The sequence below is a fragment of the Cydia amplana genome, chromosome 22 (assembly GCF_948474715.1).
Source record: "Cydia amplana chromosome 22, ilCydAmpl1.1, whole genome shotgun sequence".
In the NCBI taxonomy this organism is placed as follows: domain Eukaryota; kingdom Metazoa; phylum Arthropoda; class Insecta; order Lepidoptera; family Tortricidae; genus Cydia; species Cydia amplana.
Window position 1 is genome coordinate 2,027,860 of NC_086090.1, and position 242,175 is coordinate 2,270,034.

The window sequence follows — 242,175 nt, forward strand, 5'->3', positions numbered from 1 at the left end:
TTAAAGTCGCATATTTTTGTAGTATAATTTAAAGATATTATGATATGATACACTAAATATCTACTTATAATTAAATGCGGCTGTCCAAACAAATACATTAAAAATATTTATAAAAAGTTTGTTTTAAACACAGTGCTTACAGAAAAACCACAAAAAGGCATATATTATAATATAATTAATTAATTTTAACAATGAATATGCAGACTATAAGTTCTTATGTCATAGGCTCATAGGATCACGTCAAAATAACTTGCATTGAGAAGTTTTTTGGTATGCTGCGCCAGTGATATTTTAACTTTTTTTTTAACATGTAGCAAAATTTTGCAAAAATCACCGCCAAGCAGAGAAATTTATACATAGCAGTCATGCGCCCAAAAATCTTCTCAAATCCACATATTGATTGTATAACTATCGTTTAACGTGCAATCCAAAACCGGGTCTGGCACAAGCTCAATAATATGTATACTTAAATACCAAAACAATACTGCGAACCCAACTTTCACAATAAAAACGAGAAATTTTCTGTTATCTCCTTATACCAAAATATATTATTATGGCTTGAGTTATCATTTCAAAGATACAATATGTCTATATCTATAATATTCATATATTCTTCGTGTTATATCTAAAGTGCTTACCGGTAGGAACTATCGAGCATATTAAAACAATAATGTTTGTATTTTTTATTAAAATATACATTCATAGATCGGTCATTGGCGAAACACAAATAACCACATAAAGCTGTAATTTTTAAACATATTACATAAACAGGGCGTTAAATATGTCTAAACTCATAAAAAAAAATACCTTTATTGACTTTCTGCAAAATATACATGTAACGTCACAATAATGTGATTTAATAGAAGTAAATTCCCTTTAATATTGTAAAAAAACAAAAACATATTAACGCCATTTTTTTTGACAAATAACCTAATTGAAAGGAATTAAACAGTATTATTCAGAATACCGACAGTTCCTACCAGTGAACTTCATCTATACTAAACTTATTTTTACCGACGATTGCAACACTTATAGTTCGCAACATGTCATATTAGAGATCTGTTTTGTAATGTTACTTAGTTTACAGATGTCCTTCATCATATTAGGGCAAAACCTGCATTGATCTTATACATTTTACATAAAAAAATACATACATAAAAACTCCATTGTTAGTAATGTAATAAATTAGTTTCTTTTACACTCAAACTCAACATTTTAAAATAAGATAAAAAAGATAGTTGAAAACAGTCAACTTATTATGACGTATTGATTTATTTTAAGTACTTATCAAACATAACTTCAAAACATGCATTTTACTGGTATCATGACCTTTCACAATGTCATAATGAAATCTATGATCATATTGACTTTTCTTCATTTGTGTTTGCTGAGAAGGACATCTGAAAACACCAAACCTTTTGGCAGGACCGGCGTAGCTACTGTCAACTGTCAAGTCATACAGAAATGCTACCTATTTGGTGTAAGCAAACTGTTAAAAGTTAAAATATCTTACAACACCATCCTGACTTTTATGAAACCAACAAGACTATTAAATGTGCAACAGTGCTATAAAAACACCCTAAGCTGATTTAGCCTGAAAAATGTAGTCTTTGTCAAATAAAAAAAAAAACATATTTTAGATTTATATTCTGTTAGTCCCCTATTAATTTAGCACGAGCTATATTTTTCAGATTTAAGAGGTTAATTGCCAATTTAGGGAAAAAAAAATATATATTGGTACTGTGGCACATATAATTGTCACGTTCCATTACTGGGGAGGATGGCTCCGGTTCTTTACAGTCAGGAGACGTCGCAAGTCTAAAAAATTGCGCTAACAAAACAAATATGTCTACGTCAGAACGAGTGATCACATAAGTACTGAATGAATCCCCTCACCACTGAATTGACACTTTAAATATCGAGAATAAATCACAGTGTAGATTTCGCATTTCATAATCACAACAGAGTCAAAAACAATAGACAAATGTTGCCGTAGAAATTATGTCAAGGCAAAAACACAAAACATGACACATCGTTTAAAAATTAATGCTACGATAAAAAATATTTAAATACCTATGAGATATAAAGTGATGACTGTAGTCCATGACGGGCTCATTAGATTTAAGTTGTTTTATGCTATGGGGACAGAATTTAAGATATTTACAAAATGCTACCTCGCTCACTCACGCGTGTTAAAACTTGAGTTTTAAAAGGTTTTTTAATATGAGTATGTTATCATACGCATTTAAAATCTAACGTTTACATGTTTGATACAAGACACCTACGGAAAAATTTAAGCAGTTTTTAAACCAAATTTAGCTTTTTATAATAGGTCCAATTACGTTTAGTGTTGTTTTTGCCGTTAACAAATATTAAAATGGATCAAGTAATAAATCATTTTTATCTTAAAGATCTTGCCTTTACAAACGTTAAGAATGAATGCAACGTATAAAATAAAATGTATATTATAAATTAACACGGGTCACTCACGTTTTAAATTCGAACGCTTGAAAGCGTGATTGACCCGTTTTAAATGTACTTTGTATTTAAAATACATATTATGTATAGGCGTTTGTATAAGCCAAAATTGATAAATATACATTTCAGGGCCATTATAAAAGATAAATTTGTTTAAAAATATGCCCAAACTCAGCGCTACATAACCGCACCCCTAAAGTTAGTTACACCGAAACTTGTGAACACTTTATTCCCTATTCATATTGCTGCTAGCCTAAGAGCAGGACAAAAGACAAGCCGAACTATGAATCAATCCTTAACACACGGATAACTTTAAAACACGAAGTCGAACAACCCTTTTACAACTTTTATTCGGGTGTTTGAAACGTCGTCACCTCAACAATTGCAAACTGAATTTTATAATTTGCCAAGTTTTTGCAAACCAGCGGGTCTATGATGATTTGTCACTTTAAAGTATGTTATTGTATGTATCGCTTGTCACCATGCCTGTCTCATTCTAACAAGTATGTAAGTGCAAAAGTGACGGGCATAGTGGCAGGCGATAAAAATGGAAGCATTCTGCGCCCACTGTTATCAGATATGTATATATATTATTTTCAAATTCAGGTTCAATATATTGAGGTTGACGATGATTCAAAAATTTACTCTGTGTCGTATCTGCTACCAAAAGTGTCTAACTTTTGTGTAACCATCATGACCATCACAGGCCCGATGTAACAGTCTTAGTCAAAACCGATGGCATCATAGTATCTAAGAATCTAAGATCAGCTGTTGTAAAATGGGCTTGAATTTTTATTATGTGAGCAGCATATTCAAAAACATAATATTGGTAAACATGGTCCAAATGTTTTTGACAAATTTTATAGTAGCGAATACAACGACAGAGTAAAATCATATCGATTCAAATCTGCAGGCAAGATTATAATTTTCATTTTATTGCTGATTTTCAAGATCTTTAAGAGCTTCCCTTTTTACCGACTCATTTGGTAAATAAGGAATAAACAGTGAGTTACCAAAAAAGGACGCTATTAAAATCAAAAGACCATTAGGACTGAAGTCCATTAGGATTGAAATTTACGGTTAAAATTTTCACGCGATATTTTTATTTACTTTTTTGTGGCTGAGTCTTAGGCCTTTAGGACGAAAATTATTTAATTTAATATATTGCTTTACCGGTAAATATGTATCCCTCTTAGGTCAATTGATTTTTATAAAATTACAATTGCAATTGGGAAGCCACATGACAGACATCGATATATCACGCGATTTAATATTTTACCAACCATTATTAGAATTATAGTTACAGCATTAGTCGTTAATAATAAATTGATAAGATGGACTAAAGTAAAGTTCACGAATCAACGCAGCACGAGAGCACTTATGGTCCCGGAAACATATCAATTCAATACAATTTGTAAATATATTTAGGTTATAAATTGTATTGTACTGACATGTCTTCATTGATTTCGGACCATAGCCTCGCACGTTTTACATCGCCAAAAACAGCAAAATTCGAAATTCAGACAGAGCCGATCATCCGAACCGATTCCAAATTCAAAACAGCTCCCGAAACGATTCAACAATCCAAATTCAAACAACTTATAGGTGAATTTCAAAGTTATTGTACACAGTTACTTTGACTCGTCTACGTTTTAACGAAAAATTGTTAATCAATTTACAGTCCGACAATGAATAGTAGAAGATAATTTACTTTAGGCGCTCATCTACTCAAAAATATGTCCCATGGCTCTTATCTCAGCGAATTAAGAACTAAAGCTGGTCAACCAAATCTTGTCAGTAAATAGGAACCAAAAAAACTATATTCATCCTTTTCTTTTGGGTGCTAGTACTAGTGTAAGACAAAGATAGTATGAATCTCTCTGTCTATGTTTGAAATGGAACAGTCCTTTGACACACTATATGTGACATATTTTTAAGTAAGTTGTATGCACGCATATTTTTACACTTGCCTGTACATATTAAGCTGCATTCATATGATGATTAAAATAGCAAATATTAATACTTTAAACTGCCTACTTTGATGGTTTACTTTACAACCATGTAAATGTAACAATATTCGTTTATTTCTTTTTACTATCGAACTGCATATAGGTAACTATAAATAAATCAATTAAATCGCAGACGAACTTCGTTAACTATGTACAATTTCGAAACCCCCGACATTCCGTCAGTTCTAAATTGAAAAACCTAACGGCAGCCGACAGGCGGCACTTGCACCTGAGCGTGCACTTGCACGGCGGCAGTGAGCGAGTGTGGCGCGGGCGTGCGTTATAACTCCATACCGTGCGCCTCGTCGTCGCTGAAGTCGCTCATGGAGCTCTCGGTGTCGGAGGCGTTGTTGTTCGCGGCGCCGTTGGCCTTCGCCGACGAGGACGCCGGCGCGCCGCCCATGCCGGTGATGGCGTCTTTTTCGAGCAGGGCCTCTTCTGTGGCGAATCTTCTTACGTAATCTGGGGAGAGATCTCGTTTTTTAAGATTTATTTTATTACATTAAATAATACAAATAATACAACACGGTGGAAAGAAGAGAAGTCTAATCTTCAAGGATGGGTATTCCACAGCCGTCTTCAGATCCAAATCTTTCTATCCTTCTTCTCGTTCCTCTAATTCTTAGAGAGACCGCTCTGATGATTGATATTTGTATTTTGACTTTGATCCAGTTGATTATTTGTGAGTATGGTTTGGACCATTTTTCATGGAGCTTAAGGGATGTTCTTTTTATTTCGTTTATTATATTCTAGAAATCTAGAACTACAATCCGTCAATTACATGAACGGATACGTCGTTCACTGCGGTAGGGGGCCGAAAGACCCCATACAAAGTATAAAGCATACTACAATTATATATTGTTTTAATAGGATATCAAAAGTAGAATAGATCAATACTATTTTCCATAAAACTGAAAAAACGGATGACATTTCCGAATGCTTAACCAATTCGCCAAATGTCTAAAAACCTTCAATTCAAAACACATCAAAATCACAGACAAACAAAGGAATACGTACACAGTACACACGTTAAACGTATTTTATAAATTTTATAATTGATAAATTATTCCAACATGTTGGCAAATTTACAGTGTATATAATATTTGTATTTAATGTTCATGTTTAGTTTAGATTAACATTTGTAATGTTTTGGCGTCTTAGCTATAAATCATAGATGTAATGAATATATAAATAACACCTCTTTGCGTCAATAGTTAAAAATAGGTATTCTAACCAAAACACATTAGAAAATACAAGACTCTAGTCGCCAAACTCTAGTCAGAAGGATCGTGCATGCAAATGAAGCATAAGGACCCTTTTGAAGTTTTGACATAAGGACAGCTGGAAAGCCACATTTTTCATCGAAGCGATATCACCGATGGTTAGCAAATAGATTTAATTGTAATGTAAAAGGTCTCTTGGCCGGCTAATTTGTCTGGGACTGGGAGTTGAGGGGTTAAGGGCCCAAATCTCAAATCCGAAAGACAACATAAAATATGATACAGACCTGAAACTTTCTTCTTGTACTCTTCAGGTTTGTGCAGGTACATGGCGGCAGCGTCTCCATTCAGCGGGTCTATGGGGTTGGGGTACGTCAGCAGCTGTGGTAGGAACGACTCGAATATGTTTGACAGATCTGAAACATGAAGGATGTAAATTACTTGGTTTAAATATTATTATTTTGCACATGGATATGATAATCCAATTTATCCAATGATTTCCGTGCCGACTCGTGGAAATCATAGTGTCAATCTGTCAATTACAGAATCACTTTCAACCGGTAAAAAACAGGTTGATTAGTAGAACGGGACCTGGAATCAAGGCCATAACCTGGTTGTAGTGGGCAGTATATTAGGTTGAGTCAAAGTAAAATCGTATTGAAGTCTTCACTCGATGTCATATACTCTGTTTCATTAGTTGAAAGTGCGATTACAACATGTTGAAGGAATATGTACTATAGATCTAGGCGTGGTTGATACCGTCAAGGGCGTCAAGGCATATAGGCTTTCTTTATACTTCGTCCATGTTGGGATGAAGGCCATGATGAACCATGTTCATGAAGCCTATGTACATAAGGTTAGTAATGTCCATGTACTCTGTTTCAGTGGTTGAAAGTGTGAATACATGTTGAAGGAGTATTTACCGTAAAGTGCGGTCCAGGCCTGATTGATAACGTCTAAGCATACAGTGCCGGATACCTCGTCGATGTTGGGATGGTAGACCTTGTTCATAAAGCCGATAGATGGCGACTTGAAGGGGTAGTGGTCGGGGAGGTGCACGCGCACGCGCCACACGCCACCCTCGTATGGGGCTGGAAATATAAAATGAAAGTACATGTTAGTGGAATTTTTGTAAATTTTTCGGGTATAATCAACTTGGGTAACAAAATTCACTGCTCTCAAGAGTCTTAGGGAGTGGTGCAAAAACTTCGTAACAACACGCAAAGCGTTGCAGTGTTCGTAACTCAGGACAAGCCCTAATAAACCATTTTAGAGTATAACATTGACGACAAGTATGTATGCATAATTGTAAAATAAAAGTTTCACTTTAAATATCTGAAGATGAAGGACTACTGCCTAGACAATAATTAGAGGTGCGTTCAGATATTTGCGAGCCTCTTAGCTGTTGTGTATTTCAAAGCAATAATGGTGAAATGAAATTTTGTTAAAACTGGGTAGAGTAACAGTCAATTGACATTTTACTCTATAATTATTTGACGTTAAGATATGGGGATAGTGTATAGTGAGCATCAAATAAATAGTGACAGACAACTAAAATACACTGCAACAGTGTGTGTCACCATAAAAATAGAAACACTACAGCATCTATTTAATTCTGTATGTATAATAATTTTGATGTACACAATGTTTTTATTAAAATCATGTCTTGTTAGACAGATTTATGGACGTAATGACACTGAAACCAAGACTAAAGATGGGCATTAATATAGCGGTTACATCGGTATGCCAATTGGCATTCTTTTAGACTATTGCGTGTACGTGTAACGTAATATCGCACCGACTAAATTTAAAGCGACATTCTTCCTTTCTCCTGGTTAAGTAATCGTCTAACATTTATTTAACGTCAAAACTGAGAAGTGAAAACTGGGAAGTGCCGCTACTTTACCTTGTTATGTGTTTGTTTCTACAAATGTTTACCAAAATGATAATTTATCACCACGCCATCTTGTTTGAATCTTATTGGAACTTTTTGTTGTTGTTTTACATTTCCAATTAACAAAATGTAGTGATACATAGCGTCTGACAGAATCAGTCTCGTTATATTGGATTTGCTTGGAGATTAAAAGTTTCACAGAATTCTCAAAAGGATCTTTTTAGATATTGTGTTAAATCTCAAATCATTCTTGCGTGTACACAATGTTTTCGTATAAAAACAGACCTTAATTAGGACGAAGGTATTCTTATTTATTCTACCTCAAGGTTGGCGTTTATAAGTGTAGGTGTAGGTAGTGATGGGTAGGACATCAATTTAAAATGAGTTTGTATGAGTACCTCATTTTCTAAAATGAGGTGTTACAATGTCTTACTTCAAATGAGGTGAGGTACTAGCATATTTTCAGCGTCGACTATTCCATTAATTCCAACGGCGACAAAAATATTTAATGTATATACATATTTATGTATTCATCACTTCCTTTATAAATAAATAAATAGTAACATTTAATTGGAGTGCAATTCTGGAGGTTAAGAATAGAACTTTTAGGAGAAAGATAATTTTAGAATCAAGTAAAATGAATAGAGGAGTGAAGTAAGACATTTTTGCGGTACGAAGTACTGCGACAAATTAACAAAATGAGTGGTACAAATGAGGTGCCTCACGAGTGAGCGACTCAACACTAGGTGTAGGTACGTACATATACTCCTTAATAAGACGCTTCAACGCGATGTGAACATCAAAATACGAGTATCCTACCTTACACGTTTTAAAAATACATATTCAAACGGGTCACTCGAGTGAGTTTTAAGTCGACTGTAATAAAGTGTGAGTGACCCGCGTTGATATTTTTCAAACGGGTCACTCACGCTTAATTTATTTAACTCGTATCGAGTCTCCAGTAAGTTCTGTGCGTTTATTATAATCATTATTATAATTAAGTATTCAAATACTCAACCAGAACAATCTGATTAATCGCGTGATCGCACAACATTTGTGCGAAATTATAATTTAGTTATCTTTACACTTTACATTATCTGATTTAAAACCTTGAATGGTGTATTGTTTCTGCATCAATGAGTCGGTCAGTGGGGCGGAAAGGGCGTCCCAAACGAAAAAAGTTGTTTGTTTGTATTTTTAGTAATTTATTTAATTGTTACCGGAAATTATTGCTTCCGAGGCTGGTGCATTAGACTTATTTGATGAGTTTAACTCACATTTACAAGGTGTACAACAATATTGGCTCAAAATCTAGAATTTTTGACATTACGACGTTGCATATATGCATATATTTTTCATAGCTTAAAAAGGTCTAATTCTAAATTTTAAGTTTTAATTTAATGTAGTGTCCGACCGAAACCTGATATTTTTCCGAAACCGAAGGTTCGGTTTTGTTCTAGTTTCGGCCGAAGCACAGAATAAGTAGGTAATAGTAAGTATTAGCCGAAGCATGTATTTTTGTGCCGAAACCTGGAGAAATCAAAACTTTGGCTGGACACTACCGAAAATACATTTTCGGCACGTCCGAAAGTTTTAGTAGTTTCATTCAAGACTTCAGTTGATTGGTTGATGCTGACTCGTACAGTCGCCATCAGATATCTACATATATCGGAGCGGCCAAGGTGCGCACAAATATCTGTACACGCCTCTATTGTCAAGGCGTTAGAGTGCGTGTTTAGATATTTATGAGCACACCGGCCGCTCGGATATATCTGATGGCGACTGTACATACATGGGTTGCATAATGATAGGTTAATAAAAATAAATAAAATGTTATTAGATATGGATTGATTAACCTTTTCGACGCCGTGTCCAACACAAAAGCTGTCACGCTGACGCCACGTCACCGAAGTGTCAAAACTGAAATTGAACTTTATGCATATGCACGTAGGTCTATGTTGCTCTGTGGTCTGTGACCGATTAATCGTTCCTTGGCGTTGAACCTACGGTGCGGATATATCGGTCATTGGCGTCCAAAAGGTTAATGATTACTCACTTCCTGGGGGTCCGAAGAATTTCACGCAGAACTCGTTGAGCCCGCCCAATATGGTCACCTCGTGCTTGCTTTCAATGCTGACAAAATTAGTCAAGGAAATTAATTAAATTCATTGCATTATCCCTCTTTTCCTTGTAACTTGTTCTGTATAATCAAAATATTTCACTATTACTAATAGTGATATCAAAAAAACCCGGCCAAGTGCGAGTCGGTCTCGCGTTCCAAGGGTACATTAAGTCCGACTCACGCTTGACTGCGTATTTCTAATAGGTTTTCCTGTCATCTATAGGTAAAAAACTACAAAACTTGTGTATTTTTTTCAAAATTTTAGACTCAGTAGTTTCTGAGATAAAGGGGGGGGGGATGGTCGGACAGACAGACAGAGAGACAGACGTACAAGTGATCCTATAAGTGTTCCGTTTTTTTTCCTTTTGAGGTACGGAACCCTAAAAAGTAACCCAAACTCGTTACTTTTTTAGGGTTCCGTACGAAGGTTACATCATTTTACTTATTTTATCACTTACTTCATATCGCCACTTGGGTCTCCATCATCATATCAGCTTGTCATCAATAATATTGCATAGTGCAATGTTATCGGTGTTTCAGTACAAGTACCAAATTTGAGCTATATCGAGTATCAAGAATAGTTCTAATTTAACCCTTTAACGGGCAAGACTGAAAAGAATCGTCAATTCGAGCCTCATCGCGAATGTATAGTCCAAAAAATTCTGTAGGTACAAGAAAAAAATACAAAAAGATGTTGTTATAGGATGGTTTTTTTTGAGACCCTTGCCCAATATAGGGTTAATGTCCAAGATTTTACCCCAACTAACATGTATGTTAGTATATAGGTAGGGCAAGGAGGCAAGAAAAATAAAACTTAATTAAAATTAACTGATTTGCAAGACCGAAGTGATCCCATAAGTGTTCCGTGAACAAAGTTTTGTACGGAACACTAAAAATGAACTCAGATAACGGCTAATAACCATTTTCTCGGACCATTACCACCAAGTTGTTACCAGTGGTAACTATGTACTGGGAATTTTTTCCCCCCCTTTTACCACTGGTAACTACTAGAAAAAAACCCACTTGCTTGCCCTAGGCGCTCGCTATGGCAAAATACGGCAAAGAAAAGATAAGATAAGCGGTAGTTGTTCGTGTCACTATCGCGGAAGATAAGATTGCGGCCAGCTCCGTGACATCGTGAGAAAACTAAGGGTCGATGTATGATAGATAAAGCTAATTGCAGAATAGATTACAGTTGAAGTACAGTGGCCAGAATTAGGTATATCGTATATCTAAGCTAGAAGCTAGATAACTCGTATTTCAAATAAAAATACTAACTATAATGTATAACCCCTTCCCAGACAAAAGCCTTTTAATGGCTTAGTCGTTTATCGAATAGCCCTAACGATTGGCTCTCCCTTTGAATTGCTTATGCGTTCATTTGACTTAGCTCTAGGACTCTAGGAAAGGGTTTCCATGTCACAGCCGGGCTAGCACATGATTGGCGCGACAGTACAATATCTCGCGGCGAGATAGACTACCCGTCCCTCTTTTATCAATCATGAGACAATCATACTAAGACTCCACTGTTCGTCTGTCACCAGGCTGTATCTCATGAACCGTGATAGCTAGACAGTTGAAATTTTCACAGATGATGTATTTCTGTTGCCGCTATAACAACAAATATTAAAAAGTACGGAACCCTCGGTGGGCGAGTCCGACTCGCACTTGCCTGCTTTTATTACCTAATCATCATCATCATCATTTCACGAAGACGAAGTCGCGGGCAGTAGCTAGTAGGTATATTAAATAATGCATAATATTGATTGCATGTGTATTAGCTGCACGTGAAACGGTAGGTAATGTTGAAAATCGATACGTCTGGGTTGTTGGCTCTGATTTGCGATCGCTCAGACGCTGTGAGTAATGGCGGAAATGGCATTTTAATGTTTCTCGCATGTTTTCTTATACGTCTGTGGCAAAAAAGCATACAGCCCGCCTGGTGGTAAGCAGTCTCCGTGGCCTATGGACGCCTGCACCACCAGAGGTGTTACATGCCAGGAATTTCTGGAGAACCACACAATTAAGGACTGTAACTGAAGTACCTACCTATCTGTGTTTGAAAATAGCTAGCGAGTAGGAAGGTCATATAAAATTAAGTAAAAATACCACATTTGGAATGCAAGGCGTGGCAGTGACGGACAATTAACATAACTTTAAAATAACACTCAGTACCCAGGGTGCTTTAGTAAAAACAATGCAACAGAAGGTAGAATTTCATTAATTCATTACCTATAATGATTATTAATGAGGCAAGTAATGATTTGGCAAGCTCATTATGGTTCTCCATCAATGTCAAAAATAGTTACTTTAGTTTAAAGACACTAGACTTGACTATAGTTCGTTTTTTTTTAGCATTTAGAAATAAGGTAAACAATCTTGATGTGTCTTAATAGAAAAACACATTTTTAAAATATGTTACGGCAAATATGTAACAATTATGAATCTAATACGATAATTTATATTCTTCTGCTTTCATAAGTAATAGTTTTTGATTTTTAAAAAGCGTTTTTCAGTTAAAAGACATGTCAAGATCGCTTACCTTCTTGCAAGTTCTTTCTAATGCTAAAAAACGAACTATAGACAGTACCTACAATGGTTTAAAAAAAAGTGTGACTATTAATGTGTTTATTCAAAAAATAAACGTAGTACTGACGTCATATTCATTCTTTTTTAATTCTGTTTTACTTAATGTTATAATAACACTTTGTATAACAACGTCATTTATAATAACACTTAAGTCTCTGTGCTATCAAAAATGCTGCAGAGTTCGCTTAGCCTGGCTCTACCAGTTTTCGATTTGGTGACATAGTTGCAGGCGTCCATAGGCTACAAATGCTACAATACTGCTGGCGGGCCATATGCTTGTATGCCACTGATTTAGTATATAAAAAAATAGGCACAATCCCTTCTGCCCAATGGTTGTCTGGATGTGATTGCTTATTTATAGTGATAAGACTGCCTTTTATTCATAATTTATATTGATGAAGAATAAAGAGTAGGTACTTGATTCATTTTATTGACTTAAGACATCAAATTCAGGACAATAAACCTTTGTCTATTTGTATTAAACGTATGAAGAATATTATAATGCTAACTTTCAGTTAAATTCCCTTTAAAATGAATAAGTAACTATAGTTTGTCAAAGGACAGTCTCATTTCACACATAGACAGAGATAATCATACTATCTTTGAATCTTTGTCTTACACTAGTACTAGCACCCAAAAGAAAAAGATGAGTACCTATAGTTTTTTTTTTGGTTGTTATTTACTGACAAATTGGTTTGACCAACTGTATAAGCAAAATAATCAAATTGGCAGGGAGCTTCAAAAGGCTCCTTTTTATTTCCATAATAATCAAGTTTTTTAGTATGGTCAAGAAAAAAAAAAGTATAGTCAAGTGTAAAAATATGAGTGCAGTCATCATACTCGAAAATATGTCCCATAGCTCTTATGTCAGTGAAATTATTTGTTATGAACTATGGGAGATATTTATGAGTAAATTGTATGCACCCATATTTTTACACTTGACTGTACAATAAACTGAAATTTTACTACTGAACAATGAATAGTAATAATAAATAAAAATAACAGACCAGCAACAAAATAAAAATACTTAAACCAGAGCCGATATAAATAACTTTAAATAAAAAGAATAAAAAAGATGTTGTTTCACTTTCTCTAATTATGATCACTGGAACATTCTGTTAAAGCAAAACAAGTAACACATTCATTTTATTATATAAGAGACCGTCAAAAATATTGTGTACTTTCATTTTTCGTATTTCACTAAACAACCTATAGGTATACTAATTTGCTTTAGAAGCATAAATATTTTACTAAATTCATTAATGTATTCTGCAAGAAGGCCGCAATAGCTATTTCACTAGTCAATAAAACATTTATAGTCAAGTACTATGTTTACTTGTAATCAACATAATCCTGTTGTGTATTGTATTTCAACAGATTCTATGTATTCTAAAAGATAATAGCATACTGTGTAATGCTGAGCCATTTATAATAATTATTTAACCATACATTTTCTTTGTTTGGCAAAATACCAAAGAAACAATGAACTTCACAGTGACCCCAGGTTATTTGATGAAATTAAATATACCACAGCCATACTAATTACCAGCAAGGTCAACACACTGAGATAGACATAGACTATTAAATTTGTATGTTTTTATTACTTTATCAATTAAAAGCTCGTGTTGACAAAGACATGTTACAAACAGCCAAGGGTGAGGCCACTAGATAATTATATTTTCATTGTACCATGTAGCTATAAACTCTGGGCAATTAGCATTTAATTGCTGTAACAGAATTGACCATCTTCATAATCCGTTCGAGTCTAGGACCGTAACAAAGTGTAGAAAAAAAATGCGCAACTAAGACCGTGGCCTACATAACGAATTACGAAATACAATATCACAATCTAACACACGGAAGAGCGCCGTGAACGCGCGACCGTAGTAATGTATGTGTTTATCAACGTGTTATATATAGATACGTAGGCCCACGGAGTCACACAAAGACTGCACGCTCTTTTGCAGATAAATAGTCTAAGGTCTAATTAACATTAATAATTATGTACCAAATGCTTTCCACACGATGAATCTTAGGATAAAAACATGATAAATTAATATATACACAGACCATATCGATTTTAAATAGGGGCTGTGACAATCAGCTGATGGCCCTTCAGGCAGTTATTTACATGGAAGCCCTCGAACGCAGTAGGGCTAGTAATGACGATAACAAAGAAAGGATACAGTTTGATGACATCTGTGTCCATCCGACGTTTCCCAGCGCTCGGTGACGACATCTTCGTGATCTATTACTAATAAATCACAATATCGAACACGAACACCAGCACAAACCCACTCACTTCTCCGCGCGACCAAATTTCTCGTCCACTAGCAGCAGTCAGAAAAATAACATTGTAGAAAAACAATGGACACAAACCATAGACTAAAATTTCGAAGGTGATGTGTAATGAGATTAGTGTTGCCCTATTAAAAATAGTTACAATTACTTTAAATATGTAAAATAATTAAATATCCTGCCAAAAATTGGATTAACCTTAATAAATAAAGCACATGAAATGAATTGTTGAAAAATTTAATTTGAGAAATTCTAATAATTTGACATTTCATTGCACAGACCTCCAACCATAACCAAAGGAAATGTAGAACATTATGCGTCAATTAAACAAAAATAAAAACGTATACTGTCTATGGCTCATCAGCGAATCTTCGCGTGTGTGACTCCGTCTCCGTGGAAGATATTTTTATTTCAGTTTTAATTATAGATCTATTTGTTTATACGTTCAGAAGAATATATCGAAGGCGTGCGCGTTAACCAAGACGTTTAGTCAGCGCGATATGAATGCGGAAACATGTGTTCCGACGTGAACATTATGAAGTGATGACACGATCAGAAAGTGCAACAACAAATCCTAAATCCTAATTGCCTGTGATTGGGGCTGTGGGAGAGTTGGTAGTTTGTGATAAAAATACGTGTAAAAGTTAGAAATTGTGTCTGAATGTGGTGGCGGACAGCCCGAGGGCTCTGGCGAGTGACGGACTGAGGTTTTGTGCCGCTTCCGGTCATTTAATGGGGTTGTGAAGTTTTCTGGACTAAAGTCTACCTTGGCATGGCGAATCCGGCGATTGGGGCCTCCTTCGACCAGAATGACATGTCCAGGTACGTGAATACGTGTGGATCTGCTCGCGGACGCCGGGCGGAGCGATCCAACAGGTTATTGGGCTAATTACCGCGAGCAGGTGCCTTTATCTCGTATTCGAAGTCGGATTGCCTTTAATTGGCAGAATTATCTCGTTCGTAAGAATTATATCGTAACTGGGTATCTAAAATAGACTGGAAACTGTAACTGACGAGTCTAGTTTTTTTTTCTTTTTTACGTAAAGTTTCCTGTCTGCTTTGGAAAGGTTTTCGGTACAAATTAAATATTGGCGGCTTGCTTCCGCTAAAAATGTTAAGCATCCTTACCTTAAGAGAAACATCCCTAAAAATTATTTGTTAACATATTTTATCCATTCCATATGACTTCAAGTTTCAAGTTCTTTATTTGCATTCATGTTGTACATAATATGGGTTTTAAATAACATAACAAATGAGTTGTTGCAAACATGAGCCCTGCAAGAGCATAGCATTATGACTTAACCTAACTTATACCTAATACAAATAAAAATGTTAAATTGTTATCTTATTACATCTTAAAACTTATCATTTAAATATTCGTCGACAGTGTAGTAGATTTTGTTTAGTAAGGTTTCTTTTAATTTTCTTATAAATAAATGTTCTTCCTTTATATTTTGTGGTAGTTTATTATATATCTTTATGAACATTGATAAAGGGCCAGACAAATCGAGTTTTAATCGGGAGGGTGGTGGCATTAACGTTGATTTGTTTCTTAGTGTATAAGTTATAGCTGTATATCTTCACGTTTATCTTGTCCAGTAATTTTGATGCCAGTGGATTAGGATGCCTTTCCAGGCGCTTTCTGGATGTTTGCGGACAAATTTGCATATTTCTAAGATAAAAAGGAACTTTGTCTATAGCTCTCTCACTTTAGCCCATTTCTTCCCTTCGGGTGTAGGGCTCCTTAATTTTAGGCCACTCGTCACGGTTCTATGCAACCTGGAGCCACTTCTTCCCCGCGGTCCTTTTGATGTCGTCGTCCCAACGCATATTAGGTCTACGTTAAGGTTGCTCTTCCCCCGTAGTCGCAACTCGAGTTGTTGTTTACTCCATGAGTCGGTCTTTCGTGCTATATGACTACTATTGCTCTACTCATACTAAAACTAAATTCTAATCTTCACCAACTTGCCTTAAACAGACATGACCTTAATAAAAAGCTATTGTTATTACATTCAAAGTCTGCCATCTAAAAATACAGCACTTGAAATATATGGTAGTAATGGCAACCCAAATATATAGGTCTGTAATTGTGTTTAACATTTAACACAGTCAGGCAATCGATTTTATATCTTATTTGCTAGTGATAAGATTCAAAATACAAAGATACTGGCCTACTATAAAAACAGTATGAAAAACCACATTAGAATCACATGATATGACATACTTGCGGAAATTATTCAAGTACATACTTCATCATAACGTCATTTGTGACATCATAGTCATATAAAAAATATCTATGGGGAAAATACATAAAAACCCGCCATATAATACATATATTGCAGCACAGTGTGAAAACCGCGTAAAATCATTGGTTTGTAGGGTAGATCGAGGCAATTTTAGTGCGCTCATAATTAATGTGATTTTTCAAAATTCAACGATTTTTTTGAGCCGATTCACCATGTGGTCCATTTTGGCTCGGTCTACCCTATCTTATTTGACATAGTAACTGAATCACTGTTAACTGAACCGGTTTTACGACCGCCCCAGAAAGAGAAGACAGGTTAATCGCCACCAAATGTAAACAAGTAATAACGTAAACATTGTAAACATTTTGTTTACGCTATACTCCCCTTTGGGATTTAAAGCAGACTGTCGTCAAGGCGAGATTCAATGAGTTTTCTTTTTGGTGATACGTAGGATCACTGCAATTCCTCAACAAATCACATTACTACTACTATCCTATATAAGTATATACTTATACTATAAACCCCATTCCGACCCCCACCCTGTCCAAACGTGCTAAATAATAAAAATATTGATGTCCGACCGAAACATGTTTTTATGCCGAAATCGAAGCTTCGACTTTGGCTCTAGTTTCGGCCGAAACCGAAACTTTTGTAGACTTGTAAATATCCTAAAAAAAATCATAACCGCTTTTATACACATATTGAAACTGCGTCGACCATCCAGTGGCGCCCTCATAAGGGAAATTTGTTTTCTAATAAACCAATTAACTTCTATATACTCTATACTTGTTCCCAACTTTTGGTCTTTATAGTCACATAGTTTATAGTTTCATAGTACGAAGTACCATTTCGTAAGTTTCGGCCCGGCCGGTTTTTTGGCCGAAACCGAAACTACGGCCGAAACACAGTTTTTGGCCGAAACTGGCCAAAACCGAAACCAAATCTTCGGTCGAACACTAAAAAATATACTTGCAGCATTGCCGCGCTGGATGGCAAGCGATATTTGTTGGACTAAGTAGGAGCCCGAACCGGGATCGCACCCTCTATCTAGACGCCGCCCCAAGTCTCTAACCAACTTACTAATTAAACATGCAGATATTACAAAGCTAACGGAATGACACTAAAACACAGAGAAAGTGGTGTGAACAAACTCGCATGTCGAATCCCGTGTATTCCACGCTATTTGTTAGGCTCAACATGCAATGTAATATTACAAGTGCTTTACACTTTCCTTTTTATCGAAAGCAATTATTTGCTGATCGGCGAAAGTGGCGGTTAGTGGTAGAGGTTTACTTAAGGTTAAATTGTGTGATCGTTGCTTGTCGAGAGCTGGAGAGGTGATGGTTTATAGCGAGCCATTATAAGAGTTGAGCCACGATTACGCGTAGCTATTACGCATGTCAAGCTCACGTTACAATAGGGAATATTACGCGAAACTCTGCGTAGGGGGTGTGGTGCAGGGATGTTGCGAACATCCGCATTAGGGCTTGCAAATATTCGAAACTTTCAGATATTCGAATATTCGACTTTTTCTGACGACGTATTCGAATATTCGAATAATTATTCGAATATTATAAAAAATAAGAAAAGGAACGAGAAATCGGTTTATTATCGTTTTATTCAAAAGCTTTTTTCACATATTGCTAAAGCTAAGGATATTTGGCAGAAATCCACTTAATTGACTAGATTTTATCATCCTACTATTTATAAGATGCCCACATTTATAAAAACAAGTAAAACGCCAAAATTAGACGTATTTAATATTTCTAGATAAAACTTATTATAAATGCGTCGTTGCGTGAAATAATATAACTTTAACCATCCAAACACCTAGGTATGTAAGATATTTATTTTAGTAGGTTTTAGTAGGTAGGTGGATTATTCGTCAGCTAGAGGTGCATGGTTAGATTACCAAATTGGGCAGGTTTGGTATGATTAAATTTGAGAATTGCGATAAGTGGCAAGGTTTAGACCAGGGATCGGATACCGGTATTTTTTGTATGGGAACGGAAACGGTATTTTTTCGTTCTTTGCTAATTACTTCATTTCTAATTGGGCAATCTAATAATACGAAGTCGTAACCTAAAAACACAACTGAGTCCTACATTTCGAGTATAAAATAATTCAAAAAATATGGTTATTTCTAGGTTTTTGCAAAAAACCGGTTCCGATCCCTGGTTTAGACTTCAAAAATTCGCTTAACGTACGCTTGTACTGAATAAACAGAACTACCCTTTAACTTAAAACTTTTAAATAACATACTTTTTATTTCGTTTTCTTTTAAATTGAGTTAGGGTTCACTGTATTCACGAAGTCTATCGAGAGAAATACAGTAAAAATATTATTTCCTTCGTATTTGGGTACCTACCGTTCCTCATTCACTGTAAATACCCGTAAAACACACAGAAACTGTAACTACAGCGGATGACATAGATTTTTTTATAGTAATAAAAAATATTCGAATATTCGAAACCTGAGCGGCCGAATATTCGAATATCAAAACAGGTCGAATATTCGACAAATTCGAATATTCGAATATTCGAATTGCAAGCCCTAATCCGCATCCGCATCCGCAACCGCGGAACTTCCGCATTATTTTCAACATCCGCATCTGCATCCGCATCCGCATAAAATCGATGCGGAGCTTATGCGGATGCGGATGTCGAACAAGTCGGTACAGGAACGTCTTAGTGGCGGCGTAAGTGCTAAGTAATTTCGTCATTACCTATAACGAAATCGTCTAGATCCAGAAAAGTCGGCCAAGTTACTGTTTATTAAATATAACGCACCTATATTCTTGCTCAAATACTAAACGTTTCGTTTTTTTTTAATAACAAAATACTAAAAATGGAATATTTGACGTTTTCTAAGTACCTAATCTTGACATCCGCATCCGCATCCGCATCCGCGGATGTGAGCCTTTAAATATCCGCATCCGCATCCGCATCCGCGGATGCCAAAAAATCTGCATCCGCAACATCCCTGGTGTGGTGTAATATATAATTAGTACGTATTTAAGCATTGCATATTAAAAACATGTATCTTGCCATTCTTGCCCAATTAGATTAGAATAAATCATAATCTTCATCGAAAGCTGTTGTTTGATTAACGCCGTCCGTACAGGGGCACCGCTCCCACAATAAGTCACAATCTAAGGGTCTACCGCAAACGAGAGAGTCGAATTTTTGTTATACCATAACCTAACCGCAATTGGACTTTTTTAATAATTCGATTCAAGTTGTATGGATTCCACTTCCAAGACACTTACCCCATAAACACTTTTTGAACAATAGTTTGTTGATACGCTACTACACTTAACCATCTTTAATTGTGTCTAATCACAAAGGTCGAGAACGTTTAAAGAACCGCTAATCATTTCAGCCTTGGATATAAACAATCGGTTCAACGGATTTTCTACGAAAAATACACAGAAACTGGCCACTAACACCTGAACATCAGGTCTCTTGACTCTTGATTACCACCAATTTTAGAAAAGCGAGCTTATATGCCTTAAGGAAAAGGCAGGCTAAATTACTCTGGATTGCCCAATGACAATGACTATATGATTTCTATTCCCTTATTCATAAAACTTAGCAACATCCTAAAAAACCGGCCAAGTGCGAGTCGGACTCGCGCACGGAGGGTTCCGCACCATCAACAAAAAATAGAGCAAAATAAGCAAAAAAACGGTCACCCATCCAAGTACTGACCCCGCCCGACGTTGCTTAACTTCGGTCAAAAATCACGTTTGTTGTATGGGAATGGGAGCCCCACTTAAATCTTTATTTTATTCTGTTTTTAGTATTTGTTGTTATAGCGGCAACAGAAATACATCATGTGTGAAAATTTCAACAGTCTAGCTATCACGGTTCGTGAGATACAGCCTGGTGACAGACGGACGGACGGACGGACGGACAGCGGAGTCTTAGGGTCCCGTTTTTACCCTTTGGGTACGGAACCCTAAAAACTGTAAAATTCTGTCCGTTTCTAACAAACAAACAAACGATTTATCAACTGTTTGTTAGATTTGACTATGTATAACGCCATAAGAGAGACCCCACACTAGCGTCTTCCGTCAGCGTCTAGTCAATGGCTGCTGCTCGACGTAGCGTTGTCGCAGAGACGCCAATTTCCATAGCGCTGACTAGACGCTGACGCTCAAAAGCCGCTATTGTGGGGTAGCCCTAAGACTGTAAAACTTACACTGATTGTCTTGTTGCAGCTGGTACTTCGGCGGGCTGTCCCGACCGGAGGCCACTAGACTATTGCTCAGCGAGACAGAAAGCGGGGTCTTCCTGGTCAGGGACTCCAGGACGATACACGGCGACTACGTGCTGTGCGTCAGGTTAGTGAGCAACATAATTGAAGGCAGGGTCGCCATGTAACGTGGCAGTGAATGTCCTCTATCTAGCACAGGTGGTATTTCGGCGGTCCCGGCCGGAGGCCACTCTATTATTGCTCAGCGAGACAGAAATCGGGGTCTTCCTGGTCAGGTACTCTAGAACGATACACGGCGACTACGTGCTGTGCGTGAGGTAATTACTAATTTACTATTACTAATTAATGAAAGAGAAAAGAGGGAAAATCCTCTGCCTAGCACATCACACCGAGCGTGTTAGGAGCCCATGATAGACGGGTCACTAGTTGATACTAGTGACCGAGAAAACCCCGCTTTCTGATCAAAGCGGGGTTTTCCTGGTCAGGGACTCAACGACGATACACGGCGACTACGTGCTGTGCGTCAGGTTAGTGAGCAACATATTTGAAGGCAGGGTCGCCATGTAACGTGGCAGTAAATGTCATCTATCTAGCATAGCTGGTATTTCGGCGGTCCCGACCGGAGGCCACTTGACTATTACTCAGCAAGACAGAAAGCGGGGTCTTCCTGGTCAGAAGTCTGTCACGGTTTGGATTTTTTTTTTCAGTGACGTAATATGAAAATAGTCTAACAGTCACAATCAGAATGTTAGCAACCCAATGTGCATTGCATCATTTGCATCGCTACTTTAAAAAAAATCCAGTATGACGTACGATGTCGAGGAAAACACAATACCGATTCGCAATAATTAAAAACATAATGTATATCATAAATGTAATTTATATTTCCTTATTCATACGAATATGACTTTTACAAATTGAACAAAGTGCTAACATTGATGAGTATTATGTAGTTTAGTTGCCTGTTAAAAGGAAAGTATACAGTCATCGATAAAAACTTGTAACATACGCCGACGTCGCCGATGTTAATTTAACTTCGTTAATATGGGGTAATTTTGAAACACCTCTGGTGTTGTAGGCGTTCATAGGCTACGGTGACTGCTATCCATCAGGCGGCCCGTATGCTTGTTTGGCACCTATGTGGTATTAAAAAAAAGACACTGATATCTACTAAACCAAAAGCACTTCATACTTTAGCAACACTTACGCTACTTCAATGCTTACGAATGCATCTTGCTTATTACCTATTGCTACAGCATTTCTGCTTCTAGTTTGGTAGATATGTACTTGTTTTTTTAAAGTTATGCCAACACACCTTATCGAAGATGTCATTTTTGTCAGGTATTTTTTTATTAGATCTTACTTCTTCCTCCACAGAGAGGACGACCGCGTCTCCCACTACATAATAAACCGCGTCGTCTCCGGCGACGGTTCGACGCGGTTCCGCATCGGGGACCAGCTGTTCGCGGACATGCCGGCGCTGCTGTCGTTCTACCGTCTCCACTACCTGGACACCACGCCGCTGGTGCGGCCGCTGCCGCAGGCCAGCGTCAAGGCGCCGCCGCAGCAGCACCAGGTGCTCGAGGTCGTGGTGGCGCGGTTCGACTTCGTTGGCAACGTGAGTGCTTTTTTTTATTACACTTTATAGCGGCTTCGCACGGGTTACACTTTACAAATTACACACCTAAACCTTCCCCAAGAATCACTCTATAGTTAGGTGAGAATCCGTTCAGTAGTTTTCGAGTTTATCGCGAACAAACATACACACAAACGCCCACTACATAATAAACCGCGTCGTCTCCGGCGACGGTCCGACGCGCTTCCGCATCGGGGACCAGCTGTTAGCGGACATGCCGGCGCTGCTGTCGTTCTACCATCTCCACTACCTGGACTGCAAACAGGTAGAAACATACAGGAACAAATACCTAGGAACTCCGAGCACACTAAAAGAGGCAGTCAGCAACCTGAAAACACTGCTAGGTTTCATGGAGGAGCTGGGGTGGTTAGAGTAGCGCCACCTCGTTTCACGCAAAATAGGCACAATGGTTGTCGATTTGCGGAAAATACCCAGAAACACTAACTAACTAACTAACCTGGACACCACGCCGCTGGTGCGGCCGCTGCCACAGGCCAGCGTCAAGGCGCCGCCGCAGCAGCACCAGGTGCTGGAGGTCGTGGTGGCGCGGTTCGACTTCGTTGGCAACGTGAGTGCTTTTTTTAGTACACTTTATAGCGACGCGCCCCGGCTTTGCACGGGTTACACTTTACAAATTACACACCTAAACCTTCCCAAAGAATCACTCTATAGTTAGGTGAAAACCGCATGAAAATCCGTTGCGTAGTTTTAAAGATCTAAGCATACATTGGGACAGACTGCGGGAAGCGACTTTGTTTTATACTATGTAGTGATTTAGCGGCCCGCTCCGGCTTCGCACGGGTTACACTTTACAAATTACACACCTAAACCTTCCCCAAGAATCACTCTATAGTTAGGTGAAAACCGCATGAGAATCCGTTCAGCAGTTTTCGAGTTTATCGCGAACAAACATACACACAAACGCCCACTACATAATAAACCGCGTCGTCTCCGCCGACGGTCCGACGCGGTTCCGCTTCGCACGGGTTAACAAATTATACATAAACCTTCCTCTTGAATCACTCTATCTATTTAAAAAAACGCATCAAAATTCGTTGCGTAGTTTTAAATATCTAAGCATACATAGGAATAGGGGCAGACTGCGGGAAGCGACTTTGTTTTATACTATGTAGTGATTTAGTGGCCCGCTCCGGCTTCGCACGGGTTACACATTACAAATTATACACTTAAGAGCCAACAGGAGTGGTCATTTCTCCATACAAACGTAGTCGACTGTTTCCTCCGTGGGTTTTGAAGCTAGAGCAATGATTTTTTCAACACAGATTAATATTGTCAATATCTGTGTCGGACCGTTTTGCTTTTTTTGATATTTTTGTTTTTTAAGGCGCTAGAGCCCTTCAAAAATTGCCAAAATGGCCTAATTGACTATGCTGCAATGGGAGGCGTGCTATTCAAAACTGATATCAATTAGTCAAAAAAGCAAAACGGTCCAACACAGATAATGTCATAATCATTTAGATTTCCAAATTTGGTTACGATTGGTTAAGTTTTGGAGGAGGAAACAGTCGAGTACGAAACCTCGATTTTTGAGATTTTTACGCACGATTTTTCGCCTTGTCCTTATCGCACTAGTTTTAGGAGCCGCTTCCGTTAGCGAGCCGGGTATATTTACCTAAAATATTTAAATCTTAGCTCCTGTTGGCTCTTAAACCTTCCTCAAGAATCACTCTATAGATAGGTGAAAACCACATGAGAATCCGTTCAGTAGTTTTCGAGTTTATCGCGAACATCGCGTCACGCGGCGGGTGACTTTGTCCCTTTGTCCTTAGTGTCCTAAATGTATGAGGTTTTAATAGTACATTATTGTCGAGGTTCGGAAGTAGCTACTTGTAGGCTGAGGATTCGTTTTAAACGGACGACCTTGGGAGTCCGTTTAATTGAATCCGAAGCCAGCAAGTAGCCTTCCAGCCGAGTCATATATAGTGCTTTTCTCAAAAATGGTGCAAGAAATAGAAATATTTTACAGAACTTACAGAAGCAACGTTCTAATTTTCCATTAATTTTCACAGAAAAAAGTACAACCATTAAAAAAATTAGCTTGCCGCCTTTAAAAAAAAAAGAAGTGTATTTTTCTGCTGAAAATACGCCAAACTATTTGAGACACCTAAATAGTCGCGGTACCAACATTAAGCCTGTAACAGACTATCGCACCGCACCGCGACCTTGGAGCGTCGCACCCATAAGTGAGAGTGAGAAAGAGATATCTGTTTCTCGCTCTCACTTATGGGTGCGACGCTCCAAGGTCGCGGTGCGGTGCGATAGTCTGTTATAGGCTTTATAATAATAAGTACTGATCATCTGTTTGGCTGTTTAAGGGACCTATGCCTTCATTTGATATGGCCATTTGAAGTTTTAAAAAGTTTGGAACTCGTTAAATAATGGAATTTGTATGCGACATTGCAGTCCCGAAATCGAGACTGCAATGTTTTTAACTTTTTAATTTTTTGAATGACCATAAACTACGCACTTCGTGACCTATTTTTTAACCGGCAACGTCGACTTTGCCGTCCATTATTAAGAAAAAGGATATTGTGTATCGGTTTCTGTTCAAGACTATCCCACCCAAATTTGACGATTTTTAGGGTTCCGTAGCCAAATGGCAAAAAACGGAACCCTTATAGATTCGTCATGTCTGTCTGTCCGTCTGTCTGTCCGTCCGTATGTCACAGCCACTTTTCTCCGAAACTATAAGAACTATACTGTTGAAACTTGGTAAGTAGATTTATTCTGTAAACCGCATTAAGATTTTCACACAAAAATAGAAAAAAAAAACAATAAGTTTTTGGGGTTCCCCATACTTCGAACTGAAACTCAAAAATTTTTTTTTTCATCAAACCCAAACGTGTGGGGTATCTATGGATAGGTCTTCAAAAATGATATTGAGGTTTCTAATATCATTTTTTTCTAAACTGAATAGTTTGCGCGAGAGACACTTCCAAAGTGGTAAAATGTGTGTCCCCCCCCCCCTGTAACTTCTAAAATAAGAGAATGATAAAACTAAAAAAAATATATGATGTACATTACCATGTAAACTTCCACCGAAAATTGGTTTGAACGAGATCTAGTAAGTAGTTTTTTTTTATACGTCATAAATCGCCTAAATACGGAACCCTTCATGGGCGAGTCCGACTCGCACTTGGCCGCTTTTTTTGTCATCGAAAAACCGAAAATTTTCAAGTCAACCACAAGAGCACAGATTATATAATAGTTCTACAAGGGTATGTTCTCGTTCCACAGTGTGACGTATGTTTTAAAGATGACATGTATAGTCGCCATCAGATACATTATAGCGGCCGAGGTGCTCAAAAATATCTGAACGTGCAGTTCAAAATGTCTGAACATTTGATTATTTAATATCAAATATCTCAGATATTTGATATTAATCAGATGTTTATCTGATATTTAATATTCCGAAAACTATATGGCCTAATAACTATTATTACACTCCCGGAATGTTGCTGACTAGTGACTAACACTAATCATTTTCCTCCCGTGGGCCGAAAATAAACAAACACGTGCGACTTCCTCCACCATCTGTTACGATCTAATGACCTGGAAAACTTTCTGTTCGATGAGAAGTTTAGTACAAATGTACCGGAATTATGATCATTGATCAGACACCCATCATGTTTGCAGACAAATCAATGCAAAAATAAAATCGGTTTAACCGATCTCGTTTGAGTGGTTTTTCCGTAAAAAGTTGACACCGGGAGACCGAGCTTTGCTTCCAGGGATAAGATAAGACCTAGCTAGATCGATTTTTCGCCCCCGAAAACCCCCATATAAATAAATATCATCGAAATCCGTTAGAGCTGTTTCCGAGATCTATATACAAGAATTGCTCGTTTAAAGTTATAAAATTACATAAATTACCCTTCAACATAATTTTATGTGTAAGGTTTACCATAGATTATCTAGCTACACTTTCCCTATATGGGCTATATTATTATGTATAATATTTCCTGGAGTGTATCGAGTAGGTTTCCATAATTATGATAATGTGTTTTTACTATACGTGTCGGGGATTCCCATATAATTAGATAATTAAAATGTATGTGTAATATATAATTCCCGGGGTTTAGGTTTTAATTGCATAGAAGGTATAGCGTATATTTGTTACGTAAAAATGAAATGAAACACAGTTATGTTGGTTATGTTGGGATTGGGAGTTCGGTAAATACCCATTAGCACGAAAAATATATATGACAAATCTGCGAAGCTGTAATCTTTAAAAAAAAAACAAAAGTTGTAATTTAAGCGAAGGTGGCCTAGCGGTAAGAGGCGTAAGAGCGTGCGACTTGCAATCCGGAGGGCACGGGTTCAAACCCCGGCTCGTACCAATGAGTTTTTTGGACCTTATGTACGAAATATCATTTGATATTTACCAGTCGCTTTTCGATGAAGGAAAACATCGTGAGGAAACCGGACTAATCCCAATAAGGGCCTAGTTTACCCTCTGGGTTGGAAGGTCAGATGGCACTGTCGCTTTCGTAAAAACTAGTGCCCACGCCAATTCCTGGGATTAGTTGCCAAGCTGACCCCAGGCTCCCATGAGCCGTGGCAAAATGCCGTGACAACGCGAGGAAGATGAGTTCTGAATCTTGTAAATTTATAATTTTTACGTCATTTTTACGCTACGCGAGGAGAAAATCTCACTTCCTGGCCAAGGCAAGACGTAAAACATTAGACAAACCACGGGCGGTAATTCGTAAAGCCCCACATCGCATATTTATACCTGCGATCTAGTCTAGAGCATTCACGAATTCGCCTCCCTAGGTATGTAATGAACTATTGTTTGTTTGAAAGAAGAAATTCATTTTTGTTACGTATTTCTAACCATAATTGTACGATAAACATTATTTCGTTCCTTTATTTTAACAAAATTTTACAGTTTCTACAAAAAGACTCGAGAAAACTCGAGAATTTGGGCTCGAGATTTCTCGAAACTTGAGAAATAAAATGGGTCGAGATATCAGAAAGCGTAGTTCTGAAATAAAACTTGTTTTGTTCAGGACCCAGACGACTTACCCTTTAGACGCGGTGAGCGTCTCATGGTCATCAATCGTGACGAGGAGCAGTGGTGGACGGCGCGCAACAACCAGGGCAGGACTGGGTCCATCCCCGTACCGTATGTGCAAAGGGTATGTTATATCTTGTTCAGCTCTAACTCCAGGGAACTGGGCTGAATGAACGCGACACGCGATCGACAGCCCGCCTGCTTCCGGCCGGGCGTCCCTACACTACATCTAATGAAATGAAATATATTTATTTGTAAAGAAATGGGTATACATAAATGATCTTATTCTATAGTCAGTGTCTCCATTTTCAGCCTATTACAGACATACAAATTAAATAACCTTACAACTATATTTACAGAACTTATTATATCTATATTTACATTATTGCTTCATTGCGAAATGGCAAAGTGTTCCGAATTGCTGTAGTACATTTTTTTTTTACATCTACATCTACATGTTATATCTAACATTTTGGACAATCTGAGAGCTGCCAAGTTTCTTACTAGTATATAGGGAGTATTACTGCACTGTTTTGCCGCCAGAGTGCAGCACTAGCGCCTTTAGTAAACCATAGAATAACTGATACATACTGTACCTTAAACTGTTTTTACAAGTTTTCACAGAAAATCAAATATGACATTGATACATCAAGGCGGTTTGTTTACAAAGGGCCTACCGCGAAACGCGAAATCGAAACTCGGCTAACTGCCTCTTTATCGCTCGAATATAATGACTGCACGAGTGATAGAGGTTAGATAACAAAATTTCGACTTTCTCGTTTGCCCTTAGATTGTGACTTATTGTGGGAGTGGCGCCCCCTACGCAGAGTTTCGGGTGATAATCCCTAAATCCCTATTGACAAGACACGACAACTTTCTGCGTCACAAATAGGGACATTTTTAGGGTTCCGTACCCAAAGGGTAAAAACGGGACCCTATTACTAAGACTCCGCTGTCCGTCCGTCCGTCTGTCTGTCACCAGGCTGTATCTCACGAACCGTGATAGCTAGACAGTTGAAATTTTCACAGATGATGTATTTCTGTTGCCGCTATAACAACAAATACTAAAAACGGAATAAAATAAAGATTTAAGTGGAGCTCCCATACAACAAACGCGATTTTTGACCGAAGTTAAGCAACGTTGGGCGGGGTCAGTACTTGGATGGGTGACCGTTTTTTTGCTTGTTTTGCTCTATTTTTTGTTGATGGTGCTGAACCCTCCGTGCGCGAGTCCGACTCGCACTTGGCCGGTTTTTATTTGCTTTAAAACAATGCCACTTGGCTCGACTTACGCTCTTCAACTCTTTTCGGCAGTGATTTGTTGACGGTTTATTCTCTTGAGTATGAAGCGAACTTTGAGCTATGCAGTGTTTGAAATCTGATTGCAGTGATTAAAATAAATATTGAATGTAGTAAATATATTAAAAAACGGGTCACTCACGTATTTTAAGTCGAAAAACGCTCGACATGTTTCACTTCGTACCGAGAAGTGTCATCAGGAGCTTGCGTTTACGCCGGTCCGTCACCGTAAACGCAAGCTCCTGATGACACTTCTCGGTACGAAGTGAAACATGTCGAGCGTTTTTCGACTTAAAATACGTGAGTGACCCGTTTTTAATATATTTACTATGTCTTTGTCTCACGGAAGTTTTGTTATTAAAATATTGAATGTGTTTTGTAGAATTTGGAGGCGTCGGGAGCTCCCATAGTGACGGAGGGTCTGACCCAGCTGGGCGACCCGCCCAGTCCGCCCACCAACAACAGGAACCCTCAGCGGACCAACATGCAGGTATGATGGGAGTACATGCCTAAATAGGGATTGCAATCCGGTCTGGTTTTGAATCCGGCCGGATCCGGCCGGATTTTGGCCTCAATCCGGCGATCCGGCCGGATTGGTATTGCGGATAAAAAATTCATCAAGTCACGTATTTTATTATGTTTTTTTAATGTTATATGCGAAGTTAAGGATACTTTTTAATGGATTAATAAAACGGCTGTTTTAAGTTTCAAAAATTAACGTTTTTATTACTTAACCACTAAGTCTTATTACAATAATCAGTGTCACAAATTAAAATCTTCTTGTTCTCTTAAAATATCTATAGCCCAACCCGCATTTCCCTCAAAAAGGTGCTTTTAATTCAACCATTTTAGTTTGAGCAAATAAAATCAATGAACGTGCATACCTATAAAATGTCATTCAATAGAAATTGCTAACTATGTAAACAAACCGCCATACTAAAATTGACACTGAATGTCAAATTACTAGTAAGTTTTGTTTACATAGTTCGCAAGTTCTATTGAATGACACTTTACAAGTATACATTAAAACATTTATTCACAAAATATTTTCCAGCTTTATTTAGTAGCATAACAAGTTAACATCATTTTAAATAAACATTATAGGACATATTTACACAAATTGACTAAGCCCCACGGTAAGCTCAAGAAAGCTTGTGTTGTGGGTACTCAGACAACGATATATATAATATACAAAACTCAAATACATAGAAACCAACCATGACTCAGGAACAAATATCTGTGCTCATTACACAAATATGCCCTTACCGGGATTCGAACCCAAGACCGCGGCTTCACAGGCAGGGTCACTACCAACTAGGCCAGACCGGTCGTCAAAAGTCAACAATTCAACATATATTCCTCTGATTACTTTTAATTCGACAAAACATTTAACTTAACTGCTGAAGTGCTGAATGAAGTTTTGTAATTAAATATTTATTCATTATATTATTTTAAATGCAGGTATCACTTTATTATAACTGGGTTATAATGGTTTATACAAAATAAAACGAAACAACACGTACATTTAATTACAATGTAACAACACAATTAATTGAATATATGTAAAACAATTCAGTACTTACGGTGCACGGGAATCTCAACACTACGACGACACATATTTCGTCGGCTTGAAGACTAGCGTCAACTAACAAACAAGTTGTTGTGTTGCTGTTTGCGAGCGAGAAAATAGAACGGCAACGTCACAGCCGCACCGCATAATTATATCGCGCGCGTCGAGCGACGTTCGAATATTGGCTAGAACTTTTAAATTTTAGCGTTATTTTAATATCTTTGTTTCATTTTACCGGATCCGAGACTGGATCCGGTGAATTTTGCCGGATCCGGTAGCTTGAATAATGTGCCGGATCCGGCCGGATTACCGGATCCGCCGGACCGGATTGCAATCCCTATGCCTAAAGTATCATTCTATGGAACTTCCTAACTATGTAAACAAAAGTCACTAGTTAATTCTTCATTCAGATACCATTTCAACGTGGCGGTTTGTGATATATAGTGTGTCAAAGGTCTGTTTGATTTCAAACATAGACAGAGAATCGTACTATCTTTCTCTTACACTAGTACTAGCACCCAAAAGAAAAGGATGAGTATAGTTTTTTTTTTGTTTTTATTTACTGTTTTGATTGACCCAGACCCAGATTGATTGAGATTTACTGTGTTGATTTGGTTGACCCAGTATAGTTAGCAATTTCTATAATGACACTTTAGATATATGTAGTAGGGAAAAAAACGATCCATATATATTACACTGGTAAAATGTTGTCGAGAAGAAACAACGAAAAATAAATTAATAAAATATCATTTACTCTTAGAATTTCGTAAACATACAGTTTTAAAGATTGAGGATGGTTTTGGTATCTATCTTGGAACTCATGAATTTATAGAATTTAAATTCTTATAACAATTTTTTTTGTGCAATTTACAAGTTATGAACTGCGAACTAAGCTACCAAAATAGCTATTATTTTGGTGATTAACCGTTCCTCAGTCGACGGAGCGGCAGCTGACGTTCACGATGCCTTATGATTTTGCCAAGTATAACGTTGTTAAACTAACGTGTGTTTCAGCGCATCCTGCCGGCCCTGGCGCGCGTGCGGCAGACGCGCGTGCCCAACGCGTACGACCGCACCGCGCTGCGTCTCGAAGAGGGAGACATCGTAAGGGTAAGTCATCGGGGTCCCTTTTTAGGGTTCCGTAGCCAAATGGCAAAAAACCCTTATAGATTCGTCATGTCTGTCTGTCTGTCTGTCTGTCCGTCTGTCCGTGTATGTCACAGTCACTTTTCTCCGAAACTATAAGAACTATACTGTTGAAACTTGCTAAGTAGATGTATTCTGTGAACCGCATTAAGATTTTCACACAAAAATAGAAAAAAAACAATAAATTTTTGGGGTTCCCTATACTTAGAACTGAAACTCAAAATTTTTTTTTTCATCAAACCTATACGTGTGGGGTATCTATGGATAGGTCTTCAAAAATGATATTGAGGTTTCTAATATCATTTTTTTCTAAACTGAATAGTTTGCGCGAGAGACACTTCCAAAGTGGTAAAATGTGTGTCCCCCCCCTGTAACTTCTAAAATAACAGAATGATAAAACTAAAAAAAATATATGATGTACATTACCGTGTAAACTTCCACCGAAAATTGGTTTGAACGAGATCTAGTAAGTAGTTTTTTTTTAATACGTCATAAATCGCCTAAATACGGAACCCTTCATGGGCGAGTCCGACTCGCACTTGGCCGCTTTTCCCAGTTAAAGTTTTAAGTAGAGATGCAACGGATAGTTGTTTGGCCGGATACCGGATGTTCGGCAGATCACCGGCCGAATATTCGGCCGGCGGAACTATACATACATTTCGGTTTCTTAGGTGCGCATTGTGCAGGTTTTGACCTGTTTCATAGTGAACATTCGCGCGGACTCATTTCTAGGTTCGAAATGAGTGCGCGTGGAAGTGAGTAGAATGTTTAAATTGTTTTAAAATTATAAACGAGTACCGGTATCCGGTCGGATATTAAAATAAGGGCCGGATAGGCCGGATTCCGGATAGTAACCGAATATCCGGTGCATCTCTAGTTTTAAACCATAATGTATTGTTTGTCATATTATCATTAGTCATAAAACCGTTAACTTTTCAGGATTTTCGTAAGGTTATCCTATAGATAGGTCAGGTTAGGTTAGGTTTGTTTTATGACAATCCTGGAAAGTGACATTGGAGAGGTCGAATACTCGTACCATCCTAACTAAGGGTGGTATTCCTTCTATCCAATATGTTTGTCCAATGTCTCGCTTCTCTCTCTCTCTCTCTCAAGCAAAATGTGAGACAAAACACACATTGGACAGGTGGAATACACAACATAAGAAACTGCTCACATTTTTGTATGGGTGACGAAATTTTTAATCTAAAATGGGAACTTCCTTCATTACTTGCAAAATTTTCCTGCAAAATTTCGACAATTTTTGAAATTTTTCACAGCTTCCACAGGTACTAGGTATAGGTGAACCAGGATCTATTGAGGGTGCGCCATGTTACGGAAATTTGTTGGTACTAATTTCTAGCAATGGCAACAATTTTAATAATAGACAACATCTACCCTCTATGATAGTTGTGAATATTGACAATGTAAACATTGCTTTGTCTAGTTTCGTGTGAGTTATTATTAGACTGCAATAATCATGCCGAAAGTTTTAGATTTTACAGAGAAAAAAGTTGTAAATAGTGTATATAGTTATTTATTGGAAAAAAACGTGCGGGAGAGAAATTTCTTCCATTAAAAAACATAACATATTAAATGTCACTATAGTCAGGTCGTCACCATTTGGTTGATGTCTTGTAATAATGTTATTTGTAAAATTATCTATATAAATTCTTACTTATAAATCTTGCGTTACTTATTGACTTTACGCTATTCATTTTATCTAAATCGAGTCAGCCATTTAAGCGTAAAAACCGAAGAAATATCCAAACATCAAACTTCGCACTTATTAAAGTTGTCGGACTAAAACAAAAATCATCTGCCAATTTCCATTGTCCCCACTATACAAATTGTTGCTATATAAAATTCAAAACGAGCGCCCTCATGACAATACTCCCAAAGTTCTGGTTTACCTATATGTTGTAATCTCTGAAATGTTCTAATACATATGTTTTATTGGTCAGGTAACCCGTATGAACATAAACGGGCAGTGGGAGGGGGAACTCAACGGCCGGACGGGACACTTCCCCTTCACCTACGTGGAATTCCTCGACGAACCCACCAGCTAAGCAGTGTTTGCAGGCATATGTGTTCAACATACTTACCGAATATTATATAATCAATATCTGGGAGAACTAGCTTTGCTCGGAAAACATATGAAAACTAAAAAATGCGCGTTTTCACAGAGATAAAACCCAGCTAGATCGATTTTTTGCCCCACAAAACTTCCATATAGCAAATTTCATCGAAATCGTTAGAGCCGTTTCCGAGATCCCAAAATATATAATATATATATATATATATATTCATTCAATAGAACTTGCTAACTATGTAAACAAAAGTTACTAGTAAATTGACATTCAATGTCAATTTTAGTATGGCGGTTTGTTTACATAGTTAGCAAGTTCTATTGAATGACACTTTATACAAGAATTGCTCGTTTAAAGGTAAAATTTATGTAACAGCTCACTTGGAGCTATTAATAATTACATCCGGTGGTGAGAGCGTGTGGCAGCCCTACTGGCTTTGTACCGTATGCGGTGTGCGACGCGTAGGTATAAATCCGAGGCTCCGAGGTGACCACATGTAGGCCACATGCGAGCCGTCATTTGGAACCCCCGATCTAGTCGGTATGTCGGCAATAATATATAAACAAACATCAAACATCAACATTTATTCAGCAAATAGGCCACAAGGGCACTTTTACACGTCAACATGGAATTTATACAGCAAAAAAAAAACACATCAACAATTATAAAATACAACTAAGCCGCAAATATAAAATCAAACTAAAGTATTCAGTTAGTATGTTGAAAATATGTTTACAGTGTTTCATGTTTTGGCAAATTCACTGTATTTCTGATTATTGACAGTGGAAACAACCTTCAAACCTTCAAGAAAAGAGCGTACTCTCGTCTTAAAGGCCGGCAACGCGCTTGCAACCCTTCTGGTGTTGCGGGTGTCCATGGGCGGCGGTAATCGCTTACCATCAGGTGATCCGTCTGCTCGTTTGCCTCCTATATCATAAAAAAAAAAAAAACAGCACATTTCCCCCTTATTCATAAACGCGCTGCAAACCTCAATTAGCTAATAATCGTTTGTCCTTATCTGTCATTTTGACTTATGTATTTGTGAGAAAGGGATAAAACATAGTTTAACTAAATCAGGCCCGTCAAGTTTCATGAATAAGGAGGTATGTGTGGTGTCGCTGTAAAAAAGTAAAATGACGTTTTCCATAAAATAGGAAATTCAATACCACAAAAGTAAAACCAGACTGATTTGAAATGGTTGTTTCGTTTCTGACTGAATGGAATGTTAACCCTTTATAAGGCATAGTGTCAGGAATTATGCAAATTTGAACACTATCGCTTTGAAATAAAGTTCAAAATCGTGTGGGAAATGTATTCCCTCTGCCTTATAAAGGCTTAAATGCTCACGTAATCATTATTTTAGATATTCGCCCACCGATCGGGCCTGTGCATGTAATAATTAGTATAATTACATAGATTACGATATAAATCATAGACAAATAAATACTGAAACGCGTAGGTAAAGTAAAGACGATAAGCACGAAGAATTTCGTATATTAATACCTTTTGAACGCCAAACGGCGCATCCATTTGCCGTGCCCACTGACAATTCAACCTCTAGACTGAGCTTAGGCCAATTCTTTCATTAAACCGATGCTGCCAAAAATACGGGGGTGCGGGGGGACGAGGTGAGCGAATCCCGTGCCGTGATTGGTCCGTTCAAAGACACGGACCAATCACGGCACGGGATTGACTCGAAGATGGAGTAATGCTACCGTATGTGTGGCAGAGGGGGTAGCGCGACTATGCTATGTCTAGAGGTTGGATTGTCTGTGGCCGTGCCACTGACGCCACGGGGGTAAAATTTAGTTTTGTGAATAAATAATGCGAGCCATCGATATTAAACTTTCGTGAGACATATTTTAAACTGTTTATACGACAACGGTGTGCACGAGTTGCAGTCGCCGCGAGCACTCGATCCTGAGGAAGGACCCCCGAAGGGCCCGAAACATGTCGCCAATAGCGACTAAAAATTCAAGTGAGTGAAACCGTTGTCGTATAAACAGTTTAAATAATGCCAACCTAAAAGTGGGGTGTTTTTCAGTAGATTTTCATCAAAAAACGATCGACGGCAAATGCCGTCTTTGGCGTCGTTGTCACGATTTTGCGTTGACGTCAATTGCCGTCTGTGGCGTTCAAAAGGTTAATCCGCCTATACCTAAATATCGCACGCGCGTACTTATATAAGGCGTGGCTCACTCCGCGATTTCGTCGCGTCGCTACAAGTACCTACAAGTACATGCGGCCCACACCAATTTTGGTGTCTAGCCATAGTAGTTCCCGCGCACCGCTACGGAACGGATGCCTGCTCGCGCTTGCGCCACCTAGCGGTTATATCTGTCGTACTATACGCGTTTTGTTAGAGAGTGAATCTTCTGTACCTAGTACTATTATTTATTCTGTGGCTATATTCAATGCGCGGTCAGTGCCACTGTGCGAGCGGGACAGCAATATAAGTTTGCGCGTGCGATAGAGATAGAACCAGATGGGTTGGTGTACGAAATTCTTCGTTCTTAGCGTCCTTACTTTGGTGCAAAATATACGCCATATGTTTCGTGGTTCCGTACAAACACCAATACTAACACTTAGTTACCGTAAAATGTATTGAGCCGTACAGCGCCATCTATTTTAGCTGTCAAGTTTGCAGCTACAATACTTTGCACGTGTTTTAGTATTTCTTTGTATATAATAGACGTCATGTTATGTAGAACTATACACAAGACACATATTTTTACATGTCAATATAGGTATGTATGTACAATCGTTTTAACTAAATGTGACGTTATCTATGAAAAGGGACCTTATTGTCGATGGCGCTTACGCCATTATTAAAGATGCTCCGATATAAATATAATGCCGCGCGACGCTGTGCGGCGTAAGCGCCATCGACAATAAGGTCCCTTTTCATGGATAATGCCCCAAATGTAACACGTAAATTTCAAAAGTATTAACGTATTGAACACCAATATTTATTAACATTGAGATTATTGAAACTCATTTGTGTACGTTTTGTCGTAACTAAAACTTTTACTAAAGAACTCGCGCGAGATTCGCTTAGCACGTGAAATATCGCACATTGACTCCTGGTTCCTGTCTCTGTCGCACACTCACTCAATGACACTATGCGAGGGGGACAACGATATAATTACACGCGTGCGATAGGGATAGCAACTGGCTGAGCAGAATGTACAAAATTCGTCGTGGTAAGATTTTTTCGGTATTTTCGAGTTATGGCGTTTTTTTTTAATGTTTGAATCTAAAATTCTAAAAATTTCGATAATCAATGAAAATAATTTGATGTTTTTGCATGTTGTGACATTTTAAATATGGCATTTTCGTCTAACATGCATTTTGAGTTTTATTAATAAGGCCGTATGGTGCACTTTTGTACACGTTATTATTGCATTTTGCGCTTCCCATACCATTTTTTAGGGTTCCGTAGCCAAATGGCAAAAAACGGAACCCTTATAGATTCGTCATGTCTGTCTGTCTGTCTGTCTGTCTGTCCGTCTGTCTGTCCGTCCGTATGTCACAGCCACTTTTCTCCGAAACTATAAGAACTATACTGTTAAAACTTGGTAAGTAGATGTATTCTGTGAACCGCATTAAGATTTTCACACAAAAATAGAAAAAAAAACAATAAATTTTTGGGGTTCCCCATACTTCGAACTGAAACTCAAAAATTTTTTTTTCATCAAACCCATACGTGTGGGGTATCTATGGATAGGTCTTCAAAAATGATATTGAGGTTTCTAATATCATTTTTTTCTAAACTGAATAGTTTGCGCGAGAGACACTTCCAAAGTGGTAAAATGTGTGTCCCTCCCCCCCCCCTGTAACTTCTAAAATAAGAGAATGATAAAACTAAAAAAAATATATGATGTACATTACCATGTAAACTTCCACCGAAAATTGGTTTGAACGAGATCTAGTAAGTAGTTTTTTTTAATACGTCATAAATCGCCTAAATACTGAACCCATCATGGTCGAGTCCGACTCGCACTTGGCCCCTTTTTTTATATACTGAGAAAAGTTGATGACCAAAAATAGTACATTGGTGTAAAGTAAGGATGCTAAGCACCAAGAATGTCGCTCATTGACCGGCCTGTTCCTATCTCTATCGCACGCGCATAATTATATTGCTGTCCTGCTCGCACAATGGCGCTGTCCGCCGGCGTCATGGGCGGGACAGCATATATATAGGAAGTATTACTGCAATGTTTTATCGCCAGAGTGCAGCACTAGCGACTTTAGTATAACATAGAGTAACTTACACACACTGTACCTTAAACTGTTTTTTGACAAGTTTTCGCAGACAATCAAATATGACATTACTACATCAAGGCGGTTTGTTTACAAAGGGCCTACCGGGAAACGCGAAATCGAAACTCGGCTATCTGCCTCTTTATCGCTCGAATATGCAAGAGTGATAGAGAGGTTAGATTAGATTGTGACTTATTGTGGGAGTGGCGCCCCCCCACACAGAGTTTCGCGTAATATTCCATACTAGCTTATGCCCGCGGCTTCGCACGCGCAGGAGTTTTTTTTAATTTTGGACCCCCATTTCACCCCTTTAGGGGATGAATTTTGAAAAATCCTTTCTTAGTGGACCCCTAGACCTTATAAGGAACCTACTTGCCAAATTTGGACTTTCTAGTCCCAGCGGTTTGGGCTGTGCGTTGATTTAAGTCAGTCAGTCAGGTCTTTCACGTTTATATATATAGATTACGCGCGAGCGATAGAAATAGGATCAGGCGGGGAATGTACGAAATTCTTGGTGCTTATAGTCCTTACTTTAGTCTGGAAAGTAACCAATGTCAGTGGGGAGACACTCCCGACTTCGGGTAAAGTCGGCTCCGATCGGCTCAGCATTGCCCCGAGCAATTATTAGGGTTGACACAACTTGACGTCCCTTTTTTGACAACCCTAAATAGCCGAAAGCGATAGTGCCATAAATTAGATAGGGATATCATGATTCGACCCTGAATCGCTGGCAAACTTCGGTTTTGTAGGAAGTGTCCTTTCTGTACGGTATTACTATTACTTATTCTGTGGCAATGCATGGCTGAGCATTATATGTGACGTTATCTATGAAAAGGGACCTTATTGTCGATGTCGCTTACGCCATTATTAACGATGCTCCGATATAAATATAATGCCGCGCGACGCTGTGCGGAGTAAGCGCCATCGACAATAAGGTCCCTTTTCATAGATAATGCCCCATATTGGTAATTTTGGGGCTCACTTCAGTATATTTTAAGTAAGATTATCTAAAGTTCCACGAGGAGTTGAATATTTTAACAACATACATCGAATCTTGGGTGTTTTTCGATTTTTATACCAAACATTTTATATGCATATGGCATTATGTAATTAGTATAACATGTTCTTTAATGAATATTTTACTGAACACTTCTAAAGAGTTGTGAAATACGGAATTGGTGTTACACAAAGGAATATTAGAATAGAAGAAAAATTGGTTGTTTTCATAGAAACATAGTTTACAATCTTCTTTTCACACCACCTATGTATTCGGAAAAGAGCTTTTACTTCCCTGCCAGGAGGGATCAAAGTGGCATTTTTCCTCCCTGCTAGGAGGGATCAATGTAACACTTTTCTGTTCTAGCACACTATTTTTAAATTTTTTTGCACATTCTTTTTTTAGCTTTTTTCTCATAGTTGATGTGAAAAGCAGTATGTATCACACGGTATCAAAATTATTTCGTCTTGGGCGTTAACACTTGAATCCCTCATTACGCTCAGGATTCTACTTTAGAATCCCTCATTACGTTCGGGATTCTATTGTAGAATCCATCGCTTCATTCAGGATTCAATGTACGCCCTTGACGGAAATATATCATTTTGATCCCTTGTAACACAAACTACTATTTATGGGCCAGTCTTGCATCTAACGGTTTTCAGAGATCTTGATCTGGGTGCCTACCCAAGATGCCAATCGTTTGCGCTACGACAACGAAACGCTTTATGTATTTAAAGTTGTCCCCTACACTTTTTTTTCAATTTGTGAATTTCTATGTTATTTCTACTCAGAATCACGAGCTCTTTCTACTCGTATCTTAATAGGAGAAAAAAGTGTCCCAAGGTTTTTTCCCATTCCGTTACCATTTTCCATAGACTTTGTATGGCGGTCACGGAATGGAAAGATCGAATGTATGGACATTTTGGGACACTTTTTCTCCTATTAGGATCAAAAGAGCTCATGATCCTGAGTAGAAATAACATAAAAAAATCACAATTTTGAAAAAAAGTGTAGGGGATAACTTTAAATAAAATGGCCCATCTATCACTCTTACATATTAGTGCGATAGAGACAGATAGCGTTTCGTTGTCGTAACGCAAACGATTGGCTTCTTGGCTCGGCACCCAGTCGGCGATCTACCTTGTTGGAGGCTTCCCTCTCGATATTTGAGATTTCATCATCTATATGAGATTTTTGTTAGTTTCTATGACAACAACCAATTTTTTTCAACCTGAATTTAGCATAGTTGAAGAATTTGCAAACGCAAATGAAAATACATGCGAAATACATGGACATTTTTATAAGATAATATAGCTTGAACAAGTTGAATCACAGGCGTTGTCAGCATGCAATAATGAACCATATACCTATGGGAATAAGATACATTTTAATTGTACCTACACACTCGTATATTGTAAAAGTACTATTGGCTGTGTGTGCGACTGTAGCGCCCGCCTGGCGGCTACATAAGAGTTGCATAAAAATTTGATTGCACGAAAGTTCATATTTTTGCCACGTCGAGCGCGGTTCCATGCTCTTCGCGAACATAGCCAATTTTTTATTTTTATTTACAAACAGTCATTCATTAACATTAATCAATAGATTGAGCAGCAGTAAATATACCTATAGTAACATATCAAAAATACGTAGCCAATGCACCATTAAATACAACAAGATTCAGATTTTTAAATACATTCTCATTCAAGACATAGAGAAAAAATAATGTTCAAGATGAGTATGGTGTCATGTAATTACCATACAACATTCAAATCTTGGGCCTTTTCTACATAGTGTTATTGTATAGTCGCCATCAGATATATCGGAGCAGCCAAGGCGCTCACAAATATCTGAACACGCTTTTATTGTCAAGGCCTTAGAGTGCGCGTTGAGATATTTTTGAGCACCTCGGCCGTTCCGATATAATGTCGACTCACGACTGTATGTATGTGCTGTTTACGCCTGTGTCTCAACTATTCATGTATAATATACTTTAATAATCTTCCAAAATAATGATAGTCAATATTTTTATAAAAATTGCTGGTGCAAAAGTATTTAGTTTAGTATTATATTATATATTTAATCAGCCGGCTATGAGTGATTCTAACTTTTGTTTCACTTACACATGTAACCATACTTAGTGCTTAATCTTGTACATTTTTTTATGTGCAATAATAATAGTCTAGGTATCATTATTATCTCTTGTAATCGGACACATTAAAAACTATAGCCTGTCAAATAATGTTGTCAGTAGAAAAAGGCGCTAAATTCGATTTTCTATAGGACGATAACCATAAGCGTCTACATTTTTTTAATTTGCCACTTTTTCTACTGACGGAAATGGCTTGACAGACTATATGACTCTTTATTATATTTTTTTAACCTAGCAACATTAACAACATTTGCTCATCAGTGTTGCTAGATTTTACGCCAATTTCAAGTAGTATTTTAAAATGTTGCCGTCATAATATGGTTTATTATGGCACTTGTCCGTCGCCTACGAGAAAACGAATAAGGGCTCATTTAGACTATGCGAGAACTCGCATGCGAGTCTCATTACATTGCGGGTTTTGATCGGTCGGTTAAATTGGACGTAACCAACAGTCCGCAATGTAACTATACTTGGTCAACCAGATCTGGACAGTAGAAAAAGGCGGCAAATTTGAAAAATGAAGGCGCGAAGAGATATCGTCCCATAGAAAATTTGAATTTCGCGCCTTTTTTTACTGACAAGATTTGGTTGACCAGCTATAAAACACATGCAACTTCGCGCGCCGTCAAATCAGCCCTTACGATCTAATTTTTGAAATTGCTTTAGGTGCTTAACCCAGTAATTAAACTTTTTTTTTGCGTTCCTCTAAATTTGTCCATGAGTGTATACCTTAATAAAAATATATGTTGACCTTTTGGACGCTATATTTAAATCTGTATTCAACATGGCTGCCGGCATAGAGTATTTGGTTTTTTTTTTACAATATCAACTTTATAGTTTTCGCTACACAATTTCTTTCTCATAGTTGTTATTTATTATATTTGTTACCTACTTTAGTTTTTAGCAAATGGATTTAAGTCTTACTGAACTCAATATAAGTTAATATTAAAATCATTAAAATGGGAATGTAAATACCAAAAATGTCACTGTATAGAGTCGCTGTCGATTTGAGATTATGTGTCATATAATGTACTGTATATTGTATACTTTAAGGCATTTAAAAATCATAATTTGTCTAATTTTTTAATAAGTTATGTGTAACGGCTTAGTAATAAAAATAAGGAATTACAATGGCTTTTTCTTCTAATCTTCCTGCTGTAAATCCCCTTTACCAAAATTTTGATTTGTTGTGCTAATATTGATATCCGAGCATTCTAAAATTTAACCTTGATCGTTGCGAGGGTTTCAAGGGTAAAAAAAAAACAAACTTTGCTCCCGAGAGAAATGCAAAAATTCGACCTACGCGAGGAAAATTACAAATCAAATTCAAGTGGACGTTACTAAATATTTATCATTCAACAACATTTTAAAATCAAGTTTGTCAGCCAACATGAGTAAACTCAAAATTTCTTCGATCAACACGGGCTTCCGACAGGTCGGAAGGGATAGGCCCAAGCGATATCTTGACATTCAAATCATTCTGCCATTTTTCGCGGGGGGAAACGTGCACACAGTCGCACTTCTCACACACTTGCATACAAAATCCAATCTGTAATGACGACACAAATACATAGAAAATGACACCCTACACAGACAAATCTTGCACACCTCGATCTGTTTTTGTGTACGGACGAGTCAAGTGTCACAACACGCACACTTAACACATTTTCGTCAAGAGATGAGAAGTCGGATTTGTTGCTCGACCGATCCGCAATTTGTACTGGGCGAGAAAAATCGATAAATCCAGCAATTACATGAGACTAAAATATAATAATTGTGTTTAAATATAATTAAACGTATGACATGTAAAAAAAATATTACGTGTGAAATGTAACACCTTCTTTTTGTGAATTTGATGTCCCCGACCTCTTTTTACAACAAAAAACCGAGCAATTAGGCATTTTTTCTGCTGCTGTGTTCACTCGCGCGTCTGGACTCGGTCTAGTTAAAAATCCGAGCGCAACTAGTTTTATTACCCGCGCTAGATCAGTTGATCTTGTACCTAGGCAGAGGGGAAATAGTGCGAATGCCGCATCCCTTCCGTGTTGATCGAAGCAAAATTTGCATTAGATTACCTTGCCCTTGCCACAGAATAAATAATAGTACTTTGTAAGTACAGAACACTCGCTCTCTAACAAAACGAGTCTGTTACGATCAGCACAGATATGGCCGCTAGGTGGCGACAGCGCCACGTGCGGCTATGGCTTTCCCCAAAATTGGGGCCGAACGGATGTACTTTTAGCTACCTGTAGCAAAGCGACGAAATCGCGGAGTGAGACACGCCTGCCTTTGCCACACATGGGAATAAAATGCAACTTTCTTGTCAGCTTTTAAAGTATAAAGAGAGCCTTTACGAGCCCACGTGATTATGGTTGTTGTTGTGATAGTGCTTTTTAGAGGCATCTGCGGCGGTAGCACGGTCGCATTTTTATCGCTTGTCACCATGCCTGTCACGTTCTAACAAGTATGTAAGTGCGAAAGTGACGGGCATAGTGACAGGCGATAAAAACGGAACCATGCTGCGCCCGCTGGGAGACAAATGAAGAAAAATAAACAACAATACATAAGAGGGTAACTTCGTTAACTTGTAAATAAAACGACCAACTGATTTATTAACATAACTCTATTAAAAATAAACATTTCAACAACAGGCTTCTATGTACAGTGCCATTCTATCTACATGCGATCGCTGGTGGCCTCTCCACTCTAGGACCCGCGTATCGGTCTAATACTCCAGTCAATGAAGAACTTTATTGTTAATAAAACTTTCCCGTTTACAATTTACGGAATGATGTCAAAATATAAGAAATTCGAAGCGCGTTTATTTGACGAATTAGTATTAGTTTTCTAGTTGATGTTATACTAATTTCTTCATAAAAAATATAGAAATCTGGTCACTCGTGTAGAAAAAAAAATACTTTTCTGTTCTGAAAGCTATTAGAACCTAATTTTTGGTTGTGACATATCTCCCAAATCAGGTCTCAGCGAAGTTTAGAGCTATTTAAAATTATTACATTTATTCATGACCATTTTTTCTTAACTTTCGGGAACAGAAAATACGTATTAGAACCTAAATCTGTGTATGACCCTTATGCCGGCTGTACACACTCGTCGAGAGATCGTGAGACGGCCGACAACGAGTGTGTACAACCATAGAGAAACAAATACATAGATTGCTCACTCCATACATCAGTTTTAGTACCAAAAAGACTATTAGCATCTAGCATCGGGTAGCGGAACTATCAGTACTGCTACATCTATTGTCAAGTAGCAGTACTGATAATTCCGCTACTCGATGCTAGATGTAGACACTGAAATTAATAGTCTAACTGATGTATGGAGTGAGCACTCTTGTCTTATTATATTTCTCTATGGTACAACATACTGCTTCTCTGATTGGATCGGAACGGTGCCGAGACTCGGTGAGAGGCTCTCGACTCGACGAGTATGTACAACCGGCATTATAGTAATGTTATAGGGCAATTTTATTAATTTAATCGAATGTCTCAATAAGGACCATTAACCCTTAAATGAGTTATGATGTAGATCTACATCGTATATGGGGCATTATCTATGAAAAGGGACCTTATTGTCGATGGCGCTTACGCCGCACGGCGTCGCGTGGCCGCGTATTTATATCGGAGCATCGTTAATTATGGCGTAAGCGCCATCGACAAGGTCCCTTTTCATAGATAACGTCACATATTTTGATGGCCCGTGGCTCAGTATGCACATATTATTTTTAATTACTATGATTTTTTTTCCTTTATTTTTCCCATAATCTATACAACATTACCCATCTATTTCAATTTATTAGGAAAATATACAAAAAATCATGCATAAGCATTTAAGGGTTAAAACTATTTTTTCGTCAGTAAAAATGTCGGAAAAGAACTCAATTAGGTAAAATATTCGACTATTCTAATCTGAATTATACTGACAAAGCAATAAGAGTCAAATTTGAATGAGCAAGTCATAGTCATATTCTGGTCCTAGAGTGACATAAATGCTCTCTGGCTGGGTATTTATATAACAAATATAAAAACGCTCTCATAAAAAAAGAAAATACATTTACAGTACATTTGGCCCTATTTTCCCGCACTATAGTTCGTTTTTTTAGCATTAGAAAGAACTTGCAAGAAGGTAAGCGATCTTGACATGTCTTTTAATTGAAAAACGCTTTTTAAAAATAAAAAACGATTACTTATGAAAGCAGGAGAATTTAAATGATCGTATTAGATTCATAATTGTTACATATATTATTTGCCGTAACTTATTTTTAAAATGTGTTTTTCAATTAAAAGACACATCAAGATTGTTTACCTTATTTCTAATGCTAAAAAAAAACGAAGTATAGTGCGTAAAATAGCACTTTTCGTGTGTATGTCAAAAGTTTAAAGGGCCATATGTACTGTAAAACGTTGTACGATACACGTGCGAATAGGTAATTCGCAACTCGTGTCGATTTAAAACACTCCCTTCGGTCGTGTTTCAATTTATCGCCACTCGTTTCGAATTTCCTCTTTTCCGCACATGTATCGTAAATAACTATTATAGTATACACAGTGCTGAGAATGCTGTCAAATGTTGCAACTTTTCCCGTCTTGTGACAACTTTAATCGTATCCGTTTGACAAATCACTACATAGTATAAAACAAAGTCGCTTCCCGCTGTCTGTCCCTATGTATGCTTAGATCTTTAAAACTACGCAACGGATTTTAATGCGGTTTTTTTATAGATAGAGTGATTCAAGAGGAAGGTTTATGTATAATTTGCTAACCCGTGCGAAGCCGGGGCGGGTCGCTAGTGTAAATATAAGAGTGTAAAGATGTAGTGCGTAATTATTTTCCATCGTATTTTCTAGAAAACGTTTGTATTTGTCATGCTACTTCAGTCAACCTCAGTACTTTTTGTACCGAGACTGGCTGAAATAGCAAGACACGTTCGTGCGTTTCCGTGAAAATACGATGGAAAATAATTATAAATATTGGACATCTTACACAGATTAATCTAGCCCCAAACTAAGCAAAGCTTGTACTATGGGTGCTAGGCGACGATATACATACTTATATAGATAAATACATACTTATATACATAGAAAACACCCATGACTCAGGAACAAATATTTGTGTTTATCACACATAAATGCCCTTACCGGGATTCGAACCCAGAACCATCGGCTTCAAAGGCAGCGTCACTACCCACTAGGCCAGACCGGTCACCATTATGCACTACATCTGTCTATTTAAAGTAAGTTCAATATTATAACATTTTAGACAGACCCCTCACTTTAGTTCTAACTAAGACATATTTTTGACCAAATTTGATCTATCAAATTCGGTCAAAAATATGTTTCAAACGCATTGGTCAAGTCTTTAGATTGAATATTAGCTAAGATGTCAAAGATGGGCAAAGTTGCAACATATTGCAGTTCCAAATACATGTTGTTCAGGCATTTTGTGATGAAATTTGTGTTTACATATTTTTGGTTCGCCACCCAGCGAAATTGCAATTATACTATTTTTTTTTCAGAATTTTTAATTTGTGTAACACAAGTTTACTATAATGATAAATATCTTAATTGTTCAATACCCTTAACGACGTATTAGACCATCCAATCCGACGTGGGAACTCTAAAAATATCGGATAGTGTAATACGCGTTTTATAGTGACGTGTTTATGGTCTGATGAAACTAACTTTGCACGGACTTGAACCAAACAAAACATCTTTTCATAGAATTTTGACATTTGTGATGACACAACCACACTGTCATTTCAAATGCCATGCAGAATTAGCTTAGTCCGACTCTAGATATCTTGAAAAGTGACCTTCGTATATGTAGATCAGGACACTACAAATGAGGCTTTCCATCAAAGAAGGGTCCTTGTTGACATGTAGCATAAAGACCCTTGTCTATTGGAAAGCCACAAATACAGATCGTCAAATTGTGTTACTACACAGAAAAAGGATCCTTTTCTTTCTAAATTATTTTGAGCTGTCACCCATAACCAAAGATCCCTTTTAAATGCAACTGGATTTAAGGTATGAATGTAACAAAACAAACATACATGCATACCATACATACAATATGGTGGAAAGGAAAATTCACGCATACATTCAATGTCCATAACAATAATTAATTAAAATTAATGATTCGAAATCATTTTATAATATACTGTTCTTTATCTGAACTTGTCAGGCTCACTTGTACCATTTCACTAACCCGGGTTAACCGGTTAAACCTGGAGTTACCATGGTTACCAGTACGATTTGACACTGGGTTACTGGTTTAACCGCGTAACCCCGAGTTAGTGGGACTCAGGGTGTTACAGTAACTAGTACACATGTGTAAGAACTATCGACAGTGTGTGATCTTTGGGAGTCTAACCGATGATGAGTCCGCAGCTGAACTTGAACTGGCTGACCATCCCGGAGTGCTAGGATCACTCCGATGTTACAGTAACTAGTACACATGTGTAAGAACTATCGACAGTGTGTGATCTTTGGGAGTCTAACCGATGATCAGTCCGCAGCCGAACTTAAAACTGGTTGGCCATCCCGGAGAGTGCTAGGATCACTCCGATGTTACAGTAACTAGTACACATGTGTAAGAACTATCGACAGTGTGTGATCTTTGGGAGTCTAACCGATGATCAGTCCGCAGCCGAACTTAAAACTGGTTGGCCATCCCGGAGAGTGCTAGGATCACTCCGATGTTACAGTAACTAGTACACATGTGTAAGAACTATCGACAGTGTGTGATCTTTGGGAGTCTAACCGATGATCAGTCCGCAGTTGAACTTGAACTGGCTGGCCATCCCGGAGAGTGCTAGGATCACTCCGATGTTACAGTAACTAGTACACATGTGTAAGAACTATCGACAGTGTGTGGTGCTAGGATCACTCCGATGTTACAGTAACTAGTACACATGTGTAAGAACTATCGACAGTGTGTGATCTTTGGGAGTCTAACTGATGATCAGTCCGCAGTTGAACTTGAACCGGCTGGCCATCCCGGAGAGTGCTAGGATCACTCCGATGTTACAGTAACTAGTACACATGTGTAAGAACTATCGACAGTGTGTGGTGCTAGGATCACTCCGATGTTACAGTAACTAGTACACATGTGTAAGAACTATCGACAGTGTGTGATCTTTGGGAGTCTAACCGATGATCAGTCCGCAGTTGAACTTGAACTGGCTGGCCATCCCGGAGAGTGCTAGGATCACTCCGATGTTACAGTATAGTACACATGTGTAAGAACTATCGACAGTGTGTGATCTTTGGGAGTCTAACCGATGATCAGTCCGCAGTTGAACTTGAACTGGCTGGCCATCCCGGAGAGTGCTAGGATCACTCCGATGTTACAGTATAGTACACAAGTGTAAGAACTATCGACAGTGTGTGATCTTTGGGAGTCTAACCGATGATGAGTCCGCAGCCAAACTTGAACTGGCTGGCCATCCCGGAGTGCTAGGATCACTCCGATGTTACAATTACTAGTACACAAGTGGAAGAAATATCGACAGTGTGGGCATCTTTGGGAGTCTAACCGATGATCAGTCCGCAGTTGAACTTGAACTGGCTGGCCATCCCGGAGTGCTAGGATCACTCCGATGTTACAGTAACTAGTACACATGTGTAAGAACTATCGACAGTGTGTGATCTTTGGGAGTCTAACCGATGATCAGTCCGCAGTTGAACTTGAACTGGCTGGCCATCCCGGAGTGCTAGGATCACTCCGATGTTACAGTAACTAGTACACAAGTGTAAGAACTATCGACAGTGTGTGATCTTTGGGAGTCTAACCGATGATGAGTCCGCAGCCAAACTTGAACTGCTGTTTGGCCTGGTTGGCCATCCCGGAGTGCTAGGATCACTCCGATGTTACAGTAACTAGTACACAAGTGTAAGAACTATCGACAGTGTGTGATCTTTGGGAGTCTAACCGATGATGAGTCCGCAGCCAAACTTGAACTGTTGTTTGGCCTGGTTGGCCATCCCGGAGTGCTAGGATCACTCCGATGTTACAGTAACTAGTACACAAGTGTAAGAACTATCGACAGTGTGTGATCTTTGGGAGTCTAACCGATTATGAGTCCGCAGCCGAACTTGAACTGTTGTTTGGCCTGGTTGGCCATCCCGGAGAGTGCAAATGTGAAGGGCAGGGGCTGAAGTTTCTTCTCGAGGACCGCTCCGATGTTCCAGTTTGAGTCTACCATACCTGGAAGACAATGGTTTTGTTTATCTTGTAGAATCAGAATCAGAATCAGAATGCTTTATTTGTAAAACATAGGAATACATGGGTCTTATGTTACATTTGAGCGCTATGTTTTGCCCGTTGGCATACAAATGTCAAAGAGAACTAAAATATAATTTAGTCTTGCATATGTTACCTTTATAAAATAAATTAATTACAGTTACAATTATTATTAAGTACATTATACATTTAAATTTAAAATCCAATAAAATATAATTCAAATAAAATTAAAACAATTAATTGTTGTTAACATTCCATTGTTATATATGTGTACATATGTAGTCCTGTTACACGAACAAGACTACATACCGAGGCTAAAAAGATGGCACACTCTAGGGCTAGATCAGAGACAATAAGCCCCCACGCAAACTGGTGATGGTGCTCAGTGGAACACCACCCTAAATAATAATTAAAAAAAAAACATAAACCATCTGATTATGGCTAGAACGGCCGATTGCAGATTAGACTAAAAAAAAAAAAAAACATTCTATTGTGTTGGTCCATTTTATAGACCTCAGGTCAGGAACAGCTTTGTATGACCAATAGCATCCCGGGTGAAACCTCGAAAAGTGGTTAAGGGCGATGTGTAATGACAATGTTATTTTCCTACTTGACGATCATAATATAAATTCGTATAGATTAGTGTAAAATAATTTATATTGTAATTTCATATTATGAAATAAATAAATCTAAATCTAAATCTAATCAATGAGCCCTTGTGAACATCAGCTGTCGCTCTGTTGAACGGCAGCCACCCAAACACGTAAAAAAAAGTTCGTTACGTTTTTACCATATATCCATGTTTCTCAGGTTTGTCCTATTTTCGAGCCAGTCGAGAGAGCATCTAAGCAGTACTAAAAAGCATTCAGGTACAGTCAGCAGCAGAAGTTGCTAAGCGGGAGAGGCGTTCATAATTACCTTGACGCGCTCTTATTCTCTTAACAATAAAGTCGCGTCAAGATTATTTTGAACACCTCGCCCGCTTAGCAACTATTGCTGCTGACTGTACACTTTTGGTGTCTATACATATATGTCACACGGTTTTTGAAAATGACTATGATGCCTTAAAACAAAAACACGGTTTTACTACAATATTTTAACCTTTTCCACGCCGTGTCAAACACAAAAGCTGTCACTCAGACGCCACATCAAAACTGAAGTTGAACTTTATGTATATGCACGTAGGTCGATGTTGCTCTGTGGTCTGTGACCGATTAATCGGTCTTTGGCGTTGAACCTACGGTTGCGGACATATCGGTCATTGGCGTCCAAAAGGTTAAACATTTTGTTCACAGTTAGTAACGTGGGTGAATGCAATCCTATTTTAAAATGGCAGAAAATATATGGAAGCTTCACATGCTACTAGCATACCTACAACTGAATATAAAATATAGCTTTTTTTTTTTTTTTTTTTAATCTATTTATTTAAAAGAAGCCTTTATCAGAAAGACATGTCGGCTCCGTTGGGCCTCTATAACAAAGAATTTCAACAAGTGTTACTAAACAAAAACATCAAAAAAACTGTACACAAATATAGCACTTTTTGACAGTGGTTCCGCCAATATAGATTGGAAAACCCCAATATCCGTTACTGTATAAAATATAGCTGGTCAACCAAATCTTGTCAGTAAAAAAAGGCGCGAAATTCAAATTTTCTATGGGACGATATCCCTTCGCGCCTACATTTTTCAAATTTGCCGCCTTTTTCTACTGTCAAGATCTGGTTGACCAAGTATATCTAATGTAAGAAGTTATTATTTACCTCTGAAGACTAGTTCCGCCTTGGGGATGGTGACCTGGTATCCGATGGTGCCGACAGACTCCATTCCTCGGAAGGACGTGTCCATCTCCGCTACCACCTGCAATTACAAATAAAAACACATAAAAAAACCGGCCAAGTGCGAGTCGGACTCGCGCACGGAGGGTTCCGCACCATCAACAAAAAATAGAGCAAAACAAGCAAAAAACGGTCACCCATCCAAGTACTGACCCCGCCCGACGTTGCTTAACTTCGGTCAAAAATCACGTTTGTTGTATGGGAGCCCCACTTAAATCTTTATTTTATTCTGTTTTTAGTATTTGTTGTTATAGCGGCAACAGAAATACATCATCTGTGAAAATTTTAACTGTCTAGCTATCACGGTTCGTGAGATACAGCCTGGTGACAGACGGACGGACGGACGGACGGACAGCGGAGTCTTAGTAATAGGGTCCCGTTTTTACCCTTTGGGTACGGAACCCTAAAAACGTAAATTTATTCATTTTTAGGGTTCCGTACCTCAAAAGGAAAAAACGGAACCCTCACTCGTGCGTCTGTCTGTCTGTCCGACCTTTCCCCCCTTTTATATCCGAAACCACTGGGTCTAATTTTTTGTTTTAATATACAAAATAGTTCTTTACCTATAGATGACAGTAAAACCTATTAGAAATGTGCAGGCAAGCGTGAGTCGGACTTAATTACTTAGTTTTTGATCCGATCCCTAGGGGTTTTTTCATTCACTTTCCACATAAAAAATACATTGTTAAAAATTGAGTAATGTACGGAACCCTTGGAACGCGAGTCCGACTCGCACTTGGCCGCTTTTTTAAATCCCATTTTTGGTACGAATTGTTTGAAAACTATACCTGGAGTTGTTCACTGGCTTGTTTGAAGTAGCATAAATGGAAACCAGCCGCTCCCAGCGTCGCTGACACTTCCGAGTCTGAAATATAGCATATTAAGAGTTTTTTTTTTCATATTAAGAGTTATCTATGGAGCATGTTGGACGTGTACGATTGTAATTTTGAGGGTATTAGATATAAACAGAGATCGGACAAATTTGCGTCATTGCTCGCAATAATGTGGACATGACTCCAAAATTGATTAAATAATTAATCATTTAATTAATTTTTTACCTGAGGTTTAATTTTGATTCCTAATCAATAAATATAAGACTATGATTTCTTATAATGTAAATTTATTTAAAAAAATAATCGGTATGTTTTCCAAATTTTCTGAAGGTACTCATTTTTTTACGTCAACAATATATTTAAGCGCTATTTATTGACTAGGGAACAAAATTAAATCACAGGTAAAAAATTAATTAAAATAATTAAATGATTAATTATTTAATCAAATTTGGAGTCATGTCCACATTATTGCGAGCAATGACGCCAATCTGTCCGATCTCTGGATATAAACTATTATTTAAACTGCGCGATTTAGTAGAAGAGCCGGCCGCAAAATTTCTAACCGACTTGATACCATGATGAAATGCACAATGGTTTCTCATAAAAGTGATGCTAAGTCCGAATTCGATAGTCTACCACGGCGGAACTTGCCGAAAGTACGAAAAAGAATGCCACTTCCGGTGCGAAAAAAGGGGGCTGATTTAACACATTCACTGCCAGGAACCCACCTGGTGGGCGCTCGTGAACTTTGCTCAGATGCCGGACAACCCGCTGGGCGGGTTCAAACTTCAATATTTATTCAGAAAATAGGCCACAAGGGCACTTTTACACGTCAACATTGAATTTAATACAAGCAAAAAAAAAACATCAACAATTATAAAATACAACTTATTGAAACTAGCAAATCAAACTAACGTATTACAATTACTTAGAGATGTATAAGGTCTCTTAATGTCGAATTACATTAAAAAAAAAAACTATAATAATAATATTATTAATTCGATGTTTTATACACAGCTATAGACAACCGGTTTCTGGGGTAGTGCGCCGTTTTTTGTCTGGCAGTGAATGTGTTAATAGTTTTTAATGCAACCGTTGTTTAAGAGAGGTCAAAAAAGGCAAGTGGCGTGAGTAACAATTTGAGGCGAAGCCGAAAATTGTCAATAAAGACGCCACGAGTATTTTTGACTCAGTTAAACAACGTTGCATACAATACTTTCTCTACGACCAAGCACTTTGAAATAAAATTGTAAATTTAACAAATATTTTTCATTCAAAAATGGAGGGTACGAGCGGGAAAAGAATGAATGAAATAAAATAAAACATGTCTATGGTTCACTCATCTGTCAGAGATGACAATTAAAATTAGGTTGGCAACAATGTATTTCATACAATATTTTTAATTGGTGATTACACGAAGTATCGTAAAAGTGCCAAAAAGATACTGCGTGTATGCACAAATACTTTTTTGGGGAATAGACTAAAGACTTGTCTTGACAACTATAACATAGAGGTTTAAAGGTGAAGAGAGTTCCGCACCATCAACAAAAAATAGAGCAAAACAAGCAAAAAAACGGTCACCCATCCAAGTACTGACCCCGCCCGACGTTGCTTAACTTCGGTCAAAAATCACGTTTGTTGTATGGGAGCCCCACTTAAATCTTTATTTTATTCTGTTTTAAGTATTTGTTGTTATAGCGGCAACAGAAATACATCATCTGTGAAAATTTCAACTGTCTAGCTATCACGGTTCGTGAGATACAGCCTGGTGACAGACGGACGGACGTACAGCGGATTCTTAGTAATAGGGTCCCGTTTTTACCCTTTGGGTACGGAACCCTAAAAATGAGTAAAATCAGTACGTACCGTCCATCGTGTAGCGCGCGGCACCGGACGCTATGGCCACTTCCCCGCCCGCCACGCGCGCGCCCGACTGGTATACCAACTCTGCGCCCAGTGCTAGTCGCTTCGTCACCGACTACACACAGGACAACACACAACAACAATACAATACATGACATAAATTTATTAATTTCCGCTACCTAAAGGTTGTCTGGAAGAGATCGCTTTTTAGCGATAAGACCGCCTGTTGTTTAACCTCTTCTTCCTGTATTATCCGTATTGTTTTCTGTAATGAGGTGTGCAATAAAGAGTATTTGTATTGTATTGTACAGTGATACACTGATTTAAACTTTCACGATTTTTACACATTATTAAATTATACAACGGGACTTAATCGCGTATCTAAGTTTTAAGATTTACCTGCGACGTTTCGAGGACGGCGTTGTCCCCGTGGTCTCGGAGAAGACTGGCTTAAGTTGACATCAGCATCGTCTAACCGCGCGAGTTTTTCGAACTACCCGCACTTGGTCTTGTTTATCCGCTTGAACGTTTTGCGCACTAGGGATGTTGGGATAAACAAGACCAAGTGCGGTTAGACGATGCTGATGTCAACTTAAGCCAGTCTTCTCCGAGACCACGGGGACAACGCCGTCCTCGAAACGTCGGAGGTAAATCTTAAAACTTAGATACGCGATTAAGTCCCGTTGTATAATTTAATAATACTATACACATCCTCTTTATTGCACAACATCAGAATTAATGTACATGGAAACACAAATAATACATGAAGACCACAGACAAGACATCCTCTAGACTGAGCATAGTAACGCTACCCCCTCTGCCACTATATACGGTAGTTTTACTCCATCTTCGAGTCAAAGTGTCAGAATCCCGTGCCGTGATTGGTCCGTGTCTTTGAAAGGACCAATCACGGCACGGGATTCGCTCACCTCGTCCCCCGCACCCCAGTATTTTTGACAGCGTCGGTTTCATGAAATAATTGCTCTAAACTCCGTCTAGAGGATTCCTAGTCTATGATGAAGACAGAGGTAACAGGCGGCCTTATCGCTAAAGAGCGCAATTATGTGGTTTAAACTTTTTTTTAGGTAGATGTGACCATAGAAATTAATGTAAGTTGTTTAATTCCAATCGTAAAAAAAAAAGGAAAACTGGGAAACGAATCTAGAACACTTTGTAATATCCCTCCATAATTTGTTGGTAAATATTGATATAAATTCCAAAGTTGTTTAATTCCTATCTATTCTTACTCAACATAGCCAGAGCAAAGATATTCAGCGGTTGAAAACTAATTTATTATTTGAGCTAAATCTCAAAGTCTAAAAAAGACTACTTGAACTTGACAGTAATCAACAATACTTCGCTACAAGACTTTTGAAATGATACACTTAACTAGCTTACATTATGCCTGTGTTTAGCTAGTGATAAACACAGGCATAACGTAACAAAAAACTGACACATTCATCCTATCTATAAGACAAAAAAATCATTAAATAAAATCATAATCAAAACCCACTGTTTTGTTAACATGAACTCTAAATACATCATATTACAGATCTTTTTTCAATATGCAGTAAAATGATAATTAGAAATCATTATCGATCCGTGTGCACTCATTATGTCCCATTTCATTAACAATCTAATTATATTCTCGACATCGCCGTTACAATAAAAGCTATTAAAAAAGAAGTTACAAGAGCATATACAATCGAAATTGGACTCTAATATTAAATATTTACAAAATACTTTACCAGGAATGTGGTACATTTGTGCCACATGTGGTTACATTTTTTGTGGCGGCTTTTTAACCCTAGCCGTATTGAGAGATCAACATATCTTTCTTGAATGAAAAGAGATTTTTAAAGTTAAACATACTTTAAGAACACCCAAAATGTTGTTTAGATGGAAGCACCAGTCTCTCTCGCTATATCGTAATTCTGTAAGGAATAGGCTACATGACTAATTTTTTTTTATGGTATCTATCGATCGGGTTTGTTTTTAGGATCAAATGTCTATATGGGACCCATTGCATTAAAGTAACACAAAAGTCAGAAATTGTAGTCAAAGTCCGACAGTCGCACTTCACTCGCGAAACGCCCTATACAAAACGGCCAGAGGCCGTGACGTCATCGCCCATCTTGTAGTATGGACAAAACAAGAAAATTGCGTTTTTATCGGTGAAATATTGCGTTTATGTATATAGTTGCTATAGAATATTTTTTTGGATGAAATGTAAGGAATCGAATGGTACCCTTACTTTTATCGTTTTTGGAAGTTAAAAAAAACTTAAATTTTGAAACTTTCAGCCAGCCTATTATGCATAGCTTTATCCATCTTTATCCACGTGATAAAATAACTGTCACTGTTTAACACCGTGGGAAAGAAAGTGACGGACACCGTTTTATCACGCTGTCACGTAGACAAGAACGACCATCATATCCGTACTGGTCCTGTATTTTTGTAATTTTTCAATATTTTATTTTAATATCCACATTATTGTGATAAATTGCTCATTTGCTATCTATTTTACTAGATTTTGTTATAAAATTCAACATGTGTCAGCATCCCTATTCGTATAGGTGTAAGCGCATATTGCTTGCCCTTAGAGTTGTTCAAAGACGCCTAGTCTTAGTAAGATGGCATATTGTCGAGAAATTGGGACGGGTTCCGCCGTGGCGAGTGGCCTAGGGGTTCAAGGCGTTAGCCCGGATTGCTAAAGACGCCGGTTCGAATCCGGCTTCACCACTGGAGGGCTTCGTCACTTTTTCTTTATACTTTAATTATACTTTATACTTTAGTGGGCAGACACCACTACACCGTATTATACCATGACCGTGCTATGAACGTATCGGGCACGGAATGTAACGCGACACGGACTAGTATGCCCACTACACCGTGTCTACATCGTTTCATATCCGTACATAACGGGTTTAGTGCCCGTAGTAACCGCGTATCATCCCCATAGCATCCGCCTATAATCCCCGTAGCATCCGCGTTTCATGCCCTTAGTACCCGCGTATTATTCGCGAGAGCCAGACTCGTCAGAAAGAGCGAGCGAATGGTTATCATTAGAGATGCACCGGATATCCGGTTACTATCCGGTATCCGGCCTATCCGGCCGTTTTTTTAGTATCCGGCCGGATACCGGATAGTGACCTACTATCCGGCCGGATACCGGATAGTAAAATTAACACATTTTGGGGTAAAAAATGGAATCTAAAAAACAGTCACGGTCATAATGTAACGACACAGTAGATAGAAATGAATACGTAACCAATGTCACACAATACTTGACAATACACTTATTTGTTTACACAAAAATACGCGCGCGCACTTGTAACTATAAACGAACTTACTACGTAATGACATGATAAAACTCGTTACGATCCTAGAAATGTGTCCGCGCGAACGTTCACTACGAAACAGGTCGAAACCTGCACGACGCGCACGTCCAAAACTCAAAATATAGGTATAGATCCGCCGGCCGAATATCCGGCGGCCGGATACCGGATATTCGGCCAGTGTCCAGGCCGGATATCCGGTATCCGGCCAAACAACTATCCGTTGCATCTCTAGTTATCATACTGACAAGAGCGAGCAACAGATACGGCAACCCATTTATAACGGGCTTAGAACCGTCACCATACGCGGTTGTAACCCGTATGCTCACCGTTTCGCCGCCAGCACGCACCGTCCTGGCAACGTTGCGTGCCATCATAGAGAAAAAAATACATAGAGTGCTCACTCCATACATCAGTTCAGACTATTAATTTCAGTGTCTACATCTAGCATCGAGTAGCGGAACTATCAGTACTGCTACTTGACAATAGATGTAGCACCGACCGGAAAGTCTTATCTCAACAGCATAAGACTTTCCGGTCGGTGCTACATCTATTGTCAAGTAGCAGTACTGATAGTTCCGCTACTTGATGCTAGTTAATAGTCTTTTTGGTACTAAAACTGATGTATGGAGGTGAGCACTCTATGTATTTTTTCTCTATGGTGCCATGCACGGAGCGTTTCGGCACCGGCAAAATATCCTCGCCAACAATTTTTGACGGTCCGTGCATGGCACGCTACGGGTATGGTCGGTGACGGAACGGGCTAGTGGACATAGTCTCATACTTTTTAATACAAAGATATTTTTTTTCACGTTCATAGCACGGTCATGGTATGATACGGTGTAGTGGGCAGAGACCTTAAGAAGCAAATATATCCACGCTTTTTCCTTTTGTAAGATAAGCTCAATTTCACTGTCTAGGTAATAAGTTCTATAGATGCTAGGCTAGATTTACCTGGAGGTAGTGTCCGACAAAGACCGAGGAGCTTTCACTGAAGTCCGGCTTACCGACCGCCATGGCGAGTGTGTAGTCCGACCCTTTGTATTCTAGCGTGCCTTGTGTGGCGGTCAGCTTGCATTCTTGAACCTGGTGAGACAAAACAGTTTGTTAGGCTCATGTGGGGTAAATATGGGACAAAAACATGGTCTAATAAAACATGGTCTTCTCTTCCCAGAGTGTCACTTGCCTACGTCACAATAACATTGCCACTTTATTTCAACATAACATGTTTACATGGGTACATTATATCTATGGTTAATAAGTTAAAATATTTCTTTATAATTTTCATTTATATGTATTTTATCTTAAATTTTACAATAACACGTCATTGTTAATTATTCGTTAGCAATATCTTCCGATTCACGAAAGAAATTTCAGACGTTCGGGTAATTCTGTTTACACTACTGGCAACACAGGATAGCGCTGTCACATTTGACAATCCGCCATGTTGTCCCTGACCGTCATCCTTGTCGAACGCGTGTTAATTGTTATTTCCTTCTCGCTCAGTGTCAGCAGTCGCAGTGTTTTCCAAACTTTTCACGTCGTAAGCTTGGTAATTAATGTTTTGTTACGAAAATGGCTGGCTGTTCTATTCAGAACTGTAAGAGTAGGAGTGAAAAGGGCAGTATAGATTTGTTTTATTTTACTATGTTTCTACATGAATAACTTAAAATTAATGCCGTTAAAATAATTTTCACCGTTGGTTAAAATTCTCCCACATTTTAAAGTTTGAGAACCTGTAAACAGCATGATGACGTAGGCAAGTGACAGTTAGGTCATTCGCGAATCTCGGAAGAGAGTACCAGGCGGAGTATATTATTATACCATGGACAAAAACAACAACTTTTGAGTTTACATCCTTCTAAAAATTAGATAATAATGTTTTGGATTTATAGAACGTACTATCTCTGTACTATCTTTCGCACACTACTATTAATTTAACTGTGAATTTATACGATGTTAGCATAAAAGTTGCAGATAATATTTAAAAAAAATGTACTTTGATTGTGTAGTAGTTTACTTCCCATTTTAATTCATAGGAAATAAAGTTTTTTTGGTAATAGCAAGTTAATAAAAAACAAAACCAATGTCCCTTATGAAATGATGAAAAGTTTTCTATGTGGAAATCTTTGTAATTTTGGAAACTCTTCACTAACACGTCAGTAACTCACTGTAGTCACTGTATTGCACTGTATACAATTTAAATGGTTAGATAAAAATAAGAATTATTTAGCAGCAACCAAGAAAGAATAACTTACGAAGGCTCATTAAGTAAATGAATATTAAGAAAAATAAACTTAATTTTAAGTAAGAAATTACACAAATCCTTGTAAGTTTTATAGCTTTACATTATAAGTAACCATACCTACATTTTTAACCACAGATAAGGTTCACTCTACAGACTACAGACTTCATCTAGTCTAGATCAGTCTAATTAAAGAGTTAGAAATAAAAGTTTTCTTGCTGTTTTTGTTGTCTGTACATGTCTGTAACTCTGTATGTTTTGTGATCGTCACGAATTAAAAAAATATATGAAAATCAACATTCTGTATGTAACAGCATGAGCTATATGAAATGTCTATTTAAACTTATGTAAAATATTAACCTGAGCAGCTCCTTTGACCCTGATCTCCGGCGTGAGCTGATGAATAAGGTTGAAGTTGAGGTTCCCCGAGGGGTCCACATCCCCGAGTAGTACGGGGAACGCCTCTGTTGGTGACAGCTGTTTCGTGCCGATGTACGTGGCGCCTAGCTTGTAGCCATTCTGAGCTGTGCTCATTGTTAGTGTGTGGGACATCTGGAAGTTTAATAATTTTGATAAATGGTGGTGTATTTATTTTATTTAAACTGTATTGCACAATAAAAATTGTACAAATGACGGACTAATGCCTTAAGGCATTCTCCACCAGTCAACCAATGGGTCAGAAAACTTATACTTATACTTCGTGCAGGATTGTAGACAAAGAAAAGAAATATGAAACACAAGTCAGATTAATTCTAAACAATATTCTAATAGGTCAGGTATGTAGTTTTAAAGAACCCTGAAATAGCCCAATGTTTTGAATTATTTTATGCTCTTTACGTAAAACTGAATCATGTATTTAGGTAACAACTTTGTATTATTAGACTGTCCCATTAAAAATGAAATAATAAACCAAAGAACGAAAAAGAATGTAATAATACCGGTATTTTTGTATGGAGCAAATACCAGTTTCCAACCCTTGGATTCTTTGTAATTATAAAGAAGTATTATGAGACAATCTTATTATATTAACAAATTGACCTAGTTACTCCCCAATGTAAAATCAAAATCGTCATCAGGTGACAACTAAAATTTATTACAAAATAAAAATGTAAAACAAATATCAACCTTATTTTGGTACTAATATGGTTCACTATAACTATGAACTGGTGGTGGTAATTCTAATTAGGTAGTAAGTTTTGGTTGTGACCTGATAATATATAAATATCTAATATGCAGAAAGAGCTGTTTATTAGACAGACAAATGCTTGTACTGAGATTTGAACTCAGGACTACGAGCTTCTTAGGCAGCCACTAACCACTTGGCTAAGTGCCATCACACTTATATTTTTTCAACAATATTTTATGCATAAAAAATAAATCATTATATTTTACCTGGAAGTGGTTAGATATGCCCTTATTGACCATTAATTTACCACCTTCAAAATTCACTGGCATTACATCTGAAAAATGAATGTTAACATTACCAATTAGGTTTTAAATTATAAAATATCAATTATGCTTATAGAAGTATTTTGTTATTGTGACTCTATGAAAAAAAAAATGAAAAAAGTTTATTAGGTTAAACATAATACAATTTGAAAACAATTATATCTGAGTCCTCCTTGTAAAGTTGTAAGTATATATATATACCTGTATCAGGAGAACCCGCTCTTTCTTAAAGTAGGTAGGTACTTTCTTAAAGTAGGTACATAATATTCATTTAACTATAGATCAAGCTACTTAAAAGGTTAGTTCTTATTGGATAGTCATCATGAACATGCTATACCATTAAATTTTGTTTTCTAGTAACTGTCTGCCTTGTGCTATGGATTAATGGATATATGCTACATACTTTTATTTTGTTATATCACACTTTCAGTATTTAAATCACATATCAGGCATGTTATTCATACTTAGTATGTCCAACTCTAATTTGTAAAAATACAGCTATTTCTGTGAGTGCCACTAAATTGTTAGCATGGGTGCTACTCAATTAGAATTCAAGGTGAAATTTTAATATTTTTTTCCATCATAAAATATTCTCAATTTTGAAACTTCAGTTTCATCTTCACACGCAATACTTTAAGAAGTGCCGACAAGATATAAAAAGGGTTCAGTATGCATAAATCAATTCTTATCAGTGAGTAAACATCAAAATTGTGTCGGGACACAGCTCACCTCAAGTACCACACTGCTGACAAAATTAACGCAGAATAGCTTTCTATTTTAATTAACTAACCTCGCATGATTAGATACAAGTATTAATTCGAATAATTTACTAATATTACATCACAAGATAACCAAACTTTTATAGGAAGCTCAAGTTATGTTTACCGGCTTTTTCTGAATGAACAGAAAACAACAATATTCCCGTAAGATGCGAATACCCTTTCCTATCATATCTGATCACGTATATACTAATATTTCCACCCACACGGCTCACCTTTGGTTTTTTTGTGCAACTCATCCAATGTCCCTGGATTTTCACGTTTGTCTGCATTCTCTAAATTGTTAATGTCCGTGGGTGTTAGTCCAGAATTGGAGACGCGATATCTGCTCGCTATGCCACCCATTTTATTGAGGAATTTAATATACTTTCCCTAAATTCCTCAGAAATCGATGAACATGTGCAGTGAAACACAATTCTGTCGAATAAAAGACAATCGCAGCAGTGTGAAGTTGACAGTACACATGTACCAACATAACAGGTAACCATAAACAAGTCATATTTTTTTTATTACTCACTGTCAGACTGTTCAAGATACTTTTAAAACTACTTAAAAGGTTTATGAAAAGTGGTAGTACTGGCAACACGAATTTAAAAAAAAAGTATTTGTCACTGTCAGTTTCACATTGACTTATTAGAGCAAAGACAGTGTTGCAGTGTTGATTTTAGAGAATTTGCATTCATATTCCTTTAAAATTGCCTAACAAATAACAAGTTCTGTAATTTAGAGAAGAAATAACAGTACAGCCTTTTTACGACTGCAATTACTTCGCTACACTTCGTTTTCAACCTTCACAATGCCGAAAGTGGTGTCCCGTAGCATCGTCTGTTCAGACACAAAAGATCAAGAAGAATACAACGAGACCAAGCCTCTGCACATTTACTACTGCATATGCGGCCAGATGTCCCTGATTTTAGACTGCACTATCGACCGATTGCCGCTGCGGCCGACGGACGGGGCGCGCGTGATAGACGGCTCTAAACACGCCCATAAAATCACTTCAGACCCTGACGAGACAGTTTATCTGAAGCGCGAAAAGGGCATTGAGAGACAATACAGGTTAAAATGTAAAAAATGCGCGATCCCTATCTACTACAAGGCGGATCAAGACAGCAATGTTGTTTTCATAATGAGAGGAGCGTTAGTACAAACTGCAGGTGAAAATAACGTTACAGACATGTACAAGCAAGTAGCTTTAACGCAGCCTAAGAAGATTATGGTTACTAAACACACTAAGAATATGGGCAAGTTCAGTTCGGTGACTGTTTCGACGATAGATGAAGAAGAGGATGAGATTGAGGCGAGAGAGGTAGCGGACAGTTACGCTAACAATGCTAGGATTATTGAGAAACAGTTGGAGAGAAAGGGCATGAATAAGAGGCAGGCGGAGGCTCCGGTGCAGGTCCAGGAGAAGAGGGTCCGGGGGACTTTGATTGATAAATAAATTTGGATATTTATGAATAACTATTGAATTTTGATTTCTAATTTGCAATTTACATTTATTTTCTTTTTAAATGTTGTTCTCAGTGTCACTTGTGGAAATGTAAACTTAAAATCCATAACAACAGACAAATGTTTCAAGTTATGCAATTTTACTGCCAAATTATGCAATCTGTTTCATTTACTTAACTGTTTTATTTAATCTGCTGGTTTTTTACGATAAAAATTAGTTACCTGTAAATAAATACATTAAAACAAACTAATAGCATCCATTTTTTTATTAAATGAAAACAACTTTACAATGTTCATTTTAAACAATAAGTATAATAATGTTTAAATATTAATATGATTGACGGAATAAATATATCTTTCACTTACATTATGTATTTACAACTATTATGTACATCTGGTACTAGCCAATCTGCACTAGGATATAAAAATGTACTTAGAAAAGAAGACAAATTGTTCAAATTCTGAAATTTCAATTTTGTACATTATTTACATTTTTGTATACTTTTCGCAAAATGTAGCTTAAGTTTCTGTTGATAAGATTAAATAAATAAAGAATTTTTTTTTCTGACTTCTGACTTCTTGACTACAACTTGTAGCATCAGTAAGTATGTCACAACAATGTAATACTTATTAAAATTGAAACTATTCTGAACTAATAAAAATATTTAATATTTTTACATCTCTAATAAACTATAATAGCATAGAATAAACAGACGAATATACACAACGAGGACTAACAAAACATTTAGGATATACATACAAGTAAATCACAAAGAATAGTTAAATAACAAGAGTATTAAATGGGCACCATTTGTAAAGAAGACAGATCATAATAGAAAAAACTTAAATAGGCATCTACTACTAACTTCACATTAACAAAAAGGAAATAACTAACAATCAACTAATGTGAAAGTTAGCAACAAAATAGAAAGTTTGTCCTTAGGTGTTTCAAATGCAACAGTATAATAAAATTCTCAGAACCAGGAAATGGCAGTTGGCACTAAAGTTAGGGAAGCATAGAATTGTGCGGTTTCATTCCATAGTAGATGAGAAAAGAATAGAATAGTTCCAATGATATTATACTAGACGGCGTTAATTTATCTTTACTACTTGCGCCATCTGTGGACTGTTCGAGTAAAACTATATAAAAATTATCTGAACTTTTGTTTCTTGTTTTGTCTATATTTTCTTCTTGGGCATAACGAAAAATCGGTTCATTTCTTTACCATTATATTATTATTTTCTTATGTCTACGGAATGTTGTTCATTTGAAGAGATGAGAGCTAAACTACGTCCTTTATTCGATTACTTAAAAGGGCACTTCCTAAGGGTCCTTACAAAGCTAAATTGTAAAATTTGACACAGTAAATAAAACGAAATGATTACGCGATTCATGCTTATGTCCCATTGTTGTAGTTTTGACTTACGTTGGAATCAGAATTATGTTGAGTGTCAGTCTAACGGCCCGATTCGGATTTTGTAATAGACATCTGTTAGATATCTTTTAGACATCGCCAAGATACGATAACGATATGTTTAAGATCTAACCTGTCAAATTTGACATTTCCGCGATTCTGGAGATAGTCTTGAACGATTTCCGCAAGATATTACTTAGAGATCTAATTCACATCTAATAGATATCTAACACGATCTATCGTAAAAGTGACATTGGTTGCCCGAATTGCGCTGCAAAAGAACTAGTTGAAATCTAAACTATAACGTATCTAGAATGGATCTAGTAGTGTCGTCTCTTGTGAATATCTTGAAGTTCGAATACGGCAGTAAGTCTATGTTTCCTCGTTTCTAGCTTCAAAATTTAATTATATAAGCATGTAATTTTGCAGTCTGAACAACTTGACTTTATTCTATCCAGCAACTGTATTTATTTTCATAGTCAAGTAAATAATAACACCTACTTGTTTTTGTTGGTCAAATATTTTACACACAATCACACGTCAAAGTACCTATATGTCTACACAGTACACTGTTTGTACATACTGTAAACATCATTTAGTAGATTTTGAGGTCACGTAGTAAAGGAGGCATTGGGGTGTTAGGTAGGTACGGAAAATATTTCGAAGTTATACAATTTTTCTTTAAAATTTGTAGTGTATGTTAGGTAAGGTAAAAAGTGATCTAAATTTTATTTGCATCTTCATTTGTAAGCTCGACTGAACTGTTGATAAATAATACGCTAATGGTAATCACCATAAAAACTGCATTTTGGTTTCCCGTTTATCGATGTAGAGGTTTGTGTGCAGCGCCATCTTTTAGTGACGATTATGAAACTTCATTTGTATTGCAATGTAAGGTTATTCGTGAGTTTTATGGATGCTAGTTGGTCCATCAAATGATCGGTTAGACTAAGGCTAAGCTAGGTTAGGGCTTGAAAATACAAATCATTTCTCATTTCTCCATAGGAAAATTGTTTGTTTTTTTAAGTTTGCAAAGAATTGAGCCAAGTTCTGAAATGTTTTCCAATGTAAAATCTCAGTCATCGCTAAACCGACTCCTAACTCTAAAATCTCTACGGAAAATTGTGTTTTTCTACAATTTTAGACATTTTATCAGTTCACCGATTTCCAGATCAGGTATTGTCGCATGGGTAAAACTATGGAAACGGATAGGAATTCGAGTTCACATATTTCTATAGACCTTTGGAAGATGGTTTGATTTTTCAGATTATAGACAAATCATTCATTAAAAAAGAACTTGAAAAAAACGAGGGTAATTTACCACCGTAATTATTAGATGGCTGTTACTGGTATTTTTTCTATAAAAACTCTGTAGAAATAATAAATAAGTTATATACCTACCTAATTATTTAATTTGTTTATAAAATGCTATTAATACTAAGTATATTGTTACATTGACATATAAGTAAAAGCCCATCCATTGCGATTGGGCATTTTGTCTTAGTAGAAACAAATAGGAAACCAGAAACCATACAGCGATTAGTGATTTGATAAAATGGGAAATGGATAGTGGATAGGAACATTTTCCCACTCCATTTTACCAGATAGCTGAGACTTACCAGACTTTCAAAGCTTCTTATTTCATTTCCAGTAAGACCTAACCATGACCTAGCTCATTCTATCCTGAATTACTCAAACACAAAAGGTTGATCAAAATCGGCCTAACTCTTATAAATTACACTTTACAGATTCACCCCTGCCCCTTAGTCATTATGCTCGTAGTTAATACTTCAGACTACTGATCTGCCGTCGGAAAGTTTTCAAAGATGCGTAATTTCAACTTGGAAACATTTCGGAAACCGTTCTTGTATAGGTAGGAAAATGAAAGTTTCCTTAATTTCTTGTGAAATTTTCCTGCAATTTCCGAGGGGGGGAAATTTTTCTCCAATCAGGGGGCCTAGCCATGAACAATTATTTGCAGAAAACGAAACGTATCATTTTCATACATTAGGTACAAATGTGTTTATCTTGGAGTTGTTTCGTTTTCTGCATACAATTTGTCATCTTAGCTTCAGACACGTCACTTGTATTGAGCGTGCGGCTTACTCATTTACATTTTCTTAAATATTGACTACCTACTTTATATTAATGTACTCTGATATAATAACGGATCAAATGATACAATGAACAAATAACTTCACGATTTGGTTGAGCGTCTTGGCGGTTTTCTTCCGAGCACCCAAACTCAAAGCTCTAAATAATACCATCAATACTTACCACGACACTGAAAGAATTTTCTGTTAATATAGGTACATATGTGTCAAAGTCTAGTCAAAGTTCCCACTTTGTCGCTATCGCTTACCATAAGGACGAGATTTGCTTGTATCTTTATACGAATAACCTGTCAAAGCGTCCTTATGGCAAGCGACAAGGTGGACTTTTTACTAGTTTGCAAACGTCCCATATGTATCACATGTGTGTGTACCGACAAAACCACCTACATATATGACATATAGGTAGATAGATCAATGATTTGAAATGTCTCATGATATCTATAACATTATTTATAACTGTAAAACTACACATCTAGAAAAATTACAAATTATATATATTTTTATACACAAGGTAACGAAGGTACCTATCTCTAAATTTAATATTGTTTTAGAGACAATTTTCTCTCTTTCTCTCTTTGTATTACGTTTTAAATCTATATAAAGGGCCAATAGGACTAGCACTGCCCGTTACTGCTTACTGCTTCACCTATTTCTGTTTTTTATGATTTATATATGTACCTGTACCTAATAATAAAATAGGTAATCGGCTCGCCACAAAGTTGCAGGGTCTTTTGTGCTATTCGCTTTATACTCTATGACTAAGACTTTATTTTTTACACACACTCATTCTTTTTAAGTAGGTACCATACATGAATAAGAGTTTTTATATTAAGTATTCCAAACTTATATTTCAAATTACGAACCACTCCTGAAGTTGAAATTATTATTTGGCCCTTTCTAAACATTACAATGTCTAAATATTACCCAATACTTTAAAATAGATCTACTAATCTCACTTTTTCATCTGCCGTACACAGAAGTTAATAAAATAGGAAGTCTAGTATGCTTAACGCATAGGAGACCATGTACCTATAGCCAACAATCTAAAAGATGCTAATCGACATAGGCTACAAATAAATATTGAAGAGAAGGTTCTTAATTTCTGTTGTAGATGGCGTTACATTAGCAAGATCTCACTCACATATTTTGTAAGGCACTTTGACCTCAGCTTTTAAAACCCATCATAGATCACGATGTGACGTTAACAGGTCTATAGCCATACAAAATTTACGCTAAGTGGTGCCATCTATGCCAACGACAAGGAACGTGAATGTGTGTGGTACTCACTGCATTGCACTCTAAGTATTTACAGCTCCTTGATTCGAATACAACTCACTGTCTTAAAACGTAGGTAGCCTTTTAGAGCGAGTCCTTTATTTCCAAGCACTTTCGCCCGTGTAAAGTTAGTCTTCATTTAGAAGTTTTAATTACTTTTAAAAGTCCAAGGGACAATCAGAGAGCAATTGACAAGTAACAATGTTTCGCATTGACATTTGACGTGGAACTATAATTCAATAAGGATTAACAAACGTAGTTAATTTGTCGGTACAATCGATAAAGACACAGATATTTATTAAAAGCAGAATTATATATTGCTGCCTCATTCTAACTATATTGCGATGATAAATCGGCGGTAAAAATCATCTGCCCCTAATCCTAAGCAACAAATAAAAATTTGAGCACATCTCAAACATATTTCAATACACTATACCAATACTGGTTTTCTTTTTCTTTTCCTCTTGTGCTGCTTGTGGTGTTTAGCGCCATTTCGCGGCGCGGCGCCATCTTGGCTGCCATTTTGATCGTGTCCGCCATCTTGTACGGCGCGGCCACTCTCTGCTATAACGGCTTGAAGGGTGGGGGCATGGTCGGTGGCTGGTAAGGGTGGCGAGCTAGCATATCGCCCTGGAACAGCCCAAATGTTAGCCTATACATTCATTAAATTCTGTGTGCTTGGGAACTACAGGTAGGTATGTAAAGAGGGGCCGATTTCACCATTAAATTACTGTTAACCTCGAAATGTTTCTAACTGAAAAAATCCATATCAGAACATACTATATTCAATTGAAACTATAGCAACACCCGTATCTTACTTTTTTAAGACAGCAAAAGACGTAAGTAGCAAGATGTAGCTTTTTATCATAATGCGACACCAGTAATGCAGTCCACCTAAGTAATTAATTTATGAATTTTAGAACATTCAAACCTACTCGGTTGGGGTAGCTACTGCCCGCCAAAAAGATTGTAAGTTAAACTTTACTACGTTAATATTAAGTTAAATATTTAGGCAATTGTTTGCTAAAGGCATTAGGCAAGGGTTTCATACCAGTGAGGGTAGGCAACTATATACACACAAGCCATACTGGAATTATAGGAAAAAACTGGACCGACCTCAAGCGCTATGCTCAATCAAACCAATAGTTTTGACAGCGGAGGGCTGTGTGGATCAAGGGCTCATTAGGACATTAACACACACTGGAACTGGAACTAGCATTTGGTTAAATACAGGCACAATTCGTGGTAAGCATGACATTCAGTTAGTGCGTTTAGAGATGCTTGGACATGGTTTTTATGGTGTTATCGACCCCCACAGCGCTGAAGTAGATACTTACAACTTGAGGCTGGGTTTGGGCTAGCTTTGTATTTCGCTCTTGAATCATGAGTTGATGTGCCGCCCTATAAATAAGAAGTCAGATTTTAGTACTTGTTACCATGTAAGTAATTTTTCAGATATAATCACAGAATAGATAGAGTAAGAATGAAACCGGGACAGATGATCAGAGAAAGAAGTACCTATACAGAAAGAAGATATGACAAATCTATTTACTTATACTGTGTCACTACTCTGAACTCACCATAAACGGGAAAGTACCTAATCAAAGACTTTTGAGAAAAAGTTATGGTTTAGTAGGTATATTTTACTGAAAAAAAAAAATTCAGGGAATTGAGGGCTAAAATGCAGTTACAGACAAATTTCCGGAAACTCTAATACATATTTACTTTCGTAGATAATTATAATAAGTAGCAAAAGGCTCCTAGAGAAAACATAGACTCTACAGTGCCTTTATCGCAATCCAATAGAGTCTTTAAGGAAATCCACTTCACCAAATATTACCATCTATCTCTATCTCTATTTCTTACTAGAAACATGCAATATCAATAGAGATGAGGAGATGACGATTGAATTTTAAAATATGGATTTCGTGACACTGATTTAAACTTTCACGATTTTTACACATTATTAAATTATACAACGGGACTTAATCGCGTATCTAAGTTTTAAGATTTACCTCCGACGTTTCGAGGACGGCGTTGTCCCCGTGGTCTCGGAGAAGACTGGCTTAAGTTGACATCAGCATCGTCTAACCGCGCGAGTTTTTCGAACTACCCGCACTTGGTCTTGTTTATCCGCTTGAACGTTTTGCGCACTAGGGATGTCACTCTGTCGACACACAACACTAACGGTATTCGATTTATCGACTGTCGATATTCGTTTACGCTTACATTTACTAATGACTGGATTCCATGTGGATGAGATCTTGAAACCCTCGTCCCGATTAAAACCTAAAACCTAAATAAATGAGGTAAATCTTAAAACTTAGATACGCGATTAAGTCCCGTTGTATAATTTAATAATGGATTTCGTGGTTGATTTTCTTTGCGAATAAAATAAAAGGCGCAAAAATCGTAGTTCTCAAATTGCGGGCATTTTTCTCTGTCACTCTAATTACGCCTTCATTGGAGTAAAAGAGAAAGATCCCCGCAATTTTCGCGGTAGCCCCACAGTTTACCGGTCCATCTGTTCCTGCGTCATCTCGAGGGCCTCCTGCATCTCCCGAGAGGTGTTCCTCACGAATTCCGCGTCGCAGTACGCCGCCAGACCCTGTTCAGCTAAAACCTGGACAGAGGATTAAAAAATACTAGCGACGCGCCCCGGCTTCGCACGGGTTAACAAATTATACATAAACCTTCCTCTTGAATCACTCTATCTATTAAAAACCGCATTAAAATCCGTTGCGTAGTTTTAAAGATCTAAGCATACATACAGACAGGCAGCGGGAAGCGACTTTGTTTTATACTATGTAGTGATAGTGAAGCGTCTATTCTGAGTAAACATGGGCTCATGTTTTTAGGAAATTCATTTTACGAATTTTTAAAGAAAGCAATGTGTGCTTCGATTTCGTTATTGTTATGTTAAACTATTTTTAAGGTATTGGAAAGAAAAGAAATTTGAAAATTCATTTGCGTGTGATAAAACCCGTTTAAGTTGGTATTCTATTTGCTTGTGGTTGGTGTTTCATTGTTAGAACACTTTATACCAACGTTACGGTAAACATTAAAAACAATAACATGTACCACCTATACCTACATATACTTACTTCTGTGTTCCGTGTTAAGATTGGGCTAGTAAGGCTAGTTGCCTTGCCAATCCTGACAATGCTATTTAAGAGCAAAAGAGTGCTTTGCAATTCGACGGAACTTAATATCAGTTTTATGTGACTATTAAGTGGTCCTATCATTGACATATATATCTCAGAACTAGCCTTACGGGCAATAAGGATGGAGCATGAATGGGGCCAGTACAGCGGTGTGAAAACGCTGCAACGCGATTGGTTGATGAGTTCGCACCACGCGCGCGCGGCCGCGCGATTGGTCGCAACTAGTTGCGTTAGACTACACGATTGGCTCGAATTCGTGAGTGACACCGCTGAACTACTACCATTTTTAGTGCACGCAAGGCCAGTCCTGAGATATAAGTCAATGGGTCCTATATTGGCAAAGTACCTACCTGTGTACCTATATACTTACCCTACTGACAAGGCTCTCGGCTGACCCAACCACCGGGACTGTGGAGTTGATGCCACGCGGACTGCCAGGCAGGGAGACCACGCCGCGGCCTGAGCTATCGCCTCCTGTGGTAATAAAATGGTGAAGATTTTGTGGCACTAATGTGCGGTTGTAGAAAGTAGACTTTACCTAATAGAGAAAACTTTATTGACCTTCATACTTTCAGATTGTCAATAAACAACAAATAAATTGAACTATTTTACTTAATTTGTCATAACATCTATCCTCAATTGTATGCCATTCAATTGTTCATTGTATTGAATGATACCGCGTGCAAAAAACTGTCTAAAAATGTTTGAAAGTAATTTGAATTACTTACTACTCAAAACTTTAAAAACAATTATTGCGCACATATTTATTACATAGTTAATATTATAATTATAATTGACGCTACTTTAACTTTAATATCTTCAAAATTACTATACCTAACAAAAAGAACTTTTTAATTATGGTGTTTTCTACTAATATATTTATCTATTAGTTGAAGCGAAAACTAGCTTCTCTATTTATTGTCATTCTAAAGCTTTAATCTATTTATTCAACAAACTGCAACTACATCTGAAGTCCTCGTGAAATTTTACGATTTGTTTTATTAGAAGCTGTCGTGCTCAAATAAAAGGGGTGACTCACGGGTGACTGAAGGATGTCTGAAGTATCATTATAATTCATAAAATATTTAAGAAATATAAAAACTAAATCCAGCAGATTTAAACGATACTTACTCGTAGATCAAAGAATAATAGGTATTAAATTCTAATTATTCACTATAAAGAATTGATTTTGATTTTTGATTAAAAGCTGAATCAAGGTGAATAAATATTTCGTGTTTAAATACATAAAATTTTAGTTTTGCTTTATTATTTTATTATTTGATATATACTGTGATTGACATGTAGGTAAAACTATGTTTTATAAAGGAATAAATGAATGAACACCAAAAAAAATTACGAGTTTTTAGATAGGTTTATTTATATGATTCGTGACCGCGCGTTGTTAATTAGCATTATTTGGCTTATTATTAAATTTAATGTTTTATGTATAATAATGATATTTTCACATCTATTTCAGCACCCGATTAAAATCTAAAAATCAAGTTTTACTTCTTCTATAAGCTGCTAAACCTCTTCTATTTACTAAGATGCACTATTTTAGCCCATCAAACGATTTCAGTTCATGCTGCCATATACAAAAATGGTTATTCTCGTAAATATATTTAAGTACGTGTTAAATTTTAGCTGTTAGTTATATGGTTGTGATTTTAATGTTACAGCAAATTCAGCGGTTAGTTAATGTGTATAATAATGTGCAAAATATAGTGTTAGTGTTATAGTCTAGCTAGCCAAATATGGCAGAAGATGATAATTATCTTGTCGAAGCTGGAGATATTTCCCAGTCTCTTTCTATTAAACAGCGGTGCCATAAGTAAGAAAGAGAAAGGAAAGTTACTCTCAGCTTCCTGTTTACTGCCATATCTGGTTGGCCTAACTCTAGAGGGCCCTCCACACTCGTGCGCGAATCGCGGCTTCGCGCCGCGATTCATGCACATAGTATGGAGGGGGCTTAGTGTTAGTCGTAAAAAGTGATTTGATTTGCAGAAGCTCATTGTGATTGTGTTCATGTATACCATCTCTTTCCTCCTTCGTGGTTCTGTAAAGCCTTGGAATTTAATTGGTGATGCATTCATGTTTATTTTTCTACAATTTTCGGAAGCTTCCTTCTAAGGAATAGTCAAGATAATTTGCTAGGTACATCTAAATATGTTTCTGATATATTTTTAAAAACTGCCAATGTATACTGGTGCTGTAAAATAATCCGAAACTTCAAACTTTAAAGGAAAAACACCAGTTTATTATTTATAGTATCTAAATAACAAATAAGGAAGTGAAACACAGAAAATAATAGAAACAAATAAGGTTGTAAGAGAAGGATAAAAGAATTAAGAAGTTTGTTAAAAATCAACGATAAAAAGTTCATGATTGTTTTACAACACGCGTCCATCAAGGACTTAAAGAAGGAGGCTCCCAAGGGTGCGGACCTGGCGAGTGCGGTCGAGCTAAAAGCTGGGCGGGCGGCGCATGCGAGCTCGCCGCCCCTGACGAGGCACTGCGCACCATCCGACCTGTCACCACCGGCTTGATGGCTCGGAGGCTCCTCCTCTCGCCTCCGCGGCACACCGCCTTAGCGTGGGAGAACGCGAACGGAAGCTTCGCCGCTGCATTGTAGCCGTATAACGTCATCGTTTTCGCCTCGGTCGTCGGCGTGCATTCGCTAGCGAGATGCGGAGAGATCTTCGGGTGTATCGCTTCGAACGCGCTCGGAGACGGCGTCTTATCCTCCGGAGACGCCTTCCTCGGTATCGGTAGCTTCTCCCTGGAAGACGTCGAGTCTTCTGGATGGATCTTTTGTCTAGACACGGCTGGGGACGTTTTTATCGGAGCCGCCTCGCTCGGCGTCGTTAGATAGTTGACGCAACCGAACGCGAGACCTATCTGACCTAACATCTCCGGGTAGTTAGATTTCTGATTGCTGATACGTTACCGGATTCCGCAGAAGGATGCAGTGAAATAGAAGATCGTGTTAGGAAAGGTGTTAGTACTAAAGCTAGGGTTATTTGGTGCTGTGGGCCAAAAGGCTGGTCTACTTTGGGGGAACAACTCAAAACCACACAAGACTACCTTTGTAAGCGTTCTTTAGATCATTTGTGGTTTTTCTGCAACGAATTAATTTACATTTAGAATTGGAGATATATACGAATTATATTCTAAATTATGAAACAGTTGGCCTTGTGAACAAAAATCATACTGTGCAAATACCTTGCCAACGTTAGAGCTTAAACTACAATAATATTAATTGACAATAGACAATAATGCAATGATATTAGATTGGTCGTTAGAATGTTGGTACTCACTCTAGAACTTGATATATCTTCTCTGATTCTCCGTTGAATATTAAAGGTCTAAGTGGTATTTGCTCCTTTGGTTGTCCATTCGGTCTGAAAGTTTAAGTGGCGTTACAGTTAAATTTTACAATATTAATTACAGATGTCAGATGAAAGTTTATCTTAAATGGTGATTAAAATTATGACACTGTACACGTGAGTGCTCTGTAGCATTAAGATATTGTTAATAAGGATACAAATAATAGTATTTATAAGGATACACATAATAATGATGATAGTCATGAAAATAGATATTAGTTGAAAATAGTTTGAGAGTGCATGGTTTACTTACACTGTTGGCGCTAGAGGTAAAGTTCCTACTCCATACTCTCGTTGCATCATCGAGCTCAGATGATTACCCACTCCTTCTCCTAATGATTGCAAAACAATAGTTACAATTTACAAAAATATCCAGTGTTTCGTTTGTTTAGACATTTATCCAGTCTTATTATTTAATAATATGCAAGTAGTTCAATTTGCTATGCATTATGAATTTTAAAGGATGCCATTTGGTTTCTTGGCATCTCCTTGTCAGGTAATAATGATGCGAGATACAAATTTTTCTTGGGTTTCTAGTATGTTATCTTAAAATTAATGAAAAAATCTTAAATTTACCCATCGGCGGTTCCCCAGGTTTCCTGTGTCTGATGTGCCTGTTGGATCCGTGTCTCCGAATGCTCGACCAGACCCCACCGAATAATGAGTGGTTTCTCTGTTTACACACATTCAGTCTTATAAATCAGTCTAATTAATTAATTAATTCTGCATTTCAATTCGCTGTGCATTACCAGTTTTGGAGTATGCCATTGGGTCTTAAAACATGTCCTTGCTTAAAAAATCTGATCCAAAGAAAACAAGGAAATTGATTGCGCCGAAAGTCCACTTTTAATACAAACACGGGAGAGTTTCTTGATTGAATTAAGTATTTAGTTTTATACTTAGTTCGTTTTTTTAGCATTAGAAAAAGACTACGCGGTTTTGAAGTGTCTTTTAATTGAAAAACGCTTTTTAAAAATCAGTAACTAGTGTAACTACTTATTACTTATGAAAGCAAAATAATGTAAATAATCGTATATGATTCATAATTGTTACATATTTGCAGTGACTTATTTTTCGAAAGTGTTTTTCAATAGAAAGACACGCCAGCAAGCGAATTATGGATGATTTTATCCACGTGATATAAATAAGTGTCACTTTTTAACACCACGTCATTGAAAGAGACGGACTCTGTTTTTAACACGCTGTCACGTAGACACACACGACCATAATATCCGTGCAAGATTGTCAACCTAAAAAAACGAACTATAAACGAATGTTTCCTTTTCAAGTTCTGTTGCTTACCCTATGCATAGGCACATCACATTCTGTTGTGATGTCGTCGAGATTCCCTGATATAGCCCTTTTCAGTTCTGGACCTGCTTCATGAAGGGTCCTCAGACCCGCTTGGAGAGTCATCTGGTGACAGGCCTCATCGTTCTGCCTTAACTCTTGCTCCTTCCGCTTTTTGAACCTTGTGGTAAAGAATCGGTTGAGAATCGAATGGTACATTGACGGTACTTGTGCATCTAAGCTATGAGATGGAAAAATCTAGTGTAACCTAGGCTATGCGTGATCTAGGAGTCATCGTATATAATCTATAAAAGAGTAAAATGGCTATTTGTATCTTTGAGAAATTGCGTAATATACTTACCATTATAAAATAAACAACAATAAAAGTGCAATGGCGTTATTAAAATATTGTTCTTTATTTATGTTGTAAAATAATCAGCAGCCTATATAAAATATTAAGATTATAAAAGTGCTACAATTCTCCTAAAAGTAAATCGGCCTAGTTTAACGACAATTTATGTTTTTAACGGAATATCACAAAAACACAACATTTAACCATATAATACCAAAAGGAATTTTATGTACCATTATTATTTGGAATCGGGGACAACCCAAAGACATGCCTTGAAGCTTTTTGTGGGAGCTTTAATTATATATTTATTTACGTCATCGTCTTAGGTACATGCATGGAACCCAAACTATTTGCGGGTAGTTACGTATATTTTATATTCTAATTTATTTACCATTTTTACACTGGAGCCACACTGACGGTAATGTAAAATCAATCGTGATTTCTTTTTTGTTCAACACATCAGAGAATAACATGAGAAATACAAAGCCTGTGTAAGGCCTGAGTGGACGCTCGAAGCGGAGCGTTCGGCGGGGCGTGCACCGCGTGCAGCATCGCGTCGGGCTCACAAGTACGCCGGGCGCCGAACGCTCCGCTTCGAGCGTCCACTCAGGCCTTACACTAAGGGGAAATGGCTGACCCTAGTAGTGTGGGGATCACTGTACTGTATCTCTGGGAATGATCATTTCATGAAATAAATATACCTATTTTGATTTTTTTGAATTTAAATCGTGCTGTGAATAAAGCAAAATGGCACCCAAATCGGAACATTATTGTGGCATTGATTTCTGTTATTGAAATGTACAATAAAATCGAATATAATTCAGGTCTTGTTATTGTATAATTGACTTTCACAGTATTAATGCACGAAATTATAAAATATGTGACACTAAATATTTGTCGATAGGTACAGTAACACAGCATTAATCGTCATAGTTAAATAAACAAAAAAGGAATTACGAATAGTCTCAACCGCCTGTGTGGAGCCAGCATTAGGTGTTGCGTAAACACTAATTGGGAACATTCGAGACCTAGACATACGTCCGATGCGTTACTTACGCGTGATTCCTATGAAACAAAAATACCAGTGTCAGTGTTCGAAACAAATCAAACTTTAACTGAATGGAAATAAAATCCAAAATGGACTGATAAAGACAAGAAGAGAAGTTATGTGCCAATATCCTACTTTTTTCGTTTTATTAATATTCAGTTGCAGAAAGATATGTAATGGGAACAAAAATTTTGACGTAATTTTATACCTACTACAATGCTGCTTTGTAATTCCCTTTTATATAAACATTTATAGGTATCAGCTTAACTATGAAAGAGCATAACAAAACACCGACAGCGAAATAGAAAATAAACACAAATCTATTTAAACAATTTTTTTAAAATAATGTGAAATAGAGTGCAGGTGTTTACAACCATTCTTGACACCAAAGCCCGTACTGATAGTGTCAAAACTGACATTTACGCTATCGAGAACGTAATTTACTTTCTATAGATCTCGTTTGCACTAATATGCGAGTACGAGCGAGATGTAGGTATAGAAAGTAAATTACGTTCTCGACGGCGTTTAGTCAGTACCAAACTGATGGTAGCCGTACAAGCCTTGGTTTACATAAAACATTAAGAGTTAAAATTCTTAAAAAAAGTAATAAAAAAATTTAGGACCCCCATTAAAGTTCAGTTTGTTGCATTAATAAATACAGCCGGTCAAACAACTTTGTCAGTAGAAAAAGGCGCGAAATTCAAATTTCTTATGGGACGATAACCCTTCGCGCTTACATGTTTTAAATTTGCCTTTTTTCAACTGACGGAAACGGCTTGACAGACTATAAGTATAAACCTAACAATACAAGAACTCTTTACCAACACATCCTACCTTCTAAAGTAGTCCTGAATCAGGAAGGTGGCATAGAACTTGCCGACGGTGATCTCATTCGGGTCCCCTGGTGGTGGTACCACCTGGTCCAAGAGTTTCGGAGACGTGCGCTTCCAGATCTTCTTGATGACCGCTCTTAGTTCTGTGTTGCAGTCGTCTATGTTGCCTGAGGAGTAAAAGAGAGCTTCGCAAAACAGTTCAAAATGGTACCAATGGTACCATTTTATGGCCTTCTTCAGCTGTTCAATTTTACTACACCCTGATTTTTGGGAGATTAGAATTTTTCTAACGTTCTTGAGGTTAGTTTGTGGTAGTGGTACTTTTTCTTCCGAAATGCTAGGGTTTGCTATAAAACCTCGTTTGCGCTCGGCGCTTTGTGCTGGCCGGTTGCAAAAAAAACATTATATTTTAAAATTTCCTTCAGGAATCTTGTGAATCTGTCACATGAAAAATATGGTGTAGATTCATTGATTGCTCACATATTTTCGCTAATAACCTTCGATATTTAATGTAGAATTAATACTAACCTTGATTTAAAATAGATCGCAAACTGCCGTTAGTTTTTATTATGCTGTGTACATTTCCCCGGATCGGGTAAGTGTTGTGAATCTCTAAACTAAGTTTCTTATGGGAATAATGTTACGTTGTATTCTTTTATACTGTTAACTAATCTGTTCTTTCCTGACTGCTTCATCCGTGAACACTAAAGAAATGCTAAAAGGTTAACTTTCCTGATATTTCTTTCCTTGCGGGCCGGATGACGCAGTCACCGTTGTGTGAGGATGAAAAGCTCGAAATTATTTTACATAACATCCGTCCATGTTATGCAAGCACTCTAGCGGCTTCTTCAGTTATCAAGGACCTGAAATCTCTTAAAGAACTCTGCTCAAACTATGAGGACATTCAGTCACGCATGTCCTTATTTCATGAACCGCCTAGGGTGACTGCTGAAACTTTAGCCCCTGATTTTGCCTACAATAAACATAAAAATAATAACAACTATACAAATAAAAACTACCAAAACAATAATTCCAATGATAGACAGAGGAATTATTATAACCAAAACAAATACGCTAACTACTCCGGCTCTAGTAACTACAACAAATCTAAACCTACAGAAGGAAAACCTAGTACTACTAATGCTGTACAAGCGAATTCATCTAACAATCCTAACGCTACTCAAAAGTACTGCCCGAGGTGTCGCTCTATTACACATTCTCTAAAAGAATGCAAGCAACCACATTTCCCTATATGTTTTAAGTGTGGAAAAAAAGATACTCGCTACCCAGATTGTACAACTTGTAATCCTAAAGATTCAAAAAACTAAATTTGGTGGATTGCAGTGCACATGAAGTCGACAGTAAATCTGGAAGAAATTTTAATGATGCAGATTGGAAATCTTGGCTTAATTTTATATCGAAATTTTTTTCTTGCTATTCTGTCACTCCAATCCACGCTTTACAAACTAAATCTGAAAATATTCATAGCAGACCTTATGTCTCTGTCCAAATCAACGGTAAGTTGATTAACGCTTTGTTAGATACTGGCAGCGGCTATTCAATTATAGGTAAAAACTTTCATAAAGTTTTATTGGATGCTGGTTTTGTGCTAGATAGTTCTGAAACTCTGGATTTATTTGGTGCTGGTAGGCATGCGCTAAATAATATAGGTATGATGAATTTACTTGTGACGTTCTTAGGTCAATCTCACGTCTTAAAGTTGTACGTTGTTCCTGAAATTCAAAATTGTTTGATACTAGGCATGGATTTTTGGAGAATTTTTAACTTGTTTCCTAAAAATCTGGACTCTGTAATTTTGTCTGATGATGTTGACTCATTAGAAACACTATCTATTGATCAACCTACGCACTTACGTGATTATGTTCATCTCTCTAATGAACAAAAAGTTACGGCTGATCATATGACTACACAGTTCCGAGAGATTTCTTACGAGGAACGTGGCTTAGGTCGGACTTCTCTAATTACACATTGTATAGACACTGGCGACGCTGCTCCCATTCGTCAGCGATACTATAGAATGTCTCCCGAAAAACAGAGTATACTTGTTACTCAACTTGACGAAATGCTAAAGGAAAACGTGGTAGAACCTTGTGAAAGTCCTTGGTCGTCTCCTGTTTTGCTGACGCCTAAAAAGAACGGCGAACTGAGATTTTGTTTAGATAGCCGTAAACTAAACTCTGTTACTATTAAAGATGCTTATAGTCTTCCTTATATTTCGGAGATTATAGACAACTTGCGTGATGCGAAATACCTCTCAAGCCTGGATTTGTCTAAGAGCTTTTGGCAAATTGCTATTAAAGAAGAAGATCGTTGTAAAACCGCTTTCTATATACCTTCTCGTGGAACTTTTCAATTTATATCTATGCCTTTTGGGCTCACTAACGCTCCGGCAACTCAACAAAGATTGGTAGATATGTTATTTTATGGTCCAGAATTCGAGCATAAAGTTTTTGTGTACATTGATGACATTATCATAGTTTCGCCAACCTTTGAGCAACATATCTCTTTACTAGTTCGTGTTCTCGAAAAGCTTAAAATGGCTAATCTAACTATTAACTACAAAAAATGCCAATTTTTTAGGAGTAAACTGAAATATTTAGGTTACGTGGTTGATAGTAATGGACTTCAGCCAGATCCTGAAAAAGTTGAGGCAATTATTAACTATCCTACACCTACTAATCGGAAAGAAGTTCGTCGATTCATTGGAACTGCATCGTGGTATCGTCGTTTTATTCCAAATTTTAGCTCTATAGCTTCGCCTCTTAATAAATTAACCTCTCAGGCTAAAAACTCACCTCCATTCAAATGGTCTACCGATGCTGAAAATGCCTTTCGTATTTTAAAGGAAGCTTTAGTGTCTTCTCCCGTATTATCGTGCCCTGACTATTCTCAATCTTTCCAAGTGCACACTGATGCGAGTGATTACGGCGTTGGTGGTCTTCTGACCCAACTTATCAATAATGAGGAGAAAGTGATAGCTTACATGAGTAAGTCTCTTTCTAGCAAGGAGCGTAACTACAGTGCTACTGAGAGAGAGGCTCTCGCAGTTCTTACAGCTATTGAACACTGGAGGTGTTACTTAGAAAACGGTAAAAAGTTCACTGTGTATACCGATCATTCGTCACTGAAGTGGTTTTTAAATCTGAACAATCCCACAGGTCGTTTAGCTCGTTGGGGAGTTCGCATGTCGTCTTTCAATTTCGAGATTAAGCACCGTCGTGGTTCTGAAAATGTAGTTCCTGATAGTCTTTCTCGCTCTGTCCCTATTGCTGCTATTGATCAAATTCCATCGAACAGTGCAATGCTTTACACTACAAATGACCCATGGTATCTAAATGTTTACACTGGTTGTCAAAATACTCCCACCTCATTTCTAAACTACAGAGTGGCCGATGGTAAATTGTTCAGGTACAAAAAGAGTCTAAATCCTTTAACTAGAGAGTTTGAGTGGAAACAAGTCATTCCTCTTGAGTTCAGATCTGAAATTATTGACAAAAATCACTCTGAACCTACTGCCGGTCATTTTGGCATTTATAAAACTCATAAACGTCTGTCATTAAATTACTTTTGGCCTGACATGCATCGTGATGTGTCTGAATTTGTTTCAAATTGCGATACGTGTTGTGCTCAAAAACATGCTACACATGCTACTCTTGGCTTTATGGGCCGTCCTAAAGATTGCTCTCGTCCATTTCAAATGTTGAGTATGGATCTAATTGGTCCTCTACCGCCTTCGAGAAATCAGAACACTTTTATATTTGTAGTTACCTGCTGTTTCTCGAAATATTGTCTATTATTCCCTATTCGTCGCGCTACCTCCGAGATAATAGCTAAGTTACTCGAGGAGAAGGTTTTTCTTGTTCATGGTATTCCCAGTACGGTTCTTATGGATAATGGAAAACAGTTCACTAGTAATATTTTAAAGAAGCTGTTTAGGGATTATGATGTTCCTAATGTCAGATTCACACCTAAATATACGCCGCAAGTTAATACTGTTGAACGTTACAATAAAGTTGTGATGACGGCTGTGTCATCATATATTGAAAATGATCACAGATTATGGGACTGTCACCTACCTAAAATTCAATTTGCAATGAATTCATCCGTTAACGAGGTGACTAAATACAGTCCTGCATTTCTGGTCTATGGTCGGGAATTAGTTACTTCTGGCTTACATTATGTCAACTCAGAGCTCATTGATGACATAATTTTTACACCTAGGGATGATTATGTTGAAAATTTAGGCAATTTACGGAAAATTTTTGATAAAGTGCAGTCTTGTTTAATTAACGCTCATTCTAGAAATAGTATACACTATAATTTACGCCGAAAAGATTTTGACTTTAAAGTTGGTGATGTTGTTTGGAAAAAGACTTTCTATCTGAGTGACAAAAGCAATAGATTTTCTAAGAAACTAGCACCAAAGTATGTGCCATGTAAAGTTGTAACTAAAAAATCTAATTTAGTTTATGAACTTGAAGACATGCAGGGTAATAATTTAGGTGACTGGCATGTCAAAGATTTTAAGATCACGAACTATAAGTGTTAAGATCAATTTCTTCCCTTATTGCTATATCTACGTCTATTGTCTAATTCTGTAGAAAACCCTCATGAAACTCTTACTAACTAAACCGCTATCATATTCTTTGAATTTTCTAATTACTTAATAGGTACAAATTAATTTTTTATTAACCCCTACCGGTTAATGAACTTCTACAAAGTTCGTAAATTATTTTGCCGTTATCCCCTACTGGTTAATGAGCTGTTTGCCTATTATATTAGGATGTAAGACTTCTACAAAGTTTTATGATAAAGAATAGTACAGCGTGAACAACTTGAATACTGAGGTTTAGAGTTAGACTAATCAACATCTATTAATAGTTATATGAGAGTATTTTATTCTAGCTTAAGTAAAATACTCAGTCTGTATGGCCGCAAAAACACTTTTCTGTAGTGTTTATTGCTTGTTTGTCTGCGTGTTGTAAGTATGAAGAGGTATTTTGTGTGTGAAGCCTGATTGATAACTTGTATTTCTATTAAGTAAAATAGACTTAGCAGCGGATTTTCTTAGCAAAAATCCTAACCTAAAAAGGGGGGTATGTAACGGTTTGCTATAAAACCTCGTTTGCGCTCGGCGCTTTGTGCTGGCCGGTTGCAAAAAAAACATTATATTTTAAAATTTCCTTCAGGAATCTTGTGAATCTGTCACATGAAAAATATGGTGTAGATTCATTGATTGCTCACATATTTTCGCTAATAACCTTCGATATTTAATGTAGAATTAATACTAACCTTGATTTAAAATAGATCGCAAACTGCCGTTAGTTTTTATTATGCTGTGTACATTTCCCCGGATCGGGTAAGTGTTGTGAATCTCTAATCTAAGTTTCTTATGGGAATAATGTTACGTTGTATTCTTTTATACTGTTAACTAATCTGTTCTTTCCTGACTGCTTCATCCGTGAACACTAAAGAAATGCTAAAAGGTTAACTTTCCTGATATTTCTTTCCTTGCGGGCCGGATGACGCAGTCACCGTTGTGTGCATATTCTAATAAGACCAATATTGCTAGGGATCAAGTCTGGGGTTGACTCTGAAACCCACTAGCCTGCACTACCCCGGGTTGCGCTATGCGCATGCTCCACAATCTGGAAGGTTTCCATTCCGAGCTGAGGATCCTGGACCACAGTGCGGAGCCTTCTTAGAATATTCCGGACCTGCGACTGCGATGCCTGCTTTGTTCAGCGGAGCCATCTACAACTGCCCGCTTGCGAAGTAGAGTCCCAGGAAAGTGCCTCCTATTAAAGACTTGTTTCATTATTTCATTCTTGCCGGCTCAGTTATAAGGACTCACGGCCCTAGCTAACTTATTGTAATTCTAAATACCTAATACTAATTAACTTTTCTAAATTAAACTTTCATTTCCTTCCTACCTCTTTCCATTTTCATTTCCTTCCTACCTCTTTCCAACTTTCATTTCCTTCCTACCTCTTTCTAACCCTAACTGCGACACTAAACGTCACACTATGATATCTAGTATTGCGGTACAATAATATGTAAACGACACTATAATTCAGTGTATAGTTACTTAGATTTAATTTTGGAGGAAAAAAGGTACCACTACTTTTAGGGTTATAAAATTTCTAACCTTATAAAACGGACTATAATGAGTATACTGTACGAGTTATAGTAACAAATGGGTTTTTATTATTACATATATTCAAGGTCAAAGACCGTCCTAAGGGTCTCCAACAGAACGATGAATGAATCCTACAAGGAATTATTTTACATTGTTTTAATACAAGATAGAAAACTGGAGGTTTGAGTCGAATTGTAAAATAATTAAACAAATATCTGTGACTGTGACAAACAAATCGAGAAATAAACTAATAAATATAATATATACGACATTGATGGATTAGGTAAGTTATTGTTAATGACATTGAGTATATTATGTGCGTCTATTTATTGTTATATATTATGTAAGTGCTTAAGTTAGGTATACATGAGTGCTGTTCCATATTCTAGTAACTTGGTGTGTGTAAATACCTACATGTGTAGCCTTAGGGAATTCAAACCGGTAAATTTTAATGTGAACCGTATTCTTTACCCCACAGGATAGGCCATGCCTGGGCTGTAACATTGTGTTTTGTTTTTAATTCTCATACTAATTTACCAGTTGCATTCCCTATGTAGCCTAGTGTATTCTAACATTTAAACAGCAGAGGATAGATGTTTACGTTTTTGTTAATGTTATTATACAGAAGAACCGAAATTTTATTGACAGTTGACAAATGGGTAAAAATTCTTTTAGTTTTCTTGTTTCTGACAACTTTGTTACGCTTTTTGTCTTTTCTATCAAATAAACAAAAAAAGTCGAGTCCTATTGTGTTTCTCTAGCGATAGATTATATTTTACATGAGAAACATTCAAAACTAAATTTCTTTCATACAATAAGCTCACACACACATTTTTTGGGGACAAAAAACAAGACAACGAAAATAATGTTGACCCAAATGATGACTTACTGGGCGTTGACGGTGCAACATTTTGATTGCGTCTTCCTGTGGCCAAGAGGGTAACACCGTAAGGATTTGTGTAAATGTAAATGTATCTTTTACTGATAATAACCGCTTATTAGGTACAAAAACATTAGAAAAATAAAACAATAACTCAAATAAGTAATTATATACAACATAAAACGATTAAATCTAAAATAAATTTACAAATAAAAATACTGCCCTTTTACTTATTTCTTTTAGAATTGTTAATACGTTGTTGAAACAATTTTAGAATTGTTAACACGATAGTTAATTTAAATAATTGAAATCATGAATTATGTTCAGTATCATTGTAAAAACCTTATACGATCTCCTTGCGTTGGGTTAAGGTTGATGTATCTTTGGTGCATAATATACTGCAGCTAATTTTTATCCGGCCTTGTGAAAACTGTATGTTTTTTGTAATAAAGTTGTAGGTATAATGTATAATATTGTCATCATCATCCAGCCCATATGATTTAATATTGAAGTACAAAAGTAATGCTAAGTATATTTATACCCTCAGTTTTGATCTTCAGCGAAGTTCTGACGACGGCGAAGAGAGTGGCATTGAAGAGGACAGTCCCGTCGGAGTTGAGAGGCATGTTATTTATTCATTTATGTATTTAACCTTTATTGCACAATACAAGAAAGTACAAAATGGCGGACTTAATGGAGACCAGCCTCTTGCAGGCCACGCGGTGTGGACACAGCTTGCCGAACCCTGCAGGTGGGTGGTTCGGCTAGCTACGTCCACACCGCGACAAGATTGAGAAGACCCGGACAAATTCCCTACTCATAGCCTTACGCAGTACAAAAAAGAATGCCGTATAAATACCCTCAGTTTTGATCTTCAGCGAAGTCCTGACGACCGCGAAGAGGGTGGCATTGAAGAGGACAGTCCCATCGGAGTTGAGAGGCATGTTCATGGAGACCAGTCTCTTGCAGGCCACGCGGTGTGGACACAACTTGCCGAACCCTGCAGGAGCGGTGCTTAGATTTTTTTGCGAAATGATGGGAAATTTTCATAAGGACCAAAAGGATTGGCTTCATGGGCACATCAGTCTGAGAGGCGCAGAAGTGTCTCACTAAATCAAAGAGATAATTTTTATCTAAATATTTCTGACATACCCATGGTCTAATAAAACATGGTCTTCTATTCCCAGAGTGTCACTTGCCTACGTCACAATAACATTGCCACTTTATTTCAACATAACATGTTACATGGGTACATTATATCTATGGTTAATAAGTTAAAATATTTCTTTATAATTTTATAATTTTCATTTATATGTATTTTATCTTCAATTTTACAATAACACGTCATTTTTAATTATTCGTTAGCAATATCTTCCGATTCACGAAAGAAATTTCAGACGTTCGGGTAATTCTGTTTACTACTACTGGCAACACAGGATAGCGCTGTCACATTTGACAATCCGCCATTTTGTCCCTGACCGTCATCCTTGTCGAACGCGTGTTAATTGTTATTTCCTTCTCGCTCAGTGTCAGCAGTCGCAGTGTTTTCCAAACTTTTCACGTCGTAAGCTTGGTAATTAATGTTTTGTTACGAAAATGGTTGGCTGCTCTATTCGGAACTGTAAGAGTAGGAGTGAAAAGTGCAGTATAGATTTGTTTTATTTTACTATGTTTCTACATGAATAACTTCAAATTAATGCCGTTAAAATAATTTTCACCGTTGGTTAAAATTCTCCCACATTTTAAAGTTTGAGAACCTGTAAACAGCATGATGACGTAGGCAAGTGACAGTTAGGTCATTCGCGAATCTCGGAAGAGAGTACCAGGCGGAGTATATTATTATACCATGGACATACCTATTGTATAATATAATAATATAAATTACACATCTGTGACAATGTATGATCAATACAAATAAAGAATATGAATATGTGAAGGTAATGGCCTTACCTAAAGGAGGACTAATTTTTCTTAACAAAGTAACTACATCTAAATGTTTTATCCGACCCTTCGCGTCCGGGTCGTATTCACTCCATAACCTGAAAATAAGTTCATTTAATACATAAATAATAATGAAGACAATTTTTAAAGTTTGTAATTAGTAAAAATTAAAAATAAAAAAAGATAAAAAGATAGTTTATTCAAGTAGGCATAATTACAATGCGCTTATGAACGTCAAATAAAGCTAACCGGCTCCAACCCTACACCTCTGCCCCGAGAAGATTTAAATTATGAAAGAGTAAATCAATATTAAACTAATTTAACCATTTAACTCACGTATTAATTATTATTAGCGCACAGCAGCGCTAAGTACCTACTCAGCCATGTTAGTGTTTAAAAATGGAGACCTAAGCTCTCTGGGACATGCCACGCGAATGTCTTAAAATACGTGAGTTAAACTACAAATTTTACGACTTAGTATGACAGTTTCATTTCGGGTAAATCAATATATTTTTAAATACGTGTACCTACACTTATTTATTTAAATTTGCTTCTAGCACATTACACACAACAGCAGTCGCGGCCCCTTTGATTTTTGAATTTGGAACTTGCTGCACGAGAATAAAGTAAACAATTGAATGTGTTTTTCAATGAGCGTTGCAGCTGTTATAGTTCGTTTGGGAAGCCTTACCTTATAAATTCATCTAAGTGGTGTGGTCCCAGTATTGACCAGTCTCTGGTCAAATAGTCGAAGTTGTCCATAATGACGGCTACAAATAAATTTATAATCTGAAACAAATAAATAACTCGTTAACAACCAATCAATCACCACGAGCATTATCAACTGAAAGACATCCATTGTTGGTAACAGTTGAAGGTTGTTCGACATAGACATCCGAACGTTGTTGGACAATGGACAGAGAGTTGAAGCATTTACCCTAGAAATCAATAGACCACATCAAGACTTTTACGCGGCGCATTAAAAACCCGTCCACACGGGACAACCAAATTGCCAAATTTATCAGATTGCGAGTGAAATTGTCCAACATGGACAGGAATCAGGATGGTAGGCAATTTGATGTCCCATTTCTAGACCACGGTGCCTCAACTCTTAGGTTTTGGTGCCTCAAGTTTTCAATTTTTTGACAAAAAGATCATCAATTTTGACGACTGGTCTGGCCTAGTGTGTACCCTGCCTTTTAAGCCGTGGGTTCGAATCCTGGTAAGGGCATTTATTTGTGTGATTAACACAGATTTTTGTTCCTGAGTCTTGGGTGTTTTCTATGTATTTGTATATTATATATATATATATGTCGGAGCGAGACACCAGAAAGACGTATTGCAGCATTACAGTTCATAGTTAGACGCCTGTAAAAGTCGATTAGCAATGTTTGGCTACATATTAATTGCTTGTAACGGAATCATAAAGTTGCGTAGAGAGTAACGCCACCATCTATTGGCGTATTGACGAACTAAGATGACAGGTAGAAGGCTTTGGAACGTCAAGAGGGGTATCTTGAGTGAACGTAGGCACGAGCAGGCATTTTTGTCGTTATGTTGGTAGACTGGTCAGGCAGGTTTACCAACTTGAATTGGAGGCGGGAGCGGTTGGCTCCGCCGCTGGAACTGGCTTCCTTCTTCTTGATCGGACCGCGCTAGAGATGGGACGTTAGCCAAGCTCGTGCCTAATTCGCTACGTTCCTGAAGGCTTACACCTGAAGGATTATTCTGAAAGCTTATAGATTCTCACGTTGTTTAACCGTTTAGCCAAGTGTTTTATTCCAAGTGTTATTTTGATTTCTTATGTGCCATTAGAAGCTTACTTTTGTAAAATAAAGAAACTATGTGTTGTTTTGAAAAGATGTGTCCCGCCGAGTTTGTTGCCGGGTTAAATCTTCTCGGGTCAGAGGTGTAGGGTTGGAACCGGTTTAGTTTGACTTAAATAAAGATTTGAACGATTTCATGTGATCTTTTTATTTTTATTGAATTCCGATTCCATCGTAAGATCGTTTAGTTATTTTTATTATTTAGTACTCAAATAATAGTAGGCACTAGTATGGTTAATGAGTCCGAATGTTTATTTCATGCGTAGGTAGCATACCTACTATTTTGGCTGTGAAGTAATACATCTAGGTACTACCCCCACGCGCCCACCGCCGTTGGGACCATCCGTCCCCGACATCAGCAAGTGGGATAGATGCGGAGTTTCATGTATTGCTTACACAGCCACCTGGGAGCGTGGTGTATTTCTGGTGACCTACATTCCATAATCTGGACACTTTGTAATGGTAAGCTCACGTGTCTAACCTTGATTGAATGGTGAGTGTAATTCATTGTTATTTGGTGAGAATTATTGTGAAATTGTGAATTATGATTGAGGCAGTCGAGCATAGCGGTCGTTACGTGACGTCATCTCTGGTATCGCCACGTTTCTTTATAATTAATTTTTGTAATCCATTTAAATCGAAGCGATCTTGAGTTATTTTGATTTGAAATCCATACTGTTAATTAAAACCGAGTATTAGCTATCACGACGTGATACTATTTCATCGCTCACTTGTGAATCTACCCTCAATAATTGATTTTTCATGAAAATACAATTAATTTTTAAAATCCATTTAAATCTAAGTGATCTTAAGTTATTTTGGTATGAAATCCATATTGTTAATTAAAATCCAATATTGGCTGTCGCGACGTGATATTATTTCATCGCTCACTTGTGCATCTACCCTCAAAAAATATTTTTTTCATGAAAATACAATGCACCGTTAGAAATTGATCCTGCTGATTTGCCAATGCATAGGATTATGTAATCTTTACCCTGTAACGTTTAGCAGTTAATAAAATTGCGACAAATTATTGCTCGTAATGCCGTGATAGATCACAAATCGTGCATACTATGGAAACATGAGCTACGCATATGAAAATTAATGTTACAGTGTCCTGCAGCCAGAGCCGAGCGAACTTGCAGACATCATACCATTACGCCCGTGACACAGAAGCAGCTGTGCAGTATCTTCTGTGCTGGAGATTTGGAAATAAAAGGACAGGTTTCGTTCTAATTGTTTATTAGTGAATTTTATTTTGAGTGTAATGGCGAAGCATAACAGTCGAACGTAACTAATAAACTGTCACTTTTCGTATTGGCCCATTTTACCGTGTTACTTATTTTTGGAACACGTGTTTGTTTGTTCATAGAATGAAAGAAAACGCACTCATTGAAGTTTAAATTTTATTCTGAGATTTTTGAAGTCCCGTATACATTGGAAACATGTTTTTTTTGTGTCTGCTACCTTGCATTTCATAAACCTTTTTGAGTTTAGCCTGCATACATGATAAACCTGATACCGTGCAAATGATGATTTCAGTAACAGCCAGCTATGTTGAACCACATCGTGTTTCTCGCAATCTGCCGCAGCAACGGCAACGGCAAGCGGAAAGGATCAGCCTCCGTGCTTGGGTTGGACCTCACCACCACCACCTTTGACATGGTCGCGTGCATCATACTTTATTAAGCTGGTGAGCAGTTCCCATTTCGTTGGGATTATTTTGAGATGTTTTACTTCTGCATAGAAGTCTTGAGCGAGTTTCTGTTAAAGCTAAAGGAGAAAGCTATCTTTAGTGATTTTGATCAGTAATGTTCAGTTTCAGTTGATCAGTTGACGCTGATAGTACCAATGGTTCTGAGTAACATGATTTAAAGACCTGTTTTTATTTTCTTTTTTTTGGAATTCACTGTTAACATTGTTTTGCTTTCGACGGACTGAAAGCTTGTACTTTCGAAGGACTGAGAGTACGCCCGATGGACTGGGTACTACTGTTTTGCTTTCGATGGACTGAAGGCATGCCCGATGAACTGGGCAATACTGTTTTGCTTTCGATGGACTGAAAGTATGCCCGATGGACTGGGTATGGGTATTGTTTAGTGACCGCATCAGAAGTGCCGGAGCATGTAAGAGGTGCACGTGGTCTGCTTTTTATGTGCAGAATGCTCTTTGCGAGGAGTAGCACTTACGCGGCTGAGATGGTTACTTCTGACGAGGGTCTGGTATCTGCCGAAGGACTGGCAATGCACCGAAGGACTGGTGTTGTTTTGTTAAAAATGAATTCCCGTTTATGTACTGTGTTCATATGAGTAAAATTGGAACTATCAATTCAGAATGTTATTTATTTTAAGATGTCTTACAAAAATTTAGATCACATATGACCAATTTTTTTTTTAATGCCAGATAATTTCCCCGTAAATTGATATTGACAACAATAGTAGTGATACTGTCGAGCAATGAATTAGAGCTGTTGTGATTTGTGTTTTTGATGTTTGGGATTGTTCTGTTTTCACATAAATTTGAGAGTATCCGCCAGATGGAGGCGATGATTATTGGAGTGTATCCGTTAGATAGCGGCGATGATTACTGATGATTATTTTTATTTAGTCGTTGCTCGATGGACTATTTTTGACTAGAGAATTGAGGATTGTTAAAGTAATTTTGAACAATTATTTTTTCTGGTTTGATTGATAACAAAGTTTGATTTTAATAGTAATTTGGGTGAGAACCAAATTGTTGGTCAGGAATGACCGAGCGATGAGATACTGTGCTGTATGTTTTGTTTCAGTATCAAATGCATACACCCACACACGAGGACGTGTGTAGCGCAGGACGGCCGTGTCGGAGCGAGACACCAGAAAGACGTATTGCAGCATTACAGTTCATAGTTAGACGCCTGTAAAAGTCGATTAGCAATGTTTGGCTACATATTAATTGCTTGTAACGGAATCATAAAGTTGCGTAGAGAGTAACGCCACCATCTATTGGCGTATTGACGAACTAAGATGACAGGTAGAAGGCTTTGGAACGTCAAGAGGGGTATCTTGAGTGAACGTAGGCACGAGCAGGCATTTTTGTCGTTATGTTGGTAGACTGGTCAGGCAGGTTTACCAACTTGAATTGGAGGCGGGAGCGGTTGGCTCCGCCGCTGGAACTGGCTTCCTTCTTCTTGATCGGACCGCGCTAGAGATGGGACGTTAGCCAAGCTCGTGCCTAATTCGCTACGTTCCTGAAGGCTTACACCTGAAGGATTATTCTGAAAGCTTATAGATTCTCACGTTGTTTAACCGTTTAGCTAAGTGTTTTATTCCAAGTGTTATTTTGATTTCTTATGTGCCATTAGAAGCTTACTTTTGTAAAATAAAGAAACTATGTGTTGTTTTGAAAAGATGTGTCCCGCCGAGTTTGTTGCCGGGTTAAATCTTCTCGGGTCAGAGGTGTAGGGTTGGAACCGGTTTAGTTTGACTTAAATAAAGATTTGAACGATTTCATGTGATCTTTTTATTTTTATTGAATTCCGATTCCATCGTAAGATCGTTTAGTTATTTTTATTATTTAGTACTCAAATAATAGTAGGCACTAGTATGGTTAATGAGTCCGAATGTTTATTTCATGCGTAGGTAGCATACCTACTATTTTGGCTGTGAAGTAATACATCTAGGTACTACCCCCACGCGCCCACCGCCGTTGGGACCATCCGTCCCCGACATATATATATATATATATATATAATAATAATAATTATTTTTATTTAATTTTCCATTAGGTACGCTTGATTAGTTTAATGTATTTGATTTATTGATCTTGCCTTTTTACTACGTAAGAAAGATAGTAGGTACTTTATAAACGGAACTAAATAACCAATTGACATTAACATACCTATCGGTTACACACCGTATAAATACAAGCCATGTAACTACATTTCCAATTACTGCGACACAAATTGTTAATAAAAAGGCATAAATTTGTAACTTGGATAAGTATTATCTTCGTAAGAATAAGCAGTATGGGTCCCAAACAACTGATACTATTGGTTCTAGTATTGAACCTTGCCATAAATGTGGTCTGTGTTCCAAAGATTATTCCAGAATATGTTTACGAATTTGGTAAGTTACTTTTGAACTGATACGCTTATGTTTTAAATTGTTGAATGTACTTATCCGTTTCTTGTTGGTGTGTGAAGAAATGAAGGTAGAGTATGTACCTGCATGTATTTTGCGAGTATGGTTATCTTCAGTAAGTTATTTTCATAATTCGAAAAATGTCAGCTATTAGCCTAAGATTTTGCTGATGCTTAAGAAAGACCGTTCCAAAGAGTTACCTACTTATATATTAAATTGTTTTCAGGTAAAAAAGGGCAGGGTCTCAAAATATACAGTAGTCACAGTTGGATTGGGTGGCTTCGATTTAATACACAAGTCAATATACCTGTAAGTATTATGAAAATCTAAAAATAATAAATGTTATTTAAAGGTATGAAAAAAAAACAATCAACAGTAATAATTATGTGTAATGTAAGCTAGTTTATACTGTTTTTCAACATGGTTAGCAATTGAGCTTAAGTTGTTGAAGCAGGAAATTATTGACCAGCAACTGTCGTATGTCTTTGAGAAAGATTTTTATTGGAGGATTGTATTCACAAGCTTATCGAATGACAAATGGTATATTTTCCTCAACTGCCTTTTCTTTAGTACAGTTGCCATCAAATATAATTATCGGAGCGGCCAAGGTGTTTATAAAATCTGAACACGCACTCTAACGCCTTGACAATAGAGGCGTGTTCAGATATTTACAAGTGCCGCTCCGATATATCTGATGGCGACAGTACCAACCAAATAGTAAAACGGTTGATAATTTCAGAGTCCACCAGACACTCAAGTGAGCTACGTCAAAGTTACAGTGAAGGCGATCAATCCCCCCAAAGTCGACTACGATGAAAATACCAAAACCATCAGCATAAAATACTCGCTTGTTGAGTTTTCTGGCAGTACGTACAAAATTTACGCTGAAGGAATAAAGTTATATTAGAAATATATAAAGGTAATGTTTAATCAGAATTCTGAGATAATGCGGGATTCCCTTTATTGTATCTGAAATTGTACAATTTGTTTAGGTAAGCAATTAATAAATCAGAAGTAAAAAAAAAAACATTTTTATTTTAGATTTAAATAGGGGAGACAAAATGAGCAGTAAGAGCCAAAATTTTCACCGGGTAGTTGTCTATAGTTATGTGGAAGGGTGAAAGAAGAAAAATCAAGGAAAAGGTGGATGGACTGTGTGAGACTTGTGAGAGGTGATATGAAAAGAAAACAGGTGAATATGAGACGAACGACATAGCGGTATGGAGAAAAAGGAAAAAAGACATGCTGCTTCGACTCCAAGTACTTAATGGGGAAAGGGCATAAAGAATGAAGAGTTGTATACAGTTATTATTTTACGTCTTGCTCTTACCAAAAAAGAACACAGCACGTAGAAAGAGATGAAGTAGGGGAAGGCGAGCACGGAGCCGCAGGAGTTGACGTTCTCGCCGGGTTCCTCTTCGTAGTTGTCGTCGCACTGCACTTCCGGTTCCGGGGACACCCCCATCATGATGTCCTGCCACGCCTCCCCTGTACACCGACAAAAATGATAACAATACTACAGATACCTAATGATTCTTTTCTGATCTAAGTTTATCTATTTCAGTCGAAAAAATAATCTAACCCGGGTCTAAAATCTTTATTTATTATCCGATTTTCCTGAAAAAAATGTCATGCCTGACCAGTAATATATGATAATTGTCAAGAGGGCGCTGTTATTCTCATGTATAGGGTGACAATTCAGTGTAGTATGAAAAAATTAGTTCCAGTGAAATTCCGCAACATGGCGCACCCTCAATAGATCCTGGTTCACCTATACGCAGAATTAGTGAAATTTTGGGGTAAGGTGGTAACCAAGCACGTAATGTCAATAGATTTGTCAGAAAAAATAAAAACCGCAAAAACGTACACTTCAAAACTGACTGTTAGTATGCATAAAAATAATCTTTCAGATCAAGAGTTGAATTACTTTTTGCACTAATTAATTCGTCCAAGTAAATCTAATTCCATTCATGACTATCTATAAAATGGCACAGGAATTGGCGTTAGAATATTAATTCTAGAACATTGCATAGACGCTAATAATCCTAGACTGGATACTGCTAATACCGGAAAAGGATAATTATTAGAGTCTGTGTGGAATGTATGGGGTATACATTCCACGACTATTGTCTTTCCACACAGACTCTAGAGAAATAATTATATGTAATAATAAAAAACAAATACAATTTTCATAAAGAGATACTGAAGAAATGCATCGGTAGAGAAAAATTACACATAAACTTAACAACCATTTGTAAAGTTCAAGTCTTTTTTTTTTAAATCTGGAAAATTGAACAATATATTATGTAGTTAAAACATTATAACAATTTCTGTTTATCGACTTACCTGTAGCTGAACGAAATAAGACTAAAATAGCTTGAGGGAATGTCTGGAAGTGGTTGTTTCTAGTGATAGGGGTTTCGTCGTCTATGGCTATCTTCCCAAACACCTGAAAGCAAAGTTTTAACATCAGCTTCCATCCACCATCTTTCTTCGGCGGAGGACTAGTTAAGAAAATCAAAATTTGAAATTTAATAGAAGTCAATATAACATGATGATGACTTGATGACCTTTTATCTTGGGCTGAATGGCTAAATACTGCATATTTGCATTATGAATGGCTGGTGAAAGGGAGTGTTTCAAAATTTATGCGAATTACCGATCTAGTTAAAGATTGTTCTAATCTGTTGCTTGATATTTACGTTTGTTTATGCATATAAATAAGAAATGCAATGACTAAGGTTATTACCCTGTAATATTTGACATTAGAGGTAATGCCTAAATTAAATAATATTGGAAGGTAACACTATAACCAACACTGTTGACAAAATATTCTTATTCCTATATTATTTTAGCATAGATGTTGAATAAAATGCCTAAAAACTCGGAGACGATAACAATAGGAAATTCAATCGTCGGAAAATAACATTAATGTTCGCAGCTGGTACGTTTACCGATGACCGATTTCAGTACTGTTGCCCTTAGGAAACTTGATTTATGAGATTATTTTGGAATGCCAACTGCACGAATTCTTTTAGATATTATTCCGTAAGGGTCGAACCTCCTAATATTTTAACCAAAAGCTGTTTATAGGGCTGATCTTACCTGCATCCCCACTACAGCATAAATGAAGAACAGCATCAAAATCAGCAAGGCAACATACGGCAACGCTTGAAATGACTTTATAAACGTCCAGAGGAGAGTCCTGATCCCCTCCCCTCTGGACAGTAGCTTCACAAGTCTCATCACTCGAAACAAACGGAAGAAGTTGATCGATGGTATAGAGGTTTCCTGAAATGTTTATAAGTAGTAAAGAACTTGAAAGATTTACAAAAATGTTTGATTAGTATGCAACGTGAAACGACAGAGACCATATGCAGATTTGAAACTATAAATATTAATATGGCTAACTAGCTTGGAGGTATATTTTTTAACAAGGATACTATTGTAATACAATTGGTAACATTCAACTTAAGTCTAAAAGAAAAAAATGCTTAAATGTGTTGGCTACAAGTATGGTGTTTTATATTTTGATAATGTTAATGTCAATGCTAAATTCAATGCTAAAGAATTGAAAAATGTTACAGCTAATAAATACATCATCAGCTTAAACTTTGGATCTTATTTCAGGATATTGCGACAGTGTTTCATTTTTACATATTACATGATATTGGCTGAGTGCTCAGTGTCAGATGCATTTACAACATTGGAAGTTGCGGGTTTGCTTGTTACTGTCCCATTATCTATATCTATATGTACATCTAAAGCTATATCGTTATCTTTATTTACAGCATTAAAATCAGGTTTTATTTTCGTTTTATGTACTTTTTTGTGTTTAGTGTGTGGGCAGCTATTAGTGTCGCAGAGTGAGACTTACCTTTATGTGGGCTTTTGTTAAACCGCTTCCCTGAAATCAATGTTATCTACATTTGTAATAACATGAGAAAATATTACTACATCATGAGGCTTACATGAGTCATGAAATGATTAATTTGTTTTAAGATTTTTTTGCAAACTGGGGATATACATATTTTTAATGGCTAAGAAATGTTAGAATTCTAGAAGAGTCTACATTTCTACAAGTATACACACTCAATTTATTCTTCACAGTTTGAAAGTATTTATGGCACAATGGATACTGTACTGTTGATGGTTTTATGCATCAATAATCTAAGGGCTCGATTGCTAGTTATAAGGTAAGCTACAACATTTACTTTTGTAACAACAAAATTTTCCGTGCGCGGGACAGTAACTGTACTATTTTTATCGAAAAAATCACTTACGTTTTCATTAATGATACTTATATATTTTGTTAGTTGTGTATTTATATTTTTTTAAATGTTTACCTAATCATCATTAACAATTAAATATGGTTATTTATATAAACTGATTCAGTCTTTATTGGTTTTATAGCAAATAACTTTATCAATATAAAATAGTACATTTATTGCGGTCGGTGGTTGCTATAATACTAGTGGTGCACCGCGGTGTTACCTGGTTTTTGAGCTCGTTGACTTGTGATACCACAATATCTATAATACTCCCTAGCACGATGATAAAGTCGAAAGTATTCCACGCGTCTCCGAAATAATTCTGAAAATAAAAATATCTGATAATAACACTACCTACATGGCAATTAACAGAACATAAAGGAGTTCTTAATTATAGCTTTATTAGCTATGAAAGATGGTTATTACTGTAATTTTCTACTTAAAAAAAGTGTTTTTTTGTAATGAAGGCATTAAGAAACATTATATGTAGAGGTAATAAAGATAAAAATATTATAACCTGTAGATCCGATAGTAGAAGTAATCATGGTGTATACAGGGTATTTATCTAAGTTAATATAGAACAGTGAGAGGATATCAGAAAGTATAAAAAGTAGATAAGTTTAATCTCGAGTGTGCGAAGTCGATTTTGTACATAAAAAACGGTACATAAAGTTTTATATGTACCTTTATATTATTAAATTAAACATGTGTCTTTTAAAAAAATGAAAAAAAGATTTATGAATATAATTATAATCTGTCTCTTATAGTTCCTGTTTTTTCCTTCATTACGCATTTTAATTAATCATTATAAATAATCATTTCGTGTTAATTCAGATCGCTTAATCAAAATTAGTAGTCATTCGGCCTTATTTATTTTAAAATTTTGTTTGTTGGTTCCCAAATTCACGTACTTGCTCCGTTGCTGCCCTATCTGGAAAGTCGCTAGTTTAGTCCAACCTATCGATAGTCTCCTTAAATCACAACTAGAATCGATTTTAAATGTCCGTTTTAACGAACCGGCCTGGACCCAAGCTTCTTTGCCCATTAGGTTTGGCGGTTTAGGAACACGTACAATATCGAGTGTTGCTCTGCCGGCATTCTTGTCCTCAATCCATAGCACGTCTGATCTCGCAGGTAAAATCCTTAAAACAACAAACTGCGAGATCGCGTGCTTGGATGAGGCCAAGAATGCCTGGCTAGCTAAACTGCCAGATGTTCCACCTAGACCCGAGATGCAAAGGGCCTGGGACAACTTAGCTTGCACCGCCGTTATGAAATCCCTAGTTGACACTTCGTCGGGAAGGGACCGCGCAAGGCTCTTAGCTGTGTCCAGACCAGAGTCTGGACAATGGCTACACGCCTACCCATCACCCAATACCGGCACTTTCATCGAGCCAAACACTTTAAGAATTGCTATTGGACTCCGGGTCGGAGCCGATGTATGTGTAGACCACAGCTGCGCCTCTTGTGGGGCCCCTGTTGATCGCCTTGGCCACCACGGACTCGCCTGCTCCTGGGGAGCCGGCCGCCTATCCCGTCATGCCGCCCTCAACGACATCCTGAGGAGAGCGCTCGTCAGCGCCGAAGTCCCTGCGGCTCTGGAGCCCCAGATCGCAAGGGATGACGGCAAGCGCCCCGACGGGATATCGTTGATCCCCTGGCGGATGGGCCGCGCGCTGGTGTGGGACGCCACCTGCGCAGATACGCTGGCGGCGTCCTACATTTCAGCCACCAGCAAACAGGCCGGGGCGGCGGCTGACGCCCGAGAACGCTTCAAGGCGAATAAATATAGTTGTCTCGGCGCACACTACGAATTTGTAGCCTTTGGCGTCGAGACACTAGGTCCGTGGGGAAGGGGGACTCGGGGGCTCCACAAGGCGCTCAGCAAACGCCTAAGGCAGGCCACAGGTGACCCTCGCGCAGGCAGCTTTCTCGCGCAAAGATTGGCCATAGCAATCCAGCGCGGGAACGCTGCCTGCGTGATGGGCACCTTACCAAAGGCGCAAAATTTTGATAGGTATTTTTAATTTTTTAGCTTTAGTATTAGTTGTACTTAATTCTAGTTTTATATTCATTTTATAACACTTATTGTGCAATAAATGAGTTTTTATGCTGCCATTATATTTGTTTAAGATACCGTTGTGATTGTAAATAATAATGATAGAAAAAATACATCAATAATCCTATAATGCATTTTATACAAGTAAAGAACTGTAACATAACTAATAAATACTACATTGATAACTAACAACCGACTTCAATAGATTGTGACAAAATTAATATTAGCCAATTATGCCTATCTGTATTATGAAGTACTAATCTACGGTAGTAAAATGAAACAATTTATAGCATATAATATCTCCGAATTTATTTTCCCCAAATGTAGTATGCAAAATTTTTAATTTGCCCAAAAAAGTGGTCCTTAAAATACATCAATTGCCACATCATCCTAAATATTCTTCCAATTAACTGTTTTGGGATATATTTGTTATTAAAAAAAAATAGTTTAGGAGTTTAAGGGCAAATAAAAATTCCCATTAAATGATACATATTATGTGAAAATATGAATCAAGTTTGTGACAGGCAACCACATTAACATGCTACAGAGATAAAAATTAAATTAATCGAGAATTTATATGTGATACTGAAACAATTTACGTCATTATACCTGAGAACCTCTTAGCGGCTAAATGAAACGAAAGGATCGATCAAATAACAGTCATGAAAAATGATGCTGAAGATATTAAAACTGCTGGTGATACAAACCTTAAACCTAAAGGCAGCGAGTTTGAAAATGAACTCAAGAGCAAAGACAGCGGTGAAAATCATATTGAGCATGTCCAAAGCTTTGCTGTATTCGAGGGGCTGATTGTGGTACTTCATGGCTAGTGTGATGGTGTTGATCATGATGAGAACGAAGATGGCGTATTCAAACGGCTGGGATGTGACGAACCACCACACTTTGTATTGGATGCGATGCTTTGGGATATACCTGAAATATAAATGAAAGTAAAACATGATTTTAAAACCCTATTATGAAATTTTGAGATATGAACTGAGAAATTATGAGAAAAGTTTAGTTTGGTTGCAGATGATTCCGAAAAAATATGATTTTCCAATGAATACTGTAGGAAGTTCTTTGATTTTAACTAATACTACTTAATATCTTTTATAAATTAAGTGTATTATGTTGACTAAATTTAAAATAGCTCGTTGAATCGATGCTGTTGAAGCGGACTTGCGCGATCTCCAAGCCGATAACTGGCGGGAGATTGCGCAAGATGGAGAAAACTGACGTGAACTCGTATCGGAGACCAAGTCATTTTGGGTCGTTGCACCATTCACTAACCCGGGGTTAACCGGTAAAACCTGGAGTTACCATGGTTACCAGTACAATTTGACATTGGGTTAACGGTTTAACGTTTAACCGGTTTACCCCGGGTTAGTGAGATGGTGCAAGGGGCGCAAGGTAAGTAAATTTAAATTAGTCTTCATGTACCTTCTTATAGGTTTTGCTTTCAGGGCGAACTCTATGCAGTTCCTCTGATTCTTGTCCAGTTCACAGTTTTTATACTCCTGCTCTCCCTCGTTTTGGAATGTAACTATGACGAAACCGACGAATATATTTACCTGAAATATAGTTTATTAAATATGTACCTATATGTATATGGATTTATTTTATTGTAAGTAGTAATTTTACAGTATCTGATTATCTTTCGTCGCTTAGAAGTAAATTTCGATCTTGTAAATTTAATTCAGTAAGTGCTAAACAAAATAATTTTTGACGCAAGACGTATCAAAATTCCAATTTGCAAATTCTGTTTAGATTATTTAAATTGAAACACAATGTTTAAAGTATAAAGACTGATATTATAATAATTAAAGTTAGATATTTAATAAAATAGCTTAATATTTGGGTATTGTTTATGATTCACAATTATATAATAGTATTAATAGTAAGACGCACCATAAAGAAGGCGATTATAATAATATAAATAATATAGTAGGCTGCAACGATTGGACGGAAGTTAGTGATGGGACCACGGTCCTCTTGGTTTGAGTCGATGGACACATACAACAACCTGCAACAGAAACATTTCTTTTAGAGTCAGACCAAGTTAACTCTGCATGGCTTTTGCAATGAAAAAGTGTGGTCATGTCATAAATGTTGAATTTTTATGAAAATATGACGTTTATAATGACACTAACTCCCTTTGTTCTCTTTAAGTCGGTGCAAAGATAGCTTAGATGGATTCTACTACTGATTCAACATAAATTGCAAAAGGTATTATCATTATGTGAAATTTTGATGATACCTAGAGTGTAAAGGTGATAATTAATTTTATAACATAATTAATTATTTATTTTATTACTTAAACACAGTAAATTGAACAGGACCTAATTTAATTTATTGATTACAAAAAGGAGAAAATGAAAACAACACTGATAATGGTAGATAATAGACTTGGCTCACGAGATATCTCGATGATCAATGTTCCGATAGTCGTGTCAGCGAACGGTCTCATAGCGAAGAGTCTCGACCAACGCCTAGAGAGATTCTAGCTGGGTGGTTGGATCAAGGGTCAGATGCAGAAGGCGGTAATTTTGGAACTAATAACTCACGCAGGCCATCCCTCGAACGTAGAGACGGTGAACAGCGTCAGCATCCCTTTCATGACGTTGTCGAAATGGAAATCATTTCTCTTCCACTCTCTATCTCTAACTACGTAATTACGATTTTCAAAGACAAGGTATGTTCCTCTGAAAAATAAAAGTTATGCCTTAATTACATAAAAAAAATACTTTATGTCAAAATCACAACAAAATAAAAATGTTTGGAATGGTTTTATTCAAAATAGATTCTTACAGTAAGAATTGTAAAGAATAATAATATTATTGAATAGAACCTTGTTATACATTAGATATTATGTAGGTACAGGAAGTCATTTTAGATGTCAAGTTTAACTATAGAAACCTGATCCAGTGATCCATATCTGACTAAATATACGTGTCTATATGTTAAGTAATCTATAATATAATAAGCTTTTTTATTATATTAATAAAAAAGTATATTAATTATTTTATTTCTGTCATATTATAAGTAGGTAGGTATTTAGGTATAACAGTAAATCAAGCTTCATTGCTCAAATGTCACACTAAATTAATCAATTGTTACTTACTGACACTCCGCTTTCGTCATCTTCGAAATATCAGTACATCTAAAAAACTTTCCCTGAAACCAAAACTCAATGATTAATACGATTAAATTAAAAACCGAGAGATCAGTACCATGCTTTGCAACTACAAAAACATGAGTCAATTTAAATCATAAGATGACGTTAAGCCTGTTAAAGGATGTGATGATGTGGCTACACAACTCATTTCTCATGATGAAAAAACACTATACAATTACAAAAGCATTGATATTGGCTATAGAATATAAGTTTCTTTTGAATGTTATTCCTATTTTGCACGATTTAAAAAGCTGAATCATATTATGTACCTTTATTTATCCACTATCGCACAAATAATATATGCAAGAGCGATAGAGAGTAGAGAGACAGATAACGAAATTTCAATTTTCGTTTTTGCGGCCCTCGGGCCATACCCCATTACCTACTGAATCACTCACGCAGTTAGACGTTACAAAAACTCAAACTGTACAAACATTTAGTAGATAGCTTAGTAAAAATATTTTAATGCAACAGTTTCTGATAATGTAGCAGTCCCTTAAATAAGAATTAAAGTCAGACTGCAAATGTTTGAGAAAATTCTAGCACAAGTGTTACTAATAAAAATAAATTTAACATTGTAATAGTCCCGTAAAATTAATTATCATCGTCTAAATAATGAAACATCTATCAACGAGAAACTGAAACAACGATCAATACGATCATGCTATAACACCTAGTTAACATGCGATCAGAATTAGTTTAAGACTGAGATATTCTAAAAAGAGTTGAAAACCTAAAAAAACGACTTTTGATACAGTAGCCCTATTCTTATGGTAATCTCACACCGCGCAGATATAATATTATAACCACTTTAAATAATAAGCACTACTTTGGCATCACGTTAAAAAATAGATTTTTATAAATTTGTAAAAGTACTGTGTCCACACAGCATAAAGTTAGCAAATGTATCGAATATCGAAATACACAGATGTAATCTATTCACGCTGTTCAAGTCTTTCTAGAAAATCCTAAGCACAACACCGAAATCTCACCTTAAACAACTGTACGCCAACGACAGCAAACATAAATTGTAACAAATACGTAACTAGCATTATATTGCCTATAGTCTTAATAGCTACTATCACACATTTCACCACATACTACTCAGGTTAGCGGGGCATACGTTACCAACGGGGACGACCATCCGGCAGCGGGACATAGGGAAGAAGCAAACCAATTTTAATAACAAGGGACTTCGGGGCGACTTTGTTAACGAGGCTTGATGTTATCCTTGGGGGACTTGTAAACGCCAAGGTAGGGGTGGTTACCTCTAACATTCATGGGCTTTATTAGTTAACTAACGTCTACACCTTTGGGTTCGTTTGTTATTTCCATGCGACTATATTGACGACATACATTTTTCTAAATTTTTCTACAGCTAACGGGATCACATGCCGATGATGAATTACTTTTTTCTTATTTTTATGAACCTATCTGTTAATTTGGTTTAGTTAATAGGATAGAGAGTGTGAAATGTGATGGATTCTTTTGGAAAATAATCAGAAAAGGAGTTATTAAAGACAATAGGAATGAAGCAGAAGACGACATAGATATATCGTTAACCATCAAGCTTTCCAATATTGATCACATGGAAGCTTTAGCAGCAAAATAAATAGCGCAAGAGTTAGAAGCAGAACAAAAATGACAGAACTGACTTTAATAGACGATGAAATCATGAGAAATGAGTGAGATGTTATAGCAAATAATGTTTAGGGAGTAAATAACAACATCACGTTCTCATAAAGCATAGAGAATAGGATGTTGTAGTTAATACATTATATGCTACTGCATCAGGAAAAATAAAGATAGTTATAGAAAAGGTCATTTAGTTACCCAAAGGTGTAATCGAAGATTCTAGACAAGGAATCGATGAGAAATGGAGAAACCGTGGACCACACGTGTTCCCAAGGAAGGTGCTAAATGTGGAAAATTCAGAAGCCCCCTACCTTGAACATTTGTACTCCCATGACGGCGAACATGAATTGCAGTAATGACGTTACCAACAATATGTTCCCGATTGTTTTGATAGCAACGATCACGCATTGAACAACGTGCTATAATCATGGAAAAAATGTATCAGAGTTCAATTATAAATGTATAAGTTTACATATACGAGTACAACAGCTGAAAGATCGTTGATTTACAAAAAATATTATTACAGCGAATAGGTAACTGTCCGGATATAACTTTTTATCAGTATCACACTGCATCCTCTAGGTATTTTCTACATATTTGGAAAGCATTTTTGACATTGCCAAAAAAAATTCAGAATTATGGAAAGATTTTATCTAACATTAAAATGGCAGACTAATTACAAATAACTTAAAAATCTTGGCATTAGGTAAAATATGAAATAATTTGGAAACAAAGAGATGACTGACCTTAAGGCCCTTGGCCCTATTGATGGCCCTGAGTGGCCTCAGCACCCTGAACACTCTTAATATCTTCACCACCGATATACTTCCTGACCTGAAATATTTAACAAACAAAACGTTAACGCTTTTCATAACACTTATTAGGAATATCTGAGAACTGTGTACCAGGAGATAAAAGGACCTTATGAAGTTAATGATGATAACATACTTAAAGCACATGGAGATGAGCGACACGCAGACGACGAGCATGTCGAGCACGTTGAAGGCGGAGCGGAGGAATGCGCCCTCATGCAGGATCAGCCCGTATGTCACCAGCTTGAGGAACAGCTCCAGCGTGAAGATGCCCGTGAAAAACACGTCGAATTGACTTAGGAGCTGGAAGAGAAAGCAGAAGCGAATTACATTGATAGAAAAGTTAGTGATGGCAATGTAGAACCCTAAACTAGTTTTAGGATCATTCCTAAATTATGATATTCAAATGGAAGGTGGAAAAAATAGTTACCGGATTGGATATAAGTTGAAAAATATGCAAATTTGCAGATTGTCGTTTGATTGTTTTAACAGTTACACTTATAATAGAAAACACTCTAATAACTTTTACTCACCCAATTTCTGAATCCTTTTTGCTGAGCATCCAAAGGATCTTCAGCAGCCAACATGGCCGATGAGAACATGATGCAGACCAGGATGATGTTCCCGAAGGTCGAAGATGCTGACAGCTTGTAGCAGAACACGCGGAACCTGCATATAATAGCCATGTAAATGATGATGAAGATAATTATACCTACTGGAAATAAGGATAGGACTGAAGGTAGTGTTCTAAGGGGACACCAAAGTGATACACATGTCGAATCGGGACTTAAAGTGACTATTGAACATTGATGCCAAAACGTAGGTGGGTGCTACTTGATGTAAGAATACATTTATTATGTAGAAACGTAAGAATACATGTATTATAGAATATATTCAGTAAAAACTTGGAGTAAAATCTTGAGATAAACTGTAAAGGTCAGGACTCAGGAGTTAGCGCAAACATTTAAACATTGTTCAGTACGTATAGGAATATACATAAACATTTAGATGCTTTAATAACACGATTATATAAATAGTATAGATACTTAAAATATAATAGTTATAACAAAATGAAGCTCATGCTTAGTGCATGTAACATAAATGCAGACGTACTAAATCAAACTGACAACATTTCATACATGCATGCAGACGATACTATAACTATTCATATTTTTTAACGCCTAAATCTATCTAGGGAGCTCAATTCATGCTTTTATCTATCGATACTGCTAACAATCAAACCTAACGACTAACAAGAATCTGAAATACCCTAAAATCTCATTGTTTTTCAACTTTTGGGATTCACATTGAGGAACGACACTCGTGCGATGATTTTTACGGGACAATTGATATGAATGATGATAATAAGGCCAATCATTTGAAAGACATCACTACAATATTCGTCGGCAAGTAGAAGCTTTTCTAAATCGTTGAAATCCATACACATTGCATTTGTTAAATTATATTGTATGTCCACGTTTACACCAACATTTGAGCAATGTTCTTATTTTGTTTATGTTATATAGCTAATAAATTCATTGATATTGTTACGAGTATCATACTATCATACTACTAGGAGCAATGATTGTTGGAGGACGTTGGTACACGAATGTAATATTCTACTATTCTTTGTTTGCATGTGCTCGATTTCATCGATTATACAGTTACTGCTACTTGTATTCGCCTATTGTGACAACATGATGCTAATTTCGACAATGAGATCAGGTATGTCGCCCACCAATCACCTGTTCTTTGGTGACAATATGAAGAAACTACTAGCGTTCGGTATTGGCGGCACTTGATTGGTCATATTCATTTCTGAAACCCGCCGCGGCCTGGCGGTAACTAGCGTCCCTTCTTCTTCAGACTGCCCGGCATCTTTGTGAGATAGAAAGAGAGGACAGTAGACTTTTGTTGAAATCTAAAATGCAGTTTAAACCTAGAGCATACCCTAAACTAAAGAAACTCTTCTATATACATGCCGAAATCCCTGTAAAAGATTTTAAATACCTAATTTCATTACAGTTTGTATCCTCAGCTAAAAATATTTTAGAATAAGAAAATGCTAAATTAATTAAAGTGAGTGAGCGCATAAACGTGTAGTTAGAGTAAATAATAGTAATATTAAAATATACATAATAAAACAGCTGAAAATATTAAAGTAGAAAAATATAGGCGTGAAGAATAACAAGAAATTCGTCTTTGATAGTTAAAGTGACATCACTGACGTAAAATCAAACGTAAGAAATAAAATTGAAGTAGATAAAATTGTGACGATAAAACTATCAATGACAAATGAAGAGACATCAAATCAAAAAGTACTTCAAAAAATAACATCTAATTAATAGAAGCTGTAGATGCTGCTGTCCCACACCCTAACCTGTTGGTTTTGGTAAATATGAAGAAGGAGGTAGCATCAGGGATGGGTTTCTTAGAGTCGTGTATGTCGACTTCAGACAGCCTCCTTGGTCTGGCCGATGATGTTGTCGGCTTTCGCTTCAATCTTGGCTCCTCGCCCTCTGTGTTCACTGTTGTTGCATGGTTAGTTTCTGTTTCTTTGTTTGTTAGCTCCATGACGGTTACAGTGGGTCCTTCTTTGTTAGAACCTAATGCATTGTTAGTATTTTTACCATCTCCAGGGATTTTGTTATACCTGTATATTACTTAAACTAGTACATAGATGTTAACAAATGTTAGTGATTAATAATTTTGTAAATTTTAAGTTTGCTGATGTTTACAAAATGTTCTTCAGTTAATAACTTATAATAGGCAAATAATGTCCGAATATAATCAATTCATAGTAGATATCAGCAAACGGAAATGGTTTCATCAACTTACATAATAGTTACTTAACGATTATAAGTATATATATATACTTCAATTATGCATTATTCTCTATATTGTATTTTTTATATCTATCACCACAAGTGCTTGTAAATATGTAAGTAGTATTTTTACATTAATGGATGCAAAAAAACCCTGTAGGGAGCCAGGTTGTTAATTGGATTTTGTTTATGAATTTAGTCGTATGACCTTTATTGCACATTTCTTATGATGGCATCCGCCAATTTAGTCTAAAGTAAAAGTACATGTATAATTATAATCGAAATCAAGAATTTTGTTTACATTTGAAAAAGAACCTTATTGAGACTTTAGCTCTTATCCAATAACGACAAAATAATCTATCAATCGATATACCTATATGATTCCTCTGAATAGTCTCTTCTTCCCGTTCCTGTTCTTCTTCTATCCTCTCTGTTTCCTCTCCACCCTCTATCTCGATTCCTTCTTCTTCTCCTTCTTCCGAGCCTGTCTCTTCATATTCACGCTCCGAACTAAAGTGACAAACAATAAGTTCAGTTTTTCATTTGACTGTAATACGATAATTTGCTTTGACTTAAATGTAGTGTACATACTTGTCCGTCGTATACGCATCGTCATCGTGGATGTATTCATCATCAGTGTCAGCATGTGCACCATCGATTATTACACTACCGGCTTCTTTCCCATCGGGATTCTAAAAACGTGGTAAATGAATGTTAATTAAAGTGACAAAATTAAAAATGCCACGAACTTAGGTTTGAAATTGATATGAGCTACCTGCTTTTCAATGTTGGTTAAGGATTCTGCGTCCGCGAGATTGTCTACAGCGATGGCCAAGAAAACGTTTAGTAGGATGTCTGTTTTTATGAGTTCAGGACTATAATAGGCTCTTTATGATAAGTTGATAAGGGTTAAATTTGAAATACGATTAACAATATCTTGTGAAAAAACACTTTTAATATAGGTATTCTAACGACGAACTTTGTGTTAAGAGATTAAAATAACGAAAAAAAATATTTGTAGTTTATAAGTACATATTTTAAATTGTTTACACTGAGAAATATGAGATATCACTTGTGATGATCTTTATTTTATCGTTGAAGCCGCTATTTGTTGACGGTGTTTCAATGCTAGCCTTACGGTTGAACTGAATATATCATGTATTCGAGCATATTCCCGTTTTAATTTACATTTGAATTTATTAATTTAGATAAAGAAATAACTTGAAACAAGATAAAACAGCTACAGCAAAGGATACAGTTGCCACAGATGAAGAGGATGATGAAGTAGATGCAGGCGACGATGCCGACGGAGCCCACGCCGCCGTACGCCTTAATGCCTTCGTACATCACCGCGTTCCAGTCTTCGCCTGTCAGGATCTGAATAAATGACGATACTGTGACTAAGATCTTTGTGTTTATGTTCGTAAAAATAATAATTAAGATTTAAGAATTGCATTCATGAAAAATTTGGCGAGTAACTATTACAACTATGAGGTGGATGAAATTTAAATCAATGGTGTTGATGATGAGTTAATGTTGATAACAATGATAATGCATAATGATGGGATAAATAACTAATACGTTATGGATTTTCGAAATAAATAATTAATATTTGATTTGATTTGAATTGCCTCCGCTTTAGTCTTTTCATCTGTTATCGCTTCACATTGAAGCGATAAAAGCTTAAAGCCTTAAATAAACATAAAAGTAAGAGATGAAGATGATTTCTTCATAAATCTAACTAACGTAAGTAACAAACCTGAAACACCGTCAGCAACGCCTGCCAGAAGCAATCGAAATTGTGCCGATCCTTCTCCTCCACGGGATCGTAGTTGAACTTCCCTCCGAAGACCTGCATGCCGAGGAGCGCGAAGATCATGATGAAGAGGAATAGTAGTAGCAGCAGCGAGGCGATGGACTGGATGGAGTTGAGGAGAGACGCTACTAGGTTGGAGAGGGAGCGCCAATATCTGAAGCAAAATTAATAAAAAAACTAGGTAACAATAGATCAGACATTCTGTTTGTACAATTGGAAACAAATAAGGTAGCTCTTCTTTTTAAGTTATTGCAATTATTGGTTACATGTTTCGCGCCAAACCTATGCGAAGGTAGAATATTGTCTTATTTTTAATAATTGGTAATCTCGTTATTCTCGTTTCATGTTCATAGGAGATCATTAAGTTAGATAATTAGGCAAAAAAGATCAAGGACAATTGTTAGTTATTAATCAATGTTATTAACTTTAAGTAATACTTAATTTCAACTGAAAACTAATTAAATTTCATCATATTTTAAGGGATAAGGAGAGAATTTGTTATACACAACATAGAATGCAAAAAAAAATCGGGCAGTTTTCTATAATGAATCTTAGAATCCGTTAAACTATAAGTTTAGTTTAATCTTACTTGGTAACTTTAAACACCCTCAGCAGCCGCACACACCGCAGCACGGAGATGCCGAGCGGGGGCATCACCTCCGTCTTCGTGAGCACCATCTCGCTGATGGACCCGACCACCACGAAGCAGTCGAACCGGTTGAACAGCGACACAAAGTAACCCTGGACAGTCGGAAGATTGGTAATGATGCCATAGATAAATAGGTTATTTAATTGTAAGTGTCATTAAAGAGGTCAAAATTCAAATTGAATTGAAGTCAAAATAATCAATGATTAAGAGAACACAAATGTATTTGAAGCGTATGAAATTATTTGTATTAATTTAGTAATTGAATAATGCATCGAAGAATCCATTTCTTGATAAAGTAAGTACTGATACATGAGCGATTGAAGGCACAATGATTGAGATGTATAAGATATTAATATTATTAATAAATCACCAGAAGTGGAAGACAAAGAAGAAACCTAAGTTCAGAATCGTAGAAATAGAAATAATAAATGTTGATGAAGATCTCGCCATTGAACATGTTCGTCCGGTCATCACATGGCCAAACGCTTTATAAACACATATTAATATTAAAATAATTTAGGACTATAAACTTACTTGTAATCCTAGACTGTACATCTTGACTAACATTTCTAAAGTAAAAAGTGCTACGAAAAAGGCGTTCCCGTACTCTTGGAACAAATCCAGCCAGCTTGGTTGCCTGAAATAAAAATATAATCAATACAAAAAATCTAAAAGCTTTTGGACTTATATTGTAAGCACTCTTTTCCCAATTGATTTACGTTATCCTCAGAGTTACTTATATTTAAATTCTTATATTATTTAGAGGATTGCTCTTTACTTAATTAATGTTTCTTTACATTTCCTGTGTTTTTTTTCAGCATCATCATTGTGTCTTGGAATCAAACCGCTTTCTTATTTTTTCAGTATTTTCCCCTTTTCTGTATGAAACCCTTCTGCCCTTCCTATTTTCTTTAAAACATACTTACTGATAATGCTCGCTGGCCAACACCACAGTGTTCAGGAACACAAGTAGAATGATCAGCCAGTAAAACGTCTGCGATTTTACTGCTTTCCGACAACTACGCTTCATTCTTCGATTGATCTGTGGACACCGTATTAAGAAGGTAAAATCATTCCTTTTAATCATACAACATATTAGGTAAAAAAAATACTAATACCTTTAATTTCAGACAAAAAAAAATTAATGATTGAACAATTCAGTAACTGGCTTGGGAGGTTTAAGTATGATATGACCCTTGTGTTGATACCATTTTGAGATAAAACTTGAATTCTCAGTTAGTCAGTAAATTATCAGTCAAACACTTTTTTGCTTCACTTCTTACGAGCGTTATAAGACATTACCAAATAGTACTTACTTTATCGAAGTCTTGCTTCCAGAGTTTGCAAAGGCAGCTCTTCTGTGGCTCACTCATCTCTACTCCTAAATGGTCTGATGAGTCGTGGTTTTCTACTGTACCTGCTCCTGTATAGTAATTACAAATTTAAGCAAAAAAAATAAGTAATGAAAATGAGTGGCAAGGTATCAGACATTGGGAACACCTATTAACCTATCTGGAGTTATAATGTCATTGGTGCTATCTATCATCTTATTAACTTGATCCAGTGTATTTGCCTTCAGCCCATGAATTTATTTATCGTAATCAACCTTAGAGTCGTATCGCCAGCACGTTGAAGGTTGCATTGTTTTATTGTTTAGTTATTTAAAACGCTCAATATTCACTTTTTAATGAGATAAGTATCTATTCCTTTCAATTACTACATAACCTGAGCATTGTCATTAATAAAAATCATTAGTGTAGTGTTAATCTGTCAGCTCCCACGGCTCATATATGAGCTAGAACGCTTATGGTGACGTCATATCGTGGGATCCGACAGGTTAATAACTTTGAAATTTTCTGTTTTACCTAAACTATACTCCCTCAACTGGTCAGCAGTGTCGTTCTGGTCCGCCAGAGGCTCCAAGTACTCTGCCTGCGTGATCCAGTCGAGGTAACCCTTCAGGTCCTCTTCTAGCTGCTGCTTCTCTCGAAGTTTCTGGAAGTCACCCCGGTTTTTCGCCTTTTCTCTCTCTTTTGAGAATTCTCTGAAATAATAACATTAAGTTAGACTTAGTTAATTGAAGAAATAACCTTCAAAATTATCGATCACCATCCTTATAGTATTTCGGTTGATATTTATTTAATCGTATGGCGATATGGTCACATAATAGGCAAAATTATATATACAGTATTGTTATTTATAAGGCAACATCCAAGTTTTGCAACCACTGCACAGCATCGGGCGTCAAGTCTAGTAAATCATCCGGGCTACCCGAGTATGCGCGGAGTGGGCACCGCTGGATGATGTGCTCCATGGTCTGGTCCTCGATGCCGCAGTCGCATAGCGCGGAGTCACTCCAACCCCACTTATGCCGGAAGAAGTTGCATCGTCCGTGCCCGGTTCTTAGGCGGTTTAAGCGACACCATAGTTTCCTAGGAAGGTCGGTCCCCTTGTACATTATAGTCGGGTCGGTATTCACGGCCGGGGTACCGTCAGCTTGCCTCTTCCATTCTTGTTTCCAGAGCTGCTGTACGTCGAAGGAACTTTGTGTGTGTGTTGCAGCAGCTGCGTATACCGGGCGACGGGACTTGAGTCTCGCCATAGGCGGGTTGGTAAACTCGGTTGATAAAAAAGACACAATTGAAAAACCTCACGTAGCTAGAAGACGTTGGTATTTAGTATTTACTTTAACTTTCAACGGGATCCTTCTTTCAAAATATCGGAGATAAATTAAATGTTTATGTGAACGCGATTAAGTTCCTTTAGTTTTAAATAATTTAGCATGATTAATATTAGGTTAAATGTTGATGATTCGTTCGTAACTACGTACCCAGACAATACACCGAGAATTAGGTTCATGACGAAAAAAGCTCCCAATATGACCATCGACACGAAATAAATCCACTCCCAGCTGTTGCCCATCGCATCTTGTATCTGAAAATCGCCACAAAAATGGTCAACTTCACTCTTAATTTCGTGGTCAATTAAAATGGCCCCAAAATACCTCCTTGTGGTACACCTGAGCAAAGTTTATTGGTACATTAAAACAAACTTTCTGAAGACAGACATAACTGTCCGGTGGTTATCCTTTTGATTTCATTTACCAACTGATCCTCGTGAAATTTTGTGTTAGGATCGATATTTAAGCGGTGTTTTTTCATCGTTCCAGTTTCTGGGCTAAAATGGCGAAGAAATTGGGATTAGCGAGGTCTACAGCTCACATAGCCACTCGTATAAATTAGGCTCTCACATTATACATGACTTCAGTCCACCCCTCCAACGTAATGCACTGGAACACCGTCAACATGGACAGCCCGAAGTTATCGAAGTTGGTGATGCCGAAGTTGGGCCCGATCCAGCCTTCGCGACATATCATCTCGGAGCCCAGGCTTGAGCAGTTGAAACCGTTATCCACATCGCAGGGGTGGGGAGAGTCCATCATCTCACCTGAAAAAAAAAACATCGTGTCTAAAGAAATGTTCATAATTAGACAAAGTAGGTCTTAAAGAGAATTTAAAAAAATTAAAATTCAGTAGATCAGCACTTATCTATGGTTTAAATCTAGTATTTAATTACTGGTGTGTTTGTGGAAGCAAGTCTTGTGCATTTTCCCGGAGAAGAGCTCAAGGCCGATGATGGCGTAGATGATGATGACGAAGATGACCAGCAGTGCGATGTGGAGCAGTGGGATCATCGCTTTCAGGATGGAGTTCAGCACGATCTGGAGACCTGGAAATGGGGAATGTTTGTAAGTTTAGACTAAGAGGTAGTTGTTACATGTTTAATTTTTCAAGCGCGCTTGTCAAGTTTTTCGATTGTAAACCAAGGTCTTGTACATAGAAAAATATACTTACTTGGTACTCCAGAGACGAGCCTCAGAGGTCGGAGCACCCTGAACGCCCGCAGAGCCTTTACGTCGAACGCGTCTTTGAATATGCTCGACAGCACCGTGCTCACCATTCTGAAATAAGAATAAGAATACATTTATTGAGAATAACTTGGAATAACTAAGCATACACGCTGCACATGTGCAAAAGGTGTCCGGTGAGCCACAAACTAGGCTGAACTTGTATCTTGTAAATATATGTGTACAAGCTGATACATTTTACTTTTTGTGATGAATTTCATTCATCAAACGTTATTGCTACAGTGACCATCTATTCTTCGAGTTATGTGCCCCATCAACTACCACTGAAAGGATGGCTCACGCTAGAACGGTCCGGGTCTGGACTGAAGCGTCCGACACTTCACGCTGTCTAAGTAGCGTGAGAAATGGTCCGGGTCTGGACTGATGCGTCCGACACTTCACGTTGTCTAGCTAGCGTGAGAAATCGAGCTAAGCTATCTGAGCTCAGTACTATGTGATATTGATCATTGATCAATAATGATTTACCCAAAATCCAATAAGCCTGAGACTACGGTGCTATTTTTTTTGTGAATACTAATAAAATTAAACTGTCTATCGAAGGTACAATTACCGCAGAAGCTAGTACTAAACTTATACAAGACTCACCCAATAACGACGATGGTGAAATCCAGCAAGTTCCATCCATTCCTCAGATAGGAGCCGGCGTGCATCACAAACCCGTACGCGAAGATCTTCATCAAGCACTCCCCCGTGAAGATGACCAGGAACACGTATTCTATTTTCTCCTGCAAATTATAAAGAAGCAGCTTTAGAAGAATCAACACTTTTTTGGCGATATAAGGTTTTGGTTTAAAATTCCGTAAACAGAAAGCATATTTTCCTGATTATTTTTTAATTCAAAAAGGTCTCAACGGTTATCTCTTCCGTAAGTCCTTTAGAATAAGATGTCCCTGAACACAAGTCGGATCGGAAGAATGAGCTCTAGATCATTGATAAACTTTCTAAAGAACGGCTTGGGACACAGCGAATGTTACTTGATTTTGAAAAGGAATATTTTGCGTGGATACTCTTATACTATAGTCCACTGTTGGGCATATCCCTCTTCATTTCTTCTACAAGCAGCCCGATTTGGTGCTCCAGAGTAGACCTATAATCTTTTGAATACCATCCTCCCATCTGGATTTCTGGATTTGCGTGGACTATGTGCTCTAAGCCAGTGGTTCCTAACCTTTTCAGTCCGGTCACCCCTATGACTAACTAGGGAACCTGATTTTACCCCTTCTCCCGATGGTAATAAAAAATAAAACGTGAACGTTTGTTGTATTGTTATATTAGGTTAGCTTATTTACCCCCTTAAAATACCAGTTTTACCCCCAGGTTAGGAACCACTGCTCTAAGCTCACGTCAAGGGTACTTACTAGCACAGAGTTGGTGTAGTTGGAATCGCTGTTGGGGTAGGGCGTGAACACCGCCAGCGCGATGCAGTTGGCGAAGATGGTGGTCAGGATCATCCACTCGAACGGTCTGAATGCTGGTTAAGGAACTCATAAAAGACTATTAAATTGTACAACGGGACTTAATCGCGTAATTAATGTGTAAAAATCGTGAAAGTTTAACAGCGTCTCGATCATAAAAGGCAACGACGGTGACAAACAATCTTGCGGCCAGCTGATCTTAAGCAGCCACCGCAGCCTATGGACACTTGCACAAGCTTACAAGACTTTCTCCTTGGGAGCAAGTTGGGAGTACTGGAAACCTTACCATCAATTCATTATACATATTTTAGGTACTATTTAAGTTTTAACAAGCAGAAACGTCTGCGATCGATACTATTAAGCTTAGAATAAATTTAAAAGTGGATAAATTACTGTCTTGGGTGAGACTTGAACTCACGGCCTCTGTCCATACATACATAGGTACTTTCAGAAAAAAAAATGCAGTGCTATTATGGCTGACGTTTTCTCTAAGGTAGAAGTACCCCAGTTGGGCTGCTCCGGATTCGAGCGAGATGACATTTCGTTATGCCCTACTTGTTTTCGTTTATAACTAGCGACCCGCCCCGGCTTCGCACGGGTTAACAAATTATACATAAACCACCCTCTTGAATCACTCTATCTATTAAAAACCGCATCAAAATCCGTGGCGTAGTTTTAAAGATGTAAGCATCTAAGCATACATCGAAAAGCGACTTTGTTTTATACTATGTAGTGAAATATATTATGTTTAAACTGTGGCAAGTGTCAGGAACCGGAAACGAGGGGCGCGTGGGATGGCGCGTGAATTACGAATGGGACTTCAAAAGTTCGATGTCAGTTTGTTGAAACGGGACAGGCGGAATTTGAAATGTTTGTGTGTGTTTCACATTGTTTCAACGGCTTCCTAACTAGCTGGGCTTGGATCTTGGAGAGGGCATTTATTTCTGCCTCTCTACTTATCACTCGAATATGCACGAACGATAGTGGCAGATAACGTAATTTCGATATTCGATTTTCGCGGTAAATCCTCAGATATTGATGAGGCCCTTATTTGTGAATATACAATAACATCTTGCGAATCCTGCCTGTTTTTTGATGTCGATGTTTTTTTCCACAGTAATAGTTGCTCAAATATGGCTAAGGGTTAAAAACACCCTAGTACATAATATGAACCTGAATCAAAGAATATTATTTCGTAGGTAATGCTGCCAGCTAGTACTCTGTCTCATTCTCAAAGTAATCCCGCGTATTTATTTTCGTTCAATCTCCATAACGTTTGGCGGATTTTAAATTTACAACCGCGATAAAAGTAGTTGGGTTATCTTCTTCGCTAGATAAATCAGATTGATGGCTGCCCGTTTTTAACTGACGGACGCGCGATTATTTTTATGTTTTAGTGAGAACTGCTTGTGAGTATGCTTTATTTTATACAACATGCCCCAACCTCTATACGCAAATTATTGAATGTAATACATAAAACTAATAATGTTTACTTTTGTGGAACACAACTTTTATCTTGATTGTATTTTGTAGGGCATGTTCCCGGGAATTCCCGGTTCTCACATTCCCGGGAATTCCCGGGAATTTTATAGTATCGAAAGAACCGGTACTGAAGACCCGGTACCGGTACTTCCCGGTTCTCATCAGTATGCGTATTTATTCCCATTTCAATAGGAGTTGTCTTAGTACTTTAGCTCCGGACATTAAGGGCCTACTGCAGCCGCGTCTGGCGCTTCGTAAACCACGCCCGCTAGTTCTTCCCTCCCCGCTAACACGCACACATGGAAACGCTTCGCGCCGCACGTGAAGTTTGTGTGACCTTTTAGCACCATCTAACGTTACAGAAGTTAACTACCATTATTACGTGGTCGCTGCGGTCGGCCAGAAACTTAAATTCGGAAAAAATTTAAACAGATGGCGTTGTTACTTGTTCATAATAGCAAACAATAAAATAATTAATTCATAAACCTGCATATTTATTGTTATTTTGGAAGATGTTAACATCATAGAAGCAGCAGCGTATATAGCATATAAGTTAAGAGTATTGATAATAAGAAAATAGCACAAGAACAGAAAAGAGATTATTTTTGATAAAATATGATGAAAACAGATTTACTTGATTACGCTCACCTGACTTTGCGGTCACTAAATGCAAATTTCAACCTTATTGTTATGGGGTTACAATAACCCTGGGGTTGCAGGCGTCCATGGTCGTTATTATTATAAATGCTTTGGTTGAAATGCTTTTTAACCCTCGAATTTTTCATAGGTACAGTCACCTGCAATAATATGTTACTCTTCGCCGCCCGAAAAATATGTGACACGCTCTTATGGCTCTACAAATAAGATCTAACATGATCTACCGCAAAACGGCCTTCGGTGTGTAACATATTATTGCAGCTGACTGTACTCGTATTCATTGTTGTATAGGTAGGTATTAATATCTTTTATCCGATCGATTTGCACTTATTTGAAATAAATCACAGTGTTTAGTAATTATATGTTTTATTGAATAAGAGATTATTTAGGTATGTAAGGAATACAGGGTGCCTTTTTGAAACACTCATTTTTAGGGTTCCGTAGCCAAATGGCAAAAAACGGAACCCTTATAGATTCGTCATATCTGTCTGTCTGTCTGTCCGTCTGTCCGTCCGTATGTCATAGTCACTTTTTTCCGAAACTATAAGAACTATACTGTTGAAACTTGGTAAGTAGATGTATTCTGTGAACCGCATTATATTTTCACACAAAAATAGAAAAAAAAATTTTTTTTTTGGGGGATTCCCATACTTAGAACAACTGAAACACAAAAAATTTTTTTTCATCAAACCCATACGTGTGGGGTATCTATGGATAGGTCTTCAAAAATGATATTGAGGTTTCTAACATCATTTTTTTCTAAACTGAATAGTTTGCGCGAGAGACACTTCCAAAGTGGTAAAATGTGTGTGTCCCCCCCCTGTAACTTCTAAAATAAGAGAATGATAAAACTAAAAAAAATATATGATGTACATTACCATGCAAACTTCCACCGAAAATTGGTTTGAACAAGATCTAGTAAGTAGTTTTTTTTAATACGTCATAAATCCCCTAAATACGGAACCCTTCATGGGCGAGTCCGACTCGTACTTGGCCGCTTTTTCTGGATAATTTTGAATTTCAATTGTCAGGGGTGCCTACATTATTTTTTAATACATTTTACAACGACAACAAACAAAAGTTCAAATTCGCCGTATTTTTATTACCCGGGTCAGGTTTATTATAAGGATGTGTGTTTCTTCATGTTTTATGTGTCTTTTTGTACAATAAAGTTTTTTACTGCTACTAATATATCATATTAACGATTAACTAAAAAGGTATTTACATCTAATTTAACTGGTAAATTATTAAAGTCCGCTAAAATTAATATATATTCAAAAAAATATTTGTTAATATGTCCCAAAATCATGGCTCATTTTTTAAGTCTCCTGACTTACCAAACATATCGCAACGAAGGCAAGGGTACAACGCGGCATCGTGAACCTAATAACGTAACGTTTCAGTTACTTTTTTAGTCGCCGACCATTTTATCCGGGGTAGGAAAAGAGGTATTAGATCTATCCTGGGTCTAATATGTTATAAAAACATAGTTTTTTGAAAAATGTTCGTAGGTAGTACACAAAATTTACATTTTCTTTTAAATGTGATTTGGGTCATCGTTCTCCCTGGTGACTTTTCTGGTGACCCAAGAGACATCAATTTTATTATGACAGGAGACTTTTTTCTATGCACTTTGATTTTTTTGATGCGCTAATTTTGTAATCTAAAATAACTTTAAACTGCTGATATACTTATATCACTTTGCTGATGAGTGGAAGTGGAATTTAAACTTAATTTATTGTTCTCTCCCTTGACATTTTGGCATACATTTGACATGCTGCAGTGCACTCCTAACGTTAATAAAGACATAATTTTTAGAAAAAGCTTTAGGAAAACTCACTCTTGAGCTTAAAACGATTAAGTCCTTATCATATTATGTTAGATTTTTAGTACAGACCCCAAATCAGAGAAAATGTGTCTTAGCCAACTAAATTTGTCTCTGGGAAAAGTACGATATCCCTAAAAATTGTACGTACATTTCGCATTTTTCTGAAGGAACGGAATTCATAAATTGGGTTATTATTATTTTTTCAGATTATTTGATTGCATTGACATATCACCAAGATAGATAGAACATTTAAGTTACCAGAAGAAAAGCATTTGTGTTCTTTTATACAGTGTGGAAAAAGTAGGTTCGATTCCCGGGCGCGACTAAGCGAATTTAAAAAAAAAAACAACGTGTTGCATTCCGGGAGTGCCGACAGAAGTGAAAACTCAATGACTAGTCCAAAATGTCTGCAGCACTATGTATAATTGACCCATCCTCCTTTCTATTGAAAACTTTTGGTTCCGAAATTGCTGGTCAGTGAGCTTGTTTAAAATTCGAAATTCAAATTTATACCGTTAATTGTTTAAAATTCGAATAGAAATTGTAAAGTTACCTTGCAGACCTCGCGTCTAAATATATTTGGTCATGATATTTTGAGTTTTATTCACCAGTACTAGAGTTCACTTTTATTAGCGATTTCATCAAAATGTAGCTTTATTGAATTATATTTGAGTGATATAAAGTTATAATACTGTGAGATCCTCGTATTTCAGCCCGTACAAGATTATAACCTTTTTCATGTAATGTCATTGAGTTTTTCTTTATTGATTTAAATGCCATCTAAACCTTCGGGCACATGATCGCCTTACGCTGTCTCGAGTTTATCATTTTTTCCCCACCTCATAAAGTGCCTAGCGCCGCTAAAGAAGTTTTCACTTCAAAAATCTTTGAATGCAGTTGTTTCTTTAAAAAACAATAATGTTTCATTTAAGTAAAATGAGCAAACTTAAGGTTTTAAGGCACTTTCCCTCCAGGGCCCATAATTTTTTTCCACCCGGTAGTAGACAACTATTTTTTTCGACTAAATGAAGTTTTATTAGATAAATCGTTGATCACATGGTTCGTTTCATACATCACATCAAATCGTTTGTCATCACAATCAAAATTTGTCAAAAGTAATGAAATGTATGCCAAAAAAACATAAATAAAACATATAAATTCAACACATTTTTTTAATAAAAATCTTTCTCGATGATATAAAAAAGAACATCGACAAATTATGTTCAAAGAATTAATATCAAAACAGATGTCATAATTAGGATTGGCTACTTTAAGAAAGGGACAGAGAGATTTAATCCTCTCGCTCTGCACGTTTTTCTCATTCCTCCTTGTCAAGCCAAAATAAACTATAAAATGATAGTAACACAGTACATTGTAATATTCACTTTTTCCACGGTATCATGTCATTGTAAATTACTTATGTGAAATTGTAGTGGCGTGCGACTTTCAAACCGGAGGTCACGGGTTCGAACCCCGGCCCGTGCAAGTGAGTGTTTGTAAGTAGAGACCTTTTTTAGTGGTACTTAAATATAATAACTTTTCGTATTATTGAAATAAAATATTTTATTCAAACATACTTAATAATATAATAATTAAAACGAATAATATCAATTAGTTTTTAATATTTATTCAATTATTTTAAATTATTTGAGCATGAAACATACTAGATTTATTTTTATCATTACAATAGAACAAAAGCAAAAAATATATTCTTATAGATATTTTATTTTCAAACAAAAATAAAGCAAAAAGTTACGGTTAGATTCTGATGGCTAAATACCAAACAGCTACCGATACATTTCAATATCTGTCGAAATTTCCTAACCCGTTGTAACTGACAAAGAGTATAGATTTCGACGTAGCATGACGTAGCTATTAAGCAAACACGCACACATGCGTAACGTATAGGCCTGTAAGAAGGCACCATCATAGGTTTACCTCCGATTCCGTTACTACTCAATGGAGTTACGACTCAACGTTTATTGGATATTAAAATTTTACGTAATTTGGAGTGCTGCGCGAAGTGACATAGGTCTTACCTCTTTGAGGCACGACGGCCATCTAACATTACTGGCATAAAGGATGCATTTATGACTTTGACGCATGACAGAAAGAGAAACCGAACTGCGTAAAATGGGCGTTTGCTGTTGAATTCATAAAATCAAAAATCGATAATAAATCCATCGGTAAAGGATAATAAGTTAATATTTAGTTCTTTGAAAGTTAACACGAGATGAAAACCTTTGCTGTAAGGTGGATTGTGCTGGATATGGATGTGTTTTCTAGTTACACGAAGCTAAAACCGAAAAATGAACACGTAAGTTTGGATTTATTTTCTATCGAGAAAATTTTAAGCATTCGTGTTTCGACTACTACGGAATGTCTTATCATATAGTCAAGAAACATATATCCGAAAATCACTACTGTTTGTTTCCGGGGCTAGCCACTGCCACGTTTCTAAGATCCTGTTATTTTTCGATGCACGGCCTTAAATAACATTTTAATATTATGGTGATATCAAACGGAGGACCCAAAAATAACCCGAAAAACTAACCTAGTAAAGTAGTAATTTGTAAAAAATCACCAAGTTTTCCTTTTCAACTTCGTTTTTATCTGAAACATCGTTCAGTACTTTTATGCCGGTTACGTAAAGGACTAATGATATCAGAAATCTATGTATGTTTGTGTCATATGTCCCAATGGAGCATTAAAGCTACTGTTCGATAGCATAGGTGGACTGTATTTAGCGAAAAAGGGGCGAAAGAGAGAGTGAAATTTAGGGCCGATGGAGCAAGAAAGTTGGGATAAATTGGGGATAAATAATAAGGAAATTTAAACTAAAGTGTGTATAGGTGTAAGCGAAGTTACCTTCGATCCGGAGACAGTGGGAACCAAATCGTTGGTCACCGTTGGAGACCGCTGGTGGTGATTCTGGCTTTCTGTCGCAAGCTAGAGGAAGCGTAAAATCGTTACCTGCAGTCGGCCAACTTAGACCTCAGATTTTCCCCGCCACGGATGAGTTCGGCGTCCTCCGGTACACAACACTGATCTTAATAATGTACTAAAAGTACTTAGTATAGTAGTGCTTTAAATAAAAGGTGCGAAAATAGACGAGAGCGACGAAAGGGGATGTGAACTGGTGGTAGGTTTTTGACACACTCGCTCTGTCAACTGTATGACAGAGCAACAGTTTATTTTTTAAATATTTGAATTTTAACTGTGACAAGGTGTTGCCACAGTGAATGCGAAAAATACATTGTAATATGAACGGCATAATTGAACATTTCCGCCCACCAAAATACACTAGTATTTTGACTAGACAAAAAGAAAGACGAAAGTAAAGTTAGAACGATAATACTAATACTATACACAGAATAGACGACACGATAGTAGCGCTCAACGAGCGATTAGACGGGTAAAGGGCACAGCTTGACCACGGGCCGTTTGTACAATCCCGTAGCCGTGCGCACGGTCACCACACGACAAATCCCGTCGGACCCGGGATGAGTGTCGACGATGCGACCCAGAGGCCACTTCATGGGGCCTGTCTGCTCGTTAACTACGAGCACGAGAGCACTGGCCTTGATACCGGCCTCAGCGAGACCTGAGAAGTGAGGGCTGCCTGGCGGATTAAATTCGAATTTAATCTCGCTATGCCTAGCAGCATCTCCTACGAGACGTTGCAGAATATTGTTCGCGCCGACAAAATTCTTGCCCCGATCGGGCACCAGCCGATTACACCGACCACGACGCGCGACGAAGCGGCGAAGCGCGGCGAGAAATGCATCTGAGGACAGCTCAGTGACGAGCTCCGTGTGTACAGCCTTAGTCGAGGTGCACACGAAGACGCAAATGTAAGCCTTGTAGGTCTTGTTGCCTCGCCCGCGACCCAGAGCTATGTCAAAAGGTCCTCCGAAGTCGACAGCAGCACTCAGGAACGCTTTGAGCTGGGCTACCCGATAAGACGGCAAGTCGCCCATGAACGGCGCAGGGGCACCGAGTGGTCGAACACGGAAGCATTTCATGCATTTCGACGTGACTGCGTGGATAGCTCGTTTTGGGGACAGTATCCAGAAATGCTGCGCTAGCAAATTATGAAGCGTTTGCACGCCTGGGTGCATGAAACGCTTATGGTACTCGTCGATCAAGAGGGAGGTAAGACGATCGTCGCGAGGTAACAACAGGGGATGTTTAACATCGAATTCGAGAGAAGCTCGCGACAGGCGTCCGCCCACCCTCAAGAGACCCGCGTCATCGAGGAATAGAGACAATTTCTTGAATGCCTTCGGGAGAGAATTCGACAGATTGTTTTTAACTTTCTCGATCTCCGGAGCAAAGTGGTGTTGTTGAACAGAACGCACGAGGAACAGAAGCGCCTGTTTAATCTCCAGGGGTGTTAAAGGACCGTCCAACAGGTTGTTGGGCGTCTTTTGGTTCCTTACGTTGTGTGCGAAACGAAGACAATATGCGAGGACACGTTGGAGTGGAGAGGGCCTCAATACTCCATGGTGGGGAATGGAGAAGAACTTCCCCACATCCACCCTCGGAGGGACACACTCCTCGAGGTGGCGACAGCTTTCGTAGCCCTTCATGAAGGCTACATAGTTTTTATAGAAGTCGGAGTTACTCAGTAACTTCCGCTCCAGCGACGAAAATCTCTTAAGAGTGATGGCTCGAGAGCCCGAGAAGGTGGGTTTATTGGAATGATCAGCGAAAGTTAGAGGAACGACAAATCTACCTTCTTCTGTGCGACGAAAGTTAGCGAGAAAATATTCCTCGCACAGCTGATCCTCCTTCGACAAGATGACGGTGTTCGGAGAGCTGACATCTTCCAACTCCCAGAACCTCTTAATAGAGTCGTCAATCGATAACTTGCCCACGACCAGTTGACAACTGTTACCACGGAACCGAGAACGACAAATGTCCGTAGCACAGTCGCCTGCGTCACCCATCAGAATCCACCCGAAAATGGTGTTGAGGGCAGTCGCCTGGCCAGGGGCCCCATGGATTAAACCAGGGCGCAACGAAGAAGCGAGAATGTTAACGTTCAGGAGCAAGTCAACAGGTCCTGGAATGTGCCAATGAGGGTCAGCCAACTCCAAACCCCTGATATGTTGCCATGATGAGACATCAACATGATCCGTTGGCATTTCCGGACAGATTTTTGGCAACAAATAAGCCTCTACCGAAATAGCAGTATCAGGATTTCCAAGGCTGGACGAGACGGTACATGACAATGTGCCACCAGGCCTAGACACCACTTCACCGATACCAGTCACGGCATGCTTCCCATATTCTGCCCGGAGACCAAGCTTCTTTGCACATGCCTCGCTTACAAAGTTGCAAGCACTGGCACAGTCAAGCAAAGCCCTTACCGCTACCAAATCGCCTTGGGCATTCTTCACCAAAACCTTGGCAGTTGCAAACAAAGAAGAGGCCGCAACATTACTTGCCACCATTGCCAGCGGATTTGATGTGTCAGGTGGATGTTTCGAACTATTTACATCCACTGCCGGGGAGACAGGCACATTTACATTATTAAAATGCAACAGCGTATGGTGGGAGAAACGACACTGCTCACACCGCTGTTTTGACTTGCAGGACTTGACAGAATGAGATCCCGACAAACATAGAATACACAACTTGTTTTCTTTCACGCATTTAAACCGATCAGCGGGGTCATATTCTAAAAAGGTTGGACAGGATACGAGGCTATGAGCCTGTTTACAAACTACACACGTTGGAGCGGTGACCACCAAGGCCATTTTTGGCTTACTAGAAGGCTTACTACTACTAGGCTGAGGAGTACTAGCGACAAACCCCATTGACCCTGCAGCATCTAGTGCCCGATGTCTTTTTTCAATGAAATCCTGCAATTTCCCAAACTCCGGGATATCATCCGAGTTGTGCTCTAACTCAAACTGCTCCTTTGTGCTCCTATCCAGCTTTGACCACAATAATTGAATAAGCAAGAAATTCTTGTCCGGCAATTCGAAACCTTTCAGGATAGACAGATTCTCAGTGAAAACCCGATGAACCCGCTGTAGGTCACTAGCCCGGGACGCCTTTACAGGTTCACACTGAACAAGCTTGTCATAATAAGTTGTAGCAATTAATCTAATTTTATTATATTGCTTGTACAGCGCCTCATATGCTACCTTGTAATTGTCACCGGTGACAGGATAATTTTTAATAAGGTCATATGCCTCATTTTGAACGCTCGATAACAAATAATGTAACTTTTCAACCGGGGCAATGTCTGTACGCTTATGTACTAATGAGTTGAATAATTGTATAAATGTTACCCAATTGTCAATTTTCCCATCGAAAGCTTTAATTTGCAACTTCGGCAACTTCGGTAAGACCGGCTGCGGCGACCCCGACACTCCGGAAGCCCCAGCGAAAGCCTGCTTTCTATTTTGTAAACGCGACCTCACTGCCCTAACCTTAGAGTCGAACATCGCGGTATGGGAACAAATCTCGCGGTGTTCGCTTCGCGGAGCACTACTTAGAAGCTTTATTTGAGCTTCATGAAAGTTCTTCGCAATTGTACACAACTCACTCTCGTCACACAAAGCTAATTCAGCATCCGACAACATTTGCAAATACTCTATTCTCATTACCTGATAGTCACGAGCAATCATCACCGTATCTACACCAGCATCCTCTTTCTCGACAGATTTATCACCGCCTGCCATATTAATATACACAAAACTCCACAACAATTGCAGTAACTACACAAAAAATGTTCAAAACAAACTGCAATTCACCTTCCACAACTTCAATGAGTTCAATGACTGGCAGCTGACAGTTGACACTTGACAACTATGAAAATTGTTGCCAGTGATATTAACAAGGTGACCGAATGATTTTATTAAAGCACCACTACACGACCAACTTTCTTGCTTACCTCGAACTTTTTATAAGTCTACCCTAAATTTTAAATGTAAAAGATGACAACACAAATTCGATAAGCAACTATGAATACTAAAACGAGAAACGACAAACCATAGGTACTTTATCAAAATATCCGGTTCGAAGGACCAAAATGTTCGATAGCATAGGTGGACTGTATTTAGCGAAAAAGGGGCGAAAGAGAGAGTGAAATTTAGGGCCGATGGAGCAGGAAAGTTGGGATAAATTGGGGATAAATAATAAGGAAATTGAAACTAAAGTGTGTATAGGTGTAAGCGAAGTTACCTTCGATCCGGAGACAGTGGGAACCAAATCGTTGGTCACCGTTGGAGACCGCTGGTGGTGATTCTGGCTTTCTGTCGCAAGCTAGAGGAAGCGTAAAATCGTTACCTGCAGTCGGCCAACTTAGACCTCAGATTTTCCCCGCCACGGATGAGTTCGGCGTCCTCCGGTACACAACACTGATCTTAATAATGTACTAAAAGTACTTAGTATAGTAGTGCTTTAAATAAAAGGTGCGAAAATAGACGAGAGCGACGAAAGGGGATGTGAACTGGTGGTAGGTTTTTGACACACTCGCTCTGTCAACTGTATGACAGAGCAACAGTTTATTTTTTAAATATTTGAATTTTAACTGTGACAAGGTGTTGCCACAGTGAATGCGAAAAATACATTGTAATATGAACGGCATAATTGAACAGCTACTAAATTACACCTATTTAGATGAATAAGGTGTCTATCTATACACTTTGACCCGGGTGAATTAAGCCATAATCTTTAAACAACTTTTAAATCACAAGTAGTATATTATTTATTTATTATATTCGACTATTCTTCTTCTAGGTTTGGTTTTATATGAAAATATTCCGTTCCCGGGTTGAATTTTTAACTCGTGTATGCCGTGCCGTCATAGTGCTGAGTGCATCGACTACGGCCGTGTTGCTCATACACCTTTAAGCCCAGGCGGAGGCAAAGTGTGCCGGTTAATTTCGTAAAATAGGAGGGAACGCTAAAAGTGTTTTTTTATATAAAATAAGTCGTTTATTAATCCTTATGAAATTGTTCATATGAAAATAAGTAATTCATAAAGATTTTACGCCAACACAAACCATTTCTTAAAAAGAATCATAAGATGCCTTGAGAACCGGGAAGAACCGGGAATCCCGGTTCCGGCCATGTTCAGAACCGGGAAATAAAATTCTTGGTACCGGGACCGGTACTGCATGCCCTAGTATTTTGGACACTACAATTTAAAAAAAAACCGTCGATATGACTATTTCGTTAGTAAATATGCATGTAGGAAAACCAATTTTAAATATAATTTGTTGTCTTATTAGGTCATGACATGTAGACCATATAGATATCCAACGAGTCTATTATATAAACAATGTCAATTGCTATCTGTCAGACAATTAACTATATATACTACTGTTAGCGTTGAAGCAGCATAAGCTTACCCCCTATGATCAAAATAAAATTACAAGTAAGCGAACAATGACAAATGTATGTGCACTATATAAATGCAGATTGGCTACTGCCAGACGGCAACAGGGATTTATGAGAATCTTTATATATAATAAGATTAACAAAACTCTAAATATCTATCCCCTACCTAAACATGAGTGTAAGAGAAAACTTAAGTCCTGGTTACTGGCATTAGACTATGATCAAACTGAAAGCATCCTACATTAGAATACTCACACACATACACACACACACACACACACACACACACATACACACACACACACACACACAATATGTATATATATATAATGTAATTGCTATGCACTCATATTAGAATAGCATTGTTTTCTGGTATCAAAACAGGCCCTATAATTAATTGCTTTAAATATAAAATAAAAACAAAATGGGAAATGTAGTAAATAAGTCATACTAGATTAGATGTTCCTTATATAGTTTCTATTGTCTAGGAGAGGACACTGACTTCTGTAACACAGGTCTTTACCTAGCTCAGAAGTCAGGGACTTCAAAACCCACTTAGTAACTTGTTTTTTGTCAATAAAAATATTTTATTTTATTATTTTTTATTTATTTATTGAATTTCGATTATTCGATTATTTTGCGTTAATGTTTCATTTCGTTTGCGTTATGCAAAAAACAGCTTTCTTGAGGACTTATAATAAAACATAACAATATGAACGTACAAAACACACGTCCGAAAATTAACTGGTGACAGCAGGAAGGCATTACGTGAGCTAATAAAACCTGCACCTCTGGGGCATTGTGGGGCAACATGCGCCAAAACGGAGGCTTAAATATACGGGTTTCGATTATTTGTCGAGGGTCACGGTGTATATCCATACATACTTAATGTTAGGAGTACAGTAAAAAAGATAGTTTTATATTCAACGTCGGTGGCAGACAAGCATACGGCCCGCCTGATGAGCGGTCAGCGTAGTCTTTACACATTTCGTTATACAATAATTTAAATGCCTGATTCAATTCTCATAATAACCCCTCTCTCTCGGCGCCCGTGACCCTACAGGCTTTATAAACAGGCAGATCTTCACCAAACACATACACTACATACATACTATCGGATACATTCTGGAGAGTGCGCACAAGAACTGCATGACCTGATCCCACCTTCCCCTTTCCATCATCGGACGTCCAGGCGCGGGGAGCGAATGCACCCGTTCGTGGTTAACATCCCATTTGTCCGCACAAAACGATTTGCCTCGTCTTTTTTGGTAAGGACGGCTAAGGAATGGAATGCGCTCCCGTCATCCGTATTCCCTGAGAAATATGACCTCGGTCTCTTTAAAGCTAGAGTGAATAGGCTATTACTGAACCGGTGAGCTCCATCTTAGGCTCTGTCTTCACTTTCCATCAGGTGTGTCTAGAGCCAATAGCCGATCAGTTTATCATTTAAAAAAAACACCAATCCGATTATGACATAATGTGCTATTTAAAGCCCATGTGCCCGATTGTTGCGGATTGCGGCCGCAAATATGATTGTTTACTTAGCGCGGGTGGTCGGTTGAGCTCCACGGATGAACGGCTTAAATATTGTGGTTTCGAACGCGTATTGCGCTAAAACTGCTAATTGCTTTTTCCGTATCCGTATCAACTAATTTTGCTACTTAGTTGACACAATTTTATTAAAGCTACCAAACTAGTCTGGGTGTCTGGCAACCTACGAGCTGGCGCATTTTTTGCCCAAAAACTCAGCCTCACTGTGCAGAGGGGGAACGCGGCCAGTGTCCTGGGAACAATGCCTCAGGCTAATTTAGGATTAGGTTTTTGATTTATTTTGTAATTTAATCTCTGTTATTTAAGTTATATTTTAGCTACGTTTGTAATTTATACACTGTTCAATTCAATATCATGTGTACATGTGTGTATTATGGATATGTGCTTTCTTTACTAGTGTATGGCGTTATGCTGTGGAAAAACTGTCCATGACGTTAAATTACGCAAACATACATAGTCCATTTTCAGTTCTAACTTTTGTAAAAATTAAAGGATAAATTAATAAGAATTCATTTTCTCTGACGTTTAAAAAGGATACTTCCACTCAACAATATCGATGCAGACCTTCCTAATCGGGTTCTTGAGCGTGAGACAGAAGAGCGCGCGCTTCGGCCTCTCCTGTAGGACTTTAGGGCCTCTCCGGGCGGTCTTGCGGGGCGCGGGGACCGGGATCAGGGGCCCGTCCGGCTCGGGGGGGTCCGCCGGGGTTCCGGCAGGGGCCGCCGGGATCGGCTCTGGTTCTGGGGCGCTCATGGTTGCCTGGAAAGGAGAAGATAAAAGATATAAATAATAATTAATTGCTAGCTTGGGCTAGCTGCTCCGCTGCTGCTTGGGCCCTGCCCCGCTGCTGGCGGCACCCTACGTTAGGTTTTTTTTATAATATGTTTATATTATTTTTGTATACATTTTTGTATTTTACTTTTATATCCATATTTATAAACCTAGCCTAAGTTGAAAGACCTACGCTGAATGACTTCCTTAGATCTACTCCGCCGGAAGGATGATTATAAGAAAACAGCGCGCCAAAATTTAATTATTATGATTAACTAGCGACCCGCCCCGGCTTCGCACGGGTTAACAAATTATACATAAGCCTTCCTTTTGAATCATTCTATCTATTAAAAAAAAACACATCAAAATCCGTTGAGTAGTTTTAAAGATCTAAGCATACATAAGGACAGACAGCGGGAAGCGACTTTGTTTTATACTATGCAGTGCTTAATAAAAATCTATATTTATACCTATGAAAAACTCTGGCATCTACTAAACTAAAAACACTTTATACAGTCTTGGACAGTTTGGAGATGTTAACGCCTCTATAAAGTATACCAAGACGCATTATAAGTAATTTTCGACAGGAATCGAAATTTTTATTAAATATTTCCAAAGTTGCTCTAAATTTCCCCAGATTTCGCCTTTCACCGGACCTTTAAAAGTAGACACAAACTGTCTATATTTGGACGGGAACTTTCTAAATTTATACGTACCTACTAGGTATAGTTATTTCCAATCGTTGTGCGCGTGTGCTATTAATAAATATGACCTGACCCGCTCCATTAATAAATGATGACGTCAAAGACATTTTAGAATAGTCATTAGCTGAATGCCTAGCATAAAACAAACTCCCCTGAAAAGTATTAATAAATTAACTACTTCTATAGTATGTGCGGAAAGATAAAAGTCGTGGAATGTATTCCACGAGTCTTCTCTTTCCGAGCAGACTTGATTAATTAATTTCATCATAATATATATCTGTAATTAAATAGTGTCGCATAAGAAGCTAAACGTACAGAGAATTTAACAAAAAATAGCTTCATTGAGCTATTACGATCATGTGCATCCCATTTTTGAGTATGGCAATCTGCAATGGGGTAACAGAAGAATGTAGTGGAATTGTAAACAATAAACAGCACCTTTGAAATTGGGCCTATTTAGAAAAGATAATAAAACAAAAGAATTTATTTTTATAAAGTTCTTGATACTATAACATTGAGGATCTGACCTACAGCCCTACATATAATTGATATTGTCGTGCGTGAAATACTACTTGTTGTTAAAGTCAGTAATTATGAACAAAGTACATAAATGGCGTGTGGAATTATCGCTACAGTGTTAATTAAACAACTGTACCGATATTCGGAACCTAAAGTAATATATTGAGAGTGGCAACACTGTAGTTAGTCGTATTGTCCTTTTCTAGCATATACGTCCATCTCTCTCCCACACCCCCACCACTTCAGGCAGTTGCGTTTGACAATTTTGACAGTTACAAACAAACGCAAATTACGTAGTCATTGGCTTGCTGTTTTTCCATCTGGAAGGTCGTGAAGCTAAACTGCTGGTGAGTTTTTGAATTTGTACCCCAGTTTAGCTGACTATATTGAAAAACAGTTTCTAACGGCTTTTGCCGTTCGAAATAAATATTTAAATTTAGCTGTCCGTTAAACTATCTAGCAAATAAAAATGATCCGGAATAGTGATGTGCAAGTATTTTCAAAGGCTGCCTGCGCGCACCGTGGCTATGCCAATGAAAATACTAAAACACATGGTAGAAAACACATCGAGCTGGTAAAGCGTGCACGTGTCACCATTATAATTTAATTTTATTAAGTCTCTTCCGAGTCTTGTTAGTTTAAATCTTTGTGTGTGTATAATAACGGTTGAAATTATATAATACTTAAATGGTGATGTGTGGAGGTATACCCTTCAAGTGATTTGTGTTTTCGAATACGAATGGATCGGATAGTTAATACGTGTTACGTAGAACCTACGTATTAAGGTAGAAGCTTATAGACGTGTAGGTTTTTTATCTGTCCAAGTATCTATCAGCAATTTATCTTTTTATCCCGTTCCGGGTTAATATAATATTGCAAAATTAATTTTTTGGTAATAAACTTGCTGATAAATAACGTGTACCCGAATAGGAGTCGACGAAGCTCCGCTTCGCGGGGCTTCTATTTCCGCTCTAAGGGACACAAGGTAACGAACAAACCTACATCGCAAACATTGCATTTATTTTTGTGGAAAGTGAGTACTTCGGCAGTACATAAACTTAAATCTGACTAGACATAGAGAGAGATTAGCATGGCTCTGCGCAAGAATGACATGCGAATTCGTGAAGTATTTCACTCTGTATCTACCAACTTATATCTCTCCAACTAGATCTTTGATTTATGTAGGTAGGTACCTACTTAAATATACAACTTAGCAGGTACTTACAGCTTAAAAGGTTAAGGAAAAGAACTCTTGCATGTAGGTGCTATATGTGCTTGTGTTATTTTGAATTTGAATAACTTGATTATTAATTCTATACGTAACTACATACAAGAGGGTCAATTCTTAAGCCTACTTACCTACCTACATAAATAGTACACTTAAATTAAACGTTTCAAATAAAATCGGAAGCCTGTGACATGGAAGGGCATTAACGATACGGGAATCTTTAGATTGATTCATTGACGAAGACGCATGGTTTGGTTCATATTGTCAAATTATATTAGTTAACTGTAGAGTTAAAGTTTAGTTTTGGCAAATCTGCGCGTCACCGTGAATGACACTTTCTAAAAGTGCCTGTTAAAGCCGGCGTAAAGCCTTTCACCTTGTCGAGCAAGGAACCCGCAACTTAGGGAATATTACCCATAAACTCAGGGTATTTGATTTGAATGATACTTATTCTTAAACTTACGTCTGTTATGGTTCCACCTGCTAAGGTGCGCCTAAGAGAATCTTTTATTCGTTCACAAACTAACGTCAAGTTATTTGTAATGAAACCAATATATTATGTACCTATGTAAGCCTGCGCAAGGCTGCCATGTTTCCACCTGCGTAAGGTGTGCCAAAAGAATCTTTGATTCGTTCACAAAGTGACGTCAAGTTATTGATGATGATATTATAACCTATGTAAGCCTGCGCAAGGCATGTCAGACATATTCACAGAAATATAAATGATATGGTCATAACACAGGCGTGCGAGTAGACCACAATCACAAAAATATTACAAAGATTAAGTTGTAAATATCTCTTTTTAGAGAAAGTAAAAATGGTTTAAAATAATGTTTTGGGTAAAAATCAGTCGAAATAGGCAAGGCTTCGTTATTAGAGTTTTCATTTTTGTTTACCAATCTATTTCAAGGGTCCCGAACACCCTATTGGCTTAACCCAAAATTGGGCTAATTAACTGTGGTAAAAGTGAAAACTGCTTTCCATTTACATAACATTTCTAAAATTATAATAGGTAAAATAAAAACCTAAGATTCCAGGCCTATCTCGACTCATTTTTATTTTAAAGATGAAAAAATCTTTGCACCCTAATATAAAATTGTGGTCTGGAGACGCTAAGCCTCATAACTTGGGTGGCATAGATAATACTAAGAGATTTAGTCACCTAATTTCGACTATAAGCCCAGGCAGAATATTGATAATTAGAATAAGGAGTGGTCAATTCTCCAAGGTCCATATAATCTGTGGACTCTAATTAAATCAGGCTCGGTAAGCTCACGACACGACAGAGCTTACGATTCCATTCTGAAATAAGCTATGTTTACAATATATATTACCCATGGTGTGAAACAAACAGCCTGCTCAAGGTGTACAAAGGGTCCGTTTAACGGCCCTATAAATATCTAAAAACATTTGAAGTCTAGGCCTGCTACAATATGGCAGACTAGAAATAAATACATATGATCCCAATGTAAGAGCAGCTCACAGTTGCATAAATTATGTTTGGCTGGAGAGCACTTGTCTTTCAGTTAACATGTTTACGAGTACCTACCTATGTACACGACATGACCAAGGTTACCTACCTTTTTACATAATTATTATATCCCTGACTGCCATGGTATATTAGGAAAATTATCATGTGCTGGCGGTGCTGCACAAGCATGTTTGAAATAAAATATACAAAACTGGCCTAACGGGCGTTTATGAATTATGTATTTTACACCCTTGTGTCTGTATTGTGACCCTGGAAGTTTTAAACCACCTGTATCGTAAGTGCTCCTATGCACGGATTAAGTTTATAATAAACTACCCATGCCCTAACCTCAAGGGCAAGTGCTTCTATGCACGGACCAGATACTGTTATCACTTATTTCACTTATCATGACTAGTCATAGTTTGATACTATCTACACGTTTAATAAATTTAAGACCGTGGAATGTACCCACTACAAAAGGTTTTTAAAAATAGTGACTGAATGGTTTGCACGAACGGTTCTAGCACAGTTTCTGGGCGGTCACGTCTAGGGCATGACCCTCTAGTTCTCAATTTATACAAAATTATAGCATTGTGATACTGTTCGCTTTGCACAATAAAATAGGGGAACAGGAACACGCCTTGCGAAAAGGCGAAGCTATTTTGAAACGCAAACCTTTCAAAAATAGATTGAAATATATAAATAATTATGTTTTTGGTGTGGAACATGTAATTGTACACCCAAACAAATGCAATAATTTATTCTATGTTAGCAAAACTCTGCCAAAGTGTTAGTCTGTCTCTACAGTGTAACCTGAAGGCATCAATGCACATGAATCTCTTGAAACATGGTGGATTAACTAATTTACACCCCGTCTGTGTCTTGCTCCTACCAAATCCACAAGTTGAGGACCTCAACCTATCTAGGCACCCTTCTTGCTCGAGACCTGAAAAATAATCTCATGCAGTCAAGTGTCGGAAAACCAGGTCCACACTCTTAGCACTACCGTGAATATATCTAAGAAGTCTGTATACTGCCTTCCAGGGGGCGGGATGTTAATAGACTAGCCTATATAGTAGGCCAGAGATATAGTATACAAAAGCACACTGGCCCAAATCCAGTAATATTATATGCATTTCAGAATACAAAATAATTGACAATTCTGCGTATATTGGATATCAAAAAGTTACAATTACCTACCCTTAGGTTATAAGGAGGATAAATATACATAAATATCAAATAGATTCGACAAAGTGTTGACCCTAGCATTGGATAAAATAGGTTAAAATCAGAATTCAGAAATCAGAATTTATTTATTTGTAAACATAGGCAAAATAAAGATCTTATACAATAGCTTACGTTCCACTATGTTTTGCCATTTGGCATACAAATATAAAATCAGAAGAGATGGAGCATGCACTAATTATAATATGATGTCAACCGAAAAGGTTCCTCTTAAACGGCATCTGCGCTGTTGGCTTTGGGCCCACGGGTGCCCGGCAAAAGGTCGGGGACCCCATGGTTCCGCACAGTTATTGCAAATAATGTAAAATCACAAATTAAATACAAATTTTCATTTTGGTTAAAAACACATATGCGATGAGCTAAGGTTTCGAATTAAGTACCTTATTCTTAATCTGGAAAGAGAAGACTGAATATTCAGAATTAAGCTATGTCTATGAATGGTTTACATAAATTAAGCCACTTTAGCGTTCAGAAACAATAAAGTTTATGTCTACTAGTAGGCACCAGATGAGGTAAACTACTCATACTGCATATATAGACAATAATGAGTACAATTAAGGTCACTTGATGATAGCTAAACATGAATATAAGCAGAATGAGCTGCACCTATACAAATATCATTGATAAAGCTCTGTGGCAATTCTACATTAACCATTTGAACGCCAAGAGCACCAAAAAGCGTCGTAACTAGTGCCCACATGAGTATTATGATATGGCTTAAGCTCTCAAAGTAACCTTCACAATTTTAAGTAAGGTTTGTTTAGGTCCATTAGCTCGCGTTCGCGTTAGTAAAGCGTACAAACGATTAAATGCATTTTATAGCTATAACCAAGTATATAGCTCACACTGGCTCACAATCATTAAAAGAATTAAGTAAAATCATTAAAAGTATTCCCTATGACATTTTATTAAGTACCTACCCAATATTAACTTTGTGGGTAGTGATAGTGATATAACGAATATTTAAAATGTTCGTCTACTTGATCCTGAGGGATTCTGGAAATAAGAAAGGTCTTGTCCTTGTTATATCCTGCAACTGCTTACCTTACTAGATAATTATTATCAAATTTGTCAATAATTGGGAGTTATAAATAAAAACTACTCGAGTACTTTATGATTTTTATCTTTTCATATTTGAATTACATCACTCCATATCACAGATGTTGTATGCTCCCTGAAGAGTAGACTGACTTATCTTCTTTTACATAGTTTCACATACATATAATTAAGTACTATAGCACCCTTGTGGTGACTCACTTATTTTCGTTGAAAATTTATAAGTACCTACATTAAATACGTATATAAAATGTAAAGTTAGTATCATAATGTAATGGTATATAAAATTGTATGCTTTACTAAATACCTCTCTCCTCACAGGTGTTAAAAGTGGTTAAAATAAAGGGTGTACTAGATAATTAATTAAACACTCCTAATATACATAATATAATCACATTGGCTTGGCGTCTTCCCACCACCAGGCGATAACAAACACGTCTCAATATATTACTTTAGGTTCCGAATATCGGTACAGTTGTTTAATGACAGCGTTTTACACAAAAATAAAACGCTAATTAAATAACTTACCATATTCGGAACCTAAAGTTTTAATCCTGCCTGGTGTAAATATGTATAATTTTGAGACAATGACTACGTAATTTGCGTTTGTTTGTAACTGTCAAAATTGTCAAACGCAACTGCCTGAAGTGGTGGGGGTGTGGGAGAGAGATGGACGTATATGCTAGAAAAGGACAATACGACTAACTACAGTGTTGCCACTCTCAATATATTACTTTAGGTTCCGAATATGGTAAGTTATTTAATTAGCGTTTTATTTTTGTGTAAAACGCTGTCATTAATGTAAGTAGTCGTTCACAACAACACGTAAGGTAATTATTTTGTTAACAAGCCTTCATGCCACATTTAATGGTGTGGTGGCCCGACTATACACAGAAGGAAGGGCAATGTTTTATTTACACTTTCGCTTTTTAACCCGAATATGTTTTTCTTGTCAATAAAAATAAAATGGTTTAATGCCACAAAAAAAACAAGAGGTACGATACGTTTTAACTTTAATTACTTTATTATATTTAAGTCTTTTTAATTAAGAAGTTAATTTGGGCATCGACAAAATGTCACTTTATTTAAGTAGGTAATTAACTAGGTATATCTTTCATTAAGTATATCAACCTATTAAGTATATCCTGTATATCTTTCATCTTGTATTAGCGCAGTTTCAGCGATTCAGTGGATATAATATACTAGCTTTTGCCCGCGACTTCGTCTACATGGAGTTAGTAATTTGGGTAGCTTATTTTTACCCAATCTGCTTTTTAACGATTCCCCATACAAACTTCCACCTCTCTTTTCACCCCCTTAAAGGGTGATTTTTGGGATAAAAACTACCCTAATGTCCTTCCCCGGGACTCAAACTATCTCCATAGTCTCCATACCAAATTTCAACTAAATCGGTTCAGCGGTTCAAGCGTGAAGAGGTAACAGACAGACAGACACACTTTCGCATTTATAATATTAGTATATGTATATCAGTATATCAGGCACCTGCCGCGATAGCAGAGGACGCTGGTTCGATTCCAGCCTGGGGCACTGGAGGCCTTGGTCACTTTTTCTTATAGTAATATGACATTTATATAAAATTAGTATATGGCTTTATATAACGATTGTGAGATTGCATCTATGTAAGAATGATAATATATCTGTGCCAATACCTGATATATTATAAACTAAAGTAAATATGATAGACAGGGACACGACGGGAAGTTTATATGACCCGACCGGCGGGATGATAGACTCGTATTTTAAACAGTGTGTCAGAAACAGGTCAGAAACAAACATCGGTGGCTCGTGGCATTTGACGTTTCTGACAGACTAGTGATGTGACTGTATCTATACGAGTCGAGAAAAGGAATAATTTAAAAGGTATATGACAATTCGTGATAGACATTTTTTTTTCTAAATGTTTAAATTTATCCTGCGTCTCCGCCATATTGGGCCCCATACATTCCAAGACTCTTCTCTTTCCGAGCAGACTCTAAATATTTAGTACTTAATATTTTAAAATAAATTGGATGCTCACTTAGAGCATTTTTGGAACGATGTTAGGCTAATAATAAATGACTGTTGTCATGACAACCTATACAAAATGACGGTTCGTAGACTAAAATTATTCGTCAATTGAAATGAGTGGGTATTCTAGATTTATCCTAAATCCATTCGCTCTAATTCTAATCACTTCCTTATGTTTTAGTTTACATTTTTTGTGCCAAGGTCACAATTGAACTACTGTTCTAAAAGCTACACTGCGACTGAAAGGCAAATTTTCCATTAGACATAAAATATGAGCCATTGAACTCCAAAACGGCCGGAACGATTATGTAAATTCAATTCTATTAAGGCCGTGCATCGAAAAATAACAGGATCTTAGAAACGTGGCAGTGGCTAGCCCCGGAAACAAACAGTAGTGATTTTCGGATATATGTTTCTTGACTATATGATAAGTGATTTCGTAGTAGTCGAAACACGAATGCTTAAAATTTTCTCGATAGAAAATAAATCCAAACTTACGTGTTCATTTTTCGGTTTTAGCTTCGTGCAACTAGAAAACACATCCATATCCAGCACAATCCACCTTACAGCAAAGGTTTTCATCTCGTCTTAACTTTCAAAGAACTAAATATTAACTTATTATCCTTTACCGATGGATTTATTATCGATTTTTGATTTTATGAATTCAACAGCAAACGCCCATTTTACGCAGTTCGGTTTCTCTTTCTGTCATGCGTCAAAGTCATAAATGCATCCTTTATGCCAGTAATGTTAGATGGCCGTCGTGCCTCAAAGAGGTAAGACCTATGTCACTTCGCGCAGCGCTCCGAATTACGTAAAATTTTAATATCCAATAAACGTTGAGTCGTAACTCCATTGAGTAGTAACGGAATCGGAGGTAAACCTATGATGGTGCCTTCTTACAGGCCTATACGTTACGCATGTGTGCGTGTTTGCTTAGCTACGTCATGCTACGTCGAAATCTATACTCTTTGTCAGTTACAACGGGTTAGGAAATTTCGACAGATATTGAAATGTATCGGTAGCTGTTTGGTATTTAGCCATCAGAATCTAACCGTAACTTTTTGCTTTATTTTTGTTTGAAAATAAAATATCTATACGAATATATTTTTTGCTTTTTTCTATTGTAATGATAAAAATAAATCTAGTATGTTTCATGCTCAAATAATTTAAAATAATTGAATAAATATTAAAAACTAATTGATATTATTCGTTTTAATTATTATATTATTAAGTTTGTTTGAATAAAATATATTATTTCAATAATACGAAAAGTTATTATATTTAAGTACCACTAAAAAAGGTCCCTACTTACAAAAACTCATTTGCACGGGCCGGGGTTCGAACCCGTGACCTCCGGTTTGAAAGTCGCACGCCACTACAATTTCACATAAGTAATTTACAATGACATGATACCGTGGAAAAAGTGAATATTACAATGTACTGTGTTACTATCATTTTATAGTTTATTTTGGCTTGACAAGGAGGAATGAGAAAAACGTGCAGAGCGAGAGGATTAAATCTCTCTGTTCCTTTCTTAAAGTAGCCAATCCTAATTATGACATCTGTTTTGATATTAATTCTTTGAACATAATTTGTCGATGTTCTTTTTTATATCATCGAGAAAGATTTTTATTAAAAAAATGTGTTGAATTTATATGTTTTATTTATGTTTTTTTGGCATAAATTTCATTACTTTTGACAAATTTTGATTGTGATGACAAACGATTTGATGTGATGTGTGAAACGAACCATGTGATCAACGATTTATCTAATAAAACTTCATTTAGTCGAAAAAAATTGTTGTTTACTACCGGGTGGAAAAAAATTATGGGCCCTGGAGGGAAAGTGCCTTAAACCTTAAGTTTGCTCATTTTACTTAAATGAAACATTATTGTTTTTTAAAGAAACAACTGCATTCAAAGATTTTTGAAGTGAAAACTTCTTTAGCGGCGCTAGGCACTTTTTGAGGTGGGGAAAAAATGATAAACTCGAGACAGCGTAAGGCGATCATGTGACCGTAAGGTTTAGATGGCATTTAAATCAATAAAGAAAAACTCAATGACATTACATGAAAAAGGTTATAATCTTGTACGGGCTGAAATACGAGGATCTCACAGTATTATAACTTTATATCACTCAAATATAATTCAATAAAGCTACATCTTGATGAAATCGCTAATAAAAGTGAACTCTAGTACTGGTGAATAAAACTCAAAATATCATGACCATTTAGATGCGAGGCGAGATGCGAGGTCTGCAAGGTAACTTTACAATTTCTATTCGAATTTTAAACAATTAACGCTATAAATTTGAATTTCGAATTTTAAACAAGCTCACTGACCAGCAATTTCGGAACCAAAAGTTTTCAATAGAAAGGAGATGGGTCAATTATACATAGTACTGCAGACATTTTGGACTAGTCATTGAGTTTTCACTTCTGTCGGCACTCCCGGAATGCAACACGTTGTTTTTTTTTTAAATTCGCTTAGTCGCGCCCGGGAATCGAACCTACTTTTTCCACACTGTATAAAAGAACACAAATGCTTTTCTTCTGGTAACTTAAATGTTCTATCTATCTTGGTGATATCTGAAAAAATAATAATAACCCAATTTATGAATTCCGTTCCTTCAGAAAAATGCGAAATGTACGTACAATTTTTAGGGATATCGTACTTTTCCCAGAGACAAATTTAGTTGGCTAAGACACATTTTCACTGATTTGGGGTCTGTACTAAAAATCTAACATAATATGATAAGGACTTAATCGTTTTAAGCTCAAAATGTAAATTTTGTGTACTACCTACGAACATTTTTCAAAAAACTATGTTTTTATAACATATTAGACCCAGGATAGATCTAATACCTCTTTTCGTACCCCGGATAAAATGGTCGGCGACTAAAAAAGTAACTGAAACGTTACGTTATTAGGTTCACGATGCCGCGTTGTACCCTTGCCTTCGTTGCGATATGTTTGGTAAGTCAGGAGACTTAAAAAATGAGCCATGATTTTGGGACATATTAACAAATATTTTTTTGAATATATATTAAATTTAGCGGACTTTAATAATTTACCAGTTAAATTAGACGTAAATACCTTTTTAGTTAATCGTTAATATGATATATTAGTAGCAGTAAAACACTTTATTGTACAAAAAGACACATAAAACATGAAAAAACACACATCTTTCGTATATGGTAGAATATATTTTTCACACTTATAAGTAAAAACCAAAACCGATACGCGATTGGGATACGCTCTTTTTGTATGGGATAAAAAAAAAATTCTCCTGGGTCACCAAGAAAAATCGACATATTAAAATAATTCAGTTCGTTTTTAAGTTCTAGTCAGATTGACTTTTTGGTTATTTGAGATAAATTACAATAACGCTTACATTTGAAAAACATGATTTTCTATTTTGTTGCGATCGACCCGGGTAATAAAAATACGGCGAATTTGAACTTTTGTTTGTTGTCGTTGTAAAATGTATTAAAAAATAATGTAGGCACCCCTGACAATTGAAATTCAAAATTATCCAGAAAAAGCGGCCAAGTGCGAGTCGGACTCGCCCATGAAGGGTTCCGTATTTAGGGGATTTTTGACGTATTAAAAAAAACTACTTACTAGATCTTGTTCAAACCAATTTTCGGTGGAAGTTTGCATGGTAATGTACATCATATATTTTTTTTAGTTTTATCATTCTCTTATTTTAGAAGTTACAGGGGGGACACACACACATTTTACCAATTTGGAAGTGTCTCTCGCGCAAACTATTCAGTTTAGAAAAAAATGATGTTAGAAACCTCAATATCATTTTTGAAGACCTATCCATAAATACTGGGTTTGATGAAAAAATTTTTTTTTAGTTTCAGTTGTTCTAAGTATGGGGAACCCCCAAAAAAATTTTTTTTTTCTATTTTTGTGTGAAAATATAATGCGGTTCACAGAATACATCTACTTACCAAGTTTCAACAGTATAGTTCTTATAGTTTCGGAAAAAAGTGGCTGTGACATACGGACGGACAGACGGACAGACAGACAGACAGACAGACATGACGAATCTATAAGGGTTCCGTTTTTTGCCATTTGGCTACGGAACCCTAAAAATGAGTGTTTCAAAAAGGCACCCTGTATTCCTTACATACCTAAATAATCTCTTATTCAATAAAACATATAATTACTAAACACTGTGATTTATTTCAAATAAATGCAAATCGATCGGATAAAATATATTAATACCTACCTATACAACAATGAATACGAGTACAGTCAGCTGCAATAATATGTTACACACCGAAGGCCGTTTTGCGGTAGATCATGTTAGATCTTATTTGTAGAGCCATAAGAGCGTGTCACATATTTTTGCGGCCGTCGAAGAGTAACATATTATTGCAGGTGATTGTACCTATGAAAAATTCGAGGGTTAAAAAGCATTTCAACTAAAGCATTTATAATAATAACGACTATGGACGCCTGCAACCCCAGGGGTATTGTAACCCCATAACAATAAGGTTGAAATTTGCATTTAGTGACCGCAAAGTCAGGTGAGCGTAATCAAGTAAATCTGTTTTCATCATATTTTATCAAAAATAATCTCTTTTCTGTTCTTGTGCTATTTTCTTATTATCAATACTCTTAACTTATATGCTATATACGCTGCTGCTTCTATGCTGTTAACATCTTCCAAAACAACAATAAATATGCAGGTTTATGAACTAATTATTTTATTGTTTGCTATTATGAACAAGTAACAACGCCATCTGTTTCAATTTTTTCCGAATTTAAGTTTCTGGCCGACCGCAGCGACCGCGTATAATGGTAGTTAACTTCTGTAACGTTAGATGGTGCTAAAAGGTAACACAAACTTCACGTGCGGCGCGAAGCGTTTCCATGTGTGCGTGTTAGCGGGGAGGGAAGAACTAGCGGGCGTGGTTTACGAAGCGCCAGACGCGGCTGCAGTAGGCCCTTAACGTGACTTTATGGCCCACATTGCCTTGGCTATTTTAGGTATGATCACTATGATCGAGAGATGCGCAGAACATTACTTTGTAGTAATATCGTAATGATTTTCCAAAATGTTACGAGTTATCTTGGAAATAGAAGGTGGAAGCGGGATCTCCAATTTAATCAATTTAATCCAGTTTTATTGTGATATTTGAGCGTTCTAAATTACAAAACTCTTTCTTTCAAATCCGATATAATGACTGCATACAATATGATATTATACAGGGTCATTTTAGACCGTTAACCATATTGAGCGAGGTGATTAGGTAGGTCATACTGAACAACTTTTTCTATGGGACCAACCCCGAAAACCCAAAAAAAAATTGACCTTCCCATAGAAAACGTCGACAGCCACTCGACCAAAATGTTTGAAACGGCCAAAAAAATTTTTGTGATTTCGGAGTTGGTCCCATAGAAAAAGTTGTTCAGTATGGCCTATCTGGGTCGTTCTCGCATTTCGTGCAAATCGGTGTTTTCGGAAATTTACCAAAAATGTGGTGGCGTTTTCGAATATCTGTTAATGCAAGGTTGTAACATAGGGCCTAAAGTATATGTATCTCCAATGAACAATTCTAAAAAAGTTAGTATTTTCTTTATATGTACAATTAACACCCAATTTTTTCATTCATCTCTATATGTAACGCGTGAAGATATAACTTTGACCTACATTTTAACCTTAAGATACTACAAATAGAAAATTCCTTGTTTGTGCAATAAATGACTTATTTAGTTATGTTTTAAATCGTATAATATTAGAAGCTAGAAATAAATAATAAAAACTATACAGCCTTATAAGTGTATGGTTCAAGTAATTTCTTCATTACCGACGCGAGAAATAGATTAGCTATATTTTGCTACATAGCGAGGGTATATAGCGCCTACCGCCGATGCAACACATTGTTCGTCAGTCAGTTGGCCGCATGATCTCGTAGCGGATGCCCGTGTGCCACTGTTAGCGAAAATATATACGATCTCTCGGGTCGGGAAGGAGTGTGGTTCTCGATAGTCTTCATCGCCATCGCGTGATTTATACAGTAAGTAGCAAGTGTACATTATTATAATTATACGTAATGAAGTGTTTTAGTGTCGCCTTTCAGATGGTTTATTCTGCAAAATTAAGGTCTGATGCCAACTGATGTAGGCGACAAAAACTTCCAAAACTTCATTCATATCGGTTTCATTCACTTCTTTTCCTTCCAATTTTACTGGGGAAGGTAATGAATGACTTAAGAAGGTAATGATAATATATTCGAGGCAGTGCATTTAATGAAAAGAGGCTTAGTAATTATAAATACTACGCTGTTATAAACATTTAAAACTGTATATGATAATAGGGGAGCCTTTGTAGTCTAAGATGGTCGACCTTCACCGATATGTCTGACGGATGAAACTTACATATTATGAAAGAAAATATGTTCCTGAACATAAATAAATAGGGTTGCTTAAAGAAATATGGTCAAGACTATTTTTAATTATTTTTTGAAAAAAAATTTTTTTTTTTCAAATTTCACCGATCTGTCTGACAAACAAAATAAGTTCCAATGGAAAGTATACAACTTGTACAATATAAATCAACTAGGTTGCCTATCTTTTCCCGGTCACTATTATGTGGTTATAGGGTTGCTTGCGAAAATCCGATCACAAATAAGGGTTGCCAGGCTTTTAAATAAAATAAGAAGGGAAGACTTTTAGCGATAACTCATAAACGGCTTAACTTATCAAGTTTGCTTTAATTTTGTTTGAATGAGTTTATTAAGCACTATTTTTATGATTTTTTTTTCATATTTTTGGATCGATTTTTCAAAAGTTAGAAGGAATAACCGTTTTTTGTTCTTTCTAAATTATTATTTCCGAAATGATTCACTTTATCAAAAAATGTTGTTTGCAAACTCCTATTTATTTTTAAAGACCTATCCAACGACACCCCACACTATAGGGTTAAAACGATAAAAATAAATTACATAGGTACAAAACGCGAATGATTTAAATATATTTTGTCTATGCTAATTTTTGAAAATTTGAAAACTACGTTTTATGTGATATGGTGCGCAGATGTTCAAACCGACTTAACAAACACTTGGGGTTGACAATCTCGACTTATAATGATGATAAGTAAATGGTAAATGTACCATCTAGCTTGAACATTATAAGTTGAGATTGTCAACCCCAAGTGTATGTTAAGTCGGTTTGATCATCTCCACAGTGCTTAAGACACATGTTTTTAATATTGTCGATTTTAATTGGTGTTAATTTTCTTGAAATACAGTTTTTTTATGTTCGATTTCATAAGTTTGTTTCATTACCGTCCACAGATAAAATTACCATCTCGGCCGATTTCATTACCAGCGCGTAGTTCATTACCAGTAGCCTTATTAAATGAAAAGTAACAAGGTTACAAAGGTGCCTTTAGCAGAAAAATGTTAATAAATGAATCCACAAATTGACGAAACCCAAAAGTTTACCATTTAAAAGAAAAATTACAAATCGAGAGAATCTCACCGATTTGCACGAAATGAGAGAATGACCCATCTAGGTAATCACCTCGCACAATATGGCTAACGGTCCAAAAATAACCCTGTATATGTACCTAACTATAGATAGGTTATACTCGGTATAGGTACATAAGGAGCACAAAAATACTTCCATATGTATTTCAATATACCTACGATTTTTTTTGTTTTTATTATTTTTCGCATTCCATTCATCTTTGTCATACTCGTATGTGCTTAACTTCGTTATTCAGACTTCTATAGTTATTCTAGTTCGTTGATTGTCAAATGGTAATTTAAATAAGGTCTTCCACATGACCTTCACCTTTAAACCATTTAACCATCGGTTACCAGGCCACGCTGCTGTGAACTACATTGTGTAATAAACCTTAGGCTATGTCTGCGTGGTTCGTGGTTACCGTAATGCTGGGGTTACATTGGTGTGTTACTGTAAAATCATACATCTACAGTCCAAATTCTCCAAATTGTCCAAAAATGTGAATATCTTACCAGTAAGGTAAGACTTACCTTATTTGAATGAACCAATTCTCTAAAATGTTCATGAATGAGAAAACCAATCGCTTAAGCTATTTTGATGAAATTTGACATGGAGATAATTATGGAGTCGGACCCGGGGAAGGACATATTTTTATCAAACACCAACATTATTCAAATCAGACGAAGTCGCGGGCAGGAGATAGTTCTGAATAAACAAGTTTTTAACCCCTTACTGCATGTAATAAAAAATATTTGTTTAAATTTGAACTTTGATACATCTGTAAATAGAGTTGATTCGTATGCGGTAAAGGGTTAATCAATTTCCATTCTATGGGTACCTACGCGGTGCAATGCTGAATCATAGGGCCGCGCCTAGGGTTTGCACGACGGATCCGAAATGTATGGGAATATCCGCGGATCCGGATAATTTCATACATTTCGGATCCGGATTGCGAACCCTAGCCACGCCAATCTGTACCCAGCTTTACCGGTAATGGTGATTAACTCTGATTGAGTTTTTACGATTCAATAAAAGCTATCGGCGTTTCCCGAGCTGCGAGTTGCGGTGAGATACGATGTGTATCGAGTGAATATACAAATATACACATTCGCGGTGAATAATCTCTGTATCTCGGGTTTTTACAGGCGTTCATTCAACTTGTCGTGTTGAACAGTATGTGTGACTCTTGCTAGGGTCAACTAGGGTTAAGCATTATTAGGGTTCCGTAGCCAAATGGCAAAAAACGGAACCCTTATGGATTCGTCATGTCTGTCTGTCTGTCTGTCCGTCCGTATGCCACATCACAGCCACTTTTTTCCGAAACTATAAGAACTATACTGTTGAAACTTGGTACGTAGATGTATTCTGTGAACCGCATTAAGATTTTCACACAAAAATAGAAAAAAAAAAACAATAAATTTTGGGGGTTCCCCATACTTAGAACTGAAACTTAAATTTTTTTTTTCATAAAACCCATACGTGTGGGATATCTAATAGGTCTTCAAAAATGATATTGAGGTTTCTAATATAATTTTATTCTAAACTGAATAGTTTGCGCGAGAGACACTTCCAAAGTGGTAAAATGTGTGCCCCTGTAACTTCTAAAATAAGAGAATGATAAAACAAAAAAAAATATATGATGTACATTACCATGCAAACTTCCACCGAAAATTGGTTTGAACGAGATCTAGTAGAGTAAGACCAAAGAAAGTCTGCAGCGCTAGATTAAAAGTAGTTTTTAAAAATCAGTATGCGACAACACCACTGAAAATGGATTAAATAATCTTGATACTTGTGAAATTTCTACCATATTTACCGTCTATGAAAAAATTAGCTTAATTTTTACGGTAAAATAAATTTCATTCCAACAATAGATGTCACTAGGTATTAATATGTACCTATTTAGACATATACTAATATTGATAAATAATATTGGGAGAATGTGACATTTGGCTTCATCAAAATTAATAAGCTTTTGTAATATCCGCGACGGCGGTAAATAGGTACAGAGGGCCTACCGCGAACACCGAAGTTCTCAATATGCGGGCATCTTTCTCTTTTACTCCCATTAAGGCGTAATTAGGTTGTCAGAGAAATTGCCCGCAATTTGCGAACTAAAGTTTTCGGAAAAACGAAATAAACCATTAAAACAATAAACATATTATTAAAAATAAATTGTAGCTTTAACTAGTAGGTACCCATGCCGTCAGCATAAGCATGGAGGTTGTGGGTTCGAGCTCAAAACCCGGCTAGTACCAATGAGTTTCACGAAATGTTAGAGGAAGTTCATAAGTATGCCTATACCTATTAGGTGTGTTCAATATTTGCTGTGAAACCTTAGTCTAAACCAATATTATATTATCTAAGTAGGTACATATGGTGAAGTATTAAGATGTTTCATTCCACTTACCCGTCATCAACTCCAAATTTTGTAAACATTGTCGTTTTTCAGCTTGAATCGCCTCGTGCTGACTTTTTACAAGTGTAAAATTATTCGTCATGTGGAAAAATAACTCCCGCACGCCGGTTTTGTAAGGTTTCACCATGTTTATTCCGTTCATCACAAAACACAACGAATATTTAAACGATTTTGACAAACACATATCATAGTGCATGACGTTTACTGACTGCTAAAAAACATTGCCATATGTAGTTTTTTAATTCGCTGTCAAATTATTGCGCTGCAGACTTTATTTGGTTTGACTCTAAGTAGTTTTTTTTAATACGTCATAAATCCCCTAAATACGGAACCCTTCATGGGCGAGTCCGACTCGCACTTGGCCGCTTTTTTATCATGATTAAGTTTTTAGATCGCACCACTTGCTTCAACTGGCTTGCAAGAAATGTATACTTGAATATCGTCTGCATAAATATGGTACTTACCGTAAGTGATTTGTGTCCCTATCTCAGCCGAGTATATAATTAATAGGATTGGACCGATAACTGCTCCCTGCGGTACGCCTCTGTTAAGGCTAGCCTGAACTGAATTCTGTCTGGTGCCATTACTCTGACTTAGTTAATAGATTGATAGCGATTGGTAAGATGTGTCAAACCACTTTACTGCATTGCTGTCAAATCCATAATAAGTAAGCTTAATAGATATGAGCACATCACATTAAAAGCCCGGGAAAAATCTAGCAGTACTAACAGAGTGCACATCCCTTTATCCTGGGAACACAAGAGCGATCGAATGATCGAATTTAAACTGTTGTGAGACATACTAACATCGAATAATTTTACGGTTTAGACTCACTTGTTTTAAGTCACAAACAAGTGAGTCTAAACCGTAAAATTATTCAATGTTGTCAATGATATATCCAGCAGGACGGTCACTATGCCTCGCCCCTTTCTGAAACCCGAACCCGACTGAATATCTGGTAAGAGAGATGGTAATTAAGATATTGATGGTACAGTCAGCAGCAGAAGTTCCTAAGCGGGCGACGTGTTCAAAATTACCTTGACACGCTGTTATTTTCTTAATAATAAAGTCGCGTCAAGATCATTTTGAACATCACGCCCGCTTAGCAACTTCTGCTGCTGACTGTACCTGTAATATTATGATGACACTTAGGTGATCTCATTATCTGACGTATGACTTCTGTTAACGGTCAAATAATGTGACTCATAGCTTCTTATTTTTTCCTTCAAAAGAAATATGAAATGACGGTTTTCTGTATTTATGCACCAACTGAGCGGCAGCTGACGTTCACGCTTCAAGATACATATCCCTTTTACGAATTATCGCCGGCAAGAGTTAGGTCATAAAACTGGCTGGCTCGCGTCCCACTTAAAGGGAAAACCACAGAGTTAAAACAGCATTATCGGTTAAACCTATAAATACCCGTTTACATTATCCCATAGCCATTCAACGGACGAGAATAGCTCAACCAATATTGTGATATCATTGCTCTGTATAAAGACATACTGGGTTGCGCAAACACAGTCATAGATAGTTACTATTGGATTCATCTGGATTGCGATATTATATAACAGTTTATTATATAGAAGCTTCGCCTGTGACTTCGTCCGCGAAACTCATGAACATAGCCAAAGAGAATTTTAAATAGAGGTGGATTGTCAAAGTAAATTATGTAGCCGCAGCAAATTTACTGCCATCTTTCGACAGAAGATTAAAACTGTTAGAACGCCATTTGACTTTGATTCTTATTCTTTCACTGATATATGTTAATTTGTAAGTATTGAAATTAACGCCATCTACTCGACAGTAGTCCAAAGGTATGGTCCAATCTTTTCGAGCGATGTCTCTGGATTATGGTGGGCAACAAATAAATTCGACCAATCATATAGTGCCTATGTTTTGTCCCTCACGGACGCACGCGTATACTACATCTATTAGGATTCTACAATCTATGACCAAGATATTGGACAGGTGGAATACCAGCCTTAGCAAAAAGGTTTACAAATATGCATGTACATCGGCGATGGCACGAGTATATCACCCGTTTCTAGGTTAGGAGCATTCACGGAGCATTACGAGTACATGCAAATCGGTGGAATGCATATTCTGGAGTTTAAGCAAGGAATGCAATATGCAAGACGCTAGTTTTAATATTTAAATTCTTGAGAATATTAACTGAAGTTTGTATGTTTTAAAATTGTGGCTTGGTTTATGTCTGGCATACACGTAGTAAGTAATTATCACTACATAGTATAAAACAAAGTCGCTTCCCTGTCTGTCTGTCTGTATGTATGCTTTGATCTTTAAAACTACGCAACGGATTTTGATGCGGTTTTTAGGGTTCCGTAGCCAAATGGCAAAAAACGGAACCCTTATAGATTCGTCATGTCTGTCTGTCTGTCTGTCCGTCTGTCCGTCTGTCTGTCCGTCCGTATGTCACAGCCACTTTTCTCCGAAACTATAAGAACTATACTGTTCAAACTTGGTAAGTAGATGTATTCTGTGAACCGCATTAAGATTTTCACACAAAAATAGAAAAAAAAACAATACATTTTTGGGGTTCCCCATACTTCGAACTGAAACTCAAATTTTTTTTTTCATCAAACCCATACGTGTGGGGTATCTATGGTAGATATGAGCGCCGCGCCGGCGCGCCGCCGCCGCCGACAAAATTTTCGCGCCGCCGCCGCCGACGCTGCGCTATCGGCGTGGCATCGGCGTGACCTTGGTAGTTACTACTGCTTTCAGAATCAGATAATATATTTTTAATCCAGTTTAGATCATTAACGGCGCCACTTCGAATAGTTTATAGGCATTCAAAGGGTATTTTAGGCCCATATCATTCAAAAATATCGAAGGCAAATGCAAACTTATCTGTCTAGTAACCGCGCTACTAGTCTTGGGGAAACGAAATTATTTAATATCAATTTTAACATCAATATGCTTGTAATTTAGACTCTCGCGCGAGCCACGAGACGAGCCGCGAGCCGCGCCACGAGACGCGAGTCCACCGCTTACACTCGCGTTCGGCTTGTCATTCGGTTATAAACCTTATGCCGTGCCGTTAGTGTTTAAATTATATTAGCTCGACGAGCTTGCGAGCCACGAGACGAGCCGCGAGCCCACCGCTTACACTCGCGTCTCGTGGCGCGGCTCGCGGCTCGTCTCGTGGCTCGCGCGAGAGTCTAATCCGCCTAGAATAAACATACTGATTTCCTTCCATTTTTATTGTGGAACGTTCCACATTACAATTTATAGATTGTATATATACACTAGACATGTCAATCACAATGAAAAAATTTACTGTGATCAACTCTAGCTAACGTGAGACTCGAACCCACATCTTTGGTTTACCGATCCAATGCATAACTAATTTTGCCAGCTAACCATCCGTCATTTACCGCGAATTTAACCATTGCAAGCATGGTTAAACGTTTTTAAAAGGTATAAAATGGGGTTAATTTTGAGATATTAAGCGTTTCCACGTCCAAATGTCCGGCCGTTGGCTTCGCATGGAAGGGCGTCGGAATCGGGTCTCAATTAAACTTGGCCACTGTTGAAATTTCAAGCTTTGCTCTCTCGCAGCTCAATCTTTGGCCTTGCACCGCTCGCATGGAATTAAGCCGCTATCTGAACCTGCAAGTTTTTGGCCCTGTTTGGAGCTCAACTTTCGGCCTGTTTTAAAACGCTTGAGCATTGGTCCTTATCCGATCTTAGCTCCATTTCAGCTCGGCCTTTGGCGTCGCACGAATGCGCCCGCAGAAAAGCTCCAGATCTTTAACACTATGGCTTCAGTCTTTATCGGCTTGCACCCTCGCTCTGCTCTCTTGCAGCTCGGCCTCGCACAGAAGCGCGCCGCAATCGGCGCTCCAGGCGTTCAGCCGTCAGCCAAGCTTACACTTGGCGTTCGATTCTTAGCTGTATGCTTACCTGCAGCTCATCCTCTGGCCTCGCATTGGGAGGCGTCGAAATCAAGTCTTCGGTGTTACATGGAGCTCGGCGTTGGGCCTCACTTTTTGACATAAATCGGTTTTGCTGGGTCGATATTGGTTAACGACGGAGCTCGTTTTTTTTTTTGGACTGTCGACAAGACGTTTCCCTGATACAGTCAATCCGCAATTTTTACCTTAGCACAAAAGATAAGGGCCTCGCTAAGATCTTCCTGCCAAAGCCTCGCCATGATTAAGACCACCTCTGATGCCGCGCGATACCGCTTATCCACAGTTTATACGATATCAATTTTTTTCGTACCATTACTCAATAAATTATCCTTGAAAATAAAAAATGCATTTATTTCATAACTTCCTTAGAGCAAAAACATGTTTTTTCGGTAAAATTTTGGTTAAAATTCTTTTTTCATTAATCGAAGGTGTTTCAAGGCCACGCCGCCGATTCGCCGCCGCCGCCGACCAATTTTGACCGGCGCGCCGCCGCCGGCTATATGCCTATCGGCGCTCATATCTAATCTATGGATAGGTCTTCAAAAATGATATTGAGGTTTCTAATATCATTTTTTTCTAAACTGAATAGTTTGCGCGAGAGACACTTCCAAAGTGGTAAAATGTGTGTCCCCCCCCCCTGTAACTTCTAAAATAAGAGAATGATAAAACTAAAACAAATATATGATGTACATTACCATGTAAACTTCCACCGAAACTTGGTTTGAACGAGATCTAGTAAGTAGTTTTTTTTATACGTCATAAATCGCCTAAATACGGAACCCTTCATGGGCGAGTCCGACTCGCACTTGGCCGCTTTTTTTATTAAATAATAGAGTGATTCAAGAGGAAGGTTTATGCATAATTTGTTAACCCGTGCGAAGCCGGGACGGGTCGCTAGTATATTATATAAGTATAGAAAATTGTGCTTGTGATTCAACTAGAGTTACCAGCATCCATAGGCTGCGGTGGCTGATTATCAGATTATCACCAGGCAGGTTGTATCTACGCTTGAATTTGTGTGAGAACAGGATAACTTACAATTTTTAACTGACTTGAAAACTTAGGTTTTCAGTACGGCGTCGGTATGTCGGTAAGGATCTCCCCATATCGATGCGGAATCGGCAAAAGCCTTAATATCGACGCAATAAGAGCGAAATATACGGCGCCGGCCGATGCGAGCCGAGCTGAACGACGACTTATTCGCTCTTATTTTGCAGACATAAAGCTTTTTCCTTTCGGCTTTTGCCGATTCCGCGCCGATATATCTGGGGAGACCCTAAGGTAATAATTATTTTATGTACCTTTAGCGATTTCTCGAAAACGGTTGGATTAATTATAGAAAAAATAGTTTACTCCGGTCTAGACATAGCTTTACATAAACATTCACATATCGTTATGGACGTTATTATGCAATATGCAGCGAATTGATTTTACACACGGTGCATGCTCGACTGCATTTAGAATAGCATCGGCAAAAGTTTCAACCATGTCCCCAATATTCTATGCAGTTTATTGGTTTTGCATAGACTTATGTTGCACATTGCACGCTATTTTGGTTTCAAATCCAATATTCTTCTACCGTTCTACCGTTTTTAGTAGTTTTTAGGGTTCCGTGGTCAACTAGTATAGTTTCGCCATGTCCGTCTGTCTGTCCGTCCGTGGCTTCTGTGATCGTTAGTGCTAGAAAGCGGCCTTCTTGTCCTTAATTTCCATCTAGTGCAGTCTTTTACTTACGAAAGTAGGGACAAAGCTATTTGTTAGAATGAGATAACGATATTCATCTCTCATTCTGTATCCCTACTTGCGTATTAAAGTAAAGCTTACAAGTGTATCTTGGGCCTTAGGTATATTTCAACCGTCGTCCACCAGGTGGTAGGTGGTCTGTCTGAAGTACTGGGGGTCTGCTGAGCTAATATACTAGCGGCGTTATTCATAAACGTCTGCTAAGTTAATCAGCTGATGACCATCGTTTATCCCTCTCTATGGCATAACGACAGATAGGGACAAACGACGATCATCAACTGATTAAGTTAGCAGCCGTTTATGAATAACGTCATAGATACCTATTAGATTAGACTAAATCCAATTTATAACTATCTCTGTTTAATCTTCGGTGCACTGACCCGGGTTCACATCAAAGCAAATCTGTGCGTTTACAATTTAGATAAAATCTTTTGAAATCCGATACACTTTGAAGAACCTTTGAAGAAGGGGTACAACTTAAATTCAACTTTGGCAGTCTAAATATAGAACCCAATTTTCACTGTTCATTGCTGGAATAGCTATTTTTGTATTAGTCCGATGACATCTTATCTATATCTAATACCTTTAAACGAGCAATTCTTGTTTGTTTATTTATTTATATATATATATATATATTTCGGGGATCTCGGAAACGGCTCTAACGATTCCTATGAAATTTGCTATTTGGGGGTTTTCGGGGGCGAACAATCGATCTAGCTATTAGGTCTTATCTCTAGGAAAATTTTGAGTTTTTATATGTTTTCCGAGCAAAAGGTTCTCGGTGTCCCAGATATTATTATTTAATAGCTGCTAAGTATATGTAGTTTGTTTTAATGTCAGAGCTTTTTTCGGTTTTATTTATGATGCTTTGAGTAAGTGTAATAATTAGTATGTGCGTAAACTATACTTAACTATAGTAAATAAAAAGGACTAAAAATAAAACTATTAGATGATATTTATAAACGCGCTAGAAGCCTCATTTATCAAACATGATGGATATCACTACTCACTTCTTCCTACTTCCTTCTTCCTCGCGTTATCCCGGCATTTTTGCCACGGCTCATGGGAGCCTGGGGTCCGCTTGACGTAGGCACTAGTTTTTACGAAAGCGACTGCCATCTGACCTTCCAACCCAAAGGGGAAACTAGGCCTTATTGGGATTAGTCCGGTTTCCTCACGATGTTTTCCTTCACCGAAAAGCGACTGGTAAATATCAAATGATATATTCGTACATAAGTTCCGAAAAACTCATTGGTACGAGCCGGGGTTTGAACCCGCGACTTCCGGATTGCAAGTCGCACGCTCTTACCGCTAGGCCACCAGCGCTTTTTTATCATACTCACTACATTAGTATAAAACAAAGTCGCTTCCCGCTGTCTGTCTGTCCCTATGTATGCTTAGATCTTTAAAACTACGAAACGGATTTTGATGCGGTTTTTAGGGTTCCGTAGCCAAATGGCAAAAAACGGAACCCTTATAGATTCGTCATGTCTGTCTGTCTGTCTGTCTGTCTGTCCGTCTGTCCGTCTGTCCGTCTGTCTGTCCGTCCGTATGTCACAGCCACTTTTCTCCGAAACTATAAGAACTATACTATTGAAACTTGGTAAGTAGATGTATTCTGTGAACCGCATTAAGATTTTCACACAAAAATAGAAAAAAAACGATACATTTTTGGGGTTCCCCATACTTCGAACAGAAACTCAAAAATTTTTTTTTCATCAAACCCATACGTGTGGGTTATCTATGGATAGGTCTTCAAAAATTATATTGAGGTTTCTAATATCATTTTTTTCTAAACTGAATAGTTTGCGCGAGAGACACTTCCAAAGTGGTAAAATGTGTGTCCCCCCCCCCCTGTAACTTCTAAAATAAGAGAATGATAAAACTAAAAAAAATATATGATGTACATTACCATGTAAACTTCCACCGAAAATTGGTTTGAACGAGATCTAGTAAGTAGTTTTTTTTTATACGTCATAAATCGCCTAAATACGGAACCCTTCATGGGCGAGTCCGACTCGCACTTGGCCGCTTTTAATAGATAGAGTGGTTCAAGAGGAAGGTTTATGTATAATTTGTTAACCCGTGCGAAGCCGGGGCGGGTCGCTAATTGTTATTATTTAAGTAATTGCAGCCGGATTGCAGCTGACTGTAAGATTACAGTGGTTGGTTCAAAGAAACACTGTACGCATAAAACGTTATGTAAACATTTTAACGAGAACGAGTAGGTAAATGTTACATTTAATCCCGTTTTATTGGGCAGATGTTCATTCATTACTTCACCTCATTTATTTGCACACTTTAACGAGACGTCTAATAACATTTATTCGGACGTGTCTATTTTACTTTTAAATTTTTCACTACTCTTTGAAACTTTTACTTAAATCTTTTTCTTTACATAACAAGTCGTATTTGTAAAAATAAATCACTAAAACGAAAAAAAAAAAATAGATAGTAAGTATACGGTACTTTTAGATGCCACAGACCACTTGTCAAAAACAACCAGCGCAAACTGAGTGTTTTGTTTTGTGTAACCAAATGTAAATTAATAAATATTTAATATTTGATTACTCACCTATTAAATGTCAGGTGCAGTCATGCCTCCCACGACCATTATCTAAGGAGTGGAGTGGAGAGTAAAGGATCAGTGTCAGGTGTATAGGGCTCGGACTAAAATTATAGGTTATTTATTGTATAGGTCGCTGTTTCTGGTAGGTTGGTCCCCTGGAACAAAGAAATAAATCGGTTAATACAAGATAATAATAGTAGAATAACACATTATAAGCCTATAAGGTGAGGTTGGTCGGCTAATTGGTTGCGTCAATTTTCTATTAGGTATAATTCGACGTCGAGAGAAGCGTGGTTACATGATAACAAATTTTAACATTGGAGACACCCCGCGCATAGAGTAGTTATGTAACTTATGTATATGTATATCCCGCCAGTTTACGCAGCACACTTAACTACTAATTGTTATAATAAAATAACATTGTGACATAATGAACTAAACCGGGACTTCGAGAAATTTCGTCATTTCGAGGGCTACATTGCCCCCGTGGTTTAGAAAAACGTCGAAGATCGTTATGTACAGTCAGCTGCAGAGATAGCTGACCCCCTGCAAAAAAATTATATGCAGGGGAGTGGGCCAGTTCTCCTAGCAGCTGACTGTGAGACTGTGACTAATATACATGCATTTATCAACAATATGTCTACCTGTTACTTTCTTTCGGGAGACATAAAACGTGATATGATAAGTAAACATCAGACCGCCGATATAGACGTGAAATATAATCGCAACGAGTACAGCAAGAGCGTTAGGAAATGGATCCAACACTTGTGCTTTCCCACGATGGTAATGGGTTCGATTTTCCGTAAAACAAGAGGGCCTACCGCGAACCACGTTCGACGTGTTGCCTCCCTGTCACACTTACGTACGAATTTACAAGTGCGACAGAGAGGCAACACGTCGAACGTGGTTCGCGTAAGGCCCTCTAATATTAACGTTAACGTTGTGTAATGTTAAGATACTGAGGGCCTACCGCGAACACCGAAGTTATTCCCACATCTTTCTCTTACTCCAATTAAGGGCATAATTAGAGTGACAGAAAAAGATGCTCGCAATTAGCGAACTTCGGTGTACGCGGTTGTAATTTTAATAAATCTTCTCGACCGTACCTAACGTTGACACTAAGAGTAAGGGCTCATTTAGATGCCTAGCATTTGTTCCATACTCACGCTATGGAATGTCCAATTTAGCTAGAACCCTAAATGGCGTAACAATCACGGAACGTGAGTGTACACTAATAAATTTAACTATGGACATACCGGACCAAGCTAAGGTAACTAATATAGTTTTAGGTACTGGAAAGGACAAATGTGTACAGATGTAGTGCTTAATTATTTTCCTTCGTATTTTTTCGGAAACGTTCGTATTTGTCATGCTACTTCAATCAACCTCAGTACTTTTTGTACCGATACTGATTGAAATAGCAAGACGCTTTCGTACGTTTCCGTGGTCCAAAATAAATGATTTTTAATTTTTTTTTATTTAACCCGCTTAAGTCCACTTGGAGCACTCCACTAACTCGGGGTTAACCGGTTAAACCTAGAGTTACCATGGTTACCAGTACTATTTGACACTTGGTTAATGGTTTAATCGCTTAACCCCGGGTTAGTGGGATGGTGCAAGTGGGCCTTATTCTTCAAAAACTTCATCCACATATTGTGCGCGAAGACGTAGATAATTAGGAAGATACACGCTAATTGACACTCGAGCTTAAAGCACAAACTTGGTGCTTCTGTCACCAGCTTGTCGGAACTTACGCCCCAGTTCGTTTTAGAGCACAGACTGCCTAGATAGACTCCGCAATACATGCAGTTTGCACAATAGTTTCAAGGAATAGTGACTTGATGCTTGTAGCTTTCTTAGGCCGCTTGATTCACAACTTTCACAAGTTAAAACTCTCTTACAAAAATATTTCACATAGACGCAACCTAGTAATATTTTACGTAAAAAAATCATGTTATTAAATTAAACTGATAAAACCCCAAAACCCCACAGGAAGCACAACTTTCTTTGATTGAAATACAAATACTTAAACATACAGGTTTTCATCGCGGTGTAGAGTATTATTTGACTGGCCTAAAATGAATACAGTTATTCTTTATTCTGTGAGCGGTTGCCCTCTTACATTTCTAAAAAGTAAATCAGTTTGGGGGTGCAAATTATAGGAAGAAAATATTGAAGAAACTTCGCGTAGTTAATAATGTATGAGTTGTAGAGTTGGCAAGTGATCTTTGTAATAGAAGTTCCATTATACAAAATAAATGAGCTGAGCTTTGATGAAAATTCTTAAGCGTAAGCAATTTGCTTGGAGCAATAAGTGTATAAATATAAATGGAGATGAAGATATAAAAACTTATAAAATAATAATTATATACTTACTTTTATACACACTTTTATTAACTTCACTGCGTATAAATAATTATATATGTAGGTGCTTCAAATCTTGTGATTTAAATTAATTGAATTATTATTAAATAAATAAATAAAAATTCTTTATTTCAGACTTTTGTCCATAAGTACCTATTACATACTACACAAAACTACTACGCATAGGACGGTATAGAGAATCATGCAGTATTTTGCGCCATGAGTTGTTGTTGTTTTGACAACAAACCAGCGGAGCGTGAGTCTCGCGACCTAAACGCATAAGCGCCGTGAATTTACCGGCGCTTACGACGTTTTGGTTGCGATTGTGACAATTTGTTGTTTGGTATTGGCTTCTCTATAGTAATAATATCTCAACGCTTAAATTAGAAACATTTCCGGACAATGCAATAATATGCTAAAATGGAGCTGACCTGGGGCCCGTTTCTCAAAAGCTTCTAACTTGTAATACAAGCATGTCACTTTTGGACAGCTTTTGTTAGTAAGGGATTTCCACTTGTATTACAAGTTACAAGCTTTCGAGAAACGGGCCCCGTAAGAAAACTTGTTTAATAAATAAAAAAATAAAATAAAATTTGTTTATTTCAGACCATGAGATCCATATTTTTGTTAGTTAACCAGAAAAACTTACATCCTATGTTAGTACTTACATAAAAACACTTATAACTATTGACTATTTACTACCTTAATATTACTGCGTGCAGAGAAAATGGGTTATTTAGCTCTGCTTATCACCACCTCTACCCAGTATTTCGTGAGGCGGCAGTCCAGACGTTCGGACAACGTCCTCAGGAGGCTGTTGCCACTGGTACGCCACGCGCTTCAGCAGAGACGCTATTCTTTTACGCCGAATTGCGTAAAAGTCATCCACTCGCGCCTCTGCAAACATGCCCGAGGCACTACAGTGCTTCGGCAGTTTCAACAGCATCCTCAGGACGTTGTTGTACTGAACTCTCAGCGAGTTATACGCCCTCTGTGTAAATAATAATGACCCACATATCTATACCTCGAATTCCTCGAAGAGTAAGGTACGTGAAACAAAAGCCTCAATAATGAGGTGAGTGGGTGTAATATGTCGCTGACGTCACATCCACAATGATACGATGTTCATTAGGGTTCTTTCACACTAGCGTTGCTGGCCGCGTAGCTAACGTGCCAATCGCTTACGCACCGTAGCGATCGAAACGCAACTGTCACTGTCACACTAATGTGGAAGAGTGATAGAGAGACACAAAGCATTTCGTTGTCAAAGCGATAGCGATTGTCACTTGGCTAGGTCAGCTGAACGCGTAGCCAACGTGCATTCGCTTACGCTCCGTAGCGATCGAAACGTAACTGTCACTGTCGCCCTAATACGGAAGAGTGATAAAGAGACCCATAGCGATTTGATAGCGAAGTGTAACCGATCGTCACCTTGGCTAGGTCGCCTGCTCAGCGTTTTCTCGGCGGTTCCATACTAATCGGCACGCCGCATGAAGGCGGCGTTCACGCAGCGTGTGAATTGCCGAGAAAACGCGGCGCAGAAACGCTAGTGTATAAGGGCTCTTAGGTGTAATGGCGATAACGTGTTGAATACCCTTACAGATTACTTACGATAATAAACGGTCTACGGTTTTTGTACCATGAGTACAAAAAATAGTTTGTTATACACGTATTAGTAAATAATAATGTTTGAATGCGGAGTCTACGCGACGTAGTCTGCCCTAGCTATATTGCCGTACAAGCCATACCATAAAGGTCTGCACATGGCACATACTGGTAATGAATATGACCGCTCATAAGAGCGTTATCTTAATAATTAGGGCTCATTTAGACGGCGCGCGAACTCGTATACGATTTTAGTTACATTGCGGACCATTGAGGTTACATCAATTCAGCCAACCGATCAAAAGACGCAATGTAATGAGACTCGCATGCGTGTTCTCGCACCGTCTAAATGAGTCCTTATGGCTTGGAACATACCTAATTATAATTTTATTTTAAGGTCGTTTCAGTGGATATTAATTACAGCCTGTTTCGGTTTTTACTGTCGGTGACGATTAAAGATAGGTCTCGCTGATGGGGTGCGGCTACCGATGCTTACGGATGCCTGCAATAGGTGACAGCTAATTAAGAGCTTATATAATAAGTTGTCTGACTCTAAAATAAGGCATTTACAGAACGTCACAAATCCGAAGAATTCGAAAAATCTCGGTGTAGTATGTAAACGGATTTTACATTTATTAAATATGTATATGTACATATTTAATCCTCCTCAACGTTTTCGATGACGGCGCCCTCAAATAGGTAAATGGGCGTTTTCTAAAATAAATATTGAAAACCTGATTCTTTCAAATCTCGACGTTCCTGGGCTCATTCTACTCAGAATCGACAGCATTCTCCATCCCGCCATTAAAAAAAGATGTCCCAAAATGTCCATTTCATTACGTCACGTTTTAGTACGAGAAAAATGTTCACTTGTATGGACGTGACGTAGTGGAATGTACAATTTTCATACAAATTTTTGGGACATATTTTTTTAATCATCAGAATTGAATATGCTAGTGATTCTGAGTTGAAAGAACCCAAAAACACCAGGATCTGTGAGAATCAGGTTTACGATATTTATTTTAGAAAAGGCCCAAATATTATGGACGTTGTCTGGCGTGAGCCCTAATGTGGCTGGTCAGGCCGAACTTGCTCTTATAGCTGGTCAACCAGATCTTGTCAGTAGAAAAAGGCGGCAAATAAGAAAAATGTAGGCGCGAAGGGATATCGTCCCATAGAAAATTCGAATTTCGCGCCTTTTTTAACAAGCTTTTATTAGGTCGACCTGTATGTAACTATGTAATGGAATCTAAGGTAACTAATTTAACCATCTTCCAAGGATCGTAGCGTCATGAAAATTGGCAGCTGTAGTTCTGATGACAATACAATAATATGGTACTGTCGAACTGATCTGATGATGGAGACAGGAGGTGGCCATAGGAACTCTGTGATGAAACAACGCAACCTAATTGTGTTAGGGGTTTTTAGAATTGTCTCGATGAGTATTAGTTGTCTGTCGTAAGAAAAGTACAGTCAGCGATATAAGCTTGTACCAAAAATTAAATTTTTGCCAAAAACTTATTTTACTGACAAGATTTGCTTGACCTTTAAATACTCTGTTGCACGCGTGACAATAAAGTCGGCCAGCTGCGTTGACCGTGTACTGTGTAGGAGGGCTTAGGTCTCTCTTTTCGTAACTGGCGTTTTATGTCTAAGCTTGTGAGGCGGTTATCTTCAAACATTTTGACACCGTTATGGATGGTAGAACGCCAAGATGACCTCACGCACGCACGCACGTACGCACGTAGCACGGTGTTCATAAATATCCACATACTTAACAAATAAAACCTTCTTACCTAACCATGTCTGAAAGCGCACCTTCTACCCATGTTAACATCTTGACACATTGAAGCTCAAAACCGAAAGGTTCCTAATGGAATTGACAAGTGCCAGCCCTACATCTACACCAAGCAAAAACTAACGCTACCACCTAGCAATAAAGTTGTATTTCCTTTAAACGCGTAGCCAACTTTAAGATTAATAGCTGTAAGTAAAAACCAGCTCTATCACGCCACAATAGTGTGCTGTTTACATTAAAACTGTTTCCAATTGTAAGGTTGCCAGTTTCAATCGAAAATCAAGTTTAGCTCTTAGCAATAGAGTTGGAATTTCCGTAAATGGGATGGAGAGATGCAGGATCGGGAGTACTTATCAATTATTGGCAACCCTATTTGCACCTTGATTTGATTTTCAAGTATTTTATTCATAACGTATAATTGGGGCTTCGAGTATTGAATAAAGATAAGATAAAATAAGATAATTTATTGACCATGTAATATACATTAGGAAGAGGCCGCATTCGCGTAATTATAATCTCTGTACTAAAAGAAGAATCTCTGTAAGAAAAGAGAAGAAGTTTTTCCATCCAGCAGTACTTATTACATAATATTAAAAACGGACTTTCCTAATTCAATAAGTATGTATTAACTTTTTCACCTCAGCAGCTCGAACAAGGGTACTTTGCTACTTAAAAACAGTGAGCAAAATCGCATTTTGCTCACTGAGTGAGACAAAATGAGCAAAATGCGATTTTGCTCACTCAGTGAGCAAAATGCGATTTTGCTCACTGTTTTTAAGTAGCAAAGTACCCTTGTTCGAGCTGCTGAGGTGAAAATTTAATTGTTGGTATATCTTAAGAAAACATGAGTGAATAGAGGTAAGTGATGAAGAAGGAATACATTTTTCGGGTTCTCTAATATGTTCTCACTGCTGAGGTGAAAAATGTTGTGTACTACACGAGATCAAAGTTATTTACATCTCGTGCGCTTTTGAGTCCCTTACTACGCTCAAGATTCTAAATTATTATAGAATCTTTCGCTTGCACGGGACTCAAAATAAGCACTCGAAGAAATATCAAACTTTGATCTCTTGTTGTACAAATAACTATTTCACATCACCTATTCAGAAAAGGGCTTTCGCTTCCCTGTTAGCCTGCAGCTGTCAGGAATTATCACCCTCGTGTCCAATATTTCACTTACCCCACCCCCCCCCCCTGTTGCACAATATCCTATTCTTACTTACAACAAAGACATATGTAATTCCGTGATGAATAAAGTCTAAGGAAAAAGCGTGCCTCGGAAATCAAGAAACAGTCATTATCGGATAGATGGCGCACACACCTTTGGCCTATGCTCGGCCAGATGGCGTTGACGACACCCGAAATGATATAAGAATAATAAAATCATTTATCCATATACATATGTACATTTTTTAATAGTTTTATTCATTTTCATTTTGAGTTTTAATCGTGTGTCTATATGTATAGCAGTAAATTTACTGTGACTACAAAATTTACTACAGGTTGAAAAGAGAGGACAAATATCAAACAGTGAAATGATTTATACCTTTAATATATTTCATTTGTATCGGATTACGTGATTTTACCTGCGACTGAAATGAAATCCTTAAGAAGATTATGTTATGGGTTCCTTATCCGTCGGCAGGGAACTCAGATGACCAAAAAGAGGATTACGATCCTTTTTACAAGCTATTATTTAACTTGCTATGTTCAGATGTAGCTAGCTTACTACGAGATGTATCACTAAGTATACATAGTATAAAACAAAGTCGCGCTTCCCGCTGTCTGTCTGTCCCTATGTATGCTTAGATCTTTAAAACTACGCAGCGGATTTACATGCGGTTGTTTTTAAAAGATAGAGTGATTCGAGGAAGGTTTATGTATAATTTGTTAACCCGTGTTAAGCCGGGGTGGGTCGCCAGTGTATACAAAAAGATGTCTTATACATTTGCAAACCAGAGAGAAAAAAACTTAATTTAATTATCTGCTTCATTCCACAGTTTAGCTGTGTTTATTAGGAGGTAGGTAATCGAGCCGACGAATTACCTGATAGTAAGCGACTTCCGTCGCCAATGAACACCCGTAACACCAGAGGGTTCGTAAGTCCGTTGCCGGCCTTTTTCTTAACACATTTATTGCCATCCAGCCAAACAAGACATCCGCGTCAGGACACAAAAATTTCGTCATATACAGCTGTAGTACCACGATCCCGACTATCGGGTCGTTCGGCCTGGGAACGAAATCATAAAATACCCGATAGTCGGGTTTTCGGCACTGAATGTGTTAAAGGTTTGAAGGTCGTATCGGTCCGGAACTACCGCAGGCGACATTTCATTCCATAGTTTAGCTGCCGGCCTAGCCAAGGTTACAATCGCTATCGCTTCGCCATCGAATCGCTTTGTGTCTCTCTACCACTCTTCCATATTAGTGCGACAGTGACAGTTGCGTTTTGCGTTTCGATCGCTACGGAGCGTTAGCGATTGGCTAGTTGGCTACGCGGCCTGTGCGAGACAGGAAGTTTCTGGAGAAATGCACAGTTGAGGTTAGCAGTCCATCTGAGTTGTGAGGATGGAAATGTTGTCGGGTAGAGCGATGACAGAAATAAGCGGCAGGGATTAATCCGTACCGTATAATAATAAAATATCTGGGAGACCAAGCTTTGCTCGGAAAACATATAAAAACTCAAAAATGCGCGTTTTTTCAGAGATAAAACCTAGCTAGATCGATTTTTCGCCCCCGGAAACGCCTATAAAGCAAATTTCATCGAAATCGTTAGAGCCGTTTCCGAGATCCCCGAAATATATGTATAAATAAATAAATAAACAAGAATTACACATTTAAAGGAATAAAATAAGTTTATATACGGGTACATTCTTAATAATCAAGCAGAAAGTTATCACAAAGTTTTTCTTTTTAAGATCATCAGAAACATACCGCCAACAACACAGGATAACTTAGTGAATTGCGGCCTTGAGAACAAAACATTTCCTGCAGCCCAATGAATAAACGGATCTGAAAATAATAATGTTCTGTCGAAGCGGATTGAGCTCGTAAAAGAAGATTCCACTGTTATTCCTGTTTACGGGCATATTGTCTCAACAAAAACCAATTTACACATGGTCCTCGTAGAGAAGAAGACAGATAAACCGACTAAGAGTCACAAGAACTTAGAAACTGAAAAGAGCAAGTAGTAATTTTGCGAGTGTAACTTCTCATCGGCAGGTCAGCGCCCTCATGCTGGAAGAGTCAGGCGTAGACGTATGGGGCGCATTGCGCGCGCTCCAATGCCGAGCGCCTTTGGTGCCCTCACGCCAAAAGAGTCGGGCGAAGCTCCATGTGTACTTATAGGGCGCTCTGCGCGCTCCATTGCGGGGCGAGTGGTTAGATCATTTTCCCAAAATCATAATTTACCTGTAGCATAATTTCTATTCGCATTTTTTCCTATTCTTAATTTACATCAGAAACATACCGCCAACAACACAAGATATCTTAGTGAATTACAGCCTTGAGAACAAAACAGATTTCCCGCAGCCCAATGAATAAACGGATCTGAAAATAATAATGTTCAGTCGAAGCGGATTGAGCTCGTAAAATGCCGAGCGCCTTTGGTGCCCTCACGCCAAAAGAGTCGGGCGAAGCTCCATGTGTACTTATAGGGCGCTCTCCGCGCTCCATTGCGGGGCGCCGGCATTATGCTGAGTGGGGGTCCTATTTTAGCGTCCAATGTTTTTTTATGCCTTTATGTCTTCATTTCTATATGTAATATGTTGTGGCGTTAAATAAATGTATTTTCTTTCTTTCTTTCAATAGGACACTTGTGCTTATCTTTCAACTCTGTGGTGAGAGGATATATTTTCTCAATAACATTCGGAATCAGAAAAAAACACTTTTTAGTTTTTAACTTTTAAATTTACTCAAGATAAATGATGAGATGTTGTCAATATCCAAAATCAATCGTCATGGGACTTGAGGTCAAATAATACTGGTCTTAAGTAGGTATGTACAGTAAGTGATCAGAATACAACTGTTTATTGCCTTTAGGGGTTCTCGGGCTGCCGTTTGAGCCGCTAATTCTGTTATTTCGTTGAATTATTGATGGCGTATTTGATTTGGATGTGTCAGGGTTTTTGCCGCGTAAGTAAGTAAGTACATTGATTCTTTTCCGTATTTTATTTACCTTAGCGGGCTGTGCAGGTATTTCCTTTAGCTAAATTAAATAGTTTAACAGCTGTCATAAAATCAAAATAGAAAACACAAAAAGTCGTGACGTTTTTGCGCTTAATTCTTAGTACAGTCCATTTCTTTACAAGCCAAAGCCTAAAAATATATTTACATGGTTCTACAACACTGACAGTAAGGTAGTGTAGGTACCTAATATTTTTAGAACGTTCGCTTGTCAAAATGTTAGTGAACTCGACTGTAAGTATACTGCCCTAATTGTTGTGATGTGACATTTGTAGGCACAGACAGAACCCTCAATTGTTTTATCCCTTATCTTATTGTCCCATCTGTGGTTCTCCGCGTAGGTACTACTAATATAATGTCGCTTTACTTGTCTTATTTGCATTATCGAGCCGTCCCTCTATCTACCTTCTATATCATGCAAATCCTTTGATACAATCGTAATCGGTCTGAATACCTACTGCCGGTCTGTAACCTTGGCTAGGCTTCGACTCGCTATCGCTTCGACAACGAAACGCTTTGTCTCTCTCTATCACTCTTTCATATTAGTGCGACAGTGACAGTTGCGTTTCGATCGCTACGGAGCGTAATTCGTAAGCTATTGGCATGTTGGCTTTGCGGCCTGTTCTTTGTTTGACTTCGTTTTATAACAATACTAGTTGTTGCCCACGACTTTGTTCGCGTAGAAATTTATACTGGCTCTAATATCGTGTCTTTCTACGAAGTTTTTAGACCCTCACTAAAAAACAATCATGACACAAACTTTCAGTTCTTTTCACTACTACAGGAAACGCCTTTGGAGATCAATTTTCAAAAACGGTAGAATATTTTTTTTGTTTTCTAATATTTTGCCTCTACGAAGTTTCAAGTCCCTTTTTTCATTTTTTCAATAAAAAGATATTTCCTGGTGGAAACTTATCATTTCCATGCATTGTTTAAGTTTTAATAGCATTTTCTATGAACGATTGTCTCTTAGGCCTTCTAAACTACATTGTACAGTTACGAATACGTGCAAGTTTCTTCGGCAACTTCCATTACAAGGGGCTGTCAATAACCTGTCATGGCAAGTGGGCGGTTATGTTAATTTTGTAATTTCGGGTCCGACGCTTAATTTCTGTCAATTCTGCGGGCATCGTTACAAGGGTTCGGAAACTGGGATATTACCGTAAACCGGGGTGACTTTCAAATGCAGGGGCGACTTCGATATTTCAGTTTTTCAGCCGTTACATATTTTTATTCGGATTTTTTCGTAGTAGGTAAACAAGTATGTATAATAATCTAACTTGTTACACGAACAGTTCGAGAAAATAATGAATAATGATAATTTAGTGGCAGTTTTAAAACTATCAACGTATCCCCAAAATTTCCTAAAGTCACCTCGTTTTACGGTATGTAATGTTTAACACAATTGTATACAGGATTCGTTTGTTGACACATCCAAAGTTAAGGGCCACAGAACAAGTTAGAACGGCGATGCGAGCAGGGTACGTGTCGCCGCCGGTTTTGAGCAAACGCTCGCATAAACATGCCTTTTGCGCCACATAACCTTCAGATTAAGAAGCCAGACATCAAATCTGTCTAAAGGAGGCGTATCCATTCACCACGCACACAAGGCGCTAGCTAGTTTGTTATTACCACCGTTGCGCGAGTGTTAGTAAATGTGGAGAGAAACGAGCGGCGACACCGGTTCCGATACTAACTGCGCGCGATAGCCATTCTAACCTCTTTAATATGTTCTGTGTTAAGGGCTATAAAGGCTAATTTCCTGGTCGAATCTTTATCCACATAAAGGGGTAGGTTACCTTCTTTTCGATTAAATTACGTATAGGGTCATTGCGCAAGTTTCCGTCCAAGCTCTAGTTTTCGTCCACTTGATGGATTAGCAAGTAAGTTAAATAAGTTATTTTCTTATTAGTTTGCTACTTGCGAAATATCATTTTTATATAGATAGATATATGTATTGCTTTGACATGAAGGATTGCAATACGTACCTACAAAGGATCATGGGCTTATCCTCCTCCTCCTCAATACTTATGAAACCTATGCCAAATGATGACTTCAATGCTATCATTTATTTCATACTATGACAGTTAAGTCTAAGTCGCGGGCCAACATGGTCTTTTGTGTCGGTGGATTAAAACCCACTAGTCTACCTCGACCTAAGAACTTCATCTAGACGATTTAATTGTAGATATTTAATATTGTAGGTAGGTAGACACCTATATAATACCTATGTTATTTTTTGATTAATATAAATACAATGATAATAAAATGCATAACGTGTCGTTTTCTTTCTATTATAATAAAACATAGGTACTATGGTGAAACCGTTGCCGTACTGGGTTCTATTTATATAAAAAAGACCATGTTGGCCCGCGACTTCGACTTAACTGTCATAGTATGAAATAAATGATAGCATTGAAGCTATCATTTGGCATAGGTTTCATAAGTATTGAGGATATGGACCAAAATTACTCATTGTCCTTTATGCAGCAATGAAGGTTTATATTAAATTTTCGTCAAGTGGACGAAAACTAGAGCTGGACGAAATCTAATGCAGCTACTACCCTACGCACACAAAACTCAACGAATAAATATTATTGGGCAATCTTACACAAACCAACCTAGTCCCAAAGTAAGCTAAATAAGTTAGTCTTGTGTTGTTTGTATACTAGGCGAGTACACAAAAATTTAAAAATAAACCGTAATAACTTAATTTAATTTCTTTCTTAAACACTGCCTTCAAAAAACCAACCCACTGAAAAGCATAAAATATTTTTTTTTTATATACTCCACCCCTATCCTTGTCCAGTCCTTATCCCGCCCTAAAGCTAATATCGGCCAAAAAGTAATTAATATCTAATAATGAGCAAATTAAAGATGGTCAAGCAGATCTTGTCAGTAGAAAAAAGCGCGAAATTCAAATTTTCTATGGGACGATATCCCTTCGCGCCTACATTTTTCAAATTTGCCGCCTTTTTCTACTGTCAAGATCTGCTTGACCATCTATAATAACCATCCGGACAATTTTTTAAGTCGGTGCCAGACGATTGTTATCTTGGCTAGGTTTCCCGAGGGGCTTCAGTGTTATCCAGATAGAGTAGAAACTCATCTGTATAACACTGTAGCCTCGTTTTGGCTCAGTGGCGAGAAGCAGTGAACCGATAATGGGTGTTTAGTCTGTCTGCGTACTGAAGTAACACTGTCTGCGCTTATAATTCGTATTTTAATTAGATGGAGGAATGGAAATTACCAATGGGAAAAGCTTGTCTCATACAATTTAAAGTAGGTACTGAAACAGGATAATGTATGTATGTATGTAATGTATGTATGTATATACTTTATTGCACATGGTAACAAAAACACGAGAAACATAGTTACAGAGTAAATTAAATACAACAAAGGCGAACTTATCCCTGTATAGGATCTCTTCCAGTTAACCTTATGTAGTGTAACTGTACTAAAATTCACAGAAATAGGTTCAATAATACCATAGAGAAATATAAATAAAGAAAGAGTGGTAACTCCATACATCAGTTTTCTTACTAAAACGCGAGTTATTTCGTAGTCGATATCTAGCGTCAAGTAGCGGACATCATCAGTTCCGCTAGTTGACAATAGATGTAGCGGCAAACAAAAACTCAAATGCTCGACAATGTTTAGCTAATATTATAACCGGATTAAACAGAACACTATTTTCAACTCCTTCTGCTTATAATATTAGTTGTTAATTGTTTTAGTAGTACATTTTTCGTCAGTAGCGAAACTTATGACATCTGGTGTCAAGTAGCAGTACTGATAGTTCCACTACCTTGACGTTAGATGTCGACTACCAAATGACTCGCGTTTTAGTAAGAAAACTGATGTATGGACCACTCTTTCTTTACTTATATTTCTCTATGATAAAACAGATTTGTTATTTCATAACACAACGATTTTTGGCCTCCACCCACCCACACATATATGAAAGGTTAAGGATAGATTAAGATCTATCCTGTCATCCATGTATTAGGTAGGGTTACGTCAGCCTAGCTATAATTTGCATGACTGGGTACGAAGCGGTGAACCGATGAAAGCTGTTGCGTCTGGTCTGGTCTCGCAGAGCGAATAGCAGACAGACGTACAGACAGTATTTGCAGACATATTGAGCCAAGTAAATATGTTAAGCAATAAATGGAAGGTACCTATTTCAATGATATGTCGAAATATCTAAACGCAAACTTTGAAAACATAACAACTTGACAATTATCACAATGCTTTTTTTTTCTTTGTTTTTTTTTTGTTAAGTACTACATAGTAGTAGTAGGTAGTAGCTAGTAGCACCGCCCACAATTTCTCTGCTTTTCCTTAAGATTGACTGGTAGAGAATGCCTTTCGGCATTAAGTTTGTTTGTACGATAAGTTTTCTTTTGTGGCAATATGAAAATACCAGGCATGACGTGTCAAAAGTGACAGCCAATTAGTCACTTTTCACACTGACAGATAAATATCATATCGGAAACAGATCGAATAACTAAAACTCGCATTGGCCTATAGTTTATTAGTTTCAATTATTTCTAGAATATCATTTGATATTTACCAGTCGCTTTTCGGCGAAGGAAAATATCGTGCGGAAACCGGACTAATCCCAATAAGGCCTAATAGTTTCCCCTCTGGGTTGGAAGGTCAGATGACAGTCGCTTTCGTAAAAACTAGTGCCCACGCCAATTCCTGGGATTAGTTGCAAACGGATTATTTCTAGAATATGTAGGTACCTACATAGATAGGTATAGGTAGATAGGTAGATATTTCTACTGGAGCATAGGTAGATAATTTTACAAACAGCGAGTACTTTTAACGAAGTAAAACCTTTTCAAGACCTTACATTATTGGGGACTCGGAGAATGTTTACCATTTGTTTGTAAAATAAAACGAAGCTGATTAGGTAAACAAGGAAAATTGTCACCATGGCGATGATTTTCAAAGAGAAAGTTACACTTGTTTTTCTTTATATTGGCTCAATAATATGCGAAACACGAGGAACCCTGCATATATCTGTAAATAAATTCAAGGATGGTAAATAAAATCTGATCTGATCTGTGTAAGATTGACCCCAAAAATATTTATTTAAGTAAAAATCACAGATATAGGAAGGAAGGTAAAAATACTTAAATAAATATTTTAGCCGGGGCGGGTCGCTAGTAAAAACTAGCGACCCGCCCCGGCTTCGCACGGGTTAACAAATTATACATAAACCTTCCTCTTGAATCACTCTATCTATTAAAAACCGCAGCGCATCAAAATACGTTGCGTAGTTTTAAAGATCTAAGCATACATAGGGACGGACAGACAGCAGGAAGCGACTTTGTTATACATATCTGTGAAGTTTTTTAACTCTAATTTTTCAGTGTAGGGAGTTTATTAAGGAGTTTATGATAAAGGGAAGCCTCTACCCATCAAAGGGAGGTATTTACTTAAGGTCAATGTGGCTAATTCACCAGCGTGGTTAGTCCACGAGCGTATATTTCTTTTCGTAGGAAAAAAACGCATTTGTTTTTGATTCCCGAAACTAAAGGCATTGCTGCTTTGTCGATGAAATTATCAATTTTTTTCATTGTTCGAGAAAAACGCTCGTAGACGGAATAGTCCCTATGACGGAATTAGCCACATTGGTCTTAAACGGATACCTAATAGTTAGTTAAGATAGGTACTTGTACTAAAAAAGTAATAGAGACTAAATCCCTCTACACTACATTCTTTCATTGACTTAGAATGCAATTTATAGGACTCAGTAGCATTCTAAAAAGTAAATCGATTTACATCAGGAGTAAAATATCTACATGCGTATGTCGAGATCCCAAAAAATGGGAACACGAGTGATTTACTATCGACGCGTTTCCGTATTTTATCGGCTAAAGTGGATATCATTTTTCTCAAGACGGCTTGTCAAGGAAATAAAGAGCGATAACTCAAAACTTGTACAACATGCCCTGGTCTCCCCTTGTCGTTTAAAAGGAAAAACTTTGCTAATATCGTTAGGTGACGTGTGAAGTTTTAAATTTATTATGACAGAGCCCGTACCATGAGTCACTGACAGTGTCAAAACTAACATTTACGCTATCGAGAACGTAATTTAGGTACTTTCTATACATCTCGTTTGCACTAAATATGCGAGTACGAGCGAGATGTATAGAAAGTAAATTACGTTCTCGACAGCGTTTATGTCAGTGCCAAACTGATGGTAGCCGTACTTTACTAGGTCATTTTCGTTGGTTACATTAAATACCTAGGTAGGTACATATGGAGATGGACGATTATTACATAAATATCCATACATACAACTAAGAGAGTGCGGATAGATTAGATTAGATTAGATTTATTTATTTCACAACATATGATTACAGTACAAATTACATTAATATCAATTTATAAGAATCTAGAGATCTCTGTATATTGTGATCGTCAGAAATACATTTAAATAATAGCAAGATAATCCAAATAAATTCATAATATAAAAAAAAATATATACAGGGTGTCTCCTGTAACAGGAGCAATAAATTAAACTGTAGGCTGTACTCCTCAAACTGACCAACATTTGTTCAGCAACTTTTAGAAATAACTTATTTTTTTATTTTTATTACACTTTAAAGTTTATTCTAAGACGCAATGTATTGCTGTTATGTTTAAAGCGTGACAGGGAATGTCAAACACACCGATGCGCGTACATTGGAGGCAATATTTATTTTGTATGGAAAAGAGGAAGACTAAAGGATTCATAATTCTTAAAAGTTGTTTAACAAAAGTTTTATAGTTTGAGGAGTACTTATATAACATATGTTTTAATTATTTGCTCATGTTACAGCCAACACCCACACCCAACATATACAACTGTGGTCCGGAAAACATGAGTTCATACTGAGGTTTATTTATCGTCTTCTGCAAAATAACGAAAAAGCTATTGTACAATAGCTTATTCGTTATTTTGCTGTCGTTTCCTATTTTCCAACAACAAGTAATATTAAACTGTTTATACGACAACGGTTTCACTCACTTGAATTCCGAAGGGCCCGAAACATGTCGCCAATAGCGACTAAAAATTCAAGTGAGTGAAACCGTTGTTGTCGTATAAACAGTTTAAAATATGTCTCACGAAAGTTTAATATCGATGAACAAGTAATATTTGTATTACACTGTATATATTTGCGGGATATCCTTCCGTCCTATCCCACTCTGTACCTATACCTATACCTACGTGATGTAATTAAGGAAGATTATTATCCCAAATAATCTGCGACCTCAATTTTGCCGGCCTTTGTGCCATACATTGTTAGTTATCAACATATATCACAATAGGTGCTGTAAGAGTAGGGTAACCAGGTATTTGAAAAGCTTGGATAGAATCCGTGCGGTGAAAAAAAATCTAAAAAAGCGGCCAAGTGCGAGTCGGACTCGCCCATGAAGGGTTCCGTATTTAGGGGATTTATGACGTATTAAAAAAAACTACTTACTAGATCTCGTTCAAACCAATTTTCGGTGGAAGTTTGCATGGTAATGTACTTCATATATTTTTTTTTGTTTTATCATTCTCCTATTTTAGAAGTTACAGGGGGGGGGACACATTTTACCACTTTGGAAGTGTCTTTCGCGCAAACTATTCAGTTTAGAAAAAAAAGAATCTAGGAAAGCTTAATTAATATCATTTTTGAAGACCTATCCATAGATACCCCATAAGTATGGGTTTGATGAAAAAAAAATTTTTGAGTTTCAGTTCTAAGTATGGGGAACCCCCAAAATTTATTGTTTTTTTTTTTCTATTTTTGTGTGAAAATCTTAATGCGGTTCACAGAATACATCTACTTACCAAGTTTCAACAGTATAGTTCTTATAGTTTCGGAAAAAAGTGGCTGTGACATACGGACGGACAGACAGACGGACAGACGGACAGACAGACAGACAGACAGACAGACAGACAGACATGACGAATCCATAAGGGTTCCGTTTTCTGCCATTTGGCTACGGAACCCTAAAAAGGAGTAGATAGGAGTACCTATAAAAGTATGTTGAAAACACATTAACTCACATTTATAGACGGGTCTAACGCGATTCAATTACCTTTATTTACCTTTATTTGGGACATCAGTTAGCCGCGACCACGACCAGTGAAACCTGTGTCGAAACGTCGGTAAATAAAGGTAATTGAATAAATTTCGCGTTAGACCCGTCTATAAATGTGAGTTAATATGTGTTCAAAATGCGATAATTTTAAATATTATATGTTGAAAAGTTGAAAAACGCATAGTTGAGGTCTCTCAACCGTCTAATTGGTGAAGATGGGGTCGCCTAGAGCGATGGCAGAAAAAAGCAAAAGGGATTAATCCAATGAGGCAGATCCTCTAACGTGCACGGTCTCTATAACGTGAGACCTTCTTGTCGCATTCCTGACAAAAGTGACAAATAATCAATATTTCTAATATGTCCGGAAAACTCCAGAAATCTGGTGACCCTAGGTGGTCGGGTAAAGGTCGCTCAGGCGCTCAATCCATCAGCGATCCAATTCGGTATATATACATACATATATAGATATTATACATACACTGTCGACAGAGGGTTAAAATACTTGTTGATTGATAGTATGGTAATAAATACAGTGTTGGTTGCCCGGGAGAGTTTTTAGTTTAGGTATAAATTCTGTGTCGAGATTTGAATCTCTCATCTTAGCTTTTATCCCGGTTGCGATTGCATCGGAGCCTAGGGTCCACTGGCATAGTAGTTTAATATAGTACCTAATCCCTACAAACTTATAAATGGGGCATTATGTATGAAAAGGGACCTTATTGTCGATGGCGCTTACGCCGCACAGCGTCGCGCGGCATTGTATTATTTATATCGGAGCATCGTTAATAATGGCGTAACCGCCATCTACAATAAGGTCCCTTTTCATAGATAACGTCACAAATATGAAAGTACCCAACTCTGTCTGTCTGTCTCGTACGGTACAGTCACCTGTAATAATATGTTACTCTTCGAAGGCCGCAAAAAAATGTGACATGCTCTTATGGCTCTACAAAAAAGATCTTGTGAGATATTTTTGCGGCCTACGTTGTATAACATATTATTGCAGGTGACTGTACCTCTTCACACTTACATCACTGAGCCGATTAAGATGAAATTTGGCACGTCTAAAGTGTCACCTTTAGCATTTTAGTTAAAGAAATGAGTTTAAAAATTCCTAATCCCTATTTCACTTCACAACCACCCAAAAATAATGAATACTGCGTAAAGTAAAACAATTACCATTTACATAATAATATTAAAATTTAATAATTCACCTTGCGACTGCGCCAGTTAATCGCAATTATTAATAATGTTAAATAACCTTAATTATTAATAATGTTAATTTACAAGCAGAGTCTGGCACCGAGCGGTTAATTTAAGATAATTTATTCTGAATAAAATCACGTTATATTCGGTGAAGTTAAATTTACAGATATAATTGTGACAATCCATATCGAAAGGGACCATCGGTCGGCGGTCGGCGCATACGTCGCGTAGTAGGTACCGCATAGTATTGGCGCGCGATAATAATATAATATAAGCGCCGACTGCCGTAACACGCTGACTACGAAATTGCGCGAGTGGCAAGACTATAAGGGTCTCCCCATACTTATCGACGCGGATTCGGCGAAAGCCGATAGTAAACAGCATAAACAGGTAAGGTTCGGTTCGGCTCCGTTCGGCCGACGATAAGTTTGGGGAGACCCTAAGCGGGCCACTCATCACACACCTACCGCAGGGGCAATACCGGTCGCACGGCGCGGCAGGTGTGTGAGTGGCCCGCTATACATACAACGTAAATAAAATTTGCAATCAGGGATAGATTTGCATGAAAATCGAAAATTGGCATTTTGTTATCTGCCTCTCTATCACTCTTTCATACTCCAGTAATAGAGGCAAAAAAAGAACGAAAAAATGGTTCACGGCAGTTCCTCGAATCATTCAGATCATTCTCATTCTTTCCGTTCCTTCAGAACGTAAGTTAACGCAGCAGGTCCCCATTAAAAATGTACGCGCTTTCCGCCCACGGCCCCGCCGCGCCGACGGACGCTTTGTCAAACGTCAATGGAACAATTAAAAAAAGTATCCGAGTTTGTGCTCTTTGCCTTTGGAGGAAAACGGAAGTTTTAGGGAAATTAATTATGGACTATGATGTAGCCTGTTTCATACTAATTGAAGTGAAAACTGCTTTAGCGGCGCTGGGCACTTTTTGAGGTGGGGAAAAAATGATAAACTCGAGACAGCAAAAGGCGATCACGTGACCGTAAGATTTAGAGGGCCACTCATTTAGATGGCATTTAAATTAATAAAGAAAAACTCAATGACATTACATGAAAAAGGTTCTAATCTTGTACGGGCTGAAATACGAGAATCTCACAGTTATAGCTGGTCAACAAAATCTTGTCAGTAAAAAAGGCGCGAAATTCAAATTTTCTATGGGACGATATCCCTTCGCGCCTACATTTTTCAAATTTGCCGCCTTTTTCTACTGTCAAGATCTGGTTGACCAAGTATACATTCTAACTTTATATCACTCAAATATAATTCAATAAAGCTACATCTTGACATATCTTGATGAAATCGCTAATAAAAGTGAACTCTAGTACTGGTGAATAAAACCCAAAATATCATGACCAAATATATTTAGATGCGAGGTCTGCAAGGTAACTTTACAATTTCTATTCGAATTTTAAACAATTAACGCAACAAATTTGAATTTCGAATTTTTAACAAGCTCACTGACCAGCAATTTCGGAACTAAAGTTTTTCAATAGAAAGGAGGATGGGTCAATTAGACATAGTGCTGCAGACACTAGTCATTGAGTTTTCACTTCTGTCGGCACTCCCGGAGAGCAACCCGTTGTTTTTTTTTAAATATGGATAAAGTCGATGCCAACTATAGGTCGGTTTTTTTAGCATTAGAAAAAGACTACGCGATCTTGACTAACGCTCCGGTCAATGACATTGATGCCTCAAGGAGGTTTGTTCACTGGTTGTGCTAGTAGCGTCCCTACGCAGAGTTTTGCGTAATATTTCCTATTATTATTTTCTAAGGAAGTAAAATGCTTATGTAACTATTAACCCCTCGGAGCTTTCTATAGCATTGCGTTTAAATATTCATAAATTTCATAATTCAGAACAGCGTAAACGTGACTGAATAAGATTTCAACTTTCAAAAACGACATAAACATCAAATTAGATAACATTTGTCAACTCTATATTCTTCCTCATTAGGTTGCCTTTTTAATGCGTACAAAACTGTAGATAAGTAATTTTTAAAAATATCATATGTGCCAATTAAAGCAAAATAAAAATCAGCTATAAATTCTTTCTCATTAGGTTGCTTTTTCAACGTTTTACAAAATTGTACGTAAGGCAACGGAAAGTCTTTTGGTCGGATTCCAGTTTGTTTAGTTAGACCAAACTTCGCAACTGTTTGAAACTCCGAAGAGTTGCGAAGCATTTGAATAAGGGTTTCTTCATTTTTAAGTAAATTGCCCTCACTTCGCCTAATTTCACGGGTTAAAGATTAGACTACCATCGATAGACACCACAGGTCTAGAATCCAAGACGAGCAATGCGAAAAGCAAGGACACTAAAGTGTTATTCTATGGAACTTGCTAACTAATATGTAAACAAAACGGCATATTGAAATTGTCTCTGAATGATGAATTTACTAGTGACTTTTGTTTACATATTTAGCAAGTTCCATAGAATTGCACTACCTACCATTTCTCGAAGCATTTGGTCGTTTCTTGAACTTGGGTTTGAAAAATGACAATGCGCTTACTGCTGCGTTCAGCGCGTAAATCAATATATACAATATACGGTGTATTTGGTACGGGTGATTTAAAATGTCATTTTTCCTATATTCCGTTGATCGCATGCGTTCAACGCTGCGTTGATCGCATTTTATATAACAACCGCGTGCTTAACTGAAAAGAGAGGTTGCGCTCTTATACTAGGTACATAAATGAGTATGAGCACATTGGCGCTAATATATCGTGCAGGTGACCTCAAGACGTTTTATAGCCATACTCCATCTAGTGATAAGTGATCTGTGAGTAAAGGAAATGGAACTTGAGATCCGGACGTGACAACGTTGACTTTCAAAATTTGCCGACAGTTCGAAAATTATTTAGAATTTAGATTATTTAGGTGAACAAAATAATGTTGTGATCTAAATATTTTAAGAGAAAACCTTCTATCTGTGGAAACTTTTAAATTGCTCACTGTCTCTGTTATTTCCTGACTTGTTGTCTATAAAGCTGTAATTTTTCCAAAAAAAGAAAAATATATCCTTATAAACTTTTTGTCAACGTATTTAGCCAACCTGTATGACGCAGGACTTTAAATAATAAGGCCTATCACTCCTAGCGGATTAGCTTAAGCATTAAAATCCTAATCCAAATAATCCAAGAGTCCAAGGCACGAAAAAAAGACGAATGCCTTAAGGAATATGGCTCCCGGGTCGAATTCCACGGGCGGTAAAATTATAGAATAAATCGGCCAGCTTCTCACTCCGATTTTCTGTGCGAGTGAGAATTAACGTTAGTATAATCTATTTGTAATTAATTGATAAAAATCTCCTGCGATTTGAGAATTCATTCCATTCGTTATCTCGCGCCGTAAGATTCGTTCAGGGGCCTTACCATGATGTCCTTAATGCGATTCAGTTTAGGACCTAAAACTGAGCCTCGAAAGGACCGAGCTATATGAAATAGCTCCGTCCTTTAGCGATTCAGTTTAAGTCCTAAACAGAATCGCAATAAGGAAATCATGGTAAGGCCCAAGTTTTTGTTAAGTGTGATTTTGTATGGGATTTCGAGTTTCCAAAACGTCCCGCTTGGCACTTGGGCAAAAATAGACATAACGCAAACGCGAACGCTCACGCTATCGAATGATAATATTTTATTTATTGAGTTTTTCTGAACGTATAAAAAGCTAATACGCATTGCGATCGTCCCAATTACCTCAAATGAGGCTGTAAATGTAAGATTGCCTCCTCAACAATACCGGTGGTGTGTACGTCAGCAGCAGAAGTTGCTAAGCGGGCGAGGTGTTCAAATTAATCTTGACGCGACTTTATTGTTAAAGGAATAAGAGCGTGTCAAGGTAATTTTGTACACCTCACCCGCTTACCAACTTCTGCTGCTGACTGTACTTACGTACCGGTAATATCCAGAGATCAAAGCATTCGAAGATAAAATGAATACCGTATTTACATATAGATAGCGCACGTGAGGTGAGATCATGTGTTATAGAAAAATTGACATTGCTGTTATTTCGACACTTTTTAGGGTCCCGCACCAAAAAGGTACAAAAATAGGCCGAATATGATCACATGATTTCGCCGACCCCTTTGAGATAATCTCTCAGAATCTGTTTGTATTCAATTATAAGTCAATTACTTACAGAACCTCCGTTTCGCAATAACCGGTTACCCAATAGCTCCAAAATTTAATGCACAGCCGTTCGGTCCATCGGACAATCTGCTCCCAAACCAAAATGACATAAGCGGTAGGCAAGTCGTATAACTATAGGTTGTTTTGTTCTAAACAACGCTTGTAAGTCCAAAGGGCGTAAGAGGCGGGGGAATTGTATGACTACACGTCGTTTTACACACCAAATGAGGTGTGTCGACGATCAAAGGATTGTACGTGTTAATACGTGTATGTACAGTATGTACATGCACGGTTCGAAATTTGCTATTTTCAAAATGACGCCAGAACAAAAATAGCGCGTATTTTCATGAATAAATTCAGCTCGGTATTGTCGTTTATTAGAATTCAATTTTTCGCCTACAGACCCATACATATTGGGGAAAAAAGCTAATTTTTTTAACCGACTTCCAAATCTAAAAGGAGGAGGTTATCAATTCGGTTGTATGTTTTTTTTTATTTTTTTTTATGTTTGTTACTCCATATCTCCGTCATTACTGGACCGATTTTGAAAATTATTTTTTTGATTGTATGTATATACATACAGATTGGTCCCGTTTTTGTCAAAACCCAGTTCTGATGATGGGATCCATGAGGAATCGAGGGAACTCCTCAAATCTTAAAGGCACACATATAGTGATTTTTGTATTTTTATCAACAAATCAAGCATATACATTCAAAAAAGTGACATTTGATGAAGTGGAACTGCTGATGATGATCAGAACGGAACTCTTCAACGATGCATAGCACACGTCTGACGATTTGTCCTCTTCGTTATGTTTGTTAAGCAAGTTAAGTTTTTAAGCTACATTTTTGTCAAGCTCGAGTGCTGATGATGGGATCCATGAGGAATCGAGGGAACTCCTCAAATCTTAAAGGCATGCGTATAGAGATTTTTGTATTTTCATCAACAAATCAAGCATATACATAAAAAAAAGTGACATTTGATGAAGTGGAACTGCTGATGATGATCAGAACAGAACTCTTCAACGACGCATAGTTCACGTTTGGCGATTTGTCCTCTTCGTTATGTTTGTTAAGCAAGTTAAGTTTTTAAGCCACAATTTTGTCAAGCTCGAGTTCTGATGATGGGATCCACGAGGAATCGAGGGAACTCCTCCAATCTTAAAGGCATGCGTAAAGAGATTTTTGTATTTTCATCAGAAAATCGAGCATTTTCATTAAAAACTGTCGCATTTGATGAAGTGGAACTGCTGATGATGATCATAACGGAACTCTTCAACGACGCATAGCTCGCATTTGGCGATTTGTCCTTTTCGTTATGTTTGTTAAGCAAGTTAGGTTTTTAGGCACATTTATGTCAATCTCAAGTCCTGAACATGGTATCCATGAGGAATCGAGGGAACTTCTCAAATCTTAAAGGCATCCGTACAGAATTTTATATATTTTCATCAGAAAATCAAGCATTTACATTAAAAACTGTGGCATTTGATGAAGTGGAACTGCTGATGATGATCAGAACAGAACTCCTCAACGACGCATAGTACACGTTTTGTGATTTTCAATTTCGATTTTGACTTGGATTGGGCCCCGGACTCCGGACTCGGACCCGTACTCGGACTCGGACCCAGACCCGGAAAACCACTATGATACCTAAACTAAATCAACCACTATGATTACCATAAAATGTATACATATTACCAAATAAAGTATAAGCACCGTTAAGTGGGTTAGGCTAGTAGTTAGAGAAGTCGGTTTTTTTCTATTAAAGATTATTGTTAGGTATATAATTCATTTTTTAAACATTTTGAATGGTAATGAAAATTAATCGTAATAGGTATATTTTGTGATTTTGGCCCAGAGCCTGTACCATGAGATGAGTCACTGACAGTGTCAAAAATGACATATACCTACGCTAACGAGAACGTAATTTACTTTTTATACATCTCGCTTGCACTAATATGCGAGTACGAGCGAAATGCATAGAAAGTAAATTACGTTCTCGATGGCGTTTATGTCAGTGCGAAACTGATGGTAGCCGTATAGGCCTATACTCAGCAGTGGGCGATAAAATATGTATTTATTTACTTTTAAACCTTTTGAAGTAAGTTTAAATGTAAAGTGAGCTGCGAAATTGCATGGAGAAATTATAAATTAATTGATAAGGTCGCCATCGACTTTTGCAGCTGATGGTTGAGTCTGTGCGGAAAGAGACGAGTCGTGGAATAGATTGGGCCCCATACATTCCACGGCTCTTCTCTTTCCGCACAGACTACCAAGTTACATTAACTTGCGAGGCTCACATTAATAATTAAAGTGATTAGCCCGAGATCCACATTAAGCCGCTAATTAACTTTTATGACCCGGAAAAAGGATTTGTATGTATGTATATAATAAAAAGGGTGGTGAAATTTAGCTTCCGGAATTCTTAATCCGCTTTTACTTATTTTCACTCTGTAACCTTATACCTACTTATAAATACGGGTCACCTCTGGATGAGATTGGGTCAGCAGTGGGTGATAAAAGGCTGATATGTGATGATAAATATACGCTATTTATTAAAATTTTGTAACGTAGGTTCAGTTAGCAAAGTTTTTGTAAAATCGTATTTGGGTGCCAAATAGTATTTTATGCAACCGTTGTTTAAGAGAGGTCTAAAAAGGCGAGTGGCGTGAGTAACAATTTGAGGCGAAGCCGAAAATTGTTAATAAAGATGCCACGAGTATTTTTTGACTCAGTTAAACAACGTTGCATACAATACTTTTTCTACGACCAAGCACTTACTTTGAAATACAATTGTAAAAACAAATATTTTTCATTCAAGAACTAGCAAAGAATGGAGGGTACGGGCGGGAAAAGAATGAATGAAATAAAAAAAAAACATGTCTATGGTTCACTCATCTGTCAGAGATGATAATTAAAATTAGGTTGGCAACAATGTATTTCATACAATATTTTTTAAGTGGTGATTACACGATATATCGTAAGAGTGCCAAAAAGATACTGCGTGTATGCACAAATACTTTTTTGGGGAATAGACTAAAGACTTGTCTTGACAACTATAAGATAGGGGTTTAAAGGTGTGTGCACGACCCTTTAAATGACAAATAAAAGTACGGGAGTAGAAAAAAATATGAATAGAGTCTGTGCGGAAAGAGAAGAGTCGTGAAATGTATGGGGCCTTTCCGCACAGACTCTAGCAAATTTTGAGGGCTTTCTCTATTAGTAACTTCATCGATATGAAACCACAGAATAAATAATAGTACTAAGTACAGAAGACTCACTCTCTAACAAAACGCGTCTGTTACGACCAGCACAGATATGGCCGCTAGGTGGCGACAGCGCCACGCGCGGCTTATGGCTTTCCCCAAAATTGGGGCCGAACGAATGTACTTTTAGCTACCTGTAGCAAAGCGACGAAATCGCGGAGTGAGACACGCCTGATGAAACATGATTAAACAACTTACGCTCGATAGAAAAAAAAACAGGTCTATTAACGCACCATTAATTTGTAAAAAAAATTGTACAAGACCGAAAGGTCTCCCTTAAGGAGAAAGACCCCAAGAGAGTCACGATGCCACAGACAGACAAAACATTGCGTCAAATATACAAACACCCCGCTTCTTGCGTCGCGTCGGGGGTTAAATTGAACGATGCTTCGTTTTTAATACTCCCCGTACATCTTTAGTTTTCATTGAGGGATGTTTGTGTAGCCCCTTTCAGGAGCGTGACCGGGTCACGACGCCGGGGAACTCAGGGCCCGATTCGGATTTTGAACTAGATATCTATTAGACATCACCAAGATATGACAACGATATTTTTAAGGGCCTGTCAAATTTGACATTTCCGCGATTCTGGAGATACTCTTGAACGATTTTCACAATGTCTAAAACGTCACGTTATGTATTTTTAGATCTCAAAACGATTTTGAAACGATCTTAAAACGATAATTTAACGTAAAAGTGACATTGGTTGCCCGAATCGAGCTGCAAAAGATATCTAGTCGAAATCTAAACTAGTTGGTATCTTTAAATTTAAAAGTGGAAAAATTACTGTCTTGGCTGAGACTTGAACTCACGGCCTCTTAGTGACTCAGATGGCAGAGCGCTGGAATATCGATCCAGAGGCCGTGAGTTCAAGTCTCACCCAAGCCAGTAATTTTTCCACTTTTAAATTTATTCAAAGCTTAATAGCATCGGTCGCAGACGTTTCTGCTTGTAAAAAATTAAATTAGTTAGTATCTAGTACATATCGTATCGTTCTCTTCTCTAGAACGGATCATGTTTTCCGAATACCGCGGTCAAACTCCCGAGCGTATCCATCTATTTGATACGAAAAAAGCATGGTATAGGAAACGTAGTGATTTCATTCTCTTTGGTCCAGTCCGAGGAATCGCCGCCATCTTGGAAATATTACATCTTTCGCCCTTTTACTCTGAATTTACGCACTTTATGAAAATATGGTCTAGCGCAACATTAAAGCTTATAAAATAAAGTTTTTTCCTCAAGATGTTATACTTTACGAGCATGTGTTAGACATGAATCTTCAATGAAGAGACTATAGAGCAGGGTTCACCAATTAGTTTTTCAGGGTTCCGGTTTTTAAAATAATATGACATCGCGGTAAGTAAAAAAATAATGTAGGTATGTATGGCTTGACCAGTAATATATGATAATTGTCAAGAGGGCGCTGTCATTCTCATGTATAGGGTGACAATTCAGTGTAGTATGAAAAAATTAGTTCCAGTGAAATTCCGCAACATGGCGCACCCTCAATAGATCCTGGTTCACCTATAGGCGGTCCGCCATTTGGTGATCCCTGCTACGTCGGGCGGGGTCAGTACTAGTTTGGATGGGTGACCGTTTTTTTGCTTGTTTTAGGGTTCCGTACCCAAAGGGTAAAAAACGGGACCCTATTCTAAGACTTCGCTGTCCGTCCGTCTGTCACCAGGCTGTATCTCATGAACCGCGATAGCTAGACAGTTGAAATTTTCACAAATGATGTATCTCTGTTGCCGCTATAACAACAAATACTAAAAATAAAATAAAATAAATATTTAAGGGGGGCTCCCATACAACAAACACGATTTTTTTGCTCTATTCTTTGTTGGTGGTGCGGAACCCTCCGTGCGCGAGTCCGACTCGCACTTGGCCGGTTTTTTAGAGTTAGTTTCTGTGTAGTGTAATTTAAGGTCATGAAAGATTTCATAATTAAGTTCTTTATTGTATCCCGCGACAAGTTTTTCTTTCTCACTTATCACATAATTAAAGCGCGTCTTGCTCCGCTTAGCGTCCGTAATAAAACGCAACTATTAGCATATCCATCGACACGTTTATAGTCAACAATTAAACAGGATGCGGTCACCGTCGCGACAGTGAACGTTCCATAGCTATTCGTTTCATCTTTCTAAATACTCGCTTGTTTTTTCTATAAGACTCAAAACGCCACTTGCACCACTCCACTAACCCGGGGTTAACCGGTTAAACCTGGAGTTACAATTTGACACTGGGGTACCAGGATTCGAACCCAGGACCTGTTTCATAAACGGACGAGGCAACACAGCCGTTTTGTAGTTCGTTTTTTTAGCATTAGATTAGACAGAAGGTAAGCGATTTTGACGTATCTTTTTATTAAAAATCACAATTGAAAAATAAGTCACAGCAAATATGTTAGAATTATAAATCATATACGATCTTTTACATTATTTTGCTTGCATTAAGTAATAATATCTGGAAGACCGAGCAAAGCTCGGGAAACATAAAAATTCGAAAATGCGCGTTTTCCTAGAGATAAGACCAAGCTAGATCGATTTTTTGCCCCCGAAAACCCCCATATAGAAAATTTCATCGAAATCGTTAGTGCCGTTTCCGAGATCCCTGAAATATATATACTTGTACCTATTTATAAATAAATAAATATACAAGAATTGCTCGTTTAAAGGTATAAGATAAACTATTTTTTTAATAAAAAGACACGTCGAGATTGTTTACCTTCTTTCTAATGCAAAAAAAAACTGGCCAAGTGCGAGTCGGACTCGCGCACGGAGGGTTCCGCACCATCAACAAAAAATAGAGCAAAACAAGCAAAAAAACGGTCACCCATCCAAGTACTGACCTCGCCCGACGTTGCTTAACTTCGGTCAAAAATCACGTTTGTTGTATGGGAGCCCCACTTAAATCTTTATTTTATTCTGTTTTTAGTATTTGTTGTTATAGCGGCAACAGAAATACATCATCTGTGAAAATTTCAACTGTCTAGCTATCACTGTTCGTGAGATACAGCCTGGTGACAGACGGACGGACGGACGGACGGACAGCGGAGTCTTAGTAATAGGGTCCCGTTTTTACCCTTTGGGTACGGAACCCTAAAAACGAACTATAGTACACTCTGTACACTTTCTAGGCCACCAACGTTGAAGTATTAGCATATCCATCGACACGTTTTATAGTGGACAATTAAACAGGGGATGTGGTCACCGGCGCGCCGGCACCGCTTTTATAAAGGCTGCAATCCAACTGCGACAGCATTGCAGCGCCGCATTGCTGACGCCTACTCATTACTGCTACTGCATTTTCCTCCCCGGAAAAATTACACTTTCTTGATAAATTGTCAAAATTTTGAAATCCTAATTGAAAAGAGACGGGACTCGAATCCGTGACCTCGTGAATTTTAGGTTACTAATAGTGCGTTTTGAGACTAGTGCATTCGCCACCGGAAAGCTTTTTACTTTTATTGTTAGTTTATACTTATGTTGTTGTTCAATAAATGTCTTATACTTATACAAATGCAACGATGACGTATAAAAGTGTCCCTGAGCCAGTTAGAGCTAGGCTAGCTATCAGTTGCATCGGGTCGTTGAGCACGGACGCTAGTTCAGACCCAATACTTACATGTCTACCTTTGAACTTTAGTGAAATACACGGTGTTATTTGAGCCACTGAAAACCTGAGACACCCCACGATATTTTTTTATTTCGCATTCATCCGAAGGGCTAAGATGGCCGGCTTTTTATCATTTGTCACCGTGCCTGTCACGTTCTAACAACTATGTAAGTGCGACGAGAAGTGACGCATGATATGACAGGTGATAAAAATGCGACCATGATACCGCTGCTGGAGTATTTATTCTTTAATGAGATAATTATTTAAAAAATATTCGTTATTTACTTTTCCAATTATATTCGGTTGGTTAGTCTACACAACATGCTTTAGCGTTTTAGAGACGTATAACAATTGCTAGCTACCATCGTAAACACGGTTAACTGACCATTTGCATACCTTACTGCAATGAGATAAGGTTTACCAATTGTCAGTTAAGGGTGTTGGTACTTACCAACACCCTTAACTGGGTTAGCTGGTCGAAGTATTTAGCAGATGGCGCCATCATAGCTTGCCCTGTCAATCCCTAGAATTGTGTAAAATGTTTGATTTTTTAATGCCCTGGATGCTAGCCCTAGCTTAAAAGCCTAATCTCATAGAAAATGGGACAAGCTAATGATGGCGCCATCTATGCAAACCTTTGACAGTTGCCAACCCCATTGACAAACAACGTGTCAAAATGCTATTATTGATATTGTTGCATTACAAACTTGTAGACTGAGACAGGGAGAACCACGTTCGACGTGTTACCTCCCTGTCACACTTACGTACGAATTTACAAGTGCGACAGAGAGGCAACACGTCGAATGTGTGGTTCGCGGTAGGCGCTCTGGGCATATTCTGCTTATCGATATTGGCAGCCCTTTGCCTCCGCGAATGTAAATCTGTCGAATTTTATGGTTATCTATTATCAATTCCCAAAGTAGCAAGCAAATAAAAAATCTATTCCAATAAAACTTGATTTATTAGCGGTCAATATGAAAATATTATGATTTATTGCCAAAACTTTGCCAAATATTGTGATAAGAAAGCGCATTAAGATCTGTTCAATGTACATCTGTTGTTAAACTTATAAATAGATACGATTTTTACAAAAGGTCCGAAATGAAATTATTACTTAAATGCAAGGTTTAAGTTTAAATTGTTGATTGGGCCTTGTCCGTTTTTAGGGTTCCGTAGCCAAATGGCAAAAAACGGAACCCTTATAGATTCGTCATGTCTGTCTGTCTGTCCGTCTGTCCGTCTGTCTGTCCGTCCGTATGTCACAGCCACTTTTCTCCGAAACTATAAGAACTATACTGTTGAAACTTGGTAAGTAGATGTATTCTGTGAACCGCATTAAGATTTTCACACAAAAATAGAAAAAAAACAATAAATTTTTGGGGTTCCCCATACTTCGAACTGAAACTCAAAAATTTTTTTTTCATCAAACCCATACGTGTGGGATATCTATGGATAGGTCTTCAAAAATGATATTGAGGTTTCTAATATCATTTTTTTCTAAACTGAATAGTTTGCGCGAGAGACACTTCCAAAGTGGTAAAATGTGTGTCGTCCCCCCCCTGTAACTTCTAAAATAAGAGAATGATAAAACTAAAAAAAATATATGATGTACATTACCATGTAAACTTCCACCGAAAATTGGTTTGAACGAGATCTAGTAAGTAGTTTTTTTTTATACGTCATAAATCGCCTAAATACGGAACCCTTCATGGGCGAGTCCGACTCGCACTTGGCCGCTTTTTAAAAGTGTGTGATGACGGTAAATGTTTTGTTTACCTAAAAATTATTATTATTATTGTTTGCCGAATCCGAGTATAGGTTAGTATATTTACGGTATTTTCGCCAAAAAATATTTGGCAAGTTAGGTTCATGGTTACATTCGTAATTAGTCTCTTTTGTTTTTGGTCACATTCTGAGGAAGGGCTGGTGGCCTAGCGGTAAGAGCGTGCGACTTGCAATCCGGAGGTCGCGAGTTCGAACCCCGGCTCGAACCAATGAGTTTTTCGGAACTTATGTACGAAATATCATTTGATATTTACCAGTCTCTTTTCGGTGAAGGAAAACATCGTGAGGAAACCGGACTAATCCCAATAAGGCCTAGTTTACCCTCTGGGTTGGAAGGTCAGAAGGCAGTCGCTTTCGTAAAAACTAGTGCCTACGCCAATTCCTGGGATTAGTTGCCAAGCGGACCCCAGGCTCTCATGAGCCGTGGCAAAAAATGCCGGGACAAACGCGAGGAAGATGATGGTCACATTCTGAGTTCGTCGCGTTCCTTTTAAACCCTGAAGATATTATTGCCACAAGAACTAAGCAGGACAAGGTCTACTTTTGAACTCACTGGCTCGTTGCTCGGAAAAGGTCAGCGAGTTTTACGATCTTTGCTTTGTCTGATATTACTTGAGCAAGAATAAGCATTTCAAGTAATGGCGAATGAAATATAAATTATACTGTAGCGTATCGTACATTATAATAAGTAAGGATCATAGAAAACACGTGGAATAATAGGTAGGTACAGTCAACATCATAATATATCGGAGTGGCCAAGATGCTTACAAATATCTGAACACGCCGCCTCTATTGTTAAGGCCCTTCTCTCACGAGACTATTCAAATGCTACGCGACTGAGATGCAAACCATGATCGCCTACTGGTATGCTACTCGTTTTCGCACACGGTGCTACGCAAATGAGACTATTTTGTGTCATTTGCGGAACAACATTGGTGCGACAATGTCTAGCTCCAGCGATGAAGACAATCTTCTGCTCTATTTTTATTGCAAGAACACAACACACAACCACATAACATCTCTCCTACATCTTTCTCACATCATCACACACACAAGCACACACACACACACACCAGGTCACACTAGGTCTTTTCTTACATAATCAGGCAGCTTATAATTATATAAACATGGATACTTTTCCACCTCTTGAACGAAATTTATATTAAAAACTTGTTCCGCCGCCATCTTGAGCATACAACGCGTATACGACTCGAGTCGCGTGCGACCAGCAAGACAGTATCATGCGACTGATATCAAACGCTTCGTCGACGCGTCTCGTCGTGTGCGAATCGTAGGAAATAAATATGGCGGGTACTCACAAGCGACGCGTAGGATACGCGTACGAAACACAAATCGCTTGAGAGTAGCCTCGTGAGAGAAGGGCCTAAGGCGTTAGAGTGTGTTCGGATATTTTTGAGCACCTAAGCCGCTCCGATATATCCAACGACGCGCGACGACTATACTTATTTTATGGTTTATTTGGGTAAGTTAAATTTTATGTTTTGTATTTCGTTTATGAATCAACTGGAAAGACACAGGCCGAAATGAAGCATTTTACTTACTAACTTAAAATCACGTGAAATATTTCGCAAAAGTTGGATAAACTCTAGAAATTCTCTGAATCATTTCATGGGAGGGTCATTCTTTGAGAATATGTCTGCGGTTGCGTCTAATTGCCACGACTATTTTCATACATTTTGTATGGGTCGCGGCAATCAGAACGCAGACATTTTTTTAAAGAATGACCCAGGAAATAAAAGAAGATTGGAATTGGATTTTCGTTTACCATACAAAAATATGACAAAATTCTGATTTTCCATGTAATTGTTTTTGAAAACTTTCCGTCAGCATTTCCTATAGTTATTAAATCTCATTCCCGCTCACCCGTAAGTGTCCCACAACAGTTATAACTAAGTTAGATGAGTGATAATCGCCATTCCCCAAGAAATTATCCTTAATGGCTCTTCTCGTAAGTAATCGAAGGAAGTTTGTATCGTTTTCTTCGCGTTACGAGTGCACCGGGGACCGTCAAGCGGCGATTTCACGCCAATAACATTTCTACGCCAGCGGCGGTATCATGGTCGCATTTTTGCTTGTCACCATGTCTGTCACGTTCTAACAAGTATCATCTTCCTCGCGTTGTCCCGGCATTTTGCCACGGCTCATGGGAGCCTGGGGTCCGCTTGGCAACTAATCCCAGTAATTGGCGTGGGCACTAGTTTTTACGAAAGCGACTGCCATCTGACCTTCCAACCCAGAGGGTAAACTAGGCCCGTTTAGGGATTAGTCCGGTTTCCTCACGATGTTTTCCTTCACCGAAAAGCGACTGGTAAATATCAAATGATATTTCGTACATAAGTTCCGAAAAACTCATTGGTACGAGGAGCCGGGGTTCGAACCCGCGACCTCCGGATTGCAAGTCGCACGCTCTTACCGCTAGGCCACCAGCGCTTAACAACGTTCTAACAAGTATGTAAGTGCGAAAGTGACGGGCATAGTGACATGCGATAAAAATGGAACCATGCTGCGCCCGCAGCGGTCGCATTTTTGTCAGCACATACTTGTTTGAAAGGTGACAGGCATGATGACAGATGATAAAAGCGGCCAAGTGCGAGTCGGACTCGCCCATGAAGGGTTCCGTATTTAGGCGATTTATGACGTATAAAAAAAAACTACTTACTAGATCTGAAAATGATATTAGAAACCTCAATATCATTTTTGAAGACCTATCCATAGATACCCCACACGCATGGGTTTGATGAAAAAAAAATTTTTGAGTTTCAGTTCGAAGTATGGGGAACCCCAAAAATTTATTGTTTTTTTTCTATTTTTATGTGAAAATCTTAATGCGGTTCACAAAATACATCTACTTGCCAAGTTTCAACAGTATAGTTCTTATAGTTTCGGAGAAAAGTGGCTGTGACATACGGACGGACAGACAGACGGACAGACGGACAGACGGACAGACAGACAGACAGACAGACATGACGAATCTATAAGGGTTCCATTTTTTGCCATTTGGCTACGGAACCCTAAAAACGGACTATCAGCCCGTTTCTCAAAAGCTCGTAACTTGTAATACAAGTGGAAGTCTCTTTCTAACAAAAGCTGTCAAAAAGTGACATCCGCTTGTATTACAAGTTACCTACTAGCTTTTGAGAAACGGGCCCTAGCCCTTACAGAACGGAATATAAATAAACGCAGCTCTTATTTTTGAATTTGAAAAACGGTCTAAAACATATGACTGATGCTTATCTATTATTAAATTGTACAACGGGACTTAATCGCGTATCTAAGTTTTTAAGATTTACCTCCGACGTTTCGAGGACAGCGTTGTCCCCGTGGTCTCGGAGAAGACTGGCTTAAGTTGACAGTCGATAAATCGAATATCGTTAGTGTTGTGTGTCGACAGAGTGACATCCCTAGTGCGCAAAACGTTCAAGCGGATAAACAAGACCAATTAAGGGTAGTTCGAAAAACTCGCGCGGTTAGAAGATGCTCATGTCAACTTAAGCCAGTCTTCTCCGAGACCACGGGGACAACGCCGTCCTCGAAACGTCGGAGGTAAATCTTAAAAACTTAGATACGCGATTAAGTTGTACAATTTAATAATGTGTAAAAATCGTGAAAGTTTAAATCAGTGTGATGCTTATCTGACACATGTCACTAAAAGTTATCCGCGTCTCCATAAATACTGCCCACAGCTTTGAATATTATTGAATACCTGCACCACCTACACAATTTCCCGCCTTTAAAGTTGAGATTGACTAAAAAGAGCGCAGTAAGTATGTATATCGTGTATCACCTAAAAAATTACACCCCGTAAGTGTAAGGCCTGAGTGGACGCTCGAGTTGGGCGTGCAGTGGGGCGGGGCGTGTGGCGTGCATGTTAAACAAATGCAAACGTATAGGAGCGGCCTTAGTGCACGCTGCTCAAATTACTCCTGACTCCGACGCCACGCTGCACGCCCCGCCGAACGCTCCGCTTCGAGCGTCCACTCAGGCCTTACACTAAGTATGTTCAAGGTCGTTGGCGTTATCAGTCGCCTTAAGCATCACTTTCACGCCCAGATAAAGCCCGGGGGTAGTGCGTATGTCACCGCGTGGGCGAAACGCGATTATCCCTTTCATGGGGTCGATATTGATACGTATTGACAATAGAATGTAGGAGTATCAGTGATTAAAGATACATTGTGGATACATTTGACTCGTTCTTAAGGCGAAGTGTGTACCTACCACATAAAATTAAGAACAGTTGATTTTGAAGTAGAAGTAAAAGTAGGCAAGACCTTTTTTTAACTCCCAGAAATTGTAATAGTGATTAATTAAAAGGTTATTTTAGAAACTGTTGTGCTCGACTCATTTTTACGCCCTGATCAAACCCCGTTGTCAATGTTGCATTCGTCACAAGTCTAAATCTGCCTTAGACAAGCCTAACTTCGCCGTTGGTGCCCAACTTCGCCCAGGAAAAATTATTTTACCAAGAAGTAGACATCCATTGAATGTAAAATAAAATGAGTTGAGTAAAAATACTCTAAATTAAAAATATATATATATGTATACCTATGTTTCTTTTTTACATGAAAATTATACTAAAACTTATTCCAAATTCTAAATATTGAATGAATACGTAAATCATGATTTAATGCTAGTTAAGGCGAAGTTATGTATTAAAAGCGAATTATTTATTTATTTAAACTTTATTGCACATAATACAAACAAAATGTACAAATGGCGGACTTATAAGGGTACGTATTTGTGACGTTATCTGTGAAAAGGGACCTTGTTGTCGATGTCGCTTAAGCCATTATTAACGATGCTCCGATATAAATACAATGCCGCGCGACGCTGTGCGGAGTAAGCGCCATCGACAATAAGGTCCCTTTTCATAGATAATGTCCCATTTATGCTAACCCTTATTCGCAATGAACTGCAACATTTATAACGGGTTTTGGACCTGACTTATCCATCTTGCTCGTTTAACCTTTTGGATGCCAATGACCGATATATACGCACCGCAGGTCCAACGCCAAAGACGTATTAATCGGTTATAGACCACAGAGCAACATAGACCTAGGTGCATATGCATAAAGTTCAATTTCAGTTTTGACACTTCGGTGACGTATGGCGTCTGAGAGACAGCTTTTGTGTTTGACGCGGCGTCGAAAAGGTTAAAATCATTGATGACTTTGCGTGTTTTAGTTGTTTATATTGAACCCCTTAATTACGCATAATTACAGCAAAGTATACAAATTAATGGCACTTACGATGCCATTACATTAGACCTTTTAAAAGTCAATTAGTAGTAAAAAAATAGACGAATGTTTTTTTAAACACTTGTACCCCCTAAAAAGAAATGTTTCGGACAAATCGACATTTAGAAAAATGAAACAGGAAACATTTTTTTTTATATTGTCATTATTATCTATCGTTTTCCCTTATAAATATTGGCATTTTCTTCTATTTATTCGTTTTTTTAGACTCAATCCGAGCTACAGAGATCTCAAGGTCGATCTAATTAAAAATGAATCGAGGCTTAAGGATGTGCAATGCGAACACTCGAGTCTTTTTGAGTACAAGCAGTGTAACAGTCACCTGCAATAATATGTTACTCTTCGAAGGCCGCAAAAATATGCGACACGCTCTTATGGCTCTACAAATAAGATCGTGTCAGATATTTTTGCGGCCTTCGTTGTGTAACATATTATTGCTGATGTTCATACTTCCCAGGGATAGGTAGAACAATAGTAGCTTAGTGTAGGTGTACTTAATTTTTAACTCTTTTTTTTACGAATAATAGAGAGTACTTATATTTTTTAAATTGAATTGACAAGATATTTTTAAGAAGACATTTTGTTATGACTAAGACAGTGAATCATGTAGGTAACAATGTTATTTTTTATTAAGGTTTTTTATCAGATATTGTTTGTTTTTTGCCATACGATAAATAAAATCAGATAATTATTAAAGTCGCCTTAAAAATGCTTAGCCTATTTTTTTAGTTTATCCGCTTTTTAAAGTTGAGACTTAAGCAAGTAGGTATATGAAACAAAATACTTACAAAGGGTCGCGTACAGTAAAAACAGTTAATTCACACCACTTTACTATTTACACACAAACACTAGAATTAAATCTAAAACCTAAGTCCCATCTCCACAGCGAAACATATTGTGCACTATGTCGGCAGTTCACGTATCACAACCACAGCCATATTTGATATTAAAAAAAAACTTAAAATTGAACTGTTTGAATTTCGAACACGCCTTGAATCCGCTTTCTATTTTTTAATTTTTATTTTTCTACGCGAGATGGTCGAAGACGGCTGGGCGGACTGGCGCGCGCAACCTCTGAGCCAACTTCACATCGTTCGGGTGCGCGCGCATTCATCAAAAATGGCGGACTTCACGGCGTTTCCTGACCTCATTTTGGACGATGAATTATATTTGAGACTGCACACATCCTTATTTGTCGTTAAAAAAGTATATTTTTTTAAGGAATGTATTTTTAACGGGTATTTAATTTACTCGCATTTTTTGTTCAGTCCCAACACTTCGTTTACCTTACAGTAAAGTATAAACAGGAGTTCCATCCATTGAGGAGTCACAGACACTCAAAAGGATTTACAAATTAGGAAAAAAAAATATTTTTTAGATTAAGTAGTAAAAAAAGGGGCTATTAGGTAATGTTTTTATATAACCAAGGGGTCTTGCCCTAAAATGGCTCGGATCCACATTCCACTGATATAATAATATATACAGGGTAAATTAATGACCGTGAATACTAAATGTTGACCTAATAAAACGAACTGGGTCTGATGTGGGCTGGGCGTGAGGTTAAGGGATGGTTAGCTATTGTCATTTATATTTCCACACGTTGAAAACAATATTCAAATACCTCTAAGAACAAAATTACAGTTAAATTGTTTTCAAAAAGGTTAAGTAATAATAAAAAGGATCATATAAACTTTTAATGAAAGTTATTTAGGTACTTACATGTACGTACATACCTATACATATACATATTTAGATGTATTCAGATACCATAGTTAAAAAAAACAACGGGTTGCACTCCGGGAGTGCCGTCAGAAGTGAAAACTCAATGACTAGTCCAAAATGTCTGCAGCACTATGTATAGACCCATCCTCCTTTCTATTGAAAAACTTTAGTTCCGAAATTGCTAGCCAGTGAGCTTAAATTTGTAGCGTTAATTGTTTAAAATTCGAATAGAAATTGTAAAGTTACCTACCTTGCAGACCTCGCATCTAAATATATTCGGTCATGATATTTTGAGTTTTATTCACCAGAGTTCAATTTTATTAGCGATTTCATCAAGATGTCACTTTATTGAATTATATTTCAGTGATATGAAGTTAGAATCAGGGATGTTGCGAACATCCGCATCCGCAACCGCGGAACTTCCGCATTATTTTCAACATCCGCATCCGCATCCGCATAAAATCGATGCGGATTTAATGCGGATGCGGATGTGGAACAGTTCGGTACAGGAACGTCTTAGCATCGGCGGAAGTGCTAGACTGCTAGTGCCAATTTAGTAATTAGCCAAGAAAACCTATTAGAAATTAGCAGTCAAGCGTGAGTGGGACTTATTGTACGGAACCCTTGGAACGCGAGTCCGACTCGCACTTGGCCGGTTTTTTGAAATAACAATTACTAAAATGTAATATTTGACGTTTTTTATGTACCTATCTTGACATCCGCATCCGCATCCGCGGATGTGAGCCTTTAAAAATCCGCATCCGCATCCGCATCCGCGGATGTCAAAAAATCGGCATCCGCAACATCCCTGGTTAGAATGTAACTGTGAGATCCTCGTATTTCAGCCCGTACAAGATTAGAACATTGAGCTTTATTGCTTAATATAAAAGTCCAGTTTTAATCAGTCAGTGTTAATATTTGTAAGTTGATGTATAAGATGACTTTTTAATAAATGTAATGTATTATTTATTATGTTTAATTAAGTATAATTTAATAAGTTAATAATTGACCTGATTATGATACGTTATGATTAAAGTTCTTTGGTGAATAAAAACGAAACAGAAGGCTCATGCATACATTTTCACCGCGCGGTAGAAAGAGAAAGTTACGCCTTACACCTTACGCCTTACGCCTTACGCTGTCTCGAGTTTAACATTTTTTTCCCCACCTCAAAAAGTGCACAGCGCCGCTAAAGAAGTATTTACTTCAAAAATACAGCGAATTTAAGTTTTTAATTCAAAACTTGTTCGTGATTCATTTCCTTTGTTTTATAAACTGAAGCTATATGAACTAATTACAGGCCTATACAGTGTGTAAATCCAATACGGGCGAATATTTAAACGATGGTTAGCATAGGACCTAAAAAGTATATTGAGATAGATTTTACTTAGAAATGCATTGAAAATTATAACCATACAAAATAATTCGGCCCGCAATGTAATACACCACACACGTTACGGGATACGAGCTTTTTAAAGTAACTGTCAACGCTTGTTGGCAGTTACTATGAAAAGCTCGTATCTCGTAATGTCATTATCATCTTGTTTCTTAATGTTTACAGTACATTGCTGCTCGGTACATGTGGAAAAAATTAATCACGGGGTCATAATTAAGTGTAACTTAAAAAAACATCTTAATTAATGATAAGACGGGTAAATTCTATATCTAGTTTAATTTATTGCCCGTATTTGACTTACACACTGTATACCTCATGTCATTGTATCTGCAAAGTTCCATTACAATCCAATACGTAGTTTTAAAATGAGAACGAAACTCCGTTTGTATGGGAAAGCGAAATTCGGCCGAGCCTGCCGGGGACTCTATGACGTTATTCTTAAACGGCTGCTAAGTTAATCAGTTGATGATCGTCGTTTGTCCCTATCTGTCGTTTTGCCATAGAGAGGGACAAACTATTATCATCAGCTGATTAACTTAGCAGACGTTTATGAATAACGCCGTTAAGCTTTAGATCCCGTATGCTACGTCGAATAACTACGTGCCTGTTGTAATCATGCGGACATGTTACATCACAGACCACTCACCTACCAGACGCAGCATACAAGACACACACACCTCGCTTCTGAGTAAACGCTTTTTAAAGTGGAGTCTGGGGTTAATTGTCTATGTATTGTGTTTAATATGTTTACGGTACAAAAGTGGGTCGCACAATTATTTGTTTTTAACGGTATGTAGGGCGTGTTTTGTTTATAGGTGTAAAAGAGAAACCACGCACATTTTGTGTATTGACATTAAACTGTCAGCGCCATTTTCAATTAAGAATTGTTAATGTAAACTCGGGTTACATCAGCCCTAAGGGGTAAGGGGTAACATTATCCACCCACAAAAACTTATTTTTAGGTTAAATATGGTATTAAAAACGACATTATGTGATTAATTCGTTTAGGGTAATCTTTGGATGTCGATTTAAGTAATTTATTAATTTAATAAAATTGTTGATTGATTTCAGTCCTCATCTGGCCTTATCTCTCATACCTTTTTTATTATAGTTCGTTTTTTTTAGCATTAGAAAGAAGGTAACCGATCTTGACATGTCTTTTGATTGAAAAACTCTTTTTAAAAATCAGTAACTATTACTTATGAAAGCAGAAGAATATAAATTATCGTATTCGATTCATAGTTGTTACATATTTGGCATTATTTATTTTTAAAACATGTTTTTCAATAAAAAGACACGTCAAGATTGTTTACCTTATTTCTAATGCTAAAAAAAATTAACTATAGTCATATTTTTGTTAATATAGGTATCCTTACTGCCCCTAATAATAATACAGCCCATAATAAGCTATCATAAGCCCACGAAGTGCAAATAACAAAACAGTGCCTTCATACCCTATCAGCACATCACAATCGCGCTCACGAGCGTTTCCGCCGCTATCTCGCCTGTCAATCACCGGAGTTGCGTGCGCGACTGTACTAACAACAGACTGAGCGTTGATAAACCGTATTTCTTTTTACTATGGTTTTAGAACCGTTGGGTTGCGTTTTACAAATAAATAAGGTCCACGGGTGGTAACAGTTTTGAATGATTCACTCTCTCTCTCTCTCTCTCTCATTACCCTTACTCTTGAGGCCACCGCCGGTTGCGGGTTTTTCTATAGATTAATAATTATCCATAAACAACAAAACTATTTGCAGGAGGGACATGCAGATTTTAGTAATGTACTTTTTATTATATCATCCGGCAAAAGATAAAACTTTACTTAATGTCATACAATATTAAATCTAGATAACATTTTTAATATCCAAATTCACCCCGGGTCAAGGTCGTGGACTATCGCGTCAAATATTAAATAACGCGCGCTCCCCACGGAGTCGTAGCACGCTCGTAGCCAGTTCGTAGCCCGTAGAGGGTCTACGACTAAGCCTGCACTAGAATGGGGTCCGTAGCACGTCTAGAATGTTTGCTAAAACTTTACAAAACTTGTAGAGGCCCATTCTGCCTAAGCAAATATTACGAATTTAATTTTTAACAAGCAGAAACGTCTGCGACCGATTATACGGTGGAAAGATTTGCTGGCTATGGATGAGGTCTTGGTGGCTCAGATGGCAGAGCGTTGGAGTATCGATCCAGAGGCCGTGAGTTCAAGTCTCACCCAAGACAGTAATTTTTTCACTTTTAAATTTAGTCTAAGCAAATGATTACGGTTTTGATCTTGTTATGATGACCTTGAGACTTCTCCCATTGCATTTTGCGCGCACTAATCAGCGTGATCGATCTTCGAGATTGTATTATAACAAGATCAAAATAAAACCTTAAAAATTTGGTAACTCAGAATCGCCCTCTAAATCAGACGAATTGACAACAATGTGTACGTTCCAATCCGTCTGACAGTGACCTTGAGTATTCTTAAATAAATGTTCCGTCTAATACGTAAGTGATCAATAATTCATAACAACCGTAACTATGATCTTTTGATGTTGATATAATTTATCTTTAAAGATAAGCAGTCTAAGTAGTAGCAGTGTTCACTAATTTATCATTTTCATTTTAAAATTGCTGCCAAATGTTCAATACCAATGAAATATACATTGAAATATTTACATATCGCCGCTATACTTACTCAACCTCGTATCTGCAGCACTCATTTAATGACAAAAACACCCGTATTCCGAATGAAAGAAAAGCGACATTTCCATCAAATGATTGTTGGAGATATTTGTCCACTTTTTTAAATTTGAATATAAATCTACATTGCTGCATAAATTTGGACTTATTGCAATCCTTAATGTCAAGACAATTATATCTATCTACATAAAAATGATATTTCGCAAGTAGCAAATTAAATATCAAATATGTTATTTGCTAATCGGTCAAGTGGACGAAAACTAGAGCATGGACGGAAACTAGCTAGCAATGACCCTATATAGTAGGTACCTAATATCCAGTGGCGTGCACTTCATAAAGGCAAAAAGGCACTGCCTACCCTACTATAATTCCGATATCTATCCTTTTAAACTACTTTAATTTATACTTGATCGTATCTGTAATCTATAAAACATTCTAAAAAATTAATAAGCGCTCCATCTACCGGTGTCCGTTGTCGTCATCTATAATTCTACGCAACGAAGTTTACACCACGCGGGCCACGCGGCACTAGCGCCGCTGCGCGCCTGCCGCCTTGCACGGCAAAGACAGAAAACATTTCGGCCTAAACCTTTCTATGTGTGCATGTCCGTGAGTCGTAGTTACGCGGTAACAGTGTAGTGGACCTTCCTATAAATACGAGCACACAATGATACAAGTAATGCACACATTTAGACGCTGATAGGCAGCGCCTATCGTTCGAATCCTTAACGATGAAGGCCGAAGGTTTCCGAATAGTTCCGATGCGATGCATGATTACGTGACTATTTTAAAAAGTAGCATTTGTTATGGTAACTTAGTATAAAGACGAGACTACTTTTTTATTCGTTTAGTTTACTTATTTATTTACATTTTTTTTATTTTGTTTTGGTGAGATAACGATAACAGTTACCGGCAATTAGAATAATTGTGATTAGTGAAAATATGGATATTTTAAATTGTGAACGTTGTACGGTGTGTGTGTGTGTTGTGTGTACCGACTATTAAAAATTATGCATACTCAAAGCTTTCTTTTAGCAAATAATATCTTTTTTAAAAAAAGGGAACCGCCTTCAAAAAACCAACCCACTGAAAAGTACAAAATAATTTTTATATGGCACCCCTATACGTGTCCAGTCCCTATCCCGTCGTAAAGCAAATTTTTGCCAAAAAGTAATTAATACCTAATAATAAGAAAATTAATAATCATCCGGGTAATTACTTAGTTTTTGAAGTCGGTGCCAAACCAACATTTTTGAGTACCGATATTTTAGACAACGAAGAACGCTGCACTTACTTGCATTATAAAGACATACTTAGTTTACTCATTAATTTAGTTCTTGTAGGTACTACGTACTCGTATTTTTTTTCTGATTCGTAGTAAAGACTTTTTGTTGGTTTGGCACCGCCTTCAAAAACTTAAGTAATTACCCGGATGATTATTAATTTTCTTATAATTAGGTATTAATTACTTTTTGGCAAAAATTTGCTTTACAACGGGATGGGGACTGGACACGTATAGGGGTGCCATATAAAAATTATTTTGTACTTTTCAGTGGGTTGGTTTTTTGAAGGCGGTTCCCTTTTTTTAAAAAAGATATTATAGTAAGTTATTTTATTTTGGTTGTATTTTTGTTTATTTTAAATTTTTTAATTATTTTTTATTTTATTTTTTTTATTTTTTACTTTTTAGTGATAAATAGGTACTTAATTTATTTTAGGTTTTGGGCTAAAATACTAGTTTGTTAGGCTCTCCATTTAGTTTTGGGCTAGTAACTACCTACTAATGTTGGTGATGGCCTAACTCGATGATAATCGCGACACAACATAATATGACGTTTTGGTGCTAAACCATTTGTATGTATATTGCTCCCACTCCCACTCCCATTCCCAGTCCCAGTCCGAGTCCGACTCCCACTCCCACTATTTTTTATCTAAATCGGTTTCAGCAACATAAATTTGTTGGTAGGACCGATAGCATGGCCACCTACCGGGTCCAATTGGTTTTTTAAACTATCCATGTACTGTACACTAAAACCTTCTCCAGAATGTAGCAAACACTTTTCTGAAAACCGCATCAAAATCGGTTCAGCCAAACGCGAGATAATCACGAACAAACATACACACATACATACGTACATACATACATACGGGTCAAACTGAGAACGTCCTTTTTTTAAAGGCAGTTAGAAAAAAGTTCATCGACCCACCTAGTAGAACTCTGCAACATAGGCACACGACGACAAGTCGGTTAACCAAAACAAAGTGTGCCTATGTTGCACCAAACCTAAGTTCCACTAGGTACAGCAAGGGTTCAGCATCAGCTCTATCTTGGGTACTGCTCTCCCAAGTGCTCATCAAGATGTGACAGATGACCAAAATAGCGTGGGCCTATGTTGCACCAAACCTGAGTTCCACTAGGTACAGCTAGGGTTCAGCATCAGCTCTATCTTGGGTACTGCTCTCCCAAGTGCTCATCAAGATGTGACGGATGACCAAAATAGCGTGGGCCTATGTTGCACCAAACCTGAGTTCCACTAGGTACAGCCAGGGTTCAGCATCAGCTCTATTTCGGGTACTGTTCTCCCGAGTGCTCATCAAGATGTGACGGATGACCTAAATAGCGTGGGACTATGTTGCACCAACCCTGAGTTCCATTAGGTACAGCCAGGGTTCAGCATCAGCTCTATTTTGGGTACTGCTCTCCCAAGTGCTCATCAAGATGTGACGGATGACCAAAATAGCGTGGGCCTATGTTGCACCAAACCTGAGTTCCACTAGGTACAGCCAGGGTTCAGCATCAGCTCTATCTTGGGTGCTGCTCTCCCAAGTGCTCATCAAGATGTGACGGATGGCCAAAATAGCGTTGGCCTATGTTGCACCAAACCTGAGTTCCACTAGGTACAGCCAGGGTTCAGCATCAGCTCTATCTTGGGTACTGCTCTCCCAAGTGCTCATCAAGATGTGACGGATGACCAAAATAGCGTGGGCCTATGTTGCACCGAACCTGAGTTCCACTAGGTACATCCCAAGTTCCACTAGGTACATCCAGGGTTCAGCATCAGCTCTATCTTGGTTACTGCTCTCCCAAGTGCTCATCAAGATGTGACGGATGACCAAAATAGCGTGGGCCTATGTTGCACCAAACCTGAGTTCCACTAGGTACATCCCGAGTTCCACTAGGTACAGCCAGGGTTCAGCATCAGCTCTATCTTGGGTACTGCTCTCCCAAGTGCTCATCAAGGCATGTCGGATGACCAAAACAGCGTGAGCCCATGTTGCACCAAACCTGAGTTCCACTAGGTACAGCCAGGATTCAGCATCAGCTCAGATCTATGTATTTTAAAACCTTCTCCAGAATGTAAGAAACACTTTTCTGAAAACCGCATCAAAATCGGTTCAGTCAAACGCGAGATAATCGCGAACAAATATACATACATACATACATACGGGTCAAACTGAGAACCTCCTTTTTTTTGAAGGCGGTTAAAAAAAAAAGTGATTGAAAAGGGCCGGTGAACATCGGAATTGCAGTTAACACAAACAAGTGGTAAAGTAAAATCAATCATTTTTCGTATATTTGCCGTGGTTAATTACATACTTAATTACGTACGTCATTATTAACCGACTTGACAAGGATGTGAAACCATCACGGATTTTTGTTGGTAAGCTAGTAAGACTGTTAGTAGCTCTTATTTTAAGGGTTCCGTAACCAAAGGGTAAAAACGGGACCCTATTACTAAGACTCCGCTGTCTGTCCGTCCATCTGTCTGTCACCAGGCTTTATCTCATGAACCGTGATAGCTAGGTAGTTGAAATTTTCACAGATGATGTATTTCTGTTGCCGCTATCAAATACTAAAAACAGAATATAATAAATATTTAAGTGGTGTTCACATACAACAAACGTGATTTTTTTGCAGTTTTTTGCGTAATGGTACGGAACGTTTCGTGCGCGAGTCCAACTCGCACTTGGCCGGTTTTTTTTGCCTACCCAGTCTCAAATCTCTGTGCACGCCACTGCTAATATCTACTATATTTGGTATCGCTTTCAGTAAAACAACAGAAAACCAATGACAAAGGACCTCAAGAGCTACCATAAAAGTATAAAACTTTGCCCTTTAACATAACTTTGCCCACCGCGTCACAGTTCAGAAAAAGCGAAATAACTTAAAGCAATGGGTCACTAAATTGCGGCCTGCGGTCCGTATCCGGACCGCCGACCTATTTTATTTGTTTGGTTATTTAATAAACTCAAGGAGAAACATTTTATTTTAGAACCGGGACCCCTGAAGAAACTAATTGGTGACCCTTCTTAAAAGTAGTTACAGATACACTTTCTTCACTTTCCTCAGAAAGTGTATCTGTAATTATTTTTAAGTTATTTCGCTTTTACTGAACTGTGACGCGGTGGGCAAAGTTATGTTAATAGTCAAAGTTTTATACCTTTACGGTAAACGATGATTTCTCACACTGTTTTCATCAATGGCCTCAATTGGCCTGTCAACTCGCCTATTTTCTAACACCAAGATAATGAGAGTCATTAACATGTCAACACCTTATAGCACAGAATAATAATAGTACCTACTACCGTACAGATAGGCCACTTTCTACAAAACGGAAGTTTGACAGCGATTCAGGGTCGAATCATGCTGTCCCTTTCTTGCACTTTCAGCTATTTAGGGTTGTCAAGATTCAAGACAGTATAGTAATTCGTTATTTAGGACTTGAAATAGTTTTAAGTATAATTTTAATAATTAAAAAGAAATATATAAGGCGAAGCGGGGAACGGTTGGCGAAGTAAGGTCATTTTGAAATCTTATTTACCCATTTTACGTTAAGTATGTACTTGTATTATATTACCATTTTTCTCTATTTTCTGTGAATTCAATAAATATACATATATACATGTATATTACATGTATACATATATACATGTACCTATATTTATTGGTTAATTTATTTATTATTGAATTTTACTTCTGACCGAAGTTTTAGTCATTCTTTTGCATTTTTTGCGAGAACGATTTTTTTGTTCTATACAGCTCAACCGAGGTTCAAGCGCACAATTTTTGACCACCACACAAATGAAAAAAAAAAGTATAAAATAAAAGACTTACCTGTTCCGTATTTCAAGTCCGTTCACATTTAGCTCACAATCACAACTGTAGCGACATCCCAAATGAATGAAGAAAGCCTCTGACTCACACTTTCATGAGCAAACTGACAAAAATGCACTCACTCACTGTTTAGTCATTTTGGTAAGCTCTAACATCATTTATTCCACTCACCGAGCTAATATACACTTTATTACCTACCACTTACAGTTCACTTTCGAATGCATTTTTAAATCCTGCTGATTGATCCACATCGTCGAGAAAAAACGTGCGGTTTGTTTATTGTACGGACACGTTTTATATTTTTTAGCGCCTTTATGCTTTGACAGGTGTTTTTTTTTAGTTCGGAAAGTTATTTATAATGTTAACGCGATTCGTTCGGTCGATCGGAAGTTTTCGGTAAAAATAAACGGCGCGTGGCGCGCGCGCAGCGGCGGCTAGTGATGTGACGATTGATGTCGATGTTGTGAAGTGTTACTATACGGTTGAAGAATTTTTGACATATGTACCGGTATAAATTGTCTTAATTATTGTATTTTCGTTTTATTATTGTTTGACATTTTGTAATATATTAATGCTTTTATAAATATTAATTCTGTTTATTCTTAAGATAATAAAATTGTTATTTATTTTGTTTATTTGTTAAGAAATGTGAAGAATTCTTGTATATTTCTATATTTCATTTTCATACACAATTAATATTGTTCATGAATAAATTATGATGATGATGATGTTATAATCGACATATGCTATAGAGCGTATAGGAAGACGTATGTTTTGAGTTAATCAGAAATTAGTGAAGTGACAGAGATAAATTTTTCTTACACTCCAAAAAAACGAATACATCATAGAATGTTTATAATATGTGTATAAAGCAGTGTATGTAACTGTACATAATTACTAATTAGGCATTAAAACACTCGTGTGATTCTATAATGAAACTCAATTCGTTCGTTTCATAAACCCACACTCAAGTTTTAATGCCATTTATTATGTAGCAGTCACATAATAAACTAAACATTGGACACTCCCAAACCCGAATACCTATTCGTGCTAAAACTGTATTTAACATGTAGATTACTTTAAATTCCGTAATTTCTGCAACCGTGTACGTTAATCAAGGCTAACTTTGCCCCAACATGAAAAGAACAAAGTGAGGCAGTGTCATAAACGTCATATTTTCATAGAGATTTGCTCATTAATGATGACATTCCACACTTTGTCATTGCTAATGCCGTGCAGAGTTAGCTTGGTCCGACTATAATATAAGTAAGTAAATATTCTTAATTGTGCACCGTAAAGAAAAAAATACACAGATAGCGAAATACAAGATTAAGACTAGGTAACAACAGGCGGTCTTATCGCTAAAAAGAGATCTCTTCCAGACAACCGTGACAAGTCTTAGAATCATTCATCTATGTATATATATAGTAACGGCACCAGTCATGGGACATTTAAGAGGAAATTTTGAGTATTTGTGATATTTCCCTGATACATGTAAAAGTTCTACCGCTTAGCTTGTTAAAAGATGAATATCCTATCCTTCTTTCATGTTTCAGGCGTGTTGTATCAAAGATACTGCAGTTAGTTTCCACATAATTAATAAATTAAAAGTATGGTTTTTTTCTCCAGTCATGGACACCAAAGCTCCAGTAATGGAACCCCGGTAATGGACGTGGATCCAGTAATGGGCCCCCTATAATGGGCATACCCTATCAGTATAAGATATTGGAATAGGGAATAAGTTTTTGGCAAAAAACTAGTTATTAGTCATTTTTGTCACCCGATTGCATTGTCATCCGATTTGCATACGTATCCAAAATTTCAACTCAATCGGAAATCCGAAAGTGGCTCAAATGCCATTTCCAAGATTTGAACCACACTAACTAATACAGGATGGATTTTCTTTTTGGGTCAGTGAGGGCAGCTACCAGATCCCGTGCTGCTACGAGAAAACGGTCTTAGAAGACCTTCCCTCGATTTCAAATTAATGAAGATTGGCTTTTACAGATTTTGGAAAAAACATACAGGGTGCGAGGAAAAGGTAATTTTTGACAAACTTTTTTTTGATGCCAATCGATCCCATTCCTATTGAGGATCAAAAGCTTGTATGGAACAAAAAAAAAATCCGGCTAGAAAAGCCACAAATCGAGGAAAACATTTCCCATACAATTTGTATGAAAATGAAAACTTATATTTTTCACATGCTATTTTTGTATGCCAATCGATTCCATTCCTATCCAGTATCAATAGTTTTTTTGGGGTCAATGGAAAAAGTTTTTATTAATTTGTGGCTTTTTAGTACATTATCGTAAGTTGACCCCAAAGAAACTATTGATACTAGATAAGAATGGAATCAATTGTCATAGAAAAATAGCATGTGAAAAATAAAAGTTTTGATTTTCATACAATTTGTATGGGAAAAGTTTTCCTCGATTTGTGGCTTTTCTAGCCGGAATTTTTTTTAGCTCCATACAAGCTTTTGATCCTCAATAGGAATGGGATCGATTGGCATCAAAAAAAAGATTGTCAAAAATTACCTTTTTCTCGCAACCTGTATGTTTTTTTCAAAATCTGTAAAAGCCAATCTTCATTAATTTGAAATCGAGGGAAGGTTTTCTAAGACCGTTTTCTCGTCGCAGCACGGGATCTGGTAGCTACCCTCACTGACCCAAAAAGAAAATCCACCCTGTATACAAACTAACAGGGCAAGTTAAATCAAATTTTGTAAAAACGATATTAATTTATCCGAAGTCCGAGAAGACCTCCTGACATAGTTCGTACGAGTAACTACATTATACTTCTGTATTGTTTAAACATGAAATTACGCCATGGCAAGCATCATTATGTAAATTATCCCATCATAGGAGGTATGCAGTTTTACAGCTCCTATAATGGGATTGGGCAAAATACTACTATTTTTTATACATCTCTAGAGTCACAACATAATGTGTTGTATACCTTATCTCATGGTAAATGCAATTAACAAAACACATTCTAGTTTACACCAAGTAATAATTAATTACAATTTAATATATGAACTCACCTCTCTTAGCGAAGTTGTTAAGAATTCTTACTGGTTATTTTTTCCAGTGACACGACAACTTTTGGGTTGGCGCCAATTTCTTAAAAATTAACCGAAATTAATAAAAAGTCAAACTTAAACAGCTCTATGACTCTTATTTATGGTAAAATATTGTCAGTGTTTATAAACTACTTTTACATACTTATTTTAGAGGATTTGTGGTTTTATGTCCCATTACCGGTTCCACGTCCATTATAGGGTCCATTACGTTATAAGTATGTATTTATCTATTAAGTACCTATGTATATCGTCGCCTAGCAGCCATAGCACAAGCTTTGCTTAGTTTGGGGCTAGGTTGATCTGTGTAAGATGTCCCCTGATATTTATTTATTTAATTTATTTATACATATTATTATATTATTCTATTCTACATATTCTATTTATTTATTATTGAAAATTTACTAGATATTTCTATCGCTGGTGGCCTAGCGGTAAGAGCGTGCGACTTTGAATCCGGAGGTCGCGGGTTCAAACCCTGGCTCGTACCAACAATGAGTTTTTCGAAACTTATGTACGAAATATTTGATATTTACCAGTTGCTTTACGGAGTTTTCGATAAAGGAAAACATCGTGAGGAAACCGTACTAATCCCAATAAGGCCTAGTTTCCCCTCTGGGTTGGAAGGTCAGATGGCAGTCGCTTCCGTAAAAACTAGTGCCTACGTCAAATCATGGGATTCGTTGTCAAGCGGACCCCAGGTTCCCATGAGCCGTGGCAAAATGCCTGGATAACGCGAAGAAGAAGACTAGATATTTCTATCGACACCGTCCCCTCCTTAGCCGTTGCCATCGGCGCCAGCGCATATATCAAACGCCAACTATCTCCAATGGAGTAAATATGTTCATTTAAACGACATGTTGGCTGTCATTCTCGGAATCCCTGGCTATTATTATTGTATGGTTATATTTAGAAGGTATTTCCGTTTCCTGTGAACTTCCGGTTTGGTTGTGATTCAAAATGTAAGGTTGAGTCATAAGTACTAACTACAACATAGTATAGAGGCCATTTGTAAGCGTCAGCGGTATGGCATGTTGCGTTTATAGAGTTGTAGGCGTCCATTGGCTACGGTGACCACTTACCATCAGGCGGGCCATAAATAAAATAACATATAGTGGTCAAACCAATTTGTCAGTAAATAAGAACATAAAAACTATACTCATCCTTTTCTTTTGGGTGCTAGTACTAGTGTAAGACAAAGATAGTATGATTCTCTCTGTCTATGTTTGAAATGAGACAGTCCTTTGACAAACTATAAAATACATTTTGGAAATGGAAAATTTTGTTTCCCGTACTTACAAAATAATTAGATGGTTTCAAAATTATCCCACATGGAATTTTCGGAATTTTGGACACTTTCCAACGGGACATTGGTAGTTACGTCCATACTATAGTGAATATAATACGGCCATAAACTATGAAACATCCCATACAATAAAAAATATAGGGAACGCTTTAACAGTGACACACGGTATTTTGCAACCGAAAAATAGTTAATGTCCAAGGACTGTCTCATTTCAAACATAGACAGAGAGAATCATACTATCTTTGTCTTACACTAGTACTAGCATCCAAAAGAAAAGGATGAGTACATTTTTTTTGTTCTTATTTACTGACAATTTGGTTTGACCAACTATATAATGTATTCCGCTGTATATGTTTATTCAAGTGAATAAATCATTCACTATCAATTATATTTAATATTCTATTCTATTTCTTTTTGTTGGCTATAGATAAGATCTTGGTTGCTCAGATGGCAGAGCGCTGGAGTGTCGATCCAGAGGCCGTGAGTTCAAGTCTCACCCAAGACAGTAATTTTCCAACTTTAAATTTATTCTAAGCTTAATAGCATCGGTTGCAGACGTTTCTGCTAGTTAAAAATTTAATTAAATCATTCATTCAATAAAAATCGGGGCTCGATTCCAATTTATGAATTTGTTTGGCTTTGAACTGGTTTTGACACGATACCTCGAATTGACGACCGTCTTGGTGATTGACGCGCCTCTCACGCACGACTTTCACTTCATTGCGCTTGTACCAATCAGCGCACAATCAGCGTGATCTTCAAGGGCGTATCAAAATGAGATCAAAACTGTAATGAATTGTTAAATCTGAGTGGGCTACTTGCAGACTTGCGGACTTGGACCGATGACGATTCTAAAAATGGTTTAAGACTACTATGTTCTTTTTTATTGCATTAGAAAAAGACTACGTGATCTACGTGTTTTTTTTAATATAATATTACGCGAAACTCTGCGTAGGTGGCGCCACTTCTATAATAAATAAACAAACCTCATTGACACATGAAAAAATCTGTTACTAATGAAAGCTAAATAATGTAAATAATCGTACCTATATGATTCATAATTGTTACATATTTTCCGCGACTTATTTTTCAATTGTTTTTCAATAAAAAGACACGTCAAGATTATTTACCTTTTTTCTAACTCTAAAAAAACGAACTATAAAGGGGTATACAAGAACACAATAGTAGTTTATGCAACAGTGATATAATAAGGGTTCTTAAAATTCAAGGGTCGAAGTTACAAAACGAGACGTAGTCGAGTTTTGTAAAAAAAGACCCGAGAATTTTAAGAACCAATTATGAGCTGTTGCATACATTACTTTTTCTATGACAGCTGCAGCAAAAAAAAAAAAAAAAGAGTTATTATTAAAAAAAAGAGTTATTAAAAAAAAAGTTTTTATTTAAAAAAAATTGAGTTATTATTTAAAAAAAAAAGAGTTATTATTTTTAAAAAAAAGAGTTATTATTGTAAATGAAAACATACCTCTTTCAATCAAGATGATCGGAACTTGTATCTTTAAAAAAAATAAAGCAGTTGTATTATACTCATAAGATGACTGCTAGCAGTCATCTTATGAGCCTATAGACAAATCATTCAAATGACATTGCTTTAGATATCACTGTCAGTCATTTAATTGACACATATAAGTGCTGGAGTAGAAAAAGTTATTAAAAGCCGAGAACTTAATGGATTGTATTCGAAGTAAATGTACAATTCTAGGAATTCGTTTTATCTTTGTGGCAAGAGCTCCGAGGAATCAAAAGTACAGCTTGGCAAAAAAGGGTAGAAATTAAAAAGTGGCAACACTGTAGTAGTGTCGTCCCGTTTTCTTATATATATTAGTTTGAAAGGGACGACACTACAGTGTTGCCACTTTTTAATTTCTACTCTTTTTTGCCAAGCTGTAAGTCCCGTTCACCCAGTGTCCATGTGCGCACCCACCCGCTTACTCAGCCCCTGAATCCTCGGATCTCGTGCACTGTAAGTCAACATATTATTAACATGTGGTCTGCGATTTGTTTTATAACACTATAGCAATCACATTAACTACCGAGACTTTACTCAACATTGCCCACAAAACCAAACATTGCCTGGTTAAAAAAAATCTCTATTAAACGGCTATCTATATTTACTTCCTTATAATGTATTAGGGCTTCTAGAACTGGCTAATTTTGAAAATTGGACATATATTCTACACTAAAAGCACTTTCTATTGTAGTCAGCAGCAGAAGTTACTAAGCGGGCGAGGTGTTCAAAATGATTTTGACGCGACTATATTGTTAAGAGAATGAGATATACCTTGACACGCTCAAGGTAATTTTGAACACCTCGCCTGCTTAGCAACTTCTGCTGCTGACTGACCTATGTCCAGCAGTGGACGTCCTCTGGCTTATATGATGATGATAATGATATGCATGATGATTACCCCACTTTCAAAGTTACCTTAATGCAACACAAATTGGAGAAAGGCGATCAAAATTAAGAATTAAACATACTTAAACAGCTGTTGGGTAAGATAAGCAACGTTGAGAATCTTCACGGTACTTAAATATTAGTGTATTTAAGTAGTAATAGTCGAAAAGACACTTCTAATTCCAAAATTCTTCAGTTACTTGGTTACTTCGAAGCTGACTTAAGGTACGCGACGAGATCTGCCACGTCCGCCGGCTTTTTAAGCCCCGCGAACACCATTTTTGTGCCAGGAACGAACTTCTTTGGATTCGTCAGGTATTCAGTCAACGCTGCCTCGTTCCACACCACTCCTTTATTTTTCATAGGGTCTGAGAAGCTGAATCCTGCAGCAGTACCTGATTTTCGGCCGAAAAGCCCGTGGAGATTGGGCCCGACTTTGTGTTTGCCTCCTGCCTCTATAGAATGGCATGTTGCGCAACTTTTCGTAAACAGCTTTTTTCCATTGTCGGCGCTCATGTTTTACATTTAGGTTCGTGCGTTGATAAAATAACTAGCTATGGGTTTTTTGGCGTGGGATATTGAGGCGATGAAAACGGGGCTTGAATTTTTTTGACGTTTTTGACATTGCATGACAATTTGTACTTTTTATTTGTTTTTTAGACATGGGAACTCTTTTGAGTTTTGTTACGTCACCAAAGCACATATATATATTATACGAGGGCATGGCATGAGTGGTGGGGATAACTGACAGAACGGAATAGTCTTATGTATCTTTCACTAGGAGTAGCAGAGAAAGCGCTATTATTGTTTGTCTTTGTCACAGTCTCATATTTTTTTATTCCCCACCGTAGTTTATGGTGGGATACAAACAATGCGTAAACGTCAAATTGGTGTGAAACATATGAACAGTGTAAAGATTATCAGGAAAAAATATTGAAATCAGTGTTTCGTGTTCATGTAGTAGTACTTAAAAATTCAACAAATATGGTGAATTGCTCAGTTTTGCGCTGTACAAGTGACTGCCGGCAAAAACGGGACAACGTAACATTTCACAGGTAAATACAGTATTTTATACTTCGGTCACATTATCATGCTTAGTAACAGCATCCTACAATCTATATCAATTAAAATCTCAGTAGAAAAAGCATTTACAGTAAATAATAACTCGGGTAAAAAAATTAACCTATAAATATTTCCTGATAAATTAACCGACCAAATTACGTACGCATATTGACAGTAAGCCGTCACCCTTTTAATAACGTGTATTCAATTTAGTCGCATTGCTATTATTCGAGGGATACCAGCCCGTGATGCATACAATTACCCCAAAATTCGGGTATTTTGTATTTTAATAACATTTTTATAAATAATTTTGCTGTAGAACTGGACATATACGAACAATAAAATTGAACTGTGTTTAAATTAGAATGTAAATTATATTAACGTTATAGGGGGTTTTGCCACGACTCAGAGAATCTAATTCTATGATATGCTGCAGGCACTAATTCTTAATTTTGCAATAAGAGTGACAGATTACAAAATGAATATTTCGTTTATTACCTCCAGATTTCCACAAGATGCAGGCACGCGTGCTAAATGGATTTTAGCAACCGGAAGGAGAAACTGGGCACCGACGCAAAACTGCCGGATATGCTTAAAGCATATTACGAAAACCTACCTTTTCTATTTCTTCCTGTGGCACACAGTATGCTAATATGTATAATGAATCGCTTAATGATATAGACATTTTTGTTAATAGTTTGTCCGTTTTCAAGAACAAAGTTCGGCATATTTTGTTTACTAGTATGTAATTGAAAAATTGTTTCAAGTAAATATTTTGCATTGTTTTCTTACTTTATTTGCGTGTTGTACTCACAACTATACCTACTGGTAATTTATAATTAAGTAACCTATTTACTTTTCATTGTAATAGTCAACTTAGTAACGTATGAAACTTTAGGCCTATTTTTAGTAATTTTTGTAAGACTTATTTGTAAAAGGCTGTTTGTTTTCTACATAAAAAAAAAGAAAAGAAAATTGGCCCATTGATATTTTATTTATTGCTGCGTCTTACGTAGGCGAACTACTCGCGAACGTGATTAAAATTACCCCAATATTTGATAATATTGGGGTAATTTTTACCTATATGGTATCCCCGGGTTTGTGACGTCATCTATGTCTATCCCTTACGGGGGCACGCGGTAGGCCACATCTATAGAAATACTACCATCTATGATATTATACTACTCTTTGTCCTACACTGACTTAATATAAAAGAAATATCAGTTCTTTATTCTATATCAATGTTGTCCTATGATATTTATACTACTCTTTGCCTTATGGTCTTTGCTTATGGTCACTTTTTATTTAATTAAAAGGGTTTATTTAAGTCTGTCAATAAGAAAAAAGAGAAAGACAAAGTTAATAAATTTAATAATAATAATGGCCTTGCCCCGCTGCTGGCGGCACCCTAGGTTAGGTTTTTTATAATATGTTTATAAGTATTTTGTATTGTTTTTGTAAGTGTTTTTGTATTTTATTTTTATATCCATATTATAAAATAACCTAACTTAAGACCAAAATTAAATAAAGATAATAATAAATCCATCCGCAGGGCAGCTTGTGGCGAGCTGTTGGGGAGTAACGACCCCACGGACCCGAGTGCTCACGAGAGTCGGTCAGGGTCTCCGTCTCCGGCGTGTCTTCGTCGGTCGGAATGGACCCCAAGGGGACCCGCAGGACTCTCAGCTCTGGCTTGCCTTCATTGGCCGTCCAGAGAGGAGTCGTTAGAGCTATATGCTCCAGGTGTGGAAGTGAAAGATGCATAAGACGCGAGTTGGCACAGTGGCTGTTAACAGCCACTGGGTAGAAAGCGGCGCACACCTCTCGACACCCCTGAGCCGCTCACACCGATGTTGCCCCTGGTCGCCTTCGCGACGGCAGTTACAGGGGCCCATCTAGTGCGCGGCAAGTCACCACCTGCCTCGATAACTTGTGCAAGCATTGATTGGTATGGCAGGTGTCCGTTCGTCTTTGCAATAACCCAGTCTCATAGTCCACCCAAACTTCAGTCCATAGACCGGTATTCTGTTCTTTTTTTCTACAATAGTCCCAATGCCTGCTGAGGCCGGTATATGGGTGTCTATTGTTGCACCTGTGAACGGGTTCCAGCAGGCGTTCTACATGACATAAAAGCTCTCCAAGGGGGCTCTACGTGTTAGATCTGTGTCCCTACGCAAGCCTATCAAAAGACCGGGATTATAGGCCCGTGAAATCTAAGGAGATACAAATAATAAATCCCATATACTTACATCCTTTATCAATATATTAGACAAAAAAATTCAATTTCAAATTCAAGACATATTTCAGGCTTAAAATAATTCGACCAACTAATTCCGTCACTAATAAAAACAGCAGCAAAATTGAAAAATAAATCGCACCTGTTTTAGTAATGGAAATTAATGGCTAGCCTGTATTAACAAAATTGCAAAACATATCAAAGCGTTGATTTTCTGTCAACCGAATAAATTACTACTAGAAACTTTTGCACTCAAATTCTAACATAGTGTTCAAATTTTATTCATAAAATTCTAACATCCCTGGCACCTATTTCACCAACTATTTACGGCAAATTGTTATAGAGCAGGCGACAATTGTCACCACGGTGAAACAGGGAACGTAACAAAACCTCACGAAAAATCATTCACAATTAAGCATTGACTTATATATTACTTCGTAAAGATGAGCCTAAGGCCTGAGTGGACGCTCGAAGCGGAGCGTTCGGCGGGGCGTGCAGCGTGGCGTCGGGCTCACAAGTAATTTGAGCAGCGTGTACTAAGGCCGCTCCTATACGTTTGCATTTGTTTAACATGCACGCCGCACGACCCGCCCCGCTGCACGCCCAACTCGAGCGTCCACTCAGGCCTTACACTTACGGGCACTAAGAATGGTGCCTGTACAGTCGCCATCAGATACATTGGAGCGGCCAAGGTGCTCACAAATATCTGAACACGCCTCTATTGTAAAGGCGTTAGAGTGCGCGTTCAGATATTGTCAACATCTTGGCCGCTCCGATATATCTGATGGCGACTGTACAGCGGTGTCACGCACACGAATTCGAGCCAATCGTGAAGTCTAACGCCACAACGCGATTGGTTGATGAATGATGAGTTCGCATCACGCGCGCGATTTGTCGCAACTAGTTGTCGTGTTAATTCTTAGTGGCCGTAAGGCCCGTCTTTATATGTAGGTATATAAGTCAATGCAATTAAGGTTTTTCCGACGTAATTGTCTTAAAGTAAGCCATTAAGTCTTCCCGTTCCTGTGGTTTCTTCAGGCCAGCGAACAGCATCTTGGTTCCGGGGACGTTTTTTCTGGGGTTTTCTAAAAAAGCGTGTAACGTCTCCTCGTCCCAAGTGTATGCCTTTTTTATCATGGCGTCAGAGTACGCGTAACCTGAGAAAAAATTAAACTGTTCAAATATAGTATAGCCAAATCGCATATTGCTCACTCAGTGAGCAAAATGCGATTTGGCTCACTGTTTTTAAGTAGCAAATAAGTACCCTTGTTCGAGCTGCTGAGGTGAAAACTTAATTGTTGGTATATCTTAAGAAAACATGAGTGAATAGGTAAGTGATGAAGAAGGAATACATTTTTCGGGTTCTCTAATATGTTCTCACTGCTGAGGTGAAAAGTTTTGTGAACTACACGAGATCAAAGTTATTTACATCTCGTGCGCTTTTGAGTCCCTTACTACGCTCAAGATTCTAAATTAGATTCACTCGCTACGCTCGTGAATCTAGTATAGAATCTTTCGCTTGCACGGGACTCGAAGAAATATCAAACTTTGATCTCTTGTTGTACAAATAACTATTGTCAAAGGACTGTCTCATTTCAAACATAGAGAGAATCATACTATCTTTGTCTTACACTAGTACTAGAGCACAAAAGAAAAGGATGAGTAGTATAGTTTTCGTGGTTCTTAACTGACTGACAAATTGGTTTGACTAACTATAGTAGCAAAATTAAGTGTTTATGCAACTCTTAAGAGGCCCACTGATTAACAGTCCGCCGGATATCGGCCTGTCAGTTATTCGGAACAGTCACCTTTTACGTCTAACTGACAGGCTGATATCGTCCGGCGGACTGTTAATCAGTGGGCCCCTTTACATGCAAGTTAAAATTAGCCGGTGTAACTTTATTTCAGCGCATTGTAATATGCCTAAATACTTGAATAATAATCTATCTTTATCTTTATTAGTAGGGCGTTTTCTAAAATAAATACCTATTGAAAACCCGATTCTTTCAAATCTGGACATCTTTGGGCTCATTCTACTCTAAAAGGACAGCATTTTCCATCCTTCCGTTAAAAAAAGATGTCCCAAAATGTCCATTCCATTACGTCAGGCTTTAGTGTGATTTTTTATTCACTTATGTGCGCGTGACGTAGTGGAAGAGTAGTGGAAAGTACAATTTCCATACACATTTTTTATGTTAAATTTCCGTATTAAATGTATAATAGATCACCAACGGACACCTTAAAGATAGAGTCTGTGCGGAAAGAGAAGAGTCGTGGAATGTATCGGGCCCCATACAATTCACGACTCTTCTTTTTCCGCACAGACTCTAGAGTATGTTTATACCAGTGAACTAGCAGTACATTTGTTTGCCACCGTAGTAAAATGATAAGATAACGACCCCCGCGATACAGGCTATGCCTAGTGCGGGGTCACTGCAATGTGCCTGTTAAACTTTTATTGTCAAATAAAGATATTGTTATATTATTATTATTATAAAGAGATCTTTATTGAACAACAACATAAGTACAAAGTAACAATAAAGTAACCTAAATAAAATTAAAGCGGCTGGTTGAGGTCACTGGGAGCTGGCAGCTTCCTCGCTTAACGAATAAGCGTTGCGATTCAGCGAGGAAATGCTGCCAGTATCTTTGGTAATAGTACCAACGTGGGGCATAGGCCCCAGGGTATAGATTTTTAGTTTTCCTTTTTAGGGTTCCGTACCCAAAGGATAAAAAACGGGACTCTATTACTAAGACTTCGCTGTCCGTCCGTCTGTCACCAGGCTGTATCTCATGAACCGCTATACCAACTGTCTAGTTGAAATATTCACAAATGATGTATCTCTGTTGCCGCTATAACAACAAATACTAAAAATTAAATAAAATAAATATTTAAGGGAGGCTCCCATACAACAAACACGACTTTTTTGCTCTATTTTTTGTTGATGGTGCGGAACTCTCCGTGCGCGAGTCCGACTCGCACTTGGCCGGTTTTTTTAAGTAGTTGTTATAAATACCTTCACCCGTGCACGACCTTTTCCCATAAAACCCGTAAAGATTGGGTCCCACTTTATGCTTGGCCCCCAACTCCAAGGAGTGACAACAAGCACACCGGGTCATGAACAGTTTCTTCCCGACTACCGGGTCGCTCAAATCTTTCATATTCAATATAACTAGAAATTTAGTGGTTTTGTAAATTTTGAATAGTGAGTAAACACCAATATTGGCGTTATAATTTGACAGTCGTTGTCAGCTGTGTAGAAAATGAGAAACAGTTAAATGCAGGTAGGTTTTATATTAATAGGTAGTGGTTAGATGGTCAAACCAATTTGTCAGTAAATATCTAGGAACAAAAAAAGCGGCCAAGTGCGAGTCGGACTCGCTCATGAAGGGTTCCGTATTTAGGGGATTTATGACGTATTAAAAAAAACTACTTACTAGATCTCGTTCAAACCAATTTTCGGTGGAAGTTTGCATGTTTAATGTACATCATATATTTTTTTTAGTTTTATCATTATCTTATTTTAGAAGTTCCGGGGGGGGGGACACACATTTTACCACTTTGGAAGTGTCTCTCGCGTAAACTATTCAGTTTAGAAAAAAACGATATTAGAAACCTCAATCTCATTTTTGAAGACCTATCCATAGATACCCCACACGTATGGGATTGATGAAAAAAAAAATTTGAGTTTCAGTTCTAAGTATGGTGAACCCCCAAAATTTTTTGTTTCTTTTCTATTTTCGCGTGAAAATCTTAATGCGGTTCACAGAATACATCTACTTACCAAGTTTCAACAGTATAGTTCTTATAGTTTCGGAAAAAAGTCGCTGTGACATACGGACGGACAGACAGACGGACAGACGGACAGACAGACAGACAGACATGACGAATTCATAAGGGTTCCGTTTTTTGCCATTTGGCTACGGAACCCTAAAAACTACACTCACCCTTTTCTTTTGGGTGCTAGTACTAGTGTAAGACGTTTGACACACTATATTCTCTTTGCTCACGGTATTTCCGGACATGTTCCGGACCGTATGTACAGTCGCCTTCAGATATATCGGAGCGGCCAAGGTGTTCACAATATCTGAACACGCACTCTAACGCCCTGACTATAGAGGCGTGTCCAAATATTCATGAGCGCCTTAGCCGCTCCGACATATCTGATAGTGATGGCGGATGTACAACCTTTAAAAAAAGAGCGCATCTTAAATGCCGGCAACGCACTTGTGTTGCAGGTGTATAGACATTAGACACAGACCGATTATACGCGACAACGGTAGAAACCAATTCGTGGAATGCAAGTTTCAAGTTCTTTATTTGCATTCATGTTGTACATAATATGGGTATTAAATAACAAATGAGTTGTTTCAAACATGAGCTCTGCAAGGGCATAGCGTTATTCTTATTACTTAACCTAACTTATACCTAACACAAATAAAAATGTTAAATTGTAATCTTATTACATCTTAAAACTTGTCATTAAAATATTCGTCGACAGTGTAGTAGATTTTGTTTATTAGGGTTCCTTTTAATTTTCTCATAAGTAAATGTTCTTTCTTTTCTTCCTTTATATTTTGTGATAGTTTATTATATGCAAATACGTATTACGCTATTAAAGCACCCAATGTTAAATGTTTTTAACGCCTCACAATGTAAACTATACCGACTTTGTTCTACGCAGCAACACTTCCAGCAACATCCGTGAAAACAACACCTGTTATAAATTTATTACAAATGCTGTGAATCAGAATATGTAGAAATATCTGGAAGACCGAGCTTTGCTCGCGGAAAACATAATTATAAAAACTCAAAAATGCGCGGTATCCCAGATATAAGACCTATCTAGATCGATTTTTCGCCCCCCAAAGCCCACATAGGATAGCAAACTTCATCGAAATCGTTAGAGCCGTTTCAGAGATCCCCGGAAATTATAAATAAATATATATACAAGAATTATCGTTTAAAGGTATTAGATAGATAGATACAGGCCGACAAGAATATGTAGAATTTTATGTAGGGCGCTACTGAGTTTTAAGTACTTCAAAGGCAAATACATCATGCAAACACCCATACTAAAACGTAGTTTACGTAGTGGTTATATTCTCTTTGTAAATTACGATCGTTTATAGAAAATTCCAATAAAAACTTAAATAATATATGGAAACATTCATGTCACTTTTAGAATTTAACTTACAAGATTATGAAACAGACAGGTGAAACTAAAAATAAAAGCTTGTAAAATCGTAAAACCCTGTCCGATCAGAGTGTACTTGTCAGAATGCTTAAAACTTTTTACAGCACGCACTGGCCATAATACCTTCCCCATTTCAAACGTTCAGTTCCATTAGACATTACCAAAATCTTCCGTCAGTCAAAAACACATCAAACTCAAAAAAATAGCATTTTTAACCATCCAAACAAACTAAGTAAGTATATTTCATGTTAGCCCGTGGAATTTGACCTGAACCTATAGGGGAAGCTAGGTAGGGGTTTCCAGGAATTTAAAACATGGCGTAAGAAGGACATTATGGGTTACCCTGGGTCCAGATTTCAATAGTGTTATCTACAGAGAAAACAGCACCCTGCATTGCCTACACAAGTAATTTATTCAGTACGGTGAGTTGGACAGATTATTAAATATAGTTGGTCAAACCAAATTGTCAGTAAATAATAACAAAAACTATACTCATCCTTTTCTTTTCGGTGCTAGTACTAGTGTAAGACAAAGATGGTATGATTCTCTCTGTATATGTTTGAAATGAGACAGTCCTTTGACAAACTATAGGAATAAGTTGATCTATTATGAGTTATGAAATATAATAATCTCTCGTCCGATCTTCATCCAGTATTTCTGTTGTTCCAGCTCTAAAATGGCACAAGTCGACCTCAGTAGATACTTAATGTTCCTAGTTTTGATATTCAGTATAATTTCCTCAGTATACGGCTGCAAATGCTGCCGAAGGAAGGTCTCTTGCTCAGGCAGGGCCCCGTGTAGACGAGGGCCATACAGATTTTAGACTTAAAACCATGGAAATAAGAATCAATATTCAACAACAAAACATTAAAAGCTGCTTCAGAAAAGCTCATATCGAAAAAGCTTCAGATTGTATTCCTAAAATGATCAAAACATCAACAATTCAAGACCTCAACTTTAGAAAGATACGATATCTAGACGAAAACCCTAGAGGTTTCAATCATAAAATATGGAAACTACCGTGAGAATTCTTCAAAAACTTTCAGATGGCAAAAGAAGGTGGCCTTCTAACCGGACCCTACAGTTTTAATTTTAAACCATTCAAGAGTATTTCACCGTTTAAATATGCAATAAATGTCATGTTCTTTAAAAGACCTGCTTCGTCTTCTGTAATTTTCAAAATATTACATTATAACTGACAACATTTTAACCCGCTTTTTAATAGATTTCTAGGAAACCGTACATTGTCGTCACTTTCTCGTTTTTCAGTGAATACATAACCTAATAATGTAGGGTTATGTGTGCGTCAAAGTGGTCAGGGTGCCTGCAAAGTTCAGTTTTATTAATATAAGTAAATAGGTATTTTTGGTCTTAATTTAGTTTATAACGCTTTTTGCACGGAAAGTATTGGTTCGGGTCAACTTCCACCTGTGTCTTTTCGTTTTTATTATCGTTTTCATATGTATTTAGATTTAGTTTAGATGATAATGTCGGTGGAAAGACTCAAATCAATTCTTTTTGTTGCAGATCTAGCGTGGAGAATGAGATTAAGACTTTTAACTACATAACCGGGGCAAGCACGAAATTAGTTCTAGTGAGTATGACTCAAATAAAGAAGAGGCGCTTTCCATATAGATTTTCGTACCTACATCGACCCGCATGTTGCTATCTCTATTGCACGTGCATAATTAGGTATATTTTTGTCAAACTCGCACAGTGACACTGACAACCGGCATCATGGGTGGGACAGCATGCAATAGAGATGCGGGTCTATGTACAAAATCTATCTGAAAAGCGTCTCTGCTTTATCAATTAGCAGGCTGAATAAGAGGATATGTTTTACTTGGATATTATTAATTCACGTCTCCTGTGGACATGTCCAAAGCCAGTGGCCATAAAACCTTGAACCCTTACGCGCACATAGGGTGTTTTTATCCCAGAAATCATCCTTTAAGGGGGTGAAAGGGGGGTGCAAGTTTGTATGGGGAGTCGATAAAAAGCAGATTGGATGCTATGTCGAAGTCGCGGGCAAAAGCTAGTTGTTATAATATTCGTAACTAGCTACCACTCAAAAGCACATAGGAGTACGGAGTACCAACTGAACGTCAAAGCCGCAAAAAGAATAAATTAAGTTGATGAATATTTTTGGGGTATTTTTACCAGCGACCGAGGGTAAGAGCCTTTTTCTCTTTTAGCAAAGATCTACTTACCCTATTCCCTTTTCTTAATACCAAAATCGCATAATCTGACAGACGGATTTACCCGAATTTGAAGTTAAGCGACTCAATAGCCAGGTACATAGAGCGAGGATCGCGCGAGGCAATTTCCTCGCGCACAAAACGGCTAGTGCCTCGGCCGCATTGCCTTGGGCGAGGCACGGCAACACTAGCCGTTTTGTGCGTGAGGAAAATGCCTCGCGCGATGCTCGCTCTATGTACCTGGCTATTTGCTATGCCCATGTTTCAGATAATGAAATGGGGTTTGATGTTGTTGCTGCTGGTCGGTATATTGGCCAACCTTTTAGTAGCAGAAGCGTGCAATAGAAAAGGCATCCTTCCTTGTATGAATCCATCACCCTGCGAGACTCCTGCCTCGGCCTCTACTGCTAGTGCTGCTAGTGCTCCTTCTAATAAATCTTAGGTAAATACTTTACCATACAGTATAGAGAACTCAACCGGTAGATGGGCCGAATTTTATTTTGTTATCGCTTTTTATTTATTTTTCGTTACAATTGGATACAATTTTGCTGGTTTGAGGAACTCTACACTATGGGTGGAATAAATAGGTACAAAAAGCCAATTTGGGACAAAAAAAAATATAAAATTTTCCGTTGAAATACGTAAATACATTTTCGTAACTCAGTGAAAGATTTTTTAGGGCATTCAATTGCGTTTATTATGCACAGAATAGGGAAAGGGAACTTTATCTATCCAACAAATTATATCAAAATCTGACGAAATAAAAATTTACAACAAAATAAGAATCGGCCTAAATGGGAATTGTGTAACATGCCAGAATCTATCTACCATGTTATCATTATATGTAAACATAGTATTATTCTATTTTTAAATCGGCTAAATTTAATTCTTGTTTCACACGGTAATTGGAACAGCTATTTTTCGTCTCACATCTTAAATAAGCCGAAGTGACTGAAATTCTAGATAAAGTTTTGAAGGGCCTGGTGATTTATAGTAAACCAATTTATTAAGATACTTGTTTATAAAATAATTTGAACTTTATTTCAATGTTATAAAGCTTTTGCATTATAAAACATTGCCTAAAAATTAGATTGGTTCTCTTAGCTCAAGTACTAGTTTCAAATTTCGACTAACACTTCGCACGTCATCATAAAAATGAATGAGATATGTTTGTTTTGGTTAAAATATTCTATGCAAAACTGAACCATATTATAAAGAATTAAGAAAGGGCGGAGCTCTACAATAAATGGCTCATATAGAAAAACAAAGACGATTAGAATAGGACCAGCCATATGCGGGTCAGGCTTGCGTTCCGGGGTTCCGTACATTGCGCGGTTTTTGGCAATCTATTTTTTATATTAAACGTGAGTGAAATATCTAAACTATTTATCCTAAAATTATAAAAAAAGGAATATATTTAAGATTCTTGCAATGAACTCTTTTGTTTGATATGCAACGCGATATAGTTTGAAGAACTTTGTTTTTGGATTTTCTCATTTATTCCCCAAGAACGGCATCCATATTTGGGATTCATTTGTTTACGATACATGTTTGACTTTGAGTCACAAACTTACATATGTGAGCCAAATTTGAACTTGAATAATCCAGTAGTTTCTGAGAAGGTAGATTTTGACAGACGGATAGACAGACGTACGGGTGGTCCTATGGGGTTTCCGTTTTTACTTTTTGAGATACGAACCCTAAAACAAAGTGAGGTGTCAACCCACAGCCGTCAAAATAATATTTTAAACCACACCCATTAAGTAGGTCAAGTTGGACCTTATTTTAATTAGTAAATAAGGTTTAATTTGTATGCGATTATGAAGTTCAGCATTGGTTTGAGGTATACCAATGAGGGCAAAGGAACTGGGAATAGCGGGGAAGTATCATGGCATGGTAGGGATGTTTATAAGGAATTGCACAAGCATTTTCTTGGCCTTCAGCAGTCCGTTGGAACTGGTTCAATAGTGTAGGTGGTTAGGTTAATCTAGGTTACCTATGTTGTGTCCTGGCCTGGACTTTGCTAGAATCTTATGATGCTGGTAGAGTTTGGGTTGGAGCATAATATAACGTAACTTGTAGTGGGGTTTTATTTGATAGTTTTAGAGAAGTTCATTTAATTTGTGTTAATTTTGAGGGTTTTATTGTTTATTGGTTTGTGGATTAGACAAGCGCTAGTATTTAAAATTGTACTAAGTGAAGTCTAAACTATTGATCAATAGACTTATTAAGATTGTAAAGTTTGTGTTGTTCATAGTGCCATTCATAGTGAATTTAAATTATTTTATTTGTTTATTGATTTGTGCTCAGACAAGCGCTAATATATGTGAATATATTGGTGAAGTTTAGGTTACAAATCAATAGTATTAATGTTTTAAAATCTTGTTTTCAGTGCAATTTATTAATTTGTGATTTAATGGTGTTTAATATATTCAGTGTTTTGACTTGGATTATTTTAGTGATATTTAACACTGGAATGATCTTGGTTGGAGGACTTTATATATTAATTTAAAGTAGTTTTGTGATATATTTCATAGCTATCTTATATAAATTATGGGGTAGACAGAACAAGTTCCAATTCAGCACAGTGCTGGGTGGTTAGAGAAATAGGGCGGGTAACCAAACGGTGTCAACTATAGCCCTAGTTCACTAATTGCGGATTTTTGATAAATACCAGGTGGGACCTGGCAGTTCCTGCGTTTATTAAGACAGGTTTTACCCCTGGAATCTGGACGATTTGGGTTGTCAACTAGACTTCTTAAAAAAGCCAGGTTCTAGTCCAAATATCCCGTATCTATGTATTTATATATTCACTTTTATATTACCCTTTTCCGGCTATATATCCGCTGTCCCAACCCCCTGTGTGGATATATTGGCCAGCACACGAGGAATAGGATCTAGACTAAATCGAGCTTCCTCACTCGTCTTAGTTAGCTGTAGACTAGAGATTACTCATTGCACATCGAGTAATTACGCGAGTAAATTAAATGTGTATCCCGGGATACTAGTTTGCAAATATATCGGTAGAGTAGTTGGTTAGTTTAGCTGTTAGGGCTAGGTTTTATATTTGTTTGGCTTAGGGAATCTAGGATTAATCTAGGTTTATAATTTTAATTTAACAAAGCCATTAGATATTCACAGTAGATAGCTAGGTTCCCCTTCGATACATTTGATATGGCTATTTTTATTGTATATTACGATGATAATTATGGGTTTATGGGTTAATTTCAAAAATAGCTATAGCTAGGATGTAGTGTGGGGTTAGGGATTATTAGGATTTTATTACATATACTCACTGACTTAATATAAAAGAAATAGACACACAAAGCAGAACAAAAACGTCAAGAAATGTGGATCCCAATGACGTTTCGCACCATTTGCATTGATGATAAAAACGCTTACATAAATATTGAGTCAAGATAAATGTTTCGTACAGAAAAGAGCTTAATGTCGTAAGCATTAAGTGTCAAATTTGCAAACATAAGCACCAACACTGTTAAAAAATTTAGTCCGATGGCACTAAACGTAACGTATTTACGTCAAACAACGTCAAACGAGAATAATGAACGAATGGAGTCACTTTGGTACACTTTAATATGTATTACTATACAGGAAGACCAATTGAAGTAAGAAAACAAATTTAATTTAATCGGGAGCTCAAATAAAATTAATTCGTGGTTCAAATTCAAACAAATTAAATTTTTAATTCGTAAGTATACGTCTTTAAATACTAATTTCCTTGAAATAAATTCTACTTATTAAATAACTGTGTATTTAAGATCTACATTTACTCATAACACGGGTGCACGGGGACATTTAGATACTGATTGGATTTTTTTTATAAAGTCTACCTATACTTTATAAAAAAAATCCTGTGGTTGTCACTGTGTTCAGACAGGTTTAGCATTTACAGTTAGTCGATATAAGCCCTTATTGGTGGTGTATATGTCGGAAACAGGGAAATGGGCCGAACACACAAGTGCCGTTTTGCCTTGTTTAAAACTGCATCACCCCTATCTCTTGCTATAATTAAATAGCAGTCCACTTTGCACTTCGCATAGGTTTTCTTGGAAATCTTGAATTTAAACATAATATTATTTCTTATGAATTCCATATAAAAATATAAAAAAATATTGACCTCACATCGACTCATTAGATTTTTGTTCCTTGACATCCCTTCTTTGGTACTAACAAATTAATTTATTCAAAACCATAAAATTACCACCAGATTACATAAATTATGTAATGCTATCCAAAGAACTAACTGAAAGAAATACATTCCATCCTTTTTCCTTGTTTTATCATTGTTATTTTTACATATTTTAACGGCACATTTCGTAATTGTTGACAACTTCACATTTGAGCGTTTCAAACAAGACTAAACGAAAAAGTAATGCATGATCTGTTTTGACATCACTTTTGTGGGGCCATTTTTGGCGGCTGATTGGGTATCCAGTTCTTTATACTATATCAATGCATATACTTATTTATGACTTATTGACAAACTTGACATATCTACTTATGACTTTAAATATATTTTGGTCCTTTGCAACGCTACTGGTAGAAATATATTGTGGGAAAAACTAAAGTTAATAACCACAATATACTGTAGTATTGTAGAGTCACTTTGCTTATGAAAGAAATATTTATTTTGCCTGTCCCTTGGCAGTCTGTATGACGATTTCATTCTGTTTTCTACAGATCTGTAATTTTCACACTTGGCCTTAAAAATACAAGGTCATATTATTATTGAAATATATCAATGAGTGGTTTGTCTGGGCTAGGTCGAGGCAGATGCAAGACCGTAGTTTATTTTGGTCCGAAAGTGTGATTCAGAATGACTACAACAACGGTCTGGATAATATCATTTCATTGTATACTAAAATATGTTTACTACAAAATTACAGTATTCTGGGGATTTAGAGTGGATCAAATACAGCTGCTCTACTACCAGTATTTTGTTATGTTAAATTGTCCCTTTGACGTCCTCTCAATGTTGACGAAAAATGTCACAAAATAATGACTTGGTCAAATGGTGAAGTAGGCCAGTCATTATAAAAGATGTCCCTTCTGGACCACAAAATAGTTCCTTCCGAACTGGGGCGGGGATTCTGACCTGCAACTGGATGATGATCACGGGTGTCGCGGAGGCGGAGCGACATCTATACCCCAAAAACAAAAATGTTTATAATTGTGACATTTATTAGAATTCATTCTGACATTGACCAATTGACTATTACATTTGACAGACTTTACTACTTTGACATACTTTACTGACGATTTACTATGACATTTCTCGGACATACTTAATTATGACATTTTACTATTGACTTTTTGTTTACATCATATTACAGACTTAGTCAGACTAAGTCTAACATTACTAAAACTTGCAATGATCTTTCTTACATCTCGGACATGTTTTACTTTGTCATAGTTTACGGTTTAATAATTATTTGACATTATTAGGATTCATAACTCTTTCCTTATTATGCGAAAAGGATTTTGGTTACTATTAGCGGTTACGACGAAGGGTTCTACACAAACACTAGACGATCATTTGGCCAATTTACTGATCCAATTCAAGATATTAACTTATTTAATTAGCTTTTTAGGTTATTTACATTACGTTTATATTTATTAATAAAGGTATTTACGGATTGCGGAATTTTAAAAGGGTTTTAGAATTTTAGATTTTCTTATTGGAATTTTTAGTATTTTAGGCAAGTCTAGGTCTAGCTAGGTAGGGTAAAGTAGGGTTAGTTGAGGAGAGAGGTGGGAGAGTGTTACAATTGCTGCTACGTGGTTGCTACGTTATTTAACCCTTTATGAGTCCCTTATGCCTGGTATTATACAAATTTGTACCCTGTCGCTTAGAAATAAAGTTCAAAATCAGATAGGAAATATATTTCCTCTTTAGTAACCGTTTCGTTGCGTGTTCCGTTTTCGAAAACTTTTGGCTGTGGCGGCGAACACTACAGGCGCGCCTTACACCATAGAATATGATGGCCAGAGCTCGGATTTTTCACGGCAAAACAAAACACTATCGGAATCTAGCCAGTGATAGAAACATTATTTTATCGATATCGATAATTCAGTACTAGAAGGAAATACGTCACCAAATAAAATAAATATGTAATAAAAACATTTGTATGAAGTTATATATTAGAAACAGACGCAATTTCTAACTTCGTTCTAAGTTGTACATGCAGACCTACCTCTTTGTTGCTCGACTATGGCAAAGCTAAAATGAAAAGTTATTTTATTACTTACCTATATAATAAATAGGGTAAAATTGCAATTACTAGCCACTGTTAGTTACTGGCCACCTTTAGGTAGATAGATACTGTAAAATGAATTCTGTTAAAAAGTGAATAGCATTTATTTACAAAACAACTAATTTGATCAAAAAATGGTTCGAAGGAGAAAACTCATATTCTTTTTAAGAGACCTATCCAACGACACCGCACACAGTAGGGTTGGGGCGAGAAAAAAAATTTTTCCCCACTTCATGTGTATGGGAGGTACCCCAAAAAAACATTTTTTTTTAGATTTTATTGTACCACTTTTACGGCGTGGAAAATATACATACTCATACCAAATTTCAGCGTTGTAGCACTAACGGTCACTGAGATTATCCGCGGACGGACGGACAGACATGGCGAAACTATAAGGGTTCCTAGTTGACTACGGAACCCTAAAAATGTATTGAGGCAATACCTGTCATATACTCTAGTAATACTCGATATCGATAAAATAATATTTCAAGCACTGGCTAGATTACGCTAGTGTATTGTTTTGCCGTGAAAAATCCGAGCTCTGATGATGGCACGCCTATCGTATATCATACGCCACACGTTAAGAACATTGATGACACGCCTGTCGTGCCATCCGCACCGAAACGGTTAAAGGCTTAAACAATATGTATTCCAGCCCTCATGTCATGGAAACCGTGGTGGTGCAGGAGCTGATAATCCTGGTCGTGACCTTGGTCCTGTCGTACTTGGAGTCCTGCTATGGGTCCCGCTGCTGAAGACACTTGTTTCAACATAATTACCTATACTCTCGAGATAAACCAGAAAAATCAAGATTTTGTTTTTAACTGCTGATATATTTCCTGAACTTTTGCAGTCTTATGTAAGTTTTATTAGCAGTTCCATTTCACTAAACTATACTTTATAAGAACTTTTACACTCCACCTTTTTTAAATCTGTTGAAAACACAGATAGAATTTCTTCTTTAATATTTTGAACGCCAAGAACACCTAAAGTCGTCGACACTAGTCGTGTCGTGCCCACAGCGCCAGAGACAACTATACGTGTTTTATGGCGTACGCTGTCAAAGTAACCTTCACACTTTCAAGTAAGGTTTACATTAGCTCGCTTGCGCCCGGGACCTACGCGTGTCAGTAACGTTTTTGTTTGATATAAAGCGTTCAAAAGGTTAAACCTGTTGCTTATAATTCCAGCCTTCATTTAAAAGAAACCGTGGAGTTAGAGCTAGAACAGTTTCTCATATTACTGGTGGCCCTGATCATATCCATCTTCGAGTACGCTTACCAAAGCTGGCAAGAGCTGACCGACTACATCGTGCCTCTGGTCCTGTCGTATTTGGAGTTGGTGACGGCTCCCGCTGAGAGGAGAACACATTAGAACAGTCTACTTAGGTACCTATTAGTTATTATAGTGTCATTCTATGGAACTTGCTAACTATGTAAACAAAAGTCACTAGTAAATTGACATTCAGAGACAATTCTAATATGGCGGTTTGTTTACATAGTTAGCAAGTTCCATAGAATGACACTTTACTTCAATTTATTATAATTAGCTTGTCTCCGAGGCAAGGCTACATTGGCTATTAATTTTTTTTTGTTACGTCGCCTCTTTCGGTATTTGTCACTCATAAATCTATCCATCTTGGTAAGTTTCTGTAATCTTGTTCTTTCTTTATATTCCGTTCTTCCTGAGTCTCATACGAAGAATTACAAGTGGCGAATACAAAATGTGATGTTATCTGGAATGAAGTACTTATACCTAATGTCGTAATATTTTTTGTACTAAATTGTAATACTTAACTACTTCAAATACAAACACACACAAAGCTCATCTATCTACATTGTAAAGAAACAAATCCTTTATCACAATTAGCACACACATTTCGCGTGTTAGGTTAGAACTATAACTATAATTTACATACATAGTGTTTAAGTATAGGTAATATGTTCCAGGTAAATGCCTTTCATCAACGAGTTCACCCTCCTCTTCCTTCACATCGTGGTGTCTCTCTTTAGCTTGACACACGGTAAAGGAAGGGGTCGTCGTCTGAACGACCAGCGTCGTCAACGTCAAGTTTCTCGTAATAACAGGACTATTAGACTATAGGTAAGTATACAGGGTGTTTCCTGTAACAGGAGCATTAAATTAAACTGTAGGCTGTACTCCTCAAACTGACCAACGTTTGTTCAGTAACTTTTGAAAATAACTCGTGTTTTAATTTTTATTAAACTTTAAAGTTTATTTTAAGACGCAATGTATTACAAATTTTGTTATATTATTTAAAGCGTGACAAGCAACGTCTAACACACCGATGTCAGCGCACATTGAAGGCAATATTTATTTTGTATGAAAAATAGGAATTCATAATTTTTAAAAGTTGCTGAACAAATGTTGGTCAGCAACCTGTAGTTGCTCAAACCAATTTGTCAGTCTGTAAGAACCAGGAAAACTTATACTCATCATTTTCTTTTGGGTGCTATGTGGGGTGCTAGTACTAGTGTAAGACAAAGCTAGAGTATGATTCTCTCTGTCTATGTTTGAAATGAGACAGTCCTTTGCAAACTAATGCTGCAATCATTCTCAGAAGAGTTTGATCCTGCTGTAATCTGTTATTCTCGAAAAATATATCTGCAGTCTAATTGCCGCGATCCATACAAAATATATGAAATTATGTGGTTTTACGGTACCTAATCTCGTCCTGCCCACCATACTCAGTTTAAGCCATTGAAATTAAACCAAATTGTTTGGAAAACGGAGCTGATTTTCCTTTGGTTCACGTTTTAGGTAAAAATAAAGAATTTTCAGTGTAACCGCAACTTATCTTTTATTTCATAACTTGCTAAAAATGGAATGTCCTTTAAAAATCACAGCGGGCAGGACAAGGATAAGTAATCAAAATCTATAATTTGCAGCCTAGCTACGTTATCTGAAAACCGCAGCAAACACACATGAGCCTAAAAAGTATTTTTCTTTTTCTGTTCAGATCCATTTTCCAGCCGATTTTGGACGTCCTGCGAAGTGCGTTCTCATATAGAAGACCGTCCATCGAAGTTCTTTATTTTCAGAAGGTGAGTAGGTAAATAGTTATTTTCAGAGTTCTGATAGTATAAAAAATGTTAATTTTAACCCTTCGAAGTCCAGATGTCGTCACTTCGTAAGTAGTCGAGACCAAGGCGGCAAAAATGTAGGTAACCTTTTCGCCGCCATTGACTTGATATAAAGTCAGTACATTTCGTGCCCCACACGCCACGACTTGATATGTTATGTTCAGGCCTCGGAGTTTTTTTAGCACGGTAAGACTAAGGAGAGCTATGGAGTGTTTGTTAACATTAAAATTAAATTCATACTCATACTCATCCTCATTAATTAAGTTCGTCCGAATCGTTTTATAAATACTTAGACTACTTATATGTAATTAATTCTGTTTACATATATTTAATTAAATGTTATATTATAAAAAAGTAATAATATGTATATGTGTATGTTAATATTATTATATTACCCATATTGCAGTGTCATCGCTCCAATATTTTATTTAAGTACTTAACGTACCTACATACTATAATTACTGTTAAGATAAGGATATTGGTGTCTTGAAAATGATGCCCAATAATATAATATGTATATGTGTATGTTAATATTATTATATTACCCATATTGCAGTGTCATCGCTCCAATATTTTATTTAAGTACTTAACGTACCTACATACTATAATTACTGTTAAGATATTGATATTGGTGTCTTGAAAATGATGCCCATGAATGCGACTTACGACGTTTATACTGCCCATTATGTGTGAACGAACTGTTTTGTAGACGTAAGGAAGAGTAACGCATAACTATTCTAAAATATTGTAGCTCTATATCAACCTTAATGAATAATAAACAGTTTTAATATCTATGGAATATCGTTTTAATATGTCGAATACGTATTACCAATGTTTATAATCATAGGTTGCATGTCTTAAGTACTTTTTTAAGTGATAGGCCACTTATGATTAAACCTCTTTACCTAAATATGTGTATGAGTAAATCAGATGTCACATTATGTCATGAATATATAGTTACGTATTTCGTTATTGTGATGATCGCTGATATTTATTAGGTCTAGAGCTGTACATAATTTACTTGTACTTAATTAATGAGGATGAGTATGAGTATGAACTTAATTTTAATGTTAACAAAGACTCCATAGCTCTCCTTAGTCTTACCGTGCTAAAAAAACTCCGAGGCCTGGTTATGTTATACGGGTTGTTTACGTGCAATTTATTGTGGCTTGGCGTTGATGACACTTATCACAGTAAAAGACCTGCGTAAAAACTGATTGTGAAAAAAAAAATCTTAAATAACTATTATCGGAACGCGTCCCCAACTTCGCCCTATCATTTTTTTATTATGAAACTTATTTCAAATCCTAAATATTTACTTTGAATCCAAGATACCTACAATTCAAAATTATATTATGTTTTGCGCTAGTTAAGGCGAAGTTAGGGCAGGTGTGTATTTTTGCTAACCCTCATTTTCAATGCACTGCAGCACTGGCAATGGGATTTGTTTGTGATAGGTATGTATGACTTTTTAGGAATAGCAGATCCAAGAGATTCCCGAATGAGTTGCTGCAAAAAACTACTTCAGCTGTGTGGAATGAACAAACACTGTCAATGCATAAAGACTTACGAGAAACAATTGCAAAAGGAAGGCAAGCTTCCTCAAGGGGGTACAGTTACCCCTAAAAAAGGTACACCTAAAGGGGGTACACCTAAAGGGGGTACACCTAAAGGGGGTACACCTAAAGGGGGTACACCTACCAAGGACTCGAAGGCAACTCCGTGCTGTTGTGCTGTGCCATTGTTTGAGGCAGAAGCTAAAAAGGCGGCAAAAAAGGCGGCAAAAAAGGCGAAGAGGGGTAAAGCGTGCGCTTGTGCTGTGCCTTTGTTTAAGGCAGACGCTAAAAAGGCAAAAAAGACGAAGAAGGCGAAGAAGGGTAACGCGTGCTGTTGCTCACAACCTTTGTTTGAGGCTGAAGAATCCTTATAGTAGGTATAGGTGAGTCAAAAAGGTATATACCTACATAGACAATGTTAGCTAAATATTATTGCTACAAGATAAGGCCCATTGAATTTAGATACTTCAATGTTCTTCTGTACTTTATATTGAAACAGTAAAGGTAACGAAAATTCTGGCTTGAGAAACTCTAACTTGCTACAGATATGCAAATTGCAAAAAAAATTTTAAACATTTGGGAAGTTCACAGAATCTGAAAAATGTATGGAAACTTCTGTTTTGGAAACAAAGTTTCAATTTCCATACTAAAAGTAAGAAATTTCAAAACTTTGTTTTGAAGACTATTCCACTGGCAGCAGTCGGTTTATGCCATGGATAGACTAGGCGACATGACGCGTCTAATGTTGTCATGTCACCTGACTTGTCGAAAGAAGTCTCGCAACGAAGCGCGACTTCACACGACGTCGCAGGCGACACATGTCGTCAGTGGCGGATTTGTAGTCTTTGCCGCCCTAGGCCCCAGTCCTATAGCCGCCCTTTTCGCAGCACCCATCATTCGACTACATTTTTAGTTAGTTCTTATTATCATCAGCGGATTATTTTGTCACAATTTGCCGCCCCTAAATTTTTGCCGCCCTAGGCCCGGGCCTACTGGGCCTTAGGGCAAATCCACCACTGCATGTCGTGAAACATTTGCCGCCAATTCTATCCCTGGCTTTATGCCGTCTTTTCCGACATCATCATCTCTCCTTCTGTCCGTATTTGGGAATTTTCATTTTAACTTGCACTTTAAAGCGCGACTTAAGTCGTGTTTCAGTAACGTCTAACTGTTACATTCCTGACAAAATGTATGGGATTTGACATTGACCGTCAGTTTTGTAACGATTGCTAACCGGCCGTTAAAAGTGCACAGTTAAGTGAAAATGCCCATTTACCTGACACACAGGTTTTTAGTTTATAAACGTTTCTTCCAATAGATAGGTGGTAATCATGGGTGACAGTGACGACAACTGCTGCGTAAAGCTTCTTCGCCGCTTCGGCTGCATGAAGAAAGAGGAAAGATGCACTTGCACAAAGGCCTTGCTGGAAGTGAGAGTGCTCGAACAAAGCACAACCGGCGCGTTTGGCAATAGCACTAGTAGCAGCGATAAAAGCAAGGGAAATAAGAAACAAACTGATATAGCTGGTAAATCTTGATTTATAATATTTAAAACTTTCGCGTTTTGAACATATTAACCCACATTTATAATCTACTTAACCTTTTAGACCCACAATGAATTTTCTGTACCAACTGTTGTTCCTCATTCTGAACATCCTCGCGTGTTGTACGGGGCGCGCCCTCGGCTGCCGAAGACGCGGTGTGATAAGTCGCCGGAGTCAGACTGTGAGACCACACGTCTCGTTTTCTAATGTCAATAAGAAGTATAAATCTTCAGGAAATAATGATAAAAGGGTCTCGACTCTCTTGGACCCGGTATGTACAGTACAGACAATGTCCTTTCAGATTAACAATGTAACTATTGTAAGTACCAACTCCTATTCATCGTCGAGTGTAAAAATATGGGTGGACTCATCATACTCAAAAATATGTCCTATAGCTCTTATGTCAGCGAATCGAGAACCATGGGACATATTTTTGAGGAAGTAAATTAATCTACACCCATATTTTTACACTTGACAACATCCTCGCCGCGTACCTTGCACGCCTTATATCTGGGGGCACAGCAGTGCCCCCTCCAAATCGAGCATTAGTACATCATATTGTCATAATGAACAAAAATACTTAGGTTAGGTACATTTATTGTGGTGCTTCCACATCCTACCTCTTGCTAAATCGGTGCAGTTATAGACAGATTCTGGCATCTTGGCTACGCGGCCTGGCGCGGATGTCTTGTTTGGCTGGGTGGCAATGAATGTGTTATTACTAACAATATATGGATTTTTGAAAAAGTCTGAATTAAATAATTTTTATTTACTTATTTTATTTAAATGGATTGTTGTCAGCCTGATTACGCAACTCTACGTGGTCGACCGACCAGACAATGTTCACGCATTGACGTACCTCTTGAAAGATGTGCGTCGAAAAAACGCTGAACTAGGTAGATAAGTACATACATTATTTACTTTATATTATAAAACTTATATTTATTAGCTTCATCTGTACTACACCTTATAAAACAAAGTCCCCCGCCACTTCGCGATAAACTCAAAAACTACTGATTTACTGAATGAAAACAAGATCCGTTCTAGACTAGAGAACGATACGATACGTACTAGATAATGTTGTAGTTTAGATTTCAACTAGTTCTCTATTGCAGCTCAATTCGGGCAACAAATGTCACTTTTACGTTAAAATATCGTAATAATCTCTTGTGGAAATCGTTCAAGAGTATCTCCAAAATCGCGGAAATGTCAAATTTGACAGGCTAGATCTTAAACATATCGTTGTCGTATCTTGGTGATGTCTAATAGACATCTAATAGTTGTCTAATTCAAAATCCGAATCGGGCCCTGAAATTCCATACGGTTTTCACCTATCGATAGAGTGATTCTTGACGCCCTTCTGTGATAGAATGCCATAAATAACCATAGCCTAGCTACCTGTGACATTTATTTCGGTTTATAGTTTAAATCAAATAGAAGTGTGTCTATTTAAAATACGAATGAGTTATTATAATTAAATATTCATAGAAAGTAATTTAATTTGTTCTTAGAACATGTTTCTACAGCAACGAACTTCCATTCTATAGTAATTAAAATTGTATTTTTTTCCTTATTTACTCGTAATGCATGTTAATTATAAGATGTAATTTTTTGAAAAGATGTGTCTCGCCGAGTTTTTTGCCGGTCCCATATTAGGATTCCCTCCAATTGAGGGGGGATTTAACACTTCTCGGGGCAGAGGTATTAGGGTTGGAGCCGGTGTAGCTTTATTTGATGTTCATAAGCGCATTGTAATATGCCTACTTGAATAAACTATCTTTTATCTTTATCATTTCTACAGGCTCAAAGATGAAACTCCTGTATCAACTGTTCTTCATCATCCTGAACATCATGGCGTGTTCGGTCGGACACACGCTCGGATGTCGCGCCAAATTTGATAGCACGCCTAAGTCCAGTCGCGTCCATCACAGGCCGCATCACTCTAGCAGGGCTCAGGTAAGAACGGAATAGTTTAGCGAGATGCTAAATGTCACCAAAATACTAAAGGGGCCCACTGATTATCAGTCCGTTACATCATACTGACAGGCTGATATCGTTCGGCGGACTGATAGGTAATCAAGGCTCGGAAAAGCGCCCCTCATTTTGAAAACATTACCCTGTTCCGTACAACACAGACTTTTTATACCAATGTCAACGATTAAATATGCCGCAACGAACATTTTCGACTCGTAAATGGATCCTAAATTATTTATTTATTTATTGATAAGTAATGGGAAACAAACAGCGAAAATAACACATATAGATGATTAAAATTAAATAAATACATAAGCCAAAACAGTTTTCACTAATAAAATTTGCTCATTATGGTTGCTCAGGCAAGACTTGTTTTTACAATTCAATTTTAGTTCATTCAAGAAATCAACATTTAAATGTGACATGCAATAACTTAATTTTACAGTAGTAATTTAAACAATCAAAATCAATGTGGTATTAGTATTTGCTCTATTAGTAGGACAGTAATTATGATTTGATTTGTTTTCAAAATGACGGCCGTTTTTCCGAGCCTTTTGCTGATAATCAGTGGGCCCCTTAAATGTGTAGAAATGAGAATCTAAACTCATTGGTTAACCTTTTTACCAGGCTAAGGGATATATTATTCCCACACGCGGAACTTCAAACATGTTCTATTTTCGATCAGTAAAACTGACATTCGATTGTCGTTTTTGAACTGTCAGCCTGGTAAAGGGTTAAGTATTACTGATATGTAGTCTGAAAAACCCTGTCAGAAAAATGTCCACATTCTTAACTGTTACACTGTTAACTGACAGTTCATAAACCTTATTACATAAGCCATAAGGTCCACCGATGGACAGTTAACCGTTTCGGTGCGGATGGCACGACAGGCGTATGACGAGATAGGCGTGCCATCATTTTCTAGGGCGTAAGGCACGCCTGTCATCTCATGAAATAATTGTTCGCCGCCACAGCCAAGTTTTCGAAAATGGAACACGCAACGAAACGGTTAACCCATTCACCGGTAATCACGACACGTTGTCGTTTTGCCTCTACAAAGCATTGCCGCTATATACCGGGAAATCCATGTTATCGGTTACGGCCGTAGCTCAGCGGTGAATGAGTTGAAAGTGTTGCTGTTTGTACCCGTACTAACGAGCTCGTTCTGCAGTCCATATTTTCAGACCCAGAGAGACCGACCTCTCCCTGCAGCACGGAATTTCCATACCAACACCCGCTGGCAAAGGTGAAAGTCATTAAGAATCAGGTACATATACATTATTTATTGATTCAATAGGGAATATTACGCGAAACTCTGCGTAGGGGGCGCCACTCCCACAATAAATCACAATCTAAGGGTCTACCGCAGACGAGAGTCGAAATTTTGTTATCTATCCTCTCTATGAGTCTTAAATATTCGAGCGATAGAGGCAGTTAGCCGAGTTTCGATTTCGCGTTTCCCGGTAAGCCCCTTGTAAACAAACCACCTTGATATCAATGTCATATTTGATTGTCTGTGAAAACTTGTCAAAAAACAGTTTAAGGTACAGTATGTATAAGTTACTCTATGGTTTACTAAAAGGCGCTAGTGCTGCACTCTGGCGGCGAAACAAGGCAGTATTACTCCCTATTATTCTGCATATAAGGGGGCCCACAGATTACCAGTTCTTCAGATTTTAATTTACCTTTCTCACTTGTTTCAGGCCCGCGATGGCACCAATCGAGTGGGACCATTATAAAACACTATTTAATCTTGCAACCATATAAATAAGACTTCGGACACACACCTCGCCGGCCCAATATTACAGGGTTCTGTTACATTTTCAAGATAGTTGAAATTCGACTTAATGTCACACAACATCAATCATCATGACAATGTTCAATGTTCATCAGTCATGACAATGTTCAAATTTCAGTTCGATAAAAGTGAAACATAGAACCCTGTAATATTGGGCCAGCGACCTGTCGTCATGTTATTATGAGTTTTTAATCAAAAATTTGGCTTGTAAATGTTACTGTCTTCCTACAGTTAATATTATGGTCGGCGCAGTAAGAACTTGTATTTGACAGTTATGAATTTACCCTTATTTATATGAAGCTGAAGTCTACTGTTTAACTAATAATACTTATAGTCATACTCATAATAGCCTGAGCATATATATGTTAGGTTTGAATTCATAACTGTCGCATAGGAGTTGTTACGTTGCGCCGACTATAATAGCTAGCTGGTTCCCTGTTTAATTTATAATAACTAAAAAAATATAATACCTCCATCAAATTGAAAGTAAAAATGTTTGTTAATTATGCATATTTTGAAAATAAAAACCGTATAATATAAAAATTGTTTATTGAATACCTATTTAATCTTAAGTAATTGAATATAATTTCAATAATACATAGAAATAATGAACAAATTTAATTTCACACTAAACTATAACAAAATTAGTAAAAGTAACTTGTTTGTATACTATGTTTGAATCGTCAATCTATAGAAAACAACTTACTTTTCTATTTTCGCTATGACCAAAGAGATTTCAAATTCTCTTTGCTATAACTAAACAGAACTATGTTTACGATCTAGCATTATATTACAAGTGGAAGAATTGCCATGTCACTACAAATCGAATCTAATCTGTCATTTACCTGTTAACTCAAAACAGCCGCATTGACGCATATGTGTCGTCATTGGCATTAAGCACAGGGAAGGCTGTAAATGGGTTACGTAATTACAATATCCTACTATAATATTAAATATCTTTTAATATTACCATGTGTTTGCCTTCCCTATATTGACATAGTTAACAGATATTTCGGAGCGGCCAAGGTGTCCATAAATATATGAACTAAGACTATTATCAAGACAGTGCATCTTCAGGTATTATTGAGCACCTTGGGGCTCTGTTATAATAAATCAAAACAATAACAATTAATGCCAATAATTTATTTACACAGTTGTGTTCGTAAACGATTATAATATATGAATTTTAACAAAATTAATTTTATAACATAAAATAGACATGGAATATATATAATACAAAATCCTAGCTATGATGGAATAACGGGTGGGGAACATGAATACATTTTGTTTGACAAATAACTAGTTATTCGTATGTACCGGCCGTTATTTTGGAAGTAATACTCGAAGCTTAATTCTATTCTATGTGTGACTCCAAGACATACTGAAGACAATATAATAAATCTTCTTTCAGTCGAAAATATACACTCATAGAATAAAAACATTGAGAATAACTTTTCAGTTTTGAATAAATGTCATATACTAAGAAAAAGTGACCAAGGCCTCCAGTGCCCCAGGCTGACTTTTCAGTTACTTGTTAAATCGTTATTAATGACGCATACTGTCGTGTATGTTTACCGTGTATGAACGAATGTTTTAACATCAGATAACTTCTCATTCATTCACCCATTCAATGTACAAATATTTCAAAATATAACAATATACCAAGTCTTACTCATATTTAGAATGTCAATCGCGCGATAACCTGGTATTTCGACTATCACGAGCGGCATTAAGTTTAGTTTTACTTTGGCTTTAGATTTCAACTATGAAAATTGTTATTGTGGTTTTAACAGTTTTTCGGGTTTGTCAGCACCTTGCGTATTAACGAAACGACACAATTTCCACTCACGACACGTTGTCGTGATGCTTTAACCTTTTCCACGCCGTGTCAAACACAAAAGCTGTTCAGACGCCACATCATTGAAGTGTCAAAACTGAAGTTGAACTTTATGATATGCAAGTAGGTCGATGTTGCGCTGTGGTCTGCGACCGATTAATCGGTCTTTGGCGTTGAACCTACGGTGCGGATATATCGGTCATTGGCGTCCAAAAGGTTAACATGGTGCGTAGATTATGCTAACTCAGTTTTAAAATTACAATTGGCATGTTTCCTTTAGAAACTTAATAATGATTGTAATATTTGAGCTGGTTATCTGACAATTGTAGTAAATAGTTGAAATCTAAGCGCACTATTAAGTATCGTAAAGCACCCATTTCGCCTAATAGTACAAATGCTAAAGCAACGCTCTGATTTTGTGGATGTGGCGGAGGTATTACTGAATCGCGATTAGAAAGGGATTGAGATAGCTGTCAATCCATATTGATTTTGACGTAAGTGTATGGAAATCTGTTATTTCTAATCCCTTTCTGATCGCGGCATGATAATATATGCCAATCACGACACGTTGTCATCAAATCTTTACAATGGAGTTTTTTAATATCTTAGCGAAACTGACAATAGTAGTTAAAATTGAAGCGCACTGCCGTAAAACGGTCCTACTTTGCTCCAAAATTGGCTCCACTTTAAGGAAATCTTGAATATTTTTTAAACTGTTCCTCATTTAAATATTCAGGCAAATTATATATGAAGGAGAACATCTCGTGTGACATATTTCATCGGTAAATCAACTTTATGAAATGTTGTTTTATATAAAACGAAGCTTTGAATACGGGGCACAACATACTCATTGTTGGGGGTATTTTTGCTCCTACCTATAAGTTCACTTAGAGGTGCAAAGTCACCCCATTGTGCGCCAAATTAATAGACCCCGCCAAGAAAAGAGATTAATTTTATGACTAAAGTAGCAATTCAAAAAATATATACAATTTCGTTTATCTGAGTATATAAATAATAATATAGAAATATCATGGTTGGATATGATAAACGATAAGTCATTTTTTTTTAATTGGAGCATAGTTACTCACCAATGAGCAAAGTAGGCACATTTTACGTGTTCATTATAAAATGGCTTATACCGCCCACTGCCCGCTGTGCGCTTAATAGTACAAATGCTATAGCAACGCGGGGATCTCTTCGTGGATGTGGCGGAACTCGATGCCAATCACGACACGTTGTCGTCTCTGACGGTGTATGTGACAATAGGGATGTTGACAATTTTTTGGAACTGGTTTCATTTTGTAGATAGACACGTAATAATTACAGAAAAAAATATTAAAAAAATATATTCATTAATGTTGAATAAAAAAACAAGTATAATAAGTTTCGTGTTTAAATTTCGCGCCTAAACGCTCCAAACTGTCACGTGACCTTGATGACGTAACGGCGTTTTAAACAAACTGCTGTCAGTCATTTTTTTAAATTCTTTATATGGCAACTGACAATTTTTTTTTAAGCCTTAACACACTACCGCATCGGACAGCGACCTTCTTTCTCGCTCTAACTTATAGCTGC

At 37.4% G+C, this 242,175-nt stretch overlaps 7 protein-coding genes and 2 non-coding genes across 9 annotated transcripts; 5 read left to right on the forward strand and 4 right to left on the reverse strand.

Moving 5' to 3' along the window:
• Nucleotides 1-4,747: 4,747 nt before the first annotated feature.
• Nucleotides 4,748-14,675, reverse strand: LOC134658418 (ubiquitin-conjugating enzyme E2 H). Its single transcript, XM_063514100.1, has 5 exons — nt 14,499-14,675; nt 9,658-9,734; nt 6,631-6,798; nt 5,995-6,123; nt 4,748-4,949 (listed from the first exon to the last, which is right to left on the reverse strand). Exons 1-5 carry the CDS (start codon nt 14,549-14,551, stop codon nt 4,768-4,770), a joined length of 609 nt encoding a protein of 202 aa, XP_063370170.1. The 5' UTR covers nt 14,552-14,675; the 3' UTR covers nt 4,748-4,767.
• Nucleotides 14,676-14,922: 247 nt separating this feature from the next.
• Nucleotides 14,923-33,868, forward strand: LOC134658408 (adapter molecule Crk). Its single transcript, XM_063514092.1, has 7 exons — nt 14,923-15,432; nt 21,079-21,201; nt 22,452-22,692; nt 27,744-27,872; nt 29,430-29,537; nt 31,632-31,727; nt 33,725-33,868. The coding sequence occupies exons 1-7, from the start codon at nt 15,383-15,385 to the stop codon at nt 33,827-33,829; spliced, it is 852 nt and encodes a 283-aa protein (XP_063370162.1). The 5' UTR covers nt 14,923-15,382; the 3' UTR covers nt 33,830-33,868.
• Nucleotides 33,869-49,327: 15,459 nt separating this feature from the next.
• On the reverse strand, nt 49,328-62,335 carry LOC134658461 (mitochondrial import receptor subunit TOM40 homolog 1). The gene is made up of 8 exons (XM_063514142.1): nt 62,080-62,335; nt 61,029-61,096; nt 59,997-60,188; nt 58,346-58,477; nt 54,057-54,168; nt 52,146-52,222; nt 51,283-51,379; nt 49,328-49,484 (listed from the first exon to the last, which is right to left on the reverse strand). The coding sequence occupies exons 1-8, from the start codon at nt 62,207-62,209 to the stop codon at nt 49,345-49,347; spliced, it is 948 nt and encodes a 315-aa protein (XP_063370212.1). The 5' UTR covers nt 62,210-62,335; the 3' UTR covers nt 49,328-49,344.
• Nucleotides 62,336-62,565: 230 nt separating this feature from the next.
• On the forward strand, nt 62,566-63,328 carry LOC134658553 (STING ER exit protein). The gene has a single exon (XM_063514238.1). The coding sequence runs from the start codon at nt 62,661-62,663 to the stop codon at nt 63,306-63,308; it is 648 nt and encodes a 215-aa protein (XP_063370308.1). The 5' UTR covers nt 62,566-62,660; the 3' UTR covers nt 63,309-63,328.
• Nucleotides 63,329-68,375: 5,047 nt separating this feature from the next.
• On the reverse strand, nt 68,376-195,286 carry LOC134658393 (muscle calcium channel subunit alpha-1-like). Its single transcript, XM_063514077.1, has 47 exons — nt 194,884-195,286; nt 156,778-156,926; nt 130,124-130,344; nt 115,650-115,755; nt 114,877-115,016; nt 114,218-114,324; nt 113,940-114,092; nt 113,614-113,810; nt 113,194-113,297; nt 112,229-112,407; nt 111,680-111,786; nt 111,290-111,405; nt 110,898-111,000; nt 110,304-110,455; nt 109,658-109,868; nt 109,155-109,275; nt 108,674-108,753; nt 108,490-108,590; nt 108,272-108,408; nt 107,454-107,601; nt 105,607-105,742; nt 105,210-105,376; nt 105,008-105,095; nt 103,619-103,726; nt 102,573-102,625; nt 102,016-102,153; nt 101,360-101,474; nt 100,892-101,022; nt 100,159-100,384; nt 97,616-97,714; nt 96,999-97,028; nt 96,227-96,412; nt 95,468-95,570; nt 94,452-94,609; nt 87,866-87,963; nt 87,184-87,272; nt 86,093-86,233; nt 78,195-78,360; nt 75,973-76,141; nt 75,247-75,343; nt 74,924-75,002; nt 74,602-74,685; nt 73,729-74,219; nt 71,655-71,758; nt 70,637-70,743; nt 69,458-69,521; nt 68,376-68,772 (listed from the first exon to the last, which is right to left on the reverse strand). The coding sequence occupies exons 3-47, from the start codon at nt 130,336-130,338 to the stop codon at nt 68,551-68,553; spliced, it is 6,126 nt and encodes a 2,041-aa protein (XP_063370147.1). The 5' UTR covers nt 130,339-130,344; nt 156,778-156,926; nt 194,884-195,286; the 3' UTR covers nt 68,376-68,550.
• On the forward strand, nt 92,969-94,091 carry LOC134658456 (uncharacterized). The gene is made up of 3 exons (XM_063514137.1): nt 92,969-93,106; nt 93,348-93,430; nt 93,861-94,091. The coding sequence occupies exons 1-3, from the start codon at nt 93,007-93,009 to the stop codon at nt 94,026-94,028; spliced, it is 351 nt and encodes a 116-aa protein (XP_063370207.1). The 5' UTR covers nt 92,969-93,006; the 3' UTR covers nt 94,029-94,091.
• LOC134658558 (U6 spliceosomal RNA) lies at nt 132,617-132,720 on the forward strand. The gene has a single exon (XR_010097708.1). It is a non-coding gene; the product is annotated as a U6 spliceosomal RNA (small nuclear RNA).
• A 14,551-nt stretch (nt 195,287-209,837) lies between the features above and the next one.
• On the forward strand, nt 209,838-209,910 carry Trnad-guc (transfer RNA aspartic acid (anticodon GUC)). The gene has a single exon. It is a non-coding gene; the product is annotated as a tRNA-Asp (tRNA).
• A 2,071-nt stretch (nt 209,911-211,981) lies between these two features.
• On the reverse strand, nt 211,982-212,343 carry LOC134658437 (cytochrome c-2-like). Its single transcript, XM_063514118.1, is given in 1 exon segment — nt 211,982-212,343. A coding segment is annotated over 1 exon segment (321 nt). The 3' UTR covers nt 211,982-212,022.
• Nucleotides 212,344-242,175: the final 29,832 nt, after the last annotated feature.

What these genes read in the sequence shown, in the direction of transcription:
- LOC134658418 (XM_063514100.1), bottom strand. Translation starts at nt 14,551, where the DNA reads ATGTCGTCACCGAGCGCTGGGAAACGTCGGATGGACACAGATGTCATC. An exon ending in GACACAGATGTCATCAAACT is followed by an intron (nt 9,735 to 14,498) that starts GTATCCTTTCTT and finishes TAATTTTGTCAG; the next exon opens with CATTGAAAGCAAGCACGAGG. An exon ending in GGCCTGGACCGCACTTTACG is followed by an intron (nt 6,124 to 6,630) that starts GTAAATACTCCT and finishes TTCATGTTTCAG; the next exon opens with ATCTGTCAAACATATTCGAG.
- LOC134658408 (XM_063514092.1), top strand. Translation starts at nt 15,383, where the DNA reads ATGGCGAATCCGGCGATTGGGGCCTCCTTCGACCAGAATGACATGTCC. An exon ending in GACCAGAATGACATGTCCAG is followed by an intron (nt 15,433 to 21,078) that starts GTACGTGAATAC and finishes GTCTTGTTGCAG; the next exon opens with CTGGTACTTCGGCGGGCTGT. An exon ending in CCGTACCGTATGTGCAAAGG is followed by an intron (nt 27,873 to 29,429) that starts GTATGTTATATC and finishes TGTGTTTTGTAG; the next exon opens with AATTTGGAGGCGTCGGGAGC.
- LOC134658461 (XM_063514142.1), bottom strand. Translation starts at nt 62,209, where the DNA reads ATGGGTGGCATAGCGAGCAGATATCGCGTCTCCAATTCTGGACTAACA. An exon ending in TTGTCGGACACTACCTCCAG is followed by an intron (nt 54,169 to 58,345) that starts GTAAATCTAGCC and finishes TCCTGTGTGTAG; the next exon opens with TCGGTGACGAAGCGACTAGC. An exon ending in AAGCCAGTGAACAACTCCAG is followed by an intron (nt 51,380 to 52,145) that starts GTATAGTTTTCA and finishes TTGTAATTGCAG; the next exon opens with GTGGTAGCGGAGATGGACAC.
- LOC134658553 (XM_063514238.1), top strand. Translation starts at nt 62,661, where the DNA reads ATGCCGAAAGTGGTGTCCCGTAGCATCGTCTGTTCAGACACAAAAGAT.
- LOC134658456 (XM_063514137.1), top strand. Translation starts at nt 93,007, where the DNA reads ATGGGTCCCAAACAACTGATACTATTGGTTCTAGTATTGAACCTTGCC. An exon ending in AGAATATGTTTACGAATTTG is followed by an intron (nt 93,107 to 93,347) that starts GTAAGTTACTTT and finishes AATTGTTTTCAG; the next exon opens with GTAAAAAAGGGCAGGGTCTC. An exon ending in ATACACAAGTCAATATACCT is followed by an intron (nt 93,431 to 93,860) that starts GTAAGTATTATG and finishes TGATAATTTCAG; the next exon opens with AGTCCACCAGACACTCAAGT.
- LOC134658393 (XM_063514077.1), bottom strand. Translation starts at nt 130,338, where the DNA reads ATGAGCGCCCCAGAACCAGAGCCGATCCCGGCGGCCCCTGCCGGAACC. An exon ending in ATAGGGCCAAGGGCCTTAAG is followed by an intron (nt 103,727 to 105,007) that starts GTCAGTCATCTC and finishes TAACCTGAGTAG; the next exon opens with TATGTGGTGAAATGTGTGAT. An exon ending in ACGCAGGAACAGATGGACCG is followed by an intron (nt 69,522 to 70,636) that starts GTAAACTGTGGG and finishes TCTTATTTATAG; the next exon opens with GGCGGCACATCAACTCATGA.